General features: G+C 38.8%; 1 protein-coding gene across 1 annotated transcript; it reads left to right on the forward strand.

The window, feature by feature from the left end:
• Positions 1-16,794: 16,794 nt before the first annotated feature.
• On the forward strand, positions 16,795-231,485 carry LOC149145994 (vacuolar protein-sorting-associated protein 37 homolog 2-like). The gene is made up of 7 exons (XM_089448956.1): positions 16,795-17,053; positions 70,594-70,851; positions 126,560-126,647; positions 192,346-192,385; positions 192,696-192,742; positions 230,597-230,714; positions 230,837-231,485. The coding sequence occupies exons 1-7, from the start codon at positions 17,037-17,039 to the stop codon at positions 231,001-231,003; spliced, it is 735 nt and encodes a 244-aa protein (XP_089305082.1). The 5' UTR covers positions 16,795-17,036; the 3' UTR covers positions 231,004-231,485.
• Positions 231,486-288,358: the final 56,873 nt, after the last annotated feature.

Consider the following 288,358-nt stretch of genomic DNA (forward strand, 5'->3'; position numbering starts at 1 on the left):
AAATTCTAAGAATATTAGTAATTTAATACTATTTATTTGCCATACTTTGATCATCGGGTCCCGTTGCAATATAGCTAGTCTCTGCATCTCCCTTAGTCCTTCATTGTCCTTGTAAAACGCGTCGATATTATCCGAAGATATCTTGATGGATTCTAAACTCCTTAATAATTTCCCTGAAGTGTTATTTCTTCTGCATCTCTATATTTATGGTTATATCTATAGTTTTCTGTGTTCATGTTTAAGTGCGGATCAATGTAACATGCTCAAATGGGTCTTGACTTTATGACAAACCTATAAGCACTCAATTGGTGTTTGACCTAAAAATAAATTTCCCTTGAGCATGAAATCCATGCCTCGAGAACACAAATAATAAATTTATTTTTCTCTTTTCATTAAATGCATAAAATCACGATTACATATGCCATTATGAAGACCGAACCTAGTTACATATTTCAACACTTCCTCTTAACTAGGGAAGTATTCATAATCCATACAAGGTACTTAGACATTCTCAATCTGAAGAATTCTCATAAGAAGAGTTGAATTGGTAACCCATCTGTATAACATCGTATCATCCAACATTGTCACATAGCAAGGCCTTCACTAACAAATCTATCTATCCATGAGATCAGAGCACAATGCTAGCGAGACCAATGATTTATAGACACCCTCATCATTGTCTCTCTTGGAACACACCCCACCCGAATTCTCTCAGAGTATGTTCCACTAGGATTACTCTTATCTCAGATTCCTAGTCCTCAAAGAATATCGATCCTCTGTGAATAATATTACCTTACATGCCCTACCAAACCCTCAAAGAGTGTTGGATGCCAAATGCTTACCCAATCATCCATTCTATCTTCCCAGGTGAAGATAAAAATGATGTGTCTATCTCTCCCTCTCAATTAGGGAGGATATGCCCATTCCAATGAAGGAATGTACCCAAGCTACCTCTTAATCAGGGACTTGACCAAGCTCCCTCTTGACCAGGGACTTGCTTCCAACATCTCTTTAGGTGGAGATCATGGGACAACCAGTTGCTTGAAAATATCCTCCTCTCGATGTCATTAACTTCTTTTTATTTATTCAGGAGTCTTCATCTTTTTGGGACTTCTTCGTAGGGCATCGACCATCCATCACTTTCATTCATGAATCATGTCAATTGTATCATCCTTTCTTTCATTGAAAAGTGATCCATTAGTCCATATCTGGCCTTTCCTTCATGCCTTGCTACCTTCTTCACATCATGTTTCCTTCAGGGTCTTTCATCCTACCACATGAGTGTCAAATGTAGATGACATCTACAACTCTTCCTTTGGTAGCTCTGCATTGGCCTATCTAGATATTATTCAAAAATAGAAAATAAACATTAAATTAAAAATACATTTGTGATGGTCTTTCATCATGACATTTCCTTGTTTTCATCAACATCCTGCATATATATTGAAACATATCCAAAGAGATATACAACGTCAAGGGTCTCTTTCTTTTTCAGATGTTATTAGGATCTTCATATCTTTCCCATGGAGATTTCATAGTCAAATCTTTTATTCCTTGGATGTTGATTGCCTTCTCCGTAGTTGCATTTTTCATGATCTCTTCCTCTCTTTATTCACACATTTCCTCCCAGGAACTTCCAATCATAATTCCTTTCAACTTTATCAACCACCTCATATTTCATATGAGGAAATATTATGTTGATTTCATCTAGTCAATATGTGAACCATGCCTTCATGCATCCTTTCGTAGGAGGAGATAATTTCTTTTGATCACACTCTTGAGGTAGAGCACTCATTCATGATATTTGCAACCATATGACATGACTTTATTTTATCAATTACAAGCATACACACCTCGTCTATTTCTTTTGGTCATCTAGACTTCCTTAGGCAACTTCCTTGATTGAAAGAACTTCAATCCCTTGACCTGCTTCACTTCTTTTGACATCATACCATCATCCCATGAATCTCATACAAGTTGGAATTCCTAGCGAGACACTTGCTTCTTCCAGTAGATGAACCTTCCAATGGAGGATCTTGATCATCCTCATCCTGCAAATGTTCCTTTTGAATGATGTATGATGAGCTCTATACTAGATGGCTTTATTTTTCCCATAAGTATTACTTATGATTCTAATGAGTTTACCAAGAGCTACATCCTTCTATAAGTGTCAACCATAGACTTCTATTTCATCTATTTTTCATGCTTCTTTATGATGATGTCATGAGCTCTTGATTTCAATTGTATGCTTCTATGATGCCATCTCCTATCGTGATGCATCCTATCATGCTTCTAATGATTCCTACCATGATAGTTATACTTTACAACAACAAAAATTGAAACAAAAACTTGAAAAGAACTAGGTGAGGAAGACTATCTCAATCATAATAGAGATCTTTTACTTCCTCCTTCTTGGATTTCTTCTTTTCAACTTCTTCCACTTCTTCAGTGATATGGGATTCTTCCCTTCCTCTTTTGTTGTTGTCCTTCTTGAGCTTTGGACGATCTCTCTTATAGTGCCCATATTCATGACAACCATAACATTGAACCTTCAACATGTTTTTTTATTATAGGAATAAGCTTCCCTTTTCTTCTTGCTAGATCAACATATGATTGAGTTTATTCATTCGATCCTACATCAAATTTTGCCTTCAACATGTTTCTTTAATTTTGCATAGTGACCATAGATCATTGAATGGAGTAGCTTCCTTCTTCCCATAGATACTTGATGTGAAGTTGCCCCATTTTTCCAGTAGTGCATTGAGCACTATGGTAGTCATCTCTTTGTCAGACATTATTTCTCCCAACTCTTGGAGTTGGTTTCTTATTTTTGACACTCTCATCAAGTATGAGGCCATTCCTTATTCTTTTGATATCTTCATCTTGCAGAGCTTGAGTTTCTTCTTTTGGTGGTTCAACAATTAAATCGTTAACATGACCAACAACTTCATTTTCTATGAGGATCAAATCTATCCTCTTCTTCCATGCAAGAAAGTTTGACGACCCAACTAATTTGTTGCTCTCCTTGCAATATGAAGTCATTTTGAAATATTCAAATATAGATATAAGAAATACTTAGTTGTCAAGTGAGGATACTCTTAGATGATGAAATCTTCAACTTGATGCCTTCTTGGTTTTGATGATGATGTAGATAATAGGAGATGTCTTCTTGGTGAATATGTATTTCTTCAAAAGTGATCCTTGGCTCAAAGGGAGATCACATTGATTCCTTAATGATGATGACAATGCTTTTTCCTGCTTTTATTCCTTGAAGGCAATGTTGGTTAAGCTTATTTCACAACCTCAAATTTTGGCCCTTCTTCAGAATTTTGGCTTGATGCAGTAGTTCTGCAATAACCCTAGTTCACACGTGTGGCTAGAATATAGACAAATTTGCTTCCTTTCTACTCTCTTGACTTGACTTCTTTTTCTTTTTATTTTGACTTGTAAATGAGACCTTTCTTGGCACAAAACTTGATCCTTGATGGTGGCTACAATTCAATATTAGTTGTTGCAGAAGGATGTCTTAACACTTCGCACGTGTGCCTAGAAAAACAGACCAAAAAGTGCTTCACTCTTCCTTCCTTGTGATAATGATTGCAGAATGTGTGAGTTTCCCAAGAATGATTCAAGTGTGGAACCCTTCTTTGGATGAGCTAGGGTTTTGAGGTCTTCTTTTGATGCTCTTAATTATTCCCTTTCAATATGATGAGAGGGTTAGTCCTTCTTGATGATTGAAGCTCTTGATGTTTCCAAGATTATCTCTTTATACTTCGGCCCTAGAGTATCCTTTTTTGTGTTGCCTTACCCCGATGAAGTCACCTTAGCTCGAATTCTATGTTGAAAAATATAGGGGGGCAACAAGTGTAGGTGATTTCTCTTACTTTGATAACTGCTTATGATGTATTTATACTTTAGTTGATTAACTTCTTCTTTTCTTATTATAATTAGTGTTCTTTATCATCAAACAGCTACCAAATCATAAAGAACAATGAGACAATAGGACACAAGATATATGCGATCATCCAGGGAAAAAACCTCTCCAACTGAGAGGAAAACCCACCAAAATCCTTCTCTTCTTATAGAACTTCAATTTACGAATTCCAAGATCTATGACCCTTGACCAAGACCCTCCAAGACCAAATCATCCTTACTTCTTGATGAGTCTTTCTTTCTAGCAACAAACTTTGACCTTCCAACAAATTCGACCCCAACAACAATTTTTGCAACTTCGATCTAGCAACTTCAACATCTTCGACCTAGCAGCTTCACAACTTCAACCTTGATGCAACTTCATCAACTTTGAACTAGAATCTTCACAATTTCGATGTAAAGGCAACTTCATAGCTTCGACCCTGCAACTTCACTAATCCAGGTGGATATTGGTGGCCACCCACCAATTCCACATGGACCCCCACCATTGTTTCTTTCAGCTTTACAGTTTCCTTAATTGGAGCACATTTTACTATTTTTAGCAGTTTTTCGGGTCTTGAACTTCTAGAGCCGTTTTGAGGCCCTAAATGACCTTTTTTGGGAAAATTGGGAGCAACATGGGTCCTTGATTCAATGTTTCTCATCCCAAAGTTGTATTCCTCGGATAGATCTTTCTAATGAGGTATTGTGCGCGTCAAACGGAGATCGTATGCCAAAGTTACGACCCTAAGAAGTTGATGTACCAATTTACCCAAACGGGGCCCATAGTTTGGTGCTTCATCTCCTAGGGTTAGGTTTTTGGATGTTTAGGGTTTTCCATTGTTTCTCAACAATAAATAGGCCTTCGAGCCTCATTGTAAGACAGTTCAGAGGCATGTAGCCGCCACATCTCTCCTTAGAGATAAGGTACCATCGCCTGAGCTAGTTTATTTCCATTTTTGTTCGTAAACATATTTCAGTGTTTTACATTAATGAAATGAAGTATTTTTTCTGTTGCATCTCTGTATTTATGGTTATCTCTGTAATTTGTTGCATTCCTGTTTAAATCCAGATCAGTGGTATCAGAGCGGTCTGATCTTTCTCTGTTTTTCTTTGCATGTCCCCAACTAGGTCGGGATATAAGGAGTTAGGGCTTGAACTGGTCAAACCTTTGCAAGATCAGCCTCGCAAATCCCAACGACCTCCCATGGTAGATGAAAAGAAAGACGATGGGGTAGGAGATCCTATCAAAATCTTGCTCGAAGAGGCCCTCGAGCAACAAAGGAACACGATGATGGATAACTTTGCCCAGATCCTTCAGCGGCTGCCCAGGGGCGACACATCTACTTCCAACAGCTACTCTGGAAGCGCCACACCCTTTTTTAAGGTACAAGTTAACTTTGACATTCCCATAGTTGAGGGTTATATAGATGCAGAAGTTGTAGATAAATGGTTAAATTTGCTAGAAGGGTATTTTTATGTTCATGATTTTTCTGGCTGGGAAAAGATTACTTTTGCTCTTCTCAAAGCTGCCCCCCACGTCAAGGACTGGTGGGAAACCTACTGCGAGCAGAAGGATGAAAGTACAACCTCACTATTTTCAGCCGCACCCACTTGGAATTCATTCCGTAATGCCATAAAGGAGTAGTATTACCCTGTCAGAAGCTATGAGGACAAATACATAAAGTGGACTATGTTGCAGCAGGGAATGGACCAAGACATGCCAAAGTTTACCAATATTTTTCATACCCTTCGCGCAAAGTTGGGTATCAAGGATTTTGAGCTGCATTTGGTACTCAAATATTGTTGCTGCCTACACAGGTACATCCAAGACGAGATGGAGTTCCTAGACATCTCCTCACTCGGCAAGACGTACCGATACGCTATCAAGATCGAGCAGAAATTTAAACAAAAGAAGCGAGACATTGGATCTGCAAACCCGAAGCAAGAGAAAGGTGCCCCCAAACTGCTGAACAAAGGACAAAGCCAAGGCGGGGTGGCCCAAGACAACCCAACAAAACTGCAAGCAAAGAACAACACCATGAAGCCGAAGAAGGACACGGGAAAGTGGTGTGAGTTCCATAAGAGCTCCACTCACAACACAAGTGAGTGTCGGGCGAAGCAGTCACTTGTGACCGAGCTAAAGTCTTCGGAATCAGATGCATGTTCCGACTCTGAGTCAGAACCTGATAAGGGGAATGACAAAGGGAAGCATATTATCGTTGCAGAGCCCAACGCCACCGTTGCCACCACGAAGATACAGAAGGAGGAACCCGAAGATCCAGAGGAGGAGGAGCGCCTCTTCCACTCCCAGATGTGGGTAAAGGGCTCCCTGCTACAATTCATTGTTGACAGCGCAAGCCAAAAGAACCTCATTTCGGAAGGGGTCGTGAAGCGATTGGGCTTATCGACCACAACACATCCACAAATGTACACCATCGGGTGGCTTCACCAAGGACGGGATCTTCGAGTAAGCCAGTAGTGTCGCTTTCCATACAACATCAAGCCCTTCACGGATGAGGTATTGTGTGATGTTGCTCCCCTTGATGTTTGTGATGTATTATTAGGCCATTCATACTTGTGGAAGCGACATGCTGTGTATGAGTCAAGGCCTCGTGCTGTTATTGTTACTTTGGGAAATAAGTTGTACATGATACTAGAGGTAGCACGCCTATCGCCATCTCTTTGGTTACTGCAAAACAATGCAGTAAGCTCATTTCCAAAACCAGGAAATTTGTTTTCTTGATGATACACCCTCAAGGAAAGAAGAAGACAGTGGCCACGACCTCCAGACAGGGCCTCTCCGCATGACAACTACAGATGGACAAGGTCGTGGAGGAGTACGAGGACATCTTCACCTCCCCCGTAGGGGTTCCTTTGCATTGTCAGGTCAAGCACTCCATCAATCTGACCCCACGTGTGCCGCTGCCTAATGGACCAATCTATCAGCGCTCCATTCTAGAGAACGATGAAATTAAGAGGCAGATTCAAGAGCTACTGCGGAAAGGTCACATCTGAGCGAGTTCATCGCCCTGTGGGAGCCCGATCGTGTGGGTACAGAAGAAGGATGGGACTTGGAGACTCTGTATTGACTATCGGGCGTTGAACAAGATCACTGTCTGGAATAGGTACCCGATCCCATAGATTGATGACCTTCTGGACCAACTAAAGGGGGCAAAATATTTCAGCAAAATCGATTTGAATTCAGGATATCACTAGGTACCAATCGAACCCTTCGATGCGTGGAAGATTGCCTTCAAAGCCAAGGAGGGCCTTTTCGAATGGTTGGTTATTCCTTTCGGGTTGACGAATGCTCCTGCAACTTTCATGAGGCTAATGGATGACATCTTGTGGCCATTTACAAACTCATTTGTAGTGATATACTTGGATGACATCCTGATCTTTAGCCAGAGTTAGGAAGAGCACCTCCACCACATCCGGCAGGTTCTCCAAACACTGTGGCAACACAAGTTATGTGCCAATTTGGAAAAATGGACTTTTGGCATGACCCAAGTTTATTATTTGGGTCCAACCAAGATCCAAGTCATTCAAGATTGTCCATCTCCAACCACTATGATAGAGCTCTACAACTTTCTAGGTCTTTCCAACTTCTACTGCAGGTTCGTGTTGGGATTTTCTCATATCACTTGGCCCTTGAGTCAAGTCACCAAGGGAGGAGCGAAAGAAAAATTATTTTGGTCGGAATCTCAACAGAAGGCATTCATAGAGTTGAAACATTGCCTCTGCTTGACACCAGTGCTCGCGTTACCAGACTTGCAACAACCATTTGAGGTCGAGACAAATTCCTCTGACTATGCTATTGGGGCAGTCCTTACCCAACATGAGCATCTAATGGCATATCACAGTGAGACACTTTCGGACACAGTCCAGAAGTATCCCACTTATGACAAAGAGATGTATTCCATTGTGAAGGCTTGTCGACAATGGAGGCATTATATTTTGGAGAAGGAAACGATCATCCACACAGACCACCGTCCCCTGCGGTTCATATAGACCCAAGGGAAGTTGCAGAATGATCGCCATCAGAAGCGGTCCACATACATGCAACAGTTCCATTTGAATATCAAGTATAAAAAGGGCAGCACCAATAATGTTGCAGATTGCCTCACTCGACCACCGATCATGGCGTTAACCACTGTGCTCAACTCTTGTGGGCAAGAGACTTCTGATTGGCCATTTCTCTACAAAAGCGACCTAGAATTCGACCACACATACTAGACACTCTTGGAGGGTCAGCATGTTCCATATTTTCACCTCCATGATGCCCTGTTATGCCACATGGGTCAGCTTTGTGTTCCTTCAAGCGAGCATGCCAAGATGATTTGGGAAGCACAATATAGTCAGGTTGTTGGGCATTTCGGGGTCGAGAAAACGGTGGCAGTACTGCAGAAGTATTTCTATTAGCAGAATCTTCGACAGGATGTCAGGAAGTACATCAGATCTTGCACTGCCTGCGTCATTGCCAAACCGACCATCAAGAAGCAAGGCCTCTATACTCCGATGCCTACTCCTAGTCGACCTTGGGAATCCATCTCCCTAGATTACATGTCAGGCCTTCCTTCTACTAAGCATGGAAATGACTGTGTTTTTGTGGTCGTCGAAAAGTTCTCGAAGATGGCCATTATGGCGGCTTGCAAGAAGAATATCACAACAGAAGCCACTGCTAAACTCTTCTTTGAAGGAGTGTGGGTACACTTTGGGATACCACAGTCTATCATCTCAGATCAGGACAACAGGTTCCTTAGTACATTTTGGTCCAATCTTTGGTCGATGCTGGACACCAAACTCACTAAGTCCACAACCTTCCATCCCCAAACTGATGGCCAGACAGAGGTTGTCAACAAGATAATTGTACACATTCTGCGCATGTGCAACTCAAAGAATCCATGCACATGGGATGAGAGCCTCCCCTATGTTCAACACAACTATAACCGGGCTCTCCACAGCTCGACTGGCCACAACCCTTTTCAAGTGGGCTTGGGATTCCAGCCACTATGTCCCATTGATGTGGCCATGCCATTTGCAACTACTCAGGCATAATTAGCTCATGTCCAGTCCGTAACAGATAAGGAAAATAGTTTCATTGAGCACATCCAACATATCCGCCAGCAGGTCCACGACATTCTGGAGAAATCAAATGGTAAGTACAAGCAGCGACATGATCAACATCGGGTGCCACACAAATTTCAGGTGGGCGACAAAGTCTGGTTGCATTTGCAAAAGGAATGCCTTACTGGAGCCTATCAGAAACTCAGACCACTCCAATATGGTCCTTACACCATTACCAAGGCTGTGGGAGACAATGCATTTTAGCTCAGAATTCCCCCATTCCTTGGCCTGCACCCAGTGTTCAATGTGGACCGTCTGCGACCATACTTTCCACCATTACTAGACACATTCGACATTGTAGAACAACTCACACCAACAGAGTTAAATCCAGATTGCATGGAACAAGCTGTAACTGATCGGATCATGGACACGTAGTTCAAGCACACTCGCCAGTAAAAGATCCAACTGTATCGAGTTGTCAAAGCAAGCCAACTCTTTCACTATGGTAAGTGGCTCACCAAGGACCAAGTTCAACAGAAGTTTCCTCATCTCATGGAGGAACTCAACGCAATGGGTACCATTGCTTCCTAAGGGGGGAGGAATAATCCAGGTGGATATTTGTGGCCACCCGCCAATTCCACTTGGACCCCCACCATTGTTTCTTTCAGTTTTCCAGTTTCCTTAATTGTAGCACATTTTACTATTTTTAGCGTTTTTGGGTCCTGAACTTCCGGAGCCGTTTTGAGGCCCTAAACAATGTTTCTTGGGAAAATTTGGAGCAACATGGGACCATGGACCACTGTTTCTCATCCCAAAGTTGTAGTCCTCAAATAGATATTTCTAATGAGGTATTGTGCACGTCAAACGAAGATTGTATGCCAAAGTTATGACCCCGGGAAGTTGATGTACCAATTTACACAAACAGGGCCCATAGTTTGGTGCTTCATCTCCTATGGTTAGGTTTTTGGATGTTTAGGGTTTTCCATTGTTTTCAACAATAAATAGGCCTTCGAGCCTCATTGTAAGACAATTTAAAGGCATGTAGCTGCCACATCTCTCCTCAGAGATAAGCTACCATCGTTCGAGCTAGTTTATTTCCATTTCTGTTTGTAAGCGTATTTCAGTATTTTACATTAATGAAATGAAGTAATATTTATGCTGCATCTCTGTATTTATGGTTATCTCTATAATTTGTTGCGTTCCTGTTTAAATCTGGATCATTCGCAACTTCGATGCAACTTCAAAATTTCGTTTTAGCCCAGAAACTATAGAAACCCTAACGAGAGAGAGAGAGGGGCCCAAAAACTTGATCTTGATCTTCTTCTTCTTCTTTGTCATTTTCCAGCTTCTATCTTGAGGAGATCGAACTTGCTTGAGTGAGTGTGTAAATGAGGTCAAATTCCTTCTTATTTATAGGCTTGTGAGGGGTACAAATTGCTATCTTAAGGCCTACTTGTCCCTTCATGTAGGCTGACTTGATCTTTGTGCCATGACGAGGTCTTGGAGGGTCTTTTGATTCTGTTTTTGACTCAATAAATTTTCTTTACAATGTGTAACTTGCCCAAATGGGTCTTTACTTTATGACAAACCTAGAAGCACTCAATGGGTGCATGACCTAAAAATAAATTTCCCTTGAGCATGAAACCCATGCCTCAAGAACAAAAATAATCAATTTTTGTTATATTTTCGTTAAATACATAAAATCATGATTAAATATGCCATTATGAAGACTGAACCTAGTTACATATTTCAACACCTCCAAAGTGGTCGCTTGATGAAGATGCATCACCTATTGGAATCTGTTGAAGTATTTGGGAAAAATTATCCATCATCTCCTTTATTTATCGCTCGAGGGCTCCTTTGAGCAAAAATTTAATAGGATTTCCTGCTACCTCATCTTTCTTTTCTTCTTCAATGGAAGGCCATTAGGGTCGGTGAGGATGGTCTTACAAGGGACCAAGTAGTTCTAGTCCTAACTCCTTATACAATAGCCTTGTTGGGGACATGTACAAAAAAAAGATAAAGAGTAGACTGCTCTGATACCATTGATCCGAGTATGAAGGGGACAAAATGACATACAAATTTATAACCAAAACATAGAGATATAGTGAAACTTTACTTCTATTAATAAATGGAAAATGTTGAAACTATATAAATGCATAATGAAAACAAACTAGCTCGAATGATGGTAGCTTGTGTCTTAGAAGAGATGTGATGGCTACACACCTTCACCGAACTATGTTATAATGAGGCTCAAATGCATTTTTATAAAAAAGAACCAATGAGAGACCCTAAACATCCAAAAAACTAACCTTAGGAGATGAAGTGCTAAAGGCTTTTGGGTCTTGATGGGGTAAGTAGGAACATCAACTTCCCAATGTCATAACTTTGGCATATGATCTCCATTTGGCTTGCACGATAGTGTGTTGGAAAGGTTTATTAGAGAAGTACATTTGTCTACTGCTAATGGAAACTATAACCAACGTTGAATTGTTTCCCCAAAAAAATATCATTTAGGGCCTCAAAATGGATTTGGAAGTAAAACTACCAAAATAATAAATTGTTTCCACTTAGATCACTAAGAGGATAAAACTACTTCAAGGATGTAATGCTTTAGAACCTCATTCAAAGATTTTAGTGGGTTCTTGAGCTTCTTTGGAAATGTGAACTTCTCGCATGTAACTAAAGAAACAATTTTGTTGTAAACAAAACATGCAACCAAGTAGTGAACTTTGAAAAGGGAGTGATATAGATAAAAATAATAGATGAACCAATGGATGCCATGATGTCCATTCCCATTACTATCAAGGAGAAATTTGAGAAATATGTGGGCAGTAAAAGAAGGTTGCCTTAGGCCACACAAAATCCATCTTGGTTCCCTCATATCTCGAGGGGGCAATTATCATTCTTACTGCGTGCATCTAACGACATGAACTCCAATCACATCATGAGATTTGGAGGAGGCAACATGGAGAGCTTGGTATTATCCAATATCAACAAAATTATAGTGCATGATGCTCATTATTCCTCTTAGATTCAATGGAGATTTGATGCTAAAGGCTACATCTATTTGTAAGGTTTTGATAGGTTGGCCAAAAATTGACTAAGTCATAGAATTTTAAATATAAACATTCAAATAGTAGTTATCACTCACTCTTTACTTTGTATGACAATGAATAAGCTAGGAAAAGGAGGAAAATTTAAAATGCCAAAATATTATGCTCATATCCATGTGGATGAGTGGTATCAAGATAATTCTGATACGCAATCCTAATTCTTATATGAGAGAGAGAGACCTTAGGGACCAACTCGGTGAAGTTAATGAGATAATGAGATAGAAGTTGGATTTAGAACAAGCCCAGATAGAGCTTAAGGCCATACAAATGTTGGTGTATGACTAGGGGAGAAACTTGGTTGCACATGTGTAAGCCACTTAAACAACCTTTTAGGGGCCAATTATATTCCAATAGATGATTTCTGACAATAATGAGGCATACCATGAGTGGAATCCCACCTTTAAGACATAGCTAGAGCTCTCAAAAGGGTAGATAAACTCTCTCCCCTGAGTGAATCTAATCGTTTAATGTAGATTTTTACTATGTAGATTCAACAACTTATGTGATATGCTAAAACATAAGACAAGAATCTACTATACTCTTCAGCGGAAACCAAAATTGATCGATGAAAACAATAAGCAGAAAAGGAAGAATATTAATCGCACATAACACAATATTTCTCTGGGGAAAGCAACTGCTAAAAACCCTGACTATCTATATTGCATTAACCAGAAGATCTGAGAAGAAAATACAATGCTTGTTCAACCCAAACAATTCCTTCACTAGTACAATCTAACTCTTTGCCTCACAAGGCAGCTTAAGCCAACACTTAGCCAATTATGTTGCCTGCCAAGCCCTTACTTCCTTGCGCAATTATTGAGAGAATTAACCCATATTTAATTGGGAAATTCCCTCACCACAACTGCACAATCCATCATAGGCCCTCAACTGATAACATGCACCATTTGTACAGCTTAGAAAATTATACAACTGAGAGTACACTGTCCCTGAACTCTAATCTCAACTGGGTCTTCCTCTGAACTAACATGCATGAGTTATTTATGAGTGAATCTTTAGTTAACTGGTGTAGCAGTGAAGCTGTATTGAAGCCGTTCCCCACTACTAGACCTCCTACTAGTTCCTCTAACTGTTTGAACTAGTTTAACTGACTATAACTCAGTTAGACTAAGTTAATTAATTACGACTGAAAATAACTCAACCTGGGCCCCTAAAATTTAGGGATCACTCTACATGACTCTATATAGATAGACTTCCAACTCGAATTTACTGAGCTAACTAAGTCAAATTAACTTAGTTAACTATTACAAGTTGTTATGAGAGTAGAATTACAGATTAATTCTTAATTTTTATTTATTTATTTATTTTGTCCACCGGAAAAATCGTAATATTTCATTAATAAGATGAAAAATTACATATAGTATATGCTTATCAGCATATGCGATTATATCAGTATGTCCATAATATCTACAAACCCATTCATGTGAATGGCCGTATAAAAAACCAGAAAATCATCATGCAGGATGATGCTAAAATAGTGTTCATAAAAACATAATTACACCTCGCAGGGTGTTGAGCATAAATAAAACTAGATATCTACATAATCATATATGGGCGATATTCCGCAAATAAATTTAGGTACCATCCACCTGATGGTAGGTCTGATCTATATAAGGCCTGTGATAGTACTGGTACTGAGTAGTACCCCTCTGTTCATGGATTATCCACTGTCCTCTTGGCAGGTGCGTGGCCTCCTTGGAAAGGCCGTCGGCACAGTAGTTGTGTTCCCTGTAAATATGACGAACAAGGATTGTATTAAATAGAGATTTTAAATGCATCACTTCATCCAAAATATTTAAAAGTGTGTGTGCGTGACATCTAGTTTTCTTGTTGATCCAATTGATAATGATATTTGAGTCACCAAAGATCTGAATATCTCTGCAGTCATGATTTAAAGCAAAGTGAATTAGATGACGAAGAGTGATTAGTTCTGCGAAATTGTTCGTTCCTTATATTAATTCTTAATTTACTTCAAGGACAGATTAAATTAGGATTCTCTTGATGTTATTTTTAACATTTCTTGTTGCTATTTTCAACATTTAACAGACTTAGATCCCTCCCTCCTTTCTCGATCCTCAAGTAGAGCACATTTTTCACCAATGACTACTATGAATTTATAAAACCAACACAACTTTTTAATAAATAAATACCTTTAAAAATAAAATGATTAATTTAAATTAAAAATAACATTTTTTAAAAAATCAAATTTATTGGTTTTAAAAATATATTCTTTCCTTTTTTGTTTGTATCTATATTATTTTCATTAGTATGTGTTTTTTAAAGTATATATCAAACTTAAAACATTTTATTTTTACAATTAGAAGAGATGGAGAGCTGTATGGAACCCTTTCATTAATGGTTGGGGAAACCTTATTGGTCGTCGACCTTTGTTTCATGCTACAAAATCTTGTGATCACTGTGAATCCCTATTTTGCTCTCGATCTGGTTGAAGAGTGGCATTTGCATTCGAAGTATGAGGAGTTACTGTCATTGTAGCCTTGCAAGTGAGGCTCATGTTGACCCTTCCATGTGCGAATGTTGTATTGGTTGCAAAGGAGTTTGGATCCATCACGCTGAAGTGCGGTGTCGAATGTAATTTGTGCACAAATATGAGTTTTTTGTTGCTTGAAGCTGTTTGCATGTTACCGACCATCGCAAGGGTTTATGAGTTGTTTTGTTAGTTGTGTGCTTCATGTAGGCACAATGAGAACCCCAAATAAATTTGTGAAGAAAGTAGAATCAAACCCTTCTTTGGATCTGGGGTTTCTCTCCTCATCGAAAAGGAATGCAGTACTCTTGAAGGAAAACAAGTTATTGGGAAATTTCACTAGTTTTTACCCAAGTTATGAAGCTGTTAAAGACTGGGCTTTAGATAATTGGGAAATCATGAACCCAAGAACTTTCTTTATTGTGGAAATGGATATTATTTATTTTTCTTTGCAAACCAGGAAAATAGAGACCAGATCTATTAATCAAGTCCCTATTTCATGGACACCAGAGGTTTGTTTCTCACTTACTAGTCTTTGAATTTAATCCATTGATGGAAATCTCATCTGGTCCTGTGTGGATCATATTACCTTTCCCCCCTCTTCTTTGCTGGGGTGAGGGCATTTTTAAGGCCATCTGAGATAAATTGGGCAAATGTATTACCAGTGATATGGAACATGGGAATAATATCTCGTGCCTCCAAATTTGTGTTGAAATGGATTTTTTGAAAGGCTTCCCCGAGGCGTTTAGCTCAATCTAGATGGGTGGTGTCATCTCCAGGCTCTGGATTATGAACAAGTTCTTTTCAAATGTAATATGTGCCACAAGTATGGACACTTTGTGAAAAGTTGTCCAAAAGCTTCAGCTTCTCGAAGCTGTCCAATTCCATTTCCTCTTCCAGAGTAAGGAGAAAACACACAAGGATTCAATCTCATTAAGAGGAAACATAAGAAGCATTGAAGTAAAAAACAAGAGACTTGTAAGGCTAAATCTAAGTATCAACCCCTTTCCAAAAATAACTTTGAAATCCTAAATGCTTCTAAAGAAGAAAGTAAGAATCTTGAGGCCCAAGTGAATGAGCCAAATATCCATGTTCCAAAGGTCCCTCCTTATTCAAATGACGAATAAGATCCGTATTAGGCCTTTCCATAGAGGTCTCTGCATTAAAAGGTGAAGAAGCTATTAATGTGGTCGTGAATAAGTCCTCCTCTTCTTCCCCTTCCTATTCAGATGTGCTTAAAAGCAATGTTCATTCCCATCGGTAACAAGAAGCAAGAAAGACCATAGTAAAAAAACTCTGACCCTGACTTCCGCAAGCCAAATGGTGGGCCATCATCTAGCAATTTATAGAAATGTATTGTTTTTGCATTTTTCTGTTTAGACAATTTGTTAAACTTTATTTCTACTCTTTTGTAATAATAAGAATAAAAACTAAAAGACTTAGTATTTGAACTTTTCCCTCCCTGCTCTTATTGGGAAGAGGTTGGTCTCTTAGTTTTTTGAAAGTGCCTCACAAGAAAAAGAATATATTGTAACTCGAAAAAAAAGACATCAAAGCACATATTTTAATACAAATCATACTCATTTTTGTTATATATAACTAACTAACCCAAAACATCTACCCAAAATCATTTTCCCTTCAAAAATATCACTATATTTACTTTAATTATTTGTATAATTTATTAATCATTTTCTCTTAGAAATGTATTTACTTTGGTTATTGGTACATTTTTGTTATATATAACACTCAAAACATGTAAGCAAATCATTTTCTTTTGGAAAATATCACTATGTTTACTTTGATTATTGGTATAACTTCCTAATCATTTTCTCTTGGAAAATATCACTATATATACTTTGGTTATTGGTATAGCTTACCAATTAGTTTGACTTCAATATAATAACAACAATTATTTTTTGCCTAATTAAAAAGTGCTGAACAATAATGGATGTTCGCATGTGCCAGGGATGGTAAGCCTACGCATTCACTGGTCGTAAAAAGACAAGAATCAAATAAATGACCACATACTTGCTGTAACTATAAGCCACTTTGGCCACCATGGAGGTTTCATGGTTTATGGTTTATGAAAACCACAACCTCTAGATAGACTCCAACGAATCAATATATATATATGTATAATTCCCTACACATTACAAATATATATATATATATATATATACCGCGGAAGAAAACATCATACCCCACAACCTTGAAAAGGATAGGTGGTAAACAACTCACACAAATTAGGCGATGCCATTTCAAGTGGCCATGCTGAAGGATGAAGATTGAGCGTTGAGGTTAACGCAGTCGTAGTCAAATTTGGAGCAATCAGAATCTTCAAATATTCTTCTGTATTGCAGAAGAATTCTGAGGGTTTCGAGATCTTCAACGATCCACGTACTTACAGCGGCCTGCATCCCGCGCTGAACGCAATGTTTAAACCCTTCTGGTACAATTCAACATCCTCAATTTCATACTTTATACTGTACAGAGTATCACTTTATTAGTTTCGATATAAGATTGGTTATTTCTCCTTCTCATTACACTGTTGCCATTCATTAATTCAATACTCTTCAGGTTACGATTCAATATTCTCAGTTTCATCCTCTATTCTGTAGAAAATACCATTTGAATTGGTTTCGATATATTCGATTTTCTTTTTGCATAACTGCAATATTGGATTCCATCCCTTCTTCGTACTATGTTACCCTTCTTTAACTCAATAGCCTCCAGTCCACTGCCAATTCAATTGACCTAAAATGCTCAGGCTTCTACGTCGAAATCGGCTGCAGAGGTTCTAAGTAGGGTTGATTGCAGTTTAGTTGAAATGCCTCGGGTTTTGTAGTGTTTCATGAAGTCGTTATGTTAGTTTATATTATCTTAATTGATTCTAGTTTCTTATCTCAACTTGACCAGACTCTTGTTTTTTTTTTGTCTTAATTCTATAACTTGCCTGAATAAACATGCCTCGAGGTTGGGAGAGGCACACCATATCACTCACTTCTTTTGGCCTAGATGCCAGGTCTCAGAGGTATTTATTTTGCCCAATTTGCTTTTGACCTGCCTTGGCTTTGACCCCTTTTTAACATGTCATTCGGGTGGGGCGGACAACAGCTAGAATGGAGCCTTAATCTGTCAGTTTCAGTAGTGAACCATGGCCCAATTCGTGTTGTTAAGTAGGTTTTGTCGTTTTAGAATGTACGAGAATGACATTTCTCTTTTGCTAACTGAACCTCGATCAGGCCATGTTTGTGTGAATTTAGGTTTAGTTTCCTGTATTTAGAAGATAAATTTATGACAGTATTTGTTTTTGTTTTGTTTTGTTTTTTAATCTAGAGGAATCAGCAACTGGGCTGGGCTCATACTTGCGTGACTTGGTGCCCATTTTTAATGCTATCACTATAACCTCAAGGTAAACCTATACACGCTCCCACACACAGCCCACCAGGTTAATCGGGGATATGAACCTCGAGGCTCGAACCACATACTTCACAAAGACTTCATATCATGGCTGTCACCAATTGAGCTGCGCCTTGGGGGCTGACAGTATTTGTTCCTTGTCATATGCTTGCTTGTGTATTCTTGGATGTATCTGAGAAGATTCTTGGGTTCGCATCAAAATATTCTTACATGAAAAAGTTCAAATCGTAATAATCTAGGGAGATTTTTGTCCTAGGGTTTTATCTCAGCTGGCTAGGTTTTCTCAATAATTATTCTTCTGCCCGTTCAATAATGACATAAATAATTCTTTCAATAGTACAGTATGATGTGAACCACAACAATATTACTGCTCAATTAACCAAATGCAATAGTTCAATCCAACATTATTTGTAATTCAGCCAATCAACAATGAGTTCCAGGTTCAACAGAAAGTAACCAATGAAGAGTTATGCATCTATATACCAATGACCTGATCTGCCTGTGCACAGCTAGTATTCTTTGATGAATTCTGACCAGACAACTAAATAGAATACCCTCAATCCAAATTCAACAGATTGTAGCCAATGAGAACTTATGTCCTATCTAACAATGACCTGGGCTGTGTGTACAACTCGCAGACAAGAATAGCTAGTAATCCCTTGCGAATTCTGGACAGAAGAATTGGTAAATATCCTCAGGCTGAGTTTGCTACAGGAATATCAACCAAGGGTCACTTCTCAGATTGCTAACCGATTCTGTCCAGGATCTGCTAACTCCGCCTTCTAGTTGCCTCAGGAAACTTCTTCTAATGTCTCAGAGCCTGCGATTATCCCCAAGAGATTCGGTTGCCAGATCTCAAGTCAAACCACCCGAAACAGCCTCTGCTACTTCAGAAAATGGCACTGTTCTGTCCCAGGAGGATTCACACAAGAATCAGTGAATTTCGACTTGTCTTCTTCAGATAAATCTCGGTTTCATCAGGAGCCCAATTCGTTGGCTTCAGGAGGTCTTGGCTGTTGAAGAAAGAGTAACTAGGTTTGGTCTTCATAATGACATGATCTTTGTAAATGATGTAATAAAAGAGAATAAATTATTTTTGTATGCCTTGCTACATGGGTTTCATGAGAAAGAAGTGTCATTAGGTCAAAGACTTCTTCTTGATGTCTTTAGGATTTATTAATATGTCAAAGAGTCATGTCATGTATAAAGAAGCTCTTCATGAGCCTATGTGTAATGTACTCTAGTCTACAAAATGTGTAGAAGCCCTCCAAAGACCAAGCACAATCCTCCAGCTACAAGCACAAAGAAGTCTGCAAGCAAAACGAGAAGGAAATCATCATGTCGGCCTCAATAATTAAATTAATTAGATAAATGGCAGTCATGTTGGCTCAATAAATAGACTTGTTGTTTCACACCTTCAGGTCGGCTTGCATATATGAACATAACCACTATAAATACCCATCTAGGGTCTGCGCAAATCACAAGTACAGAACTCGCATTTTTCTCTCTGAAATTTCGTATGGATATAGGAGCAGATCCGCATTACAGGAAGGCAATTGTTTAAGGGTTTGACTGCACCTCGGATGGGTATAAGGTGCAGGCAGACTAGATCTCGGATAGGTAGAAGGAGCAGAAAGGACAGATCTTGGAGGGGTATAGTAGAGGAGCAGAACTCGGATTGTTCTCTGAGATTTCGGATGGGTTAAAGGAGGACACAGTCTTGGTATGAGTTCTGTGCTAGAAACAATCTCGGCATACCTGTAAATGGAGGGTTACAGTCTCGGCATAAATAGGATGATAAGGATCTAGGTGTAGGAAGAAGATACTCTGTCTCAGCATCATGAAGACCTCAGTGCAAGAAGAGAAACGCAGTCACAGATCTCGGCATAGCAGTGACAACAAGGACTTCGATGATCCCACACTCTGTCCTAGCATTCATCTTGGACACAGTCATGATCTTGGTATATTTGTGATGAGGAGATCTCACAGTGACACACTTTGTCTCGACATTCTTCCAGATATGACACATCCAATTATGATCTCGGTATAATCATGATCTTGGTGGAGACAGAGTTACAAAGTAAAGATCTCAGTAAAGGTGTGGCAATGGTACAACAACAATGACCTCGTTGTTATGTAGATCTCAATGAAGACAAGAAACCTCATTGACATGATGAAGCAGCAGCAATGAAGATCTAAGCGATGCAATAATGATGAGCTCAGTATAGCAGCAGTAATGATAATGATCTCAGCAGTAACAGAGAAAAAGATTGGTGTTTTGGTCTTGGACTGGCCTAGGAGGTCAAGGGTCATGATCTTGGTATTTGTCAATTGGAATCTCTATAAGAAGAATTTTGTGCGGATTTTCCTCTTCAGAAGGGAGAGGTTTTGTCCCTAGCAGAAAGCCAAATATCTTGTGTTCTTGTCTCTTTGTTGTTGGTAGCAGTTTGATGAAGTAAAAACACATACACTAATAATGACAAGAAGATCAAGCTAAGAAAAAATTGTAAAAACACTTCACAAATTGTTATCATGAAAAGAAGAATCTCACTAATTCTGAATGCCCTAGATTCTTCAACATTGACTACCTCAGTGGATTTCATTTTCTAGCCTCAGGTTCGTTATACTAGCCTCAGAGGAATTGCGGCCTGCTTCAGAAGGATTTTATTAGCTACAAAGAACTTCAATCTTGGGTTTGCCACAGATTCTTTCCACAAAAATACCTTGCTGCTCCTTCAGATAGATAAATGCTTGTTGCCAGAACAAAATAAAAGTGACTAGGTAAGGTGGGATCACGTCCACCAAAACTAGTCCGAGGAGAAAATGGGGTCTTAAACCCTCAGAGCCTCAGGCTCAAACAAACAGAGACAAATAATCCAATCTAATGATGATCAAAATGAATCTAACCCCTCTTGTATTTATAGATTTCCTTGAGGGGATTTTAGTTGAGTGAGGTTCACACCAAACCCCAACTTTGGGCTTTTCCCCTTTATTGAGGACTATAGCTGTTATAGCTCTGATACCACTTGTTATAGCTCGGATATGAAAATATAAGATAATGCAAATGAACCCAGAAATAATATGAAATGATTCTTTATTGATCAAACCCTTAAGGTAGGGTAACACCATACATTCACTCCTCAAGGAAGGAGAACATTCCACAAGCCATATGCCTGTTCATACAATAATCCTTCACACTCTCCATGTGGAGTCTCTAGCCTCTATATAGGCCTCATACATACAATACCATGGGTCATTACCATGGTTCCCTCATACCATCAAACTAATACCATGGGCCCATTACATTATTACTAACTACTTGTGGTCCCTTACATGATATGGGTTAACCACCTTATTTATTACTATGGCCCATCCCATTATTACATTATTACCTTGGGTACCTCCCTTGGTACCCCATATTATCCCCCCTAGATATATAACATTCCACCCCCCTTAGCATGTTTCGTCCCCGAAACATGGGAAGAACACAAATAATAAGATCTACTCAAAAGAGTAGTCCATTGATACCATGCACGGGCATCTAGCCATCCAAGAGAGAGGTGAACCCTCGGTCTTGCTAGTGCCTTGCTCGCTTGAGATGGAAGTTGACCGTGATAGCTCTTCTGTGTTGATGTGTAGTAGGTGGATCTTCGCTCCTCTCTATCTGTCTTGCGGGGGTTGTTGTCCGTGTGGCTAATTGGTTGCCATCTTGATGGTTGTCTTGCGGGGTGATGATATGTTGAAGTTTTAACCCACGACGTCTTTTTCTTTAATTCACCTTGCTGTGGTGCCTGTTGTGGTGTCTTCTTTTCCAATATGACTTCAACCACTGAGCCCTCATCTGTTGTACCTGTAACCTTTTCTGCTTCCGCCTCTGTTTGTGTTTGATTGTCGATCATCAAAGGCTCTGTTAGCGCTTGAAATTTCACCTCAGGCTGAGAAAGGTAAACTCCAAGGCAACATCAAACCACTTAGCCTCGTAGCTAGCCCTATGGGGCAAGAGAGGGCTCTCTCCGGTCTATCTCAGTAAAGATCTTCAATGGGCGAGATGACCAATAGGGAAACACTGATTTTAGGCTAGTAAACTGATCAAGAGGTTTAATTTGGGATTTTTAATGTTTTGGTGGAAAATTGGGGAATGACATTTCAGGTGCGGGGATTGGACACAGTTTTTGCAGGGGGTTCTTTGGGGCGAGGTAGGAGACAATATTGATGCCTTTGATAGAGGTGGATGGATGAGAATGACCGGTGAGGAGTTAAGGAGAGCAAGCAATAACCTTGAATTCCCCTTAAACAATTGAAAACATTGATATTAAGCAAACTTAAAAGCAGAGCATGACAGTCATGAATTCTACTTTAACACTTCATTTGCCTAATTTGCACAAAGAAAAGCAAGGAAATGATTCACATAACACACTTACAAGTACAAAGAGAAACACACCATCAATACATGTGACCACAAGAATCCCAAAAAGGACTGCAAAACCCTGGTCTTCCTTTGCCAAAAATTGCAGAGATACAGTGAGTAATACAATAAGAGCTTCTCCCTCAAGAGTCCAATCCTCCAACCTCTGAAAATGACTAAGAAAATACATAATATAGGCAAGCTAACACCTTTCCTTGCCTCTAGGGGTCGAGCTCATCCTTCTAGGAGCTGTTTCAACCAATTCTAAACTGAGCACTAAAATCTAGGTAGTCAAAACAACTTGCCTCTATAAGCTAGGAAACCAATTCATTCATTAAATGTTTGCTATTTCATGAATGAATCTTCTAGAAGAGATAAATAAGTGTCAAAATATCATAAAATTACATCATTTACAACAAGGAGGATGAAAATCAACTCCAAAAAGTCAAATCCAGTCAAAACTGCGTTTTGCTGAGCTGTAGGTTGAATTCCTGTGCAAACTGCCTGATGGGTCGCGCGCCTTTGGAGGCACTTCCAGGTGTCCAAATGAGGCAAAAGTGGGCTTGTTGGAAAGGTCTGGATGTCTACTTTCCAACCCAAGTGGAATTTCTGAATTTGGTGGTCATTTGCCCCTCCAAAATTGCAATCTCCCAAGACTGCTTCCTGTGTGTCAAAAAGGTGGCAGAAAGTCATTTTTTGCTTGTTTTTTGACTTTCTGGAGGCCCAAAACTTGGTGAAATTTCTTGGCAATGGCTGAGCAAGTGTAACTTTCCATGACAAATCCAGAAATGCTGAGTTTTCCCAAAATGGAGTTGCCCAACGAAAGGGTCGCGCGCGGCGCGCGACCCATTGGTGGAGAAAACCTGTGTTTGGCACAAAAAATTCACAATTGACAAAATTTTCTCCAAATTTCTTGAAATTTGGGCTGGGAGTCCCCAATAAAGTAACATGCTCAGTGAAAGAGGCTTTGGCCAAATTTGGAGTGGATCGAGCCTTTTCCGTCGTTTTAGTGCCTTGGCCAACCTCCTTGGATCTGGCGATTGCAATTTTGACATTTCTCTAAAACCATGACACCTGTGCAAAAAGTGAAGGAGGTTTTTCTTCTTTGGCATGTTATGGACAAAAACCTCTCAGTTTTCCAAAATTCATCTTTTATTGCTCTGGAACATCATTTGAGTGCGACTTGTCCCGATGTGTGAAACAAGGAATTTTGTCGAAATGGAGCGAAATGAAGGGGATAGGGGGCTTCTAAATTCTTGGGGAAATTTTTGGGAGTGGGGAGGGATGTTAGGAAGCAGGGGAAAGTGGAATTTCAGAGATTGAGTGAGGGGAAGGGGTCCAAAAGGGCAAAACACAGGCAAAACCTAGAAAATTGCCAGGTTGTATCTAGAAATTAGGGTTTGTGCAAAAATGAGGGATTTGGGGGATCTCAGTGATGGGAAGCATTTGATAAGGTACATGAAGGATAGGGGAAGGTGTATGAACATCTGGATACAAGTTTTGCCGATGATTTGACCGTCCAAGAGAAATTGCCTTCAAAACCCTAGGAGAGAGAAATGACCTTGCCTAGGCGCAACTGAAGCATGAACAAGGTGTAAAATGACTCATTAGACACTGACATGATAATGACAACCCTATGAATGATGATAGACTCAGCTGAATGATGACATGGACCGACATTTGGGCAACTTTGAAAAAAGTGAGAGAAAACCCTAGACCTAATGCCTAGTGACCAAATTTTGCTTGAAGACTCACTGAAATGACAAAATTTGACCTCGACACTTCAAAATCACTTTGTAAGAGCACGTTTGATCACTGGAGGAAGGCTGGAAAGACTGACACTAACAGGCTCATCATCTGATATGTCAGTCCCTGGAGCATCTTCTGCTTCAGCCTCCATGTACTCTACCTGTTTATTGATGGAAATATCCTGTAATGTAATTTTTTTCTTTTTATATCAGAGCTTCATGAATTTCTTTTGCACATTAATATTGATAGTACCCGCAGATTCCATCCAAGAATATCCCAAAACAACATCCATATTATCCATCTCTGAAGTATAAAAATCACCATGCAACACATACTTATCCATAGAAATCTTCAAATCCTTATACACTAGAACATCCTCATTATCCACTTGTGTGTTTTCAATGTGTTTTGCTGGAATTCGCAATTTTTTGCCAAATTAACATTGATGAAATTATGCTTGCAACTAGGATTTATAGAAACAATGATCTTCTCTTTCTGAATCAATCCATGAACCTGCAATAAGGAGATACCAGAAGAAAATAACCCTTTAGGTTCCTTGGTTTCCTTCTTTTCTATAAAATCTTTGCTAGGCTGTGTGTTTGTCTGTGTGAGCTTATCCACAAGATTAGCTTTACAGACAAAGTGGTCCATAAGATCTTTTGTGAATGTGTCCCAAGTCAAGGGCCTTCGATAGCAACGTTGATGCCATTGCCACCATTGCCGTCTTTCATTATCCAAGTACATTATTCCCACACTCAACTGAGTCTCATCATCCATGATATAATTCAATCTAAAATATTTCTCCATTTGTGCTAGCCATTTGGCTGGATGAGAGCCATCAAATTTATGCAAGTCCCTGAAATTCTAACCTAGGGCCGCCATCACAAAAAAAATTGGCAAAAATTTGAAATGGTTACAATTCCGTCAATATTGCTCAAAATTCGTATTATGACCTGTTTTCGGAAATGGAACAACTATTTTGCATCTGCCCATGTGATAGAAATCCTGATCTAGACACTGGAATTTTAGATCTGCGCTGCGACTCTCCCGCCGTCACCATAATTTTTGCAAAAAAGAGCCGATTTTAAATCAACGATATCTTCCTCATCCGAACTCCGATTCGACTGATTTTTTTTTTGAAATTGGGTATTTTTTCACAAAGAATCCAGATCTGCAATTAGATTTTGCAAATCTTGTACCATAACGTACATATCTGATCTGTAAACTCACCGCCCCCGAAATCCTGCAAAAAAAAAATAAAAAAAATTCTCCACTTTTTTGCCCAAGAAAATGCTCTGATTCCACTTGTTATAGCTCTGATACCACTTGTTATAGATCTAACCCAGAAATAATATGGATCTGATATGAAAATATAAGACAATGCAAATAAACTCAGAAATAATATGAAATGATTCTTTATTGATCAAACCCTTAAGATAGGGCAACACCATACATTCACTCCTTAAGGAAGGAGAACACTCCACAAGCCATATGCCTGTTCATACAATAATCCTTGACATTATTCCTTGACATGGAGTCTCTAGCCTCTATATAGGCCTCATACATACAATACCATGGGTCATTACCATGGTTCCCTCATACCATCAACTAATACCATGGGCCCATTACATTATTACTAACTACTTGTGGTCCCTTACATGATATGGGTTAACCACCTTATTTATTACTATGGTCCATCCCATTATTACATTATTACTTTGGGTACCTCCCTTGGTACCCCATATTATCCTCCCTAGATATATAACAATAGCTTACGGGGATCAATAGTCTACTTTGCCCCCTGTGCCAATTAATCCCTAGGGGACATTACAAAATTGATGTGAAAATTGTGTATAGTAGTAATTCGGCAAAGGTCCAAAAATAAAATCAGAAGAAATAATGGAAAAAATTCTCCCTGCAATTAAAAAAACAGCAAGCCCACCTAGCAATAAATTATCGAAGAAAAATCAAGGAAAAATAAAAAATGGCAAAAATAACTTCCAGCAATAAAAATAAATTAGCAAACTCACGTAGCAGTAAATATCATTTTTTTGAATTACCAATTTATCTACATATTGCTGACTAATTCTGGTATTTCGTTTTAGATGATACATGGTGGCTGTTGGCCGTACTGCACGCTTCATTTTGAAGAAAATAAGAAGGAAATAAGTGATATTTGCAAAATGTGCATTTGTATTACATTTTCCTGGACTTTCCTATTTATTGTTAAAATTATTTTGTATATTTCGAGAGTGCTCATTATAAGATTTGCTCTGACTCCGCAAGGCATTTCTTATGAGTTGTCCCTTTTGATAATTTTTACAGTCAATTCCTTGCAATTATAACAGTGTTATCATGCTAATGTTGTTTCTGTGGTCTGTGATGCCATTTTAGGAAAATTGTCTCTAGAAAATTTCCGAGTAAGAAATCATAGCACTATATGTTTAAATTATTGAAATTTCTTCCCAATCTTTTTCCCCAGACAGATTACAGCCTATTTGTTATTTTTTTTCGGTTTTTAGTGTTTCTTTTTTTGATAAAATGCATCCTGAATCCTTTATTTGTTAATATAAACTTTTAGCGTACATTTGGCATTTTACACAAAATAAGCAGGCTACAAATGCAGCCACCAGAAGCCCTACTAGCTAAGGCCAAACTCGAGCTGGTTACAAACAAAAGAGATCCTATAGACCAAAAGCCCCCCCTGGGCATACGATAGCAGTAACAGAAGTCCATAAAATGACATAGTAAAAAGCATTAACAAATGGCTCATGGCCCAGAAGAAACATAAGTCAAATATCATCGAAAGGTATTCAGGGGAAGTCTAGTATCAGGGCCGGAGGGGGGGGTGCGGGGGAAAGGGGATGGGATATCATTATGATATTTTGGGGTTGGCCCCCAACCATTGGCAGCAGTTATAGGAGCAGCTATAGGTTCCCAACCTTCATTGCTGGGTTCTAGCAGTCTTTCATTATTGGTTAGTGCAAGAGTGGGAAACTTGTTATTGTGCTAAGTGGGTGGAGGGGGGTTGGTTGTGTTGGTGCTCCTTTAACTCCCTAATGGCATGACCAAACTCAATGATGTGGCCTACTGTAAGATACCCTGCCCGGAATATCTTGGAAAACTCATGAAAATTCTGAGGCATATAGTTTGGTTCACTGTGGTGTTTTGGCAAACTGTTTGCATGTGAAGTGCTGTAGGTGACTTTCTTTAAAAATTATTCCAAATGAACATGTACATGATCACATATACCCAAATAAAACTTCAAAATAACTTGGACAGTACCAAACTCACATGATAAATAAACTTCAACTCAGCTGATATTTATTTGCATTAAAAAGTAGGGGCATACATACCACTGTTAGAATATGAATGGGACGGAAAATACCACTGAGCAGAGAAGAACATATGGCTGTAGGTGTCTATCTCACTTCAGATTTATAACAATAATACGATGTGATTTCCAGCAGCTAGAAGAACTTAAGTGTGTCACTTCCAGAGTCCAGACATGCAGATACACTCAGAAATGACTATCACAGGTACAACAGTCTTCTATCACAACAAATGATGAAAAATTGTGGCCTCCTTCAGCAAGCATACGATGAAACTAGCGCCACAGGGAACTGATTTTTGTTTAGCGGTGTAAGCTTCAGCGCATCAGTCTACCTTAATAAATAACTCCAGCAATATATTCCCCAATTATATCAGCCCAGAATATCAGCAAATCAATCCCTTTTTGTCACTGGAATATCAGTCCCCTTTCTCACTAATTTACCAGTCACACAGAAGCTGTGAGTGCAGACCCCTTACTGCAGTAACTCGACTCCTTTTCTTGGCTCCCTACCTCCAGAAATGGCTGTGTATAAATACGAGACCACTCAGCCAATAAATGGTGAAACTCGTGGTCACTTCACCAAGCAAACTCAGCGTATTGGGATGGGTTACTCGGCTAGAAGCTAGGAGTTGTTGAGAAATCTACGGCAGAGATATTAGATGATATCTCTTATAATGATAACTGTTTGTGAGGACTTTTTACTTTTCTTAATTAGGTTCTTCATGAATTTGATTTTTATTATGTGTTCTTCTTCATCAAACAGCTACCAAACTATAAAGAACAATGAGACAAAGGACACAAGATGTAGGATATCAACCAGGGCCAAAACCTCTCCAAGCTTTAGAGGAAAACCCACTGAATTCTTCTTCTTATAGAATCTTCAATTGATGAATTCCAAGACCAAGACCCTTGACCTAATGACCTCTCCAAGACCAAGTCAATTGCTCCTTGAAGATGCTACACTTTCTCCTTCTTCACTAGCCCTTGCTTCAGCAACTTAAGTCTGAAATTCTCCACCTCCTCTGCAATTTTTGGCTACCTGTAGGTGACTGCAATTTTCCATGTGTGACCGAATTAGGGCTACTTCAACCTTCCTTCTCCTTTGCTTGGCTAGGGCTGGCTTCTTTGTGACTTCGGCCTTAAGTGTAGCTTTCTGTCTTGAGTTGGATCAGCCCTCTTGAGATGACTGTAATGTGGACTTGCAGTAGGTAGGAAAACCCTAGTTTCCTTGCATGTGTGAGCAGAATTACCCCAAAACAGACCTGCAATTTCTTTGTTCTTCCTTTGACCTTGATCTTCTCCTCTTCGCTTGGTTGTGAGGCTTCTTCACATTGTACTCGAACTTCTTGTGTGAGAGATGATCTACCTTGAATGAGGCTGAGTGCCCTATATATAGGCTTCCTCCCCATGCTTGTAGGCTGACTTGAATTGATCCTAGGCCGACATGTCATCTTGGCGTAGGCTTATTGCTTTATTTGAAGGCTGACTTGCTAGTAGTGCTTGGACTTGGTCTTGGAGGGGCTTTTGACTCTTACAATGACTTAAATAAATATGTAACATGCCCAAGAAGGGTTATTCATACATGACAATGACTCCCAAGAAGGGTTATTCATACATGACAATGACTCTTTTGACTTTATAGACTCAATGACAAATCCTAGAAGCTCTCAATGGGAGCTTGACCTAAAATAAATTTCTCTTGAGCATGAAACCCATGCCTCAAGAACAATAATAATAAATTTATTTTTCTCTTTTTATTGAATATATAAAATCAACATTACATATGCCATTATGAAGACTGAACCTAGTTACATATTTCAACAAGAGTGAACTTGTCCCTCTTTGAACCCATGAATATTGACCCACACTTTGACCCTCAGGTACAACCAGCAGCTATAGGAAACAACTTAGACCTCTATGCAAGGGAAACTCGTGCCACAAGGATGAAATTCAGCCACCATTTATGAGATAACTTAGCCAGGAATTCACAAGAAACTCGGCCTCTTGTAGCTTGGAGTATGGCCACTTTAATAGTAGGAACTCAGACCCCTTTTCTCCTCAACAACTTGGCTCAGATTTGGCTTGGTAGCTCCTTTGAAATAAGATTTACAAAATACACAAAATCAGAAGATAAAATCAACTAATAAAACCTTTACCTGCATTAACTTCCACAATTTTTCTTCTCCCATTAAGCACAATCGCGAAATCTGAGTGATTTTGCTCTCCAATTAGCTAGGGTGTATGGTCTCAACATTGAAACTAGCAATCTGCACGTAGGGTTTCCAAAACCTTAGACTCTCCTCCAAGAGCTCTTCAAAATTTCTTCCTCCTCATTTCCCTTTTTTATAACTCACTTGACTCTTTTTGCCACCCTTTTTACCGTTTCCCTCCAATTAAATAACAAAAACACTTTTCCTTTCTTTTTTAATAAAGTGACTTTTATTAACTATTTAAATACACTTTTAACGCCAAAAATGCTTAATTCGCCTGCATGGTCACACTGGTCACCCAACCCCCCTTTTCATCATCCTACCCTGTAGATGTCTTCGCCCTGTTTTCAACGAGCTATTACACTAAGGTGTTTCTCCAAGTAATCAGCCTGAAACAACACCTTAAGCATAATTAACTAAAATATGCCCGTTAATAACTCCGTTTTACAGAAATTGTCGAAATGCAACGAAACCAAGAGCGAACCGTGCATAACTAACCCTGAGGATACAATATGGTAAGTGATCCCAGTCAGACCCATAAAATTTCTCTAAAACTCTCTGGGCCCACCAATGGAGTAATCCCGCTCCTATGACCGGCTTACACCAGCTTTGGAAATCCCTCCTAACCACATCACAAGGTAATCCAAAATTTGGGGTCATTACACCTACCCTCATATCTTTGTGATTGTTAAGATTAATCTAAGTGTGCTTGAAAATCATCGCGAGGCTTCTTTCTTATGGTATAGGGGGTGCCTCTTTAGATTCCTATAAGTCAAGGCCCTGCCTTAGATGGGACACCAATTTCCACCTTTTGCACCTGAATACCAATTTCCACATATAAATTACCAAACTAGTGAGCTGTGATACCAAGTGAAGCTTGTACGAATCTAGGCATTATGAAATAAAATATGATTTATTTTTTTCCAAATGAAAGAGACTATTTCCACTCTTATCAACTACCATGGAGCTTGAAAGTCATGAGCACAGGGAAGTTTATCCTCGAACAAAATGCTTTTCAATGACTGACATGGGAAGGGACAACTATATCTAAGAGAGAAAAAGAGCCAAATAGATGTGCAAATTTGTGCAACTTGGACTCTTCAAATGCTCTGCTGCCCCATAAGTTGATTTCTAATTATTTGTTTTCTAACTTGACTGCTTGATCATTTAAAATTGCCATTGTCACACATTTATACAAGAGAAGAATTGAATGACTAACAGACATGGCCCCTCAAGGTCACTGTTGTGCACATTAATTGAAGATGATCATTGTCCTGTTCCTTTAGGTTGGTCAAGGTGCAAGTGGACTTGTTTAAACTTGATCACCAATCTGGGTTAGGTATGTCAACCCTCTAGGCTATGTATCATATGTTGCTAATGTGGACTGTTGAGTCGTTATTGAGGTGTTGTGTTGACATATATGCTGACTTGTAGGTTTAGTTCTTGTCATGTGGATTAAGCATTGAGGCTATAATATTGGCAAGTTTAGGAGTAGGTAGCAATCACAAAAGTAGGGAGTGTAACGAGAGACATATATTGGTCATGCCAAGGTAGTGTGATGAGGCTTGGTGAAATTTTGGTGCATTGTCATTTAGGCACATTAAAGGTCGAGAAATGCCTGACACAAACTAAAAGCACCCTAATGGGGATTCCATATCATTTCAATATATACATTTTTCTTGTGGGGCCTTCATGTGCCCATAACTAGACCTTACAAAAATATGCAATTACACACACCATAACTTTCTTTCAACAATGAACTTTTCACATTGCAACATTCTTTGCCAGACATTCGTCAGTTTAAAACTCATTCTTTGTAGGATTTAGAACTTTTTTGCTTCACAACTTTGCCTTGCAATTTTCTTTGCTTCTCTACTTCTTCACAAGTTGAAGAATTTTTTTGTAGGTCTTTGCAATCTTATGAACTTTGATTTGCAAATTGCACATAGATCAGATCTCCTCTATTTTAAGTTGAAGGTCCTCATCAACTTTTCTTGAGGGAATTTCTTTCTTAGACTCGTTGTTCAATGTACCATGTAGTTGAATAGGGTTGTTCTTGGCTTCGTTACTCCCTATTCCATGAGTTTTTTTTGTATATGTTCCTTGTTTTTTGATCTGGATTGGATCATTATATTATTTGTCATCTAGCTTGATGCTTTCAGAGTGGAAGAATTGGAGGAATAAGCTCTTAGGACCATTTTTACCAGCGAGTCCTTGTTTCACGAATTGGGGTTTGAAACCTTGAACCTTCCATAAATAGTTTGAGGCATGAAACAACATTTTTTGGGGGAAACACTTTGCCACTTAAGCATTGTACTACATAGCGCTGTTCTACATGCATATACCTTTCCAATGGTGCAAGAATCACTACAATTGGAGTTGATATGTGAAAATTATGCCACCTGGAAGTTGACCTTCTTGTTTTAACCACCGTGATTCGAGAAGATGCCACATTATCCCCCATTATTCATGGAAAAGGGATAGCCACGTGATCATGATGAAGAAGACTCTAGAAGAGTCAATATTGTAACTCTAGTTCAGAGTTGAAGGAGTCAAACTTAACTGCTAGTAGGCTATCGAGCTGTGTTATAACCAAGCCACCAGGAGGAAAAGGATTCCATTCTATTCAAGTGCATTTTGTTCCATAAATGAGTTGAGTTGCTGAGAGTGGATAGAGAGAGAGAAAACAAAGAGGGTTTGTGCATTGTAGTTTCCCACGGGCCACATGTCTCATTCCTTTGGATTTTCATCCATTTTTATTTAGAGAAAGAGAGAGCAGAGCAACCTCACCTTCTAATGTGGTTTTCTCCTGTAATGGTTTCCCAAATTATATCTTGCATTCATTGTGGTTTGTGAGTTTTATTTCATTGTTCTCTATTTTCCTTATTTTATCTATTGCATGCTTAAGCATAACATAGTAATTAATGAATAAAAAAATATAAGGAGAAATTAACCTTCATAGGGTAGGTTTTGCATTTTCAAATATATTTTTATAGATTTGTTGTGACGAACTGTCCCGTGGAATATCCAAGGCAGTTTACGGATTATATTGGTATCAGAGCAAGTTGCTTTGGGTATACTGTGGGGAGTTGCAGGTGTTCCAAATTGGTTAAGCTAAAAGTCATAAAACCCCAACCACGGTTGATGAGGCTATTAATAACCCTCAAGATCTTGCAGAGGAGAGGTTTTCACGGTGGAAGCACAAGTCACATATATAAATGGTAATGTGAGCCTTTTCATGGCGGCCTTGACCAATGACCTTGTGCTATTCGAAGAAGACAATGGTTCTAATGCAGAGATCAAATTAGAGGGTAGATCGAGGTACTGGGAAGAACCAGAGAGGGAGTCTAAGAAAGAACTCAAAAAGGAACAACCCATTTCGAGTGCCATGAATCATTCATAGTCTCTTTTCAATATGGAAATGAAGGTTGATATCAAACCATATTAAGGTGAGATTGACGCTTTGAAGTTAAATAATTGGTTGTAGGAGATAAAGGTTTATTTTAGTGTTCACCACATAGAGGAAGATGGGAAAATTTCATTTTCACGTTTGAAATTAGAGGGCTATGCTTTGACCTGGTGGGAAATCCACACTTAAACCCTAGGATTTGAGGGAGATTCTCTAGGGACTAGGTGGGAGGATTTCAAAACTCTCATAAAGCCATAGTTCTACCCTATCGAGTATGTAGAGGATTGGTGGATCTAGTGGCATTACTTTAGGCAGAGGTAGGGGCAGAATGTACAGGAGTACACCACAAAATTTAGAAAGATGGAAATAATGTTGGGTATCTCTCTAAAGAACCTAAACATACTCCTCAAGTATTTGGAGGGTCTACACAGCCATCTGTGGAAGCAAGTGATGTTGTTCAAACCCAAAATGGTGGATGAGGCTTATGTATAGGCACAATACCTGGAGAACATAGACCAGAAAAAGGGGCATTCAAGTGGGTCAAAGCAGAAGGAGCGCCAAGAAGCTTCTAAGTAGGGGAAGAAGTGGAAATGGGGAAAAGACAAAAAGACAACAACCATAACACACAAGTACAAAGTTCTTAGCAACCATTGCAACCACTGTAACATTGATGGTCATACAAAGGAGAAGTGCTGGAAGTTGCATATATAGCTCAACCCAAAGAATCGAAAGAAGACGCTAAGAAGAAAAATCTCATGGCAACATATTTGAGTAATCAAGTGGAAAACAACTTGGATGTGGATGAGAAGATTGTATATACATTAGTGTAGAAAGGGTTGAATCCAAGTAGCCTTTAGCAACAAGAAGTGAAGGAAATGACTAGACTCTTCCATATAGAGATAAAATTCAGGACGACAAAAATTGATGCTCTATTCAACTTGGGATCACAGGTGAATCTCATAGCAACAAATCTGGTCACGAAATTAGGACCGTAGACTCATGACCATCCTAGTCCATATCCATTGGGATGGGTTAACAAGGAGGCAAAGATAAAGGTAAACATGCAGTGTTGAAGCAAATTTGCTATTAGTGTTGATTTTATTGATGAAGTAGAGTTGGATGTAGTTCCACTTGATGTATGTGGAGTTGTATTTGGGAGCCCTTATATGTACATGTGGGATGTGATCTTCATGTGGAGAGCTAACCAATATCGCCTCATTTAGGACAAAAAGTCCTTTAACATCAACGCGCACAAGGACAAGTCAAAGATCTCATTGGTGACTACCAACTAGGCCAAAAAGTTGATCAGTTCTAGAAAGAAGTATGTTTTGTTATTTTTAAGAGAAAAGTATGTAGAAGAGTCCACGAGAGCAAAGACCTCCCTAGAGGGGTTCACTAAGGAACAAAAACAACAACTAGAAGAGGTGCTACGTGCGTACAAAGGTGTGTTTCAAGAGCCTGAAGTGGTATTGCCCAAGAGAGAAGTGGAGCATGAGATCCAACTGTTGCTGGACTCTCCATTGCCAAACATTGGGCTATACAAACAATTTGTTATAGTGATTGACAAGGTGAAGAAGTAGTTGCATCAACTACTGGAATAGGGTGTCATTTGACCAAGTACTTCGCCATGTGGGTCATCAATCATTATTAAGACAAAGAAGGATGGGACTTGGCATATGTGCATTGATTATAGGGCATTAAACAAAATTACACTTAAGAACAAGTACCCCCTACCCAGGATAGGTGATCTCTTGGATCAATTATAACAAGCCAAATACTTCACCAAGCTGGACTTAAAGTCAGGATATCACCATGTTCGGGTCAGAGAAGAAGATTCTTGGAAGACCACCTTTAAAACTAGTCAAGTTTTATATGAGTGGTTAGTCATGCTATTTGACCTATGCAATGCTCTAGCTACGTTTATGAGGTTAATGAGTGATATACTACACCTTTTCTTAGTTTCATTTGTTATTGTTTATTTGGATGATATATTGGAATATAGTGCTATCTGGGAGGAGCACATCTAACATTTGATGTAGGTGCTAGAGATGTTAAAGAAGCACCAATTGTTGGCAAATCTTAAGAAGTGTGAGTTTGCACAACAATTTTTGGTGTATCTAGGATATGTGATAGGTGGGGAAGAGTTGAAGATAGATCCTGCCAAGATGGAGGCCATCATGAAGTGGTTGAGGTCAAGAGTTTCGTTGGGGCAACACAGTACTTGAGGAAATTCATAGCCTTGTTTTCAGCAGTAGCATCACCACTTCACACCATAACAATGAGTGGCAAGAGTTTCCAATGAGGAAAGAGTTAACAGAGGGCCTTTGAGGAGTTAAAGAAGAAGATTAGTCAAGTACCAGTTTTGGTGGTACCAAACTTGCAACATCCGCTCAAAATGGAGACAAATGCGAGTGGGTATGCTAAGGGAATAGTCTTGATGTAGGGAGGAGGGCCTGTATGCTACCATTATGAAATATTTCATGTGGTGGTTCTTAACTATCCTACCTATGACAAGGAGCTTTATGTCCTAGTGCAAACTGTGAAGAAGTGGAAACACTATATGATGGGAAAGGACACAATAATCCACATAGATCACCAACTACTACAGTACTTACAACCCTAGAGTAAGCTACAACAAACTAAGCATTACAAGTGAATGCGGTTTTTACAATATTTTCATTTAGTGATCAAGTATAAGAAGGGTAGCACAAACAAGTTGGTTGACATGCTTTCAAGGGTACCACATCAAAGATCACAACTTTGGGAACTCTGATGCACATGGAGCCTTTCACCCATGATGCATACAAAGAAGCATATGCAAAGGATGAGGACTTCAAGGAGTTGTTTCAACAGTTGCAAAGCGAGAGTCATGTGCACGATGGTGAAAGTATAGTTGACTACCATCTTTAGAATGGGTTACTCTACATGTTAGATAAGTTATGTGTTCCTAAAGGTGAAAGAGGTTCACATCTCCAAGGTTGCAGGGAACTTTGTTCTAAGGAAGACAATTGCTAACTTGTAGAGGTATGTGTATTGACCCAGGATGTAGGAAGGGGTAGCTAGATTCATAAGAGGATGCATGTTTTGTTGTACCAACAAGCCTAGAAATATGAAACACGGTCTATATCATTCCTTGCATGTACCCACTTGTTCTTGGAAAAGCATTTTCATGGACTTTATGGGAGGCTTACCAACAACTATGAAGGGACATGACTACCCATTCTCGGTAGTTGATAGGGTCAATAAGATTGTTGTTTTAATGTCTTGTAAAAAGACCATCAATGGGCAAGATTCAACAAACTTGTTCTTTGGACAAGTCTGGGTGCACTTTGGGATACCAAGGAGCATCATTTCATACAGGGACACAAGATTTCTTAGTGTATTTTGGACTACATTGTGGAGGAAGTTGGACATGAAGTTGAAGAGGTCCGCAACATTCTATCCACATACATATAGGCAAACACAAGTAATCAATGAGACTTTGGTACAATTTTTGAGGGGCTACAATCAAAAGCATCTGAAGGCTTGGATAGACTGTTCCCTTTTAAAACTTGTTTTAGATATTTGCCACCTTCACCTTTGGATAGTGCAGATGTGCATCAAGGAGTGAGGGAGAATCTTGGAAGGGATGCCTTAAGGGTGGAAAAATTTATTGAAAAGATCAGAGGAATCCATCTATAGGCAGAGGAGACACTACAAAAGTCACACGAAAAATACAAGCCCAAACATGATCAACATAAAACGAAGAAGTCATTCAAGGTGGGAGATGAAGTATTGTTGTAGTTGAACAAGGAAACTACAGAGTCTTGGTAAGAAAATTAAGGCTTTGCGATATGGTCTCTTTGAGATATTGGAGAAGGTTGGAGATAACACCTCTAACTCAATATATTTCCATACATGCGCATTTACTTGCTGGTGAATGTAGAAAATTTGAAACTCTTTGTGCCTTCCATGCTAGATGATAAAGAGGAACAAGTCCTACCTTCTGTAGGAAATTTGGCACTAGATGCTTAGTCAGAGTTGACAGAGGATACAATTTTGCAAAAGAGGGGTCCAAAACAACAAGACAGGGTTGAAAGGACAACTTCCAAGCAAGGCTAAATGTTCCTTGAGAGAAAGGTAGATGAAACATTTCCTCACCTCATTCAATAAAATCTTTTTGGGTCCAAAAGCCTCCCAAAATGGGGAGTTATGATTCAGATTGGATCATTATATTATTTGTCATCCATGTTGATGCTTTAAGAGTGGAAATGTTAGAGGAATAAGCTCTCAGGACCATTTTTACCGCTGGGTCCTAGTTTGGCAAATTGAGGTTTGAAACCTTCTAGAAGTAGTTTGAGGCATCAAATGATGTATTTTGGGGTAAAACTTCGCTACTTAAGCATTGCACTTCCTAGCGCTATTCTACACCGTCTCAATTGCAGTCTGTATGTAAATGTTATGCCACTTGGAAATTGACATTTCCTGTTTTGACCACCATGATTCGAGAGGATGCCACGTCAACCCCCATTATTCATGGAAAATGGGTTATCCACGTGATCATGATGAAGAAGACTCTAGAAGAGTTAATATTGTAACTCTAGTTTAGAGTTGAAGGAGTCAAATTTAACCGCTAGTAAGCTATCGGGTTGTCTTATAACCTGGCCATTAGGAGGAAAAGGGTTTCCATTCTATTCGAGTGCATTTTGTTCCATAGACGAGTAGAGTAGTTGAGAGTGGAGAGAGAGAGCAAATAGAGAGGGTTTGTGCACTGTAGCAGCCCACTGGCCACAAGTTTCACTCCTTTGTACTTGCATCTATTTCCATTCAGAGAAAGAGAGATCGGAGCAGCATGACCTTCCAACTAGGTTTTCTCCCATAAGGGTTTCCCATATTATATCTTGTGATCATTGTAGCTTGTGAGTTTTATTTTGTTGTTCTCTATTTTCCATATTTTTCTATTGCATGCAATGTTATCAGGGCCGGACCGAATTGGTTTGAACGAGCCGATCCAATCGTTTTGAGGCAAAAAACGGTTCGGATCGATGAGGTGAACCATTTTTGGTTGATTTAGTGTGATAAAGCCACATAGAATGCAACAAGTGGGGCCTGTTTTGCTTTTTTCCTTCTAATTTTTGTCTTAGCAGGGCATTAGCGCACAATAGGTGTCAAATATTCAAGCATATGGCCCAACTATTGTTATGCAATTCATGGTAATGTTAAATTTTTAAAGTAAAAGTGACATTCTCCTTTATCTTTTATTTCCATCCTTTTACATAAATTTTTAACATTACCATGAAATGACTCAGGATGTTTGAGAGTGGTTTCGACCTCATTGGATTTCATATGGAGGAATTAGAAATTTACATCTCACTCAAAATCTAGCAGACTCAACAGTTTTTCAAGATTTCAGGATTGGGGGGGTTGCAATCTTTCCATTGGATTTTATCATGTATTAGGGTATCAAACTAGCATTTAATTAACAACACCAATCCCTCTATGTACCTTGATGCTAGTGGCATTAATTGTTGAACTCCTCTATCATGATCCTACTAAAAATGTACCCATCACTCAAACAAAATCTTGAATTGACATGCTAAGCAATTTTTTATCTTATTTTAATGCTTAGAGGGTGATATTGATGACGAAGATCCCAATATAGGCAAAGATTTTGATGATATGTAGGTATTTGTTGTAGCATGATATTTTTTGGATGCTAGAGGCCATCTAGGTCTTGTTTTTTGATGTATTTTCGGTTCAAAGATGGATTGCACTCGGTGTTATTTTGGTTATGTGCACCCTTACATGCTCTATAAATGAAAACTTTTGCTTATTTGTGTATAAATGGTTTGGATTCAGATGGATGCACATGAATATATGTGGTTTTCTTTAAAATTTGAATATTTTGTGTTTTTGTTGACCTTTTTTTACCAATTCTGGTCGATTTCAAGGTCTGTTGGGTTTACCAGTTTGATGATCGGTCCGGTTCTGATAATGTTGATTGCATGCATAAGCATAACACAATAAATAACGAATTTAGAAATCTAAGGAGAAATGAACCCTTATAGTGTAGGTTTCATATTTTCAAATATATTTTAGTAGATATGTTGTGACGAATTGTCCAGTGGAATATCCACGATAGTTTACGGATCATGTTCCTTCTTTTCAAGTAGAGAGGTTTAATGTCTGATAGTGTTGATGAGTTCTTCTCATAATGAAGAATCATTTTAGGGTTAGGCCTTTTGGCTTGAGGACAACATGTTGAGATTTATAAGAGTCGTCGGAGGAATTGATTGAACCAAATATCAGTTAAATTCTTAAATAACATCCTCACAAGTGCGCTAGAGATAGAAGGTTGAGTGTGTTTTAGAGGGAGTGCAAAAATTCCAAGCACAAGTGCACCTTAGCGAAAGATGATATCACAAGAGGGAATGTCAAAATTAAGTGCCGTTAGGCTTATAGCACTTTGTATTTTAGATAAAGAAGATCACAAGGTGAGATGATACAAATGAGATATTGAGTTGTGTATTTATAATTTTATACACAACTCAAGTGATGCACCCCTTCAAGAATAAAGAATAATGAATATGGCCTTAGCCATAATTTCAAGTACGATGGTACATATGAATGGGTTGTGGTCATGTGTAGAATTTACACCAATAATTCAAACACCTCCTCTTGAGTTAAACAAGGCGCTATAGGGAGAATTCATTATAATATAAGATTACAAAATTGACTTCCCTCCTTAATATTGACTAGAGAGATAGATCAACTGCCATGAACTCTACATCTCTTCTTCATGGAGCCATCTAGATCATCAATGGTTGAGATTGAGCTTTAGAGAGATTTAGTTGGGAGATGTTGTATTTTGGTAGGGACATCAAAAAATTTAAGCAATGGCTTATGGTGGAGAAGATTCTTCTTAATAGTGCTCAAAGGACTTGCAAGATACTTAGTTGAATTAGATTTATCTTGAAAACAATCAACAATATGAGTAAGAAAGGCCCAAGTTGGAGGAGATTCCTCTTGATAGCATGTGGATTGACCAACAAGAGACTTTGCTACATCAATGAGAGTGGAGATAGCCCATTTAGGTATGGGCCTTGACCTCCTATCCAAAGGAATAGTAATTGGTGTCGGTAAATAATGCAGGGTGTTAGCATCATTGCTAAGTAATGGAGTTGAATTGTTAGGAGCATTTGCAACATGAGCGCTGGATGAGCCATTAGTAAGAGCATCATGAAAAAAATGTAAACATTTGCAATAGGACGATTAGACGAGCCATCTATAGGCTACCAAATATTGTAGGAATACATGACAAAATAATTGTAGAAGTAGAGGGAGGGCATGTTACTAGTCCAATTAGTAAGGTTGCAAAGGTTCGTGCCACCTGCTAGGATGGGCACACATAGGATAAGGGCTTGTTACCCACCATTTTGTGGGTGATATCCTAGGAGAATTTTTTTCTCCAATATGGTCCTCAACAGGCAGCCAACAACCCCTTGCAGCCACCAACTAGCGCGTCGTGCCATTTCTTCGCCACCTGAGCCAACCATGTGGTCCCTCACCCATTTGCCATGATCGTATGTTTGAAGGTGGGCCTCACGAACCTTAAGGTATGCCTTGTTATTTGGTAATTGAGTGTTGTAGTTTGCTTATCATGGATACTTATGGGCATGGATTAATGGGGTGATTCAGCGGAAAGAGTAGGCTAGGTCTTTGCTCTTGTCCCCTAGACCTCTTTTGGATGTTAACCTTGAACTCTAGTCCTGTGGGATCTCTTTTACTGACCTTTGGGCTTTAGGGATGGTACTACATGGGAAACCCTGATTTTGGTTGTGTGGTCCCACTCCCTCATCCACATTTATCACTCCCCTTCCACTCGTTATAAGCCCATTCGTCATTTCTCCCACCTAGGTCCACATTCCTCCATTGAGTCCACATAGGGTTGGCTTTCCCCCTACCTTTGCGCACACCTTGGGTCAGGCCTGGAATGATGCCCCAAAGGTTGATGCAACTGAAAAGAAAGGTAAAAGCATAATTGGCCACATTCAACAGGAAGATGTACCACAAAATGCAAAAGATGGTCGGGACAAACACATTTAGCACGTGGGCAAAAGCCAATACATGAGCTCTACCCCATCATCATGGCCATCACCCTGGTTCCTATAGGCCCTAGATGAGCCTCCTTTATCATTCAGGAACCCATGATTGTCCCAACCCCTGGTAGGCAATGAACCACCCTACCTTAAAGGGGGGTATCCACTGCTATATCTTACACCATGTTCTTATCCCTTGAGCCTCAAGCAGTTAATTAAAGAAAAATCATAAAAGGCAAAAGGCATATAAAGAGGAGTGGAAAATGAAGGTCGGGGCACCTCATGTACCATGATTGCTCCCTCCTATACATTATATACCCAAGTGTGGGCTTTCCTTTTGCTAGCTACCCTTGTACCCTAGCATGTGGCCCAGGGCTTCCCCTTTCACTCCCTACTCCATTTATCTCTTTATCACATGCCACCACCCTTTGAAGGATGTACCTTGGAGATACTACCCCCTTTAAAGGTAGAAACCACCTAATCGGATACTTGGTTAACCCATTTGGAGCTTGGAGACATTAGTACACGCCAAAGCCCACTATGGAAGGGCATGGCATTATGAAGTGCCCACTTATTTTCCATGGTTTGTAAGCTCTTTAACTCGATTTCTTTAAATGACTTGTTGTACTGGAAGGCTAGGGGACGCATTGGATCTTATGCAAGATTGTAGATGGTCTCCATTTTGGGTTTGGTCTCCCTATACGGGGTCCTAACCCTCCAGAGGGATACATTGGCACATGTAGGGTGTGTATAGAGAGCCATGGGCCTCCACAGCAGTAGACAACACTCCATGGATCCCCAGAGATGTTCAAAGATTGCTCGAGATTCACCTATTGGATGAGGAAGATGTACTTGGTTCACCATGCCCAATCGACCCCACAGTTGTACCATGCACTTGGTAGATGACCCAGGATTTGTATGCTGATGTGGAATCACTTACACCATCATCTGAGCCCTTACAGATGGTATACAAGCATCTTTGATCTACTTGGAGACCCATGAGGTTACTTGTGTGCCCTCACACCCATTGGGAGCACCACATGTTTATTATTTGGAGAACAGGGGGCTAAGCCCTTGTCCACTACTTTCGGGAGTCCTATTCATCATTGTGGCACTTATGGACTTCATCAGGTTTCTTAGAAGGCCCAATGACATGTATTATTGATCATTTGGCCTCTCAAGAGGCTTATTCTTTTGTTTATGAGCTAGTTTGGTGGGCTTGTCACTAAAAGCTTGTTGTTTTGCACATTATTTTATTTTAGGGGCTAATGTAGGCCCAAGTAGCTAAATCGAACTCATTAAAAGTGTACAAATAGAAGTGATGAGGATTCATTGTAACATCATCACTTGGATTTGGAACTTGTATCTCTTTAGAGGTTTTTGCTATCCTTCTAAGAGGACGAAATTTTGGAGTATGGAATGAATTTTGATGTTTGGATAATTTTCATATGTCTTGGAGCTTCTTGATGGCAAGTTTTTTTGGATGGTTGGATAGATTCCTATAAATGTAAGTACTTTTTAATGCTATTCTTTCTTGCAAATTTTGTCACATACATTGTTGTTGGGATTTCGCTATACTAGGGCTTATTTGTTGCATCTCTTATGCGAAGTTGTGGAAATTTGTTTTTGGATAGTGAACGCTTCATGTATGGGCCATGTATAATGAATAAATATTCCTAGGGATGTTTCACTACTGAAATTCATCTTGATAAGCCATCTATCTTGCAAAACGAAGTATAAAGTCTTTGAAGATGCTTTTGCTACTGCCCTAGTGCCAAGCGAAGTTGTCTTTGAGGCCTCCTTGACCTAGAAAAATCAAAGGTCCATAGTCATAATTCTACCTAACTCAATTTCTCTCCAAAGGATTAGGCACTGGTCCACCCAAAAGTGATCATCTTAAACCTTTCTCATCCACCCCCCTCTCCTTCTCTAGGCCTAGCCCATTAGGTCTCCTAGAGCATCATTTATCTTGCAACCCCCCATCAAAAAGTTTGATCTCTTGGCCCCTACTGTGCTGGTGTGTCTCCTAGGTGCCCTCCAATTTTGAAGAAATTCCGACGGTGGGATTTTGAGATATCTCAAGCCCTAGCCTCGACATTGAATCTTGCCCTTGGTTTCCCTAGGCTAGAAGCCTTATTGGGACCCTCACATTGTCTTGCATTAAAAATTCTTTCTTTTGTCCCTTTCCCCCTCCAGAATAGGTCAAACATATCATTGGTTGCTAAACCTTACCCCCTTGACCTACCCCCTAGGTCCACTTGGTCTCGTGTGGTCCCATACACTATTAAGGGTAATTCTTCAAGGATCACTAGGAATCCAAGCTTTCACAAGAATTCCAAGGTCTAGGAACCTCCATTATAAGATACATACCTTAAACCTAAAGCTTGAAATTCCCTTTAAGCCCTTCCTTGAGAGCATTAAACCTTGCCTCCAAAGCAAGCGAGCCACCTATTTGAGCCTCTCTTGTGAATAGGCTTCTAGGATCATCCCTCACCCTATCATTGGTCTACCCATTTAGTGATCCTCATCATAACGGGTCTCCTCCCGTCAGTGAAAGTCTGTAAAGAGCAAGCAGTCTTAGCTGAGGTGACAGTGGGCTATTGCCCCATTTGTTGCAGTGTAGTAGTAGCCTTTCAAGGATCCCCTTTTAGGACCCCTGCTAGTTTGAGCGGTAACATTTTGGCACCATTGCTGGGGACACGAAACATGTGTTTTGTTCTCCATATGACATATTGACATATCATTATTGGCGACTTCGTTGGAAGAATGAAGTCCTAGTTCTTCATTAAGCTTTAAAGTTAATGCTTGTAGGGTGAAGCAAGCATCTATCAAGGCACTTTAATTCACCCTGGCGACTCCATTTCAATTCTAATACGCAAGATCATAGAAAATGGACTATAGTAAACGAGAGATTAATCTTGGTTCTACATTTGCAAAACTCACTGACCAAGACATTCAAGCGATGCAAAAGAATGGGAATAAATATGTAGAATCTTATCAAAATGTATTGGAAGGTATGGATATGGAACTCATGCTCGGGTTTTATAGATCACAAGTGAAAATCGACATAATGAGGGATTTCTATGAGGGGGATCCTAGTCACCTCTTTGACCTTGCTCACCTAACCTATGCTTTGAATATTCTGACTGACCTAATCAATGATAAATGTTATAGTCAACCACAAAGTCCCACAATGGGTAATCAATTGGATGACATTGAAAGCTCAAGTGTGAGTGAGGATGATGAGCAAATGTCAGTTATAGAATTGAAAGACAATGGATCGTCTAAGGTTCCAAATCATGCAAGAAAGAATGGATGAATATAGTAGGTCATGCAGGGGGTTAGTAAGGGAAATTCTAATGAAGTATTTTTTCGTTTGCACGAAGAAGATGTGAAGCTTCATAAGATGAAATGTGAATATAAAGAAAACCCCACTAATGCTCTCCTCCTAGAAGCATATTACCAAAATCATGTAACAAATACCTTAGCAGTTGTTCTTCAAGAGAAGAGGGAAGAAGAGACGTCTCGCTTGTCAACCAACCAAGATGAAGATACCCTTGAGGATCTGTCTGATGAGCAAGAAGATGAGTCCTTGTTGGGTCCACATGATGAACAGGATGATTTTGAGAACACGTGTATTGGGGATGATGAGGCTATGGAAAGTAAAGTTGAGGTTGACCTTACCTTTCTTAAGGATATCACTCCTGATGACTCTCCTTTTGAGAACCTTGAGGAAGGTGATCCCATGAGCTCCTTGAAAGATGACATTGGAGATTATTTCCGCATTGAAAAGGAGAAATGGGAAATTGTTGGGCCTCAATTTGATTGTGCTCCCATTTATGATACCGACAAAGAGGATGAGGCTGAGAGTAGTTTTCCCTTTCTCCCAGGCATTACTTGCGATGACATATCCATCGATACCCCTGGGAAGGAGAATTATTATTTTCCCTTACATGAAGAAAGACAGTTGGAAATAATCGATTCTCCTTTTAAGGAGAACCCGACCTTTGATGCTTATAATGAGGAAAGCAATAAGGTTCCTACCTACCTTCCTTATGATTCCGGGAGTATATTCAAATCACTTGAGCCTCTAGAGTTGGATTTTTAGGATCCCGTTGAAACTTCACCTTCCCCTTTGCCCTTTTCTATTGTTCATCATCTTGAGTCTTCATTGAGTGATTTCCTCACCCCTTGTCATATGATCTCACTTTCCCCCTTTTGAATATAGTGTCAAGGAAGAGCTCCTCATTGATTATACTTTATCTCCTTGGACACACCCTCAGGGTTTTGATCACTCCATGACCTCCCCTCTCTAATGTGTCCATCACATTGAACAACCTATTTGTTGCACTATTTCGTTCCGTCACCCTTCGCTCCCCTCTCATCACAACCTTGTGACATCTTTAAAGCACAATATTATGAGTAGTGATTGTGATAAGAGGTTCTTAAGGATAATCATTCATTCCACCATTGTGTACTTAGAAGGAAGGCTCCACATTTCTCGATTGACTTGTGTTCCTTCTCTTAGGGATTCCTCTTACCTCATGTGGAAACCATATTTTCCCACCTCCCACTCGCAGCATCCTCCATGTGTTTGGGTTTGCATTCGCTTTGGTATTTGCTGCATGAGTGATCATGTAGGCTGACATATTTATATTGATTTGATGATATGTTGGTTGCACTGGCTTTATGTTTTCACTTAGTATTAGTTTCGTCTTATGCATGTTTGGGTAGGATGCATTGTATGCTCATTTTGCATTAAAACTAGTGTCATATGATATTTATTATGATAGATTAGCTGCATCTAGACTTAAAAATTGCATTTAAAAGATTACTTCTATGAGTCGATTTTATGTGTCTAATCCAAGCATGTGCGATCTTGAGATGCTGCGAAAGCATGCTGCCCCGTGTTTTTCATCTATTATATGTGCAGGTAACAGGTCTATGGTAACCAAGAGATTGCTGGAGTTCTCCCGTTCGAGTAGCTTTGTCCACTTTTCCGTGAGATCACATCCCAATTGGAGCAAGATGTTACCTACCATTTTGTGGGTGATATCCCTAGGAGAATTTTTTTCTCCAAGATGGTCCTCCGCTGACAGCCAACAACCTCTTGCAACCACCAACTAGCTCGCTGTGCCATTTCTCTGCCACCTGAGCCAGCCATGTGGTCCCTAACCTATCTATCATGATTGTATGTTTGAAGGTGGGCCTCCCAAACCTAAAGGCATGCCTTGCCATTTGGTAATTGAGTGTTGTAGTTTGCTTATCATGGATACTTATGGGCATGGATTAATGGGGGGATTTGGTGGAAAGAGTGGGCTAGGTCTGTGCTCTTTTCCCCTAGACCTCTTTTGGATGTTAACCTTGAACCCTAGTCCCGTGGGATCTCTTTTACTGACCTTTGGGCTCTAGGGATGGTACTACATGGGAAACCCTGATTTTGGTTGCGTGGCCCCACTCCCTCAACCACATATATCACTCCCCTTCTACTCGTTATAACCCCATTCGTCATTTCTCCCTCCTAGGTCCACATTCCTCCAATGGGTGCACATAGGGTTAGCCTTCCCCATCCCCTTGCCCACACCTTGGAATGATGCCCCAAGGGTCGATGCTGCTGAAAAGAAAGGTAAAAGCATAATTGGCCACATTCAATAGGAAGATGTACCACAAAATGCAAAAGATGGCCGGGACAAACACATTTAGCACGTGGGCAAAAGTCAATACATGAGCTCTACCCCATCGTCATGGCCATCACCCTGGTTCCTATAGGCTCTAGATGAGCCTCCTTTATCATTCAGGAACCAATGATTGTCCCAACCCCTAGTAGGAAATGAACCACCCTACCTTAAAGGGGGTATCCACTTCTAAATCTTACACATCATGCTCTTATCCCTTGAGCCCCAAGCAGTTAATTAAAAAAAAATCATAAAAGGAAAAAAGGCATATAAAGAGGGGTGGAAAAATGAAGGCCGGGGCACCTCATGTACCATGATTGCTCCCTCCTATACATTATACCCAAGTTTGGGCTTCCCTTTTACTAGCTACCCTTGTACCCCAGCATGTGGCCTAGGGATTCCCCTTACACTCCCTACTCCATTCATCTCTTTATTACATGCCACCACCCTTTGAAGGATGTACCTTGGACATACTATCCCCTTTAAAGGTAGAAACCACCTAATAGGGTACTTCGCTAACCCCATTTGGAGCTTGGAGACATTAGCACATACCAAAGCCCACTATGGAAGGGCATGCTATTATGAAGTTCCCACCTGTTGTCCATGGTTTGTAAGTTGTTTAACTCAATTTCCTTAAATGACTTGTACTGGAAGGCTAGGGGATGCTTTGGATTGCTGATGGTCTCCATTTTGGGTTTGGTCTCCCTATACGAGCTCCTAACACTCCAGAGGGCTACATTGGGACATGTAGGGTGTGTGTAGAGAGCCATGGGCCTCCACAGCAGTAGACAACACTCCATGGATTCCCAAAGATGTTCAAAGATTGCTTGAGATTCACCTGTTGGATGAGGAAGATGCATCTGGTTCAACATGCCCAACCGGCCCCACAGTTGTACCATGCACTCGGCAGATGACTCAGGACTTGTATGCTGATGTGGCATCACTTACAACATCATCTGAACCCTTACAAATGGTCTACAAACATCTTCGATCTACTTGGAGACCCATGACGCTACTTGTGTGCCCTCACGCCCATTAGGCGCATCACAGGTTTATTATCTGCAGAACAAGAGGCCAACCCCTTGTCCACTACTTTCGGGAGTCCTATTCATCATTATGGCACTTATGGACTTCATCAGGCTTCTTAGAAGGCCCAATGACATGTATTATTTATCATTCGACGTCTTGAGAGGCTTATTCTTTTGTTTATGAGCTAGTTTGGTGGGCTTGTCACCAAAAGTTTGTTGTTTTGCACTTTTATTTTAGGGGCTAATGTAAGCCCAAGTAGCTAAATCGAACTTAAAAGTGTACAAATAGAAGTGGTGAGGATTCATTTTAACATCATCACTTGGATTTGGAACTTGTGTCTCTTTAGAGATTTTCGCTATCCTTCTTGGAGGATGAATTTTTGGAGCATGGAATGAATTTTGATGTTTGGTTAATTTTCATATGTCTTGGAGCTTCTTGATGACAAGTTTTTTTTGGATGGTTGGATATATTCTTATACATGTAAGTATATTTTAATGCTATTTTTTTTTGCAAATTTTGTCACATACATTGTTGCTGGGATTCCGCTATACTAGGGCTTATTTGTTGCATCTCTTATGCGAAGTTGTGGAAATTTTGTTTCTGGATAGTGAATGCTTCATGTATGGGCCATGTATAATGAATGAATGTTCCTAGGGATGTTTCACTACTGAAATTCATCTTGATAAGCCATCTATCTTGCAAAACGAAGTATAAAGTCTTTGAAGCTGCTTTTGCTGCTGCCCTAGTGCCAAGCGAAGTTGTCTTTGAGGTCTCCTTGACCTAGAAAATTCAAAGGTCCTTAGTCATAATTCTACTTGACTCCATTTCTCCCCAAAGGATTAGGCACTGGTCCACCCAAAAAATTAAAACCAGTGAGACACTACACCAAAATGTGTTAAATATGGCATATAACTTTATAAGTAGTCAAAGTTGATGTAGAAAAAGTGTACTAACCAGATATAAAGTTTTTTTTTGAGTCACTGATTAGAGGGGTTAATAGTTGAAATCTGTGCTTTGTCATGTAATTGTAGAGTGCAAAATCTGCAGTAAATTTCAGGGACAACAACCAGTTTCCCTTTAACAGATCACCCAATGAGTACCAAAACATTCCTACATCACAAATCTACGGGTGGAGCAGTTGGAAGGTGTTAAATAGAATTTGAGAGATCACTTCCAGGCTTTAGACAACAGAAACTATGAATTTCTAGCAAACTGGAAATTGTATTTCTGTGATTTTGGGATCAAGTCCCATTGGGTACTATGCCCAAAACATATCCAGCAATAGATAGTAAATAGAAACAGTTGAAAAACTTATGTTTGTGACTCTAAAATTACCAACAATGGAAGTTATTGCTCGTGTCTAAATGCAAGATCCCCAATAGAGTACTTGGTATGAACAGGGAATCTTGAAAAATATTGCAGATTTCTTTTGTAACTGCCACTAAAACACTCAAATCTGCAAGAAAATACTTGATACAAAGGGTAAAAGATATACAAAAATATCCCGGATTTACTGTATCAAAACTTTGGCTAAAATATATTCAATTTTGATAGTCCAAGGCAAATAGACTTGCTTTTTGAGATAAACTTGAGAAATTATCAAGTAAAATATCTTAAACTAAAATATAAAATGATTTTTTTTTGAGTTTTTAGAATAAGATGGTTACTGCAAATTCTACCTTGTACCCCAATAACTTACCTCAAGAGCAGGGTTGTGAAACACACTCTTCTCTAAGTCAGTCTTACATTTGATTAGAGAAGTAGGATTGGTATGCAAGAAAAATCTCACCCATTTGTGACTTATGGTACTCTTCACTTTTCAGGCCCAACTAGGAGCGGCCCCTAGCGTGGCGTTCTCTGGCCTTTGGTTTGGGTACGTGGTGAAATACAACTCCCTTCCCAGTTGAAGCTTGCTGCTGGAATGTTTCAACCCTCATTGGAACGATCCACCTACACCAAGGAAAGCAAAGTGGGATTTCTCCCTAGTCTGCCTCCTCCACATGGTTATGTAGCCCCTCAATGGCTTGATCCTCTAGCTTTTATGTGATTTTACTAAATGGAAATTATCTTAGATTAAAATGGTTCCCACAATAAGCTAAGAAGAAAAGAGATAGTAAGAGCCAACCCACACAACGCAAAAAAATTACACAAGTTACAAATGAGTTCTTTTATTAATGGCACTGATCTCACAAAACAACAACTTTTGCTAGAGGGAAGGCTAGCCTTTTATAAAAAGTTTCTAACAACTATTTGGACTCTAGAAAATAATTTTTTAACTAGCCATTTACATGTTGGAGAGTTAGTAACTTTCATAAAATATTACATTACATCAATTCGTTTGCCCACTAAAGGGGTTGAATTAGTCCATAATGCTCAAATAGGTTCAACGTTCCCTTCGCTTATGGTATGGAAGGGTGAGTAATAATGAATAGTACCACCTAGAGGCTCAACGTACCATTCCAATGTCTCCTTTGAAACTGTTGAATGGAATTAGAGGAAGGGTTCAACCAATTTTAGAGGTGCACTATAGTGGGACCCACAGGTAGACCAAGGTGCAATTTCACACTTTAGCTCATTAGTTGACTTAGGAAAAAATAAATTCCTATAGTCAAGAATTTGAAGTGATCTCAACCATCCATCAAGTTCTGATCTCAACCCTTCGTGGAAGTGGTGGGACCGGGTTGACTTCATAGGGGGAAGGGGTGCAGACTTGGCTCATTATGCACTAGACAACTTGTGTGTTTAGTTTATCAGAGTAAGGGTGTTTAGTTCAACGCGTAGGGTTTTCAGTTCAACATAGCTAGGACAAGAAAGAGAGGCCAAACAACCTTAGAACCTTCCAGGTAGTGTTTATCTTCAGTCAGGCCAATTTCATCAGTGTAGAGGGGCCGAGAGGGAGTAGAGCGCAGATCAATTTGTGTTGAGGGATATGCAAAGTGAATTGAAGTCTTTCCTCCTCTCTGTAATCATTTTCTAAATATTGTAAATTGCTGAAGCATAATAAGAACACACAAGTTTGCAGGTTTTCCCCGGAGTTGGGGTTTCCTGGTTAAATTTCTAGTGTATTATGGTGTGTTTGTCTTAGTTTTTTTGCTGTGCATGCAAGTTAGGAAACTCAAGATAACATTGGATTTAAGTTGAAGTTGAAGTTTTAGCTGCTTTGCTTTAGATATTCTTTTAGGTTATGAGTTTCAAGAAAAAAAAACTAACATGGTATCAAAGTTTTGCCTCTGATTGAAGAGCAACATCATTGTTTCGATCTTAGGAGTAGGTTAAAGGTGCAGAGAAGAGCGTATTTCAGCTCAGGGGTTATGCTAGGGTTTTTGGTAGCGTTACCTAAGGTTGGTGAGTAGTTTGAACAACAATATGGCATATTCGGGGCTAATATTTGAGGACCGCCTTGATGGGGCCTAAAATTTTTGTTCTTGGAGAGAGAGGATTGGGGTAGTGTTGGAGGAGTAAGGAGTTTGGGAGTTTGTGGACAGTGCACTAACCCAACCAACAAATTGTCAACAACTGGCTTAGCACAACAAGAAAGATGCAAAGACTAGAAGAATCATCTTTGAAGAAGTCAAGGACCACATCATACCTCACCTGTCCGGGAAGAAGACAACTTAGGCTATGTGGGCAACCATCATAGGGTTGTACCAGGGTTTGAGTGAGGCTAGGAAGCTAGTACTCAGAGATAAACTCAGAAACATCAGGATGGTGAAGTCTGAGTCTGTGGTCTCATATCTTACCAGATTCACCCAAGTGAGGGACGAGCTAGCTAGAGTTGGGGAGACAGTCTCAGACAAAGACCTTGTCAGTTTTGCACTGTTGGGTTTTTCCAAGTCATGGGAAAACTTCACTGATGTAGTGAGTGGCAAAGAGAAGCTTCTAGATTGGGAGCGACTGTGTCCAAGAGGAGATTCAGAAGCAGACTAGATCCAGGTCTCATGTCAAGACAGAGGAAAAGGATAAATTTGTTCTAGCTAGAAAAGGGGGGCAAGGCCAAGGGCAACAAAGGCGCAAGAGGGGCCAAGTACAACTTCAGGGGCAAGAAGAAGAAGAAAGATCTTAGTAAGATAAAATGCTTCTCTTGCCATCAGTTTGGGCACTACTCTACCAAGTGTCCAAATAGGAAGAAAGGGTCCAAGAAGGACCAAGTGGTAGCATCAACAAAGGTGGAGGAGTTCACTTCTCACTTTGAGAGGGAGTTCTCTCTCATAGCTTGCATGGCAAGCTCAGTGGCTAGCAGTGTGTGGTATGTTGACAATGGAGCATCCTATCACATGATTGGGAACAAGGAGTATTTTAGCCAGTTGATTGAAAAGGATGTGCAATTTCACATAGAGCTGGGAGATGATGGCAGGTACCTGGACAAGGGCATGGGTACTGTCAAGTTTTTGAGGGAGTTCGGGAACCCCCTCTTCCTCAGAGATGTCCTATACGTCCCAGGTTTGAAGAAAAATCTTGTTTAAGTCTCAATCCTAGAAAACAAGGGTTATGAGGTTATCTTTAGCAGAGGGAAGGCCTTTATCAAGCCTTTCAACTCTGAAGCAACCAAGCAAATTGGAGTTAGGGTGAAGAACCTCTACAAGCTTCAGTTTAAGATAGCCATAGCCTTGAGCAACATAGGAGTTATTGAGCAGAGTCGTGACCTTGTGGAGCTCTGGCATAGGGGTATGGGTAACTTACACCATGGAGCCCTGACATAGGCATATGGGTCACTTACACCATGGAGCTCTGGCATAGGCGTATGGGTCACTTACACCATGGAGCACTGAAGATTCTTAGGGAGATAGCCACAAGACTGCAATAGTGCAATGTTGACCAGCGTGACATGTGCAAAGGTTGAACACTTGGCAAGTATGCCAAGGCATCCTTCCCTAGCAGAGACAACAGGGTCGTGAGCATCTTGGAGCTGGTTCATTTGGATGTTTGTGGACCATTTTCCTCTCCATCCCTTATGGGATACATATATTATGTCACCTTCATTGATGACCACTTGAGAAAGACTTGGATCTTCTTCATGAAGAAGAAAGATGAAGTCTTCTCGAAGTTCGTGGAGTTTAAAGCCTTGGTGGAGAACTAGATAGGTAAAAAGATCAAGGCGCTGAGGTCAGACAACGGTGGGGAGTACATCTCCAATTCCTTCAAGGACTTTGTGTGCCAAGGAGGGCATTAGGAGATAACTCACCACACCCTATAACCCTCAGCAGAATGGGGTGGCCTTAGTGCAAGAACTGGAGCATTGTTGGAGCCGGCACCGCTAAGACCATGTTGCATGACCAAGGACTGCCTATGTTCCTTTGGGTAGAGGCATGCAACACTACAATCTTTTTGCAGAATAGGAGCCCACATAGGGTGCTAGGTAGAGTCAGACTAGAGCAATGTTAAATTTATCGTTATCGACAATTTATTGCCGAGGGTCCAAAACTTTAATTTTTGGCAATATCGTGGAAATGTCAGAAATTATCAGGAAACTTAAAAAATACAAAAATAATAATTTTTTCTCAATGTTTTAACTTCTAAAACAACATCAACATCAAACAAATACGTTGCTACACAAATATGAAAATAAAATTGATATATAAGATGTAGAAAATATCAAGTGATACATCAGACATCGATATTGAAATATGATATTTGTCCAGGGTCATATGATCTAATAGAATGATACAAGATCATATCAAAACAAAAATAAATATATCTCATGAGATGAATCATGGCAATGAAAACAATAGATTTCCCTTTGTTTGCTTGATGGAAAATGGTCACAAGATCCTCAACTAGACCAAAAGATTGGTTGACCAAAAAATACAGAAAATATTCAAATTTTGAAAACAACATATAATTCATGTGCATCCATATGAATCCAAATTATTATACATAAATGTATGTGGCAAGGGAGCATATAACCAAAATATCATTGAGTGCAAGCCATCTATGAATAAAGAAAAGAACAATAGAGAGGCTCTAAATGGTCTCTAAAATCCAAAGAAAATCATGCCACAACAATAGCTACATAACATCAAAATCATTGCCTATATTGAGATCCTCATCAAGATCACCTTCTGAGCATTAAAACAAGATAGAAAAAGCTTAGCATCCTAATTAATGATTTTGCTTCAGTGGAGTGTACATTTTTACTAGGCTCATGAATAATTGAGTGAAGTGTGCATTTTTACTACAGTCATGAAGGAGGAGCTACACAGTCAATGCCATCAACATCGAGGTACATAGAGGGCTTGGTGATCTTGATTAAATGTTAGTTCTATACCCTCATACATCATAGAATGTAGTAGAAACATTGTAATCTCGCCAATCTTGATATCCTAAAAACTATTAAGTCTACTGGATTTTATGTGGGTTTTAAGATTCTACTTTCTCCATATGAAACCTAATGAGGTTGGAAACACTCTCAAACATCCTGAGTCAATTAATGGTAATGTTAAAAAATTAAGTAAAAGGATGACAACGAAAGATAAAGCAAAATGTCACTTTTACTTTAAGAATTTAATATTACCATTAACTACCAGGTTACGTATCGCATCAGATGAATCATGGGAAATGAAAACAATATATTTCTCATTGTTTGCTTGATGGAAATAGTTAGAATATCCTCACAACTCAATCCCTCGACTCTCTTTTAAAAAATTAGGGTCAAGAAAAAAAATTGTTAATAACTTCAAATTAACAGAGTAGAGTGATAATTTCGAAATTATCACGATAATTAGATAAATTGAAATTATCGCGATAATTAGTGCCGATATTATATTATTGAGGTTGGTTTTGCCAATATTATTGCAATAATTCCAATAATATCGTGATAAGTTCAACACTGCACCGGACGAGGCTTTCACATGTAAGAAGCCTGACATGTTGCACTTTTGGATTTTTCGCAGTCTTGTTTACTGCCACGTGCCTTCTGATAATTGGAAGATGCTAGAGCCCACAATAGAGAAGCGAATTTTCGTAGGCTACAACGAGACGTCTAAGGTGTACAAAGTGTATGTTCCAACACTCAGAAAGATAGTGATCAGTCGTGATGTGAAGGTCGAGGAGGAAAGGGCTCTCAAGAAGTCCTTGGAGCGTGAGCAAGGTGCCTCACAGGAGAAACAAGCTCCCAAGCAGGAGGCTCAGCCAACTCTTTAGACATCAGCGAAACCAATCATTGGGCAGGCTGAGCAGCACACATATGAGGAGAAAGCGCAGGAACAGGAGGAGAGAGTAGAGTGAGTGGGGCCTGTTGACCACACTTTGTCAACAGTCCAAGGAAGCAGAATTCAAAGATGTGAAGAAATTTTTTCAAAGTTCAAAGTCATCATCCAACACTATTGTATCATTGTAAACTCAATTTCTGCATTTTGTATTGTAAATGATGCTAGTATGGCCGTTTATTTATCTAACAACACGTAGGTAAGCCTCTGATTTTAGCAAAGAATTTCATCCTAGGAAGTTTTCTAACCTCACCGAATTATGTGTTTTTCTAATCACAGATAATTGACAAAGTTTTTCTTCCAGCGTAAACCCCAAAGCTAGGGTGGAGTTTCTTGACAAGGTCTTAGGTGAGTCTTAGTGTTATATCGAGTCTTTGTAAAAGTGTGTTTGGGAATAATTTAAGCACATTTGGCTAAATTATTTTATTTAAAACATACTTGATCTATACTAGATCATATTGTGTCGTAGAAGTGGGTAAATTGTTGAGGGTATGAGTCTAAATGTGTTTTCCCCTTTCAAAGGTTGATATTGTAATAATTTGATGTAAAAAATATTTTAGTGCATAGTCCTTCATATTTAGACACCGTTGCTAGAATATTTGAGGGTGAAAAAATTGTTAATCCCTTCTAGTGTTAATTAATTAATTTTTCTAGCTAATTTAAATAAAATTCGTAAGCCAGAAAATTAATTATTTTGAGTTAAAAAAACAATTATAGAGAAATTAATTTATCTCCAAGTGGAAAATAATCTAAAATTCGTGGGTCAAAGAAAAGTCAATTTTTGGAGGTTTTCCACCATGGGAAAAATGGATATTTTAAGAAAATTTGAGCCCTTGGAACTTGGTGGTTAAGTCAAAGTCAAATTTTTGTGGAAATTAATCCAAAATGTTAATTTTTGGATTAATTAAAAGTGAGTTTTAAGAAAAAATGATTTTTTTTCTCAAAATTAAAAATTCGATGGTGGAGATTAAAAGATGATCAAACTATTTTCAGTGGTCGAGATTATTTTGACAAGGATCAAGCCAGCTAGCCGTTATTTCCACTTGGAGGGGCTTTTCTATATAAAGAAGCTATTGAGCTTCTATTTTCTATCTTTGGATGACGTAATTCTTGAACTCTGGTATTGAGCTGTTGCTCGGCTGGGAACAATTTGTATCATAATAGAAAGACTTTGGAGTTCAATTCACGGTGTTTTTCTTCCGCTGACCTATGGTATGTGTTAACTTTGTGTGATCCTATATTGTGTTGAATACTGATAAATAATTTTTATTTCATTTGTCGGTGATAAGAACATTCTATTGGTACATGCTATCTTAGGTGATCTGATTCACCTTATGATCTAACAATTACATTTCAGAATATTATAGAGATTTACAAGTACGTTGGCCCTTGGGCTCCAAGTTCACAGACTGTGGGGAAGAGCTGACTATGTTTGGGCTCGAAGATTTCTTTATGGTATTTGATCTTGTAGGAGGGTTTTGGCCAATATTTATATTTCAAAATTGTTTCATCTATTGTTATTTATCCAAAATTATCTCCAAAAAATTTTAAATTTGTATATTTGTAACTAATTTGTAAATTATTTCTAATCCATTTGTTTTGCAGCAGTTGGGGTTTTATATTTTGTATATATATTTGGGGTTTACCATTCTTTGATTCATTTGTGCAGGTGGACTTCAAAGTTGGTCAAGAGAATTTTGCCAGGGTTTTGAGGCAAATCTAGTCCTAGGAAGGCAAGATCTAGCTTCCAATCATCCTTTAGGCTCAACGTCCAACATTATTGCAGGGTTTTCAAAATTTTTAAGGCCTAGCCGTTTTTCTGTTTAGGTCTAGGAGCTTCCTAGGGCCTTCGAGCCTCCCTTTTCCCTATGCCGCAAGCCCTTATGGGCTGGTCGTGGCCCTTTACCGTAGCCGTTAGCCCTTCTAGGGCTTATTTTCCTCCTCGAACCCCCTCTAGCCTTGTGATCCAGCCTAAAAAGGGCCTCGACCCCCCTCCAGCCTCCTTGCCATGGCCTCTAAGAGGCCTTTTTCCCTCCTGGCGGCTGGCCCTCCATTTGGCCTTAGACGCAACCCCTAAGGTGATTTTCCTTTTGCTATAGGCTCTCTGGGCCTCTTCCTAGCCTTGCATCAGCCTCTAAGGGCTTGATGTCAGCCCTTGTGGGCTCATTTCTGTTCATTCATCCCTTTTGCAGCTTCATTTATCCCATATTTTCCCTTCTATGGCCTCTAGCCTTGTCTTGTGCCTCTTCTAGCCCTAGTCTTGGGGTTTTTCTACCTTTGAAGCTATGTTGCGGGGGAGCGCTCCCCCCCCGATCCCGCTCCCAATCCGCGCTTTGCGCGGGAGCGCGCTCCCTAAAAAATTTTTCGCTCTCTGCCTTTTCGGGAGCGTTTTGCCTTTTTTGCAATTTTTTTTTTTGGTAGTAATGTTTGAAATGCATTTTTTTTTGAAAGAAACAAATAATTTTGAGAGGGCAGCTTAATGATCAAGTCTAGGCCCTAGTATTGATATGCTATTCATGGTAATGTTAAATTCTTAAAGTAAAAGTGACATTTTCCTTAATCTTCATTTTCATCCTTTTACTTAAATTTTTAACATTACCATAAAATGACTCAGGATGTTTGAGAGTGGTTTCGGCCTCATTGGATTTCATATGGAGAAAGTAGAATTTTAGATTTCATTCAAAATCCAGCAGACTTATCAGTTTTTCAGGATTTCAGGATTGGGGGATTGCAATGTTTCCATTGAATTTTGTCATGTTATTAGGGTATGGAACTCGTATTTAATCAAGAGCACCAATCCCTCTGTGTACCTTGATGTTAGTGACATTGGTTGTCGAACTCCTCTATCATGACCCTCCTAAAAATGTACGCATCACTCAAACAAAATCTTGACTTGACATGCTATGCTTTTTCTATCTTATGTTAATGCTTAGAGGGTGATATTAATGACAAAGATCCCTATACAGATACAGATGTAATGACAAAGATACCTCTGGATATTAATGCTTAGAGGGTGATATTAATGACAAAGATCCTGATTTTCCAACAAGACTAAAAAATTAGACATTTCTCGTGGTGGCAAGAGGCCCAAGCATAAGAAATAGATAATAGATTTACTTCTCTTTTCTAGTTTCTAGTAGCTTTTATAACTATTGACTCTTTCATATTTATTATGATATTTTTTTAAACAATATATGACAATTTAAGTTTGAAGTTGGCAATTATAACTCATTAGTAATGAATTATGAATATGATGCTTCATGAAAGTTGAAAGTTGTTTCATTTCATGTCATTTTATGACATTTCATTTCATGTTAGATATTATTTGTTGTAATGGTTACACTTAGCTTACAAGTACAACTTTGGTGATCAATGATGATAAATGTTATATATTGAATTTTGAAAGCTTGAAACTTTAAGATTGATGAATCATGAGACTCAATATGTTGTATCTTACTATCTTACTAACTTGTGGACGTGGTTGATGAAGATTATAACTTCTAGATGATTGTTTTTATATGGTTCAATCTATGTTTTTTTTGTTTTTTATATCTAATTCATTATTCTACATGTTTTTGTTGACATATATGTATCAAAATATAAAAAATATATATATTATATAAAAAACGCTCCGGGATTCGCTCCCAAATCGGGAGCTTCTGAAAATGTCGCTCCCACTCCCGTTTTCACTCCCGCTCCTGCTCCCAAGTAACACTACTTTGAAGCCTTGCCCTAGCCTTGTATTTACTATTTAGTCATCTCTGAATTTGATATTGTTTGAGTGGGCTAACATTGTGTTTTTTGCAACAATATTAGAGCTAACTTGGTCGTTGCAGGTATCCAAACTCATTGGAAGTCAAACTAGCCTTCAACTAGGCCTTTAGGCCTCTTGGTTTGTCTCTCTTACTCTCATTATCCTCTCTGTTTTGCTACAGCCATTTTATGCAGTCATATAACTCTAATAAATCCATTAATATTGACCAAAGATCATCTAATAATCACTCAACTTGATTAGCTAATTGTTGGAGCATATTTGGCATTGATAATTTGACATCTTGTTGGCTTATGAGGGACTGAATCATTAATTTTCTGAGTTATTACAAGTCTGATATATGTTATTTTGAGGTCTGATTTGAACATTAAACGTTTGATCTATAGCTTCTAAGCAATCTCATAAACAACTGGGTATCATTGGAAATTTAATGCATTGATTTTCTAGCTTATATTTGACATCTTGCATTGTTTTTTGACTGCTGATATAAAATTGCAGACCTGTGAAAACAAGATTGCAGTAGTGATAACTCACATTTAAGTCTCTAAAATTGGCTAAGGAACTTTTCTAATTCGTAATCATTTATGGTTGAAGTGATTTGGACTTAAAATTAGGTCATTGGCATCTATTTGCACTCTTGCATTCACACACATAAGTGCTCTAATTGAATTGATAAGTGTTTAAGAAGTTTGGCTAATTGTTCTATTGTGATCTTGCTTCTCATTGCTATTTATTGGATGATTGGATACATTGTTCATTGTTAAATTGGATATCTCTTGTGGATGCTATTGTATCTAATGAGCATATTGGTGATTCATTATAATCTTGAAGATTGCTAATTGTCTTAAGAAGCATTGGTATTGTCTTATGTCACTTGAGCAATTATCTATTGGTAATACTGACAACACTTTCTGGCACCGTTTAGTTTGAGCACTTCTTGTGGTTGAGATTGTAATTCATTTATTGCTTAAGTACCTTATTGTTCATAATTGAAAATCATTATAATGAAGCACTTAATTTTTTATAATAATCTCACCTTAAGAGCTCTCATATTTTGCACTTGCATCTTAGGATTAGCCTCTTGCATTAATTAATTTACTTCCAAGCATAAGCTTGGTCGATAGAGATATAGACCCACCTTTCTCATCTAGCTTGAGGAGTTTAGCACCTCTTTAGTGGTTAACACGGTGACCTTGCAGTCGTCAGAGCCACAGTCTTTGCAGCGCGGAAGGTATCGGGTGGTTAGAACTTAAGGGGAGGTATCGTTAATCAAGTCTTAGCTTGCTTCCCCATGGCTTCTCTCTCACAACCTACTTTAGAGACTAGTTTCAAAACAATTAAGAGGAAGGATACATTTAGAATAAGCATGTAACTTAAAATAAACCAAGATTCTGCATCTCACCTAGATTTTAGAATTTGCATCTCATTTAGGATAGTGAAGTATCCTTAAACAACAACTGTTCATCCAGTGACTTGGTAAGTAATTTGTTTTAAGCAAGTAATTGACTCCATTTAAGGCACTAGTCTTCCACTATAATCTAATCAAATCATTTAACTTGCTAAATCAACGAAGTCTCTAGGCCATTCAGTTGTGTCTCTTGGATTTGTTGGTTGCCAATGAATCTTCCATCTTCACATTTCATAGGGACTAACCCCCATAGCTTGCTGTAGGGAGACATTAGAACGGAGAGGGCGGGGATCAGAGTGATATCCCCCGCCCTAAGCGTTGTTGCATATCCCCTGTACATTTTGGGCGACAACATTTTCTGGCGCCGTTTCCGGGGATAAGTTTATTTTTTTCTCAACATTTTGACAACATTTTCTTCACCTTTTCATCCTCTCATCCTCCGTCTTTTCAGTAATCTTCTCATCACCTTGTTCACCTTTCTATTTGCACCTTTAGCACCTAGACGTTTGGGTTAGTTTCTTGTTTGGGTGGCGACTCCACTTATTCATCCATTCACAAGAGCTTATACTAGAAGAAATCCTGGTAGCTTGGTTAACTCCGCTCTTGATCCTAAAAAGGCTCTAAGAGCTCAATTAAAAAATTACATTCTAGTAAGCATTTAATCTTTCTCGGACAGGAAGCCCTCCCTGATATCCACTTGCTTTTCCCTGATCCCGTTAGTCAGGACATCATGGATTTTTACAGGCCTTGCAACTTTGCTAATATCCAGGGGTAGCCCCATAATCTGTCAAATATTGTTTTGGACAAGATCCCTATGTTTCAGGGGAACAATGCAATCATTGTTGATGCTCACATCAGGAAGTTCACATCTTTCCTACTAAGACATGCTCACGCCGCTGCCTACAATCATGAAGATGTTAGAATGAAGCTCTTTGTCCTCTCATTAGAAGATGAGCGGTACTTAAACAAGCCTAATAACTCTTTTGATTCTCTGCAAGCTCTCATCAATGCATTTAAAAGGAAATATGGGGACAAGAAAGAAGGAAGATATCTGTTTAAAGCCATCAACAACATAAAGAAGAATGAAACAATTGAAGAATTTAATCAAAGATTCAATGGTATTATCAAAGAAATGACTCAGGATTATAAGCCTCTAGACAAATCTCTATTAGAGCAATATCTTGAAGCTTTTTGTGTTGATACATCTTATGAAATTAGACGTGCAAAACCAACTGATTTAGCCATTGCTCAAGCTATTGCCGAAGAATTAGAAAAAGATAAGAAAGTGTTTGGTAAGTCATAAATTCCTGGTTTTGAAAGAGGTCCAGTCAGAGCTAAGGGAAAGGAAATAAAGGAGGTAGAGCATGACCCAATTAAGGAATTAACTCAAATGATTAAAGAAATGAGAGTTGAGCATTCTAGAGAAATGAGTGCCATGCAGTCTAGGCTGATTCAAATGGAACGAAATCAAGCTCAAAATGTTCAGCCTAGAAATAATAATAATAATAGAGGTAACAATAATCCATGGCCAAGAAGGAATCCTCCCAATGATCAAAGACCTCCCACTTCGCTTGAATCTGTTAATGTTGTCGATCAAGCTATTCCATTTTGCAAACCTTGTGAAGGATTTCATGAAGAAAGTTCATGTGCCATCACTAGAAGACTCCTAGATGAAGGAACCAATGAACAAATAAATAATGTCAATTAGAATTCTTCAAAAGAAGGGTGTTGCACAGACATGATCCCTTCATCTTTCACCATCAACAACTTCAGTGATGAGAAAGATCCTATCACACAGATGTATGGTGAAACTCCATCTCAGGAACAGATTATGGAAATTTTTAGAAACAAAGGTTACACTTATCAAAAGAAAGGTAAGGATCAAAATCATAATAAACAGGTCGCTTGTAAAAGGTATCAATCAAGATTGAAAATTGATTGGGCCACATGGATAAATGGTGTTATGATTTCTGCTCCAGTGCTAGAACTTCTAAAGATTCCTTCTCAAAGAGCAACGTTTTTCAAAGCTCTAGGCATGGCTCAACAGGATAAGACTGATACGCACCCGAAAGATGAAGAGATTAAGTTAAAGGATCTAAATTGTTACATGACTAATGAAGATAATCAACCTTTCTTCCTTACTTTAGAAGTTAATGACCACCTGCTTCACAACTGTATGTTGGATTCTGGGGCCTCAACCAATGTCATGACTAAGAAGGTTATGGATCAGTTAAATTTGAGAATTTCAAGGCCCCATCACAACATTTGTTTTATGGATTCTAAGAAGATTGAAGTCTTTGGTGTGGTTAAAGACTTGCAGGTTGCCTTGACTAATTATCCGTACAAAATTATCACCATGGATATAGCAATCATTGATGTATCAGATGTATGGGGAATGCTTCTCTCAAGGAAGTTTTCCATTCTCTTAGGTGGATGCATTCAGTTGGACTTATCATATGCTACTATTCCCGCAACAACAGGTGGTATGGTTAGGTTATACAGGGAAGTAGAAAGAAGTTACTATGTTGAAAATCCAAATAGGTGAGACAATGATGAGGAAATTGAACCACAAAGTCACCCTTTAGAGCATAATGCAGTGGTCACTGAGTTCATCCAACCTATATATTCATTTTTCTTCATCTCATCTTCCAAGAAAGAAAAGGAGACGACTTGAATTTGACAAAGATATGCAACGTAATGATGAACATTCACATCATACAAAAAAGGGTCAGGATTCAACAAGGGACATCTGAGAAACAGTTGATTGAGTTACTTGTATGCAAACAAGTGTTCCAGATTGTGCCATAGGGATGACATCTGATGTCATAGGGCATCCTCTGTTCTGTATTCCTAACCCTACACTATTAGTTAGGATTTTATTTATGTCATTAGTTAGTTTTCTTTCATGCATTTACATTTTATGTCTTTACGTTTTGATATGTTAGAGTAGATTTTTTCTATTCCAGCAAATGTTCTATATATACATGATGATTTTGATTTTGAATGGATATCTATTTGATGGACTTTTGTTTTCTTGGATACAGGATTCTGGATTCTCACATTCCTTCAACGAAGCAACGTGTCCCCATGTAGAGCCAGATGTTGACCACACTTTGTCAACAGTGTGAGGAAGCAAAATGCAAAGTCATGAAGATTTTTTTTCAAAGTGCAAAGTCATTAGCAAATTGTAAACCCAATTTCTGCATATTATATTGTAAATGATGCTAGTATGACCGCTTATTTATGTAACAACACCTAGGTAAGCCTTAGATTTTGGCAAAGAATTTCATTATAGGAAGTTTTTTAATCCCTTCTAGTGTCAATTAATTATTTTTTTGGCTAAATTAAATATAAAACCTAAGCCAAAAAATTAATTAATTTTGAGTCAAAAAAATAATTATAGAGAAATGAATCTATCTCCAAGTGGAAAATAATCTAAAATTGGCGAGTCAAAGAGAAGTCAATTTTTGGAGGTCCCCCACCAAGGGAAAAATGGATATTTAAGAAAATTTGAGCCCTTGGACCTTGGTGGTTAAGTCAAAGTCAAATTTTTGAGGAAATTAATCCAAAATATTAATTTTTGGATTAATTAAAAGTGGGTTTTAAGAAAAAATCGAATTTTTCTTCAAAATAAAAAATTTGACGGTGGAGATTAAAAGATGATTAAGCTATTTTCAACGGTCGAGATTATTTTGACGAGGATCAATCCAACTAGCCGTTATTTTCCACTTGGAGGGGTTTTCTTATATATAAAAGCTATTGAGCTTCTATTTTCCATCTTTGGATGATGTAATTCTTGAACGTTGGTATTGAACTGCTGCTTTGCTGGGAACATTTTGTATCATAATAGAAAGACTTTGGGGTTCAGTTCATGGTGTTTTTCTTCTATTGATATGTGGTAGCTAGGTGTGATCCTATATCGTGCTGAATATTGCTAAATAATTGTTATTTCATTTCTTGGTGATAAGAACATTCTATTGGTACATGCTACCTTAGGTGATCTAATTCACCATAATGATCTAACAATTTCATTTGAGAATATTATAGAGATTTACAGGTACGTTGACCCTTGGGCTCCAAGTTCACATACTGTGGGGAAGAGTTGACTATGTTTGGGCTCTTAGATTTTTTTTTATGGTATTTGATCTTGTAGGAGGGTTTTGGCTAATATCTAATTTTCGAAATTTATTCATTCATCTTTATTTATCCAAAATTATCTCTCCAATTTTTTTTTTTTTTTGTTAAATTTGTATATTCGTAAATAATTTGTAAATTATTTTTAATCCATTTGTTTTGCATCACTTGGGGTTTTATATTTTATATATATAATTTGGGTTTGGCATTGTTTGATTCATTTGTGCAGGTGGACTTCAAAATTGGTCAAGAGAATTGTACTGGGGTTTTGAGGCAGATCTAGGCCTAGGAAGGCAAGATCTAGCTTCCAATCATCCTCAAGGCTCAGTGTCCAGCATTTTTTCAGTGCTTTGTGGCAAATATGTGTTTTTCTTTTTAGGCCTAGCCGTGAGGCGTAGGAGCCATCTAGGGCCCTCGACCCTCCCTTTTCCCTAGGCCGCAAGGGCTGGCAGTGACCCTTTACCCTAGCTATCAACCCTTCTAGGGCTTCTTTTCCCCCTCAACCCCCCTCTACCCTACCGTCTAGGTTGAAAAGGGCCTTGACCCTCCTTCCTCCTTGCCGTGGCCTCTATGAGGCCTTTCTTCCTCTTGGCCCTCCATTTGGCCTTAGCTGCATCCCCTAAGGGCCTTTTCCCTTAGCCATAGGCCCTCTAGGGCCTCTTGCTAGCCTTGTGTCAGCCTCTAAGGGCTTGACGTCAGCCCTTGTGGGCTCATCTCTGCTCATTCATCCCTTTTTCGGCTTCATTTGTCCTGTCTTTGCCTTTATCTGGCCTCTAGCCTTGTCTTGTGCCTCTTCTAGCCCTAGTCTTGGGTTTTTTTTAGCTTTGAAGCTTTGCCTAGACTTGTATTCAGTCATCTCTGAATTTGATATTGGTTGAGTGGGATAACATTGTGTTTTATGCAACAATATTAGAGCTAACTTGGTGGTTGCAGGTATCCAAGCTCATTGGAAGTCAAACTAGCCTTCAATTAGGTCTTGAGGCCTCTCGGTTTGCCTCTCTTCCTCTCATTATTCTCTCTGTTTTGCTACAACCATTTTATGCGGTCATATAACTCTAATAAATCCATTAATATTGACCAAAGATCATCTAATAATCACTCAACTTGATTAGTTAATTGTTGGAGCATATTTGGCGTTGATAATTTGACATCTTGTTGACTTATGAGGGACCGAATCATTAATTTTCTGAGTTATTACAAGTCTGATATATGTTATTTTGAGGTCTGATCTGAACATTAAAAGTCTGATCTATAACTTCTAAGCTGTCACATAGTCAACTGGGTATCATTGGAAATTTAATGCATTGATTTTCTAGCCTATATTTGACATCTTGCATTGTTTTTTGACAGTAAAATTGCAGACCTCTGAAAACAAGATTGCAGCAGTGATAAATCACATTTAAGTCTCCAAAATTGGCTAAGGAACTTTTATAATTCATAATCATTTATGGTTGAAGCGATCTGGACTTAAAATTTGGTCATTGACATCTATTTGCACTCTTGCATTCACACACATAAGTGCTTTAATTGAATTGATAAGTGTTTAATAAAGTTGACTAATTGTTCTATTGTGATCTTGCTTCTCATTGCTATTTATTGGATGATTGGATACGTTGTTCATTGTTAAATTGGATATCTCTTGTGGATGCTATTGTATCTAATGCACATATTGGTGATTTATTGATTATAATTTTGAAGATTGCTAATTGTCTTAAGAAGCATTGATCTTTTCTTATTTGTCTCTTGAGCAATTATTCTATTGGTAATACGACAACACATTCTGACACCGTTTAGTTTGAGCGCTTCCTCTTGTGGTTGAGATTGTCATTCATTTACTGTTTAAGTACCTTATTGTTCACAATTGAAAATCATTATAATCAAGTACTTAAATTTTCTTTAATAATCTCACCTTAAGAGCCCTCACATTTTGCACTTGTATCTTAGGATTAGCCTCTTGCATTAATTAATTTACTTCCAAGCATAAGCTTGGTCGATAGAGATATAGGTGCACCTTTCTCATCTAGCTTGAGGAATCTAACACCTCTTTTGTGGTTAACCCGGTGACCTTGCAGTAGTCAGAGCCACAGTCTCTGCAGTGACGGAGGCATCGGTTGGTTAGAACCTAAAGGTTGGTATCATTAATCAAGCCTTAGCTTGCTTCCCCTTGGCTTCTCTCTCATAACCTACTCTAGAGATTAGCTTCAAAATAGCTATAAGAGGAAGGATACATTTACAATAGGCATCTCGCCTATATTGTAGGATTTGCATCTCATTTAGGATAGTGAAGCATCCTTAAGCAACAACTATTCATCCGGTGACTTGGTAAATAATTTGTTTTAAGCAAGTAATTGACTCCATTTAAGGCACTGGTATTCGGCGATAATCTAATCAAATAATTTAACTTGCTAAATCAACAAAGTTGCTTGGCCATTCAGTTGTGTCTTCCAGATTTGTTGGTTGCCAATGAATCTTCCATCTTCACATTTCATAAGGACTACTCCCCATAGCTTGCTGTAGGGAGACAACTAGAACGAAGAGGGCGGGGTTCAGAGTAACAACCCCTGCCATGAGCGTTGTCACATATCGCCTGTATAGTTTGGATGACAATGGGGTCCACTCAGCGAGCGACTCCGAGTATTGGGAGAGGATGAGCCAAGTGTGCAGATCAGTTGATGAAGGAGACTCAAGAAAGAGTTGGAGCCCCCAAGTCCACGTTCAGATAGAGTAAACAACCACAAAGATATATAGGGTACATGGATGATGACTGAGTTGATGGATTTAGAGCCTTCTTGTTACAAGGAGGCAACCTCTCTGCAACTATGGAGTGATGCCATGGTGCAGTATTCCTCGATCATGATGAACGACGTTTGGGAGATAGTGCCAAGACCGATTGGCAAATCAATGGTTGGTTCTTGTTTTGTGTATAAGATCAAGCACAAATTGATGGGAGTGTGGAGAAGTGCAAGGCTAGATTTGTGGCCAAAGGGTTCTCTTAGGTCAAAGGGATAGACTGGGATGGCGTATTTGCACCCGTGGCGCAATACTCTTCCATTAGGACCATATCAACGATTGTAGTGTAGATGGGGTGGAAGTTCCACCAAATGGACGTGAAGATTGCTTGCCTTGACAAAGTTGTTGAGGAAGAGATTTATGTTGAGCAGCCTGAGGGGTTGGAGACTTTCAACAGAGACACGCATGTTTGTAGGCTGAAGAGAACTCTTTATGGGCTCAAATAGGCACTGAGGGCATGGTATGCCTGGATAGACAATTGCCTTCTAGGATTGGGCTTCAATAAGAGTGAGGCGGATCCTAGCTTGTACTACATTGTGGTTGGAAGTATTCCACTCATTCTAGTATTGTACATGGATGACTTGATACTAATAGGAGCATATAGTCTAATCCAAGATTGCAAGAAGGATCTTGCAAGGGAGTTTGAGATGAAGGACTTAAGGCTGATGCACTATTACCTTGGGCTGGAGGTATGGCGAGGTGATGGGTATATTTTCTTCTGAAAGGGAAAGTACATGCAAGAAATTCTCAAGAGGTTCCACAAGCAGGATTGCAGGCCCATGACCACGCCTCTAGTCACAAACTAGAGGAAGGTGGACGCTACTAGAGCAGAATGAGTTGATGCCACACTTTATAGGCAACTTATTGGGTCGTAGATGTATTTGGTGAACACATGACCCAACATTTGTTTTGCAGTTAACCAATTGAGCCAATTCATGGTTGAGCCGACTAGAGTGTGCTGGGTTGCTGCCAAGCATGTGTTGAGGTATCTCAGGGGCACAACAGATTATGGATTGTTATATAGGCAGGTGGTTGGTGTGAGGCTTAAGTGCTTTACAGATGTAGATTGGGCAGGGGGTTCAACAAACAAGAATAGCACTCCAGGTTGTACCTTTAGTGTTGGGTCAACAGCTGTTTCCTGGTTCAGCAGGAAGCAAAGATCTGTGGCACTGAGCTTAGTGGAGTTTGAGTATATCCGCTAGCCTGGGAGCTTGCTGAGCCATTTGGTTGAGGAAACTACTTGTTGGGTTGTTCAGTCAGAAGTTGGAGCCCACAGTCATACACAGTGACAATCAAAGTTGCATTAAGCTCTCTGAAAATCTGGTGTTTCATGACCACTCCAAGCACATCGAGATCCTGTACGACCATATCAAAGATTGTATTTAGAGGGGTAAAGTCAAACTCCAGTATGTGCCTTCAAAGGAGCAGACAACAGATATTCTAACCAAGAAGAGAAAGATTTGTCTACTTCAGAGATAAACTGGATGTAGTACAAAAGGCGCAGTTTCACACTTTATCTCATTATTTGACAGGAAAATTTATTTTTCCTATGGTAAAAAATTGAAGTGATCTTGATTCTCAACCATCCATCGAGATCTAATCTCAGCCCTTCGTGGAAGTGGTGGGACCAGGTCGACTTCATTGGGGAAAAAGGGCCTAGACTTGGCTCATTATACACTAGACAACTTGTGTGTTCAATTCAACAGAGTAAGGGTGTTCAATTTAGTGCCTAGGGTTTTTAGTTCAGAGCAACTAGGGAAAGAAAGAGAGGCCAAACAACCTCAGAATCCTCCAGCCAATGTTCATCTTCAGCCAGGCCAATTTTAGCAGCACAGAGGGGCCGTACTTAGGCCATGCAGACCTGTACGATTTCCGTACAGTGCACAGGCAGTGAGGCCGAGAGGGAGCAGAGCGCAGATCAGTTTGTGTTGAGGGATCTGCAGAGTGAAGGGAAGTCTTCCCTCCTCTTTGTAATCATTTTCTGAATATTGTAAACTGCTGAAGCATGATAAGAACACACAAGTTTGCAGGTTTTCCTCACCGAATCCTCGGAGCTGGGGTTTCCTGGGTAAATTTCTGGTGTATTGTTTATATGGTGTGTTTGTCTTCAGTTTTTCCGCTGTGCATGCAAGTTAGGAAACTTAACATACATTGGATTTAAGTTAAAGTTTCAGTTTCAGTTGCTTTGCTTTAGATATTCAGTGTTTAGGTTCTGGGTTTCAAGAAAAAAACTAACAGAAACTCAGAGTGTCAAGAATAAATCTCCATTGAACAAATTCTGTCTGCTGCCACGAAACTACATAATGCTGATGCTGACTGATTGGATTGCTTTGATCCATTTGATCATAAACTTTGTCAAAGTCTATCTTTTGGAAAGGAGACTGTAGTCTAGTCTCCTGCGCCACTCCAATTTTCTAAGCTCCATTGAACAAATTCTGTCTGCTGCCACGAAACTACATACTATGCGACTGATTGGATTCATAGGGCCACTGTCTTGGCCATAATTTTCTAAGCAACACTGAGTAAGGTGATTGGATGCCAGCTCCAATGGTCTTTCTAACCACATTCTTGGGAATAAATTTGATCAATCCTTGATTGAGAAATTATGAAAGCTGACATGAAGAGAATACTTCCAAGGCCAACAAGTAGACATTTAATGTGATATCCTCTTCAAATCAATGTAACTTAACAAGATTGAAACACAGATGAAAAAGAATGGCAAGTAGATAAAAAACACGTCAGCAGAACTCTGGAGTAATGCAGCAGAAGTTATCCAGATTATGTATGTGTGCACGAGGAAACACTAGAATAGATCTTAATGACAGTTATATGTATTCAATGTTTACATACAACAGAATGTGATGTGCAGTCAAGTAAGACTGCCATAGAAAGGCTACATACTACAAAGGATGGGCCACAAGAAAATTTGTAATTATTATATGAGTTTCACAGCAGTATTCTTGCTTGGACTTACCAATTCTCTGACCAATTCTTGTGCTCTTCAATGTAATGGTTCCAGTTAGTGAAGAGTTGACTTTGGTAACTTGTAAATATAAGAAAGTGACTATGGTGTCCTAGAATGTTCAACTTATATTACATTCAAGTTTATTGCCATTTCTGTGATTGCTTGATTTTCTTAGAATTGTGATTTGTGACTTGTTCTGATTCATATTACCTGAACTCATGTTTGTCTTATTGCACTCTTTTGCATGCTATTAAAGGCATGATAACATTATGTTTTTGCAGTCCTTATTATTGGTTAGTTTACGAATAAATTTAGAGTGAGGAATGACAGTTCTTAAAAACTGCATTTATTATCATTTCACTTTCTTTCTTCTTTTTGATCATCTTTGTACCACTGGGATTTTCAGGGGAGCACAACAATACCCTGCCGAACCATCTTTTCCAAATGCTTCAGCTCAGTCATGGTATCCACCTGCAGTGTTGCCGCCACTCACTGGCCCTGGTTGTCCTCCAATACCTAACAATTTAAGTCAGGTTGGGTTGAATCCCTACCAAAGGGCAGGTGCTGTCACAAATACAATTGTTGACTCTCGTCCCCAATCTCCATCTTACTCGCAGCTTTCTCCTGCTGCTGAAAATATATATTCTCTTTTGAGAGATAAAAGGTAAGTTCAATAATGGAGGCATGGATCCTGTGAATCTTGTGCTCAGATTATTTTTTCATTGTTGTTATACGCAATATTGTTTATGTGCAATAGTTGCCTTGTGGTTTATTTACATCATTTCTTTGCTTGTTTCCATAGACTTTAAGAAACTTCAAAATACAATGTGATAACCTGCAAGATTATGCAATTTAGTGATTCAAAGGCCAAATTTTGTAGTTATCAAACAACTGGATTAGTTCATTATCAGCTATATGCTGTCACAGTTTTGATAGATGATAGGATTCAACAGGACATGAAATTAAGATAGATGATAGGATTCAACAGGACATGAAATTAAGGGTGGTTTATAGGAGGATGCAGTCAAGTGCATTCTTATTTAGAACACAAAAGTAGGCCCACATCATGTGAACCTCTTTCTTGCCAAGCATATGCATTAGTAAGCGGATTAAATGCAAAACTGTGTCCACTAAAACACTAAAAACTGAGCGTTGATAAGGCTTGTGGATGCCATACTCTAGAGATTACTAAATAGTAAAAACTGAGTGTTGATAAGGCTTGTGGATGCCATACTCTAGAGATTACAACAATGATTACAAAAAATAGCGACTATTGGTACCAATACATATCACACATTCTAAAACTGTGTTGCGATAGTAGCACTAGATGCATGTCACAGTATGAATAAAACGGAATCCTGAGGGCACAAAGTCTGACCGCCCATTGACAACAGGATCTTGATGATCCTGTTCATCTTTAGCTTTCATTTCAGTTGTTGGGGCATCCCAAGTCTTTCCTTCATTTTAACAATTGGATGCCTAGTCTTTAAGCGGCTTTCTGTTCGATCTCCCTTAGGTTCACATTATCACCAGTACAAGTTAAAGGAATGTCTTGTCGGCGACAGAGTGGTACTTCTGGCAGCCTCTACCATGCACAACATGATCTAGGTCAACCCTCAGAGTGGGTGGATGTTGTATTATGGACATCTCCCTGACCTTTACCATGTGGACCATGTCAAGAATGGCTCTTTCTTTGGTGATGTCCCTTAGAGGTCCCCTCTGAAGGTGAGATTGGTTTGAGTGTGCAAGCCGTATTTTCTGTTTGCTACATAAACTTTTGTTGACATGTGCCCCTGACAATGTATGAAAGTTTCTTTGGAAAGTAGAGTCTAAAATTTTCAATCCTTCTTGAGCCCCTAAGCAAAAATCCTTAATGAAAATCCATTGAACAAAGTCCTTTTCATAAGAAATTTTCCCTAACCATCACAAAGGGCAGGTTAGTTAATTGTGTGGTGTTAACACCAGATTTGCCTTCATGAATTTGAGTGTTATTTTCCAAGTTCCAACATATGTTCATGGATATTATATGGGGAGAGCTTATCATTACAGAGTTCGCCATTTGGTATCAACAATTTGTGAGCATTATATGGGGTGTGTTACCCACCACCTGTGGGTAATGTATATAGGATTTTTTTTTCTCCTGGATGGTCCTTAGCCAACAGCCCCTTTTAGCCACCAGATAGCTCGATGTGCCATTATCTCCGCCACCTAAGCCAGCCATGTGGTCCCTTGCCCACTTGTCATGATCCTATGTTTGAAGGTGGGCCTCCCCACCTCGAAGGTCTGTATTGGTGGGGGTATTTGGTGAAAGAGTGGGATAGGTCTGTATTCTTGTCTCCATTGCCCGATTTTGTGATGAGCCTTGTATCCTAGTCTCATAGGATCTCCTTTACTTGCCATTAGCTTTAGGATTGGCACTACATGGGAAATCCCAATTTTGGTTGCATGGTCCCGCTTCCCAAAACCATATACATCACTCCCTCTGGCTCATTTTATCCCCATTCATCTCTTTTCGTATCCAGGTCCACATGTGTCCAATGGGTCTACATAGGGTTAGCCTCCCCCTCCCCTTGTCCACACCTTGGGTCGGGCCTAGAATGATGCCCGAAGGTTGATGTAGCTAAAAAGAAAAGAAAAAGCATAGTTTGGCCACTCTCAATAGAAAATGTACCACAAAATGCAAAAGATGGTTGGGACATACAAATTTAGCACGTGGGCAAAAACCAAACATGAGCTCTACCCCTTATCCATGGCCATCACCCTGGTTCCTATGGGCCATAGATGAGCCCTCTCCATCATTAAGGAACCCATGATTGTCCCAACCCTGGTGGGCAATGAACTGCCCCACCTTAAAGGGGTATCCACTGCTATATATTACACAACATGCTCTCATCCCCTGGAGCCTCGAGCAGTTATGAAGAAAAATCAATCAAAGGCAAAAGGCATATGAAGAAGGGTGGAAAAACAAAGGCCGAGGTAACTCATGTACCACGATTTTCTCCCTCCTACACTCATATACCTAGGTGTGGGCTTCCCTTATTATAGCTACCCTTACCATAACATGTGGTTAGGATGATTCCTCTGATCCCCATTCCGTTCCATTGCTTTATCATTTGCCACCTACCACTTGAGGGATGTACCATGGCATGTCAACCCTTTTAAAGGATGAAACCACCTAATAGGGTCCTTGGTGAACCCCCTTATTGAGCTTGGAGACACTTGTATATGCCAGGGCTTGCTATGGAAGGGCATGCCACCATGAGGTGCCCCATTGATTTCATTGTTGTATTGGAGGGTAAGGGGACACATTAGATCTTGTGCAGGATTGTAGGTCGGTCTCCATTTGGGGCTTGGTCTGCCTATACGGGGTCCTAGCCCTCTAGAGGGCCACATTGGTGCTTGTAGGGTGAGCGTTGAGAGCCATGGGCCTCCATCATAGCAAAGAGTATTTCATGGATCCCCAATACCACTCATTGATTGCCCGTGTTCCACTTTTTGGACGAGGATGATGCACTTGGTTCAGCATGCCCATTTGGCTCCACACATGCACCACACACTTGGCAGATGATCCAGGGTCTAGATAAGGGCTTATGCCATCTTCCCAGCCCTTAGAGATGGTTTATAGGTAATTTTGATTCACTTGGAAGCCCACGAGAAGGTCCTTGTGCCCCTCACACCTACTTAGGGACACCACAAGGATTTGCTTGGAAAATAAGGGGCCAACCCCTTGTCCACTATGTTTGAGGTCCATTCTCACATCATGGCACACTCAGGACTTCATTAGGCCTCCTCAAAGGCCTAACGACTCATTTTATTGATCATTTGACCCTCTTGAGAGGTTTATCATTATGTTATTGAGTTATCTTGGTGGGCTTGTCACCAAGGGATGTTATTATTGCACATTATTTTATTATTTGGGGCTTAATTATGCGAAATTAGGCAAATCAAACTCCTTAGTGATTGTATAAATAGAAGTGAGATGATTCATTTTGATCATCATCACTTGGATTGGATTAATATCTCTTATGAGATTTTCACACTTTTTGCTGGGATGAATTTTTGGAGCTTTTCTTTATGCATTATGATGTTTGGATTTCGCTATTGTCTTTGGAGCTTCTCTAATGCGAAGTTGATAAATGGATATACTCTCTCTCATGTAAGTCGAAATTTTGATGCTATTCTTGTCATCTCACTGGTTAACTGCATGTATGTTGTTATTTTTATTCTTGTATGGGTTAAATGTAATGCGAAATTCTTCTGGGACCTTGAATAAGTAATTAAATGCATGCGTTGACCTTTGAGGGATTGGGTGAATGTTCCTAGAGGCACCTCTTAGGTTAAAGACCTCGAAACTTTGTCTCCTTCGCAAATTTGAAGTATAAATCTCTATTGATCTAGTTGCTGCCCTTGGAGAGGCTAGCAAAGATCAATTAGGGCTCCTTAGCTCACGAAATTTCATGATCTATGTGTATCTTGACTCCATTAAGCCCAAACAATAAGGCATTGATCCTCGTATCCCTTTGGTGGTCAAATTTACCTCTCTTTTCTTCATTTTTCCAAATTCTAGGCTTAACCCTAGAGGGTCACCTAAGGCATCAAGCCAATTTTTTTATAGCCATCCAAACACCTTGAAAAGTTGTCCAATATTGCATTGGGGTCTTCTCAAGGGGTCCTCCAAATGTGAGCACAATTCGACTGTGGAATTCCGAGATATTGCAAGCCCTAGCTTGAGGATCATTTCTCTCCATAGGTTGATTTGGGTTAGTGTCCTCATTTGGATCATTGCATTTCAATCTTCAAAGAAAATTTGTCCTTTGATCCTCTTCTCTTCCATAATTAGGTCAAGCCCCTCCTTGGTTGATCAACTCCATACCCTTGACCTAATTCTAGGTCCACTTGGTCCTTTGTGGTCCCGCAACTTTATAACTCTAATTTCACAAAGATCACATAAAGGTCGATTCTCCACAAGGATTCTCTGGTCTAAGAATCAGCTTAACAAAATATATTCCCAAACCCTAGCCTCGAGAATCCCCTTGGTCCTTCCTAGGGGCCCACCACCTTGCCTTTGAAGCAAGCAAGCCATCTAATTGAGTCTCTCTTGTGAATAGGCCCTATGAATCACCTCTTACCCTTTCATAGATTCATTCTTCTTTGTGATTCCTCTTATACTGTGTCTCCTCCCATCGGTGAAAGTCTGTAAAGAGTAGGGAGCCTTAGCTCAAGTGACAGTGGGCTATCGCTCCATTGTTTCCCTTGACCCAGTAGTGGCTCTCTCTAGGATCCCCCCCAGGACCCCTGCTAGTTTGAGTGGTAACAGGGTGGATTCAACATTATAGTTCATTTGACATTGATGGTGCATAAGTACTTTGCCCACATAGGTGCTTTGTTGCACAACTTTATTCTAGCAGGTCCTTGTTCTAGGGCAGCAATCTATATGTTTCAGGGAATATTCAAACATTAGTATTCCAGGGGGACAACACGTTGTGCTATCTTTAGCAAGTTTTTAGTTCAGGGTTCTAGAGAACTATTTTTAGCAGGTTTCCAGTTTAGACTCCGAGATCTATTTTAGCAGTGTTTCCCCATGCATCAGATGGACATTCAGATTTTGGAATCTGCGTGGGAGAATGAGAATAGTCAAATGAACACTTTTAGATTCTTGATTCCGCTTTTTTGTTATTTTATATTTTTACAAACTTGATCTTTTTTAGCAGTGGATGACATTTTTTGAGACCTAGTTTGGAGTTCTCCAAATGTGTACTTTAAGATTTTTCAGATTCACACCATTTTGGAAAATTTCTACTTTTAGAAATATTATCCTACTTGAAATCTGAAAGTGGAGCTGGATCCCCATTGGAGATATAAGTATGTGGTTGCATTTTGGCTTGCTGTTTCATGCTTTTTATTGCAGATGACAGTTCTGATATTTAATATTACAGTGAGAATTTTTTACAATTTGGCAGCATTCTTTAGTCTACTTAGCTTCCAGGTTACATAGGGATTCCCCAGGAGGTTGGCAAACACTAACCCTAAGTGTAGAAATACTATATGAGGTGATAGTGTGCATTTTCTTGTTACGTTGGAACCCTTCCAGTTTCAAGCATTTTTGCGTTTGTTGCTGGTGAGTGAAGTAGGCTTCTTTGTACTTGTAGTATCAGGCTACTATGACACTGGTGAGCGCTTTTATTGTAGATTTTGTACTCACTTGGTGACTCCATCAGATTCAATGTCCAATTTGTTCAATGATAATTATTGCTGTGTGTAGACCATGCATATTGAGGGATCACATTACTTGAATTGTTGAAGCTGTCAATAGAGGAAATGATGTAGGAACGTTTACTAGTCAAACCCATTTTTGACCTTCTTATGTCAATCCATTTACTAAAGGAAGTTGGTTTGCTTAATTTTATTAAATTGTAATATTTTGTTAGTTGTAAATCTAGAAGGAATCTATATTGTTAGAGAGGATATGATGAGTTTTATTTAATTGCTATGTAAAGGGATAGACTTAGCCAAATTAAGAATTTGTTAGGTAATCTAGCAAAACAGATGGAATTTGTTAAGTTGGGTACAAGAGCTCCATGTATGATTTTTTTAATGTAATTGAGAGAAGTTAGAAAAATTAGGGAGGAGAAGTGTGAGTGAGAAAATCAGAGTGAAGAGGTCTGAGAAAGACTGAGAGGATGATTGTGCATCCAATGTTGTAATTTTTATAATTATTTCTCTTTCAATTTATATACCAGTTCGTATATTTCCATGTGTGATTGTGCAAATTCGTATTGTATTCAGTGTGGGCCATATTGGCTTTCGTAACTCTATTGTAGGAAGAAGCGATGGTTGCAGGTAACTGGTTCCCAGGTTCAATTTCAGGGTTCATAGCTTCAAATATAGGTCATAGTGCAATTCAGTGTTTTCAAATTGGATCGGGCCAAAAAGTCTTATAATGTCAGACTCTACCAAAATCGGGATCATTTCCCAAGATTCATCAATTGATAGAAACAACAAAAAGGTCATCATAGATTGTCGTCCTTCCAAACACTCTACGGAGTGGATATCTGGATCAAAATTATAGTTGTGAAGAAAGACGTATCCGAATCGAAAAAAAATCTGTACTGGCAGGGGTATCTGGTCGTAGCAAAGTTTGAACGATGAGTCATCAACCAAATTCCAGATCACAATTGATAATCCAGACTCGAAATATCCGGTTTGAACCCAATCACAAATTATAAAAGGAGCCGGATCACGGATTTTGGATTTGCTCATTAATCCAGATTAAAGGAAATCTGGGTCATAGCCAAACACAAGACTTAGCAACCATCTGGATTGCCAGATCTCTGGATTTCAGATTGTGCGAGAATTTGGAGTTTTGAGGTTTCGGCCTTAGCGAAACTGGGGGTTGAGATTCGAACAGAGTGCAATTAGCGCTAACCTTTGAGGTCGAAGCTACTTCCACGCAGAATTTTGACTGCAGTGTGAGATATTCAGATCTCTCAGGAGGATTTTGAAGAACATCTATCGACAGTTAAGGGAAAAATCAGTTAAATGAGACTGAAGGCATCGATTTTGGTATCAGAGTGCAGTCAAAGTATTTGCTTTTAAATATGCAGAAAGAGTCAAGACGCAAAGGAGCAACTATAGGAGTAGGTCAGGGAAGGCCTGTAGCAAATGCAACCTTGCAAGCAGAGATGAGGTGCATTCAAACGAGGTTAGAAGCGATGGAGACTGCCCATAAAAGAGGAGCTGACATGGAAGATGTTAGTGAGGCAGAAGACGAATCTCATAATGAAGAAAAAGGTGAAGAATCAAAAGAGGAAAAAATGCCGGAGATGATAGCTAAGATGAGTGGCAAACCAGAGATGGAGGTGCCTGTATATTAAGGTTGTTTAAATGTTGATGAATTGATGGATTGGATCAATGCCATGGACAAATATTTTGATTATGAAGATGTTGATGAAGAGAAAAGAGTGAAGTATGCAGTGACAAGATTGAAAGGTCATGCAACCCTATGGTGGGATGAAGTTTATACAGATAGAAAGAGGAAAGGCAAGTTCAAGATCAAGAGTTGGAACAGAATGGTGGCTAAATTCAAAGGTAAGTTCATGCCTAAAGATTACCAGTTAAATCTTTTCAAGCAATTGCAGAATCTTAGACAAAAATCTATGTCAGTAAGGGAATACACTGAGGAATTTTACAAATTAAACATTAAAGCTGGTCATATTGAAGAGGATGTTGAAAAGGTTGCTAGGTACATTAATGGTTGAGGTATGAAATTCAAGATGAGATTAGCATCTTATCTCGAGGACAATTGAAGATGCATATCAAGTTGCTTTGAAAGTAGAAGAGAAGATAGCCAGAAAACAGAGTTAGAAGAGTAGAGGAAGAAGTCCTGCAAGAGGAAAAGGATAACAAAGTGGTAGAGGAAGATTTCAGTCCTCAAGAGAGGAAGGTGGAAGTTTAAGTAGTTAGTCACCAAGAGGAGGTGAATCTAGAGGAAAAAGATCTTTCTCAAGAAGTAGAGGCAGAGGTTGAGATTATTAGCCCAGATGTTACAGATGTGGAGAATTGGGAAATATGTTACAGATGTGGAAAATTGGGAAATATGTCGTGGGAATCTCTAGAAAATAATCCAGCAAGTCAAAGAATTGCACATGTGATAGAGGCAAGAGAAAAAAGTGTAAATTCAGTAGCAACTGGAGAAACCCTTGAAGTAAGAGAGTCATTATTGATGAAAAGAGTTTTAATAAAATTAGAGAAGGAAGCCAAGGAGCCATCCCAGCGTATTCCGAACTGTATGCAAGTCAAAAGGTAATTTCTGAAAAGTTGTAATTGATAGTGTTCGCACAAATAGTTTGTTTTCCACATAGATGGTAGAAAAATTAGATTTGAAGAGAACAACACACCCTACTCCTTATAAAGTGTCATGGTTGCAAAAAGGACATCAAATTTTGGTGAATGAACAGTGCAAGGTGGAGTTTCATATTGGCAGCTATAAGGATGAGGTATTATGTGACATAATGCCCATGGATGTATGCCATATTTTGTTGGTGAGACCATGGCAACATGACAGAAAAGCTGTTCATGATGGTAGGAGGAATAGCTATACACTTGAGAAGAATAGTCAAAAACATGTCTTGTTATCTTTGCAAGTTGAACGAGAAAATGAAGAAGCTTCTTTTGTATTACCGAGTTTACTTAACTTAGCATGTTGTCAGAGACTGGAAGAGATAGACCGATTGAAGCTGATCATTGATAGGAAGGGGTTCTACTGTGCTGTTAATGAGTGGAAAGAAGCTACTGCAAGAAGTCAAAAAGGAAGAGGTACATTTTGCTTTGGTTGGAAAGCCCAAGGTAATTCTTACTAGCACAAGCTTAGATGATTTGCCTGAAGAAGTCAAAGTTATGTTGGATGAATTTGCTGATATCATTGTTGATGATTTGCCAAGTAATTTACCTCCTATTAGAAGCATTAGTCATCATATATACTTAATTCCTAGGTCAAGTCTTCCAAATAAAGCAACATACAGAATGACTCCACAAGAGAATGAAGAAGTGAAGAGACAATTGCAAGAGCTGTTGGATAAGGGTCTCATCAAGGAGAGTTTGAGTCCATGTGTTTTTCCTACAATACTTAGCCCAAAGAAGGATGGTGGATGGAGAATGTGTACTGATTCTAGAGCCATCAATAAAATTAAAATCAGGTACAAATTTCCACTTCCACGCATTGATGATTTAATATACTATTTGAGTGATGCCAAATATTTCTTTATTATTGATCTAAAGAGTGGATACCATCAGATTAGGATTAGGGAAGGAGATGAATGGAAGACAACCTTCAAAACAAATCATGGATTGTATGAATGGTTAGTGATGCCTTTTGGTCTCACTAATGCCCCTAGCACTTTCATGAGACTAATGAATGAGGTTTTAAAGGAATTTACTGGTAAGTTGGTCATTGTCTATTAAGATGATATCTTAGTATACAATCAAACAAAGGAGGAGCATCCGAGTCATCTCAGATTAGTCTTAAATACCTTGCAACGAGAGAAATTATTGATTAATTAGAAGAAATACAGTTGTATGAAGAAGGAATTGGTATGGTTGGGTTTTGTGATTTCTGAAGATGATTTGAAAATGGATCAGGAAAAAATTAAGGCTATCATTAACTGGCCTGTTCCAAAGAGTGTCTTTGAGGTGAGAAGTTTTCATGGTCTAGCAAGATTTTACAGAAAGTTTATGAAGAACTTTAGTATGATTTGTGCTCCTAATGTAGAGACTGTTAAAGAAAGCAAGCAACCATTTAAATGGACTGTTGTAGCTGATCGAAATTTCAAATTGCTGAAACAAAAGATAACAAAACAATTTGTCTTGGCCTTACCAGATTTCAATAAATTTTTTGAAGTTGAGACAGATGCAAGTGGAGCTGTCTGAAGCCAAGAGGGAAGATCGATTGCCTATTTTAGTAAAAAACTGAATGAAGAAAAACAAAAATATTCCTCTTATGATAAAGAATTTTATGCTATAGTTCAAGCCTTAAAGAAATGGAGACATTATCTTATGCCCAAGGAGTTTGTTTTGTACACTGACAATCATGCTTTGCAGTTTATCAACGGTCAACTGAATTGAATCAAAGACATGCTAAGTGGGTAGAATTTTTGTAAAATTTCACATTTGTGATTAAGCACACAAGTGGTTCATCAAACAAGGTAGCTGATGCATTGAGTAGAATTAATTTAATTCTACATGAATTTCAAGTTGATGTTTTGGGGTTTACTGTTTGATAAGCTAAAAGAGATGTACAAAGGTGATGGAGATTTTAAGGCTGCATATCTAGCATGTAAAAATCCAATTAGCATGAACATAACTTAGTGGTTGAGTTATATGATTCAAGAAGGATTGCTGTTCAAGGATAACAAGCTTTGCATACCAAAATGCTCAATAAGAGACAATTTGATAAAAGAAAAGCATTAGGGAGGACTGTTAGGACATTTTGGACTGGTTAAAACATTTGCTTTGTTGAATGCATTTTATTTTTGGCCAGGTATGCAAGCTGATGTAAAGAAGTTTGTTGAAAGGTGCAAAGTATGCCAATATGCTAAAGGAACAAGTCAGAATGTAGGTTTATATCAGCCCTTGTGGATTCCAAGCAGACTGTGGGACTCTGAAAGTATGGATTTTGTATTGGGGTTTTCTCGAACTCAAAGATGTAACAATTCTATTTACGTTGTTGTGGACAAATTTTCAAAGATGACACATTTCGTAGATTACACAAAGATTATTGATGCAACCAATGTTGCTAATTTATTCTTTAGAGAGATTGTAAGGTTGCATGGTTTTCCTAAAAGTATTGTTTCAGATAGAGATTTGTAGGCCATTTTTGGAGAACATTGTGGAAGAAACTAGGCACTAATTGGAATTTCAGTGCAACATACCACCCATAGACAGATGGACACATAGAGGGGTAAACAAGAGCTTAGGAAATATGTTGAGATGTTTGGTAGGTGAGCATCCCAAGTAGTTCGACCAAGTGCTTGCTTAGGATGAGTTTGCACATAATGATTCACTTAATAGAAGCACATGAATGAGTCCATTTCAGAGTTTATATGGAATGCATCTGAGAAAAGTAAAGATATTGAGATTTTTAAATAAATGTGTTTGTTTTAGCAAGGCTTACCTTCACCTTGGTTACCTTCCACATGTTGGATAGCGATCATAACGCTCGCTAAATCAAATTTTCCTTTGGACTAGAAATTGGAATAGGAGTCAAGAAACTATCTCAGCTACTCTAGCCAAGAATGTCAACACAAGCTCCCCACTTACACTATGAAGATCTCCTTATTCGAGAATTTTCAAACCACTAAACCAATTGTAACACTAATAGGATCTCACCCTTGCTGAAGATAACCCGTTTATGCTGCCATTGGGTTTGAATCAGTGTTGTTAAAATCGCGATAAAATCGCGATTTTATCGGAAAATCGCGATTTTTTCCTCTGCCCGATCAAATCGCGATTTTTATTCGTAAAAATCGCCACTTTTTTTTATACCGATTTTTATCGAAAAAATCGTGGGGGCTTGGGACAGCATAGTTTTATAACTTTTTTTGGGTTTTTTCATGCAATTTTTTTGAAAGAAACAAATAATTTTTGAGTGGGGCAACTTAATGATCAAGTCTATGCCCTAGTATGGATATGCTATTCATGGTAATGTTAAATTCTTAAAGTAAAAGTGACATTCTCCTTAATCTTCATTTTCATCCTTTTACTTAAATTTTTAACATTACCATGAAATGACTCAGGATGTTTGAGAGTGGTTCCAGCCTCATTGGATTTCATATGGAGAAAGTAGAATTTTAGATTTCATTTAAAATCCAGCAGACTTATCAGTTTTTCAGGATTTTAGGATTGGGAGATTGTAATGTTTCGAGGTGACACCATCCGCCCAGCCTACCCCTGCCACCAGTAGAGGACGTGGTCTACCTCCTATAGCTCCTACTTCTAGTTCTTCAGCTTCTAGAGCACGTCAGACTCCACTGCTATTTCCACCAGCACAGGCACCAGCTTCTACATCTAGAGGGAAAGAGAAAGCTGTGCCATTTTCTCGCAAGAGGGGCAGAGGAAATCAATAGGATTAGACTTTCATTTTATTGTATATGACATTATGACATGATGAGATACATTATCATATTTTTTGTTGATATTTTGAGGCTGAGTTGGACTTGGGACTCGGGACTTACTATTCAGGACATGATTCAATGTTGTGTGATTTTAGCGCTAGAAATGATATTAAACATCTTATATATTAGTTTTTTTATCATATTTATGTGTCAATGTATTTATTTTATGTTGTAGATGGTTTAGATATTAAAAAAATTGAAAAAAAATGAATATTTTTGTGCCAAACGCTTTTTTCCCGCTTTTTTCCGCTTTTTTCCCGCTTTTGTCGATTTTTTCCGCTTTTTTCCCGGCGCCGATTAAATCCCGATCGCGCTTTGTGCAACATTGGTTTGAATACCTTTAGCAAGAGCGAAGGGTGAGGTGAAGGCTTGGGTCTAGATCTCCCCTTACATGTCACTTGTAGCCCCTTGGTGGATTGGCCTAGCAGCTTTGTGGTAACCAAGAGCACCTGTGTCTATTCTGTGAAATATAAATATTATAACACGACATTGAGAAAAAAGAGTACAAAAAATTCAACCCACACAGTATTTGCACATGAAAAGTTTCTGTTATTGCATCAATTGATCTCACAGTTCAAAAACTACTAATGGAAGGACGGTCTAGCCTTCTATAATCTTTCTTGTAATGGGTAGATAACAATTAGTTTGACACTCTCCCAAACTAATGTTATTTGACTTGTCGTCGACATGTTGAAGACTAAGTCATTTTTTACAATAATGATTTTTTGCATAAAGAATTCTCCTCCAAGAGGGAGTCGATTTGCTTGATGAGAGAAAATGGCTAGTTTGTGTCCACAAAAGGTCAAAAGTTCAACTTGACTTTTGACCATCTTCAACATCCTCTTGATCACCAACGGTTAGTTTCCACCCACACATGTGGCTTGGATGGATGATTTGCTAGATCTCTAATGCCCTTGATGATATGATAAAACACATGGGTTTTGTTCAAAAGAAAATGTACATAATTTTAACATAACTTTGTCTTTGCATGTGAAGTATGGACCTTGATTTGCACCACCCTTTGCCATGATGTGCCAGTTTGCATGTGTTTGACTAGTTCAAAAAACTGTTTTATGGAGAAAACACCATGCTGCTAGCTTTGTCCAATGTTTTGGGTGAGGGAGGTAGGCCACGTCATGAGTGTTCCAACCAATGTTGCATGAAACGCCCTCCTTGAATCTAAACTGGGATGTGCGGTTTAGAAATCCGGAACCGCAAATCAGGCTGAAAATCACAGTTCTTGGAATTTCAGAACCATGCCGCCCTGATCTGTGGTTCTGGATTTCCAAACCGCGGATCCGATGTCAGATCCGCGATGGATCCCAAGCGGATCCGATGCCTGACAGGTGGTTCCGTTGGACTAACCCAAAAAAGTATTTTCTTTTTTTTTTTTTTTGGTCTAAATTGAGTTGGGGGTGGGTTTAGGTTGAGTTAGGGAAATGATAGATGGGGATAAGGCTCATTTTCCCCTCTCATTTCCTCACTCTTGTAGTTTTGGAGAGCTTGGAGAAGAGGAGAAGAGAGCTTGGAGAAGAGAAGAGAAAGAGAGGAGAAGAGAGCTTGGAGAAGAGAGGCTTGAGGAGAGCTTGGAGAAGTGAAGGAGGAGCTAGGAGCAGTGAAGGAGGAGGAGTTTTGAGGGGTAAAGAAGGGCTTCCATCTACAAGAGCTAAAGAGGTAAGTGCAAACCCCAAAGTCCCTCGTTTTTTTGTCATTGCTGTTTGTATTTTTTGTCCTCTCTCTCCTACTCTTTCCCATTCTTTCTTCTTGCTCATTTCATTGCAGGTTGTCCATCTATATTCATATTCCAAAATGGTGTTCTTTTGGCTTCTATGTATCATTCCACTTTTGATTTTCATGATGGCAAGGGGGAGTAGGAATAGAAGGGAAGAAGAACAAGAGGATAGTGGTCCCCATATGAGTGACCCAATGTCTGATGAGGAGGAAGAGTTTGAAGAGGAAGGGGATGAAGAGAACACTGAAATGCTATAGGGGGAAGTTGCATTGACACCCTTTTGGAATTATGTGACTAAACTTGAAGGGGGAAAAGGTGGTGGAAGCTACAAGTTTTTTTGCCCTCATGGTTGTCATGGAGGAAAACCATATAGTGGTTCATATACCCATGTGAGGAGGCATTTTTGTGGGGTGTTGGACAGTGATGAAAAAAAGGGTGTCATGGGGATAACAATTTGCCCAAAGGTTTCAACTGAACAAAGAAGAAAATACATCCAAATAGAGGAGGCTGCACAACAAAAGAAAAGAAACAAAAAACCCATTCTGAATTAAGTGCAACCTCTAGATTTGGTAGCTCATCTCCTCATGGTACTTCTGCAACCTCTGGAAGTAGAAGAACAATAGGGGATTTTCTGAACGTTGCTGGGAGGGATGATGTGGATGGAAAGATTGTTTGGTTTCTTTGCGCAAAGGTTTCAATTGAACAAACAAGAAAATACATCCAAATAGAGGAGGATGCACAACAAAAAAACAAGAAACAAAAAACTCATTCTGAATCAAGTGCAACCTCTAGATTTGGTAGCTCATCTCCTCATGGTACTTCTGCAACCTCTGGAAGTAGAAGAACAATAGGGGATTTCCTGAATGTTGCTGGGAGGGATGATGTGGATGGAAAGATAGTTTGGTTTCTTTGTGCTTGCGGTATAGCATTCAATGTGCTTCACTCTCCTATTGGCATGATATGGTTAAGGCCATCAATGAAGGCCCAAAAGGGTACAAGAGCCCCAACTATGAGAAAGCTAGAACAATGTTATTAGAAAGAGAAAACACAAAGGTTCAAATAGCTTTGACACGTTTTACGAATGAGTGGGTGGATGGTGGGGTATCCATTGTATCAAATGGGTGGACAAATGTTAGAAACCAACATTTGATAAATGTTCTTGGTCTTTTTGCTAGTGATGCAATGTTTATTACATGTCATGACTCCTCCATCAGTGCAACTTCCCAAAACATTCTAGATATCCTATTGCAATCAATCAAAGATGTTGGTCCTAATAATGTGGTTCACGTGATCACTAATAATGCAACAAATTGTAAGGCAACAGGAAAAATGATTGAGCATCCTCATCCACACATCTTTTGGTCCAGGTGTTTGGTGCACACATTGAACCTTTTGATGCATGATATTGTGAAGCATAAAGAATGTGGATGGATTAATAAGCTTTACAAGAGAGGGAAGCAACTCATTAAATTTATCACAGGGCATACAAGGGTAAACTACTTTTATGGCACTTACTCCAAGTTGCAGTTGCTTAAACTTGCAAAAACAAGATTTGCAAGTTATTACCTCACCTTTAGGCGGCTAGTGAAGGTGAGACAAGCTTTAACTAATATGGTGATTTGTGAATCATGGGAGGAAATTAACACTGATAGAGATTGTGCTAATGTAGCGAAGGACACTATTCTTGACAGTTACTTTTGGTCACAGATTAAATATGTTTTGCAATTCATCAAACCAATTTATTACATGATTGAGTTTGCAAATTTAGATCAACCGATAATTGGGGAGGTGTATGAGCAAATGGATAACATGTTGGGGCAGATCAAAGACATTATTGAGCCTATAGATATCACCTTGTACAATTTTATTCATGCAGAGGTGGAAAAACAATGGGATATGCTAAATGTTCCATTGCATGCCTTAGCATAAGTTCTAACACCCAAATACTATCATCCATCATGGATTTCAACACCAACACCTTGGGGGGGAGGCAGGAGAAAACTACATCTAGATCCAATGTTTCTATATGGTTATATGAAAACATTGGATAAATTAGTCCCTGATGAGGAGGATGTTGCCATGATACAAAAACATTTGGCCAACTATACGCTTAGCATTGGTCCATTTGGGAGCATGCATGCAATTAGAGATCGAGAGAATATTTCTTCTCTTGAGTGGTGGAACATGCAAGGAGGTGCTACTCCACTTCTACAAACTTTGGCATTACGGGTGCTATCACAGGTGCTAAACACTTCTTCTGCAGAGAGGTGTTGGAGCTCTTATTCTTTCATCCATAATGTTAAAACTTAAAAGGAATAGGGTAAGTTTAGATTGGGTAGAGAACTTGTTTTATGTTCACTACAACTTTCGATTGTTGTCCCATTACTGTGATGATGAAAAGAGTAATAAAGACCTTAAGGTTTGGGACAAAAATCCAGAGGAGCCCAATTTGGAGGATGGAGTGTTGCGATTAGAGCAATTGGAGGATGCTCTTATCCAGGATGATGATGATCGAGTTGAGATGCCACCCCATCCGGTCCCTTGGTTCCCAGGTTCCATGCTTCAACACCAACAACAGGGGCTTCATCTTCATCAGTTTCACTGCCAGTACCACAACTTCTAGAGCCACAATCTTCTTCATTGCCACCACGTGGAGGCTCACGTCCTGTTCGTGGTGGAAGGAGGAGAGATTAGTAGATATATTCATAGTTTACTACTTTTGTCATAGATTAGACTTGTAGTCTTGTTGTGAATTTGAACTTTTTTGTCTTACTCTTCCTAGTTCAGTGCATACTTGAGTCTTGGTAGTGGCCAAGTGCCCTATTTTGTAAACATTATTATTTGAATTTTGGATATGACTCATGTTGACAGTTGCTCACTTGCTAGATAAGTTACTTGAATGTTTGATGATTTTAATTTCTAAATGTTTTATGTTTTATGATATGCTTAAAAAATTGATGCACGCTGGTAATTACTAGAATCTAGATGGTTGATGCTTGAATAATTAATCATTGATGTACAATGGAATCATGGATGCCATATCTATCTTGATTTATGTAAAAATATGCATGTTTTCATGTCTTCTACAACTAATTTGGTATTTGGGATTTTGTTTTGAATATATATACATAGTAGATGCTTCACTTCCTAGTTTTTTGGGAAATGACGCTTCCAAAAAATGTCCACGCTTCGTGCAATGTTGGTTCCAATGATCAATCACTCGCCTAGTTTGGACCTAGGTTGTTACCTCTAGCCGCACATGAGTTGGAAATGAAGTTGATTTTCCTAGCATGGACAATAGCCTGGTTGATTTGATGGATTTTGGTCTCTGGGTTTGGCTCAGAGCATGATTTACTTCATTGTTGACATACATTTTGTCCATGCATGTTAAGGAATGACCTTCTCTTGGACATTTTTATACACCCCCACCCCAAAAGAAATCTTGTCTAGGAGAGAGAGTATGGCCACCTGAGAGGACTGGTTTTGCTTGAAATAACCTATTTTCACCAAAAATTCAACGTGGCATGTCAAGTAGGCATCATCATGATCAGTTTGAGCCACTGTTGAATGTTGGTCTCGTGAGCCTTGTGCATTGGGATATGTCCAGTGTCCCCAAAAAATATGGAATGTTGTGAACTATGAGATTGAGATATTGAGAAACTGAAATATACGATACAGTGGCCCTAAAGATGCATATAGACGTTTTGACACATAACCACGTGGAAAAGACATAGGTGCGCAAGACATGGGTTGGACTAGACCTACAACTGTGATCACCTCCACAAATTCAATGGTTCCTTTAAACCATGTCTCCAAGTTGATCCATTGTCTCTAATCCTATCTGGGACGAAAGGACCTAAGAGTGGAGTCTATATGAGGATTGGGCATGGTCGACCATAATAGTCCTAAGATACTATAATACATAACCCCACATGGCCTACAAGGCTTTTGACCTACATTTGTTTGGACTTAGAATGGTGTTGTCAAAAATGAAAATCATTGTATGCACCCCTTTTGAAATTAGGTGTAACCACTGACTCCAATTGCGTGACACGTGCTCCACTCCGGAGGATGTGAGAAGCCTAGAGTGTCCACCTCTAACCTGAAACAATCTCACAAGATTTTGCATTAAATGTTGCGGAGGGAATAGGACACAAGGTCTTATCCCTTCCTTAAAGAGAGAAATCAAAATGGAAACGAATATCTAGTCTAAGGAATGGAAATGAAAATCAACAAAATTAAATCACACAAACAAAATTTGGAGCTATGCTAAAAAGAAAATTGCCACAAATGAAAAGAAAACATCTAAACTAATTTAATGCTTACAATAGAGAGCTTATTCATCCTATCCTACTCAAATCTAGAAGTGAAATATGTCAAGTGAAACCAAATATTCAATGAAACTGACTCACACTTTACCTTTGAGCTTGGTTATTAAAAAAAATAGTGAAATGTCAAACCTTTAGTGGATGTTTGTTGAAACTTTGTTCATAGTTTGTACCAAATCTATGGTGGAATCTTTATCATGTGGAAGAAAATCGAAGAGTTACTAAGGTTCACTTGTATTGCTGCAAACTTCTTCGATCCACAGAGTGATCAGACTGATACAATGATCCTTCTCATTGTGCGCATGAGACCAATTATTATCGCTGTTTGTCAAATTGGTAAGAAAGGAAGGTTTTGATGGCTGCTCCAGTTAGAACATAGATAAAGGCTATTGTCCTCCTTGGCTGCCCCTAACCACATTGACAGAAATATGCTGAGAAAATTTATGAAAATTGAAAACATATTGGAACTTACAACTTATAGTTCACTATTTTGCAAGGGAGGCTGAGAACTCATTCGTTATATTTCCTGCGAACCTAGCACCCGACAAACCATTGACCTTGCATATTACAGATCCACTAAATGAATGCACAGCTAGGTTCTTAACTTAAATCAGCGGAAGCAAAAACAAAACCAATCATAAATTGACACAACAAATTTTTCCCAATCAAATCAATTCATCATTAATTGATTCAGAACCTACTTGGGCTCCTGTCATGGGATAATGACCCAACTAAGGAAATACATGTATAACATTAGATTTGATCCAGCTTATCGAGCCCTTGTTGGTTGATCTCTTTGCTACCCACTTCATTGGACCCAACACACTAGAGTATCACACCCATTACTGAGATGCCTCTCTCTATTTTTTGTTGTTGTATGGCGTGTCTTCTCCTTTTGCTTAGCCTTTCGTTTATAACTTTCCGTTGAGCTAAATACTTAAACCTAATCTCCAAAATGATTGATGGCCGAGATTAGATTTTGCCTCACTTGAGATCAAGGGCTAAGATTAAAACACAATGACCAAAGTAAATACTTTACTTTTTCTAAAGGCTTTTTTTAGCTTAATTATTCAACATAACAATTATGTGCTTTTCTTAAGTTAAAACTTAGGCTCAGTTACAGATGCAACTTGCTCACACTAAAGCAAGTGTCTAAGGAGAATTTGGGCGACTTCTGCATGCCTAAACACACTTAGGCCAGTCCAGGAGTACTTGCCCTAGCTACAAAACATCAACACTCCCTCTTAGTGAGGGAGACACTTCTGCCTTGTGGAACTGACTTAGATCTTGGAACTGCATCCACTGCCATGGCTGTTCCCTTTGAATTGGAAGCATGGTTGCGGGGGAGCAGCTCCCCCCCGCCTTGAATCCGCTCCCGAAGCGCGCTCCCGCAAAAAAAAATTCTCTCCCTAGCTTTCTTCGCAATTTTTTTTCACAAAGACGTTCCAAATGCAATTTTTTTTGAAAGAAACAAGAACTTTTGAATGGGGGAGCCTAACTTTCAAGCCTATGGTCCTACCATTGATATGAAATTCATGGTAATGTAAATTCTTAAAGTAAAAGTGACATTCTACTTTATCTTTCATTTTCATCCTTTTACTTAAATTTTTAACATTATCATGAAATAACTCAGGGTGTTTGAGAGTGCTTTCGACCTCATTGGATTTCATATGGAGAAATTAGGATTTTAGATCTTACTCAAAATCCAACAGACTTATCAGTTTTTCAAGATTTCAGGATTGGGGATATTTAATCAAGAGCACCAAGCCCTCTATGTACTTGCTGTTAGTGACATTGATTGTCGAACTCCTCTATCATGACCCCACTAAAAATGTACCCATCACTCAAATAAAATCTTGACTTGACATGCTACGTTTTTTCTATCTTATGTTAATGCTTAGAGGGTGATATTAATGACAAAGATCCCAAGATAGGCAATTATTTTGATGATATGTAGGTATTTGTTATAGCATGATTTTTTTGGATGCTAGAGGCCATCTAGAGCTTATTTGTTGATGTATTTTTGGTTCAAAGATAGATTGCACTCGATGCTATTTTGATTATGTGTACCCTTACATGCGATATAAATTAGAACTTGTAATTTGTGGACCTGTGGTTGATGAAGATTATAGCTACTAGATGAATAATGTTATATGGTTTAATGCATGTTTTTATGTTTTTTTATCACTATTTCATCGTTCTACATGCTTTTGTTGACATATATGCATCAAAGTATAGAAAAATATATATTATATAAAATTCGCTCCCAACCCGAGAGCGTTTGAAAATGTCGCTTCCCGCTCCCACTTCTCGCTTCCGCTCTCGCTCCCAAGCAACCATGATTGGAAGCCTTGCTTGCCTCTTGGCTTGGAAACATTGTTAAAGCTTTGCTTCCCTTGACCTGGTTCCTAGAAGCTTCCAGCTCCTGAACATCCTGTAAGGTCATCTCATACCAAGAGACCTTCTTGACAGATTTGGAGGAATCTATTGATTGCTCCTCGCCTCCTTAACCTGAAAGATGACTCCCTTTGAATTGCCCAACCTTTGGAGCTTCTCGCTCCTTGTTCTTCGTCATTGCTCTGCTTCTTCTTGTGGTCCCTATGCTAAGTCCTTCTAGCACTCACAAGAAACATGTTGGTTTATAGATATGCAAGGATCTTCCTCGTGGATCTGACTTAGTCTTTTGTGACATCCATTAAAATAAGCTATTTCCAAACCCCAAACTGGTACGGTTTCCCTCTCTCCCTTTGAGGGCTTACCTCTGCCAGTCCTACTAGTAACTCTGGTACTTGCCCTTGTATCCTATTGCTGCCTATAACTTCCAAATTGTACTTGTTGAGGCAAATCCCCTGCCCAATGAATTTGCACCATGTTTAGCAACTTTGTTGCTAGCTATTGCGTTTTTCCACTGCTTGATCATGCCTAGCGCAACACTCTGTTTGTGGCGTGAGCCGCATCGTGGCTACTGCACCCACAAACTTGGGCAACTGTTTGAGCTACTTGCGCCTGCTAACTTACTGTCAACGACTCGACCCTTCACACCTTGCTTCTTGTGTCAACTTGCGGCGCTACTGGCTTCGATTTCTTGCCAGTTGAACCCTAGCACTGTTTTCCCGAATTGTTCGCCATAGTTTAAATGACTGATCTGCCTGCCACAATTGGCTACTACACCACCAACATCTTTGCTAGCTATTACGAGTTGGTTGGCAGCCTTTATGGCGGCTACTTCCTTTGCCTTCTCCTTGACTGCCTAATGGCCTACACATCCCCTTTTTTTGGTGCATGATCCAGTCCTCTAGCCGCTGTTGGCATTCTGCTGTAGCACCCTACTCCTGTTGCCTGTGCACTCTCAATTGTCTCTGCTTCCCAGTAGGGGATCCCTCCTCCATCTCGTCATTCTATCTCCTTTGGCAATCGGTTCATGCTGCTACGACGTTCACCTGTCCTCTCGCAGCTAAGCCTGTCAGCCTTGGCTAGTCCCCTGTGACTTGCTGGCTTGCATCCAAGCAAACTCCAACTAGAATCCCTTGCATGTGGTGTACACAACGTCAACTGCCTGCTTCTTGCATTCTCGGTCGGTAGCTCCCTTTCTCTTAGCCTATTCGCTTGCGTCTTTTGCTATGTCATCTCAACACTGATGTCGTGGCTCATATTTTTTTTGCTTATGGTTCTATGGACTGTCTTAAGATGTCCTGACCTTGACGCTGGAAATTGGCGGCGGTTTGCTATCTCTGCAGAATTGGTGGGGCAATAACGGTTGCTTTCGTAGATGCTGACACCTTGTTGGTTGTCTCCCCACGGCTAGCTGGGCTCTCAACACTCATGCTATGGAATGTAGCGCTTGTTGTACCCACTCCCACAACAACCCTCCTTTGACAACACGAATAGCTATGATTGGCTGACACACTTGGTAGCCACTCATGCCCCACAAATGCCCTCTTTTTTATTTTATGTATATCTATATATATATATATATATATATATATATCAACCACTTAAAAAGGATTTGTATTCGACTTGTGTAATTTTTTTGGTTGTGTTTGTACAGTGGTAGGGATTTGTACATTTGACATACTTTCGACCCTTAATTTTTTTTTTGTTGCCCCGTACAATCATGGTTGAACCTGGCCCAAACGATCTTGTATGAACTTGGCACCTTGAGATTTGGTTCTTAGAGTTTATTGCTTTGATACCATGTTAGATTTCCTGAGAACCCAACATCCGACAGACCTTGACCTATTAGATTATAGATCTCTTCAATGAATGCACAACTGGGTTCTTAACTTAAATTAGTGGAAGCAAAAGCATAACCAATCTCATAAAATGACACAATAGATTCTGTCCAATCAAATTAGGTCATCATTAAATTGGTTCAGAATCTACTTGGGTTCTTGCCCTGGGATAATGGCCCAATTGAGGAAATACATTTAGAGTGTTGGATATGTTCTAGCAGATCAAGCTCTTCTTGGTTGATTTGGATCTCCTTGCTGTTCCCCTCCTTAGACCAACATACTAGAGCACAATGTTATCGAAACCGAACTAGTGATCGAACCAAAAAACTCTTTGAATTGGGAATCGATCAAAATCGGACCGAAACTAGTATAAAATCTGGACAAAAAAATCGGTAGACCAAAAACACATAAAATATTCATATTTTAAAGAAAAACATATATATTCATGTCCATCTATATGAATCTAAACCATATAAACACAAATAAGCAAAAGTTCTCATTTATATAGCATGTAAGCGCGCACATAACCAAAATCGCATCAAGTGCAAGCCATCTCTAAACTGAAAATACAACAACGAATAGTCTCTAGCATCCAAAACAAATCATGCTACAACAAATACCTACATATCTTCAAAACCATTACCTATATTGGGATCTTTGTCATCAATATCACCCTCTAAGCATTAAAATCAGATAAAAAGAAACGTAGCATGTCATGTCAAGATTTTGTTTGAGTGATGGGTACAATTTTAGTAGGGTCATGATAGAGGAGTTCGACAGCCAATTGCACCAACATCAAGGTACATAAAGGGCTTGGTGCTTTTGATTAAATACTAGTTCCATACCCTTGTACATGAAAAAATCCAATGGAAACATTGCAGTCCCCCCAAACTTGAAATATTGAAAAATTGTTATGTATTCTAGATTTTGAGTGAGATCTGAAATTCTACTTTCTCCATATGAAATCCAAAATGTGTCAGAACAACTCTCAAACATCCCGAGTCATTTCATGGTAATGTTAAAAATTTAAGCAAAAGGATGAAAACAAAATATAAAGGAGAATGTCACTTTTACTTGATTCTTGTTTTAAAAAAAAATGCATTTGGTACGCCTTTCATCAAATTATACGGAACTGTCCGGTTTGGTACAAAACTGATTGGTTTAGTGAAAAAAGTCCGGTTCGATACCAAATCAGCCATTTCTAGTTCTAGTCCTCGAATTGGATTGTTTTGACCCTCAAACCAATCAGATCGATCAGTTCCACCAGTTCAGATAACAGTGCTAGAGCATCAAACACCTCACTAAGATGCCTCTTTCATTCTTGTGCTACTGTATGGTGTGTCTTCTCCTTTTCCTTAGCCTTGCTTTTATAACTTTTTGTTGAGCTACATCCCTAACCCTAATCTCCAAAGTGATTGACGACTGAGATTAGATCTCACCTCTCTTGAGATCCAGGGCTGAGATTAAAACATAATGACTAAAGGAAATACTTTACTTTTTCTAATGTTTCTGTAGTTCAAATAGCCAACATAATGATTATGTGCTTTTCTTAAGTTAAAAATTAGGTTAAGTTACAAGTGCAACTTGCTCACATTAGAGCGTCTAAGGAGCTCTTGGGTGACTTTCACATGCCTAGACACTTAAGCCTGTGCAGAAGCACTTGCTCTAGCCACAAAACAATGACATCATGAAGTATGTCTTTGATTGGAAATGTTGTGGCTTGCCCACTAATGCAAGGTTCATATTCTTTATGTTAAATGGATCTTTTTACACCTGATAACCACATATCAAGGACATGTAGAAAATCCACGAAATTCTGCAACTACTTATATGAACAATCTGAAATCTAATTTCTTTTCATAAAGACAAAATATCTCTACTAATTGTAGCGGAATAGAACATAATTAAATCACATTCACACAATAGCAAAACATAACTTTTCTAGGGAACCTAACTAGGAAAACCCTTTGCTTGATTGAGAATTTTATTGATAGAAAATGAGCAACATATCTCTTACAATACAACTTTGTTTCACTAGAAATCAATCTGGTTTTCTTTGCTTGTCCTAAGCTTTTTCAAGACACTTGATTTGCTTCCCTCAATCTATGCGCATAGTCTGCTTGTATTTAACTAGGAAATACCTCCTAATTGCTGGCACAATTCCTAAGGGAAAATAACCTTTACCACTGCACACTGTCACTCTCCTCGCTGTTTGCCCACTATAGAGATCTCTCTACTCAGGGTCACGACCCCTTCACCATACTTGGGACTAGGCCGCATTCAACAAAGATCTGGATAATCAGTAGGGTTGACATGCATCATAGGAAGAAGCCCTAACTAGGGCATATTAAACTGCTGTCCAAATCCTTTTGGACAGACCTATCCACCTTAGCATTCATCAACATAAAACAATACAAGCATACCTTGCATCCTCCTTTGTTCTGTTCAACGCAACCCTTGAGATTCTCGACACCTGTATCGGCTTACTACTACATTGCATCTTGGACCCTTATATCTTGCGACTATCACAATTCGACCTTCCAACACAGTTTTAGGATCACTAAAAGGTCTCGGCCTTAGGTATCCTCCCGCGCCGATGGTCAAGAAAATTCAGCCCTAAATTCCATTATGATACCAGACCTTGTGTCCTCTATCCACATAATTTAAGTCTCTAGTCCTCACTAAACTCCAAGAGATCCTCATGCCAAAACATAGAATATCCAAACCCAAACCAACATACCAAACAACTGCAGAAATTTGGCCAGCTCTCCTCCTTTGATCTGCACTAAAACTTGAGAAAAAACCAGAACATAACATGCTCTCCTCTCCTCTCTAGCTCGATCTTCTAAGGTCTGCGGATCAATTAATCAATCTTGGTGCTGGTCTTTATTTTGTTCCTTGCTCTGATACCATGTAGAAAATCAACAAAATTCTGCAACTGCTTATATGAAAAATCGGAAATCTAATTTCTTTTCATATAGATACAAAATTTCTCTACTAAATGCAGTGGAATAGAACAAAATTAAATCACAGTCACACAATAGCAAAACACAATTTTTCTAGGGAACCCAATTGGGAAAACTCTCTGCTTGATTGAGAATTTTATTGATAGAAAGTGAGCAACAAATCTCTTACAATACAACTTTGTTTCATTGGAAACCAATATGGTTTTGTTTGCTTGTCCTAAGCTTGAAACAATTGCAAGACCCCTTATATGCTTCCCTCAATCTATGCGCATAGGCCGCTCCTAATTAACTAGGAAATACTCAATTTTTTTAGTGAACCTAACTAGGAAAACCCTTTGCTTGATTGACAATTTTATTGATAGAAAATGAGCAACATATCTCTTACAATACAACTTTGTTTCACTAGAAACCAATCTTGTTTTCTCTGCTTGTCCTAATCTCTTGCAAGACCCCTGATATGCTTCCCTCAATCTATGCGCATAGGCCGCTCCTATTTAGCTAGTAAATAGTAAAATACCTCCTAATTGCTAGCACAATTCCCAAGTGAATAATAGCCTCTACCAATCTATGCACAAGCTCCTCTTACACACTCTTCCTCTCACAAGCTCACACACACACAAACCTGTGCTCTCTATTGCTTTGTCTCACCAACTCGTGCTCACAAAACAATGAATACAATTGTGCCTTTCGATCTCCTTATAAGCACTTCGAATTAGCTAATTCTGGAAAGTTCTATTTTTGGAACTCAAACTAGTGATTGATGAGTTAACTAACTCATGCAACTTGTCCTGCCTCAAATTAGAAGTTGAGACTCACTCGTTTGTCTTTTCCCAAAAATAACTTGCACTAGAAGACAACAAACTGAGCCTTTTATTTCCACGCATAAGTCAAATTGCTTCATGAATTGTCCTAACTCATAAGAACTTGCCCTAATTTTTTGGAATTCATCTTAAATTTTAGGAACTCGTCCTAACGTTTGGGAACTTGTGCATGCTAAGGAAAATTGCTTATTGGTCTCTTTGACCAACGCATAAGTCAAAGAAGGACCTTTCTCGCTACTATTTTCAACACTCCCACTTAGCGAGGAAGGTGCTTTTGGAAGAACCTTGGCCACCTAGATCCGTCTCCAACACTACCATGTTCTCCGCTATTGCAACTGCTCCCTATGAACTAGAAGACTTCCTTGCTTTCATTTGCGAAACCTGATCTAAAGACTTGTTATTTCCCACCATGTATTGCGTGTCCATCACTTTAGTCATTAGTGCCATGTATCTTGCTTACCTTTGCGGTTGCTTCCTCTGGCTGGAAGAGACACTGGAAGATTCAATTGTCTTTTGATCTACTTTAACCAAATCCTCTGCCCACTTGGCTCGAACTCTCCCTATATTAGGAGTCTCTTATTGAGTGGTTGCCTCCACTCGCCCCGGGCAATGCTTCTCATCATCCTGCTGGTCAGCCCAACTGCCAACTAGATTAGACTGAAACTGAGATACTGGCTGAGGCTCCATCTTGAGAGCTCTATCCTACTCTCTCTCAACCACCACATCTCTACTCTGAGAACTCCCTGTCTTGCTGCTCAAGGGTGCACCTATCTCTACCTGCAACTTGTAGAGATTCTTCACCTTCACACCTATCTGGTTCTTACATCCAAGAGGTAAGTGCTGGAGTTACGCCTTACCTTTGCTGAAGATGGTATGATATCCTTTGTCCTCAATGGTAGCTATCGAAACAAGATTATGCCTCAACCCTGGAACATAAAGAACATCTTTGAGATGAAGAGGATTACCTGACTCCCTCTGAACACTGACAATACCAACTCCTCTCGCTGCATACTGACCATTATCTCCTAGCTCGATCTGAAATTGCATGTCCTCCTTTAGGTGGCTGAAACTTTTCTTGTTCGCAGTCATGTGGAAGGATGCTCCTTGAACACATTTGGCAGGTACTTTGCTCCCTCTTCTGCTGATCACTACATCTTCTGCTGATCACTACAACTTCTACTACTTTAGAATGCTTGCATATCCAACCGTCAAATCTGCCACTATCAATCTCTCTTGACTGCTCCAAGATTACCCAAACTGGCCACTATTTGCCCTCCTGCTCCTTTACGATTGTCAGTTCATAGGGACTTCCAAGTTGCCCACTAACAATGTCCTCTACTGTTCCAAAGGATTGCGTTCTTAGGGTGTTTGTCAAATTGCTTTCTTATCACTGGTTTGCTCTCCTGCAACCCACTGAACTAGGGCTCACAAATTTTCCTGCTAATAGCCGATTAACTCCTCCAATGAGCACTGTACATGAGGTTTTTTAACTTTGCCCACTTACAAACATCCTGCTTCACTAAGATGTTGTACTTAGGGCTTACATAATCAACCCTTTAAACACCCTTTCAACTGCTCTAAAAGACTGCTTCTTAGGGCACAACATAATTTTCCCAATTGCTCACTGTACTAGGGCTTGTTACACCAACCCTCTTGACTAATCTTTTGGTTGCTTAAGAGCCAATCTTTAGTGCATCCAACCAATCTTCCATCAATCTTTTAACCCACTGTAAAGTGACTAAACTTTGGGCTGGCATGCATTGCTGTTCATCACCTATGAACAACCCTCCTCTTCGTGCTCGAAGTCAACCGTGCACACTGGCACTCTCCTTGCAGTTCTGCCCATTGTAGAGATTTCTCTACTTAGGGTTACGACCTGTTAAAATTGGCAACTAGGGAAAAATTCCACCTAGGGATAATTCATTTGGTGGAGATGATGATTGCATTAAATTCCTCTTTTTGAGAGGATCAAAATTGATATAAAGATCATCCAATTTGGACAAGCGGGAGTGTGATTTTGAATTTATGCCCTCACATGTGCAAATTGTTTAGGTCAGCCACATCAACATGTAGGCTCATGAAGCCTAATGGACATGTCTCTTCACCCGCAACAAATTGTATAAATACAAGTGACCTCACACCTCATTTGGCACCATCATCACTCACACATTCTTCTCTCTCCTTCTCTCATTGGTTCGTACAACTATTGGGTAGCTTCTCTCTCTCACACGTGTGGCAAGAAGGACGAGTTTTCTGGGCTGAATTACAGGACAAAAATTTCAAACAACAGACCAAGTTTGACCTGCGTTGACCAGTGGGTTGTTGACCAGCTTAGACTATGAATTTTGGATGATCTTTTCGCTCTTTTTAGGCCGCATTTCTGGGCACATAAATCGAGGGAATATGTGTAGTTTGACCAACATTGACTTCAGGGTTGACTACAATTTGACCGCAAAAAATTACAATAGTTTTCCTCTTTCCTTTGACTTAGTTTGATCGAGCTATTTTGGGCTGACTTTGACCTCCTTATTAGCCCGAGTTCGATTGGGGAATATCGAGCTGATTTGAGAATGATTTATTGTTGATTTGACCAATGTTGACTTTCTGGTTAGGGCTGAAGTTTGACTACAGAAATTGACAGGATTGTTTTGACTCTGAATTTGGCAAGTCAATTTGATTTTTGTACTCTCTCTGTCTACTGAACTTTTGATATAATAATAAGAACTGATCAAAGGGTTTTCCCCACATTGGGGTTTTGCCCTGACATCTGCCAAATTTGGTGTCCTCTTGTCTTGGCTTGTCTTTTGACATCCGATTAATGGTTAATGTGATTGCTACTAGAAATCTAAATTGAAATTGCTACTGGGTTGCTTAAGGAACATTGAAGTAATTGTGCTAAGCATAGAATATACCATTGTTAACTAAAATTAACATGGTATCAGTGCCCCAGGCAAAGACAAAGCCCAAGCAAGAGAGAGAAAAGCAATCACTAAGAAAAGAGTTGTTGGACAAGAATATTGGTCTAGCTTCAATGACGACTACATCATACTTCAAATCTGAGGATAAGCTCAATGACAAATCTGACTATCATGCATAGAAGATGACTTTGGATTTGAATAGGAAGAGAATGATGCTATGGACTATGTAAAGGGAAGAGTGGTGGAGCCTCCAAATACACTTGCTGCTGCAAAGACAAAATAAAAGAATGGTTAAAGTTAAACTACCGACCTTCTTCAATTAGGCCATTCTGGTCTATCTGGTATGTTGCCTGTAACATCACTGGGGGGATGACTTCTCTTGAAGAAGAAGGACGAAGTGTTCAAATGGTTTTGTTCTTTCAAAGCCTTGGTTGAAAATCAAACCAGGAAGAAGATCAAAATATTGAGGACCAATAATGGAACCGAATATCAATGACTTTTGCAAAGAGGCTGGCATTAAGAGGGAGACAACTGTTGCATACACTCCTGAGCAAAATGGTGTTGCTGAAAGGAAGAATTGAACAATCATAGAAGCCACCCGTGCCATGCTTCATGACCAAGGCCTACTGAAGTTCTTATGGGGAGAAGCTGCCAACACTGCCGTATATGTTCAAAATAGAAGCCTGCATCAAGCATTGGATTTCAAGACACCCGAAGAAGTTTTCACTGGTAAGAAACCTGATGTTTCTCATTTTAGAATATTTGGATGTCCCATATATTTTCATGTGCCTAAAGAGAAAAGAAACAAGTTAGAAGCATCTGGGAAGAAAGGAACATTTGTGGGCTACAGTGAAACTTCGAAGGCATATAGAATCTATGTGCCTGGTCAAAGAGAAGTGGAAATAAGCCATGATGTCACTTTCGATGAAGATTCTGCCCTTGGGAAAGCCAAAGATCTCCCTATTCCAAGGAAGGACAATGATGATGTTGCAGGAAAACAGGATGAATCTTCGATAGATGAACTGCTCGATGTTGAAGGACCACTGGATCCCATTGATCCACCTCCTAGTGATCCCTCTACCTCAAGGAAAAGGCCTTTGTGGCTCAAAGACACTTTCGAAGATTCTGAAAGACATATTGCTCCAAGAGGGACATTTCTTGAAAGTAAGACGCTGAACAGGTATCAAGGGTACTTAGCTGCTATGAGTATTAAAGTTCAATTTGAGCCATGTATGTTCGAAGAGGCCATGAAACATCATGTATGGAAGGATGCGATGAATGAGGAATACAAATCAATCATGAAGAATGATGTCTGGGATGTGGTTCCTAGACCCAAGGACAACTCTGTGGTCACTTCTAAATGGGTTTACAAAATCAAACATGGCGCTGATAGGAGTGCTGAAAAATACAAGGCTAGGTTCGTTGCTCGAGGCTTCTCTCAAAAGGAAGAAGTGGACTGTGATGAAATATTTGCACCGGTTGCCCGATATACCACTATTCGATCTATTATTGCTCTCACTGCCTCTCAAGGATGGAGCCTACACCAAATGGATATTAAGACTGCTTTCTTGCATGGTTCGCTTAAGGAGGAATTCTACGTAGAACAATCTGAGGGATTCAAAGTTCAAGATCGAAGGACACACGTATGCAGGTTGAAGAAAGCCCTCTATGGGTTGAAGCAAACCCCCATGGCTTGGTATGAGAGGATTGATAACTATCCTATGAAGTTGGGATTTACAAGGAGCGAAGCTAACCCTAACCTATATTTCAAGGTTCAAAAGGACAGGCCTCTCATTGTGGTCCTTTATGTGGATGATCTCTTTTTGATAGGTGCAAACCCTCTCATTTATCAATGTAAGAGGGAGTTGGCTTTCAAGTTCGAGTTGAAGGACCTAGGTTTGATGCACTACTTCTTAGGCTCGGAGGTCTGGCAAAAGCTAGGTGAGATTTTCCTTTGTCAAGGAAAATACATTGTGAAGCTGCTTGAGGGATGTGGGATGGTGGATTGCAAGTTTGTGTCTACTCCATTGGAACTCAACTTCAAGAAGCTATGTGGAAGTCCTGCTGGGCTTGAATTGGCAAATCCTTCCAAATATAGACAACTTGTGGGGGCTTTGATGTTCTTGGTAAATTCTTGTCCAGAAATATTCTTTGCTGTGAATACATTAAGTCAATTTATGGTCGAGCCTCATCACATACATTGGATTGTTGCTAAGAATCTCTTGAGATATCTCCATGGCACAATCAACTATGGCCTGAGATACGCTGCTGGGAATTTGAGGCTTCATGGATATACTCATGCTAACTGGGCTGGCAATGTGGTGGATCGTAAAAGAACGTCTGGATGTTGCTTCTCACTAGCGTCTGCTTCAATTTCTTGGATGATCAGGAAGCAGAAATCGGTTGCTCTAAGCACCGCCGAGGTCGAATACATTGTTGCTAGCATGGCTTGCTGTGAAGTTATTTGGTTGAGGAAGCTCTTCAGTGAGCTATTTGAGCCCGTGCTGGATACCATCGTGATCTTCTGCGACAACCAAAGTGGTTTTCCTTTCAGAGAATCTCGTGTGCCATGACCGCTCCAAGTACATTGATATCAGGTACCACTTATCTGCGATATGGTACAACGTGGAGCAATAAGGCTCCAATACATTAGGACTGATGAGTAGGTCACAGACATCCTCACAAGCCCTTAGGGAAGGTCAAATTCTTAGCCTTCTGAGAGAGACTTGGAGTCATGGAAAGACCCTCCTATGAGGGTCCCGCTTGAGTTGGACACTGAGCTCTGGGAGATTTTGGGGGCTTGGGGTACTTTTTGGAGCTATGAGTGACCATAGGGTGAGTGGTTCACCTTCCCTTATTGGTGCGCTATGTACAGGGTGAGTGTTTCACCTTCCCCTATTGGTGCGCTATGTACAGAGTGAGTGGTTCACCTTCCCCTGTGATACCCCATGATGGTTGACATGTGAGTAGTGTGAAAATCCGGCAAACCTAGATCCTATTGCAACAACTGGAAATAATTCTCCTAATTGTTAAATTAATTTTTAACAATTTATTTACTGTTTGCTGCAACAAATACTGAATCAATCACACTGCAACCTACACCAATAAAACTGCGAAAGAAATAAATACTGGAAGAAATACTAGCACACATACATAAAATGATAGTTATTTTTAGACCAATGTCCCCGGAAAAACCCAACTTTGGAAAACTGGTGCAACAGTTGAGGGTTTTATTATTATGCAGCAGTGAAATAATTCGAGCAGAACTGGATGCAAAAACTTGCAAGAAAATCTAGTGAGGAATTTCCTCACTCCATAGGCAAATCCAGGCTCTGACCTCAGTTCAAATTGAACTATCCAAACTGGATCTGTGCAGTCACTGCGTAACCCTATTTCAATTTCTCTTGCACTCAGCTCGGAACAACTTCTCCTCAAGCCCTCTGATCCACTGTTGTCTGGGAAAATGACTCCCCTGGCCTCTGGAACCTTTGCCCAACTTTTGGCATTGAAATTCTGCTTCTCCCCAACAAAATCGACTTTGCCTCTAGAGGCTACTGTGTTGCTTTGCGTCAGCCTCTCTGTGGCTTCTCTATCTCTTTGCAAATGCACTCATTGGAACTGGAATTCTTCCTCCGAATTCACTATCCGTGCCCCTCTCTCACTACTTTGATTTCTTTGGCTCTCTCTCCGGCAATTGAATGTTGCTGCTACTCAGGAAATCGATTTGCTCATGAAATCGAACTCTTCAAGTGATTTCTCCGAGCACCATCGACTTCTTCTTATAATCCTCTGTTGAGACTTCAACGACCAAGATTAGATTTTAATCGATGGCTAGGATTAACTTGAAGCCGATCCGTGTGAGTTTCTAGAACATTCACACGATAACTTAATTAATTATGACTAATTAGTCATATTCCCTAAGTTTAGACTTAGGAAATATTTAAAAACTGACTAATAATCTAATTAAATCATTTCTAGGCGGAATTTCCAGAAACGATTTTTGGGTTTTGGAGATCTCATGAATTCTAGCCTCTCCAAATTTCAAGGCTAGAACACATCCGATGCTACAAAAACTAACATGTAGGGTGAGTGGTTCACCTCCCCCTACGTATGATGACACATGTGTAGGGTGAGTGGTTCACCTTCCCATATGATTGACATATGCATAGGATGAGTGGTTCTTCTTCTCCTATGGCATATGAGCAAGATGAGTGGTTCACCTTCTCCTGCTGATGCCCCAACATACATCCTACCCATGTAGTCTGGGTCTCATGGGAAGTACCTCTCATCTGGCCAATGAGTTGGGAAAAGTGGATAGGGACCATAACACTATCGATGGATGCATCGTGTATTGCCATACTCCCTATGTCTAGGATGCATGGTGTTCAACAACTTGATCTGGGATCAATTGTGGTTCTACCTGTGGACTGACTTTTGTCAGTGGAGAGTGGTAAGGTCTTGTGACTCACTCTCGATCTCTTCTTCTTCATTATTACATCATGGTTAAGCATAGCAGAGATGAGATCACATAGATGGTTTATGACGACAAGATATCATGATGATCGATGATGATAGATGGATTGGCAGGTGGAATTCTCCCTAGTTGAGAGAGAGTGTTAAAATTGGCAACTAGGGCCAAATTCCACCTTGGGACAACTCATTTGATGGAGATGATGATTGCATTAAATTCCTCATTTTGAGAGGATCAAAATTGATATAAAGATCATCCAATTTGGACAAGCAGAAGTGTGATTTTGAATTTATGCCCTCACATGTGCAAACTGTTCAGGATGGCCACATCAACATGTAGGCTCAAGAAGCCCAATGGACATGTCTCTTCACCCGCAACGAATTGTATAAATAAAGTGACCTCACACCTCATTTGGCACCATCATCACTCACACATTCTTCTCTGTCCTTCTCCCATTGCTTCGTACAACTATTGGGCAGCTTCTCTCTCTCACATGTGTGGCAAGAAGGACGAGTTTTCTGGGCTGAATTACAGGACCAAAATTTCAGAGAGCAAACCAAGTTTGACCCGCGTTGACCAAGGGGTTGTTGTCTAGCTTTCACTGTGATTTTTGGAGGATCTTTTCTCTCTTTAGGCCGCATTTCTAAGCACAAAAATCGAAGGAATATGGGTAGTTTGTCCAGTGTTGACTTTAGGGTTAACTGTAGTTTGACCATAGAAAATTACAACAGTTTTTCCCTCTCCTTTGACCAAGTTTGACCGAGCTATTTTGGTCTGACTTTGACCTCCTTATCAGGCCTAGTTTGACCGGGGAAGACTGCGCTGTTTTGAGAATGATTTATTGCTGATTTGACAAACGTTGACTTTTTGGTTAGGGTTGAAGTTTGACTACAGTTGATAGGATTGTTTTGACTTTGAATTGGGCAAGTCAATTTGACTTTTGTACTCTCTCTCTTTGCTGAACTTTTGATATAATAATAAAAAGAATTGATCAAAGGGTTTTCCCCACATTGGGGTTTTTCCCTGGCATCCCCCAAATCTAGTGTCCTCTTATCTTGGCTTGTCTCCCGCATTTTGTTTTATGTTCTATCTACTTTTACAGTCAATGTAATTGCTACTGGGATGCTTAAGGAACATTGAGGTAATTGTGCTAAGCATAGAACATACCATTATTAACTAAAATTAACACGACCCCTTCACCATGCTCAGGACTAGCCCGCATTCAACAAAGGTCTTGATAATCATTAGGGTTGACATGCAACATAGGAAGAAGCTTTATCTAGGGCATATTAAACTGCTGTCCAAATCCTTTTGGACAAACCTATCCACCTTAACGTTCATCAACATAAAATAATACAAGCATACCTTGCATCCTCCTCTGTTTTGTTCAGCACAACCCTTGAGATTCTCGACCCTTGTACCAACTTACTGCTCCATTACATCTTGGATCCTTATCTCTTGCGACTACAACAGCTCGACCTTCCAACATAGTTCTAGGATCACTAAAAGGTCTCGGCTTTAGGTATCTTCCTGCGCTGATGGTCAAGAAAATTCAGCCCTAAATTCTGTTATGATACTAGACCTTGTGGCCTCATCTGTCCACATAATTTAGGGCTCTAGTCCTCCCTAACTCCAGGGGATACTCACGCCAAAACATAGAATATCCAACCCCAAACCAACATACCAAACAATTGCAAAAATTCAGTTAGCGCTCCTTCGATCTGCACTAAAACTTGAGAAAAAACCAGAACATAACATGCTCTCCTCTCCTATCCAGCTCGATCTTCCGAGGTCTGCGGTTCCTAGGATTGTTTTCCTTTGATGAATGCACTTTTGGATCGATTAATCAATCTTTGTGCTGGTCTTTATTTTGTTCCTTGCTCTGATACCATGTATAAAATCCACGAAATTCTGCAACTGCTTATTCGAAAAATCTGAAATCTAATCCTCATTCATAAAGATATAAAATTTCTCTACTAATTGCAGCAGAATAGAACAAAATTAAATCACAGTCACACAATAGCGAAATACAATTTTTCTAGGGAACCCAACTGAGAAAACCCTCTGCTTGATTGAGAATTTGATTGATAGAAAGTGAGCAACAGATCTCTTACAATACAAATTTGTTTCATTGGAAACCAATCTAGTTTTATTTTCTTGACCTAAGCTTGAAACACCTGCAAGAGCCCTGATATGCTTCCCTTAATCTATGCGCATAGGCTGCTCCTATTTAACTAGGAAATACTTCCTATTTGTTAGCACAATTCCCAAGGGAAAAATAACCTCTACCAATATGTGCACAAGATCTTCCTGCACACTCTTGCTCTCACAAGCTCACACACACACAAGCCTGTCCTCTCTATTGCTTTGTCTCACCAACTCGTGCTCACAAAACAATGAATACAATTATGTCTTTCAATCTCCTTATAAGCCCTTCGAATTAGCTATACTGGCACGATCTATTTTTGGAACTCAAACTAGTGATTGATGAGTTAACAAACTCATGCAACTCGTCCTTCCTCAAATTAGAAGTCGAGACTCACTCGTGTGTCTTTTCCCAAAAATAACTTGCACTAGAAGACAACAAACTAAGCCTTCTATTTCCATGCATAAGTCAAACCGCTTCATGAACTGCCCTAACTTATAGGAACTTGCGCTAATTTTTAGAAATTCATCCTAAATTTTAGGAACTCATCCTAACTTTTTGGAACTTGTCCAAGCTAAGGAAATCTGCTTCTTGGTCTCTTTGACTAAGGCACAAGTCAAAGAAGGACCTTTCTCGCCACTATTTTCAACAAGACATCCACAGTTGAAAAAATCTGTTGAATCTTGGACATGGAAATCCTGTTTTTGTAGTAGTACATATGCTTTCTCCCTGAGTTGATATGGCTGCTCATAATCCATAGAATAACTTAGTTGCTCATGTGGCCAAATTTTTGCAATCTGATCTCCCTTAGCATCTGTGTCATATATAGGGTCACTGGTGAAGAAAGAATAGTTTACATCCCATTTATGTTGAATTCCACGATCTTGGGTCTAGGATAGAATCTTAGAATCTCTGACGCTACCAAACCAAGAATCTCAACTGGAACTACTTTGCATAGTGGAAAATATAAAGCAGTAAATCACATATGCACAAGTATACACAATTTTTAACAAATTATTGTACAATAATGTACAACCCAATCTTCGTTTTATTAAACCAATCTGAATAGTACAACAGTCTAGGAATACAACATACAATGACAATCATGCTGCAGACTCTATGTCGTATCTTGTCCTGCCGGTCCTTTGCTCCTGTTCTGCTCTCTAGCTGCACCGTAGTCCTTCAAAGGACAACACATAGAGTCTCCAGAAGGGTTGCCACCTATCACTACTGCAAGTCACTTCTGCTACAATGAACACAGGCTGATCCAATCTGCTCTCTAGGCTGGCTAATACCTAAGGTCCAATTTGCCAATCTAGTAGCCTCTTTTGTCCATCAAAGAGCTACACATTAGGCTAAAAACTTCACCCAATCAAGCAATCACGCAACAATCAATGTCTTTGTTATATGTTTCTCTAGGGCTACTTTGGGCTATCAAAGTGTTGCCCTCCAACAAACCAATGATGACCAATACACCCACTGCAAGATTAGCTCCTAGGAGGGACTTTCAACCATCATGAAAAGTCCTCCAAATGGCTCCCACAGGATTCTAGAGAAACTGATCCAATAACACAGATCCAACACCTACAAGATGCACCAAAACACATACCTTCAGCTCTCTGTTTAAGGTCTGCTCCTTTTCTGTCAACCTCGGCCTGGCTAGGGCAAAACCACAGTCACTTTCCAAGCCATAATTTCTACCTAGATTTGCTCCTCAGAGCTGCGACTGTCCTTGCTTGAGGGGTCGTGGTAGTTTGCTGCAAGTTTGGGCTGTTCAAGCCCTCAAACAACCCTCGACCCTCCTTTAATTCATTGCGGCAACCTCAGATTTCCTCCACAGGTATGCGGCTACCTGTTCTAAGGACAATCTACCCTTAAATGAACCCTTAAACAATCCTGTTCTTGATTTCTGCCCCTTGACCCACCTATTTTGCAATTCGGTCACCCACAGAAGCCCTAACAACCTTCTTTCTCACACTTGTTTCCTTCCTTATGCCTGTAGCCAAGACAAAATCCACTTTCTCCTTCAACGAGCTGCTTCTTGTGATGTGTTGCTCACTTTGGATGTAAGAAATGACACTAACATCACCTTGTATTTATATCATTCACAAGGACTTCCTCAAACGTCCAACTAGTGCTTGACAAGCTATCACATGGCTTATTAACATCAAGTTGACCTAGACTCTTCTTATGCAAACCCATTTCTTATCTTCAAAAATTCATAACTCCATTTCTACAACTTGGAATCAAATGATTTTCGCTGCGTCAGATTCGTCTTGATGAGAGCTATCATCCTCATCCATCACACGTCGAAATGTGTCCATGGTTTTGGCCCAAATCACGATCGGTGCAAAAGCCCATCCTTGGGTTCTAAGCCTACAAGTGACTCTTGTGGTGCTCCACCCTCCAAACCTTGTACCCTATGGCTTGGAGTACCTCCCAAGCTACTAAAAAATCAACAATCCCTCTTAGCGGGGGAGGTTCTTCCAAGACTAGGAAGTAACTCATCATCATCATCATCACTACTCGCAACACTCGCCCAACTCTTAGCGCTCACCACTGTAGCAATCCCTGAAGCATGATCTACACCTCTCTCGGAAGTGTCGCTGTCATTGGAAGCACCCTGCTTCTTCTTCTTCTCCTATGTCACTTTCCAATCCCTCCATGATTCCTTCTTTCCAGATGTGGAAGGACCCTTGCGACCCATTGACCACACGCTCTTCTTGGGCTGGAAAGTCTCCCTCTGAACCTGCAAGCTCCTGCGAGAACTCGACTCCCTCTGAGCCTCTGGAACCTGGACCTTCTTCTCAAGAACCTGTAAATCCTCCTCTGAACCCTGCACCTGCAACTGCTTCTCTGGAACCTGCACCTTCTCCTTCTTCTTCTTCCCATGATCCATAGGCTTGCCTGTCAGCTTGTATAGACCATGCTCTCTAACTCCAAGCACAATCCCATTGGAGCTAGAGCCTCTAGGCCTGAGTCTTGCCTTCCCATCCTGGAACAAGACCTCAAACCCCTTCTTCTCGATCATCGAGACAGAAATCACACTATATCTGAGTCCTGGTACAAATAGTACATCCTGGACCCGCATCACTTGTCCTGTCTCCATCCTGAATGGCACAACTCCCAATCCTTAGATCTCCTTCTGACTCTTGTCGCCCAACACCATGTGCAACTTCGAGTCCCATTCAACTAGAGTCTCAAAAACCTCTTGTGACCCTGTCATATGTTTCGACGCACCACTGTCCACGTACCATCCATCCTCATCGATAGTACCCTGCGAGAAATGAGAGATCATAGCAAAGTCCTCCTCCTCCAATCTCTTGGTGAGAGCATCTATCTCTTCCCTTTCTTCTTCTCGTCATCTCCCTTCTTCTTCATCGGACATCTCGAATGACCCATCTCGCCAAAGTTGAAACACTTGACTTTACTCATTACTTACCCTTCATTCGTGCTGCAAGTGCCATGTCATCATCTGAAGCCCTCTTCTTCGGATGAAGATCCTCATCTTGCAACTCTTCCTGAATGAAGTCGTCCCACAGCCTATTCCAGTCTGGCAACTTCTCTTTGGCAACGATCCCCTTGATGAAGGGCTTCCATTCCTCGGTGAACCCTTTGAAAGCAATCCTCACCATATCATTCTCTCAAATAGTCACACCGACAACAACAAGCTCATCTTTGATGTGAGACAATCTAGTCAAATACGAAGTCACTCCTTCACCCTGTATCATGTTGGTGGACTTCAACTTATCCTCCAATACCAATACCCGATTCTCGTTCTTATTTTGGAACAAATTCCGAAGAGCCATCCAGATCTCATGTGCAGTGTTATTCCCAGACAAATGAGGTATTAGGGGATCCTTCACACCATCAACGATGATCAATCTCACCCTCATATCTAAATCCTCGTACACTTCTAGCTCCTTTGGGTCAGTTGGCTTCTTGATGGCTTTCTTGACGAACTCCCAAATCCTGTTGACCTGCAAGACCAACTTGATCCTTTCCTTCCATGGACTATAGTTGGACAACCTCTCCAACCTGTCCTCATACTGGGGACCAGCCTACAACTTCGACATTAACACCTACATTGTGACCAACTCCCTCTTAAGTTGTACTTTGCTGTGCACAAATTTGATTCACTGACTTCCAAAGTAGCTCAGACACGCTCTGATACCATGTTGAATTTCCACGATCTTGGGTCTAGGATAGAATCTTAGAATCTCTGACGCTACCAAACCAAGAATCTCAACAAGAACTACTTTGCACAACGGAAAATATAAAGCAGTAAATCACATATGCACAAGTATACACAATTTTTAACAAAATATTGTACAATAATGTACAACCCAATCTTCGTTATATTAAACCAATCTGAATAATACAACAGTCTATGGAATACAAGATACAATGACAATCATGCTGCAGCCTCTATGTCGTATCGTGTCCTGCAGGAGCTTCGATTCTGTTCTTCCCTATAGCTGCCCCTTAGTCCATCAAAGGACAACACAAAGTCTCCAGGAGGGCTGCCACATATCACTACTACAAGTTACTTCTGCTACAATGAAGACGCATTGATCCAATCTGCTCTCTAGGCTGGTCAATACCTAAGCTTGAATCTGCGAATCTAGTAGGCTCTTTTGTCTGTCAAAGAGCTACACATCAGGCTACAAACTTCACCCAATCACACAACAATAAGTGTCCTTTTTGTATGCTGCTCTAGGGCTACTTTGGGCTATCAACATGTTGCCCTCAAACAAACCAATGATGCCCAATACACCCACTGCAAGATCTGCTCCTAGGAGGGACTTTCAATCATCATGAAAGGTCCTCCAAATGGCTCCCACAAGGTTCTAGACAAACTGATCCAGGTTCGGGTGTGACGAAGGACCCTTCCAATACCTTTTACTTTCGTGATGTGTTAAAGTGAATTTTTAAAAAGAAACATAAATGAATACATGTGCATACTATAAAGAAGAGGAACATGACAATCATCAACAACATAAAAACATAAGCCGTTGATAACGGGGTTCATCTAGGAGGGACTACGTCTTCGGGCCTCGGCCGCTGCATTATGTGCTGTCAATAGTGATGATGTACATAGAGGTGATGTCGCTATCATACAAGGAAAATGCCCTCACGCAGGAGTGGCTCCAAGGGATGTTCCACTACAGGAACTCTCAGTCAAAAGACTCCTATCAGTATGACACAAACTCATGCATGATCAACATCCCGCCAACATGGCATAAAAGGGATCTCAATGCAAACATACATGACGTCAACATGAGTATCCCATCAACATACGACAAAGGGATCTCAAAACACAACATGACGAATCATGACAACAAGTACATCACACAGATGATTCTGCATCACATCAAGCAGGAATCATGAAAACGAGTAAGAAACAAGATCCCACATCAAGCATTAAACAAGGATCTATGCAGCACAATGCATAGCAAAAGAAGTACATGAATACACTGCATATACCTCACATCCAGGACCAATCTGAAGAAGAGGATGTCAAACTGCTGAAGTTGTTCGTGCCATCAATCTCACGACATCGAATCACATGAAAATGGCTACTCGCACATGAACGCTGACACCTGCATTCCACTTAGAAAAATGGCTGAAAAATAGAATGAGCAAATGAAAAATCTGCACACACACACCATCATATTTGTGGCGTCAAATAGTGCAAAATCGACTGTCGAATTTATAAATTCTGAGAAATTGAGAATTTGGGGCTCAAGGAATCTTTTAGATTCCCCCTAGATTCCTCAAAGATTTTGCTCCATGGGTGGACTGGAAATCTGCAACTCACAAGGCGAATCTGAGCTCGCCATTGCGATCCTTGTGGAAAACCATGAAAAACTACTGTAAAGTTGACTATATTCTGACATGGAGAAAAATTACCTCCTCGGGAAAATTTCAAGGATCATGGTTCTGCTCCCTGTTTCTATAGCAGTGATGGTTCCACCTGCATACTGAAAAATGGCTGAAAAATGTAGAACTCTGATGGAGAAACGGACAACGCCATTGCGTTCGTGGTGTCGAGAAGTGCTGAAACCATATAAAATTTGTCAAAATCTGACAAAGTGAAAATTCGGCCCTCCTACAAAATGCTGCCTCGAACTGCATGCACTGCCTCCTCTGCCTCGAAATCCATGCCCGCTCCTGGTTCCTCCATCTACCCCCGAACTACGTGCAAATGAGGTTTAAATATTAATTTGTGGGCAGATTACTCAATGAGGCCGTTGGGGGAGTTGGTTAAGGATCTATTTAATAGGGAGGAGGTCAGCCGGTCAAACCCCGCCTCCTCCTTTTTTTACACATCAAATCCTTTTTTTAGAATCAGATGGGTTGGGTCGGGCCCGCCTTGGGCGGCCCGCCCATCGTACCTCCCTTCGTCGCATTAGTTGGGTGTGGTGAGGTGGAGGGTTGGGTCCGCACCCCAAGGGCCGACCCACCCTTAATAAATTTTAGTGTGGTGGTGGTTCCGTGGGAGGGGCCGGGGTTCGTGGCCCTTCCCTCCACCATTATATGTTATGTACGGTTATGTGTAGAGGGGGTGGCGGGGTTGGTGGCCCCCACCCCCTTTTTTTAATATTTTTGTTCGTTTAAAAAAAACAATATGCATTTTTTAAAAATTTCGTTTTTAAGCCGTAGGAGTCTTTTTAACGAGGCCATGATTTCGCCTGGAATCTAGCCGGAGTTGGCCGGATTCTGTCCGCCGGAGAAATGCAAATTGTGTCCTCGTTAAACCTGCCCAGTCAGCAAAAGTCAACCCAACTTTGACTGCCTCTATCTTCCTCATCTGGACTCGGATTGACGAACTGTTCGCACCGCTGCAATCAGGACGACGAGATCTACGCTCGGGTCCTGGTTCGAGCATAATCCAAACACTTTGATTTTTGAGCTTTCATAAGCCCTCTTTGTCCTGTGTGTGTCTCTGGAGCCACCTGGATCACAAACTGATCCAAAATTGATCCAATAACACGGATCCAACACCTACAAGATGCACCAAAACACATACCTTCAACTCACTGTTTAAGGTTTGCTCCTATGCTATCAACCTCGACCTGGTAAGGGCAAAGCACAATCACTTTCCAGCCCTTAATTTCTGCCCAGATTTTCTCCTCAGAGATGCGACTGTCCTTCCTTGAGGGGTCGTGGTAGTTTGTTGCAAGTCTGGTTTGTTCTAGCCCTCAAACAACCCTCGACCCTCCTTTATTTCACTGTGACAACCTCAAATTTCCTCCACAGGTATGTGGCTACTTGTTCTAAGGACAATCCGCCCTTAAATGAACCCTTAAACAATCCTGTTCTTGACTTCTGCCCCTCAACCCTCCAATTGTGCAATTCAGTCACCAATAGAAGACCTGACAACCTTCTTTCCCACGTTGGTTTCCTTCCTTATGCCTGCGGCCAAGGCAGATTCCTCTTTCTCCTTCAATGAGCTGCTTCTTGTGATGTGTTGCTCACTTTGGATGTAAGAACTGACACTAATATCACTTGGTATTTATATCATTCACAAGGGCTTCCTCAAACGTCCAACTAGGGCTTGACAAGCTATCACAAGGCTTACTAACATCAAGTCGACCTAGACTCTTCTTTTCGAACCCATTTCTTATCTTCAAAAATTCATAACTCCATTTCTACAACTCGAAATCAGATGATTTTAGTTGCGTCGGATTCGTCTCGACGAGAGCTATCATCCTCATCCATCACATGTTGAAATGTGTCCATGGTTTTGGCCCAAATCACGATGGGTGCAAAACCCCAACCGTGGGTTCCAAGCCCACAAGTGACTCTTGTGGTGCTCCACCCTCCAAACCTTGAACCCTAGGGCTTGAGTTGTTGAAGAAAATGTAACTAGGTTCAGTATTTATACATGTAATTTTGATCTTTGTACTTGTCAAAGAAATAAATATTATTTTTGTAAATTATAAGAATGAGTTTCTTGCTTATTCCATAGGTCGACGAAAGTCAAAGAGTCAAAGACATGTGTAAGGAGCTCTTCTTGTGCCTTCATGTAATGTATATGGGCCAACCAAATGTATAAGAACAACCCTCCAAGGCCAGCACAATCCTCTTAAAGACAAGCAAGCAAAACGATGAAAAAGCACAGTCAAGTCGGCCAACAAAAGAAGTAAAAGGGAGTCATGTCGACTCACAAGATGAGACACATCGGTTCATAGGTCCATGTCGACTTGAATACATGGTCAAACACTTATAAATTGGCAGCTAATGTCATTGAAAAAATACAGAACACAATCTTTCAATTCTCTGAGGAAGCTCGAATGAGACTAGGGTCTGCAACCTCGCATGATTTGAAGAAGTATACTCTCGGATGACTACAGTCAAAATACTATATCGTTACCGCGTAGGAAATCTCAGTCACCTCCTGAGTATATGTTTCGGAGCATTGCTAATACTCCTCGAAGGAAAGAAATGATACAAGTCTCAACGCTATGACAATGCATTCACAAGTGACTACACTCTCGGCATGAAGGATCTATGTAAAAATTCAGTCTCAGCTTATATATATAATAGACTCAGTCACTATCTTGATGACTATTGTTTCTAAGTCTCGGTGCATTCGAAATGAAGAGGATCTCTGTGATCTCTGTATAATAATGTATCGGCAACGAAGCTCATAGCTATGATGAGTTTCTCAGTGGAAGTACAATATTCTCAGTAATGTTGCAGCGGTAATGAGTGTCTTCATGATGTAGTGATGATGATGGTCTCAGAGATATGAAGAAGAGGATTGGCGCCTTGGTCTTGGAGTGGCTCAGTTAGTCAAGGGTCATGGTCTTGGTGTTTGTCAATTGGAATCTCTATAAGAAGAATTTTGTGCGGGTTTTCCTCTCCAAGAGGGAGAGGTTTTGGCCCTGGCAGAATGCCAACATCTTGTGTTCTTGTCTCTTTGTTATGATAACTATTTTATGATCTAAGGAAGACACATTAATGTTAAAGAATATGCTAACAAGTTAAACATTAATAGTTATCATGTAAAGAAGAATCTCATTAACCTTGTGCCCCAGATTCTTCACCATGGAATCAGAGCTATGGTTGCAGTTTAAGGAAGGGGATAAAAGAGACACAAACAATATAAAACAACAAGACAAGTCAAGATCAATCTCAGTTAAAGTGAAGTCCCAATACTCGTGCTTAGAATTCGGATCGCTGTGAATATTCAGATGATACAGATAGGTACAGGATCTCAGTGATGAAGTTCAATGGTATATTCGAACTCCTCTATCAATTTCGATGGGCACAATATGATATCTCAACTTAGAATCGTAATACTCTTGGTGAAGGAAGAGAATATACAGTCTCAACATCACAGTCACAGTGATTGCAGTCCCTATGATACATTCTCAGCATGATATTTGAATCTTGGCATACAGTCCTGATCTCGTCTCGCATAAATGGAGAGGATCACGCTGAAGCACTCATGGGCTTGGCATACGTAAAGGATCATATACTCTCAGCATAATTATGATGATAAGGATCTCAATGATCCTTTAATACTCTCTATCTTGACATTCGAGTAATTGAGTAAACTCAGTCACAATGAAGGCAGAATCTCAGTACAAAATCCATGGGTATATACGTATATCAATATGAAGAAGATCTGAGTGAAGCTATAGCAATGGAGCAACGGTCATTCGGTGACAAGTTCGGGCTCACAAACACTGTGCTTCTCTACACAACTCGTATAGTAGACATCATTGTCTCGTTACATTGTCATATTGATATACTTGTCACTATCTCAGATCTGAACATGATCTCAATAACATGGTGCTCAAATCAGAATATGAATCTCTCAGTATCACAATCATAGTTTGAATGATGCTCATACATTGTTGGAAACATTGAGTGTGATAAAGTCCACTTGTTGGATAGCAATATCTCTAGCGTAAAAGGAGTCGAAAGTACCTTGAAGATGATTAGGAGTCAAGATGATCTCAAGATCATAAAGCAGGTTCGGTGATGCCACAATCACAAAAGTCATAATGCTAGAAGGTCTCAAAAGAAGTTTTGGTAAAAGGATACTAGTGGTTCATGATGGGCAGCTCAAGCAAGTATCAAGGTGAAGATCTCCTCTTCACATGCCAAGTAAGTATCTCTCATGTTTAATCAATTTTTGATTTAATGACTTCAGTTTGCAAGGGAATGGAAATGCTAGAGGATAGTCATAATCCTCATGACAAGGTCCTTGCATGAAATAAGGGCGATAGTTATGGTCCTCATAGATGAATGATGTCATTGAATAAGGTCTCCTTTGAGTTCATGAAGGTAGACATTAGGGAAGCTAGTAGAGGAATCATGAACATTATAAGAAAATTCATGTCACTGGATAGGATGGAAGGCGCTGACTAAGAGGGAGTAGAAATCTTTAAGTTAGTCTCTCTCTGTAAGTCTCTTTTTGGGCCCCTAGATCCTACATAGAATGTGACTACAATATATTATACGATGTGGTGTAACATCATGAAAGAAAAAAGATCTCGTGACATCATCACGAGGGTGACTAAATTCTCAAGGATAAGTAAGATACCTCAATCAACATCTTAGGGTTTCTATGAAAGAAGGCAAGTTGTAAGCAACAACTTTGCAGAACTCAAACATTTGAAGAATGCTCATCATGCAACAAAAGGGAAACATCTGCTAGATAGGGATATTAAAGATCCTCAAGATTCTCTGATGGAATCTTCACTAGAAGATTCACTGATCTAGGGATGAAGCAAGTGTTTCAATAGAAACTCCAACCTGTGGAGTTCATGAATAATGATATGATGACGTAAGAGCAGTTCAAGGGGTTGAAGATCTTTCAATCAAGGAAGCTGCTGAAAGAAGCCTGGACAACCTAAAGGTAAAATGAGGTATGTATACTTGTATTTAAGTTTTATAATGTCATGTCGTATGGTTGCAGATCAATACTTCTATCTTGAGAAGCATGATCGAAGGAAAAGGATCTCCTCCTCTGAAAGGATGCAGAAAGACATAAGTCACACTAGATGAAATCAACATAATATGTCCTCATATGAAATATGAGGTGGTTGACTACAATTACATAACTCTGAGTAGAAAACTCTAAAAGACACCTGGGAATGGAATGTGTAAGGAAGGAAGAGATTGTGAGATATGCAACCTTGATGAAGGCAATCAACATCTAAAAAGATCAAGAAGACTTGACTAGAAAAATCTCCTGGAAAGATATGAAGACTCTGATGGAAAAGATGTAGACCCTTGAAAATGGATATCTTTGGGAAATTTGTCAACATGAATGCAGGACGTTGATACCTACAAAAAGATGTCATGATGAAGAGCAGGATGCTGATACCTGTAGAAAGATGTCATGATGAAGAGCCACATAGTAAGGTACGATTTGATTTAATGATATATTTGATTTCTTGAATAATATCTGGATAAGTTCATGTAGGGCTACTTACAAGTACAACTAGCATTCATGTGATGAATGGAAGAAGCATGATGAGAAAGAAGTAGTCATATGACGAAGGTTCCAGATATGAAGAAGGCCACTTTCCATGAAGAAAGGAATGACATGACAAACTAAGGAGGAAAGTGATCGATGGCTGTTGCCCTACAAGAAAGAAGCTCAACTAACTTTCATGACATCAAGGAGAAAAGTTGATCAAGCAACTAAAGGACCCACGAAGAAGAAGTTGCTGATGTATAGAAGAGTCCCTAGCTAAGAGGGAGCTCTGACAGGTCCCTGATCAAGAGGGAGCTTGGATTAGATCACCCCTGATTAAAAAGGAGTGACAATTGTGTTTTTCTATTTCATGTGTCATGCACTAGACCAGGACTAACAACTGTAAGTCTAGGTGAAGGCCATGAATGGAAATGTAGACACAACATTCTTGTCTCCATTTTAGAAGAAAGAATGGAGGGTTGGGTAATCATCTGGCATCCGGTACTCTTTGAGGATGTGTAGGGCATTCGAGACAAGAGTAGGCAAGAGGACCGATATTCTTTGAATGGCTAGGAACCCAAGACAAGAATAGTCCTAGAAGGTCATACTCAATGAACACCCGGGTGGGTATGTACCTTGAGAGACAATGACTAAGGTGTCTATAAGTCATTGGTCTCACCAACATTGTGCTTTGATCTTATGAGAGATAGAGCTGTTAGTCAAGGCCTTGCTATGAACAATGTTGGTTACTATGATGCTATACAGATGGGTTACCAATCCGATTCTTCTTATTAGAAATTCTTCAGATTGAGAACGACCAAGTACCATTGTAAATACCTCCCTAGTTAAGAGGGAGTGTTGAAGAAAACGTAACTAGGTTCGGTATTTATACATGTAATTTTGATCTTTGTACTTGTCAAGAAAAATAAATATTATTTGTGTAAATTATAAGAATGAGTTTATTGCCCATTCCATAGGTCTAGGAAAGTCAAAGAGTCAAAGATGTGTAAGGAGCTCTTCTTGAGCCTTTATGTAATGTATATGGGTCAACCAAATGTATAAGAACAACCCTCCAAGACCAGCACAATCCTCTTAAATACGAGCAAGAAAAATGATGAAAAAACATAGTCAAGTCGGCTAGCAAAAGAAGTAAAAGGGAGTCATGTCGGCTCACAAGATGAGACACATCGATTCATAGGTCCATGTCGGCTTGAATACATGGTCAAACACCTATTAATTGCCAGCTGAAGTTACTGCAAAAATACAGAACACAATCTCGCAATTCTCTAAGGAATCTCGGATGAGAACAGGGTCTACAACCTCGCATGATTTGAAGAAGTATACTCTCGGATGACTACAGTCAGAATACTATATCGTTACCTTGCAGGAAATCTCAGTCACCTCCTGAGTATATGTTAAGGTGCATTGCTAATACTCCTCGAAGGAAAGAAATGATACAAGTCTTAGTGCTATGACAATGCAGTCACAAGTGACTACACTCTCGGCATGAAGGATCTATTTAAAAACATAGTCTCAGCTTATATATATAATAGACTCATTCACTATCTTGATGATTACTGTCTCTAAGTCTCGGTGCATTAGAAATGAAGAGGATCTTTGTGATCTTTATATAATAATGCATCAACAACGAAGCTCATAGCTATGATGAGTCTCTTAGTGGAAGTGCAATATTCTCGGTAATGTTGTAGCAGTAATGAGTGTCTTCATGATGTAGTGATGATGATGGTCTCAGAGATATGAAGAAGAGGATTGGCGCCGTGGTCTTGGAGTGGCTTAGTTAATCAAGGGTCATGGTCTTGGTGTTCGTCAATTGGAATCTCTATAAGAAGAATTTTGTGAGGGTTTTCCTTTCTAAGAGGGAGAGGTTTTGGCCTTGGCAGAATGCCAACACCTTGTGTTCTTGTTTCTTTGTTATGATAGCTATTTAATGATCTAAAGAGGACACATTAATGTTAAAGAATATGCAAACAAGTTAAACATTAATAGTTATCATGTAAAGAAGAATCTCATTAACCTCGTGCCCCAGATTCTTCAACAAGAGTACCTCCCAAGCTACTCAAAAATCAACAATTTACATCTATCAACCTTGAAGAATGCATCAGTAGACTCAAGATCTTCGTGGACCCCATTCTCTTAAAGAGTATGCTTGTTTACTAAATCTTCTCTTCCAAATCATTGGGGTATTTCTCATGAAGATCAATTGCTTGGAAAGGAGTGTAGCCTGCTAAACTTGTGCTTTCATCTAGAGGGGGGATTGTGGGTTGTTGCATAATCTTGACATCAAGCCTCTCCTCATATTCTTGTTCTTCAATTATTTCTTGATTCATGATGTAAGAACAAGGAGATTTTTCTTCATTGTTCTCTACCTCTGACTCGTCATCTTCTTTATCTGTATGAGTAAAAGTATCTTCTTTCAATTCCACCACATTGACCTCAATGAGATGGGACTTTTCACTATCATTCTCTTGTTGAGGTGACACATTTAATTTTGTTGTAAGGTTTTCTGTTATTGATTTCTTTACGACCTTGAAGGTAAATGAGCCATTACTCGCCTTGAGATATTTTTCTTCCTTCAAAGATATTTGAGATATGTTCTTTCCTTCAATGTGAGGGAGATCACTTTGATTCCTCTGATGATGATGAAGTACTCTTCTTGCTTCCTTTGGATGTGGAATGTGAGAGACTTCTTAAGATTCTTCAAATGTATAGATTCCTTCTTGATGCTCTTCTTGTATTTGGCCCTTATGTATCCTTCAATTGAGTGATCTTCAAGCTGCCTCTTCTTGTCACCTTAGCTTTGATTCCATGTTGAGAAATCTAGGGCAGCTAGATTAGATGTGATTTCTCTTAACTTGATAACTGCTTGTGATGTTCTTTAACTTCAACTTGTAGAATTTATAATTAACTTCTTCTTCTCTTGATTATTATAGTGTTCATATCATCAAACGACTACCAAAAACATGAAGACCAATAGAACAGGTGGACACAAGATATAGTTTGTTAGCCAGGGCCAGAACTTCTCCTAGAGAAGAAAACCACAAGTAATTCTTCTCTTCTTATAGAATCTTCAAATGATGAATTCCAAGACCTTTTAGACCCAAGACAGAGACCCCTCCAAGGCCAAGTCAACTTACTCCTTGATGAGCTTTTTCCTCATAAAGTCAACCCAAGTCGAGCTGCTTCAAAACCGCTGCAACTTCACTTTTGACCTTAAGTTCAGACTTGCAACTTCTTTTCTGCAATTTTCGGCCTTATCGCAAAAACTATAATTCTCCCCTGTGGATTAAACGATTGTAAAATAGGTCTTCTTCTTCCTTTGCTTAGGGTGCTTCTTTCTCCTTGGAAATTCAGCTTCCAAACTTGATCTTTTGATACCAAACTTTGGCTCCTTTAGATGACTGCAATTTGCTCCTTGCTGCAACAAAGTTTGCCCTTATTTCTTCGCACGTGTGAGATAACGTGGCCCAAAATCATACCTCAAAACTCCAATCTCTCTTTCTTGAACTTCGCTTTCCCTTTAGACTTCTTTCTCCTTATGATCGAACTTATTTCTCTTGCTTGATTGAATGTGTTATATGTCTTCTTCAAATGGGGTTTATAGCACTTATATATACCCTTTCTGTGAGGCTCGAATAACCCTTAATAAGGCCAACTTCATCTCTTGTAGGTTGACTTGGTCTTAGAGGGATTATTTATACAATATTGACTCAAATAAATTCTTTTGACTTGATACAAAATGCCCAATAGGGTCTATTACATATAACAATGACTCTATTGACTCATAGACTTTATGACAAAGCCCTAGAAGCACACAATGGGTGCTTGACCTATAAATAAAATGACCTTGAGAATGAAACCCATGCTATAAAATAATAATAAAAAGTTTTTTTTTCTTTACATCAAATACATAAAATCAAAGTACATAAGACATGTTGAAGACGGAACCTAATTACATATTTCAATAGGTCTCACACCTTGAGACATGGGAGGGCTAGTACCGTGTTATGAATATAATTCATAATTCATAATAAATGTAAATATAAATATAATAATAATAAACGATAATTAATTAACTAATGATTAGTTAGTTAGTAATGAAGAGGCATGTCTTAGAGACATGGCCATTCGTGAAAGCGCACATGCCTAGGGTATATAAGCGGTCCCTCATTCTCATTTGTAATCATCATATATCAATTCTTTATACAATTTACAATTACTATCCTACGATGGATGTCTTTGTCTATGAAGTATTTTTAATATTTCCATTGCATATACGACTTTTGGTCATTACATTGGTATCAAAGCAGTTCAATCCTCTGGCCACTCCACTGCTGCACAGAACCACGCTCTCCGATCCAGGTCCTTGGCCATAAAAAATCGTCAACATTGTTGTCATTGAAGTGTTTCGCTACCAGAGTTTGGAGCTTTCCCATTCTCTCGTCAGGCCTTTGGCCATTAAAAAAAAAGAACACGTACATTAAAATTAAAAAAAACAATAATTATATATTAAAAAGGATTATATTTAAAAAAAATAAAAAAAGGGGTAAATTAAAAAAAAGGGCTATATATATATATATATATATATAGATAGATATATAAGAAGAAAAGGAAATAAAGGTCAAAATGCACAACGTCTGCTTTCCACCTAAATCATTAACCATCGACCCAAACAATCGTCGCAACTTTTGCTGTATCTGGCCTCAATGCCGTCGCAAATCCTAAATCACTGTTGCCGGTCTAAGACTGGCTAGTCGCATTCACGACAACATCTATTTAGCGTTTTCCTTCAAATTATTCTAGGCTTCTGCCTATTTGAAGAGAAGAAAGAACAGGGTCCTATTTAGATATTGAACAAAACTGTTCTGTATTTCGGCCAGGGGTTCGCGTAGTTTAAAGTTATGTGCACGGAGTAATCCTGTGTCTCAGCTGGACTTGTTTCCAATCCTAACAATTTAATCATATCCATCTTCTTTTGAAATCTAAATATGCTACCTTGCTTTTCATTTTGGGTCTTGTAAGCAATGTAAGTTAAAAATCTGGAGAGTGGAGTATTGTTTGAGAGTTAGTTTTCTTCGTTTTCCTTGTTTTGCAATCGGTTCCCTTCTTGTCGCTGTTCCCTACAACAGAGTAAAAAAAGGCTCACCGTACCTGTAGCATTGTCCGACCTCCGATGCCAACCCTCAACCGAATATCGTGCCTCGTATTTTGTCCTACCAAACTTAGGTCAATGTTGCCCCGTCCGACCTCGTTCAACCCTCGCCCTTGTCTTCTGTTGGGCTATTGGCTTCTCCAATCGATATTCCTTGCATGTTTTTCACTTGGCCCATACGTTGTTTCAAAAAGGCGTATTATTCCAAATCCACAAACCTTCCAAGATTTTTTTCATAGGCATTAATTGTATCATTAATTATTATTAATTACATAATTAATTAGTACACAAGGGGTATAACCATATTGTATGGTTATAAATACAAAACAAAACTATATAACTCTATAATTAGTTATTTAAAAAATAAATAATATTATTTCAAAAAAAGAGAGGGGAATATATATATATATATATATATATATATATATATATATATATATATCTATGTAATTAATTTAATTAATTAAAATCCATTAATTAATTAAATTATTGAAGGATTAAATAAAACAAGAAGAAGAGAGATTGAGAGGAAGTTACAAAAAAAAATGGATTCTAATTTGGAAATGAAGGAAGGACGATTTTCCTATAAAGGTTTTTTAGTTACGGATCACAAAGTAATTACATTAAAAGGAAGTATCCAAGGAAGATAAATTAATATCGCTATCAACACAAGCAACGATAAAAATTATGTCAACGTTAACTTGGCAAATCAACTATTAATTCTAGAGCCAAGCATTGGTGTAAGAAAAAATATTTTTGACCAAAAAGAGTATAACATTAGTGATTTACAAGTGAGAGTAGGTCATTATGAGTACATATCTCAATTTCATGTTGTAAAGATGGATATTGACATCATACTTAGTCAACCTTGGTTTAAGAATTTGGCTACATTCATGTTAAACATAGAGAAACAAGTTTTGAAATTTCCTTATAAGGGGAAGATGGTCACATTTCGAGACATAATAAGTAAATCAAAATCAATAACATCTTCAGTAGAAGACTTCAAGGATGTCTCAGACTTGATGTTTCAAGATAACAAAAATAAGAAGCAAAAAGAGCTTGAAGAAGCCGTCTGGAATAAAGATAAAGAAATTTCACGCCTCAGAGATCACATTGAAAAACTACTCGAACAAGCCAAGAAAGCCAAAGCCACAAAGAAGGAACTCAAGAAGCATTTATTAGAACAAGAAGAAGAAAATTTACGTTTTAAGAGCCTTAATCAGACATTATTAGAACAAATCAAATGTTTAAAAGATGATGAGGCTACTAGGAATAATGTCAAATGTTTAAAAGATGATGAGGCTACTAGGAATAAAGTCAACAACTTAGAAAAGGATGAACTTGTACGTTTAAGGAATCATAACCAAACACTACTTACGCAAATAAAAAAACTTAAAAATGACAAGAAACTGCTGAATGACAAGCTAGAACAACTTCAAGGTGAAGTATTGAAGTCGTCAGTCGTTTTAGTCCAAGTTGAAGATAAGGGAATAAATACTGATCCGGTCAATATCACAAGGAAGAAGAGGAATCTAGAGAAGTTAAAACATACGCAGAAGCTGCAATCCAAACAATGGACATTCCAAATGATGATTCAATTGCCAACTTAACAACAACAATGCTTGAAGAAAATTAGGAATCAACCACTAATATGATAAAGGAAAGCCAACCAAAGGAGCTATGTATCGACATCCAAATCACAAGAGTAGAGTTTCCAATCAAGCTGCGTACTAGTATTGCTCAGAAAATAAACAACAAAATTATGTTCCCAAGGATATTGAAGTTTGCAAAATGTAGTCCTATGATAACTATTCATCACAAAATTTGATCCCACAGAAGATCAATCTAGGATGGTTTGATCCCTTCTCAGTGCGACACTTTTGTTTGTCACTTAGAGGATCATATCAACTAGTATCAACGAAGATGACAATGCCGAGACGAGAAGACATTCGAAACAGAAAAAGAGATCAAGTCTTTCATCAGTAAGCTTTGAGGACAAATCTTTTTGAAGGGGAAGGCTATGTTATGAATATAATTCATAATTCATAATAAATGTAAATATAAATATAATAATAATAAACGATAATTAATTAACTAATGATTAGTTAGTTAGTAATGAAGAGGCATGTCTTAGAGACATGGCCATTCATGAAAGGGCACCTGCCTAGGGTATATAAGCGGGCCCTCATTCTCATTTGTAATCATCTTACATCAATTCTTTATACAATATACAATTTACAGTTACTATCCTACGATGGATGTCTTTGTCTACGAAGTATTTTTAATATTTCTGCTGCGTATAAGACTTTTGGTCATTACATGCCACCTTGAAAGCCCCCAACGTTGTAGTAGAGACATATATTTTGATCACCTGGAGACCCATGAGACCACATTTGTGCCCCAAAATGATAATTGGGGTCCATAGGGGAGCATTGGCAGAGACCTAAGGGCCAACCCTTGGGAGTTGATTTTAGAGGGATTCTACTCACATCTTGGTACCAAGAAGCCTCAACACTAGCCTTGGAAGGCTCACACATGCATGGCGTCATCTCTCTCTCATCTATGGCTCACACGTGTGGGATAGATTTATGTTTTATCATTGGCTACTAGGTTGGCTTGTAGCCTAGCTTGTTATTAGAACATTATTTTATGTTTTTTAGGGGTTTTATGCTAAAATTAGAACTTGAATTCCTCATATAAATAGAGGAATCATTCATTCTCGTAAATTATCATCAGATCACTTGGATTTTCTACCTTTTTGAGCAATTCAACTTCTTTTCTTGTGGAGGATTTGGAATTTATGACTGCATTTTGACATTTGGTGCTAAATCGTTTGTCTTTGGTGCTATTATTTGGATCAATAGATGGAATCTTTTGCATGTTATCCTGTAAGTATACCTATTGTTGAATATGTTTTCGTTCTACGTGTCTAATGTATGGAATAATGTTGAATATATGTTTTACTATTGTGTCCTAATCTGATGAAAATTTATTGAAGGCTATCTAGATGATCTATTGCATGCATTACTAACCTTAACAATAATTCACGAATCTTTGAATTAAAGCTATATTCCAGTGCTGTATAGCTGCAGTAAAATAATGTTTTTGTTGGCTGATCATTATAGAAATGATAGTGCTTTACTTGAACTTTAAAATTCTTTTGAGAATGCTAAAATCTATTTAGTTTCAGCTTTCTCCTTGCTTCATAGCATGATTAAGGAATGATTACATAGCTTCATGACATGATGGGACAATAGTTACATTTTTTTGACTTTTCTGGGTTCAAAAGTTCTATGCACTAGTATATGATAATGAGAAGAATATTTTTATTGAGAAGTAGAGTTGCTTATATTCTAGGAAGTTTTGCTGGCAGTTTGGTTGGATTATTCATTAGAATTTAGGATCTGTAGATAATATCTTAAAACATATTTGTGAGCAGTCTGTCTTTGAAGTTCTAATATTTTTCTTTATATTTAGTGTGGATGAACTACAGGCAATTTTGACAGACAAAGAAGCCTACAATAAGGTCCTGCATTCAACAGGCGAAGTGAAGCATCTTGTCTCTGTAAATATTCTCACCTATATTTCCTTGATATATGTGTAAATATTTTAATCAAAATATGCCTGCAATTATGCATGCATCTATGATCTGCACTGATAGGTGAATGATGTCATTGAAAATTGAATACATTTTCAATTGAGCATGTTTTCTGCAAAGCAAAATGGTAAAATTCAAGATAGATACTAGCTTGAGAAAGTAGAAAAAGTCTTACTTCTGGATGACAGGAACAAAAACAACAAATCAGGCAATATCCAATCAGCAGGGAAAATCTTCTTGGCGTGCTCTGTTCTATAAAATTTTCATAATCTTTGCTAGTTTCTTGAATACTTATCACTTTTTCATCTGTTTTCTGTAGGCTTTTGTGCAGCAATCTTTTCTTGTCTTTCTGTATTTGCCATAGTCTTTATTTGTGTGTGGCTTACCCTCCTTTTCATAAATCTTTTTTTGTTTTGTTTGTTTTTAAAACTTAATCCAAACAAATCAATCTCAGTTGGCTAAGAGATAATACTCATGGACATGCCAATGCTACTGATCGATCTTTGTATTTCTCTTCAAATTTGTGAGGGTACGGACTTTCTCTATGATAGATTTAGGTATATTATAACCATAATAGCTTTTCTTAAATGTTCCTATTGTCAGGAGCAAGGTTCCATGGAATCCACTACAGGTAAAACCTCTCAACTCTAGGCCTTGAGCTAACACATCAGACCAAAGGGGCTCATCCCTTAGTTTCATTAGATATTTGTTAATCATGGCATCACTGGAGCGTTGCTAAAAATATCTTCAAAGGAGTAGATAAGCAGAATGAACAGAGCTCCAAGTGCACATCACCATGAATGTCTCTCCATTGGGCAGCTTTATCCTGTATGAATGACATAATATATTGAGTGCGAATGCAGAAGAATAAAAGAAGCTAAGTTTCACTGAAACGCATACAGATACAGGGTTTGAAACAGATACGACAAATTTTCAAAAAGTCTGGATATGATACGGCAGGAAATGGCACACACACACAGATATATATATATATATATATATATAAGAATTTCATATTACCATTCATCTTTTAGAACCTAGATTATATCTAAAAGTACATAATCAATTACCATCTATCATCATCATCAATTCAGCATAAACATTATCATCATCATTAACGATTATTATAACATCTATGATTCAACATATCATCAAGTTTCTGTTTCAAATTTCAATCATCAACATGACAAGTTACAACATCATCACCAAAATTAATAATGCATACTACGTAGTACAAAGTACAAAATGAACTATGACTGGCAGTCTACTATCATTATTCATAATTCATATGGTTGTTCAAAACTTAAAAGTTTAAAAGTTAAAACACCATCATAAATTACTTTTACATATCATCAAATATGTCATCATTCATGTCACTAAGTCATCATTCTGTCATAAAACTGCTTTAAATGTTGAGTACTACTCAAAAATCGGTTTATTGTTTTAGTGGAGATATTACTTGAATACATATCATATGTTGTTGGGGTGTGTCATTTTATTTGGAGGGGATTGATGTCTTTCATTTTGAGTGGATAATGATGAGAGCCATAGGGGATTGAGTGTTGCAGAGGGACTATGATGCCCAGTTGAAAAGAATGATTGGAAAAGAGGAACCTTGTTCTTCTTTGTAGAGATGCTTAATATTGTTATACTTGCTGCTGCTGTTGAAACTTGAAATGTGGGTTCGTTAAAGGGTTGATGATGCTGAGGTGAGAATGTCAGCAATTTCACAATCAACATCCTCAAGTTTCTTTGGCTTGAAAATCTGCTGATGTTAAAATACCAATAACAATAGTAATATCCAATCCAATGTCCCCTTAATCACAAGACGCATATAAATTTAACTCTATATATAGAACAAATAACAACATAAGAACATTTTCCATCTGCATTCGAACTTTAAGTCACAAAGAAAAGGTAACCACCATTTCTTTAATTTACTGTTGTTAAGTAGGGACTTCATTGTTAGTGGTAGGTAAAAATGATGGCGTTGTATTTAGGAGTTAGATGTTTCAAAGCTCAAGCTGTAACGTCAAACGGTAGTCCAGATACAACTTGAGCTATCCAGATTTCCAGAAACAGTCCAAAAACTACCAAAAAAACCCAAAACGCGGGAGAAAACGGGCTTGCAGTTTCCGGCATTTCAAAAACCATCAATACGTTTTCTGTACGTATCCGTACCGTTTCGTACCATAATCCATTTCAGATTCGGCAAATGACGTTTCCAGCGCTTTACCTAGGCATTTTTGGCAACTTAGAAAAGAAGATACAACTTTTAGTATAGCCACTGCTCCAGAGAGACCAACAAGTACTAGTTCTCATTCGTAAACAGATGTAAGTCAAAAAGCATATTGGGCATTAAGAAATAAATCCAATAACTTAGATGCATAACATAAAGGTAAATCATCCTTTGGACATTGATAATATCTATGTTGTGGGGGAGTGCTCCCCCCCCAATCCCGCTCCCAATCCGCGCTCCGCACGTGAGCGACTCGGGAGCGCGCTCCTGAAATCGTTCCCGAAAAGGTAGCGATTTTGGGAGCGCGGTCCCTAAATTTTTTTTCGCTTCCTGCCTTTTCGGGAGCGTTTTGCCTTTTTTGCAATTTTTTTTTGTAGTAATGTTCGAAATGCATTTTTTTTGAAAGAAACAAATAATTTTTGAGTGGGGCAGCTTAATGATCAAGTCTAGGCCCTAGTATTGATATGCTATTCATGGTAAAAGTGACATTTTCCTTAATCTTCATTTTCATCCTTTTACTTAAATTTTTAACATTACCATGAAATGACTCAGGATGTTTGAGAGTGGTTTCGGCCTCATTGGATTTCATATGGAGAAAGTAGAATTTTAGATTTCATTCAAAATCCAGTAGACTTATCAGTTTTTCAGGATTTCAGGATTGGGGGATTGCAATGTTTCCATTGAATTTTGTCATGTATTAGGGTATGGAACTCGTATTTAATCAAGAGCACCAATCCCTCTATGTACCTTGATGTTAGTGACATTGGTTGTCGAACTCCTCTATCATGACCCTCCTAAAAATGTACGCATCACTCAAACAAAATCTTGACTTGACATGCTATGCTTTTTCTATCTTATGTTAATGCTTATAGGGTGATATTAATGACAAAGATCTCTATACAGATACAAAGGTAATGACAAAGATACCTCTGGATATTAATGCTTAGAGGGTGATATTAATGACAAAGATCCTGATTTTCCAACAAGACTAAAAAATTAGACATTTCTCGTGGTGGCAAGAGGCCCAAGCATAAGAAATAGATAATAGATTTACTTCTCTTTTCTAGTTTCTAGTAGCTTTTATAACTATTGACTCTTTCATATTTATTATGATATTTTTTTAAACAATATATGACAATTTAAGTTTGAAGTTGGCAATTATAACTCATTAGTAATGAATTATGAATATGATGCTTCGTGAAAGTTGAAAGTTGTTTCATTTCATTTCATTTTATAACATTTCATTTCATGTTAGATATTATTTGTTGTAATGGTTACACTTAGCTTACAAGTACAACTTTGGTGATCAATGATGATAAATGTTATATATTGAATTTTGAAAGCTTGAGACTTTAAGATTGATGAATCATGAGACTCAATATGTTGTATCTTACTATGTTACTAACTTGTGGACGTGGTTGATGAACTTCTAGATGATTGTTTTTATATGGTTCAATCTATGTTTTTTTTGTTTTTTATATCTAATTCATTATTCTACATGTTTTTGTTGACATATATGTATCAAAATATAAAAAATATATATATTATATAAAAAACGCTCTGGGATTCGCTCCCAAATCAGGAGCTTTTGAAAATGTCGCTCCCTCTCCTGTTTTCGCTCCCGCTCCCCGCTTTCGCTCCTGCTCCCAAGTAACATTGGATAACATCATGAAGGTCTACAAAACTTTATTTTGAAGGAGTTGCCAAATGAACAGGAGGAGGATTATGTGCCTTAGGTCAATCAAAATTCCTCTCCTCCAAGCCATCAAAGATGTTCGCATCTATAACAAGTTCATCAAGGAAGAATGTCTCAAAATGTCTGGAAGGATTGAAGGGATGCCCCTACCATCAATGTCATCGGGCAACTAGCTGATGTATTGCTTGGGAGAGTAATCATCCCCAAGTATCTGGATTCTGGAAGCCCAGTAGTAGGTGTGCACGTAAATTACATTGCAATTCCAAACACTCTCATTGACCTAGGAGCTGCAATTAATGTCATGATCAAGGCAATGATTTTTAAACTTAATTTCCAAGAGCCCTTGAGAAAGACCACTACTCTGCTATAGCTTGCTAACAGATCCACATTAACACCAAAGGGCATCATAGAACATGTAATGCCCTCTATAGACTCCTGGGAGTATCCCGCAGACTTCCTTGGCCTCCAACCCAAAACCAAGTTCAATGGCTGTACACTCATCTTAGGGAGACCATGGTTAGCTACCGTTGATGCGTATATCAGTTGTAGGGTTGGAAACATGACAATCACCAATGTGTAGTGCCGAAAACAACTTGTATTATACCCCCTAGCTCAACCTCTTGTTGAGAATGACTTTCCTACATGGATAGAAGAAGAAGAAGAAGAAGAAGAAGATGATGATGATTCCTGCATCCCATCATTCTACCCTGTGTGTACAATAGAAACCACCGTTGGCAGCGAGCAGGCTAATGAAGATGATTTAATTGATAGTTTTCCTCAAAACCAATATCCTGCTGCTATGAATATTGGTGGGCTAAAAGAAGGGTCATCCCTAGGGAAACCTAGCTATTCCCAAGAGAGTCTATATGCAAATTTAATTATTGCTTGTTATGTTCAAAACAACACAAAGACAATAGAAATTAGCCCCTCTAAAATGTTGAAAATCAACTTCTCACTTTCAGTTGATCAGGAGAATCAACTGTGCATTGGCTTAAAACAACATATTGATGCATTTGCATAGGATTACAAGGGAATGAAAGGAGTAGATTCTTCTGTGTGCACTCACCACATATACATAAAGAAAGATCACAAACATTTGTGTGGGATTACAAGGGGATGAAAGGAGTACATTCTTTTGTGTGCACTCACCATATATACCTATAGGAAGATCACAAACATTTGTGTGGGATTACAAAGGGATGAAAGGAGTACATTCTTCTGTGTGCACTCACCATATATACCGATAGGAAGATCACAAAACTCACCACATATACCTATAGGAAGATCACAAACTTATTACACAGAAGAATGTACTCCTTTCATCCCGTTGTAATCACATGCAAATGCATCAATATGTTGCCTTAAGACAGTGAGCAGTTGATCCTCCTGATAAACATTCTTCTCTGTGCATTCACCACATATACATAAAGGAAGTGTTGGAAACACTGAGAGGGGGGTGAATCCGTATTTTCTTTCAATTGTTATTATTACCAATTAGATTCGTCACAATTTAATCAGAGAAACGTATAAGAATAATTTTATTGAGTATAAAAGAATAAGTACAATGTATGATAATTATTCCCAACCACCAACTTGGTTTTTGATGAGGCTCCGACCTCTAGGGCTTCAACCCTATCTTATCCAAGGCACCGACCTCTAAGGCTTCGACCCTATCTCATCCAAGGCACCAACCTTGAGTTTAGGAGCACCAAATCCAAGGACACCAATCCTTTAGTTTTAATAAAGAATGTAGATGGAACTTACATGAGATGCTTCATTGATTAAGACAATCCTTCTTTACTGCTCAATGCTCCACTATTCTGTTAAAATTTGGGTACCAGAGGACAAGTGGTTCCCTAAGGCTTTGATCTTTTGCCTAGGGAAAAGTGTCCATATTTATTTTTTACTTTTCTCCTAAAGTGACTTTATAAGTGGTGAAGTCAATTTAATTTGAAAGTGACTTTATAAGTGGTAAAGTTACATTCTAATTTAAAGGTTAGTTTATTGAAGTCAATGAAGAATTAGAAAGTGAAAAAGTGACTATGGAAATAAAAGGCTAAGTGGGTCTTTATTTAACTGGGTGAGTTAAAAAATAGAAAGTGAGAATTAAATGCACATTTATTCTCATCCCTAGATCTAAATGAATCTCAATCATTAGATCTTAGGGTAACCCAAAAGGTCATTTAGAGAATAAAAGGAGAAGAGAAAAGGAAAATAATCAAAGATCAATTCATTTTTTCATGAGCATTTGAGACAGAGAAGAGAGAGAAAGGAGAAAATTTCTGAGCAGTGAGGAAGTGAAGGAGAGGAACAAGAAGACATTTAAGCAAATCTAGCCCGCAGTATTTATTGGCATGCATCCCAAGGCAAAACTGTACAATAGGAGTAAGGCACATATATCGAGGAAGAGGGACCACAGAAATAGAGGAAGAGGGATAGCAGCAAGGGCACAAATTTCGAGGCAGCCGTATTGCTGAAATCCGTACGGTATGTACAACGAGTTCTGAGCACGTTTTTTTCGAGGCAGGCTGTACAACATTTAATGCTATTTTATTGCTAGAAAAAATTCTGTTTTGGCTGTTTGCTGATTGGCATGATTTTCGAGGTGGAGTTCAAGCACGGAAATCGAGATAATTTGTAATTTGTGGTTGCTGGAATTTTTACTGTGTATTTCAGTTTCTCTGTAAAAGCATTTTCAGAAATAAAGAAGAGCTCCCAAACTAGTTTTACCCAAAAGTTGTATGGGGTTTTTCCAGGGTCACATTGACCAAAAATCATTGTGTTATTTTCTGTGTGTGGCTGTCATAATTTCGCTGTGTTTTATTTCTGCAATTTCAATAGTTGTGAAATCTCTAAATTTGTGTTTTCAGAAAATAGTCATTTCCAGATTTTAGAATTTTTTATCATGCTTGGATTTAAAACTAAATGCATGAAGTGATAAGGAAAACTGATAACTGGAGTGGGGGCTGAAATTTCTTCATGGTATCAGAGATTGGAGAAATACAGTTAGGGACAACAAAGTGAAAATTACAACAAACTGATTTTTACACAGAAAACAGAAACCTTTACCACAAATTTGAAAATTTTAGTTTGGTAGGACAGTGAAACATGTCTTTGGGTTTGAGAGTGGAAGATAGGTTGGATGGGTAGAACAACTACAGTGCATGGAAGGAGAGGATCCAGAGCATTTTTGAGGAAGCAGAAGTCTAGAGCATTATGGTAAATAACACACAGAACCCAGTAGTAGTACCTGCTGACCCTGTACAGTTGGCAAAGTATAACAAAAATAATGTTAAGGCAAAAAGATTGATTCTGGAAGGAATCAAAGACCATGTCATTCCTCATGTGAGAGGAAAGACTTATGCATATGAGATGTGGACAACCTTGACCAGTCTTTACTAGAGCTGAAATGAAAACAAAAAAATGGTCATAAAGGAGAAACTGAAGGCCACTAAAATGGCTAAGACTGACAGTGCCACAACATACCTCACAAAGATCACTTCAGTGAGAGATGAGTTGGCAGCCGTAGGTGAGATCACTGCACCCACTGAGTTGGTGATGATTGCTTTGAATGGTCTTCCCAAGGCTTGGGGGAATTTTGTGGATGGCATTGTTGCACGGGAAAACCTTCTCGATTGGGAGAGGTTGTGGGATGATTGCATTCAGAATGAGATCCGAAAGAACCATCTTGGGGCAGCCAAACAGGTGGAGGAGGATGATAATGTGGCATTGTTAGCAAGAGGCAAGAAGGGCAAAGCAAAGAAGCAAGATTTCAACAGTGGAGGCAAAGGCAAAGGTAAAGACAAGCAACAGAACAAGGAGAAGGACTATTCCAAAGTCAAATGTTGGAATTGTCAAAAGTTAGGACACCATGCTGTTGTGTGTCCAGAGAAGAAGAACAAGAAAGGGAAAGACAAACCCATGGCAACTTTTGTAGAGATAGAGAACTTCTCAGAGAGCTTTGATTGGGAGTTTGGGTTCATAGTCTGTGAGGCCACTAGTGAAAGATCACCTGTCATACAGGTTCAGAGGGAGTGTGCATTCTCTGCTACTAGCAGAGCATCTTCTAGCATTTGGTATGTTGGCAATGGCACTTCTCGCCACATGACAGGAGTCAGAGAGTACTTCTCAGAGCTTTCAGAGGGTGATATTGATATGGAGGTAATACTTGGTGATAACATCATTGTTAGAGCAGTCGGTGTGGGGACATTGACATTTGATAGGGGACCCAAACCTCCCTTGAAAGTGTCAGATGTTCTATGTGCTTGGAATGAAGAACCTGATATCCGTCTCAACACTTGAGGACAGAGGGTATGATGTGTTGTTCAAGAGAGGACAGGGGCTTATATATCCTAGGGAACTCCAGCTTCTTCAGCGAGAGAGATTGGTGTGCGCCATGCCAAGGTGTACAAGTTCTCATTCCAGCCCCTGATGGCATTGAGTAGCAGCACCCGAGACAGGACTGACAACAGATCTAGCAGTTCAGAGTTGTGTGAGATTTGGCACCGCAGGATGGGGCACATGTATCATGGGGCCTTGAGTACATTGCGGGAGATCACCACTGGTGTGCCAGATTTCAGTTCTGATCACCTTGATGTATGCAAAGGATGTGCTATGGGGAAGTTTGCCAGATCCCCTTTTCCCAGCAGTGACAACAGAGCGACTGAGATCCTTGACTTGATTCATACCGATGTGAGTGGTCGGATGTCTCATGTATCATTGAGTGGCTATGAGTACTATGTTTTATTCATTGATGACCACTCCAGGAAGACCTGGATTTATTTCTTGAAGACCAAGAGTGAGGTCTTCAAGCGGTTTCAAGAGTTCAAAGCTCTTGTGGAGACCCAAACAGGTAGGAAGATCAAGGTCTTCAGGTTGGACAATGGAGGGGAGTATATCCTTGGTGAGTTTGTTGATTTTTGTGCTGAGGTAGGCATTAGGAGGGAGTTCACAGTTCCTTACTACCCCTAGCAGAATGGGGTTGCAGAGAGGAAGAACAAATCTATTGTAGGGGCTGCCAAAGCCATGCTTCATGATCAGGGGTTACCTTTATTTTTGTGGGCAGACGCCTACAACACTGCTTTGTACTTGCAAAACAAGAGTCCACATCGTGCCTTGGGGAATGTGACTCCGGAGGAGGCTTTTTTTGGGAAGAAGCCTGATGTTGGGCACTTTCGTAACTTTGGGTGCCTTACATATTCCTATGTGCCCAAGGAGAACAAGACCAAGCTAGTGCCCACTGCAGATGAGGGCCTCTTTGTGGGTTATAGCGAGACCTCAAAAGCTTATCGGATTTATATTCCTGCACAGAGGAAAGTGGTTGTCAGGCGGGATGTGAAGTTCGAGGAGGAGAGAGCTTTCAGGAGGTCACGAGAGTTAGAGTATCCAGAGTCACCAGACCCTCAGGAGCAGCTGAGTCAATCACAGGGATCTAGTGGTCAGGGATTAGGAGGTACATCGATTACAGTGTCAGGGCCATCAGTGAGCAGTGGCTCTCAGAGTCAGGTGGGTGGTTCTTTGGGCAGCATGCAGGGCAGTCCGCAGAGCAGTTCACAGGGTAGTCCACTAATGGACAATTCGCATGATACTTCAACATCTACAAGCATAAATTCAGGTATGAGGTCAGTTGGCAGGCCTTCAGGAGTTCAGGGTTCTGATGATGATAAGAATTCTTTCACTCCGGTGGGAGAAGTATGCTCAGGGAAGTGGAAGCCCAAGTGGTTTCAAGATACCTTGCGCGAGGCCACATCAGTTGCTAGGGCAAAGAGACAGGTTAGAGAGAGTAAACCACCTGAGCGGTTCTGTAGTTACATGGCATTGGTAACAAGCATTGTTGACTCCAAGCCTTCTAGTTATGAGGAGGCAGCTTGCCAGCAGGTCTGGAGAGAGGCCATGATGGAGGAGTATTTTTCTATTATGAAGAACGATGTTTGGGAGGTAGTGCTGAGGCCTAACGGTAAATCAGTTGTTACTACTAGATGGCTCTACAAGATTAAGCATGCTACAGATGGCGGCATCGAGAATTTCAAAGCTTGATTTGTGGGGAGAGGGTTCTCACAGGTAGAGGGAGTTGACTATGAGGAGACCTTCGCTCCCGTAGCACGGTATACATCTATTTGCTCCATTATATCGATTGCAACAGAGATGGGTTGGAAGATCCACCAGATGGATGTGAAGACTGCATTTCTCAATGGCTTCATTCAGGAGGAGATTTATATTGAGCAGCCGTAGGGCTTTGAGGTGCATGGGAAGGAGTCCCATGTATGCAGATTAAAAAAGGCACTCTATAGCTTGAAGCAAGCTCCCAGAGCTTGGTACTCGAGGATTGATACATACTTGCAGCAGTTGGGCTTCACAAAGAGTGAGGTTAATCCGAACCTATACTTCATTGTGGTGGATGAGGAGCCTCTCATTCTGGTGTTGTATGTTGATGACTTGATCATCACTGGTGTAGAGAGACTCATTGAGGGCTGCAAGAGAGATCTTGCTTCAGAGTTTGAGATGAAGGATATTGGCTTGATGCATTATTTTCTGGGATTGGAGGTGTGGCAAGAGGAGGGGAATTTATTCTTGGGACAAGGGAAGTACATTGTGGATATTCTTAGCAGATTTCACATGGAGGATTGCAAACCCATGTCTACACCTATGATCACTAGCTAGAAGAAGCTTCACGCTTCTGATTCCAAGTTGGTGGATCTTACTCTATACAAACAGCTGATTGGTTATTTGATGTATTTGGTCAACACTCGACCAGATATATGTTGTGTAGTTAACACTATGAGTCAGTTCATGTGTGAGCCCAGGAGAGTGCAATGGGTGGCTGCAAAACACATTCTTCGTTACTTGCAAGGGACTGTGGATTTTGGTTTGGATTATAGACAGGGTGATGGAGTGAGACTGGTAGGGTACACAGATTCAGATTGAGTAGTTTGTGCTTTAGATAGGAAGAATATTTCCGGGTGCTGTTTTGGGTTGGGTTCGGCAATTGTGTCGTGGATCAGCTGGAAACAACTGTCAGTTGCATTTAGATCAGTTGAGGCAGAGTATATGGCTGCTAGTTTGGCTAGTTGTGAAGCCATATGGCTTCGCAAGATGTTGTTTGGTCTATTTGGTCAGGCATTGAGACCTTCAGTAATTTACTGTGATAATCAGAGTTGCATAAAACTCATGGAGAATCCAGTTTTTCATGACAGGTCAAAGCATATTGAGATCAAGTATCACTTCATTAGAGACTATGTCCAAAAGGGCGCTGTCAAGCTTGAGTACATTTCCACAAATGAGCAGGTAGCAGACATTTTCACCAAAGCCTTACCACGGGGCAAGCATGTCTACTTCAGAGACAAGATGGGAGTGGTGAGGAACACTTTCCTCGGTAAGAGGGAGTGTTAAAATTTGGGTACCAGAGGACAAGTGGTTCCCTAAGGCTTTGATCTTTGGCCTAGGGAAAAGTGCCCAATTTTTTATCCTAAAGTGACTTTATAAGTGGTAAAGTCAATTTAATTTAAAAGTGACTTTATAAGTGGTAAAGTTACATTCTAATATAAAAGTGATTTTATAAGTGGTAAAGTTACATTCTAATTTAAAGGTGACTTTATTAAAGTCAATGAAGAATTAGAAAGTGAAAAAGTGACTATGGAAATAAAAGGCTGAGTGGGTCTTTATTTAAGTGAGTGAGTTAAAAAATAGAAAGTGAGAATTAAATGTACATTTATTCTCATCCCTAGATCTAAATGAATATCAACCATTAGATCTTAGGGTAACCCAAAAGGTCATTTAGAGAATAAAAGGAGAAGAGAAGAGGAAAAGATTAATTCATTCTTTCATGAGCATTTGAGAAAAAGAGAAGAGGGAGCAAGGAGAAAATTTCTGAGCAGTGAGGAAGTGAAGGAGAGCAACAAGAAGACATTTCAGCAAATCTGGGCAACAACATTTATTGGCACGCATCCCAAGGCAAAACTGTACAGTAGGAGAAAGGCACAAATATCGAGGAAGAGGGATAGCAGAAAGGACACGAATTTCGAGGCAGCTGTACTGCTGAAATCCGTATGGTCCGTACAACAAGTTCTGGGCACGTTTTTTCGAGGCAGGCTGTACAACATTTAATGTTGTTTTATTGCTGGAAAAATTTCTGTTTTGGATGTTTGCTGATTGGCACGATTTTCGAGGTGGGGTTCAAGTAAGGAAATCGAGATAAGTTGTAATTTGTGGTTGTTGGAATTTTCACTGTGTATTTCAGTTTCTCTGTAAAAACATTTTCAAAAATAAAGAAAACTGGTTTACCCCACAAGTTGTAGGGGGTTTTTCTAGGGTCACATTGACAAAAAATCACTGTGTTATTTTTTGTGTGCGACTGTCATAATTTTGCTGTGTTTTATTTTCTGCAATTTCAGCAGTTGTGAAATCCCTAAATTTGTGTTTTCAGAAAATATTATCATTTCCAGATTTTAGAATTTTTTATCATGCTTGGTTTTGAAACTAAATGCATGGAGTGATAAGGAAACTTGATAACCGGAGTGGGGGTTGAAATTTCTTCATATTCTCCTCTGTGCTATCTTCAGTTCAGCGCTGCTTGACTTCACTGTACATTAGGATTTTTGCTGTTGCTGTTAAGGGGAGATCTTCATACATAAGGATAATCCGTAATTTACCATAATTCAGCCTTCAAAACACCATAAGATAGTCCGCAATTCAGTCTTCAAGGACACCATAAGACAGTCCGCAATTCAGTCTTCAAAGACACCATAAGATAGTCCGTAATCCAAGCTTCAAAACATCATAAGACAGTTTGCAATCCAATCTTCAAAGACACCATAAGACAGTCCGCAATCCAAGCTTCAAAACACCATAACATAGTCTGCAATCCAAGCTTCTATGTAAGTCCGTGGAGGCAGAGAGATAAGCATCGTGCTTCCATGCAGTCTGTGGAGGCTAAGGGATGAACACCGAGTTTTTGTGTAGTCCTCAACAATGTTTCCTGTCACCATAACAAAAGACTATCTTCTTCATGCTTATCCGAGAAGGTGCTGTTTCTTTTATGCCCTTGTCTTCTAATTGTTCACGAGATGTGAACAGATCTTTGTGCTACTTCTTGTACTTCTACTACATTCAGAATTATTTGACTCTCTTTTTCACCAAATTCGTGTCCTTGAAATAGAGGTCTAACCTCTAATTTATACACGTTCTGCGTCCTCACAATGAATAGTCACGTCTTCTAGGTCAAGCCGACATGACTTGTCTTAATACAGGTCGACTCAATAGGCAGAGAATTAATTTAATCTTTAAAAATCAATTTCTCTCTCGTTATTTGGAGTTTTGGGACACATAATAGCTCATTAGAAGGGTAAAATTATGCTCTTTCAGATGGTCCATATGTCATGATGAAATTCCTTTTCTAAGATAGAAAAAAATATTATTTCATGTGGCTGATCATTTAATAGTGCAGAAATGGAGGTAAGGCAAAGTGTCTTCGAGTGTTGGGCTTCTTCATCATTTGGTTTCTGGATTGATTGCGACCATGTTCCTGCCTTCTTCAATATATTGACATCAATGACAACTAGATTAACAATCTTCCCCTTTGTCATTGGATGACAATATCTTTCTTCTATCCCCCTTTGACATCAATGGCAAAGGAGTGCACAAGGACTCCCCTGTCATGCGACATCTTAAGAATCAACTTAGTGTGATGCTAGAGAAATAACCCCCATCTTTTGGTGAAGATGTTCAAATGCTTCTCGAGGAAGAGGTTTTGTGAAAATATCAGCAATCTTCTCCTTGGTATTGATATATTCCAACTTTATGTTTTGTTCAGCTACTTGTTCACGAAGGAAATGATACTTGATTGGTATATGTTTGGTCTTTGGGTGCATCACTGGATTTTTGCTGACACTGATAGCACTTGTGTTATCACAATAGATGGTGATTGGTTGATTGGTATCTATGTTGACATCCTTCAGAGCTTCCTTCATCCATAATATTTGAGTACAACAATCTGCAACAACTATATACTCGACTTCAATTGTAGATAGTGATATGGACGTTTGCTTTTTGCTGGGCCAAGATACTATACAATCTCCTAGGAATAATGCATTTCCACTAGTACTTTTTCGATAATCGATACTTCCGGCCCAATCAGCATCAGTGTATGTCGTCACAGTAAGAGTTGAGCTCTTAGGGTACCGAAGACCAAAATCAGGAGTTCCTTTTAAGTATATGAGAATTCTTTTTATAGCCAACAAATGGGATTGTTTAGGAGCTGATTGAAATCTTCTCACCATTCCTACTGCTTGCGTAACGTCAGGTCTCGTAGCAGTTAAGTGTTGAGATTGCAACAAGATGATGGAGCTTAGTGAAAAGAGTTGCCTTCACTAAGTGGGCCCGCAGGCTATTTTTGGCGCAAGTCTATTTTTAGACTATGTCTATTTTTAGACATATGGATCATGTCTATGTTTATGGATGATTGATCAAGTTGGGAAAATAGATGGACTTCTATTTTTGATGAAAGTGTGAGTGATCACAGTGTGAGTGATCAAGTCTATTTTTAGACTGGTTGTCAAAAATAGAAAAGTCAAATATTATTATCTCACAATAATATTTGGACTATAAACTTAATCTTATTCTCTTGGAGCACTTCAGTTTGAGCTACGGAAGTGGCACATGCAGCTGTCAGAAGGAAATTCGTTTTTCTTATGAGTCAGTTGAGTTGTTGCATGCATGACTTCAGTTAGAACTCAAGTGAGTTGAGTTTAGTGGACTGGAGGTACAGTTGATGGAGTTGTGTTCAGTTTAACTTAGTTAAACTGGTTGTAGTTAGTCTAACTGCAGATAGACTAATGATGAGTTGTTAAACTAATTATTAACTCATAATACAACTAAAGAATACATCAGTTAACTCAGTTGCATGTCAGTGCATGTTCAGTTCAACAGGGACAGGTGGTAGAGAATCAGATTGCTATCAGTTGTGCACCAGATCTTGCACAATCAAAGGATTGAGTATGCCAATGAGTTTGCTCACGTATTTGGCCCGCATTTTAGCCTTTGCTCACGTCCAACAAAGAGTGAGTGACTATTTTGCAGGTGAAAATCGAGTTTGGGAAGTAATTCTCATCAGTTCTTGAGCAGGTATTGAGCAGTGGAGGCAGGCAAGCAGTGGAAGAGATTTGGAGATCAGATCTGAGCTGTATTGTGTGTAACAGAGGTGGAGATACTTGTGAGAAGTATTATGCTGTGTAATGTTACATGACTCAATCATTAATATACAGATAGTGTGGGGTTTTTAGCGAGATGCTTTCCCCGTGATACAAACTGTGTTAATGTGTGAATGCTCTTGATGTTTTATTGTTATTGATGCTGCTATATTCTTGATCAACGTAGAGGAGCTTATGTATTGTGTATGTTTTCCGCATTAGTACATGATCAGGATAATCTCTGTGAATATGTGTTAAATTATTCAAAATTTTCTACATTAAGTATAGGAGGGCTCTACCGGAGGAGAGTCATCATCTTTGCTTAATTTGCAATCTGTGGTCATAGGTGTTCTCATGGGTGCACAGTGTTCCATTCCATATCTTTTAAGCATGTCTCTATGATATTTTGCTTGAGATATGAACATGCCTGTTGTGGTTTGAGTTACTTGTAGTCCAAGGAAGTAAGATAACTCTCCTATCATCGACATTTCAAACTCTTTTGACATATTTTGAGCAAACTCATGGCTCATCTCATCATTATTGCTAGCAAAAATCAGATCATCAACATAGCCAAGAATGACTAGTAACTTGTCCTCATCCATCTTCATGTAGAGATTACTTCCTACCACCCCCTTCTTGAAGCCTTGTTGTTGTAGATAGTGATCCAATCTTGCGTACCAAGCTCTAGGAGCTTGTTTCAACCCATTAAATGCCTTTTTGAACTTACAAACAAAGCCTTTTCCTTCTCCTAGATTAAACCCTTCTGGTTGCTCCATATAGACTTCTTCCTTGAGTTCCCCATTCAGAAATGCTGATTTTACGTCCATTTGATAGAATTTGAATCCTTTTGAGCAAGAAAATGCTAAGAACATCCTTATAGCTTCCATACGAGCTACTGGTGCAAAGGTTTCTTCAAAGTCGATTCCTTCAATTTGTGAATAACCTTTACAAACAAGCCTTGCCTTATTTTTGATGATTTGTCCATTTTCATTCATTTTGTTTTTGAACACCCATTTGGTTCCAATTATATTTTTATCCTTTGGACGAGGTACCAACTCCCATGTCTCATTCTTCTCGATTTGAGACATTTCTTCTTCCATGGCTTCCACCGAATGAGGATCCTTACTTGAGTAAAAGTTTCTGGTTCTATCATAGATAAGAGAGCAACATCATTTTCCTTGGTGATCCAGGTGGATGTTAGTGGCCATCCACCTATCCCACTTGGACCCCCACAACTGTCTCTTTCAGTTTTTCAGTTTCTGTAATTGTAGCACAATTTACTATTTTTAGTAGTTTTTCGGGTCCTGAACTTCCGGAGCCGTTTTGAGGCCCTAAACGACGTTTTTTGGGAAATTTGGGAGCAACATGGGTCCATCTAACGAGCTATTGTACGCGTCAAACGAAGATTAGGTGCCAAAGTTACGACCCTAGGAAGTTGATGTACCAACTTACCCAAAACAGAGCCCACAGTTTGGCGTTTCATCTTCTAGGGTTAGGTTTTTGGATGTTTAGGGTTTTTCATTGTTTCTCAACAATAAATAGGCCTTCGAGGCTCATTGTAACACAGTTCAGAGGCATGTAGCCGCCACATCTCTTCTCAGAGATAAGCTACCATCGCCCTAGTTGGTTTATTTCCATTGCTGTTTGTAAGCATATTTCAGTATTTTACATTAATGAAATGAAGTATTATTTTCGTTGCATCTCTGTGTTTATGGTTATCTCTATAATTTGTTGTGTTCCTGTTTAAATCCAGGTCAGGGGTATCAGAGCAGTCTGCTTTTTCTCGGTTTTTCTTTGCATGTCCCCAACGAAGTCGGGATATAAGGAGCTAGGGCTCGATCTGGTTGAACATTTGCAAGATCAGCCTCGAAAATCCCGACGGCCTTCCATGGCGGATGAAAAGAAAGACGAGGGGGCAGGAGATCCTATCAAAATCTTGCTCGAAGAAGCCCTCGAGCGACAAAGGAACATGATGATGGACAGCTTTGCGCAGATCCTTCAGCGACTACCCAGAGGCGACACATCAACTTCCAACAACTACACTGGAAACGCCACACCCTCTGAGGTACAAGTTAATTTTGAAATCCCCATCTTCGAGGGTCAGATAGGCATAGATGCAGTAGATAAATGGTTAAATCTGCTAGAAGGGTATTTTCTGTTCATGAATTTTTGAGTTGGGAAAAGATTGTTTTCGCTCTTCTCAAAGCAGCCCCCCACGTCAAAGACTGGTGGGAAACCTACTGCGAGCAGAAGGATGAAAGTACAGGGTCACTATTTTCAGCCGCACCCACTTGGAATTCATTCCGGGATGCCATCAAGGAGCAGTACTACCCTGTCAAGAGCTATGAGGACAAATACATAAAATGGACCATGCTGCGACAGGGAAGGGACCAAGATGTGCCAGAGTTCACAAACATTTTTCATACCCTCCACACATAGTTGGGTATCAAACATTTTGAGCTGCATTTGGTACTCAAATACTATGACTGCCTACACAGGTACATCCAAGAAGAGATGGAGCTCCTGAACATCTCCTCGCTCGGCACAACGTACCGATGCGCTGTCAAAATCGAGTAGAAGTTTAAAAAGAAGAAGCGAGACTTTGGATCTGCGAATTCGAAGACCAAAGGACAAAGCCAAGACGGGGTGACCCAAGACAACCTGTCGAAGCCGCAAGAAAAGAACAACACCACGAAGTCAAAGAAGGACACAGGAAAGTGGTGTGAGTTCCACAAGAGCCCCACTCACAACACAAGTGAGTGTCGGACCAAGCAATCGCTGGTGGCCGAGTTGAAGGCTTCAGAATTAGATGCATGTTCCGACCCTGAGTCAGAACTCGACAAGGGGAATGGCAAAGGGAAGCAGATCATTGATGTGGAGCCCAACGTCACTGTTGCCACCGCCAAGATCTAGAAGAATGAGCCCGAAGATCTAGAGGAGGGGGAGCGTTTTTTCCACTCACAGATGTGGGTGAAGGGTTCGCCGCTGCAATTCATTGTCGACAGTGGCAGCCAAAAGAACCTCATTTTAGCAGAGGTCGTGAAGCAGTTGGGCCTACTGACTACACCACACCCGCAACCATACAGTATCGAGTGGCTTCACGAAGGACGAGATCTCCGAGTTCGCCAGCAATGTCGCCTGCCCTAAGGCATCAAACCCTTCACAGACGAGGTATTGTGTGATGTTGTACCTCTGGATGTTTTTGATGTATTATTAGTCCAGCCATACTTGTGGAGGCGACATGCTGTATATGAGTCAAGGCCTCGCGCTGTTATTATTTCTTTGGGTAATTCATTATACAGGATACCGGAGGTATCGCCACCTCTTTGATCGTTGCTAAGAAAGGCAGCAAGCTCATCTCACAGACTAGGAAATTTATTTTCTATCTGGTTCGCTCCCAAAGTAAGGGGAAGATTGTCACCACATTCGTGACCCCCGGGAGGGTTCCTCCACGCAGCAGCAGCAACAAAGGGATACGGTCATGACAGAACACAGGAACAACTTCTCCTCACCCACAGGGGTACCACACAAGCTTCAGGTGGGCAACAAAGTCTGGTTGCATCTGTAGAAAGAACGCCTTACAAGAGCCCATCAGAAGCTCCGACCACGCCGACATGGTCCTTACACCATTACCAAGGCTGTGGGAAATAATGCTTTGGAGCACAACATTCCTCCATTCCTTCGCCTGCACCAAGTGTTCAATGTGTATCATCCTCGACCATGCTTCCCACCATTACTGGACATATTCGAGATTGTAGAACAACTCATCAGGGACCAAGTTCAACAGATGGAGGAACTCAATGCAATGGGGACCATTGCTTCCTAAGGGGGGAGGAATGATCCAAGTGGATGTTGGTGGCCACCCACCTATCCTACTTGGACCCCCACAATTGTCTCTTTCAGCTTTTCAGTTTCTGTAATTATAGCACAATTTACTATTTTTAGCAGTTTTCCAAGTCCTGAACTTCTGGAGCCGTTTTGAGGCCCTAAATGACGTTTTTTGGGAAATCTGAGAGAAACATGGGTCCATGGAACGATGTTGCTCTTCCCATAGTTGTAGTGCTTGGATAGATCTTTCTAACGAGCTATTGTACGCGTCAAACGAAGATCAGGTGCCAAAGTTACAACCCCGGGAATTTGATGTACCAACTTACCCAAAACGGGGCCCACAGTTTGGCGTTTCATCTTCTAGGGTCAGGTTTTTGGATGTTTAGGGTTTTCCATTGTTTCTCAACAATAAATAGGCCTTCGAGCCTCATTGTAACATAGTTCAGAGGCATGTAGCCGCCACATCTCTTCTCAGAGATAAGCTACCATCACCCTAGCTGGTTTATTTCTATTGCTGTTTGTAAGCATATTTCAGTGTTTTACATTAATGAAATGAAGTATTATTTCCGCTGCATCTCTGTGTTTATGGTTATCTCTATAATTTTTTGCATTCCTGTTTAAATCCGGATCACTTGGTGTACTTGTCATCCTTCTTCGGGTTTGTATCCCCTCATCTACATTGCCAATAATCTGCTCTTCCGAGTGATGTTTTAGGAGGAATTTCACCTTTGAAGGGGTTGGAGATGGTTCATTTTCCTCTTTTTCAGGTTCTTCTTCGTTTTCTTCAATGAGAGGGTTAACTTCATGATCTTCAATTTCCTTTTCTAGAAGGTCTTCATCAATCTTCACATCAATGCTTTCCACTATTTTCCTTTGTTGATTATTGTAACACTTGTAGGCTTTGCTCCTAGTAGAATATCCAAGGAATATTACTTCGTCAACCCGAGAATCAAATTTTCCTGGTGAGTCATCATTGATTTTTATGAAGCATTTGCTTCCAAAAATCTTGAAGTATTTTACTGAAGCAGGTCTTCCTTTCCATAATTCATAAGGAGTCTTCTCATTATTTGGTCTTAGTTGAGTTCGATTCAAGGTATAAACTGTTGTTCTGATTGCTTCTCTCCAAAATTTTCGCTGCAAGTTAGCTTCTAGTAACATTGTTCTTGCCATTTCTTGAACAATTCGGTTTCTTCTTTCAACTACCCCATTTTGCTTGGGTGTTCTAGCAGTAGAGAATTCTCTTTCGATTCCATGTACTATACAAAATTCATCAAATTCTTTGGATGTGAATTCTCCCCCTCTATCCGTTCTAAGACATTTAATCTTAGAATCCTTTTTATTTTCTACAAGAGCTTTAAGATTCTTAAAACATTCAAATGCTTCGGATTTATATTTTATGAAATATACCCACATCATTCTAGTATAGTCATTAACAAATAAAGCAAAGTACCTTTCTCCTTGGAGCGTCGGAGTTCTAGTTGGTCCACATAAATCAACATGAATGATCTCCAAAGGTTTTGATGTAGAGAACTCCTTGGTCTTGTGGCTGGTTCTAGTTTGCTTTCCATGTTGACATGGACCGCATACACCTTAATTTGGCTTGAATAACTTTGGGAGTTATCGAAGCTTGTATGTCCCAGTCGCTTGTGCCACAACCAACTTTCATATGTTTGACTTAGGTAAGATTTATTATCTTGAATTTTGTTTAGAATGTAGACGTTATCTGATGTTCTAACTCCTTTCGCCACAAGTTCTCCCGAGGAAGAGTTCCTTATTTCACAATCTTTAGTGCTAAAGACAACATTATGTCCTTGATCACAGATTTGGCTAACACTTAAGAGACTGTGTTTGAGCTCGTCTACCAACAAAGCATTTTGAGCCTTTCGTTTTCCATTAATGAGGGTAACAGTTCCTTTTCCATCAATTTTGGCAGATCCACTTCCAAAGGATACATTTCCTTCTTTTATGTCCAATGAGACAAACTTTCTTTTGTCACCTGTCATATGTCTGGAGCACCCACTATCCACAAACCAATGATTTTCATCACGGTGAGCACATAGAGCTAGGCCACATTTATCCGTATTGGGATTCTCATCTTTTGCTTCTCTTCTTTCGAGGGGGCAATTTTGTTCATTATGTCCATTATCATTACATAATGAGCAAATTGGATCAAATTTGGCGAAAGGATCAAAAGAGTTGTAGGTCTTGACTTGTCCTTTCCATTTGAGACCATATGGTTTGTTTGTTTGATCTTTTAATTTTGGTGTTTCATTCTTACGAGCCATGCAATGTTTAGCTTGATGACCAAATTTTTTACAATAATAACAATGCCCAAAAAAGATAGTTTGGTACCTGTTGTAATAGCCATGATTTGAATCAACATTCTTTCTTCATTCTTTGGATTTGAGATGGGCCTTTGATGAAATGATTTTTCTTCTTTTGGGTTCCTGGAAAGTATGCCGGCATAGCTTTTCACATTATCCTTAGTACTTGATGATTCTCCTTTAAAACCTATCCCAGATTTGTCATATTGAGGTTTTTGAGTAGTTAGGATAATGTCAAGTGTTTGAGAGCTTTCCCAACTCTTTTTGACTTGCTCCAATTCCTTCCTCAGAGATACTATTTCAGCTTCACGATTTTCACAAATTTCTTCCTTTTCTTTTAGCTTATTTTTCAAGAGGTCTTCCCTTCTTTTTGCTTCCTCCTTTTCTACTTTGAGAGAAATGATTTTATTTCATAATTTCTCATTTTCTTCAATGGCACTCATTAACAATTCATCTACATTTCCTTCTAGTCTTGAATGATCGTCATTTCTGAATGCCATGAATAATACTTCTTGGCTTCCAGTATAGTCATTTTCTTCATCTGATTCATCATTACCTCCTTTGCGATGAGGGAAATGATTAGTTGATTTCTTTTTGATGACTACAAATTCATCTTCATCAGAGTCATCTTGCTTAGAGAAGAAATTCTTCTTATTAAACCCTTTCTTTTTGTATACCATCCCTTTAGAATCCTCCTCATCATCACTATCATGCTAATGAGGATATTTTGCAGCATAATGACCTATTCTTCCACATTTGAAACAAATAAGAGGGTACTTACCTTTTATCCTTGATCCTTTCTTTAGTCTTCGTACAATTTGCGCGAATTCAAATTCAACATCGGAGTCATCGCTGCTGGTATTCCATCCTTTCCCCTTTTTTGGTTTTGAGGCCTCAAATGCTACATCTTTGGAACTTGGGATTCCTTTTCTCATCTCATAGGCAATGAGGATTCCATGAAGTTCATCCATCTTGAGATTATCTAGATCCTTCATTTCTTCTATAGCACGCACTTAGATCTTAAGACCTTTTGAACAACAGTGCTTTCTTCAATATTTTCTCCCAATCCTTTAAGAGAGTTAACCACTTCAGCTACTCGGAGAAAGTATGATGCAATATCTTCTTCATCATGCATTTTCAGACTCTCGAATTGCCTTCTATGAGTTTGAAGCTTTGCCTTCTTAACCTTGGCGTCCCCATCATATAAGCTAACCAACTTATCCCATACTTCATTGTCCGAGTCACAATTCATGACTTTTGTAAATTTAGAATTAGTGATTCCACTAGTGATGGAATTTAAGGCTTTTGCATTTGCAATGTAAGCTTTCCTTTCGTCTTGATCAGTTGGAAGAGTGGAAGGAGCAATGTACCCATTCAAAACCGAATGCCAAACTTCAGGTCCAAGGGACATTAAGTAGTAAGACATTTTTTTTTTCCAAAAACCAAAATTTGTGCCATCGAACAAAGGAAGCCTTCCTGACACTTCTTGATTTTTCATTGTGACTAAGAATCCTTCTTCTAGCTGTTAGGCTGATTATGAAGAAGCTGGCTCTGATACCCATTGTTGGAAATACTGAGAGGGGGGTGAATTAGTATTTTCTTTCATTTGTTATTATTACCAGTTAGATTCTTTACAATTTAATCAGAGAAACGTATAAGAATAATTTTATTGAGTATAAAAGAATAAGTACAATGTATGATAATTATTCCCAAGCAGTCATACTTCTCATGTTTTTAGTCGTTCGTCTACGGGTCTGGGCTGCCTCAGCGCGAACCTTGCCTTGCCCGGCTAGCATTGCGCATTTTTGGAAGTGAAGGCCTTGCCTTCCCTCTAGAAATTGTGCATGTCTGGCCCAGCACTGACCTCCAGGCTTGCATTCCGCAACTCTGGGAGGCAGTGCCTTGCTGGCCCTAGAAACTGCGCAAAGCAGTTTACTGGTTTGCATGTCACTGCGGACTGAAATTGCGCATTGCGTAGTTTCAGTCCTCAGCAGGCCAGGCTAGACTGTGCATTGTGCAGTTCCAACAGTTAGTTAGCGTCCCTACAGCCTGGACTGTGCCTTGCGTAGTTTTGGTAGTCAGTCTCCCAACCTCCCGGTGAAAATTGCGCAATCTTCACAGACAGTCACACAAGTATGTTGCATGTCAGTCCTCCAGTTTGTTTTGGTTTTCGACTGACAGATTGCTTGTCATGAGTGTTGCTATGTCTCCAGGTATCATAGGTGTTCGTCTTCCTCTCAGCAACACAGGTACAATGGCTTCCAGGAGAGCAGAGTCGAAGACACTGTTCAAAGCACAACTAGGGATGCAGTCGATCAAGTGTCTATGAACTTGCCTATCTATGAAGACATCAAGTTGTTCATGGACAAGGATATCAAGATGAAATGGCAACAATGTCACAACGAGCAACACCATCAACAACAATAGAAGGTAGCACACCTGCATGTGACAAATGCAAGAGGAAGGTTGTTGACAACGCAGAGGCGGAACAAAGTTGCAAGCTCAAGCAGATCCACCTGTGATGAAAGCAGCTTTGGAGATTGAGGCTATGAGGCGACGGCGCGACAAGAGGATCACGCGGAACCAGAGAGAGAAACAAAGGAGTTGCAGGTGCTGAAGCGTCAACTCAAAGAAGAACAGAAGCTGCACTGACAAGAGGAGGAGTTGCAGCGGGAACAGGCACAACAGGAGGCGCAACATGCACAGACTAATGAAACTGTGCCCATACAGGTTATGGACCCATCCAACAGCTAGCATGGAGTAGACAGGGTGAGCAGTGTTGTCGATCACATGCAAGGGTGTTCAAGAGCATGGATGTCATTGTGCGCACGCATGCGATCCCACCCATTTGGCACACTCACCAAAGCGAAGACAAGAAGCAAGTTCGACTGAAGCTGAACATGTATTTCGACAAGTTGATGTGCATGGTCACCAACACACACTTGGAGATCAACACAGACACTATGCATCAGTATGTTGCTGGTCCAGCTGCACTCAAGATGGTGATGCGCATATTATCAGACAAGTTGGACAGAGGAGCCATATCAGTGTACCCGGATGCAACGGAGGCAAGAGTTCACTTTCAGCAAGATGTCACCATTGAGCGCACGGACACCATCACGGACGACCAAGCTTGGAATCAGTTCACCACTGTCGATCATCGCAAGGATGTCAAAGAGTTGGTCTCACCACAATTGTTCGATTGTTAGTGCTGCCTTGCATGGCTTGCTCAAGCCTATTTTGTCTCACATGGGTACATGTGCAGATTGTATGTAACATCTTGTCAAGTGGAAGTTCAAGTGTCGATAGTTGAATGTAACAATCATAGAGTAGTTGAAGAGTCATGAGGGTAAGTGAACAGTCACAAAGGGGAATGTCAAGGGTCACCCCACCTTTTGATATATATAGTACCTCATAACTGATTGTAGAGGCTTTTGGTAAGCCAAGCTTCCGATAGGAGTATCTTAGAGAAAGCTTGGAGAGTATTGTAACGAGCCTTGGCTTCTCCACAGTGAAGAGCTAGTACATCTCTTTGGAGGAGCAGGCAGCAATGACTGTAACGTTACGCTATCGGGACTAGTGGTTGGTCATGGTTGTACTTTATGATTGGAACTTTCACTTCTTAATATAACAGAGCCAACACGTTTCATACATATGTTGTTATTGCATTTCAGCTATCTTGGTTACTCTAATGATATATGTATCTGTTTTCTACGCATGCATGTATGGACTCTTTCTGTATAAGTATGTATGAATCTTAATAAAATGTGCTGTTGGTTTAACCATCATTTTGGATTGTTAGCTTACTTGCTTTCCAGTTTGTGATGCATCTTCGCTCGTGTGTTCCCTTCCAAGCCGCATGCTTCCACATGTTTCAAAGGGGCGCACTCACCTCACTTTCCGTGTGTTAAAACCGTTCATACACCTTCCTTGGCTTGCTGCGCAAGTCACACCCTTGCTACCAATAGGGACATTTTGCTTGCCTTTGCACGCAACCGCGGTCAAGGCAATACCGTACGACCCACTGTTGGGACTCTTACACCAAATGGTCTGAGGTCTAGTTGAGACTTCTTACTGGGGAGATCCCCTGACATGTTGGCGGGTCCAGCACCGTCAACACAACAAGAGCTAGGGGATATGATGCAAGCTGTTTTCACTGTTTTAGGACCACCCATTGGTGATTGTCATGTTTCCAACCCTACAACTGATATATGCATCAACAGTAGCTAACCTTGGTCTCCCTAAGATGAGTGGATAACCATTACACTAGGTTTTGGGCTGGAGGACAAGGAAGTATGTGGGATACCCTTAGGAGTCTATAGAGATCATTACATCTTCTATGATGCCCTTTGGTGCTAATATGGATGTATTAGCAAACTGCGACGCAATATTGGTCTTTCTCAAGGACTCTTGGAGATTAAGTTTAAACATTGCTGCCTTGGTCATGACATTAATTGTAGCTCCTAGGTCATTGAAAGTGTTTGGAATTGCAATGTTATTCATGTTCACGTCTACTACTAGGCTTCTAGGACCTAGATACTTGGGGATGATTACTCTCCCAAGTATTAGATCGGTTAGTTGCCTGATGACATTGATGGTAGGGGCATCCCTTCTCTTCCTTCCAAACATTCTTAGACATTCTTCCTTGATGAACTTGTTATAGATGGGAACACCTTTGATGGCTTGGAGGAGAGGAATTTTGAGTGACCTAAGGTACAAAATCCTTTTTCTACTCATTTGGCAACTCCGTTGGAAAAACAAAGACCTAGTTCTTCTTTAAGCTTTAAACATTTCCATGCTTGTAGGGTGAAGCAAGCATTTTTCAGGGCATTTTGAGTTTACCCTAGCAAGTGCATATTGAAAATTATAAAAATTATGCAAGACTCAAATAAATGACACTTTAGGATCTACATGACATATTTCGTGCTTTAGATGTCAAGGATAGTTTTGAATATCCAAATTGTTGGGATACAAGTGCTATGATAAATGCCTTGAAATTTGATGGCAATCCATATTCAACAATTGATCACATAACGAAATTCAACAAATATGCTTTAGTGGTCAATATGGTTCATCAAGATACCCTTGTGATATTATTCATTACTCTCTGGGGCCTCGTCAATGTGATTGGGTTAAATATTCCTGTGAACCTTGGAGCATTCCCTCTATTAAGGTTCTTATTGAAAAGTTTCTTCTGTATTGCCGGCCAAGGTTTTGAAGTGATGAAGATGTCCGCCAATGTTTGACCATAGCTATCCAAAGGGAGTACCTTCTCCATCCCTTTGAAGATGTAAAAGTTGAAAAAGATGGTTGCCATCCAAAAGAGAACATCACCCCCGATTGACAAGTAGATCATATTAAAGAAAATCTAGATCATTCTATTGATGAAAGGAATCTTAGGTTTGTGATGAAGAAGGGCACCATGAACAAAAGGGAGAGTCCCTTCTGGATCACCAAGATAAACACATTGAAAGTGACCTTGGAGATGACCCAAGAAGTGAGCATGGTGAGGATCCTGCTGAAAATGATGTTTTGGCAAGAGAAATTGAGGCGTGCTCCACCCTTCTTATGGATGTTAAGTTTGATGATGCATTCTTCTAAGAGGGTGATCCCATGTGTTGTCGCACATAATGTCTAGGCACCGCAACAATGACTCAGATTGGGAGCTGTCACCTTGATCCCCAATCTCTCCGTTTAAGTTATCCCCCAACAACAGACTAAGGCGGGTGGGTCCTACGAAAATGGAATGAAGGGGGATTAGTTGGGAGCCAACCAGTCCAGGAGACACAGTCGAGCGCCCAAATACTCGTTTAAATCTATAAAGACTTAAATGATTCGATTCAGACAATTGATACCAGTGCGTTGTGGAGTCAACTATCTTGCTGAGAAATTTAGGACCCAGTACAGGATGGACAACTGCTACTAAGAAAAATGTTATTATGATGAAAAGAGATGCAATATGCGATTAGCAAAGGGACGAGTGAGTAGTCTTGAGGTAAGATCGTTTAAGGCTCAAGTACTTACTATTGATTAACTTTATGACAAGAGTACTTAATGAAATAAAGAGACAACCTTATACAAGACAAAGTGCCAAATTTTAAAGTGCCAACAAGATATACAAGATAGCCAAGATGCAATTGCTCACTTATAAGATATATGCTTTCAAGAGTGAACTGCCAATATGTCCAAAGGAAAGAATACCATCCACAATAGATACCCAATTAATGACAATAATGGCGATAAGAAAAATTATTTACTTAGGACAATAGAGGCAATGATCTCTTAAAGGCAATGTAAGATACCAATGTCAATTGTGAGATGGCCAATTGTGACAGTTTGGATTTCCAACAAAGATGGCAATATGCTCATATCCAATTCAACAAGCTATTATGCAATTGACGTCAAATTAATTACTTAATGTAATATAAGAAACAAAGATTTAGAGTTATAACAATGTTCTTGTAAAACCCAAAAGATAAATGATGAAAGCAATATACTTCACTCAATATATTTCTTACCCAATGTAGACAAATTATATAGAATACTTGAAATCACTTAACCATTCAGATCTTGAGAATTTAGGACAACAGCAAATTAATTATATGTCAATGAATTTCTTTTGATGTAAAGTGTTAGGGTCCCATATTTCATATGAGGTGTATCTTCACTTGATGATTTTTAGATTTGAGAGATGTAAATAATGATTCATTTATGAAATTATTTCCATAAAAAATAAAAATAAAAATAGCTAGAAATGCCTAAAGAAAAGAAAAATATTGTAGGGGATATAATTTTTTTTTGTACAAAAAGAAGAAAAAATGATAAATAAAAAGGCATAAAAGAAGGAAAAAGAAAGAAAAAGAAAATAGATATATTAAATTTGTCGCCCTAGGTGAGCAAGTCTAAGTGTCATCAAAACAATAAAAAAGAGCAACATTTAAGTAGTCTTTGAAATTTTTTTCTGAATAATAAGTGTGCAACTTGTTTTAAATACCACTTTGAAATAAGACCAATAGAAATAAATTACGCTGGTTACATTGTTTAATTGTAATTAGGCCTGAATAACAACATTAGATTAAATTAGTAGTTGATCACACTCATTAATTGTGATTTACTGGCTTAGATTATAGATAGAAAGATCAGTTAATTGGATCTATGTTAGTCATAAACTGATTTATTTTTTCTCCGAGGAGTGGGAGACATTTGTCCAGAGCATATTGGGCAGGGAAGATCTTCCAGATTGGGAAGAATTGTGGGCGGCTCTTCGCCAAGAGGAGATCAGGCGGTTGAGCAAGACGGGAAGTATCAACAAAGGAGTCCGGATCAATTTGCGGGAAAGCAAGAGAAGAGGAAGAAAAATGACCTCTCCAAGGTCAAATGCTTCAACTGTGGGAAACTTGGTCATTCTGTGAACCAGTGTCTGAGGAAGAAGAACAAGGGAGAGGCGTCTGACTCTAAGGCAGTGCCAACAAAGGCGGAGAAGGAGGTTGAGGAGGATGACGATTGTGCCATGAGTGCTCATGTACCTCTAGAGAAGAGGTGGGGAGACATTGAGCTGTAGTTAGGAAGACTACAGACAATGAGGGGCAGGATCCTTGAGGTACCCAACCTCTTGGATTATACCTTGCTACAGGAGCTCCGAAGTAAGAGTAGCAGGATTGGCAGATGTCGGTAGAGATAGATGTGAATGAAGCGGCAGAGAGTGCTACAGTGCATAAGTCCCTGGGCAGCGCGAGGCTAGCAGGTTGCAACAATGCGAGAGGCACGGAGAGTGTTGCAATAGTGTAGGATGGCACAGAGAGGTTTGCAGCGGTGCGAGATGCAAGGAGTTGTTGCAGCAGCGCAGAGGCCAGTAGAGGGAGCAGTTGATAGCGACAGAGGGAGTTTCAACATCGAGAGTGTTTCTAGCCTGACAGGGATGTCAGTAGTTGGGTGGATCAGTTGCTTACTTCTCAGTAACTGAGTTGCAGTGCAGTAGCACAATGCAGCATGACGAGAGTGGGTTGCAGTGCAGATGTAGTGTTGGGAGAAAGAACTAGCAACATCACGGATGCAAAGGGAGCTGTCGTACGGATGCAACAGTGGTAGTGGCAGGGCCATGGGCAACAATATAGGATGCAACAGTGCAGAGGATGTTGGGCGGGGAGGCCTAGCATTAGCACAGATACCGATGCCATATAATCAAAGTAATGTTGAGTGAGGAGTATTACTAAAGCATAGTCATCACTAAGAGGGAGTGTTGATTTGGGGTAGCATCGGATGTGCTCTAGCCATGAAAATTGGTGGAGAGGCTAAAGCACATGAGATCTCCAAGACCCAGAAATGGTTTGGGCAGATTGTGCCCCGTTTGGGAGATATTAAAATAATTAATATTTTTAATGGAGTTGCTAAGTCTAAACTTAGGAAAAATATAATATTAATTGGTATTAATATAAAACTGGGTTATAAGGTTCCAAAAGTCATGGATCAAGCCAAATCTAATCTTAGCCATTGATTAGAGATTTAATCTCGACCGTTGAAGGACCAATAGGAACAGTATAAGAGGAGCCTTGAGGGTCAGATGGAGAATACACCGGAGTGATCAGTGAGTCGATTTGCTAGAGCAGGGTTGCTAAGCAAAGTCGAATTAGTGATCAGCAACGAGGGGCAGTGAGTACTGGACAGAGAGGCAGAGATAGTGCCGAGAGACCAGCGCAGAGGCAAAGAGTGAGACGCAACATCCAGAGCAGGCCACATAGAGCCCAGCAGAGATAGCGCGGACACTAGAGGGCCTGCGTCATCCATGCAGAGGGCAGCAAGAGTGATGCCGAGGGTCCCAGAGGCTGCACAATGCCTCAGAGGGCTGACGCAGAGGGTTTTGAGGTTGACACAGAGCAGCGAGAGGCTGACGCAGAGGGTTTTGAGGCTGACATAGAGCAGCAAGAGGCTGACGCAGTGCTTCAGAGTTGCTGGAGAGGGTTTCGTGGGACAGGTTTTCTAAATACCTGTTTCCAAATAGAGAGGTATTATTGCTGATTGTTTTTCTCTATCGGGTGAGATAGTTTGGCACCCAGTTGTACTCAAGGAAATATTGCATAATAATAAACCCTCGGAATAGCTGCATCGATTTTCCTGCATTAGGTTTTTCCGAGGACGATTGTCCAAAAAACAACGATGTCACTTGTGTGTTTGTTTTCTTTTAGCTGTTGATCTGTAGATGTTGAGACTGTATTGTGTTTATTTCATTATTTGTATTTTTTAAATAACTTGTTCAGAATTAACAAGTAGAAGAAATAAACCAGAAGAATACAGATTAAATTTCTAACAGATAAACTTAGAAACTTCAACAGGCCCTGTGTGGTCCCACTTCTCAATAAAGACTATTTGTCAAGGACGATTTGGGAATCTAAGCTTCCCAAGGATTATAGGGATTGAGAAACTTATTCATAAGCCTATCCTTTCTCCCTCAACCCTCCAATCCTCACCCCTTATCCTTGGTGGACCAAGTCCCTTGCTTAAAGAGCAAGTAAGCTCCATTCTTCACTCCATCCTTGGGAAAGGGTTTTTACAATCACTTCTCACCTATCCATTGACTTATACTTTCCAAGTGAATCCCTACACTACTGGGGCTCCTCCCATCGGTGATGTCTGTAAAGAGCAGGGAGACTTAGCTGTGGTGACAATCGGCTAAGCCTCCACAGTTGCCCTTGACCTAGCATTTGCCCTCTTAGGAACCCCTTTAGGTCCCCTGCTGGTTTAAGTGGTAATAGGGTGTATGGCAAACCCTTGGTAGAATTGGATGAGAATTTGGGTTCAAACCAGTGTTACTTGGGAGCGGGAGCGGGAGCGGGAGCGGGGAGCGGGAGCGGAAGCGGGAGCGGGAGCGACCATTTTCAGAAGCTCCCGGTTTGGGAGCGAATCCCGGAGCGATTTTTTAAAAATATATATATTTTTTATATTTTTTAATTTTTGATACATATATGTCAACAAAAACATGTAGAATGATGAAATAGACATAAAAAACATAAAAAAACATAAATTGATCATTGAACCATATCACATCAATCATCTAGAAATTATAATCGTCATCAACCTTAGTAAAATAATAAATTAAAATAACATTCAATTCAATAACATTTATCATCATTGATCACCAAAGTAACAAGTTGTACTTGTAAGCCAAGTTTAACCATTACAAGAAGTAATATCGAAGATATTTCTAAGTCCTAACTTCTAACTGTTAACATGATATGAAATGTTAAAAATTTATAAAATGAAACATGAATAATGAGATGAAATGAAACAACTTTAGTCTTTCACAAAGCATCATATTCATAATTCACAATCATTACCAATGAGTTATAATTGCCAAGGCCCAACTTCAAACTTCAAATTTTCATTGTCACAGTGATATAATGTTTACAAAAAATATCATAATGTCATAATGATATGAAAGAGTCAAGAGTCAAGAGTCAAGGACTCAAAACTCAACACTGAATAGTTATGAAAACTAAAGTGACAAGTCTAATAGAAACTAAAAAAGACAAGTAAACTGTAAATCTACAAGTGGCCCTTGCCACGAGAGTCTCCAGGAGTATAAGTAGGTCTTGGCGGTCTTCTAGGAGTCTCCCTCCCAGACCGACGACCAGAACTCGAGCCTCCACGCGAGGGTGTCGATGGAGGTGGCGACAGCAATGGAACAAGACTCGGGCCCCGAGAACTGCTACTGGATGGTGGAGGTGGCATGGCTGCTGCAGCTGCTTCAGCTTCATCCCGTACAAGCTCATCTTCTAGTTCTTCCATATGTACAATGCCATCCTCTAAATTGTCGTCCTCAGGGTGACTGTCCCAAATTTTATATGTGGGATCTTCATTGGCCCGATCACAGTAATGGCTCAACAACCTCAAATTGTAGTGCACATAAACCAAGCTTTCTGCTCGGTTTTCGTTGAGCCTGTTTCTTTTCACATTATGTATATAACTGTAGGTGCTCCAACACCTCTCTGCAGAAGAAGAATTTACAACCTGTGCAAGAACTTTCAATGCCAATTTTCGCAAAAGTCCGTCGCCGCCATATGTTTCCCACCATGTGAGAGAATCAAATTTATCTTTGTCGTCCATTGCATGGAAGTTACCATACAAACCACTGCCAGTGAAGTATCTGCCTATTTCAAGGCGCACAGCTGCACATTCCTCCCTGTCAGGCACCAACTTTTCTAATGCATCCAGATATCCTTTAGTTACCTCTCGATCTAAATGGGGTTTGGTCCTAACACCACCCCCTGCTGCAGGTTTGCCCAACCAAGAATCTGAGTAGTATTTTGGCGTAAGGATATACGCCAAGCAATGTAGTGGAAGGTTAAGCTTTTTCCACCGTTCACACACACAATCGTGAATCAGATTGTACAAGTCGGGATCTCTGTTATTAACAATGTCTTTTATTTCCCCCAACATGGTATCCATTTGCTCATACACCTCGCCAATCACCGGTTTGTCTGTATCTGCAAACCGAATCATGTTATAAATTGGCTTGGTGAAATCCAATACCTGTCTCACAGCTGTCCAAAACTGCCCATCAAGAGCGGCCTCCTCCACCGTATCAAAACCTGCAATGTCAGCTACATTTGTAGCCCTTTCCTTTAACACCTGCCAATTTGGACTTGATACCATGCTAGCTAAACCCTCTCTTACCTTCAAAAGGCGCCTGAAGGTGAGGTAATAGCTACCAAATCTAGTCCTCGCAATCTTCAACAACTCCAATCTCGAGTGACTGCGGAAAAGGCCATGGGTATTGCTATGATTTGTAATAAATTTTATCATTTTTTTTCCTCTCTTGTACAAATCCCCAATCCATTGGTATTGTTCATTTTTGTTTTTGACAATATCATGCAACAGAAGGTTCAATGTGTGAACCAAACATCCAGACCAAAATATGTTCGGGTATCTATCCTCAATAATTGCTCCCGCTGCCTTACAATTAGGAGCATTATCAGTGATGACTTGGATGACATTGTATGGGCCAATACGCTCAATTGTTTCAAGCAATGCTTCTGCAATGTTGATAGCGGTCTTGAACTTGTCTGAGTAATCATGTGCAGCTAGAAAAATGGGACCACTTCGGGACACAGCAAGAACACTTATCAATGGCTTGCCTTTTACATTTGTCCATCCATCAGATACAATGGACACCCCATTGTCAGTCCAAGAACTTGTCATTTTATTCAAAGAATGTGATATTTTTGCTTTTTCATGATCAAGGCCAACTGTTCTTGCCTTGTCATACCCAGGGCTCTTGTATCCTTTAGGGGCATCATTTATGGCAGAAACCATTTCGTGCCAATAAGGTGAGCGTAGAACATTGAATGGTATCCCATTTGCATAGAGGAACCTGTAAATTTTTGAATCCACATCATTCCTACACCCCTCATCAAGGAAATCTGATATGCTTCTACGGCGTAAAGATGATGACCCTGAGCCTCCATGTCCATATCCACTGCCTTGGGAGGATGCTGAAGGAGTTCTTTGTGAGCTTGGTTCAAAGAAACCCCTTGATCTTTTTGCTTTGTATTGGGCGTCCTCCTCTTCCTTTATGTATTTGGCTCTATCAACTGTTGACACCCTGTTGCAAGTTCTGATTCCTATTTGTTTCTCTCCATCCCATGCCCTTTTCCCGCAAAGGTGTCTTCTCAAACGGGTGTATGAGCCTGTGAAATCAGTGTTGCAATGGGGGCAATGAAATTTAGTGGTTCCACCCCCTCTCCCTGTTTCAGGCCTCTGAACATATTTCCACAATGGAGTTTGGTCTTGTTTAGTTTTTTCACCCTCATGTTCACCCTCCACATCCTCCTCACTGGGGTTTTCACCTATTTGACTTCCTCCGGCTTCTTCATCCACCTCTTCAGGGTCAGGCCCCCTCCGTTTCCTACTCTCCACCACCATAATAACCAGAAAGGGGACCAGGAAGAGGAAAATGCCAATAAAAATGCTCAGGTCCATCGTGTTTGATGTTTGTAGGGTTTGAGTCTTGAATCTGCAAATTAATTTAGTTTATTGGGATTAATTCATTTAATTTATTAATTTAATTTAAATTAATGATCTTTAAACTCAAACAGGTAAATGAAACTAACCAAATTAACTACCTAACCAGCTAAACTAACTAAATGATTAAGTTACATACCTCTGCAAGCTTGCTCCTCGCTCCTTGGCACTTGCTCCTCGCTCCTCAGCTCTGGCTCCTTGCTCCTCAGCTCTTGCTCCAGCTCTCAATCTCTTGCTCAAGCTCTCAATCACTTGCTCAACAAAGTTGTAATGACAAGTTTTTGGCCCATTGGGCTTATAAAACAAAAAAAATTAGCTAAATTTTTTTAATTTTTCGGGTCCGGCGGAATTTTTTTCCGCCGAACCGCTCCCAGAGCGTTTTTTAATGCCCGGGAGCGATTAGGGAGCGATCGGGGAGCGATCGCTCCCGGGCATTAAAAAACGCTCCGGGAGCTCGGGAGCGATCGCTCCCTGAAACGCTCCCTATCAGAGCAGGGAGCGTAAATTTTTTTAAGGGAGCGCGCTCCCGAAAATCGCTCCCGTCCGGGAGCGATTTTGGGAGCGCGCTCCCGACCCGCTCCCGAGCCGCTCCCGCCCGGAGCGCGCTTCGGGAGAGGGTTCGAAGGGGGGGGGGGCGCTCCCCCGCAACACTGGTTCAAACCCTAGGGATGATGTTTCATAGGGAAATATCAAGAAACTTAGGGTTTGGATCTAAAAATCCTAGGAATTCTCCCTCTCTAAAAGGCCATGGAATCTCTAGATTATCAAAATTATAATCATGCTCTTGTACTTGTATATTTTGCTTGGTGGTACTTGTCGATGATTAATGCAAGTACATAATGAAGGAATAAAAATGAGAAGGATGAAAAGAACATGATGAATGGAGGGAATTGTAAAGACCCTCAGGAAACTGATGCTATCAAAGTTCATTGAAGGAAAAATGGTAACTTGGTAATCAAGTTGGATCCTTGGGCACTTTGATGCATAAAGGTAGACTCATATGGAAATGGACCATGAGGATGTTGATGCTTTGTTGAAGAAGATCATCATGGTGAAGTAAGTCTGATGTTAATATCTACTATTGGTTATCTAGTTGACATATTGTTTTGCTACCTAAAACGATGTTGCAGGGGTACATGATGACTGTTGAGACAAGTTCAACTATATGGATATTGAGGGAAAGCTCAACATCTAATACCTGGCGTCCATGAAGATCAAGATGTGCTCATCTTGGGATTGGAAGGTAGCAGTGTGAGAAGATAACCTGAAGGTCTAAAAGGAAGATCACTTTCGTGAGGAAGCTATGGTCAACTTGAAGTTTGGGAAGGTTCAATAGAATGCCTTCATTGATAAAGTCAAGACGAAAGTGATGTGTAAGATGGATGACCTGGAACCTGTTGTGAGAAGATGGATCCGTGATACATGAAAGGAAGCATGCTCTGTACAATGAGATGCAGAGGAAAGAGGGAGCCATGCAAGCTATAAAGAATTGATAGTTGGTGCTTTTATGAAAGACAAGGAAGAGGACTTGTGGTTGTGAAGTCGAGAATCTCCTCTAGGTTTGAGAGGGAGTAAAAGGAGTCTCCTTGAATAGGAGTAGGATCTATTCTTTGATTAAAAGGAGAATAGGAATGTCCTCCTTGATTGAGAGGGAGTATGGTTGGACACTAGTTCTCCCTGTGTCATGTACTAGACCAAGACTAACAACCGTAAGTCTAGTGCATGCATCACGGATAGGGAGAATGATGACTTGTTTGGTTCTCCTTGTGTCAGGTACTATGATGGATTAGGACTGATGTCCTAAGTCAAGTACATGGACATGGATAAGGAGAATGTTGGATTGGATAAGCATCTTGGACAAACATTCTTAGAGTCATGTAATGTGATGGATTAGGATGAAGATCCTAAGTCACATGGACTTGGATAAGAATGATCCGGTGATAGGGTTACTCCAAGTATCCTAGGTGGGGTATGTACCATGATGAGGCGGTATGGTATCTTATGGAATGCCTCCGAACCTTGTGCTTTGATCTTATGAGAGATGGAGTGTACCTGTCAAGGCCTTGGGTAATGTGACAATGCTGGCTATGATGAGTGATGCTTATCAATCTAGATCCCTTCTTATGAGAATATTTCAACTTGAGATAGACCTGTTGAGTCATTATGAATACCTCCCTAGTTAAGAGGGAGTGTTGGAAAAGTAACTAGGTTTGGTCTTCATAAATTGTCTTTGTACTCATATATGATGTAAAGAAGAAAGAAAAAATAATTATTTATTTATTTAAGAAGCATGGGTTTCATGCTTGATAGGTCAAGGCATCCATTGCATGCCTTTAGGATTTGTTATGAGTCAAAAGGATGTCAATATCTTGTTTACAAGAAGTCAATTAAGACCTCTAGCTACAAAGATGCACTACAAAAAGCTTTGTAAGTCAACCTTAAGATGCATTACAAGTCGATCTATAAAAGCACAAGAAAGTCGGCCTACAAACCTCTTTTCATGTCGGCTTAAACTGATCAAGTCGGCCTCATAAACATATAGAAACAAGTATATATTGGAGCCTAGTTAGATTCATTTGTACATATCACATTTGTAGTTTGATTACTTGAAAGGGGCATACAAGGACTAAGAAAGAAGCATAAGAAAAGGAAAAACTTACCAACGTCTGCTCAGATCAGAGGTTCGAAATTACATTGGCACTTCAAGTGTCCAAAAAGTTGCAGTCATATCACAGGAGTCCAAAGAGTTGCAGTCATATCACAGGAGTTCGAAGAGTTGCAGTCATATCATAGGGGTCCGAAAAGTTGTAGTGAAAGGCACAATTATATCACAGGGGTTCGAAAGTTGCATAGAAAGGTACAATGATATATCACAAAGGTTTGAAAGTTGTAGTAAGGAAGTGGCATTCTTTTGTTGACTTGTGAGGACTTGTAGCTAGAAGGTGGTTTGACTTGGTCATTGGAAATCTCATGTTGATCTGATTCTATAAGAAGTGGATTGTTCGAGTTTTCCCCAAGTTGTGGGGTTTTGCCCTGGTGTAGAGCCTATATCTTGTGTTCCTTGTGTTTCGTGATCTTCACAATTTTAATAATTACTTGATGAAGGAGTAAAAACAATATAATAAAATGCCAACTAATATCACAAGTAACTATCAAGTTAGGAAAATCAACATTAATCTATAAACTCAGTGACTTTACAATAGGACTAACAATCGCGAGTCTAGTGAAGGCACTGGTAGGGATAATGGAGGTTTCGATAAGCATATGGGACCGATACTCCTTGAGGATTGGGAATCAAGATAGGAGTAGTCTCGAGGACCGATACTGTTTGAGGATAGGGCAGGGCATCGAAGATAAGAGTAGTCCCGAGGAGGACCGATATTCTTTGAGGATTGGGAATCCAAGATAAGAATAGTCCTGTAAGGACATACCTGGTGAACATCCAGATGGGGTATGTGCCTTGAGAGGTGGTGGTGGTGGTGTCCAAATGTATGCCTCCCAACATTGTGCTCTAATCTAGTGGAGAGTTAGAGCTTGTTAGTCAAGGCCTTGCTATTTTGTAATTGACAATGCTGGTTATGATGATGATGCTTAATGATGCTTATCAATCTGAACTCTTCTTATGAGAATATTTCAATTGAGAGTATCCTCGTATCCTGTTGTGTCATTATGAATACCTCCCTAGTTAAGAGGGAGTGTTGGAAATGTAACTAGGTTTGGTCTTCATAATTATCATTGTACTTGTATCATTATGTATTTCATGAAAAAGAAAAAAGAAGAAAAATAAAAAAATTATTATTATTATTATTTTCTAGTCAAAGCATGTTCTTCATGCTTCTAGGGTTTATTGAAGTCAAAATAAAATTTGTCATGAGTCAAAGTCCCATTTGGACTCTTTTGTAAAAGAAAGAAAATTCTACGAGACCAAGTCTCCCCTCCATGGACAAGTCGGCCCTGGAAGGGATCCATTCGATCTCCAGGATGTGTATATATACAATTGAACTTGACCTTATTTACTCACTCACTCACAACTTCGTTTTTTGTGCCAAGAAGAGAGAGAAAACCAATGAAAAATCAAGGAAGAAGAGCAAAATTCAAAGGAGCTATGTGGAAAAAGTCCTGATAAAATTACAATAACATCGGGAACTTGCGATTTTTTCAACTCGCCGATTTTATGACTGTATTTTTCATGATTTTTTCAGAAATGAAAAATTCGGGATTTAATTGTAAAGCTCGGGATACAATCAAGAGTTTATCCAAAAACTTGTGAGTGAGGTGCCAGGTTGCGTATAAGTTAGGAAGAGGCCGATTTTTCCACTCATTTTGCACTCTAACCTTTGTGATTCATTCCTTTGGAGAGGAGGTGTTTGACACCACGCAAGAGGATGAGATTTACCCAATTGTGGGTGAGACAACTTCAGAAAACCCTTGGGCGTGGAAGCCATCTCATTGGGCCATATTGAGTCTTGACACCACTGCTACATGGAGGGTAGAGACTGAGTCCCTGATTTGGTTAGAGGTGGATCGAGAGGCACTAGAGCCGGAGGTGGTAGCAACTACAAGGGAGGGAGAGGAGGAGGAGGAGGAGGAGGAGGAGGAGGAGGAGGTGACACCATCTAGGATGGGTAACAACAGAGGACAGAGGCAACCTCCTATTTGTGCTTCTAGAGGACAACAAAGTCCATTTGTAGCCCCAAGGGCAGTGCCTTCTTCCTCTAGAGGAAAAGGAAAATCCATTCCCTATTCCTGTATAAGGGGCAGAGGAACTTAGTGACTAATTAGTTTATGACATGTAGATGACTCATGATGATGAATCATTATATACATTTATTATATTTTTTGTTGATAATTTGACTCTTGAGATTGAGTCAGGATTCAGGACTTGATTCACTATTGATATGTGATGTAGCACTATAATTCTTATACATCTCATATATTAGCTTTCTTTTCATATTTATGTGGCAATGCATATATTTGATGTTGTGGATGCTTTAGATTCTAAAAAATTGAAAATAAATATTTTTGTACTTTTTAAATTTTGTTGAGTTTTCGTTGATTTTTTCAAAAACCTCCAGATTTTAATGACTTTTTTTCAGTTTCCGGACCCTTATCGATTTATTCTCGAGGTCGAGTTTTTCCACTTTGCAAAGAAGAGAGAGCGAAGGTCAAGGGAGAGAATTCTGCCACACGTGTGGGACTTATGCCCTAGTTTCTGTCACATTGGAAATACTGAGAGGGGGGTTGAATCAATATTTCTTAGCAACTAGGACTTTTAATTTTTTTTCAAAGCATTAGTTAATCTTTAGTTATTATAATTATTCAGTAAAAACAATAAACAACAATGCAAAAGATAGAGACAGTAGGCACAAGATTTTTAGGTGGAAAACCCCCTCCAAGTCAAAAACCACTAAACGCTTTTCTAATAAGTTCTTTAATCTCCAACCCCAACTGAAAAGAAAACCACAAATTCCTAGAACTTTAGAAAAACATTCTTCTCCAACTCCCATTGGAAGGACACCCCAATGCCTTGGTTTTATCAGCGGTCAGCTGAAAGGATGCCCCAACACCATAGCGAACCACAACTCACCCTAGCACCACCCTACCACCCTGAAGTGTTTACATGCCCCAACCTGAAGGTGACTTCATTCACCAGCCTAGCATCACCCTACCACCCTATAGAGACAAAATAAAATAAAAGTGTGGACTCCCGTACCAGGGACAATGATCCACGTTACAATGATATTTTTAATGAATTTTCTTTGACTGACCAACAACTCTAGGACCTAAACCCTTGTCCCGACAAAACAAGAACCCTTGTCCAATAGCAACACAAGCCCTTATCCCAAAACAAATTTGCCTTCTTCAACTCTAAGCAATGACACAAACTCCTTATAAATGTGGGCTCCCTTACAAGGGATAAAGACCCATTTACAATGTTGTATAATGTTTGACAAATGGCAAATGTCACTGGTTAACCTTAAGTTCATGCCACTGATCCACTGCTCAAGGCTGTTGTGCTGCTTGAATTATGTTTGAACCTGCAATTGAAAGTATGCCCAAGCGAAACACCAATTTCCAAACACAAAAAATAACCCTGAACCCAAATATTAAGTGAATCTTAAACAACAAGTGAAGTGTACCAAGAGGCTGCATAAATGATCAATTATCAAAACAAAATCTACTTACCTGATTTGTGCTCACTTCCACCTGCAATAATGTTAAATTATGGTATGTTCTATGCTTAGAGCAGTTTACTTATTTTTCTTCTTATTACCCACAAATTAGCAATCACATATACATTAAGTAAAGTGCAGATAGAACATTAAATGATCAACAAAAAACAAGCCAAGACAAGAGACACAAGATGTGGTGGCTAGCCAGGGACAAACCCTAATGCGGGGAAACCCTTTGATCAAATCTTCTTTTATCTTCAATAGTTCAGTAGAGAGAAATAGTACAAAATCTGAATTCTGTAATTTTATATCAGTAGCAGCAAACCCTAGATCAGCGAAGTCAAACTTGGTCAAACTAGCTGAAATTGACCTCTAAAATACTTGGTCAATTTCCGGTCAACTTGTCCTCGAACAGCCTGAAGAAACAACCCTTGAACAACCCCAAAAGTTTAGTCAATTTGCAGATTTTTGAAGTCAACTTGCAGCCCTAAACTAGGGTAGTCAACACCGGTCAAACCAGAGGTCAGATCACCTCGATTTTTGTGCCAAAAATTGCGGCCTGCCTAGGAGAGACAACCACACCCAATCCGCACTCTTTGAAGGTCAACGCTTGGTCAACGAGATGACCTGCTTCCCTAACATCTTTCTTTCTGCATCTTCCTTGCCCTAGGACGTCTTCCTTTCAGCCACACGTGTGTGAGAGAGAGAGAGGCTCCTTTTATGCGTAGGGGAGAGAGAGAGAAGATGAGTGAATTGAATTGTCCAAATGAGGAGAATGCTCGTTGTATTTATATGCAAACGTTGAGGTTGAATAGACATGACTGTTGGGCTTCTGAGCCTACATAAGTTTGTTTGTCGACCTTGACAATTTGTCCATAATCAAAATAAATTCATATCTCCATAAATACTTATCGGAGTCGGATGATCTTTAGATCAATTCTATACCTCTCGATGAGAGGAATCTAGGAAAAATATCAGAAGCCATAAATAAGGTGATCCACATGGAGTTTGGACCTAGTTGCCAATTTTAACACTCCCTCTCAATTAGGGAGAACTTCATCTACAATCCGTCAGACCGTCGCTGCTATCCATCCATCAAATGCACTGTCCTGTACAGCTTGACCCCACTCTGCTTTGCTCTGATTTGCTCTACTTTGCTCTGCTCTGCTCGAACTATGAAGAAGAAGAAATGATCGAGGATGTATCATACCATCCTCCATTGACCTGAAGTCAGTCTCAGAGTGTGAACCACTCTTACTGATCCCAGATCAGTATCATTGATCCCAGATCAATGGAGGTCATCCTAGCATAGGGAGTACGGTAGATACAATGATGCATCCATCGATAGTACTACTATGGTCCCTATCCTCATTTCCCTGCTCATTGATCAGATGAGAGGTACTTCCCATGAGTCCCAGACTGCATGGGTCGGATGCCTCGACAAGAGAACTAATCATCTTGTCCGCAGGAGAACGAATCATCCTGTCCAGTGGATGCCACAGAGAACTAATCATCCTGGCCTACAGGAGAACTAATCATCCTGCTCCACAGTCGCCACGGAGAACGAATCATCTTGGCCCATAGGAGAACTAATCATCCTGTTCCACAGTCGCCACGGGGTGTCACAGGGGAAGGTTGAACCTTTACCTTGTACATAGTGCACCACCAGGGGATGGTGAGTTGCCTTGTGGTCACATGTTGCTCCAAGAAGTACCCCGCACCCCCTTGGAGCTCCCAGAGTTCAATACATCATACTCGACCCTCATAAGAGGGTCTCTAAACAACACCAAGTTGTTCTCGGAAAGTCAGGAATTTGACCTTTCCTAGGGGCTTTGTCAAAATGTCGGCGACCTGTTCATCTGTACCGATATGTTGGAGCCTTATTGCTCCTTGTTGCACCATATCTTGAATATAGTGGTACCTGATATCGATATGCTTGGAGCGATCATGAAATACGGGATTCTCTGATAAACGGATCCTGCTTTGGTTGTCACACAGAATCACGGTGGTATCTAATGTAAATCCAAACAGCTCACTGAAGAGCTTTCGCAACCAAACTGCCTCACAGGAGGCCATGCTAGCAGCAATGTACTCTGCCTCGGCGGTGCTCAAAGCCACCGACTTCTGCTTCCTGCTCATCCAGGATATCGAGGTAGATCCCAAAGAGAAACAACACCCAGAAGTGCTCTTTTGGTCCACCACACTGCTTGCCCAATCAACATCAGTATACCCAAGTAGTCTTACATCTTCGACAGTGTATCTCAACCCATGAGTGATTGTGCCACGAAGATATCTCAACAGATTCTTGGCACCAATCCAATGTGAGTGGCGAGGCTCAACCATATGTTGACTCAATGTGTTGACTGCAAAGCATATATCCGGACGGGAGTTCACCAAGAACATTAATGCTCCGATGAGTAGATGATACTCGGTAGCATTTCGTAAAACAGGTCCAGCAGCACTACTGCTTAACTTCTTGAAGTCAAGCTCCATTGGGGTAGTTACGGCTTGCAGTCCACCATGCCAAATCTCTCCAAAATCTTCACCACATATTTTCCTTGAGATAGGAAAACCTCCCCTGGTTTCTGCCAGACTTCCAGTCCTAGGAAATAGTACATAAGTCCTAGATTTTTCATCTTGAACTCAGAAACCAGCTCCCTCTTACATTCGTGAATGAGAGGGTCTACATTTGTTAGAAAGAAGTCGTCAACATATAGCACTAGTATAAGAGGCTTGTCATCTATAACCTTAAAGTAGAGGTTAGGGTCGGCTTCACTCCTAGTGAATCCCAACTTCATCAAGTAGCTATCGATCCTCTCATACCATGCACGGGGTGCTTGCTTTAGCCCATAGAGGGCCTTCTTCAACCTGCACACATGAGATTCTCGATCATAAATCTCAAATCCTTCGGGTTGCTCCACATAGACCTCCTCTTTGATAGAACCATGTAAGAATGTCGTCTTGACATCCATCTGATGTAGGTTCCATCCCTGCGAAGCAGCGAGGGCTATGATCGAGTGGATGGTGGTATATCAGGCAACAGGTGCAAATATCTTGTCATAGTCTATACCTTCCTTCTGGGAGAAGCCATGAGCGACAAAACGAGCCTTATACTTTTCCGCACTTCCATCAACTGGATGCTTTATATTGTAAAGCCATTTTGATGTGACAACTACTTTGTCCTGGGGTCTGGGGACCACATCCCAAACATCGTTTTTCACAATGGACTCATATTCCTCAGTCATAGAATCCTTCCATACTTGATGCTTGGCGGCATCTGTGAATGATAAAGGCTCATTTTGGATGATCGTGCTCATGATGGTCAAGTATCCCTGATACCTGCTCGGCTTCTTACTTTCACAGAAGGTTCCTCGGGGTGCAATGTGTCCTTTAGCATCATCAAGTGCCCCCCTAAGCCATGAAGGCCTCTTCCTAGAAGAGGAAGGCTCTTGCGGAGGAGGATCAATAGGATCCATAGGTTCTTCCACATTGGGCATCGTCTCATCTTCTTTTTTCTTCGGTTCCTTGGTGTCAGCTTCTTTAGATCCCCTTAAAGTAGGAAGATTGTCTACCTTGCTAAGAGCCATATCTTCGTCAAAGGTGACATCATGACTAATCTCGACTTCCCTTTGACTAGCTACATAGATTCGATAGCCCTTAGTATTTGCGCTATAGCCCACGAAGATTCCTTTCTTTCCAGATGCACCCAATTTATTCCTTTTTTCTTTAGGCACATGAAAATATACAGGGCTTCCAAAAATTCTAAAATGAGATATGTCAGGTTTCTTACTGGTGAACATTTCTTCGGAAGTCTTGGAACCCAATGCTTGATGAGGGCATCGACTTCAGCCCATAGAAACTTCGGAAGTCTTTGATCATGGAGCATAGCATAGACAACTTCCACAATACAATTCTTCCTTTCCGCCACACCATTCTGTTCAGGAGTGTATGGTGTAGTAGTCTCCCTCTTAATGCCAACCTCTTTGCAAAAGTCATGAAACTCATTGGATTCATATTCAGTCCCATTATTTATCCTTAAGATCTTGATCTTCTTTTCGGTTTGATTCTCGATCAAGGTTTTGAAGTGCTGAAACCAGGAGAACACTTCATCCTTCTTTTTCAAGAAATATATCCAAGTCTTGCAAGAATAATCATCTATAAAAGTGAGGTAATATAAATATCCTCCCAAGGAGTTCACAGGTATCATACCGGATATGTCTGAGTGAACCAACTGCAATCTATCAGAGGTCCCCTTTTGAGCTTCCCTTCTGCACATCCTGGACATACACCTTCTTGCTTTAATCTGAACTCGGGCATCCCGGTCACCATTTTTTTTACATCGGGTAGAGCTTTACAATGAAGGTGAGCAAACCTCCGATGCCATAGTTCGAACTAAAGAGATGTGTCACAAGACATGACACCCAGCGGACTTCCACCGACTTGATATAATGAATCAACTTGAAACCCAAGAGTAAAAGCATCTTTAAAGTTCTTTTTCCATACACGAACCTTGCCATCGCTGAAGGCCACCTTGTAGCCTTTGTCTTCCATTGCTGAAATGGAAACAAGGTTCTTTTTGAGATCAGGTACATATAATACATCTTGTAAGTGGATGGTATTACCCTGATTAAATTGAAGAGTGACATTTCCTACGCCTTTCATGGGATATTTTGAATTATCTCCAAGAGCAATTTCCAGGTTGGTTTCCTTCTCTATCAGATTATAGAGAGCTTCTTTGTAACCAGTGAAGTGCCTTGAGGCACCACTATCAATAAGCCAATTTCCCAGCGAGTCCGGGGGAGCAGTAGTAGATAGAGCTGTTGGTAGATAATATTTATCTTGCTTATTATTAACAGTGTTAGATTCATACCTGGAATTTCTTGCCTTCTTGAATGGTTGTCCTCTTCCTTGATTTCTGGCACTTCTTTTACCTCTGCCATTTGACCTACCATTCCTTTGGTTGCCTTTAGAGGGATTTTGATCATCGTCCTGGTGTGAGTCCCTTTTATCAGGGCACTCCCTTGCATAGTGAACCGTTTTATTGCAATTGTAACATTGTCCTTTTCTTCCACCCTTTGGTCTAGCCTTTCCTTTGAATTTAGCCTCGGAATTGTATCTTCTTTTAGTATGAGAAGAAAAGGTAGAGGGATGACCTTTAAGTATGGGCATTTCTTGCTCTTCCATCCTCATCTTCTTGAATGCATCTGGCCATTAATTCCTCAAATCTAGGAATTACATTATTATTGAGAAGAGTAGTCCTGAATATATACCATTCAGATGGCAGTCCTCCAAGAGTTGTGAGTGTCATTTCCGTGTCAGGAATTACTTCCCCAATAGATAGGAGATTGTTCTTGATCTCGGTGATCCTTAAGAAATATGCTTGCATACTCTCATCTTTGCCCTTCTTAATTTCCTTAAGATTATTTCTATGAAACAAGACTTGATTTGCATCATTAACTTTAAATAAACTCACCAGTGTATCGTAGATTTCCTTGGAGGTGTTCAGCTCGGAAACATAGGCCACCAAGCGCTTGTCGATAGAGTCTCAGATGATCTTCCTTGCTTTGACTTCTCCCTTGGTCCATTTGTTCCTAGCAGCAGCAGATGCATTTGATGGAAGCTCAACAATCCCGCCTCTCACATGGTCCAACATTTCCTGCTCTTCTAATGTTAGATCGAGAGACATCTTCAATTCGTGATAGTCAGACTTCTCACGGAGTTTGTCTTCAGCAGGGAAGTGTGTTGAGTACCCTATGATTTTTTTTTAAGATAGCCTTGCCAACCTTCTCTTTGGTGATTGCTCTTGCTCTTGCTTGGGCTTTGTCTTCACCTCAGCTCTGATTACATGTTAAATTATGGTATGTTCTATGCTTAGAGCAGTTTACTTATTTTTCTTCTTATTAGCCACAGATTAGCAATCACATATACATTAAGTAAAGTGCAGATAGAACATTAAATGATCAACAGAAAACAAGCCAAGACAAGAGACACAAGATGTGGCGGCTAGCCAGGGACAAACCCCAATGCGGGGAAACCCTTTGATCAAATCTTCTTTTATCTTCAATAGTTCAATAGAGAGAAATAGTACAAAATCTGAATTCTGTAATTTTATATCAGCAGCAACAAACCCTAGATCAACAAAGTCAAACTTGGTCAAACTAGCTGAAATTGACCTCTAAAATACTTGGTCAATTTCCGGTCAACTTGTCCTCGAACAGCCTGAAGAAACAGCCCTTGAACAACCCCAAAAGTTCAGTCAATTTGCAGATTTCTGAAGTCAACTTGCAGCCCTAAACTAGGGCAGTCAACACCGTCAAACTAGAGGTTAGATCACCTCGATTTTCGTGCCAAAAATTGCGGCCTGCCTAGGAGAGGCAACCACACCCAATCCGCACTCTTGGGAGGTCAATGCTTGGTCAATGCTGGTTAAAGAGATGACCTGCTTCCCTAGAGTCCTTCTTTCTGCGTCTTCCTTGCCCTAGGACGTCTTCCTTTCAGCCACACGTGTGAGAGGCTCCTTTTATCCGTAGGAGAGAGAGAGAGAAGATGATTGAATTGAATTGTCCAATTGAGGAGAATGCTCGTTGTATTTATATGCAAACGTTGAGGTTGAATAGACATGACTGTTGGGCTTCTGAGCCTACATAAGTTTGCTGGCCGACCTTGACAATTTGTCCATAATCAAAATAAATTCATATCTCCATAAATACTTATTGGAATCGGATGATCTTTAGATCAATCCTACACCTCTCGATGAGAGGAATCTAGGAAAAATATCAGAAGCCATAAATAAGGTGATCCACATGGAGTTTGGCCCTAGTTGCCATTTTTAACAAATAAGAAGATATGCCATATTTGAAGCAAACAAAAATAAAGAGTACTACAATACTTACCTGAATAGATGGATGCAACCGGCCCAACCCTTCCACTGAAAGAATTCCTCACTGGTCCAAGTTTGAAGGTCTGAACAAAACCTTTACTTCCTAGCACTGACCTAATGTTTAGCCCCTTTTGACACTATCTAAAACAGGTCCTAAAGCGAGTTACTCTGAAACCTTTATTGACCTAAAGACTAACCCTAACACAGTCCTAGAATACACCATTATATAAACATAAATTCTTAGAACCTAAGTCACCTGACACAAGGATTCAGGATTCGTAGGATTCGGGATTCGTAGTGTCGGATTCGGACACGTTGACCCCCCGGAACAGGCCACGTAGGATCCATTATATATTATTTTATATATATATATATATATATATATATATAAAATTAGATATTTCTTACAAAATTTTTAATTAATGATACAAATTTATTGATTTCAAACATAGATCTTCATCTATAGCATGCATAGTACATACAAAATTCAAATACATGTCAGTGGTCACATAAATCATGATTCATAATTCATAAATGAAAGACAACTTACAACTACAACCTAGTGAATCTCCTTGCCAAACATTCTATCCTTCAATTAGTCTCCACTAGCTGGTAGTGCAAAGTGGCCCTTAATCTATTAACAATGCCCTGCCCCAATAATCTTCAAAATACAGAAGGTGAGCCTCACTGAATTCCAGTTTGATTGGAAACATTAATCAACGATTCAACACACAATGCACAAAATAGAATTGTTTGGATAAAGGGCAGCCTGAACTGAAGATATACTTCCATTAATCTTTACTGTGTAGCAATGCAAACTAGCTCTTAATGTGAATTAACAATGCCCTGACAAAAATTCAAAAGACAAAAAGCAAGCCCAACAGAATTCCAATGTGACTGGAAACATTAACGAACACAAAGTGCACAATATCTAGAAATGTTTGGATGAGAAACAAACCCAAACCAGGTGATTAATTGCTAGTATCCATCTCATTTTGTTTATGCATAAAAAGATTGATGCACATAATATACCGGAGCTTTTACTCTAGACAAGATGATGGCATCCAAACAGTGTTTAGCTGATAGGTCTAGTTTATTTATGTATCAGTTCATGTGTATGGTAACTCATTACAAACAGTATCCCGCATTATTAATCAGAGGCTTAGAACGAGCTTTACTAGGAAACCAGACAAGAAAAATACTTGCAAACAGCTCAAACAATGCAAATAAAAATGACAAACAGCGTGAAAGAATAGAAGAAATGCGTGCTTTTTAACCGGCGGGAGGCACTTTTCTGGGATACAAATCCTAAAATCGGGATTCGCTGAGCATGTACAGGATTCGTATGAATCCTAGTCGGACTCGTCGAATCCGGTTTTGGGATATGATTTTCCAGCGAATCATATCGGATACGCGGGATTCGGATTCGCCGGGGTATATCAACGAATCTGGTTACTTAGCTTAGAACAGACCTGACTCAAACTTAAGACAAAAATGTTCTCAAAATACCTTATCCAGAGATCCAAAAGACCTAAACAATCTTAAGTAATCAAAAAAGGTTTAAGACCTTAAACATGTGTGAGTCTTTAACAATTTCAGGCGTCTTGGTTCTTGAAAAGAGACCTAGAGAGTGTGGTTATGAACTCGCTCTTACTTGAAAATATACACAGACTTAACCTCCACAGATTTGAATCCTAAATGGTGATTCTGAAATCTTTCACTCTCTGAAACAAGTACCTCAAATCACAGATCGATCCGTAGCTTCTGTAACTTCACTTCTTATGCAACTTGCAGCCTCTCAAATCACAGGTCCGAGACTTCTGCGATTTCGTTCCTTATGCAACTTGCAGTCTCTTAAAGTCATAGGCCCGAGACTTCTAGAATTTCGTTCCTTATGCAACCTTGCACCCTCTGCAATACTTAATCAACAGGTCCGAAATTTATGTACTAATGCACAAACATAATAACAGGTCCGAAGTAGTAATCACAGGTAGGTATGATTCTTGCTGTTTGCAAATAGACTCTGCTTTCCTTCTTGTAAGGTGACTTTAAAAGAAACGAACTTCCAACCAAAACATAACCAGCCCTAGCCCAAAAAAGATTTCTGCGTTATCTGCCTTAGGGGTGACCGAAGATTTCAGAGGTCCTTTCTCAAAAACTAATCATTTGTTACTTGAATTGTGATGGATATGGAGATATTTTATAGGGATTTCTTGGAATGAGGGGGTCTTCAAAAAGGATACAGCAGCTCCTCTTCTGTAGGAAGATTTTAAGGAATATATTTTAATTTGCTACCTTAAGCCCTAAGTAAAAAGGTTGTTAGCCTATTTAATGGGTGAATTATTATTTTAATAATTTACCAAAATAATATAATTTTATTAATATTGATTAAATAATAATAACTAACCCTTAAGATGCCTATTTAATATTGTGTTAAGGATCTTTCTTAGAAATATTTTCAATTCCACTAAAAAATTGAAATCAATGATTGGCTTAGTGCATATGGTCCTACCAAGGTTGTGAAGTCAATGATTGAGTTACTACCTTTGGTTCTTGAAGATATTCAACTTATACACAACAAAATTGCAGATAATCACTGTCATATATTGACAACGTGAATAAATGATAAGGTGTCATGTCACTACCCCTTGGAGATTTAGCCCACAAAACTGGGCGTTCAACTTAAAATACAAATAACTTTCAAACTCTAAAGAACTGTGTGGGGCACCACATGTCATTGGAAAGATCTTTTCGAGGAGAATCTAACTAGATTGATTAGGAGACAAGAAACCACGAATTTCCATGCCAAATTTGCTAACAAAAATTGGGGTAGCTCTTGGTGCTGCTTGGGTTGACATCAATGACAACCACCTATCAACATGAAATTTCAGACAGTTGTAGGGGCCGAAAATCAGAGTTTGACCAGATTTGAAGAGCATTGACCATCGTTGACTTGGTTGAATTTCACTTGGTTGAGGAAGGTTTGAAGGAGGGCTGACTTTGGTCTCGTGGGAGCAATGTTGCATTAATCGTTATCAGGATTAAATCGGCGCGGGGAAAAAATCGGAATTATTGGGAAAAAATCGGGAAAAAATTGTTTGGTACGAAAATATTCATTTTTTTTTTCAAATTTTTTAATATCTAAACCATCTACAACATAAAATAAATACATTGACACATAAATATGATAAAAAAACTAATATATAAGATGTTTAATATCATTTCTAGCGCTAAAATCACACATAACATTGAATCATGTCCTGAATAGTAAGTCCTAACTCCTGAGTCCCAACTCAGCCTCAAAATATCAACAAAAAATATGATAATGTATCTCATCATGTCATAATGTCATATACAATTAAATGAAAGTCTAATCCTATTGATTTCCTCTGCCCTTCTTGCGAGAAAATGCCACAAGTTTCCCTTTCCCTCTAGATGTAGATGCTGGTGCTCGTGCTAGTGGAGATGGCAGTGGAGTCTGATGTGCTCTAGAAGCTGAAGAACTAGAAGTAGGAGCTATAGGAGGTAGACCACGTCCTCTACTGGTGGCAGTGGTAGCCTGGGCAGGCGTTGTCACCTCCTCCTCCTCCTCCGCCTGCTCCTCCTCCTGCTCCTCCTCATCCTCCCCCTCCACTACATCCTGCACTAACCAATCATCAACAAAATCCATGAGAGGCCTCTCGGCCTCAACCCTCCATGCAGTAGTGGTGTCAATCCCATCCAATGAGATGGCATCCACATCAGGTGTCCTCTCAAGTTGCCTCACCCACAATCGAAGATTGTAGTAGACGTAGACCATGTCATTAAGTCGCTGGGACTCCAACATGTACAAAGATCATGAAATAATAATTAATAATTATAAAAAAAATATTGTTTAATGAATTCAAAAATTTATTTGGAAATTTGCAATATTTCAAATGTTCAAGTGTTAACCTATTGCGCTTCTTGTTGTGTATTTTTTCAAATACACTCCAGTTGCGCTCACATCCTGAGGAGCTGCATGTTTGGCTGAGGATGCGAATGGCAAGCTTTTGCAGAAGGCGTACCCGCCACCATACATTTTCCACCATGCATCTACAACAAAATTACAAATAAAATTTTAAATAAACATAAGAGAAAAATGGAATTTGAAGAGACAATGAAATTTGAAACAAAGTTACAAACTAAAAAATACCTGGCATTTTAATCGTCCTATCAGTGATAGCCATCTCAAAGCAAAATGTGCCACCTGCAATCCTATATGTCTCAATTTGTTTAGAGATCTCTATACGTTGTTCTGGAGATTGCACCATCTTTTGGACACAGGATAAGAATCCATCCATGATCTTAGCATCAAAATCAAACCCACATGCATAAGAAAATGCAGGGTTCAGGAAAAGCCCAACAGCATGAATGGGACGATGGAGTGTGTTATTTCATCACTCTTCAATCACTCCTCATAGAAGGAGTTGTTTCTGAAACCCATCATCTCCCTTATCATCATAGTAGGCCCGAATGGCTTCTTTGGCCCTGTCCATGGCTTCATACAAATAGCCCATTGCGGGCTTCTCACCATCAACCAACCGAAGAACCTTTACCAAAGGTTCAGTAACGACACACACCTCCTGCACTCCCGCCCAGAAGTCTTCCTGGTATGAAACTAGTCTGCATACGACCTCTCCTTCTGGTTTGCGGCTCATTGGCAAAGCACGCCACTCCTCTGAAAGAAACATTCTCTTCACATCCCACATAGAAATCAAGAGGGATTGAAGAGATATGAAACTGGTGGCAAACCGTGTAATGGCGGGGCGCACCAACTCTTTGTTGTTGGTGAATCTTCTCATCAAGTTAAGCACAGATGTATGATTATATATAAATTTTGTAATGCTTTTTGATGAGTCAACAATATCTTTGACAAAGGGAATTTTCCCTATGTCCTCTAACATCAAATCAATACAATGGGCAGCACAAGGTGTCCAAAATAAAGTAGGATGCCTGTCCATAAGCATCCTACCAGCAGCAACATAATTTGCAGCATTGTCCGTTATGACTTGGACAACATGTTGTTCACCCACCTCCAAAATAAACACATCCAGCAAATCACATAAAGTTCTTGCATCTTTGATTTGTGCAGATGCATCAACAGATTTGATAAACATAGTCCCCTTGGGACAACTAACCAAGAAGTTTATAAGGGTTCTCCCCTTTTGGTCAGTCCAACCATCTGACATAACAGTGCATCCTGTTTGTGCCCATGATGCCCTAAAATCCTCCAATCTTTAGGTGCAGTCACACTTTTCATTTTGAAGAATCCGGCCTCTGAAATCATGATAAGAAGGGATTTTGTACCCCGGGCCAACACTGGAAATAGCATCAACAGTAGGTTGGAAAATGGATTATTCCTTACAATGCTGAAAGGAATATCACTCCAAATGAGAAATTTTGCCAGCAACTTGTCAGCTTGTTCGTTCTCAGTTCTTTTTAGCATTGAACCGATAGATGGCTATGAACCAGGTGTGGTTCGAGGAACAAAAAATGATGATGCAGCTACCGGATTGGCTGATGCTGCAGTAGAACCAGTGCCACTTGGCCCACTTCTTTTAGCTGACCTTTTTAGTTTCCTTTTGAGTTCTTCTTTGGCCTCTCTATTCTGCTCTAAAGTTTCCAATGCTCTCATGGCTCTTTGGATAAGTTCAGGAGTTGTATTTGTACAAGGCTCCACATCATGTCCAGGGATTTTTGCAAGGTGAAACTTCAACCTGTACACCCCCTCGGACATAGGGTGGCCACACAACTTGCAACTCAAGTTTACTCTATCATTCGGAGCATCAGGTACACCATATTCCCAGAAAGGATCCAATTTCCTTGGCATGTTTGTTTTTGAACTTTGAAGTTGCAAACTTGAAGTCTTGAATGGTGTTTTGGTGCAGTTGTGAACCTATGGGAAAATAAGGATTAGGATTACAATTTAGCATTTACAAAATTACAAGTTACAAATTTACAAATTACAATTTAGTATTTTAATTTTTAATTTTTACATTGATGATTGTACAATGAAAATCCAAGTTACCCGTAACCCAACCTAAAACAACCATTCCAAAGTTCAAAGTTTCAAACACAAATTACCCAACCATTCCAAACCCAAGTTACCCAACCAAATGGCAAAAACAATGAGAAAAGCATAAACAATGTTTAAAAAAAATGAAAACAAAAAAAAATTGGTTCCCATAGTCATACCAAGTTACCCAACCCAAAACAATGAAGAAATACAAAAAAATCTTTAAAAACAATGAAAACAAAAGAAAAATGGTGCCCATACCAAGTTTCCCAACCAAAAACAATGAGAAACATACAAAAACAATGTTTTTAAATAATGAAAACAAAAAAAATTTAATCCTCATACCGTTTCTATGGAGAAATCGGTGGTCTCCTTTTGATTTTCTCCTCTAAGCACTTAGATTTGGCTAAAAACCCTCTTCAGCTTGGTCTCCAAGAGCTCCTCCTCCCTCCGCGCGCGACTGTCCAAATGAGCACATGAAAAACCCAAAAAAACGTTATAAAACCATGCTGTCGCGACCCCCGACGATTTTTTCTTAAAAAATCGCGATTTTTTTGTTTTTATCGCGATTTTTTCAATAAAAATCGGCAAAAAAAATACCAGCGATTTTTTCGTTTATTTATCGGCAGAGGGAAAAAAATCACGATTTTTTCATTTTATCGTGATTTTCACAACACTGCGTGGGAGGGCTTGGTCTTGGTTTTGGTTTTTGGGTCTTGGATTTCTCACTTTGATCTGATTCTATAAGAAGAGAAGTTGGTTGGGTTTTCCCTTTTGTGGGGTTTTGCCCTAGCATGGAGCCTATATCTTGTGTTCATTGTCTTTTGTGATCTTCGTGCTTATGTTTTTGATAATTGTTTTATGAAGAGAACATAATAAAAGTAATAAGAAGCCAACAAACATTCACAAGCAATTATCAAATAAGAGAAATCATCATAATCTTCAAGCATATTGGTTGTCTCAAATGGAAGAAGTCTCATGTGTACAGGATTAAGAAAGCCTTGTGTGGACTCAAGCAGGCACCATGAGCTCGATACTCCAAGATTGACAAAATTTGCTAAACATGGAGTTCATTAAAAGTGAAGCAAATGTTAACATGCTCATAATTGTTTGGACTATCTACTTATTTTGGTGTTGTATGTAGATGATTTGTTTCTCATAGTTGCAGAGAAGATCATAGCAGGGTGCAAAGTAGATTTGGGAGCTGACTTTTGAGATGAAGGACATCAATTTAATGCATTATTTCTTGGGGTTAGAGATTTGGCAGAGACCAGGCAAGCTCTTCGTATGCAGTTGAGATCCTAAAGAGATTTTGGATGGAGTACTGCAAGCTTATTGCCATGACTATAATCACTGATTTGAATAAGGTAATGACTTGAGGTTCAAATTTGGTGGATCCCACATTGTATAGGAAACTGATTGGTTCTTTGACATATTTGATCAACAGTAGGCTAGATATATGATTTGCAGTGAACACCTTGAGTCATTTAATGGTGGAGCTGAGGCAAGAGCATTGGGTAGTTGCAGAGCAAATGCTCAGATATGTGAGGGACATAACAGAGTATGGTTAGAGGTATTTTTGAGATGGTGAAATGAAGTTGCAGGGGTGTACAGACTCACACTGGGTAGTTTGTGGAATAGATAAGAAGAGCACGCCAGGGTTCCTTTAGTTTGGGATCAACAATGATATCTTGGTTTAGCAGGAGGCAAAGGCACTTAGTTCAACAGGGGCAGTGTATACGACAACGAGTATAACGAGTTGTGAGGCCATTTGGATATACAAGTTACTTGCATGTTTGTTTGATAAGGAGTTGGATCCTATAGTAATCTTTTATGGTAATCAGAGTTGTATTAAACTCTTTGAGAATCTGGTGTTACATGACAGGTCTGAGCACATAGAGATCAGGCACCAACGAGTATAACGAGTTGTGAGGCCATTTGGATTTGCAAGTTACTTGCAGGGTAGTTGGATCCTATGGTAATCAGACTTGTATTAAACTCTTTGAGAATCTGGTGTTACATGACAGGTCTAAGCACATAGAGATCAAGCACCATTTCTTTCGAGATTAGGATTTAGAAGGGAGCAATAAAGCTCTAATATATCTCCACAGATCAACTAGTTTTAGATATTTTGATCAAGCCCTTAGCCAAAGGGATGTTTGAGGTCCTGTTGTCGCGCAGATTGGCACGACAACGCTCGGACCGGGGCTGTCACTCTGATCCCCGATCCCTCCGTTTAAGCCCGTCTCCCGCGGCTAAGGGGGGTAGACCCTGCGAGATAGTGAAGACCAACTGCCAAACAGTTGGGTGGGAGACACGATACACGATATGATAAGCACTAGATGGATTTAGAGATTTAATAGACCAGTGCCTTGTGGAGTTAATGTTTAAATGATTACTTTTTAAATGATAAAGAAACATGGACCATGAACAGCAACCATCTATCATCAGCTAAATCATGTAACCAGAACGATATCCAGCAACTGAAAACTTCGAAAAGATAAATGCTTTAAACCACCACGAATCATAAACCATTAACCAGATATCAATTTCGCATCTCGGCTTGAAAATTTAGATCTCAGCATGAAAAATATGACAATTTCCGAAAAACAACTGAATCTGGCAAAAAATAATTTTCCGCAAAATTTTTCAAATTTTTATTTTTTTTATTTTTTTTTTATTTTTTATTTTTAAATCTTTTTTCAATTTTTATTTTTCAATATTATGGAAATTAAAAATAAATCTAAAAAAAAAATAAAAAAAATTTAAAACTAATCTAAAGTCTAACTAATATCTAAATTAAAATATAACATTAAATCAAAAATTTAAAATCTAAATCTAAATTCTAGACAACTCTAACCTAAACCTTTTTATTTTCATTTTTTATATTTTTTTTTTTTTAAATCAAAAAAGGAAAAATCTAAAACTAAGTTCATTAAAAATAAAACTAAAAATATATTTTTTGATTTTTGATTTTTTATATTATAAAAATCCTAAAATGTAAAACTATACTCCAACTAAAAAAAATAAAAATAAAGAATATCTAAAAAAAAACTAACTTATGCCAATCGTATTTTTTTTTATTTTTATTTTTTATAGAAATTATTAAATCTAAACTAATAAAACTAAACTAAAATGAAACGCTAACCAAAACATTTTAATTCTTTTTCGATTTTTTATGAATTTGCATTTTAAAAGAAATGAAACTAAAAATGAAATACGATTACAAAATAATAAAAAATTAAAAAATGAAGCAAAATCCCTAACTAATAAAATAATAATATTTTAAGTTAATAAATCGACGGATGAGATCAAGAGATGTCTTGATCCTCATCAACGGTCGAGATCATTTCTACATGGATCACTCGAACTAGCCGTTAGGATCATTTCCTTTATATAGGGTCTTAGGGGGTCATTTCAAATCATCTGATCTGTGAGTCTGTACTGAAAGCTCTCTTGTAATCTGATTTTCTGATTAATAAAAAGACTTTGGGGTTCAAACTGGCTGGGGTTACTCTCTGGAATTGCTGTGAGATTTTTGCTTTTCTGCATATTTCAGTTTTAGCAGTTAAAATAGCTGGTTTTTCAGAGCATTGTGAGTACAGGTATCTTGCTCACGTGCTAGGGTTTGAGGGCTGCTAGGGTTTCTGAAATAATGGCAGGTATCTCCATTATTTCCTGAGATCTAGCAGCTTTCTCTCTCTCTTTGCTGATGGTTGCTTGAGATGTGCAGGAAAACATTTTTTGAAGGAAATTTGTGGGCGTTTGGGGAAGTTCTCGGCTGAACCAACCAACTCCCGCAAGCACTTTCTGTGCAGAGCCCAGCTGATTGTTCCCTGGGTTAATCATTCGAAGTTTCTTTTCTGTTTTACATTGAGAGTTTTTCTTTCTGTTCACAGTGAAGTTCAAGATTACATGATATTCTAAATAATTTCTGTATTTATGGCTAAATCTGGCTGTTGAGGGGCCAAGTTTGTACATTAATCAGTTTTTCTGTTTTAGGGTTCCAAAATTTTGTTCAGGTTCATTTTGGGTTTTGCATGGCTTAGGCACTTCTGATCCGAGGCTGTTAAAAATATGCTAAAACTGTGATGGGCATCATTTCATACATCAGCTGGATGAAGGAGAACACATCTAGTCAGCAAACTAAAGCTACGAAAACTGTCAATAAAATTTTCCGACATCTGATATCAGATATCTCAAGCCCAGTGACAGAATGAAGATTTCTTATTCCTGAAGACAAAATCACACCAGCGGCTTCAACATTCATCCACGTTTATACCCACATCAAGCCAGGGAAAATGCGTTTTCACTTCCCAGCGTTTTTTGATTCTCTTGGTCACGTTGCTGAGGGTTGATCTTGTCTCGGCGTTCCTTTTTTGATCATATGCATGTGGCAATCCGTAGCATGCGTCCAGAAACTTTCAAAAAAAAAAGGGATTCGTTTCTCTCCTTTCACATGATTCGGCTTCAGGGTATTCGCAGACAAATCGACCATATATGCACTGTCCAGCCATTAGCTCGGGGTCTCACTCTCATCGGGTCGATTTCTTTTTTAAAACGGGTTCCATTCACCGCCGCTACAGCATTGCCATCGACTAGGACATTCGCTGGTTCGATTTCTGAACACTGTTGACAAAGCATTCGGACCAGGTAATGCATTTTCGTTTCTGTTGCCACCGATTGCCATTCAGAACTGTCCAGGATCACAACTTGTTGCCGCAGTCAGTGATACGCTTCATTTTTGGTGGTCACGTAGCCTTAGGGTTTAGTTATAGTGTTGAGTTTAGTTCTTTTTTTTAATTTTCCTAGATTGTAATTCGTATTTCATTTTTAGTTTCATTTCTTTTAAAATGCAAATTCATAAAAAATCGAAAAAGAATTAAAATGTTTTGGTTAGCGTTTCATTTTAGTTTAGTTTTATTAGTTTAGATTTAATAATTTCTATATAAAATAAAAAAAAATAAAATACGATTGGCATAAGTTAGTTTTTTTTTAGATATTCTTTATTTTTATTTTTTTTAGTTGGAGTGTAGTTTTACATTTTAGGATTTTTATAATATAAAAAATCAAAAATCAAAAAATATATTTTTAGTTTTATTTTTAATGAACTTAGTTTTAGATTTTTCCTTTTTTGATTTTTTTTTAAAAAAATATAAAAAATGAAAATAAAAAGGTTTAGGTTAGAGTTGTCTAGAATTTAGATTTAGATTTTAAATTTTTGATTTAATGTTATATTTTAATTTAGATATTAGTTATACTTTAGATTAGTTTTAAATTTTTTTTTTTTTTTTTTTTAGATTTATTTTTAATTTCCATAATATTGAAAAATAAAAATTGAAAAAAGATTTAAAAAAAAAAATAAAAAAAATAAAAAAAAATAAAAATTTGAAAAATTTTGCGGAAAATTATTTTTTGCCAGATTCAGTTGTTTTTCGGAAATTGTCATATTTTTCATGCTGAGATCTAAATTTTCAAGCCGAGATGCGAAATTGATATCTGGTTAATGGTTTATGATTCGTGGTGGTTTAAAGCATTTATCTTTTCGAAGTTTTCAGTTGCTGGATATCGTTCTGGTTACATGATTTAGCTGATGATAGATGGTTGCTGTTCATGGTCCATGTTTCTTTATCATTTAAAAAGTAATCATTTAAACATTAACTCCACAAGGCACTGGTCTATTAAATCTCTAAATCCATCTAGTGCTTATCATATCGTGTATCGTGTCTCCCACCCAACTGTTTGGCAGTTGGTCTTCACTATCTCGCAGGGTCTACCCCCCTTAGCCGCGGGAGACGGGCTTAAACGGAGGGATCGGGGATCAGAGTGACAGCCCCCGGTCCGAGCGTTGTCGTGCCAATCTGCGCGACAACATTTTTGGCGCCGTTGCCGGGGACAGAGTTTTGCTGTCCTTGGTGTTTCAAACGACAATCATTCATCTTCTCATCTTTCTCATCTCTCAGTTGAGCTGGCAGATTCAATATTTTGGCATCTTTTCATCACATATCAGCAGCATCTCTTCGATTTTGTTTCCTGTTTGGGTGGCGACTCCATTTTCTTATTTTTCCCAGACAAGAAGCCTACCGCATATCTGTTTGTTGATTGCTTCTCGGATCTTAGAATCAGATTTGTTGTTCAAGTGGCGACTCCACTTCTTTTGATTTTCTTGAGCAAAGATCTAGTTCTATCATCCCTTGTTGTTCATCATGGATTATTCATGTAAGCCATGTCATTTTACTAATAATCTCCATGATCTCCCGAGAGAGGCCATTTCTAAATTATTAAAGTTCTCGGGTGATGATCCGGTCGCTGTTAAACGTCATTTAAACATATTTACTTGTGTAAAGATCTTGTATTGTAGATTTCCTCAATATAATCATGAAGACTTCAAGATGCATCTATTTGTCCATTCTTTAGAGGGTGATGCCTTGAATTGGTTTAATAACTTTCCTAATGATTTTTTCACTTCTTTACAAGACATTCTCAATGCTTTTAAAGATAGATATGATAGTCCAAACAGCTTGCCTTCTACTTCTAAAATTGTTGAACAGAAATAAAGTAATTCAGCTGTTGAAGAAAGAGTTCAAGATCAGAATATGTCAGATCAAGTTCAGGATAGTGAAAAATCAGGGATAAATGACAATGAAAAGGAGGAGCAAAAGCAAATAATACAAGATTTAAAGATGCTGGTGAAAAATCTGGAAAGCAACCAAACTAATCTTATCAATGATGTTAAAACTTTACGCACCCATCTGGAAAAACGTAATAAGGAGATTGAGGACACGCAAAATCAGCATGCTAAGGAAATTGAGGCCATGAAAACTAAACATGAAACGGAAATTGGAAACATGCAAGCGAATCATGAAGAAGAAATAAATTCCATGCAGCATTGCTTGATGTACATAGAGGAAGAAAATGTTAAAATAATAAAAGACATGGAAGAACATCATGCCAGACAAATTAGTGCTATAAAGGTTGAACACTCTAGACAGATGGATGCCATTAGAATACAGGTTCAAAAATTTCAGCAATTGGAAAATGAAAGAAAACAGATAACATCAATAGATCAGGAGCCTTCTCATTTGTTGCAACAAGATCCATCTTATTATGAGGAGGTTATTAGTTCAGTTGAAAGATGGTTGATTGAGGATGGACTTAAGAATGATAAAGATCAGATGCGGGCTAAAGAGAGACATATCACGCGTACTTCATCTAATAGTTTCGAGACAGAAAGTTCCAGCTCATCAGTAATTCATCCTGCCAGAAAGAAAAAGCGCAAGAGGAAGAAAATGAGAAGAAGATTTGACGCATCAGACGGCCGCGAGCAGCTTGATTTTCGGATAGGAAAGAGTCCTACCATATGCAAAATGGGACATGGCACATCCGACAAGCAGCCGACAGATTTGCCTGAAAGCAGGCAAATGCTCAGTATGCACTATATTGAAAACATCTGATGCCGTAGGGCATCCTTTGTATCGTATTTCTAACCCTACTCCTTTTTTTTTTTTTCCGCATTTTCGTTTCTGTTTTAGATAGTTAATAAATGAAGAGCTTTTATCTTTATTGTGCTTAACGTATATGCTGATTTTTGGATGGACGCTACTTATTTTTGTGTTGTATGGATGCAGATTCTGGATTCTCACATTCCTGCAAGCAGCAACGTGTCCCCAAGTAGAGCCAGATGTTGACCCCTACTGGTCAACTACCCATGCAGTGCACCCCGTTTTTCTTGACAGAAAGAAGCAGCACCTGATCAGCATGTCCGTGCCATCCTGCCATCATCAGCAACTTGATCATTTTTTTTGTAAACCCAGTCTGCATGTATGAATTGTAAATAATCTAAGCAGATCAGAGTCATGTATGTAATTTGCCTAGGTGGACCTAACTTTCTGATGATAATCTACGTCCCGGAAGGTTTTTTGTCTCACCGATCCACGGATCGGCAGAGTTTTCCTTCAAACCTGACCCCAAAGCCGGGATTGATTTTGTCATTAGAACTTTAGGAGAATCCTAGTGTGTTGATCTGCTAGATTATCGTTGTGTCGCAGAGCTGGGTGTTTTGTGAGGGTCTGTATTAAATGGGTTTGCCCCTTAAGATGTAATTTTGTAAAAGTCATGATGTAATGTGTCCTGAGGGTCGAGAAATGTTTTAAATCCCCTCATGAGTCCTAAGTCCTAGGTCCTAGGTGATGTTTCCGAAGGTTTAGTTCAGTGATCCATTTTAAAATGAATTAAAAAATTAAAAAATGAATAAAAATAATAAAATAATAAAAAATAATAAAAAATTAAAAAATGAAGCAAAAACCCTAACTAATAAAATAATAATATTTTAAGTTAATAAATCGACGGATGAGATCAAGAGATGTCTTGATCCTCATCAACGGTCGAGATCATTTCTACATGGATCACTCGAACTAGCCGTTAGGATCATTTCCTTTATATAGGGTCTTAGGGGGTCATTTCAAATCATCTGATCTGTGAGTCTGTACTGAAAGCTCTCTTGTAATCTGATTTTCTGATTAATAAAAAGACTTTGGGGTTCAAACTGGCTGGTGTTACTCTCTGGAATTGCTGTGAGATTTTTGCTTTTCTGCATATTTCAGTTTTAGCAGTTAAAATAGCTGGTTTTTCAGAGCATTGTGAGTACAGGTATCTTGCTCACGTGCTAGGGTTTGAGGGCTGCTAGGGTTTCTGAAATAATGGCAGGTATCTCCATTATTTCCTGAGATCTAGCAGCTTTCTCTCTCTCTTTGCTGATGGTTGCTTGAGATGTGCAGGAAAACATTTTTTGAAGGAAATTTGTGGGCGTTTGGGGAAGTTCTCGGCTGAACCAGCCAACTCCCGCAAGCACTTTCTGTGCAGAGCCCAGCTGATTGTTCCCTGGGTTAATCATTCGAAGTTTCTTTTCTGTTTTACATTGAGAGTTTTTCTTTCTGTTCACAGTGAAGTTCAAGATTACATGATATTCTAAATAATTTCTGTATTTATGGCTAAATCTGGCTGTTGAGGGGCCAAGTTTGTACATTAATCAGTTTTTCTGTTTTAGGGTTCCAAAATTTTGTTCAGGTTCATTTTGGGTTTTGCATGGCTTAGGCACTTCTGATCCGAGGCTGTTAAAAATATGCTAAAACTGTGATGGGCATCATTTCATACATCAGCTGGATGAAGGAGAACACATCTAGTCAGCAAACTAAAGCTACGAAAACTGTCAATAAAATTTTCCGACCTCTGATATCAGATATCTCAAGCCCAGTGACAGAATGAAGATTTCTTATTCCTGAAGACAAAATCACACCAGCGGCTTCAACATTCATCCACGTTTATACCCACATCAAGCCAGGGAAAATGCGTTTTCACTTCCCAGCGTTTTTTGATTCTCTTGGTCACGTTGCTGAGGGTTGATCTTGTCTCGGCGTTCCTTTTTTGATCATATGCATGTGGCAATCCGTAGCATGCGTCCAGAAACTTTCAAAAAAAAAGGGATTTGTTTCTCTCCTTTCACGTGATTCGGCTTCAGGGTATCCGCAGACAAATCGACCATATATGCACTGTCCAGCCATTAGCTCGGGGTCTCACTCTCATCGGGTCGATTTCTTTTTTAAAACGGGTTCCATTCACCGCCGCTACAGCATTGCCATCGACTAGGACATTCGCTGGTTCGATTTCTGAACACTGTTGACAAAGCATTCGGACCAGGTAATGCATTTTCGTTTCTGTTGCCACCGATTGCCATTCAGAACTGTCCAGGATCACAACTTGTTGCCGCAGTCAGTGATACGCTTCATTTTTGGTGGTCACGTAGCCTTAGGGTTTAGTTATAGTGTTGAGTTTAGTTCTTTTTTTTAATTTTCCTAGATTGTAATTCGTATTTCATTTTTAGTTTCATTTCTTTTAAAATGCAAATTCATAAAAAATCGAAAAAGAATTAAAATGTTTTGGTTAGCGTTTCATTTTAGTTTAGTTTTATTAGTTTAGATTTAATAATTTCTATAAAAAAAAATAAAAAAATAAAATACGATTGGCATAAGTTAGTTTTTTTTTTAGATATTCTTTATTTTTATTTTTTTTAGTTGGAGTATAGTTTTACATTTTAGGATTTTTATAATATAAAAAATCAAAAATCAAAAAATATATTTTTAGTTTTATTTTTAATGAACTTAGTTTTAGATTTTTCCTTTTTTGATTTTTTTTAAAAAAAATATAAAAAATGAAAATAAAAAGGTTTAGGTTAGAGTTGTCTAGAATTTAGATTTAGATTTTAAATTTTTGATTTAATGTTATATTTTAATTTAGATATTAGTTAGACTTTAGATTAGTTTTAAAATTTTAATTTTTTTTTTTTTAGATTTATTTTTAATTTCCATAATATTGAAAAATAAAAATTGAAAAAAGATTTAAAAAAAAAAAAAAAAAAAAAAAAAAAAAAAATTTGAAAAATTTTGCGGAAAATTATTTTTTGCCAGATTCAGTTGTTTTTCGGAAATCGTCATATTTTTCATGCTGAGATCTAAATTTTCAAGCCGAGATGCGAAATTGATATCTGGTTAATGGTTTATGATTCGTGGTGGTTTAAAGCATTTATCTTTTCGAAGTTTTCAGTTGCTGGATATCGTTCTGGTTACATGATTTAGCTGATGATAGATGGTTGCTGTTCATGGTCCATGTTTCTTTATCATTTAAAAAGTAATCATTTAAACATTAACTCCACAAGGCACTGGTCTATTAAATATCTAAATCCATCTAGTGCTTATCATATCGTGTATCGTGTCTCCCACCCAACTGTTTGGCAGTTGGTCTTCACTATCTCGCAGGGTCTACCCCCCTTAGCCGCGGGAGACGGGCTTAAACGGAGGGATCGGGGATCAGAGTGACAGCCCCCGGTCCGAGCGTTGTCGTGCCAATCTGCGCGACAACAGGTCCTTGGTGACAAACTTGGATTGGTGCAAAATTTCTTCCTCGCTAAGAGGGAAGAGTATTGATGATTGTAGCTCGAACAAGAACTTCCGCATAGGTTTTGTGTCAAATGTGTTGAAGTCATTTGAAGTCCTTTCTATTTTGTAATTTACTTTATTAAAGTAAATTATGAAAGTGAAAAGCCTTTTAATTTTAAGTTTTGAGAAGTCTAATAAAATGCAAGTTAATTACATTAGTGATTTATATGAATCTTAACAATTGATTTCAAATGAGATTGAGACTTAATCTTGGCTATTGATCTCAAAGTGAGATTGGGGTTAGGAAAATTTTGTCATCAATTCAAAATTATAACAGAAGAGCAAAGTGATAGGATAAGAAATAGTAACTGAGTTGCGCAGAGTGACACAGGTTTTTGCTTAGTGTGGAAGCCAGGAGGACAAATGGAAATGGAATAGCAATAGGGTAATCAACGTCAGCCAACTTGCGGAGGCCATGCGATCCGACAGTGAAGGGGGCTGTATGAATTGGGCGCAGCAACAGAAGTTCGACCCATCAATTTGGTTATACAATTTCTGGGAGTAGGCTGTACAATTTTGATAAGTTTAAGGCTGTACAAGTGAGCTGTGTAAGGCCATACAGCAGCCAGGTTTTTCTGTAGCCTCTCTTTCTCAATGTGCAAGTTTTCCCAGTGTGAGAAGCCCTTTTAAGTTTGGAATAATTTATAATAAAAAACTGATTTTAAGGGCAGGGAAAATTATCATTGTATTTGGAAATTTAATTTTGATTCCGTTGATTTATTTTCTGGCCATTGTGTGATTAATTCTATGATCAGAATTTTTCTGTTTAAAAATAAAAATCAGCAAGTAATTGTGCTTGAGATTATAAGAAAAGTCTTCACCTAGGATTTGGATACAAAATTTTAACATGCAATCCCTTATGTTGTCTCTCTCATGGTGCACCTAACTATTCTATCGATCCCTTTTGGTAATTTACATACGTTGATGTATTTTTTCCCGTCTTTCTCTTTATTTCTATGTATTCTCCTGTACCATCCAGATATAGCTGGAAATACCATATGATGCACTCCTATTTACCACTTTTTGAATCTCTTGCATTAATATGATGTCATTCTTACTGACCTAAAAAAATAGGTCTTTTGTCTTCGTGAAACCCAGAGTATCTTCGTATGGTTTGGTGAAGTCCCATTTACTGCATGGGTCAAGAGTTACAGATGTTTGCAGTTATGAGGGTCTCTACATGAATTCTATTGAATTATTCATCTTTCTTGAAAATCACATGGTCAAAGAATATTTTTGATTTTGAAGATAATTTACTTGTGCTATAAACATTTCTTTTATTGAATGAATGTTTCAGCTGCGGGATGACCTTCGCATGAAAACGATCCAACTAGCAAGTAAGATTTCTGTACTTTTGCGTTGTCTTACTTTTTGTTTTGTGGATGGAGAGGTAGATCTTACAAGGCAAGCCACAATATTGGATAGGAAAGTGAGTGTAACATGACAGTAGTTAAAGATGGAGGAAAATGAAATGAAGCATGGATGGCAAGTGACAAAGTAAACAGTGGGATGTTGCCTAAATAAATTTAGGGTGAATTAGGGCTTAGTGAATGATTCTTCAATTGTTTTTACTGATTAATTTGTGTTCCAATTGATCTGGATTATGTTCCATGTAACTTGTGAGGTTTTTCATGTTTCATATTTCAGGAAAAAATTTAGAAAAGGCCAGCCAAATTGCAGAGCTAAGAAATCAGGTGAGCCTTTGATAGAATTGTGAACTCATTGGAGACTTACAAGCCCATTTTTGTTGAAAATTATATATAAGAATGACTCATGTCTTTGTACTGTCGTCTTTGTGAGTTTTGGGAAGTCAATTCTCTGTTTTTAACAGAGGAGTGACATTTTTGAAGTGCCCTCATGCACATTCAGAATGTACCTATATGTTTCTTCTTGAAATGAAAAAGTATGGTTTTTTCCTTGGGGTGCAAGTTCCTAAGTTGATGTGGTGGTATACTACACCCCACTCTGGTACTACAACACCAACAATTTCGGTGTCATCTCTTGTGGGCCCTCTTTCTTTGGCTTTTGATTGTAATATATGCGATGTCCATAATAGTTTCAAGTTCTACTATATAGTGGCATATCTCCAATGTCCATGTTGGAATTTCGTTCCACATTAATATTCTCACTCCGTCCTTCCTCCTCCGATCACACTTCCAGCATAAATTATCTTGATATTTTGCTTTCTGTATTCTAAATATTTTAATTATGTAAGTTTGAGCCTGCCACAGTTGATGCCTCTCTGATATTATTGTTTTCCTTGCGTTGTTCTTATCCATCTCTTTGTATTATTCAGAATACAACTTCCTCATCTCCAGAATTTGTAATTTGGTAGCTGTACCCAGTCTTTCTCCATATTCTATCTTCATCTGACTTTGGTCGTTGTAACAAAATTATATGCAACAGAGTTATATTGTATAGTTGTATTGTAGTATCTCACTTGTCAACTGGCAAAAGCAGTTGGCTCTTGTACTCACGTACAAGCTTAGCACTTAGTATTTAATCTGTTGTCAAGAAACAAACAAGCTGATGGGAAAAAAATTGTTAGTATGGTTCATATTTACTGTGTATGGCAGTATTATCATTTGAAATGTGACTATACAGTCCATATATGAATATGGCCTTATCCAGCCGCATATGCTACAATATGGTTGATGTATATTGATCATATTTTGGCCATACTTCTGTTGTATTTCATTTATATTTGACTGTTTTTAGCTGTATTTTGGTTGTACATTGACCATATTCGGCCATTTTTTGGATATATGCTACTGCTTTTGTTTGTATTTGTTTTTTTTCCAAACACTGATTTTTCCAGATTGTATTGTCTCTGTATACTTAGCCATACATGTATATGGTAAATCATGTATGGTTTAGTTACTTCTTGGGTTATGCAAGGTACCCCAGTCTGAACATTGTCGCAAGATATCTATTAAACGTGCGACTGTGACAATTTAGTCTTATGGAAAATCTTCACCTTCTAGATCTAGGAATTTAAGCAACACTAGAGAGGGCAGGCAAAATTAGTAGTTAGAATGCACAACTCTTATCTCAAAGTACACGAGTCGATGTTGAGATTTAAATTTTCAGTGTTATTAATTTATTCATTCTTAATGGAACTATACTTTGCCCTCAGGACATTGTTAGATGATTGAAATCACTTTTCAAAAACATAATTAGAATGTCATCATTTTTAGTTTACTTGTAGTGATATCACTCTTTAAGCTTCATAAAGGTTGATTTTATTGTTTACAATGGAATATATATTAAATGCATTTAAGGTGATTTACGTGAGAGGAGAGGATGTTTTTAGCGGTTGAAACCTTACTACCCTGCACATATCGTTCTATAGAAGATATTTAAGTATATTCCACAGTTTGCAAGTATTATAATATGCAAAACAGTAATTTATCTCTGAGTATTTCAGTTTTCTTCCTTTTATTGAAACTTCTAACAACTCAAAAACCCTATTAGTTTATACTCAAGACAGACGGGAAACCTAAATCTGGATGCTTTCTTTTCCAGAGAGAATATTGTTTAATTCTGTTATTATTCCAATGTTTTCCTTCAGGAGATGATACCCTGTCTAAATTCCGGGTAGATTCTCTTAACTAAAGCCAAAGAAATGACGTGTAAAAAATGCTTGAAATTATTGTCTTGTCTTATTCTTAACATATATAGGCAATGTTGCTGACAGTGGCATTGGGATAAAATTGGCAAGGGTCCGAAAAAGCAAACAATTGTAAAAGTTGGGAAAATATCGGTAAAAATCAGCAAACATTGGCAAAATAAAAAATACAAAACTTAAAAAAAGTAAATTTAAAAAAAAACTAAACCAACATAAATTGCCCCTGCCCTCAGCGCCACAGTTTTTTCAATTGTTATGCAATTTTTCATGCTATTCACGATAAAATTGCGATTTATTTGGCATTTGAAAAAACTGCCAATTTTATGGCTGATTTTTTTGGTTGGGCTGAGAAATCAGAACATCGCAATGTTTTAAACACTGTTACAGGGTCCTTTCAATTATTCAAATACTTCAAATGTCCTTTAATCAGTTTATTTGCTGCCAAATAATAAGCAGATTATTTTTAGGTAAAGATGATGGAAGACATCTGTATAAAATAGACTTATATATTTAGTGTTCTTCAACTATTGCTTTTGTTGAAATTCTGATGTTATATGTTATTACAATCACTTAAATCAAGAACTTCTTGACGCTGCAAAATATAATTGTAGATAGAACATAAACCATATAAACCATATGCACAATGGAAGACAGTCAAGAACTCAATGAGACACAAAGAAGTTAGGTCAATGACCAGGGCAAAAGCCACAAAGGGAAACCCAACCAGATTCTTCTTCTATTAGAAATCAATTGTTCAGCAAAGATACAAAGTACAATGAGAGAATGGAGAACTTCACCTAAATCTGAAGAAGATCTCTGATAGCAGTGGCTGATGCAAACGCTGAATCACTTTGGCTCTCCAAGATCTGCTCTTGCTCTTCAAGGCCCTCTCTTTCTCTCTCTCTCAATCTTCCTCTAGATTCTCAAACTCTCTCTTTCTCAAGTTCAAATTCTCTTTTCACAAGCACAAGTAAGTGTGTCAAGTGAGGATGAGAGGCACAAATATATAGGAAGAGAAAGGAGGTCGAATTCATGAGGGAGTGACTACTGTGCCTTGAGGAGGAGTTACATGTGCCAAAATAGGAGTGTAACTTATGCCATAAAGGAGAGGAGTGTAACTTATGCATTTAGGAGAGAAGTGTAACTTATGCATTAAAGAGGTGTAAGAGGAATCTTTTTATGACGAGTCATTAAAGTGTGTAAGAGATGCGTAAGAGCATTAAAGAGAGAGAGGAATGAATCAATTAAGAGAGAGAGAGTAACATATGCATTAATTGAAGGGAGTTACGTATGACATGATTGAGAGACTTGAATTTCTTTTTAATAATAATATAATAATATCATAAAGAGGATGATGATAATAATAATAATAATAATATTGATTATTAAGTTAAACAATAAACAATTGAGACGATTAAGGACAAGTTAAGTGATTTTCCATCGTATATATATATATATATATATGATTACGAATTGATGGAAAGTGATTTACTATTTTTGGAAAGTCATGGTTGCAAAGATAGACATGATTTTATATTTTTAGAAAGTCACTTTAGAAAGGTTGAAAATGAAATTTTATTCAAGGAAATTCATCCCATAGCTATAAATTTTCAACACTCCCTCTTAGCTAGGGAGGAATGTCTTTTTGATACATGGATCTCTGCTATCTCTGCTTTGGAACAATGATGTTACAATCTAATGAAGAAGAATCATCATAGGGGAGATACATCCATCACCCTATATAAACTTGGGGGGATCCACTTGTCAACACATGACAAGGATCTCGCACATCCAAAGCTCATCACTGTTTGGAGAGATCCACTTGTCAACACATGACACAAATCTCGCTCATCACTGCTTGGGGGGATCCAGTTGTCAACAGATGACAAGGATCTCGCTCATTCAAGGCTCATCATTGCTTGGGGGGATCTACTTGTCAACACACATGACAAGGATCTCGCACATCCAAGGCTTATCATCCATGACCACCCTCTCTAGGAAGGGTGTTAAATTTGGCAACTAGGGCCAAACTCCACATTGGACAACTCATGTGATGCAATGGATATTTTTATTGGATTCCTCTTTCCGAGAGGTGTAGGATTGATCTAAAGATCATCACATTTCGACATGTACAAATGAAATTATAAATTTATTTCGTTTATGGACAAATTGTTAAGGTCGGCCAACAAACTAATGTAGGCTCAGAAGCCCAAAAGACATGTCTTTTCATCCTCAACATTGCATATAAATAGAAGGTGCATCTACATCATTTGATCGTCATTCATTCTCATACATATCTCTCTCTCCTCATTTGATTGGGTCGCACAACTTCAGGGCAACCTTCTTCTCCTCCACATATGCGAAGTTTGACTGCAATTTTCTGTTACCAGAGTTGACTAAATTGCAGGAAGTTTGACCAGCGTTGATCGAGCAACGTTGACTGTGATTTTTGTGGGAATATTTATGTTTGGACAGGTCGCATTCTTTGGAACAGAAACCGAGATTTTCTATGTTGTTTGACTAGCGTTGATCGCAGGTTTGACTCTGCGTTGACAGAGTTGGATTGATACTTTCGGGATTGTTTTGGGATGATTCAAACTATCCTTAGAGGCCGAGTTGATTGGGTTTGACGGAGATGATTTGTAGGAAGATTTCTGCTAAGTTGACCAACGTTGACTTTCTGGTTAGGGCATCCTGTTGATTGCAGTTTGACTGGACAGATTTGACTGTGTTTGGGCAAGTGAAATTTGTATATTGTACTCTCTCTCTCTGCTAAACTTTTGAAGAATAATAAGAAGACTTGATCAAAGGGTTTCCCCCATTGGGTTTTTTTCCATCACATCTTGCTAAATATTGTCTCCTCTTGTTTTGGCTTGTCTTCTACTTTTTATTTATGTTCTATCTGCATTTACTGTCATGTTAATGTGATTGCTAATCTGGAAATTGATATTGGGCTAATAAGAAAAATTGAAGTAAATTGCTCTTAAGCATAGAACATACCATTGTTATCTAAAATTAACATGGTATCAGAGCTGAGGTGAAGACAAAGCCCAAGCAAGAGTGAAAAGAGCAATCACTGAGATTTGTTGGACAAGGACAAGAGTCAATGGCCTCCGCATCTTACTTCAAGCCTGATGACAAGCTCAATGATAAGTCTGATTATCATGCATGGAAGATGTCTCTTGATTTGACTTTGGAAGAGCAGGATGTTATGGACTATGTGCAGGGAAAGATCATTGAACCTCCTTCAAATGCACCGACTGCCGCTAAGACAAAGTACAAGAAAGGTGAAGTCAAAGCAAAGAAGATCATCAAGGATTCTATTAACAAGCATTTGGTTGCATACATCTCCGATTTGAACACATCTAAGGAGATGTATGACAAGTTGGTTGGCATGTTCAATGTTAGCAATGCAAACCAAGAAACTGAAACTGATCGGACCATATCCAACAAGCATCGAGACTCTATTTATGTCTTTTACCCTAATAATTAGATCGTTAGACACATGTGTGCAGGTTTAACAAAGCCCTGTATGGGTTGAAGCAAGCTCCCCGAGGTTGGTATGAGAGGACCGACAACTATCTGATCAAGTTGGGATTTTACAAGAAGTGAAGCTGATTCGAACCTTTACTTTAAGGTTGAGAATGATAGACCTCTCATCTTGGTACTTTATGTGGATGATCTCTTTCTAATAGGTGCAGGCCCTCTCATTCATCAATGTAAGAGGGAGTTGGCTTCCGAGTTTGAAATGAAGGACCTAGGACTGGTGCACTATTTCCTAGGGTTGGAGGTTTGACAAAAGCTAGGTGAGATTTTCCTTTCGCAAGGAAAATACATTGTGAAGCTACTTGAAAAATTTGGGATGGTGGATTGCAAGTCTCTGACTACTCCGATGGAACTTGACTTCAAGAAATTATGCGGAAGTGCTGCTAGGCTTGATTTGGGAAATCCTTCTGAGTATCGTCAACTTGTAGGGGCCTTGATGTTCTTGGTGAACTCCCGTCCAGACATATGTTTTGCAGTGAATACATTGAGTCAGTTTATGGTCGGGCCTCATCACATACATTGGATTGCTGCCAAGAATCTCTTGAGATATCTCCGGGGCACAATCACCTATGGACTGAGTTACACTGCTGGGAATGTGAAGCTCCATGGTTATTCTGATGTTGACTGGGATGGCAATGTGGTGGATTATAAAAGCACATCTGGATGTTGCTTCTCTCTAGGTTTTGCTTCGATATCCTGGATGAGTAGGAAGCAGAAGTTGGTTGCTTTGAGCACTTTTGAGGTTGAATATATTGCTACTTGTATGGCCTCCTGTGAAGTTGTTTGGTTGAGGAAGCTCTTTAGTGAGCTGTTTGGACATGTGCTGAATACCATCGTGATCTTTTGTGACAACCAAAGTGGGATTCGTCTTTTTGAGAATGCCATGTTTCATGATTGCTCCAAGCATATTGATATCAGGTACCACTTTATCCAGGATATGGTACAACGGGGAGCAATAAGGCTCCATCACGTTGGGACTGATGATCATGTCGCAAATATTCTTACAAAGCCCCTGGGGAAGGTCAAATTCTTAACCTTCCGTGAACGGCTTGGAGTCGTGGAGAGACCCTCTTATGAGGGCCCTGTTTGATTTGAATATTGAGCTCTAGGAGCTCCGGGGGGCTTGGGGTACTTCTTGGAGCGATGAGGGACCATAGGGTGAGTGGTTCACCTTCTCTTGGTGGTGCGCGATGTACAGGGTGAGTGGTTCACCTTCCCTTAGTGGTGCGTGATGTACAGGGTGAGTGGTTCACCTTCCCCTTTGATACCCCATGATGGTTGAGGTATGCATAGGATGAGTGGTTCACCTTCTCCTATGGCATAGGAGTAGGATGCGTGGTTCACCTTCTCCTGCCGATACATCCTACCCATACAATCTGGGACTCATGGGAAGTACCTCTCATCTGGCCAATGAGTAGGGAAATGAGGATAGGGACCATAGTACTACCGTTGGACGCCTCGTGTACTACTGTACTCCCTATGCTAGGATGTTTGATATTGATCTGGGATTAATGGAGACCGACTTTGGGTCAGTGGAGAGTGGTATGATACACTCTCAATTATTGGAGACTAACTTCGGGTAAGTGGAGAATGGTATGACACATTCTTGATCATTTCTTCTTCATTATTTCTTCATGGTTCAGCAGAGTAGGGCAGAGCAGGGATGTCAGAGATGGTACATATTGACAGATGATTTGGCAGGTGGAGTTCTTCCTAGTTGAGAGGGAGTGTTAAATTTGGAAACTAGGGCCAAACTCCACCTTGGACAACTCATATGATGCAATTGATATTTTTATTGGATTCCTCTTTCCGAGAGGTGTAGGATTGATCTAAAGATCATCTCATTCTGACATGTACAAATGGAATTATGAATTTATTTCATTTATGGACAAATTGTCAAGGTTGGCCAGCAAACTAATGTAGGCTCAGAAGCCCAAAAGACATGTCTTTTCATCCTCAATGTTGCGTACAAATAGAAGTTGCATCTACCTGATTTGATGATCATTCATTCTCATAGATATCTCTCTCTTCATTTGATTGGGTCGTACAACTTCAGGGCAACCTTCTTCTCCTCCACATGTGCAAAGTTTGACTGCGATTTTCTGTTTCCAGCGTTGACCAAATTGCAGGAAGTTTGACCAGCGTTGACTGGGCAACATTGACCTTGTTTGACTGCGATTTTTGTGGGAATATTTCTGTTTGGGAAGGCTGCATTCTTTGGCACAGAAACCAAGATTTTCTGTGCTGTTTGACCAACAATGACTGTGGCAAGTTTGATTGCAGGTTTGACTCTGCGTTGACCGAGTTTGACTGATATTTTCGGGACTGTTTTGGGCTGATTCAGACTATCCTTGGAGGTCGAGTTGACTGGGTTTGACCGAGCTGATTTGGAGGAAGATTTCTGCTAAGTTGACCAGCGTTGACTTTCTGGTTAGGGCATCCTGTTGACTGCAGTTTGACTGGACAAATTTGACTATGTTTGGGCAAGTGAATTTTGTATATTGTACTTTCTCTCTCTGCTGAACTTTTGAAGAATAATAAGAAGACTTGATCAAAGGGTTTCCCCACATTGGTGTTTTTTCCCTGGCATCCGCCAAATATTGTGTCCTCTTGTCTTGGCTTGTCTTCTACTTTATATTTATGTTCTATCTGCATTTACTGGCATGTTAATATGATTGCTAATCTGGAAATTGATATTGGGCTAATAAGAAAAATTGAAGTAAATTGCTCTTAGGCATAGAACATACCATTGTTATCTAAAATTAATAAAGGGTCACATCTATCAGTTCATGCTACTCTCGGAAAACAAACAACTTTCCTTTCGGCAGAGGCTTGGTAAGAATGTCAGCGATTTGGTCATCAGTCGCTATATAATGAAGTCTTACTGCTCCTCTTTACACCATATCTCGGATATAGTAATATTTGATCTCAATGTGTTTGGACTTGTCATGGAACACATGATTTTCAGCAAGTCGAATCCCACTCTTATTGTCATAGTAAATTACTGTAGTATCCAATACTTGCTCAAACAACTCTCCAAAGAGCTTCCTTAACCATACTGCCTCACAACTAGCCATGCTAGCAACAATGTATTCTACTTTAGCCATGCTAAGGGCAACAAACTTTTGCTTTTTGCTCATCCAAGATATCATGGTAGATACTAAGTTGAAGCAACACCCTGATGTGCTCTTTCTATCAATAGAGTTACCAACCCAATCAACATCAAAGTATCCATGTAGCCTTGCATCTTCGACAATATATCTCAATCCAATATTGATGGTCCCATGCACGTACCTCAACACTTGCTTTACAGAAACCCAATGTGCATGAGCAAGCTTAATCATGTATTGACCTAAGAGTATTGACTGCAAAGCATATATCTAGTCTAGTGTTCACTAAGAACATCAGTGCCCCAATCAATTGACGGTACTCAAAAGGATTAGCCAAATCAGGTCCTGCAGCTTTACCACAAAGCTTATTGAAATTCATTTCCATTGGAGTATTCATGGACTTACACTCAAACATGCCAAAACTTTCTAGAAGTTTGACAACATATTTTCCTTGAGAGAGGAAAATCTCACCATATTTCTGCCATACCTCCAGGCCCAGAAAGCAGTGCATTAAACCAAGATCTTTCGTTTCAAATTCAAAAGCTAACTCCCTCTTACACTAGAGAATAAGAGGTTCACTACCGGTCATAAATAAATCATCAACATACAATACCAAAATCAAAGGCATACCTTGGACTGTCTTAAAGTAAATATTTGGATCTAATTGCTTCTGGTAAAACCAAGCTTCATCAAGAAGCTATCTATGCGAGCATACCAAGCTCTTGGAGATTGCTTGAGACCATAGAGGGCTTTCTTCAGTCTACACACATGAGTTTTTGGATCATGTTCTTCAAAGCCTTGTGGTTGCTCCACAAATACCTCTTCTTTAAGGAGGCCATGCATAAAAGCAGTCTTCACATCCATTTGGTGAAGAGACCATACTTTGCTAGCAGCTGGAGCTACAATAGATCAGAGGGTGGTGTAATGGGCAACAAGTGCAAAGATTTCGTCATAGTATATTCCCTCTTTCTGAGAGAAACTTCTAGCCACAAATCTAGCTTTATATTTTTCAATACTGCCATCAACACCATGTTTAATTTTATACAACCATTTAGAAGATACAATGGATTTACCCTGGGGCCTTGGAAGCACTTCCCATACATCATTATGAATGATGGATTCATATTCTTTAGCCATTGCATCTTTCCACACTTAGGCCTTTACAACTTCTTCAAAGTGCATGGTTCAACTTGAATAATGTTGCCCATGGCTACAACATATCCTTGGAACTGACAAGGTTTCTTACTTTCTCCGAAAGTTCCTCTGGGTGTAACATGTTTATCAACATCTTGAAGAGTGTCATGAATCCAGAAAGGTCTCCTTTTAGAAGGAGGATCACATGGAGGAAGATCCAAAGGATCCGTGGGCTCCATGGGTTCATCAACAAGATCAGTTTTAGCTTCAGGATCTTCTTGTACTTCAAATACATCATCTTGACTATCAACATTAGCAGGAGGAGGAGGAGTGTCTCTTGTTTTTCCAAGAGCTGCATCTTCATCAAATGTTTCTATATTTTTTTAACCAGGTACATATATTTTGTAAGCTTTAGAATTCTCACAATAACCAACAAACATACCTTTCTTACTGAAGCTTCCAACTTTTTCCTTTTCTCTTTTGGGACATGGAAGTAGACAGGACAACCAAAGATCCTCAGGTGCCCAACTTTGGGCTTCTCGCTAGTGAAGACTTCTTCAGGAGTCTTGTTGTTTAGGGCACAGTGAGGAGATCTATTTTGGACATAGACAACTTCTCCTCATAGAAACTTTGGCGATTTCTGATCATGCAACATAGCTTTGACCACTTCCATGATAGTTCTATTCTCTCTCGGCCACACCATTTTGTTCTGGGTTATATGGTACAATGGTCTCTTTTTTGATTCCAGCTTCTTTGTACAAGTCAATGAAATCACTGGAAGTGAACTCTCCTCCATTGTCAGATCTGAAAATTTTGATTTGCTTTCCAGTTTGTTTTTTTATTAGAGCTTTGTAATCTTTGAACATGTTAAAAGTTTGACTTTTATTTTTTAGAAAATAAATCCATGTTTTGCGAGAAAAATCATCCACAAAGATAATATAATACAAATAACCAACAAGAGAAGATATATGGTATAGTGGTCTCTTTTTTGATTCCAACTTCTTTGTAGAAGTCAATGAAATCATTGGAAGTGAACTCTCCTCCATTGTTAGATCTGAAAATTTTGATCTGCTTTCTAGTTTGTTTTTCTATTAGAGCTTTGTAATCTTTGAAACATGTTAAAAGTTTGACTTTTGTTTTTTAGAAAATAAATCCATGTTTTGCGAGAAAAATCATCCATAAAGATAATATAATACAAATAACCACCAAGAGAAGTTATAGGCATTCGTCCACATAAATCAAAATGTACAAGATGCAATACCTTACTGGTTCTATTTTTGCTTGAAGGGAATGGTCCCTTCACTTGATTTCTGCTTGCACATCCTTGACAAACGCCATCATGATCAGATTTGATTTCCGACATTCCAGAAACCATCTTTCTTACATGAGGTAATGCTTTGTAGTGCAAGTGAGTGAACCTTCGATGCCAAAGTTCACTTTGATGATTGATGTCATGGATTAGTGCATGAATAGGTCTTCCATTGATTTTGTATAGACCTTCACATCTAGATCCCAGAGTGAGGGCATCTCTTATGTTGGATCTCGATGGCCAAGTGAGAACTTTACCATTTATGAAAGCAACTTTCATTCCTTTATCTTCTAAAGCTAATATGGACACACGATTCTTGAAGAGTCAAAGTTTTACCTTGATCCAGATGGAAAGAAATGGAACCAGATCCCTTTATGGGATATGTAGAGTTATCTCCAAGAATGATCTTCAAATCTGTCTCCCTCTCAACCAGATTAGAGAGTACTTCTTTGTAACCAGTAAAGTGCGTTGAAGCACCACTATCAATTAGCCAACTATCACAAGAATTTGCAGGAGATGAACTAGAAAGAGCAAAACAAGAAAGTACTTTGATTGAGTCTCAACCGCATTATTACCATACCTTTGGTTCCTTGAGGAATGATAGTTTCCTATGTGAGCATAAGGAGCTTCTCTTCTTGTTCGGTAATCAAATTCGTTGGAGCAATTGTTGAAGTTGGATTTTGATGTTCTTTTGTTTTCTGAACAGTCACAAGCATAGTGGCCATGCTTGCGACAGTGGTAGCATTGGACTTTTGATAAGTCTCTAGTCCATTGAGAGGAGTTACTGGGAGCAAAATTTCTCGAATAGTGCTTTCCTCTTCTTCCTTTCTTCTTCTTGCCTTGTACAACAAAGACATTAGGTTCTCCCTCACGCTTGGGAATTCTCCCTCTGGAAATCATTCTGGCTTCTTCTTGGCTGCACTTTCTAAGGATTTCATCAAATGTAGGAAACTTGTCATTATTACTAATGGTAGTAATAAAAGTTTCCCAAGAAGAAGGAAGACCTCCAAGCATAATCAATACCATTTCTTTATCGGAAACAACTTCACCAAAAGTTGACAGTTGATCTTTGATTTTCGATATCCTCATGAAGTATGCTTGAATGGTTTCTCCTCTGTTCATCTTAACATCCTTGAGCTGATTCTTCAGAGCAAGAATTCGGCTCAAGATTTGGAGTTGGGGCTTTTGCTTAATTTAGCTCTTGTAAAAGACAATAAAAAATTAAAATTAAAAATGGCATATATGTTGTATATGTTTGTAGAAATAAACTTTGAAATGACTTTCCTCTATTGGATACACGTTAGAAGTGCAAAAAGACTACATTTTCAAGGGCATGGTTTAAAAAGTGGGATTGTAAAAGACTCTTAAGTTATTCCTTGAAATCTGTATCCACATCTTTTTCTTTGATCAATGGTGATTTCATTTCCTCAATGACTTGTAATTCTTGTCTTCTTTTTAGGGAAGAAGACAACCAACTACCATTTGTGGAGGGAAAGGGGACCAATATTAGAGGAGGGGGAGACCGACTCTTTTGTATGTTTTAAAAGAGCATGCGTTGAAAATTAAAAAGTGTAGCTCCTAATAGATGGAAAACGAAACACTAAACAATACAAACAATTTGATATAAAAAATTGAAATGGTCTTACTGGAAGACTGAAGTATTGAAGTAAAACTTCAAGATTACTATGGGAAATTGCTCAGTGTTGGGTTCAACAACATTGGAGCACACAAGAAGCTGATGTTGGAGTAGATGCTGAAGCTAATGCTGGAGCACACAAGAAGCTATCATTGGCATGTCAAATATTCAATAAATCAACCTTTATGAATAATGAAACCCGACATCGAATAAAGTTTCAACCCTTATTTTTTAGAAAATGATGTCGAATATTCAATAAACCCTCACTTCTCAGGGAGTGAGGTGCGGTGACATGCGTCTTGATTCTTATTAACTTTAGTCGTCTTGGGCCTCGACGTATGAGTTGCAGAGAAAATAGCTGAAGTGACAGCTAAAGAGACAACCACTAAACTTAGATCCTGTTGGAAAAAGTGTAACTAGGTTTGGTCTTCGTAATCATAATTGTACTTGTACCATTGTGTATTTTATGTAAAAAGGAAAAAGAAAAAGAGCAAAAAAAGAAAAAGAGGATTTTATTTTTTTATTTTTTATTGTTTCATTAGTTAAGCATGTTCTTCATGCTTCTAGTATTTGTTACGAGTCAAGTCCCATTTGGACTTTTGTAAAAGAAAGAAAAATAATTTTATTTTTAGAGTCAAATTCAAGACTAAGTCGGCCCTCTAGATGGACAAGTCGGCTTGCCCATAAGTTGTGTCCTTTCGTGTGGTTGAACTGCTATATGTTGGCATATGTGCTTCTCAGTTGGACATGCAATTCGGGTTTTCTGTGGAAGATAAAAATTTGGGTTTTCCGTGGAATATAAAAATTCGGGTTTGTGATACGAGTTCATGAGGTTCTATTTCTGAAAATGATGCAAGCTTCCTGTGGTTCATCTTCTGTGATTGATGCAAATTTCCATTGATGTTTCCTCATGGTTGATGGAAGTTTATGAGATATCTTTCCTGTGATTTATGTGAGTTTCAGAGGTATATATTGATGCAAGCTTCGAAGACATGTTTTACCATGATGATGCAAGTTTTACAGAGGTTGGAGGGCTGGCTTGGTCTTGATCTTGGGTCTTGGATTTCTCACTTTGATCTAATTATATAAGAAGAGAAGTTGGTTGGGTTTCCCCTTTGTGGGGTTTTGCCTGGCTTGGAGCCTATATTTTATGTTCATTGTCTTTTTGTGATCTTCTTGATTTATGTTTTGGTAATTCTTTGATGAAAAAACATAATAAAGACTAATAAGAGGCTAATAACATTCGCAAGCAATTATCATGGTTGCGAAATCAACATAATTTACAACGCCATTGATTTCTCAACATGGTATTAAAGCTAAGGTTAATGAATGACAGTTTGAAGGTCACATTTGAGTGATTTGCATCACTACATCTGTGATTCGTATGGCATGACAAATTTTGTGGCTCATATCTCTCCTTTGTGTGGCTCATATCCTTTGAAGGCACTATACAGTGGCTCAGTTTCTATTGGATCACATTATTTCTACGGCATAAATACTACATGGTGGCTTGCATTATTTATATGGCTCACATTCTATCATAGAGTGGCTTGGTTCTGTTCACTTACAATTTGGCACACATTATTCTCACAATAGCTCGCTTCTCTGTTGACTCGTATTATTATTACAATGGCTCTCGATCTTACAATGGCTCGATGATTATCATTGTTGTGCTCTATGATCCATCTTTCATAGTTGCATCACATGATTATACTTGGTGGCTCGCTCTGTGGTATAGTTCACAATAATGGCTTGCATTTGGTTTCACCATCACTCACATTTAGCAATGATTTGTATTCGATATACATCTCTCGCATTCTACAATACAACTCACATATAACTACAACTCACGCTTCTGTGGATCTCACATACACTTTATGACAAGAACTCGCATTCTGTAATGGCTCGTTTACTTATCTCTGTGGTTCGTTGGAACACATTCTGAAAAGACTCGTTGACAAATCCTTGTGCTCGCATGTAGTCCTGTGACTCACATTTACTCATGTGGCACGTATACTATGTTCCCATGGCTCAGATCAATATTTGGCTTGAGTTTATTCATGTGGCTCGTTCTTTATTCCTGTGGTACGCATACTACATTCTATGGCTCACATTATACAACAATGGCTCAGACTCTTTATCTCTGTGCTGGCAGACAATGACATATGGCACAATGACCTTGATGTAAGTCTGTGATCTATATGACGGTAATCCCAAGACAATTATGTTGGACCAAGGTTACTTGGGAGTGGGGAGAGACATTTTCAAAAGCTCCCTGTTCGGGAGCGAATTTTTATATAATATATATTTTTATATATTTTGATGCATATATGTCAACAAAAGCACGTAGAATGATGAATTAGGTATAAAAAGCATAAAAATATAGATTGAACCATATAACATCAATCATCTAGAAGTTATAATCTTCATCAACAACGTCCACAAGTTAGTAACATACAACATATCAAGTCTCATGATTCATCAATCTTAAAGTTTCAAGCTTTCAAAGTTCAATACATAACATTTATCATCATTGATCACCAAAATTATATAAAAATTCTAACATGAAATGAAAGGTTTTAAAATGAAACAAAATGAAACAACTTTCAACTTTCACGAAGCATCATATTCATAATTCATTACCAATGAGTTATAATTTCCAACTTCAAACTTAAATTTTCATATACTGTTTACAAAAAATATCATAATAAATATGAAAGAGTCTTCTAGAAGTCTCCTCTCGCATAGTCGCACGACCAGAACTAGAAGGCACACGCCCTCCACGTGAGAATGTAGATGGAGGCGGCGACAACAAAGGAACAGTTGTTGGAACTCGAGCACTAGTATTGGATGGTGGGGGTGGCATGGTTCTTGTTGCTTCATCATCATCTTTCAAAAGTTCTGCTTCCAATTCTTCTAGAGGTATAGTGCCATCCTCCAAATTATCGTCCTCTGGGTTGTTGTCCCAAGTTTTATATTATGTATCCTCATAAGCCCAATCACAATAATGACTCAACAACCCCAAGTTGTACTGCACATAAACAAAGCTTTCTGCCCGGTTTTCATCGAGTCCGTTTCTTTTCACATTATGGATGAAGCTGTAGGTGCTCCAACACCTCTTTGCAGAAGAAGTATTTGTAACTTGTGACAGAACTTATTTTGCCAATTTTGGCAAAAGTCCCATGTCGCCATATGCTTCCCACCATGTCAGAGCATCAAATCAGTCTTTATCTTCCATTGCATGCAAAGAACCAAACGAACCAGTGCAACTGAAGTATTTGCCTAATTCAAGACGCAGATTAGCACACTCCTCCTTGTCAGGGACCAACTTGTCTAATGCTTCCATATATCCTTTAGATACCTTTGGATCTGTATGGGGTTTGATCCTAACTCCACCCCCAGGTGCAGGTTGGCCCAACCAAGATGGAGAGTAGTATTTTGGCACAAGGATATATGCCAAGGCATGTAGTGAAACATTAAGTTTATTTCACCGTGCACACACACAATTGTGAATCATTGTATACAAGTTGGGATCATTTTCCTGAACAATATCTTTTATTTTCCCTAACATGCTATCCATCTGCTGATACACCTCCCCAATCACTGGTTTATCTATATCTGCAAAATGAATCATGCTATAAATGGGCTTGGTGAATTGCAAAACTTCCATCATACGTGCCCAAAACAGACCATCAAGAGCGGTCTCCTCCACCTATTCAAAACCTTGCTTGTCAACTGTAGTCGGAAGCCTGTCCTTTAATATATGCCATTGTTGACTTGAGACCATGCTAGCCAATAACTCTCTTACCTTGAAAAGGCACCTGATGGTGAGGCAATAGGTAGCAAATCTAGTCTTCGCAATCTTCAACAACTCCAATCTCGAGTGACTGCAGAAAATCCCATGGGTATTGCTATGATTTGTAATAAATTTTATAATTTTTTTGCCTCTCTTGTACAAATCACCAATCCATTTGTATTGATGGTTTTTGTTCTTAATAATATCATGCATCAAAAGGTTCATTGTGTGAACCAAACACCTAGACCAAAATATGTTCAGGTATCTATCCTCAATAATTTCTCCAATCACCTTACAATTAGAAGCATTATTAGTGATGACTTGGATGACATTATATGGCCTGATAATTTCAATTGTTTCAAGTAATGGTTTTGCAGTGTTGATGGCGGTCTTGAACTTTTCTGAGTAATCATATGCTGAAAGGAAGATTGCACCATTAATAGACACAACAAGAACACTTATCAATGGCTTGCCTTTTACATTTGTCCATCCATCAGATACAATGGACACCCCATGCTCATTCCAAGAATTTGTCATTTTACTCAAAGAATGTGCTATTTTTGCTTTTTCATGATCAAGTCCCATGGTTCTAGCCTTGTCATACCCAGGGCTCTTGTATCCTTTGGGGGCATCATTAATGGCATAAACCATTTCATGCCAATAAGGTGAGCGAAGAACATTGAATGGTATCCCACATGCATAGAGAAACCGGTAAATTTTTGAATCCACATCATTCCTACACCCTTTGTCAAGGAAATTTGATATGGTTCTATGCCTTAAAGAGATGTTTGTTCCTGTGCCTCCATATCCACTACCATGGGAGGATGTTGATGGAGTTCTTTGTGCATGTGATTGTGGGCTATGTTCAAAGACACCCTTTGATCTTTTAGATCTGTATTGGGCTTCCTCCTCTTCCCTTATGTATTTGGCTCTTTGTGTTGCTGACACACTTACACAAGCTCTGATTCCTATTTGTTTATCTCCATCCCATGGCCTTTTCCCACAGAGGTGCCTTCTGGCACGGGTGTATGAACTTGTGTAAGTGTTTTTGCAATGGAGGCATGTAAATTTAGTGGTTTCACCCCCCTTTCCCTTCTCCAGACATAGAAACATATTTCCACAATGGGGTTTGGTTTGGTATGGTTTTTGTGCCCTCATCTCCACTCTCCTCTTCCTCCTCACCAAGGTACTTCTCCTCTCCAGGGTTTTCATTAAATCCACTAAAACCCACTTCTTCATCCTCTTCATCATGATCAACCCTCCGCCGTCTACTCTCCAACACCCATAATAACAAAAAAAGGAACCAACAGCAAGAGAATGCCAAGCCATATAGCCATGATGTTTCAAGTTTTGAGCCTGCAATAAAATGGAGGAATGGGAATGGAAAGAGAGGAGAACATTTTCATTTAGCAATGAACATATAGAAATCACAAATGTTAGATTAGAGTGTAGATCCTACCTCTTTGGTCTTCAATCCCAAGCTCCAATCTCCCTTGCAAGCTCCTCAACCTCCCTCCTCAACTCAAGCTCCAAGCCTCTAATTCCAAAATCCCTCCTCTCTTGCTCTCTCACTTTGCAAATGGTGAATAATAGGAGGGGAGGAGGGCCTTTTATCTTTTTTCCCCTCCCCTCCCCTCTCCCCTTCCCTTCCCTTCCCTTCCGCTGTGCAACATTTTTGTCAGCGGGAGCGAAAATTTTATGGAGGGAGTGGTCAGGAGCAATCACTCTTGCTCCCGACCGCTCCATCCTTAAAATTTTCGCTCATAGAGTGGAAGGGAGTGACCGCTCCCTAAATCGCTCCCTTAAAAATAGGGAGCTCGATTTTTTTTAGGGAGTGGGGGGGGCACTCCCCTGCAACCCTGCGTTGGACCGTGACCTTGTAGTTAGACATAGCATGACTAAATTGCATACATGATATAAGGCAATTGGTTGGAAAGTCATGTATGATAGAGATTCTCATATATGGCTATGACATGTGTTTTATGATGACAATGAAGTTTGGAAGTAACCCTAGTATGACAGTGATAGTGACATTGTCATATAGCAAAAAGTTCTTAAAATGATTGTAATATAGATGTATGGCAATGAGGAATTGTAAAGTGTCCTCATGACTGAGAATTGTGACATCTCTATGACAATTGCGACAAGTATGTATAACAACCATGAGATTTCTTTTATATACGTATAAAAAGGAGGAATCTCACCTTGAAGCCGACCTGCCTAGAAGAAACCTAAACTCTGAGGAAGAAACCAATATTATCACTAGAATCGTAAGTACCTTGAACACATCTTTGAGACACAAAGGGACCTAGAATTTGTGAATTGTGGAAGAATTATATCTGAAGATTGATGAAGCTCATCTTTATGCTACGAATATGAGAAAAAGTCTTGAATAAAATCATACACATCAATTGATGGAATCAAGACAAAGCTAGCAACTCAACAAAGGTCCAATAGTTGAAAGTTTGAGTTGTATATGGTAAAGTCATACATTTGCTGAAGGTATGATCAGGTAAAAATTTGCAAGGTATGTATCTTGTTTTTCATTGTTCAAGATCTAGGCATGAATGTTTGTTAAAGGTTTCCTTGCTAAGATGTTTGTTCTTAAAAAGATTTGATTATATTGCTGGAGAGTTGTTGAAGGATGAGGGTCTGTAATGAATAAGAGTATTTTCTCTTGTGAATCTAAAACTTTGGTGAAGCTCCATAGAAGGCATATGGTCAACAATCTTTGAAAATTGTAACTAACATATGCATTCTTGTAGAACTTGCAATTGTGACAAATTGACAAGTTCCGGGGAGTTGGATATTGACCCTTGCAAAGTATGATTAAGGAAACCCTTAGCATCGTTGAAAGAGGTCCTAGCTCTTGGGAATGGAAGGTATGGAAAATGATCATGTAGCTCAAGTTTAAGAGGGAGTTGGTTTCTCTTGAAAGGATAAGTATTTCCCCTTTTTGATTACTATTGGTATTGATAGTCTCTTGGATATTAAGCCTGATTGCATAAGGTTGATGATGTCAAATTTATATATTGGTTGAACATAGACTCTAGGATTTTGTTGTCTAACCTCTTGCTGATTAAGCATCTTGAACCATAGTGTGTTGAGAGGAAGATGAATGTCTCTTGAAATGTTGTATAAACCATATCCAGTTGAACTAAACGGATCTAGGGTTTATACCCTAGGATTAATTGATTCTGCTAACAAAAACCCTAACCTATGAATGATGATGTGAATGAGGATGTCTTACTAGAGTGTAGGATGAAGTTGAAAAAGTGGACACATGCAATCCATGGATTAAGGGGCTGTTTATCTTCAAAAGATTAGTACTCTATATCTCCTAGTTTGTTATCTTTATGCCTTGTCCTTTCTATCTTCTAACAAAGGTTGCAGGTCAAGATATGTTCTTTCTAGGGCATGAATAGCAGAAGGAAGAAGTGGAAGAATGTGGCAAAGCATGAAGATGAAGATGAAGGGAGTAGTTTGAAGCTTGCATCAAAGAAGTCGATTAGAGGGAAAAATGTTCACTTACCTCAGATGGAAAGGAGGGAATTGTAAAGACCTTGATGGATACGATATTGAAGCTTGCTGATTGGTTCGTTCCAGGAACACATTGATTGCTAATTGAAAGCTAAAGAGCATGGTGCGGAAATCTGTTGTAATATGAAGATAGACTATGCAAAGGGATGTTGACCTTAGATAGAACAAGCAACAAGATTTTGAAGAATCCTGCATCTTGACTAAAAGCTATTGTGATTTGGCAACTCTGATAATGTTGGGATATGGTTTGGCTTTAGGAAATAGGATGGGAAGATAGCTTGTTTGATGATATTATACTAGTTGTTGTTTGATTCAATTTAAGAGCACATGAATTCAGTGGATGACACTGATGATGGCTTGGAAGAGCATGAAGTTCGAATATTGTTATGTAAGGATGGGAGGCATGTGCTATTAGCTATGTGGAAGTTTGGCTCCTTGATGATGTTAGATGAACCATTTGATGATAAAGTTGCACGATGATTGTCAAGAACCAGGAAGATCGAAGTTTGATATGATGTGAAGCTATTAGGAGCCCGCAAAGATCTAGAAGCCCTACTAGCTACTACTAAAATCTCCATGAAAGAACAAAGTAGATGATGAATGAGACAAATTGAAGCTTGCGTTTATGTCTCTTTGGTTGAGAGGGAGTAAGGATCTCCTCCCTGGCTGAGAGGGAGTGATAGAGGACACCGTATTCTGCATGTGTCATGCACTAGGCCAGGACTATTAGGTGTATATCTAGTGAAGGCACTCGTAGGGAGAATGGAGGATTGGATAAGCATTTGGTATTGGTGCTCCTTGAGGATTGGGAATCCAAGATAGGAGTAGTCCAGTGGATCGATACTCTTTGAGGATAGGGCAGGGTATCCAAGATAAGAGTAGTCGAATAGGAGTGATATTCTTTCAGGATTGGGAATCCAAGATAAGAATAGTCCTATGAGGACATACTTGGTGAACATCAGATGGGGTATGTGCCTTGAGAGGTTGTGGTGTTGGTGTCCAAATGTATGCCTCCTAGCTTTGTGCTATAATTTAGTGGAGAGTTAGAGTTTTTTAGTCAAGGCCTTGCTATATTGCAATTTGACAATGTTGGTTATGACGTTGATGCTTGAAGATGGCTTATCAATCCGACTCTTATGAGAATATTTCAATTTGAGAGTATCCTTGTACCTTGTTGTGTAATTATGAATACCTCCCTAGTTAAGAGGGGAGTGTTGAAAAAAGTGTAACTAGGTTTGGTCTTCATAATCATCATTGTACTTGTACCATTGTGTATTTTATGCAAAAAAAAAGCAAAAATAAGAAAAATAGGAAAAATGAATTTTTGTTAATGTTTCATTAGTTAAGCATGTTCTTCATGCTTCTAGGATTTCTTATGAGTCAAGTATCATTTGGAATTTTGTAAAAGAAAGATTTTTTTTTAGAGTCAAATTCAAGACCAAGTCGGCCATCCAGATGGACAAGTCAGCTTTCCCATAAATCGTGTCCCTTCGTGTGGTTGAACTACTATATATCGGCAAATGTGCTTCTCACTTGGACATACAATTCGGGTTTTCTGTGGAAGATAGAAATTCGGGCCTATGATACGAGTTCTTAAGATTATATTTATGAAAATGATGCGAGCTTCTTGTGGTTCATCTTCTGTGATTGATGCAAATTTCTAGTGATGTTTCCTCAGGGTTGATGGAAGTTTTTTGAGATATCTTTCCTGTGATTTATGCGAGTTTCAAAGGTATATATTGATGCAGGCTTCAAAGACATGTTTTACCATGATGATGCAAGTTTTACAGAGGTTGGAGGGTTGGCTTGGTCTTGATCTTGGGTCTTGAATTTTTCACTTTGATCTATTTCTATAAGAAGAGAAGTTGGTTGGGTTTTCCCCTTTGTGGGGTTTTTTCCTGGCTTGGAGCCTATATTTGTGTTCGTTGTCTTTTTGTGATCTTCTTGATTTATGCTTTGGTGTTTGTTTGATGAAAGAAACATAATAAAGACTAATAAGAAGCTAATAACATTCACGAGCAGTTATCATGATCAAGAAATCAACCTAATCTACAACACCATTGATTTCTCAACAAATCCAGGGGCTCATGTTTTTAGTTGGAGCAACTTATGCCATGCCACAGATCAATTCATAAAATTGGTGCAGAGATTAGAGCGGGTCGAAGAGGCAAATCTGAAACTATGCCTCTATTACCTTCTCGGCGTATGAGTTGCGGGCCGCGATAGTTCTGAGTAGTGAGAAGTTAGTTAAGGACCGACGTTTAATTTTTAACCTAACTAAACCATGATGCGAACAAGAGACAAATAAACAATGTGACAACCATAAAAATTGTACTCACTGAGTTGAGGGCTGAAAATTGCCTTAGTTGCTTGAATCGCGATTAATCAGTGAGTCACAATTCAAATTCGCGTTGACCACGAGTCAAACTCGGTCAACGCGAGTTTGACTTGCCTAGAGTTCAGTTGAATCGTTTGAGGGTTGAGCAGAGTTGGACTTGCGATTAATTGTGAGTGATCACAGATTCATGTTTCACTGAAGTGAACCCACCTTTTTAGTGTGACTTTATGAGATCATTAAAGTCATGTGACTTTTTAGTCACTTGTGAGGTCTAAAAGTACATTGTACTTTATAATATTAAAGTGACTTTATGAGGCAAAAAGGTACATGGTACAACAAGTTATTAAAGTGACTAGAGGGGGTCATTAATGAAGGGGGAGACATGAGAGGGGGTCAATGTGAGATTAGATCTCCACCCTTGATCAAGAGAAGCTGAGATCTAATCTCAGCCCTTGATCTTAGGGATAGGTCTTCTCATCCTTATGGAGACTAGAAAGGGGGAAAAAGGCAAGTGGAGGCTGATATTCTTCATTTGTAGCTTTTGGAGAAGAGGAGAGGAGAGGAGAAGCAAAGAGGAGAATGCTAAGATAGCTGTTTGCAGCAAGGAGAAGACCACACACAGGCCCAAATTCCAAGGCTGAGAAGTGGCACAAAAACCGAGAAGGTACAGGCAGCTACAGCAGTCATATCAGCAGTAATTTCGATGTAGATCCAGTGCATTTATTGCTTGCCTGACAGGCCCGAAAATTGAGAGGACAGAGGTCTGAGTGTGTCAATTTTGAGGAAGGAAAGTGCTGTCAGTGGCACAAAAATCAAGGGCAGACAGTCAGTCTGACAGCACTATTTTCGAGGGGTCAAAGTCTGACCTGTGGCATGAAAATTGAAGGGAGAAAATTAGTACAGTGGCATAAGTTTCTAGACAGCAGTAAAAAACCAAGGAGATGGCCCGAATTTCAAGGAGGGAGATAAGTACCCTGTTGTGTAATTAATGCTGTAAAAATTTCTCTGAGAAAAGCAAATAAAAATCCTCTTCCTACTGGTTTTCCCTTTGGAGTTTTTCCAGGGTCTGATTGACCAAAAATTAGTGTCTAAATTTTTGTGCATGCTTGTGAAATTTATCAGCTGAATGTGAAAGAGTAGTGGTAGCTTCTAGTGTTTTAATTGAATTTATATTCAAGTTTAATATCAGCAATGAACAATGGGGTTTGGGCATTAAACTTGATGTGCAAAACAAATTGAAACTGGGTGGGGCTACATGACACAAATTTTCTACATACCTATCACAATGTCCCTCGAATTGTTCCTTTCTATAGGCACTTCCATTGTTGATCTTCTTCAATGTTTGTCAGATTGTCGTTTCACTTTTATTGTTATTTCGTTTGTTTACTTTTCTTCAGTTTTGTGTGGCTCTTCTGCATGGTACTCTCTTGTTTCCTGAACAACATATAGCAATTGCTTGTCTGGCAACAACAATAATTCTTTTGGTTCTTCCTCGTTTGTGGCAGTAATTGGAATTTTTTTCTATCCTCAGAAATTGTGTATGTATTCTTTCTTCCATTACGAATTGCCTCTTTATAAGTTGGTTGTATTGCCAAGTTCTTAAGCTTCTTCTTATTATTATTTATATTTATTTTATACATATTTATATTCATAACATCAACAAAAAAATATCTCTTGCTCCATGTTTCAAATCTTCTCTTTTCCTTTTCAAGCTCTTTTCTGCAAATTTTCTCTACAAATGGCAACATGTTCTTTCAACTTGGTATAGGGAAACCTTTGGGAACTTCCAACTTCTTATACTTGAAATACCTCTCCATTTCACTTATCCAAATCAATTTAATCTTTGGATTTCAAACTCCTATTACAGCTAGAAATCTCCATTTTCAGCACCTTTCTTATTCTTGAGTAGACCAATCAATTGGTCTGCTAAATCTCCTTCTACTATTCTTCTTCTGATTGTTGTTCAGGGTCACTTACCTCTCTTTCCTTGCCTCGTTTCCTTTGTTCAAATTCTTTAATCTGTAACTCTTTATTGACGACAACTCTTCCTTATCTTTTGGCCATTCTTCCTTCTTCTCCAGTTTCCTTCCATCTGAGTTCACCACTGCTAGGGCCGACCTGCTGTAATTCCAGATGATGCGGTCAAGCACAAAAAAGTTTACTTTACTACAACAATCAGATTGCTAAGTAAGAGAAAAAACCGACATACAACACAAGTGGAAGTACCTTGAATGAAAATTTTTGAGATAAAATTTGCACATTTTTCATACAAGCTGTGAGAACAATTTTAAATTTGTTGTTTTGCAACTTCAACAGGAAGATCTTATTTTTTCCCTTTCCTATCTACGCTCATTTCTTTTCTCTTATCACTTCTTCTCGTCCCATCCAAATCTCCTTTATCTTCTTCCTCCATTCTATCCCGCACACCACCCCCACCCCGACAGAACCAGCAAAGCAAAAGTTTCAGTTCCCCCCAAAAACGGATGATATTTCCTGGGAAGATGGAATGTCAACAATGGGTACCCATGCATCTTCCAGCAATTGCTGCTCTCAAATGGCTTTGAATTCATTCTTGAAATTGATTTCACTGAAAAATATAGGCTCTGCCATTTATTTTTATATATCAAAGTCATGATTTCATTAGGAAATGGAAAATATGTCTTCTGCTGAATTTTGAGGTCTGAAAATGTCTGTTAGCTGCTTTCAAATATTTGTTGATCTTTTGGATGTAGCTTTCATGTATGAGCTCTGTCTTTCATGCTTTTTGAATTGTCGAAAAGCTCTTCATGAGATTTATAATTCTCCATTTACACAAATTTTTATTTCTTTCCAGACTTATATAGAGCTAACAGGTTTTTTGTTGCTAGTGTTTACCATATATTTTCTAGCTATTATACTTTGTTTCCATACATGTCTGCTACTATGTTTTCACACATTTCCTGAACACTATAGACACGTGCATTATCCAAATGTTTGTTTGCACGCAATTACTGGATGCATGCTATCCATACAATTATGTGCACAGAAATTAACTGTGATCATTGAGACATGCACTTCATCGTCCCATGAATTCATCTTGGTAATTAGAAGGCATAGGCATCAGGGTTGCTTCTGCATCATAATCTTGGCATTAACATGGATAGAGAAACTACTCATCTCAAAAATAACAGTCATGCACAAGCAGGTGAAAGTGCTTGGATACCAAGTTCCAACATAGGCAGTCAAAAATGTCAGCTGCTCTTACACAATCTTGAGGAGATTTTACTGTCTGGGCTGTTGTAGTTATACAAATATTTAGTATTAATTCAAAGCTGCTGACCACTGGAGAACTTGCTAGGTCTTTATCCGTGAGAATTACTGAAGCAGACCTATCTTGTGAAAGCTTGTGTTTTGTCCTTTCTAACATAGCTGGCTTACAAATGGGTGGTTTTTGTTATCCCCTAGCTCAACAAATATTTGTAATCCTTGTTGAATTTGAGTTGTAGGGTTGTGGGACCACAAAGAAACTAAGTGGACCCAGACTAGGTCAAGGGTATGGGGTTGATCAACCAAGGAGGGGCTTGACCTAGTTAGGGGAGAGAATAGGATCAAAGGGCTAATTTTCTTTTGAAATTTGAATGCAATGATCCAAATGAGGACACTAACCCAAATCAGCCTAGGGAGAGATATGGTTCTCGAGCTAGGGCTTGCGATATCTTGGGATTCCAATGTCAAATTATGCTCAAATTTGGAGGACCCCTTGAGAAGACCCCAATGGAGATGTGGACCAATTTTCAAGGTGTTTGGATGGCTACAAAAAAAATTTGCTTGATGCCCTAGGTGGCCCTCTAGGGTTAGGCCTAGAATTTGGAAAAGTGAAGGAAAGAGAGGAAAATTTGACCACCAAAGGGATACGAGGATTAGTGCCTTATTGCTTGGGCTTAATGGAGTCAAGATACGCAAAGATCAAATCTTGAGTATATGAGTGTAGGAGGGAGAAAATCGTGGTACACGAGTTACCCCAACCTTTGTTTTTCCACCTTTCTTCATATGCCTTTTGCCTTTGATTGAATTTTCTTCATAACTACTTGGGGTTCTAGGAGATGAGAGCATGTTATGTGGTATATAACAATAGATACCCCCTTAAGGTGGGGCAATTCATTGCCCACCAGGGGTTGGGACAATCATGGGTTCCTTAATGATGGAGGGGGTTCATCTAGGGCCCATAGGGTGATGGCCATGGGTAAGGGGTAGAACTCATGTTTGGCTTTTGCCCGTGTGTTAAATTTGTATGTCTTGACCATCTTTTGCATTTCGTGGTACATTTCCTGTTAAGAGGCCAAATTATTCTTTTTCTTTTCTTTTTTAGCTGCATCAACCTTCGGGCAATGTTCCAGGCTCGACCGAAGGTGTGGACAAGGGGAGGGGAAGGCTAACCCTATATCGACCTAGTGGACACATGTGGACCTAGATGGGAAACGAGATGAATGGGGGGGGCTAAAATGAGTGGAAGGGAGTGATGTATATGGTGTTGGGAAGCGGGACCACGCAACCAACATTGAGGTTTCCATGTAGTGCCAATCGTAAAGCTAGTGGCTAGTAAAGGAGGTCCCGCAGGACTAGGATACAAGGCTAACCATGAAATCGGGCAATGAGACAAGAGTACAGACCTAGTCCACTCTTTCCGCCAAGTCCCCCCACCAATCGATGCCCAAAAGTGCCCATGACAAGTAAGGAAAATTACTTAACTATACCAATGAAAAGCCATACCTTTGGGGTTGGGAGACCCACCTTCAAACATACAACCATAACAAGTGGGCGAGGGACCACATGGGTGGCTCAAGCAACATAGATAATGGCACATCAAGCTATCTGGTGGCTGTTGGGTGAGGACCATCTAGGAGAATTTTTTTCTCCTATATACACTACCCATAGGTGGTGGGTAACAAAGACCTTAGGCCTTACAAGAACTTGACCATCTGGTGATTGGAGCGAAAGTCTCTTCGTAGTCCTCCCGCTCTTTCTGGGAGAATCCTCTTGCCACAAACATTGCTTTGTACTTCTCGATGCTGCTATCTATTGCATGGATTATCGCCTTCGCAACCTTCTCAATGGATGTATTCTTCCTTTTCGCAAACCCCATTCAGGAGGCCATGGAAAAAGAAAAATCATAACCAAGCAATCACTTTCTGATATCCAAAGCCATACAAAATAAAACGACAAGAGGCTAACCAAAAAAATCAAAAGGAGAAAAAATATGATTGGAAGTATTTATCTCTTGATCAAGGAAGAAATTTGCCGAGAGTTGAAGGGAATTGTCAACTCCCTCTTGATTCGCCTCCTTGCAGAAAATCATTGAAGTCCTTGGAAGTATACCCTCCCCCATTATTTGACATCAAAAACCATGATCTTCTTCTCTATCGAGTTCTCCACCCAAGTCCTAAACTTTTGGAACCTCTTGAAGGCCTCATCCTTGGCCTTCATGGAAAAATTCATTATAGAATGTCAAAAGAAGTATTCTTTCCGAAGTCCATCTGTAATCCCATCAAATTTAGATTCCTTTGTCTTCTTTAGAAGTTGGTGTTCATCATCATCATCAACGTCAGCTGTTGATGCATGCTGCTTTTCCTTTCTTTTCTTCCGAGGACACTGGGAGGCATAGTGCCCAAAATCATGACAATTGAAGCACTTGATCTTTGACATATCCTTTCGATCCTGAATTGGAGCTGGTGTTCTACATGAATTCTGTTGAAAATGTAACTAGTTTCAATGTTCATAATTGTTGTTGTACTCGTTTCAAGAGAAGAAAAGAAAAAGTTATTATTATTAAAGCATGGGTTTCCTGCTCATTATTGATGGTCTTCTAGGTAAAAACATGTTCTTCATGCTTCTAGGGTTTGTTAGGTCTTAGGATTTATTGTCATGAGTGAAAGGAGTCAATATCATGTTTGACATATCCTTTCGATCCTGAATTGGAGCTGGTGTTCTACATGAATTCTGTTGAAAATTTTACTAGTTTCAGTCTTCATAATTGTTGTTGTACTCGTTTCAAGAGAAGAAAAGAAAAAGTTATCATTATTAAAGCATGGGTTTCCTGCTCATTATTGATGGTCTTCTAGGTAAAAACATGTTCTTCATGCTTCTAGGGTTTGTTAGGTCTTTGGATTTATTGTCATGAGTGAAAGGAGTCAATATCATGTTTATAAGACCCTTCATGGAAAAATGTAATTGTAAAATGTTAATTTTGGCAGCTAGGGAGAAATTCCCTAGCCCTTTCTTAATTTCAAAATATTATTAAATGAATTTATTAGTGATCTTCAAGTTGGCTCAAATTATTGGAGGGAAAATATATTATTTTTGAAATTCAAATATAAAATTGAAGGTCGGCTCCAAGTGCTCCTATGTCGGCTAGCCCCAAATGGTCATGTCTCTTCATTCGTGGCAAACAACTATAAATAGACCATTGAGTTGATCATCAAGTATTGAAAATTCGGCAAGCAAAATTATTCTGAGATTTTCAATCTTCGCTTGGATGGTACAGTGTCTTAGCACAGGGTCTTCGCTTGGCATTAATCTCGTCTTCACTTGGCATGCATGAAACATTGACTCAGATTTTTGTACCTGGCACAGTGACTCAGATATCTGATTTTCGCACTTGACACAGATGCCAAGCTTCTGTTCTAAAACTCGCATTAGCAAGGTATCTCTTATATAGTCTCTGTTATTAAGCTTGCATGGAAAATCTCTGTTCTAAGGCTCGCATGGCCAGGTATCTTTATCTCTCACATATCATAACATCTCTATCACGCATGGCGTGATATCTCTATGTCTGACATGGTATGACAACACTATGTCTCTTTCCCTATACTCAGAGGTTCATATATCTAGGCACAATGATCTTGGTTCATCACCTATGGCACATCTCTTGCATTACCCACCGTTTTCAAAACTGGCTGACTCAGAACCGACTCGGCTGAGTTGGTCCGAGCCAGAGCCTTAACTTGTGACTCGGCCATGGAAACGGTTCGGCCGGTCGGGTTAATACTGAGCTGGCCGAGTTGTCTAACAACTTGGTCGGCTCGTATTAACCCGACCGGCTTGGCCGAGCTTGTAATAACTCGGTCAGGTTGGAACAATGGCCTGTTAACCACGAAAGTCATCGATTTTTTTTTTTTTGGTTGGGGGACTCCAAACTGGATTGTAATTTGTCTATATTGTCTTTGGGGTCCATTCCCCTCTCCTAAACCCTATTTAACCCACCCAACCCCTCTCATTCTCTCATAGCCATCTCATGCATTTGAGTGAGAATTTCAGTGAGAGTTTGTGAGGAGTTGTTGAGTTTGTTTTTGGAGCAGCAGTGAGGAGTCTTGGGCAAGCATTGTAGCTGGAGTGAGGAGCTTCTTGGGCAGCCATTTGGAGCAACATTTTCCATTGAGGAGTTGGTTTCTTGGAGCAAGCTTGAGGAGGCAGTTTGTGCTTGGAGGTATTTTTTTCACTTGTAAAAATCTGTTTTTGCTTATTAAATTTTATGTGCAAATCTAGAAATCCTAAAGAGTGTTTTTTGTGAAAGAAATGAACATTGAATCAATGTTTTTTGTTTTGTTTTCATTTTCAGATTTTTTTTCTTTCATTTCCAAGTCAAAAAATGGCACCTAGAGTGAAAGACGCTGCTTGGGCATATGTTGAAATGGTTGATAGTCAAATGCATTGCAAATTTTTCCATAGGAAAATTAAGGAAGGTCCTGAGGGCATTAATAGGTTGAAACAACACTTGGTGGGGATTAGAGGCCAAATTACTCCATGTACCTCACCAGAAATTGGGGAGATTAGGAAGGATTTGTTAGCCAGCTTTGAGAAGTTTAAAGAAGATAAGGCTAGGCAAAAAGAGTTAGAGGCTGAAATTGGGAGGAAGAGGAATATACAAAAAATGCTAGCTACCAACCCCCATTTTGATTTTGAGGGTTCTTCCTCTATCCCTTGTACTGATGCATCCAACCCCTTCCGATATGTTCCTCCCTCTTTTGAGTCTATTCAAGAAAAGGGAAAGGGTAAAATGAAAAAGGGTGATATGAATATCAAAAGTTATTTCACTCTCTCCTCTCCATCAGATGCACATGGTCCTGAAGCTAGTAGAAGTCATATGCAACCCACTTTAGATGACCATTGGAAGAAAGAATTGAGGGAGATTGCTTGTGATTACATAGCTAGATGGTGGTATGATGGTGATATCCCCTTCAATGCTTCTCGTTCACCATATTATGAGCCTATGTTTGATGCCATACATGCTGCTGGAAAAGGCTTCAAAGGCCCTACTATGCATGAGCTAAGGGGGTATTGTTTGCAGAAAGAAATTTTCTCCATTAATGAGTATTTGAAAGATTTCAAGGACTCATGGGCAAGAAAAGGATGTACCATCATGTCAGATGGATGGACTGATCAAAGAAACCGTACCATCATAAACTTTCTTATCTTCTGCCCATAGGGGATCATGTTTCTAAAATCAGTTGATGCATCTGATAAGGTAAAAGATGGGCAATTGTTGTTTTAGCTATTGGATGAGGTTGTTGAGGAGGTGGGGGTGGCTAATGTTGTTCAAGTCATCACAGATAATGCCTCTACCTATGTTCTTGCTGGTAAACTATCAGAGGAAAAACACAAAACCATCATTTGGAGCCCATGTGCTGCACATTGCATAGACCTCATGCTTGAGGATATTGGTAAATTAGATTGGGTCAAAAACAATGTAGATCATGCCAAAAGCATAACAAAATTTATCTACAATCATTCATGGATTTTGAGCCTGATGAGGTGGGGGTGGCATCATCATGGTTCAGTATCATTATTGTATTATATCGCAGTTATGTTTGGCTCTCGGCATCTCAATCATCGTTACACAGTCAAGTTGGTATCACAGTTACTTAGTTAAGTTGGCATCTCTGTTATGTTTAAGTTCAACACTACAGTTGGCACTGCATCTAACATCTCAACATATGTAGCTCAACTTGATTACTTTTCAAGCATATCATTAAAGTACAGATCCAATGGTTTCAGTTATGTTGCAGCTCTTATGTCAGTAACAACGTTATGCATTAGTCTTGTTCACAAATGAAGTTGTAACAAGACGAATTCAGATCTTGGATAGCTTGATATATTATGGTTCATGATATTTTGTACCTTGTATCTCTCTGTTGAACTTTTGATGACAATCTAATTGAAGAAGAAAAAAATGGAAGGGTTTTCCCCCTTGTGGGGTTTTGCCCTGGTCTCCGACCAATCTTGGTGTCTCTATGAGTGCATGCTTTTCTTCCTTTTGTTCCTTTATATTTGTTGCAGAGTTGTTCTTTCTATATAATTGCAAATGTTGCTATTGATGTTATGCATATGAAAATGATGAATAAGGATGCAAATGCAATTATGAAAGCAAAGATCAATGAAGTCATAAGAAAATTAACATGGTATCAGAGCTAGGTTGAAGAAAAGTCAGTAAAGGAAGACACCAGTGAAAGAGTTCTTAAGTTGATGAAGTTGCAGGAGACCTAAACGAATGTTAGGGTTTGAAGGAAACCCTAGGAACCCTTCGTAATTAAGCCTATCAACATTGGAAACCTTGTTGGATATGTTCAGTGATTATGAATTCGGAGCAGCTTAGCTAGACCATTGTTTCTCTTTAAACAACTTCATCATATGGTTAATGAACTTCGGTACCACATGTTTGAGAGATGCTTGATTAAGAGGAAGCTGGTATCCTTCTTCAAAATAAAAATCTTCATGAGTTTTCCTTTTTTTTGGAAATAATTCATTACGGTTGTTTGTTTACTCCTGCATATGAATTTGGCTAACATTGTATATTGAAGAAAGCCCAACCTGAGGATCGAAGATGTTGCTCCAAGAAAGAGCTGATGTTCTTGTTATTTAAGAAAAATAAACTTGAAAGGATGTCCTTGAAAAGAGTATTAAAACTATGCAGGACCCTGCTCTATTATCAGTTACAGTTCAGATCCTTGTTGAGAGTATTGCTTGATCTCTTATGGCACTCATAGCTAGACCTTTGTTAAGAAGTGTTATGGCACCTATCCAAGATGAACTGTGTCACATATCCGAATGATATATATGTGGGATCTAAGGAGACATGTTATGGCACCATACAGAGGCTTTCTAAACCCGAGTTGCAATAAAGAGGTAAGTTATATGCCTGGCTAACGTAGGTCTACATTGGTTGACATATGATGAAGTCCAAGCACTATTCTATATATTACTTAATTTACAGTTGATTAAATTACTGTAGTATGTGCCATCCGAGGTTATTTTGATAGTTACAATAGTTACAAGGGTATATTGTTGGAGTCCTATAAAGCTATAGGAGACCAAAATCTATATTGCTGAGATTGTTCAAAGTATGTCTAATCGTTACAGTTAAGATATGATCATATGATGACTGAATAGCAAATATGTCTAGAATACGGGTATGTATAATAATAGTACACTGCGACCCCTGACTAGATAAAGTACAATTCTACAGTTGTAGCTAGTATGCAGTGCCTCATTGATTCGACAAATATAAATTGATAAGGATCAACATGTTAAAACATGTTTGAAGTCCGAGGATGTTTGGATTACTGCATATAATTTATAGCTGCAAACTCAATATTCTTCACTCTAGATCCTTATAGTCATTACAGTCCAGTTACAGTAGAGCCCGACTAGTTGACTGGATCACTGTGTTATAGTTAGTCTGTGGACTAAGATAGTGTATACAGACCATAGTTTTAAAATTCAGCTGATTCGAAACGGAAACAACCGAGTTGATCCGTTTCAATGCCTAGAATTGTGACTCGGTGGAGGAAACGGTTCGGGAGGCCGAGTCAGCCATGACTCGGCCAACTCGGCCGTTTCCGTATTGACTCGGCTGAGTCATAACCTGCGCCCCGTAACCCCATCAAAACAACGATTTGTCATTTTTTTAATGAAATTTTGAAGTGTTTGCTGATTGGTTTGGACTTCAAGGTGTTTTCTAAATTAGCTAAATGCTATTTGGGGTCCATTCCCCTCTCCTAGTATTGATATGCTATTCAAATTTCATGGTAATGTTGTCACTTTTACTTAAATTTTTAACATTACCATGAAATGACTCAGGATGTTTGAGAGTGGTTCCAGCCTCATTGGATTTCATATGGAGAAAGTAGAATTTTAGATTTCATTCAAAATCCAGCAGACTTATCAGTTTTTCAGGATTTCAGGATTGGAGGATTGCAATGCTTCCATTGAATTTTGTCATGTATTAAGGCATGGAACTCGTATTTAATCAAGAGCACCAATCCCTCTATGTACCTTGATGTTAGTGACATTGGTTGTCGAACTCCTATGGGATTCGCTCCCAAACCAGGAGCTTTTGAAAATGTCGCTCCCGCTTCAGTTTTCGCTCTCGCTCCCCACTTTCGCTCTCGCTCCCAAGTAACACTGAGCCAGATTATGTTGGCAACTCTAGCAGTAGCCAGTGGTACTGGTCACAGACTTTTGCTGTAGAGGCCATTTATAGCCTCCTTGGTTATGTGTTTTTGTTTTGATCTCTATATCATCATCGTGTATGTATTGGACAGTGCACTGGGTGCCATTTTGATTAATGGATGTATTCATGAGCCTACTTTGATCATATGTTGTCATCTATCTATATTCTAATGCTGTGTGTTTGGAAACATGAATGAAAACTTTTAAAATTATGTGTTTTTATAAAAAATAAATATTTAATGTATTTTTTACAATGACCGAGTCATTGAAATCGAGCCGGTTGAGTCGATATCGAGTCGGAGTCGGAGTTGGAGTTTTAAAACATTGATACAGACCTTGGAGAAAGACTTGAAGACTCCTTGATTTCCTATCCAGAAGGAAAGGATCATGATAGGATCTTTACATGCATTGTTGGTTATTCTAACTAAGGATGAAGCTCTTTGAAAGCTACCTTCGGGTTTTGAAGAGAATGAGTAAGAGACTCATGATTACATATTGAAGCCAGTGTTCTGGACTTGATTTGATAAATATCTGATGGAGTAAAGGTATGCCTATGACATTTGGTTTTATGAGCAGTTAATTTCTGACATGAATGTTTTATCTGATCAGTCTCTTAGGGGGTTGTCTGTTGAACCCTCCCAGCAAGTATAGCAAAGGACTTCCCTATTTATGGAAGTGCACTATTAGAAACATGGCATGCTTGATTACATTAATGAATTATCTACAAAATTTGAAGGATCTTATGATGAGCAGGTTGCTAGATGGATACTTTGTATTACAACATGCCCCTTAACTAGGGAGAGTCTAATCATATGAAATGTTGTGGAAACCGACACTGGAAAGACAAGCCTAGGCTTGTGGTTTCCCTGAGTAAAACGGAGTAAGGTCAGTTATGTATTTTCTTTAACATGATTTGGTATCCTAAATGTGTAGGAGATAGAGGATTGCCAAGTGCTGCTTCGCTTCCTAGATTTTTGGAAAATGACGCTTCTGATGCTTCACTTCCAAAAAACTTGCTCGCTTCGTGCAACATTGGGGAGATTAATATTCAATCCTATGGAGAATGTTTGCCCCTGGGCCATTTACCCCTAGCCAAATCAACATGGCCCCATGGGTGAATGTATCATTCCCCCACTTGTCAAATCAGCGTGACCCCATTAGAAAATGTCTGCCCAATGTTGCAAAAGCATCAATAGGGTGCATGCACCTTACACTTCCCACATACCTGGGATAGGGGATGCCTAGGGATTAGAAAATGTCTGCCCAATGTTGCAAAAGCATCAATAGGGTGCATACACGTCATGCTTCCCATGCATCTGGGATAGGGGATGCCTAGGGAAAGATTTCCCCATATCCCCTTTTTGGGGAGACATGAGGAGATGCAGGTGGAAATGTTTCCCCAGTGTGGGGGACGCATTTCCTCAAAAGGGGTGCTTGTGGGTGCCCCCCCAGAAAGGGCTAGTCATCCCCCCTTAATTTTGCTTCAAAACAATGATTTATGAGTGGGGAAGCTTCAATGTTGCAGGATCTTCACCACTCCCTTGAGGATCTGGATGCGGATTCACATCCCTGGTGGATCCACCATCGATCCTCAGGTGGAATAGTGGATTCAAAAATCAGATCTGCAATTCCACCTTTTTTTTGTGGTTCTTGGAAAAATGGAACTGTGGCGGCCCGATTCGTGATTCCAGAACGGATCGGTTTCGGATCGTGAGCAGATCTAGGAGAAAGGCAGACGGTTCCACGGACTTGGTTTTCTTAATTTTGTTTTTGGACTTGACTTTGGTTTTTGACTTGTTATGTGAGGAATTATGCTTCCTGAACACTCCCAAGGTGCCCCCTTTATTCTCCTTTATCTTTCATTTTCATCCTTTTACTTAAATTTTTAACATTAATTTGAAATGACTCAGGTTGTTTGAGAGTGGTTCCAACCTCATCAGACTTCATATGGAGAAAATAGAATTTTATATCCCTTTCAAAGTTCAACAGACTTAACAGTTTTTCATGATTTCAAGATCAATGGGATTATGGCATTTCATTAGATTTTATCGTGTATGAGAGTATGTGATTGACATTTTATCAAAAGCACCAAGCCCTATATGTACCCTAATGTTGGTGGTGTTGATTGTTGAACTCCTTTGTCATGGGTTTAGCAAAAATGTACCTGTCACTCAAGTCAAAATCATTGATCAAGCATGTTAAACTTTCTCTACCATATTATTGGGAAATGTTGACTAATATCCCTAGAGAATCAAAGTAGAGGCAAAGGCTAGACAAGAGGAGAAGAATATAGATTCTAGATGATTGATGCTCGAATAATTAATCATTGATCTAAAATGGATGCCATATCTATCTTGATCTATCTACAAATATGCATGTTTTCGTATCTTCTACAACAAATTTGGTATTTTGGATGTTTTTTTTGAATATAAATGCAAAAAGTATAAATATTTTTATGTATATATAATAGACGCTTCGCTTCCTAGATTTTTGGAAAATGATGTTTTTGATTCTTCACTTCCAAAAGCTGTCCTCACTTTGTGCAACATTGGGAAGCTTAATATTCAACCCTATGGAGAATGTTTGCTAATGGGCCATTCACTTCTAGCCAAATCAACATGGTCCCATGGGTGAATGTATCATTCCCCCACTAGTCAAATCAGCATGATCCCTTTGGAGAATCTCTGCCCGATGTTGCAAAAGCATCAATAGGGTGCATGTACCTCACACTTCCCACGCACCTAGGACAAGGGATGCCTCGGGAAACGTTTCCCCATGTCCCCCTTTTGGGGAGACACAAGGAGATGCAGGGGGAAATGTTTCCCAGTGTGGGGGATGCGTTTCCTTGAAATGGGTGCTTGTGGGCATCCCCCCTTAGAACGGGTTAGGTGTCGCCCCTTAATTTTGCTTCAAAACAATGATTTAATAGTCAACCCTAGGCTCTACTAATGCTATGTAATTAATGGTAAAATTGACATTGTCTTTATCTTTCATTTTCATCGTTTTACTTAAATTTTTAACATTACCATGAAATGAGGATGTTTGAGAGTGGTTTTGACCTCATTGGATTTCATATGGAGAAAGTAGAATTTTAGATTTCACTCAAAATCTAACAAAGTTAACAAATTTCTAAGATTTCATGATTAGGGGATTGCAATGTTTCCATTTGATTTTGTCATGTACGAGGGTATGGGATTAGTATTCAATCAAGAGCACCAAACTCTCTCTGTACCTTAGACTGACTCTTTGACTTGTAACTCTTCACTATTTTTGAGTTTTAGTTATATCAATTTACTATTCCAGTGTTCAGATTTCAATATCTACTATGTTCTATATTGCTTAGTACTATTTAGATTCTAGAATGATGAATGATGAATTTTAATTTTAAATCAATTTTAAATCTAAAATGATGAATTTAAATTTCAAATCAATATAGATTCTAGAATGATGAATAATGAATGAGGAATATGGATCAATGAATTTCATTATTGAATCTTGTGGCCTATTGATGAATGATGTATGTACCAGTAAGAATGATGAGTATGGATTATTATATTTCATTATTTAATTCAATAATGTATGGATCAATATATTTATACTTTTATTATTGAATATGAATTTGGAATAATATATATATACCCCATCCTGCACCCCTAAATTTCCCTAAAATTTGAAGTTACTCAGACATGCCTTCTCCCCCCATCCCGGAGAGTCTTGGGGGAGTCTTGGTGAAACATAGGTTGCTGAAGATATGTCAGTTCACATTTGTACCACATGTCCTCTCCCCCCATCCCGGAGTATTGGGGGAGTCTTGGTGAAACATAGGTTACTGAAGATATGTCAGTCCACATTTGTACTTACAACGCCTGGTATATAACATGAGCCATGATAACAAAATTGTCTTACGGATGGCCAAATTGTATTACCCCTCATGCTTAACTACATTATTTTTGAGGTTTTTCTATACACCAACGGACGGCCTTATCTATCAATTTTTTTAATGAGATTTATCTCGTTCTAAATGCAGTGTACAATTATAAGGACAACAGAGTTAGCCGTTGCTCAGGAAAAAATTGACGAACTTGAGAAGAAAGAAAAGGAGTTGGCCAGACTTGCACCAGCATCTCTCTTAGAAAAACTGAAAGGTAAGTTGATAGACAACATGTTTAGGTTTTAAGGTCTGCTAATTCTGTGAATCTTGTTTAGCTGTTTGATATGATCTTCTATATTCTGGCTTACAGTTTAACTTTATATAATACTGTATCAGATGCCGCTAATGGAACGGATGAAGAATCGGAAAATTTACAGCATCTCCTCCTGGCTGGAGAAATTGACTTAGCGGAATTTATTCAGAACTACAGAAGTCTGCGCACGCTATATCACTCGCGGATGTTACTCCGTTTAGCAGCTATGTCATCAGTATCTCCTGTCTAAGGTGCCATTAAGCTGCAGAGGGCATATCACTGGCATAGAGCTCAATTCCAGAGTCTTTCTATATTGGAAAGAGAAATTCTATGAAATTTCATTTCTCTCTACAAGTTGAAAGGATTATTGCCCTATTGGTCAAAAATTGAAAAGTTCATAATTGAGTGAATGCTTGCTTTGAAATAATTACTGGTTTGAATTTCCCGAGCAAGCATTGTAGCCGAGCTGTGGACGTGTAAATCTGCATAATGATTGTGCAAGGACCATACAATTACTTCCTGTATATTATGTATAATTGATATATATCTTTGCTGCTGTACAGACTTCAGTTCCATGCAGACATTGTGAAATTCGAATTCGTGGTCATCATTGGGATACCAAACCTCAGTTCAGGTGGATTTCTGCAGATTATTACTAGATAAAAGTTTAGTTTTATTAATTCTTTGATTAAGAGTGGGAAGCCCCCTCTTTTCAGATGACGTTTAAGATCATTATGGTAGCTTTATTTTCTGTCAATTTTGTGCTTTGAATTAATTAATATGCCAAATTCATCACTTACTTGCCTGAGCAGAAGGGTTGGTTATCCCTTTTCTAACGAAGGTAAGTAAATATATTACCCGAGTAGAGTGAAAGTTATGGTTATCCCACCCCTTCATTAGAAGGTTTGGAACAATGGTAACCCTGAGCTAGGTTGGTTGATATAACCCTTACCTGTACTAGATTGTTGGCATAACCCTTCCCTGAGCAGAGGTAAGTCAGGTGAGACCTTAAAAGCAGGACCGACCTTTCTAGCCAGCCTACTTGTTAGGTAGATAAGGTCACTTCCTTTTCTCTCCAGCGCAGTAAGTTAAGTTCACCTACAGAAAAATGTATATCTTCATTTCCAAGAAGAACTTGTAATGCCAAATTAGATGCAAAAATTCACTGAACTTTGATGGCAGGTAATGGCTTGGGCTTCGAAACGAGATCAGGGTAGAAACAAAGGAGAGGGAAAAGGAATTATTAGGTAAGTACAAATAATTCTTTTGGGAAAAAAGTGTTAATTTTTGTTGTCAACGGAGAAAAGAGGAAGTTGTCCATATAAATTATATTAAAGGCTCGAATTCGTTATTTTAATAATTCCATTTACCACTATTAAATGCTATCCTCCTTTGGGTCAAACACACTAAAATAGGAAGAAAATTAGAAACTAGTTTGGTATCATGAAGAAAAAGGAAAAGATAAATTATGAAACGAGTGCATATGTATTATAGTAGATTAATTTAACTAATTGAAAAATGCAATAAAACGCATATTCAACTAAAATTATGTAATTTAAATGAAATATGTAAAAATTTTACTAAAGAAATATGATTCAAGTAAAATTAATATTAAATTACATTAATAAATTAATGTTAAATTTTTTTATAAGTATTTAACTTGATTCTTAAAGTGTTAGTCTGAATCTATTAAGTAAGATTTGATAATTTATTTATTAATGTTAATTTTTTTTTCACAAGTATTTAACTTGATTTTTAAAGTGTTAGTCTGAATCTATTAATAAAGATTTGATAATTTATTTGTTATGGAGATTTTCACATATATTCATATTGTAAGATTAATTTTGGAAAAAAATTATGTTTGTAAATTTAGTTACTCTGATGTTTCGAGTGGACACTCCATCTATCATTAGGGGTGATGTGAGGAGAATAAATAGAATGGAGAGGAAACCATACGTAATGAAAAATTGAATTAATTATTAAAAACTATTAAACGGGAGGAAGGAATTGGTCTTGCCATTCTATTTATTCTCCTCACAACACTATTGCACGTCATCTCAAAGCTTTTATGTCTTTGATGATGGGTGAAGTGTCCAACCAAATGTAGGACAAACTAAGACCTGATAAACTAAGACCGATTCCTTCCTCACATTACTTTGATTTTGTTTTTTTTTTGTATTTATTTATTTCAAGAAATTTGACTCATTTTTAATTACTAATTCAATTTTTTCATAATGGATAGCTTTCCCTCTATTCTATTTATTCTCCTCACAACATTCGTTCACATCATCTCAAAGCTTTTATGTCGCTGATGATGTGTGGAGTGTCTACCCCAATTTTCAAACAAACTAAATTTGCATACAATTCTTTAAAAAAAATTCATCTTACAATTTATCTTTTCATATTTAAATCAATGAAGTGGCATTTACTCAAGGATGTGCAATTTCTTTATTTCCAAAAGAAATATTAAGCCATGTGATATTGATTTGTCAAGGAAGTCTACCTTGTTTATCTTGAATTAAAACAATAGAATAATTCATTAGTGTATATCCCATCATATTTAAAATTGTTCTCTTTTATCTATTATCTATTGATTGAGATTTATTCCATTGACTTACAATGTATTATGATTGGCTCTAATCTCCATTTGGCCAACGAGTCTCGTACTTACACCATTACATTGGCTTATAAGAAGATAATCAATGCCAATAATTTTGACTTGTTTAAGTTATTATTGTTAATAATATTTATATTATAATGTAGTGAACATTATGGTGTGAACTTAAATGTCACATCTCTATCATGTTTTCTTAGAAGAGCATATGATCTATTATGTTGTCTTGAGTGGAGTAATTTATGAGGTAAGATCCTAATCTTCGAAAGACCTATTTTTCAATATTGTATTAAGGCATCGATGTTTCTATTATGCTTAGTGGAGTCATCATTTATCATCCTAATCATCTAAACACAAAATTTTCAATATTGCATCAAGGCATCTAATGTCCCTATAGTGCTTAGCGGAGCCATCATATATGATCCTAATCTTCTGAACACCTAGTTTTTGATATGGTATTAAAACATCTAATATTTCTGTCAAATTACACACTGGGATAAATGAAGTAGTTATTTGCGGGAGGGGGGAAAGTGGGGGAGGTTATCGTACTGCCTTCCTTGCCTCCAAGTGAAGCTTAGTGCTAAATAATCATGAATTTTGTCAAGTTATATTATCTTTATTAATATTGATATGATATGAGCAATAGGGTATGATCAAAATGTTATGACTCTTTGCTATAACATTATATAAATAGGTCTTGTACCCATTGTATTTGTCACCATGAATATTTTGAATATTTGTTCATAAGAGTATATTCATGGACCATGCACTGTGTTGTATGAATTTTTTCATTATATAAGACCTTGATGTTGTAAACACCTAATTTCTAATAAAGGCACAAATGCTATAAACATAGAGGCAAGGTTGGGATTTCAAAATTTCCGTTGGTACAAATAAGGTTGAAAAATCAACTTTAATCATATTTGTAATTTTGTATTTTATGATGGGTTGTTTGAATTTTGGACTGTCTTCAATGGTCAAAATGCCTCGATGGGCATTTTGACTGTCAAATTTTATCCTTACATAGAGGCATTTTAGAGACCATAACTTTCTACTGGATCATTAGATTGGGGTGCTAGTTTTGCCATTGAATATTAGTTTCAAAGGCCTTTTCTAAAACTAACCTTCTCAAGAAAGTTACAATCCTTATTAGTCACCCTTCCAAAAGGGCCTTGAATCAATTTCCAATTTCAAAGCTCTGTTTTCAGTTGGAATGAACTTTTCATTGGTATGCTTCATTGAGGCACGATTTGGTTTGATGTATAATACAGATTGAGAGATAGTCATAAAGGAGTAATATAATATGCTTCAACAATAATCAAGGAAAACACAAAATTAAAAAATTAACACTTTGCTCTAGACAATACCCCAGGGAAGGGCAAATCACCACAATTTAGAATTAGAGAGAGAAACTCTAGTTTTTTGGGTGTCCTTTGCTTCCATTTTTTTTTGTCTTGGAATATTTTGTTATAAACCTTCATCACTAATCTTAGGACTACAAACAAAACAATGGATTCACTAGAAAAATACCATGAAAAAACATAGGAATCCAGATGACATAATGAGGGAAATGATGCTTAATTATTGGTGGGAAAGGACATGAGGAATATGAAAATAAAATAGTTGCATGCTTAGATTGGAATATACCAATGTATAGCATGGGGCAAAAATATCCTATGTGTGAAAGAGTTGGAGAAAACAAAAGAAATCATGAAAATAATCATAAATAAATGGATAGAAATGTTTTTCAACTTGGCTCAAGTAGCTTGGCACACATATTTTGGTAAAATGTTTTACTAAATTTCCAAGTCATAATTGAACTTGATGGCTCAACCTCAAGAAAAAGGCAAGTCATGAATTCACTTTGGCTATGCGAGAAGCAATTATAAAAATGGAAAAGTCCCAAGGAAAGAATGGATAGTCATATGATATGCATGTGCATGGAATATAAGCACTTTTGGTGTCGAAATAAAGATTTATTAAAGGACTAGTTTTTGGTCGTCTATAATGTACCTTCCCTTGTTCATATTATTGTTATAATTACTCTTTCTGTAGTATATCTTCTTCCTCCCTCTTCTCTTATTCTTTTACTTAGGGTTCACTATTTATGTTTAATGAGCTTGCTCATGGTTTTTTGGTTAAGGTTAGGAGACTTAAGTTTTTTCATTAATATTAGGTACATCTATCGAAAGGGGTAGCTTGGGACCACACAACCTTAGTTCTTGTCTTGAATGTAAGGTAGGGAGACTCATGGATTATTTTGTTATATTATGTTATACATTTGTCTATTGTGATTAGTAGTTTTGCCTCCTCAACTTAGCCTTTTAATAATATCCATTCACTATAATATATCTGATTGGAGTAAAATTGTCGTATTCAGGGTGGTTAATGTTGTTTTGGATAAGTTGGATCAAAACAAGTGGCATTACAACAAATAATTCTTGGACCTACACCTTCAAGGCATACTTTTGCTTTCATAGCTATAATATTTTATGGTAATATTCAAATGAAATGTTGTTTATTATGGAAAAAAGACATTTGATAGTGTTTTTGGTCAACAATACAATGAAATTGACAAAATTCTATGGGATAATCCATGTACAAGTTAAGGTTCATATCTAATGCTAAAGACTTGCTAAAAATAATAGGGTGCAATGAATTGTATAGATAATTTGATTGCCAGATCAAAATATAGTGCAACTTGCTTTGTTTGGAAGAGGACAATAGAGGTTATTATAAGTTTATATTTTAGGCTAATTGGCACAAAAATCAATGATATAATATTTACAAGGTTTCTCTATGAGGAATCACTAAAAATAATATGGTTTCTTATTTTTGACATAACATTTTTTTGGTAGGGCCAAATTAGATGAGACCGGTTTTATCACAGAGAACATGTTTCAAATTTTATAATTGTTTTATAGAATTTGGATTAGAAATCACAAAAATATTGCTAGAACAAGGTTGGCCTATATATTAGTTCATGATGGAAGGGTCTAGAGAAATATTGTCAACTTAAATTGGGTTACACCTTGATTGGTATGCACAATTTAAGTGATCTAGAAACAACTTCCAAGAAGAAATAAAGGTGAAAATTTATGTAAAATTTTAGCTAATTGTACTCTAGGTTGAGAGATTAGTACATCCTTTGTAGTTAAAGAGTATGAACCTCAAATGTATGGAAAGAATATGAACCTCAAATGTGGAATCATCGTATGTAACACCCAATCATAGCATTCATTCAATAAGGTAGGATCTTCTGGGTAAGCCCAGTCCTAGGGAATATGGGGAAAAGAGAAAGCGAGCAACCGGTAGCTATTATTTCTTTATCATTATTTCCAAGCAAAGATCGAGCAAGAGACCTTTGGCAAGCAGCTGCAAGTTGTATTTTTCAGTAGGCAGTGTGCCTCACAGTGTTGGCCCTATACCCTACCTTACCGTAGTGTATCATGCAGGGGGTATGGCCTCTCTGTCGGGTATGTATTGAAAGGGTCCTTTTCCTCTTTCAAATATAGTGGGAACTTGGAATGGATGGAGGAAGGATTTAGGAGAATGGGCACTACCTGATCTGCGTGACTGGCTCTAGCCCCTCTCCCTGAGGAGTATTTGTGTATGATCCTCAAATGGGTGAATCATAGTATGTAACGCTTCCTCATTGCTATTAATTATTTCCCCCCCGTAGAGGTCAGATTCATGAGGGGTATGTGGGACCTCTCTGTTCTCTCGGCGGGTATCCATTGATGTGGTCCCTCTCTCGTCTAGTGGCAACCACTGCGTGCACATGGCCGTTGTTCACTGCACATAGTCCTGTTCCGGGGTGTGGGGGACGAGATCCAGAAGGCAGCTAAAGTCCCCGCTCCCAGCAGAGAAATAGCAACTATAGTCTATAAGGCTAAAGTACCAGCAACAATGGCCGAGACCACATGAAAGGTGGTAGCCATTAATGAGATGTTGCAAGTAGCAAAGGTCCCCGCTCTCCGAGAGGTATCAGTCTAAGTTGGCTTCATAGTTGCAGCAATGAGATCATTCCTGGGAAGCACCTTAGTCACTGCGAAAGAAAACCAAATTTCATAGTTCAAGTAGACACGAGATTAATAATGAGCCAATCATTCGCTATTAAAGAAGTTGGGTTTGAATTTGAAATGGTTTTCGGCCTTTTATCAGAAGACCGAGGCTTAGGAAGAAATATTCGTATCGTTGTTGCAAATTGGTAAGATCCATTTCACATTGAATTCAATATCTCTCTTTTTTGCTAGCTAAAACTTCTTTTGATTCTTGTTTAGGTCATACTTTCCAAATTACACAATAAGAGGTAGATGACTAAGCAACAAATGGGGTCTTACATCCCTACACCTGCGGTAGTCTTCCAACCGCTTGTAGCGAGGTGCGGCACCACCAAACGCTTTCTTTTCACCAATACTAACATTCGTGGACTACGCCTACTTACTCATTAACATACTTAGTTTGTGTTTCACAACCAAGTAAAAACATTTATCCTTTATACTTAATGAAGCCCATACTCATTCATTATCCATATGCAATTAACCGAGAACATCAACAATTGCAAACAAGTATAAAGGGGAGGGGCAACTCCCCGTAATGTGAGTATGCTCAACAATTTTATTAAGAATATCAGATTACAATACAAGTGTGTCTTGGCTGAACCAAGTCTCACACTTAACCAAATATTACAACTGAGAGGTAACCCTGTCCTTTATAATACATGTGCACCCTTGCACAAAGAGAAGTGCTCACCCGAGCCACTTAATACCTCTTCACCAAGTCCTGCACAAATCTGCACGTTCATCACCCAACGTACGGCACACTTTGCCAACCATCAACCAAGAATTAGTCCTGTGCACTTTCCAAGCTATGCGCATGAGTTATGCGCATTCTCCAACCCAAAGTGCGCACTTCTTCTTTGCTATGCGTAGATGTGTTGAGTTCGAATGATTGTTCGATTGTCAAAATGCATCGCAGGTCCATCAATATATATGCGTCCAAGGTTGCTCGCCCATCCTTGGCCGACCTTCCAACTATTAACAAGCATGACAACATGGTGTGAAAACATTGGGCAACAACCTCAAGCCATAGATGGATTCGCTATAGGGAAGGCTAAATGAACAAATGCATGGGTTCATGTATTAGGTGCTTTCTATAATGCACTTAACTATCATAAAATATAGAAGAGTAGTATTTAGAGAACTATAAACACAAAAGAAGAAAGTACAAGAACAATGAGATTAAACTTACATAATAAAAGCTTTGTATTGATAATTCGAAAGAGAACACTTTTTAAAAGCCTCTTAGAGGGAGAAATCTCCTTTGGGCAGAGTTCCAATATAATAATAAACATTCACAAAACATTACGTAACCCTCTAGCTTTATTTATAGTTTCTTACAAGCAAAACCCTAACTACTTGTGGTCCCATCATTAATGAACACCAATAATTTAGTGGGCCTTATTTATGGAGGACAACCCTTTTACATTAACTACTAACTCTTAAGTACCATAAAGTAGGGAGGCTAGGGTAGGACTCAAACATGGCCCCCTTTTAAAAGAAACAATTTCCTCAAGTGTAGAGGTGTGGAAACAATTGTAAAATCATTGTTGGTTCCTAGGTGGCATTTTTAGGAGGCATGTCCTTCCATTATATCATGACATCTTAAATAGCATAGCATACTCTATAGTTGATGTTCTTTGATGGCTAGTATTGCTTTTAAATATAACCAAATGGGTCCGTCTTCATTAACATTTGGAAGGTTAGTTTGAACTCAACAATTTTTCTCCATGACATTCTTCAAACATGACCCACAAAAGATTGGATGGATCTTGGAGTGGGCACAAAGAGTCAATAAGCAACTTGTCCAATGCAATGGAGGATTGGATAAGGTTGCATAACTTTGAAACTAGTCTTTGGTCTATAAACAAGGTTTTATTATAGGGTTAAATTTGAAGAAATATGTGAGTCCACTATTTCATTCTATTTTGATTCAAAGTTATATTATCATCAAGCGTGCAAATAATGGCCTCGTTGGTGTTGTGTGATCCACTTCTTGAACCTTTGATGTTCTTGGTAAATGTGAATCTGGTAAGGTCAAAATTTTTTCCATAGACATCTTCATATGATGAGATTTTGGTAGTGCCATGATAAGTGATATTGTACCACCATTCTTTGAGGGGTAGCCACCATGCACATTGGTGTTATTAGTGAGAGCAAAAACATCACAACTAAGTTTCTAGGAACTTGTTGACCAGCTCATTTTGACCATCAGTTTTCGGAAGATAATCTATTCCCATTTTCAATGTGCCTTATAGTTTAAACAATGCATACCGACATTTTCTTGTGAATGTGAGAACATGATTCGGCACAATGGAAGTGGGCATGCTTTCTAACTTAAATATTTGATCCAATAAAACTTGAGCAATTGTGGGGGGTGTAAAAGGGTGTAGTTGTTGGAAAATGCAAAGTGGCAGCTATTAAATCTTATTTTCCTTTACCTTAATATTTTCTTGTGAACTTAGTTATTCTTCTTGTGATTTTTTAGTTAGATCTTTTCATCAAACAAATATCAAGAATGAAACAAGAACAATAGAGGACACAAAAAATAGGCTCTTAGCTAGGGCAAAACCCCTCCAAGGGGAAAACTTGGTAAAATATTGTCTTATAGAAATTGCTTCAAAATTAGACATAAATATCGAATCCCTAGACCAAGTCCTTCTCCAACTACCAAGTCAACCCTCTAACAAGTCTTTCCTTGATTTTGCACCAACCAATTTCAAATTGAGATTTCGACTAGCCAGCTTCAATACTGAAACTTGTCTTGCAACTTTGACCCTGAAATTTTAGTCTTGCAACTTCCACAGAAACCCTAATTTAGCTTCCTCCTAAGACCTTCCTAGTGCAAGAAAACTCCTCTTAAGGTCAACGAGGTCAAGGTAGGGTATTCTTCCTCCCAACTACAAGATTCTATACTTAGTTCTAGTGCAACTCAAACCTATAACTTCGACCTCTTTTTGCAACACCAAAAATCTAAATTTGCACGTGTGAGAGAGATTAAGCCCCAAAACAAGATTTTTTGTCCTCCTTGCTTCTCTTGGACCTTCGATCTTCTTTTCCAGCTTCCCAGCTATAAATCGAATTCTTTCTTGAGTGAGTGAGTGCTAAATGAGGTTGAAATACTTCTTTATATAGCCCTTCCAAGGGGCCGAATTCTCTCCTTTAGGCCAAATTGTAATTGCCAGGGATGACTTTTACTTTTGGAGTTTCTAGGACTTTCTAGACTCAAAATAATTCTTTTTACAAATTTCATTTTTCCTGGAATGGTTTTATAAACATGATGTTGACTCCTTTGACTCATGACAATAAATCCTAGGACCTAAAAAACCCTAGAAGCATGAAGAACATGCTTTTACCTAGAAGACCATCAATAAAGAGCATGAAACCCATGCTTTAATAATAAAATTTTTTATTTTCTTCTCTTGTTCGTTACATAGGATACATATTGAAATGAGTACAACAACAATTATGAAGACTGAAACTAGTTACATTTTCAACACTCCCTCTTAACTAGGGAGTTATTCATAATTGTACAACTACAACATTATTCTCAAATTGAAGAGTTCTCATAAGAAGAGTCAGATTGATAATCCATACTGGAAGCATCATCGTTATGACCAACATTATCTTTGAGGCCTAACTAGAAAAGCTCTTATTTCATTTAAGAGCATTATGTTGAGAGGTTTTACATGTGATACCACACTACCTATACAAGGCACATACCCCATTCAGATGTCCACAAGGTATGTCCTTTCGGGACTATACTTATCTTGGATCTCCATACTTGAGTCCTCAAAGAATATCAGTCTTCTTTGACCACTTTTCTCTTGAAATTCCTATCCCATTCTCAAAGAGTGTTGATACCTTTCCTTTCTTGGATTCTTTATCCTCAAGGAAACCACATATGCTTATCCAATCCTCCGTCATTCTTTCTCCATCACCTGAAGAAGAGAATGCACATGTGATGTCTAAAATCACTCCCTATCAACCAGATTGGACTTCCCTATTATCCTGTTGACTAGAAATAGATCCTTTCTCCTATTCAAGGAGACTCTTTTGCTACCTCTTAAAACTTTGGAAGTCAACACTACAAGCCTTACAACTTGTTTTCATGAGAGTAGCAACTACTTGATCTTCATAGCTACATTGCTCCCTCTTTCTTTTGCATCTCTTGCATCGATATTGCTTCCTTTCAAGGTATCACAGAGGCATCTTCTCTCTTCAATCTTGTGACAGGATCCATGTCATCTTTCTTTGTTCATCACTTTCATCTTCGACATGAAGGCATTGCATTGAGCATTTTCAAACTTCAAGCTGAACATAGCTTTGTTATAAAAGTGATCTCCTTTGACCTTCAAGTTATCTTCTTGTACAAGTACCATTCAATCCCAAGATGGGCACATCTTTACTTCATAGCTGCCAAATATTAGATATTGAGCTTCCCTCAATATTCTTCATCCATACAGTTAAACTTGCCTCAACCTCCATCATATATTCCTAAAACATCTTTTCCAGGTAGAAAAATAATATGTTAACCAGATAACCAACAATAATTAAAATTAGACTTACCTCATCATGATGACCTTCTCGTTCCATCAACATCCTCATGGTTCATCTCCATATGAATATTCCTTCATGCATCAGAGTGCCCAAGGATCGAACTTGATTACCAAGTTACAACTTTTCTTCCGGAGACTATATTGGATGTTAATCATTATTTTACATATTCTAGAGAAAGTCTTAATATTTTATACATCCTTAAGTAAGTCAATTCTTCCTTTTAAACATCATACAATCATACGAATTATGTTACAAGATTCTATTCACATGAATCTTATCCAAGAGTTACTTTCAATATGCAGTCCTATGCTTCTTATTCCATCATCTAGCTATATGTCTCATAATAAGCCAACAAATTGACCTATTGCATTCCTTCATCCCTTTACCAGTATTACTTCCACATTACATGGAATGTATACTAACTTTTTCACATTGCTTCTCCTAAGAACCTTCCATAATGATGGTTCTTCCAGGATCATAATGATCCATTAAAGAAAGGTGACTGCCTCTAACAAGATGTTATTTAATTACTAGATGAACAATATGCAAAATGGTCTATTGATCTATCTTTAAGGGCTAGGTGAATTCTACCAAGAAACATAACCAAATAGACTTATGCAATTATCACATGCTTCTCTCTATGATGTTATGCAAAAACAAAATTTTTCTAAACAATGCAGGTTATCTTTAAAGGAAAGGCCAATTTTACCAAGAACCAACCAAGATGCCTTTTATGATAGTAAATATCCTTCACTTATTCCTTCTTCAGATTCTTCTCAGGTTCTCCCATTGCCTCAACTATATGATCTTCACTCCTTTCCTTTCTCTTGTTGTTCCTTAGGCTTGGATAGTCCCTTTTATATTGTCCAAACTTATTGCACTTAAAGCATTGAATCTTGGACATGTATTTCTTCTTGGACTTTCTAAACTTTCCCTTCTTCAGCTTTTTGACTTGGGCAAGAAAGGTTTGAGAATGCTCATCTGATCCAATATCATCTTTTACCTTGATCCTTGATTCTTCCAGAATACATTGAGCCCACAACTCACCAAAATGAGTTGAATTTTTCTGAGTAGCTGCTTGTTGCAACGCTGATCCATTCTATAGTGGAAATGGATTTATTACACATATGGTCACATTCAAATAAGAAATTGTTTCCTCAAACCCTTACAGATGGTCTCTTAGCTGAGAGACTTACATGATAAAGGATGTCATATCCTCATCCTTTGATTTCTTCATTCTATACAACTTATTCTGCAAAGACATCTTTTGTCCTGATGTACTTAAGAAGTACAAATTTACTAGCTTGTCATACATAACCTTGGAAGTTTTCAAGTTTGCAACAAATGGAACAAGAGAATCTTTATTGGGTTCAACTATGATTCTCTGTTCCCTTACTTCCCCTTTCTTGCACTTCACTAGTTCTTGTGTCTTGTCTTTGCTAGGTTCAATAATTTCCTTAGTAACATATTCCATTACTTCTTGTTCTGTGAGTATCAGGTGAACCCTTTTCTTCCATGCTAGATAATTTGATGCTCCAATGAGCTTATTTCTCTCCTTGCAGAAATAAACTATATGACTCGTAGATTCAAACATGATGTAATACTTGATAATTGAGAAACTCCTCTTCCTTAATGATGTCTTCAATCTTCTTGATGCCTTCAAGATATTTGAAGAGACTTCCTTGAAAGATTTTCCCTAGGATTCCTCTGGCAACTTTCAAGAGAGATGAATAATAAGGTCCTTTGATTCTTTCTTTAAATAGGTCTACCAATGAGTCTTTCAACTGAATTCTTCAAGCGACAATACTTCTTGAAGTCTTATTCTTCAGGATTTCCTTGAGAGTTTCCTTTTTCCTTCCCCTTGAAAAGTAATTACTTCTAGTGTCCTTCCAACTGCGTGTTCACCTTAGCTCTGATACCATGTTGGAAAATGCAAAGGGCGCAACTACTAAATCTTATTTTCCTTTACCTTAATATTTGCTTATGAACTTAGTTATTCTTCTTATGTTTTTTTAGTTAGATCTTTCATCAAACAAATATCAAGAATGAAACAACAACAATAGAGGACACAAAATAGGTTCTCAACCAAGGCAAAACCTAGTAAAATCTTCTCTTCTTATAGAATCTACTTCAAAATGAGACACAAAGACCCAATCCCTATGCCAAGTCCTTCTCCAAGTACCAAGTCAGAATTTCAACAAGTCTTTCCCTGATTCCACGGCTTCAAATTGCAATTTTGACCTACCAACTTCAATACTGCAACACGTCTTGCAACTTCAGCCTTGAAGCTTCCACAAAAACCCTAATTTAGCTTCCTCCTGAGACCTTCCTAGAGCAAGACAACTCCTCCTAAGGTCAACGAGGTCAAGGTAGGGTATTCTTCCTTCTAGCTATAAGATTATGTACTTCATCTTACTGCAACTTGCACCTCTTTATGCAACACCATAAACCCTAAAACGTTGCATGTGTGTGAGAGATTGAGCCCAAAATGAGATTTTTCATCCTCCTTGATTCTCCTAGACCTTCACTCTTCTTTTTCCAGCTTCCCAGCTACAAATCTAATTCTTTCTTTCTAATTATTCTTTCTTGAGAGTGCTAAATGAGGTCAAAATTCTTTTTTATATAACCTTTCCAAGGGGTTGAATTCCCTCCTTTAGGCCGACTTGTAACAGCCAGGGTTGAGTTGTACTTTTGGACTTTTTAGGACTTTCTAGACTCAAAATAATTCTTTTTACAAATTACGTTTTGCCCGGAAGGGTCTTATAAACATGATGTTGACTCCTTTGGCCCATGACAATAAACCCTAAGACCTAACAAACCCTAGAAGAATGAAGAACATACTTTTTCCTAAAAGACCATCAATAAAGAGCATGAAACCATGCTTTAATAATAATATTTTTTTTCTTTTCTTCTCTTGTTTGTTACATAGGATACATATTGAAATGAGTACAACAATAATTATGAAGACCGAAACTAGTTACATTTTAAACATTATAAGGCACAAAATGAACATATTTGGGATGACGATTCATTGTCACCATGATGATCAATTTGTTGCTTTCTTTTGGGAGGCCTATAAAATCCATGGAAATGCCAGTTCATAAAGTGGTAGTATTGATAGTGACTATAATCCCCTAGTAGTTTTCAACATCTCACCCTTGTTCCTTTGAAATGCACCAAATTTGGCTAGAAAAGTATGGATTCCCTTTTTCATGCCTTCCTAAATGAAATAGTGCTTAGCGCGTTCATAGGTATTCTTAAAGCCATAGTGATTAGGTGTAGGGGATGAAGGTAACTCATATAACACCCTTTGTTTTAAACTAGAAATTTATATAATAAGAATGCACCTTTTATATTGTAAGGCATCCTAAAACCAAGTATAGCTCTTAAGGGGATTTGTCCCTTGAAGTCCATGGATGATTTGAACCACTATGATATTTTTTAACCGTTCTTCTTGGGATTTTGTGAGCTAATATGGTATAAATGTGATGTTAAATTTTCAATACAAATTTTGGTTTAATATTCTAAGCAATTTATTTTATACCTAGATTTTAAATTCACTCCAGTAAATTATTTTTATTGAAACTTTTGAATAAAACCTACACTAGCATTAACTTAAATGATTGCAACAAAAATTCAATAGAAATTCAATGATGAAACATAGTCTTCCTAATAAATTCTCCACTTTTATATTACTTAGGAAAATTAGGTCTCCTTTAGCAAGGAAAATAACCCTTAAAAGAATAAACAAAAAATACAACAATTGAACGCGGAAACTCGACCTGCTTAGAAATTTGGCTTACACTTGTGTTGGTTGTTTTCCATAGTTTTGTCATCCCTATAGCAACTCAACCTTTCCACAAGTCTTGTGTTAACCCTCTCTACCTCCAACTTGCTTGTTGGAACGTGGTCTCAACAATTTCGACCTCCTCATCCATGTGGCACACCCTTGACCTAATCATCAATAACTCTAAACTCTCCTCTTATGTGCTCAATTTGGAAAACTTGTGCTTACTTGAACCTGTAGCTGCACACTTTTCTCTTCACTTCAGTCTTGAGCCTCTCGCTCACTTGAGAAAATTACTCCCCCAATAATTAATGTGTCTTTGTCATCTCCCTTAGGCATTTTAATAATTTTCATTAAGCCAAATCCCTAAGCTAATCTCTTAAGTGATGAGTGGCTAGGATTAGATCCTAAGCCTCACTTGAGATCAATGGTAGAGATTAGATCTAATTCACTAAAATGAATGAAGTTATTTTTTCATTAGAACCCTTACCTTGATAACCAATATTAATTAGTTAATTAATTAATGTGTTTTCCTAAGTTAAACTTGATGTGAGAAATCATAAATGTCACTTGCTAAACATAAACAAGTACCTAAAGAGACATTTGGATATCTTTTGCATGCTTGCAACTTAGCCTATGCAAGAGCGCCTACTTGAGCTATCAACATCAACACTCCATTTTAGAAAGGAAGGTATTATGCACCACCCCCATCTTATCTTTGTAGAAGACAAACTTCCCGTTTAGCAGGGGTCTAGTGAGAATATCTGCAACCTGCTCATCTGTGGATATGTATTGAAGCTTTACAACTCCCCTCTAGACCTTGTCTTTGATGAAGTGGTATCTAATATATATATGTATGCTTAGATGTGTCATGATACATTGAATTCTTCGATATTTTTATGGAACTATGATTATCACAGTGAATCACAGTGGGATCTATTGATGCACAGACTAGCATGCCTAGTTTGTAGGTTAAAACTAGAGGGCACAACAACACTTGGGGACTAAGGCCCACTGTCAACACAATCTAAGTCCCCTTCTCTTCTCGGATTTTCATCGACGGGATGAGTCCCAATATCCCTCACTTGTGATAGATGTATCTATGATTGGTTTGAAGTGAGGCAAGGAGGCTCACTTAATGGAAAGGTTCAATGAAAGTGTGAGTTTTGGGAGAAGCTAGGAAGACTTTCCAAGCACAAGACCTAGGGTTAAGAAATTTTATGATATAAGAGTTCATCCAAGGTCAAGGTATATAAGAAAAAAGGTTGTGAATAATATACTTCAGCAAGTAGTAAAGTACAAAGCTTCAAATAATCCCCAAGTTGAAGGATGTCTCCTAGGGTTCCCACTTGATGTGATAGCTAGGGCATCAATTTAATTGAAATTCCAACATCGGAATTCACTCAAACTTCAGACATGCCTAGAAGAGACACAAAGGAATAATTTTATTTGGAAGAAATCCAAAAATTTCTTTTCCCTAAAATTTTGTACCAAGCCCTAGAAATCCTCTTTATTCTTAAAGGGACGAAGAAAAGAGGGAAAAAGAAGGTGAAAATAATGATGTTTCATTGCATTAATGTGATCACCAAGGATCCAGGACCAATGCCTAACAATTGGGAGGATTGGAGTAAAAACTGATATTGATTTGAGAGTTTTTCTCTTTAAGGAGACCTAATGCAACTTCGCTAGCCCTAATAGAGGTATCTTCATAGCAACACTAGGAATTTATGCTTCGCCTGACAAGAATAGATGGAGTGTCAAGGATGCAAAATATAAACAACATCTAGGAACATTCATTCATCATTATCCATAAGTAAAATAGGAAAAAAAATTCCAATAACTTTGGTGCTCTAAAAAAATTAGGGCACATTCAAAACCATAGGCAATATTCCATGCATTAGACATTTATTATATAAAAATATAGCATTAAATAAGACTTACAAGATAATGGAGAATATATCCATCCATCAGTTTGCCAAAAATAAGCTCCAAGAAATATAACTAATTCTTCCAAACATCCAATTGCAAAATAATCCAAATCTCTCCACAAAATTGGAGGCCGAAAATCCTCTAATGAGGGGCAAAAATCCCAAGTGGGATGATCCAAAATGAGAAAGATTCTCTCTTATTTATACATTCCTAATGAGTTCGAATTTCCTAATGAAGAAGCCCCTAATGTGTTTAAACAAGGTAACAAACCCTTGATGACAAACCAACCAAGCTAACTTTATCATTAATTATTATTTAATTCTTCTTTAGCCCATTTAATTAATGCAAAGTGCTCTCCAATGCAGCGTTGAGGCCTCACATGCTAAGAATGAGGGTGAGGGCCTCAAAAATGATGGCCAAGAGGGGGATGCCCTCCAAAAGCTACAAAACACCTCCAAACCCCAATTTGGGCTATGTGGGCTCCAAATGGGTCTCATGGGTCTCTAAATGGCTCAAAATCATGTTGATGCCCATCAATGGAATGCCCAAGTTTGATGGTGATCCAATCGCTGCAATAAAACATGTAGCAAGGTTCACTACATACGCATTAGAGGCCAAAGTGATTCACCAAGATGTCCTCATATCGCTATTCATGAGATCCCTCCAAGGTCATAAATTGTGGCTACATAATTACAAACCTAGGAGCATCTCATCTATTGAAGCATTCTTTGATGGCTTTCTTAAATATTTTTAAGCATGCCAACCATTAGATATTCAAGAGGAAGCATTCATTGAACATTATGAAGATCTTGGGAGAAATGAGCGTGCCACTTCTTTGGACTTTGATATCAATGATTGCTTACATATTGAAGAGGGGAAATGGGAGGTTCATGGGTATCGTTTTGACAAAGACCCTATCTATGATACCGATGATGATGATATCAATAGGACCTTGTCTTTCCTCACAATATTGGGGATGTGGTTGAGTTGCATGTGGACCCTTTCCTCAGTACTTATTGAACTATTGCTAATAATGAGGAATCCTCTCTTGACTCCCAAGTATGATCATCATGGGCAACCTGCTTTTTGTGTCTCTCCATGTCATCAATCTCCCTTTCCTTCCAATCATGACCTTATGGTGGCCACAAAGCACAATATAAATGATAGGGACCATGGTGAGGATGATATGCATGAGGTTTCTATTCATTGAAGATTTATGAACTTGATTATTAATATCTGTATCTTTTAGTTGAAGGAGAGGATCCTATGAAGTAGGTTGCATCCCTTCATTCCCTCTTCACCCATGATCCTCCATATGTGGTCATTTTATTTTCCCGCCTTCCACCCTTGTGACCTTCCATATGTTCATTCCTTCCCTTACCTTTGGATCTATTGCATGAGTAAGCATAGGAGAAAGTGTTCTCATATTGATTGGATGATATGGTTACATTTTGTCTGTGATTACAGTTAGTACTTTCATGAAGTAATACACATGTTAGAGTAGGATGCATTACATGTTGATTTTTGCACTAGAACTAATATCATATTATGTTATCACACTAGATTATATGCATTTAGAATAAATTCTTATTTAAATTTATTTGTTGTTGATTTTACGGACTAACAAAAGCATGGGTGATCAAAGGACGCCATAAATACATGTTGCCCCGTTTTCTCAATCTATAATGTGTAGGTACCAGGTCTGCTGTTCTAATAGATTGTTGTGTTCTCATGGCCTCCCCGTTCAAGTACATGGTTCATGCACTCTATTAAGAGCTCACATCTTGGTTGGAGCCAGAGGTTACCCACCACCAGTGGGTGACCCCTATAGGAAAATTTTTCTCCTATATTTGTCTTTAATTGACAACCATCAACCCCTTGCAGTCACCAGATAGCTCTATGTGCCACCATTCTCCGCCACTTGAGCTAGCAATTATGTGCCCTTTCCCATCTATTATTGTTAATTTTAGGTATGTTCTATGCTTAGAGAAATTTATTTCAATTTTCACATTTAGCCAGATTAGCAATCACATCAGCATTAAAGTAAACTGCAGATAGAACATAAACATAAATCGCAGAAGACAAGCCAAGACAAGATGACACAAAATGTGGTGCTAGCCAGGGACAAACCCCAATGTGGTGAAACCCTTGATCAATTCTTCTTTTATGTTCTTTAAAGTTTAGCAGAGAAAGAGAGAGAGAGAGTACATTTACAATGGAAGTCAACACTTTGACTTTAGATATTAGCAGAGATCAGTTGAAGACATATTGCTTCAATTGATTCTCTAAGGTGACTTTTTCACCTATCATAGTGCTGCTTCTCGTCCATTTGTTGCACCTTACCATGTAGCACCATCATGTTGCATCATGCATCATCATGCTGCTCATGATCACTACACTGCCCATTCATCATGTTGTCCATGCATCATGTTTTCCATGATCTCATACATCATGCTACCCATGCATCATGTTGCCCATGATCTCATCTATCATGATCATTATGCTTCATGCTGCCCATCATGCTGCTGTTATAACTTTCATGCTACCCATCATGCATCATGTTGCCCATGATCTCATCTATCATGATCATTATGCTTCATGCTGCCCATCATGCTACTATTATAACTTCTTGTTGCTTCATCATGCTGCAACACTATCCTTCTGTTGCTTCATTATACAACCATATGCGTATCAACCTTAGCTGCTTGCTATGGCTTGCAGCCTAGCAAAGCAGCTAGGCTATAGTTCTGGAATCCTCCACACAGTCTCAAACTACACAATCATGTTGTCATCTACAGTAATCCGAATTCATACATTTCTGACCTCTTTATAATTGAGATCGTGCCTCTAGGATTAGTGTGATATCTATAGTGAGGATATACATATACCTTGACTGCTGTGAGATGGATGCATCAGGATTGTTCTCACCAGATCTTGACTGTGTGAACAACATATCAAGGTATGCTTGCGGCTTCACTTCATGACTGCGGCCAACATGCCTGCGGTTCTTAACTGAGGTTATGACTGTGTGAACAACATATCAAGGTATGCCTGTGGCTTCACTTCATGACTGCGGCCAACATGCCTGCGGTTCTTAACTTCACTTCATTAATGACTGCGGCTTTGACAACCTTGACTGCGGCTCCACTGCAGCTTCATTCCCTTGATGGTGTGATCATTATAGTGGACAAAGTTCCGACATTCATCTTGTAACTGCTCTTCAATTGTATACGTATGAATGTATCCATGACTGCGAATAGGGTCTAGCGTATAAGGTCTTTGTTTTCATCCCCATAAGCCTGCGACTTACTGCGGCTAGGGCTCCATGAACAACGTATTATATTTCTTCATGAATAGCGTATTGATTGACTGTGGTTCCATATACTTTGACCGTGTCTACTTCTATCCCAACGACTTCATATACCTGCTCCTTAATTTGTAGATGAATACATCTCCATTCCCTGCAGATACATGACTAGGCCAGCGTAATCCATAGTGTATCTCCTTCTCCAAAAACCCAAGACGTGGAGAGGAGATCACTTGAAGAGAGTTTCCAAATGACTTCAAATCCTCTTCTATTTATACTGAAATGTAGATGATGAATAGACACGTCTATAGGGCTTCTGAGCCTACTCAAATAGCTGGTCGGCTTGATAATAATTCCATAATCAAAATAAATTCATATCTCCATAAATACTTATCGGAATCAGATGATCTTTAGATCAATCCTACACCTCTCGACGAGAGGGATCCAATAAAAATATCAGCTGCCACAAATAAGCTGACCCACATGGAGTTTGGCCCTAGTTGCCAATTTTAACACTCCCTCTCAACTAAGGAGAACTCCATCCGCTGATCCATATGTCCGACTATACTATCTCTGCCATCAGTGCCCTGCACTACTTTGCCCAGCTCTACTCAGCTTTGCTAGCTCTACTCAACTCTGATATCTCTGCTCTGCTCAACTTAGTTGTGCTGAACTATGAAGAAGAAGAATTGATCGAGAATGTCTCATACAATTCTTCACTGACCCAAAATCAGTCTCAGAGTGCGTGCCACTGGTCCCAGACCAGTCTCAACCGACCCAAAGTCAGTGTCATAGTGGATACCACTCCTACCATTGGTCCCAAACCAGTCCTCTATTGACCCGAAGTCAGTCTCGGATTATGTACCACTGGTCCCAGACCAGTCTCAACCGACCTGAAGTCAGCGTCATAGTAGGTACAACTCCTACAACTGGTCCTAGACCAGTATCATTGATCCCAGATCAATGAAGGTCATCCTAGCATAGGGAGTGCGGTATATACAACGATGCATCCATCGGTACTACTATGGTCCCTATCGTCATTTCCTTGCTCATTGATTAGATGAGAGGTACTTTCCATGAGTCCCAGACTGCATGGGTAGGATGCCTCGACAGGAGAACTTAATCAATCATGTCCTCACAGGAGAACTAATCATCTTGCTACACAATCGCCATGGAGAACACATCATGCAGGCCTCACTAGAGAGCTAATCATCCTGCTACATAATCATCGTGGAGAACACATCATCCAGACCTCACGGGAGAACTAATCATTCTGCTACATAGTCGTCATGGAGACCACATCATCTAGACCTCACAGGAGAACTAATCATCTTGCTACACAGAAGACCCAATCATCCTATCCCACAAGAGAGCAAATCATCTTGTCCCACAAGAGAGCGAATCATCTTGTTCACAGGAGAGTGAATCATCTTGTCCACAGGAGAGCGGATCATCCCATCCCACAAGAGAGCGAATCATCCTGCACCACCAGGGAAGGGTGAGTCACCCTATGGTCGTATGTTGCTCCAATAAGAACCACAAGCCCCCAGAGCTCCCAGAGCTCAATGTATGCAACATGAAGGACCCTTTTACAAGGGTCTCTCGATGACTCCAAGTCGTTCGGGAAAATCACAAATTTGATCTTTCCCTGGGACTCTGACAAAGTGTAGTGACCTGTACATCATCTCAGTGCGATGGAGCCGGTATGAGAGGTCTATCATTCACAACCTTCGGGTAATGGTTTGGATTGGTTTCACTCCTAGTGAATCTTAGCTTCATCAAACAGCGATCAGTCCTCTCATACTATGCCCGAGGTGTTTTGCTTCAAGCCATAGAGGGCTTTCTTCCACCTGTATACATGAGATTCCCTGTTCATGAATATCAAACTCAACAGGTTGTTCCAAACCTGTGGACCTGCTACATGAGGGGAATGGTCCCCTTGTAAGATTTTCCTTCAATACATCTCAAACATGTACCTTCATGCTCTTTTTGAATTCAGGCATCCCGGTCACCATATGACTCACAGACCTCCGGTGCTGAGTCAATGGTCATGGTCCCCAGTGGACTTGATACAACTTGATACAACCCTGAACTCAAAAACATCTTTGAAAAATCTATTTTCAAACACATACCTTTCCATTGATGAGTGCCACCTTGTAACCTTTGACTTCCATTGCTGAAATGGACACCAGGTTCTTCTTGCAATCAGGTACATAAAAGAGATTCTATAAATGAATCGAGTCACCTTCATTCAATTGAGGGGTAACATTCCCTACACCCTTAGATATGAACTTCCCAATGAAGTGATTTTAAGTAGGCCATCAGAAACTTCCAATGCACCATTCTGATAATATTCTCTGCTTCCACTTCACCCTCGGTGAATTTGAACCCATTGATCCTTTTGTCTTGTCCCTACTGTTGTAGGTGATTGCTCTTTCACTCTTGCTTGGGCATTGTCTTCACCTCAGCTCCGATACCATGTTAATTTTAGGAATGTTCTATGCTTAGAGCAATTTATTTCAATTTTCACATTTAGCTAGATTAGCAATCACATCAGCATTAAAGTAAACTGCAAATAGAACATAAACATAAATCACAAAAGACAAGCCAAGACAAGAGGACACAAGATGTGGCGCTAGCCAGGGAAAAACCCCAATGTGGGGAAACCCTTGATCAATTCTTCTTTTATGTTCTTCAAAGTTCAGCAGAGAAAGAGAGAGAGAGAGAGAGTGCATTTATAATGGAAGTCAACACTTTGACTTTAGATATCAGCAGAGATCAGTTGACGACATATTGCTTCAATTGATTCTCTAAGGTGACTTCTTCACCTATCATAGTGCTGCATCTCGTCCATTTGTTGCACCTTACTGTGTAGCACCATCATGTTGTATCATGCATCATCATGTTGCGCATGATCACTATGCTGCACATACATCATGCTGTCCATGCATCATGTTGTCCATGATCTCATACATCATGTTGCCCATGATCTCATATATCATGATCATTATGCTTCATGCTGCCCATCATGCTGCTGTTATAACTTTCATGCTGCCCATGCATCATGCTACCCACCATGCATCATGTTGCCCATGATCTCATATATCATGATCATTATGCTTCATGCTGCTGTTATAACTTCTCATTGCTTCATCATGCTGCAACACTATCCTCCTGTTGCTTCATTATACAGCCATATGCGTATTAGCTTTAGCTGCTTGCTATGGCTTGCAGCCTAGCAAAAAAGCTAGGCTATAGTTCTAGAATCCTCCATGCAATCTCAAACTACACAATCATGCTGTCATATACAGTAATCCGAATTCATACATTTCTAACCTCTTTATAACTGAGATCGTGCCTCCAGGATTGGTGTGATATCTATAGTGAGGATATACATATACCTTGACTGCTGTGAGATGCATCCATCGGGATTGTTTTCACTAGATCTTGACTGTGTGAACAACGTATCAAGGTATGCCTGCGGCTTCACTTCATGACTATAGCCAACATGCCTGCGGTTCTTAATTGAGGTTATGACTGTGTGAACATCGTATCAAGGTATGCCTACGGATTCACTTCATGACTACCGCCAACATGCCCGTGGTTCTTAAGTTCACTTCATTAATGACTGCGGATTTGACAACCTTGACTGTGGCTCCACTGCAGCTTCATTCCCTTGACGATGTGATCATTATAGTGGGCAGAGTTCCGACATTCATCTTGTAATTTCTCTTCAATTGTATATGTATGAATGTCTCCATGACTGCGCATAGGGTCCAACGTATAAGGTCTCTGTTTGCATCCTCATAAGCCTGCGGCTTACTGCGGCTAGGGCTCCATGAACAATGTATTATATTTCTTCATGAACAACGAATTGATTGACTATGGTTCCATATACTTTGACTACGTCTACTTCTATCCCAGCGGCTTCATATACCTGCTCCTTAATTTGTAGATGAATACATCTCCATTGCTTCTGGATACATGATTGCGTTCTCCATTAGGGCATCATCATACTAGGTCAACGTAATCCATAGTGTATCTCCTTCTCCAAAAACCCAAGACATGGAGAGGAGATCACTTGAAGAGAGTTTCCAAATGACTTCAAGTCCTCTTCTATTTATACTGAAATGTAGATGATGAATAGACACGTCTATAGGGCTTCTGAGCCTACTCAAATTGTTGGTCGGCTTGATAATATTCCATAATCAAAATAAATTCATATCTCCATAAATACTTATTGAAATTGGATGATATTTAGATCAATCCTACACCTCTCGACGAGAGGTATCCAATGAAAATATCAGCTGCCACAAATAAGCTGACCCACATGGAGTTTGGCCCTAGTTGCCAATTTTAACAATTATGATCATATGTTTGAAGGTGGGCCTTCCAACCTCGAAGGTATGGATTTTCATTATGTAATTGGGTGTTTATTTTTTTCTTTTCTTGGACACATTTGGACATGGATTATAAGGGTGGATTTGACGGAAATAATGGAATTAGATTGTACTCTTGTTCCCTTCTCCCAACTTGGTTGTTAATCTTGTATCCTTGTCCCATGGGATTTCCTCTATTGGCTACTAGATTTAGGAGTTGCACTACATGGGAAACCTTGGTTTTTGGGTGGTCATGCTTCCCAACACCATATATCTCACTCCCCTCCATTCATTATGACTCGTTTTCACACTTTTCCCATTCGGGTCCACAATTGTCCATTAGGTCCATAAGGTGATAGCCTCCCCCTCCCCTTGTCCACACTTTGTGTCAGGCCTAGAACGATGACCCAAAGGTTGATGCAGCTAAAAAGAAAGTTAAAAAGAATAAATTTCCACTTATAACATGAAATGTACCACAAAATTCAAAAGATGGTCAAGACATAATAATTTAGAATGTGGGCAAAAGCCAAGCATGAGATCTACACCCTATCATTATGGCCATCACCCTAGTTCCTAGGGCCTCTATGTGTGCCCTCTACATCATTAAGGAACCCATGATTGTCCCAAACCATGATGGGCGATGAATTTCCCAAATTTAAGGGGGTAATCACTACTTTATCATACACATCATGCTCTCATTCCCTGGAGCCCCAAGCAATTAAAGGAAGGAAAAATCAATAAAGGAAAAATGCATATGAAGAAGGGTGGAAAAACAAAGGTTGGGGTAACTAATGTACCATGATTTATCTCTCCTACATCTATACACCCAATGTGTGGGCTTCTCTCATTATAACTAACCTTGTACCATGGCATGTGGCATGTGGCTTAGAGCCTTACCTGTCGCCCCATTCTGTTCCACCATCATTTCACATGACACCTGCCATTTGATGAATGTACCGGGATCTGTTTCTATCTTAGAGGTTGAAACCACCTAATAGGGTCATTTATTAACCTCTCTTGTTGAGCTTGGTGACACCTATAAACTCTAAATCCCATTTGGAAGGCATGCCACTATGAAGTGTCCACTTTCCCCCCTGGTTAACAAGCTTATTTACTCAATTTCACTAATGGATTTTTGTCTTGGAAGGTGAGGAGACACATTGGACCTTATAGAGGATTGAAGGTGGGTATCCATTTAGACATGGTCTCCCTATATGGGATCTAAGCCCTCTAGAGGGTCATAATGGCACTTGTAGGGTGAGCGTTGAGAGCCATGGGCCTCCACCACAGCAGAGCATTGATTACCATGCCATGGGATTCTTCAGAACCACATATTTCTTGCTCATGCCCCAACTATAGAGTGGTGATGATGCACTTGGAGCATGTTTCCTAGCCGGCCACATACTCGCACTTGACACTTGGCAACTGATCCAGGGCCCAGATGGGGTGTTGTCTCATATGGAGAGACATGTGAGGGAATTCAGAATCATTCTCATCCTTATTGATGGAGCATCAACATGTTTGATCCATTTGGAGACCATCAGACCATTGATCGTGCCCCACAGTCACTTGGGAGCACCACAAATGTTTTTCTTGGAAACCAAGGGGCCACCCCCTTGGTCATCATTTTGAGAGCCCTCCTCTTCATAATTGCACATGGAGAACCAATCCTAGATACATCTATCACAAGTGAGGGATACTGGGACTCATCCCGTTGGTGAAAATCCAAGAAGAGAAGGGGACTTAGGCTGTGGTGACAGTGGGCCTTAGTCCCAAAGTGTTGTTGTGCCCTCTAGTTTTAGCATACAAACTAGGCATTCTAGTTTGTGCAACAACATTTTTGGTGCCATTGCCGAGGAAACGAGATGTGTGTCTTGTTCCTCATACAACAATATTGACATATCATTCTTGGTGACTCCATTAGAAGAACGAAGCCCTAGTTCTTAATTGAACTTTAAGGACAATGTTTGTAGGGTGAAGCAAGCATCTCTTTAGGAATCTCTAGTTTCACCCTGGGAAATCCTACATAATTGATACGTGTAAACCTAATAGGAGATCTTCTTTTGATGAATTTCCTTCTTTGGACATTGCTTCCATCCCTCAGAACCCTAATCATGTCACCTTCTATACCATACATGGAACACCCAAGTTTGATGGTGATCCACTCTCTACAATAAACCATGTAGCAAGGTTCACTGCATATGCATAAAAGTTCGAAGTGATTCACCAATATGTCCTCATATACTATTCATGAGATCCCTCCAAGGTTGTTGGACACCTAATCCGCTAAGGGTTATGGTGTGGAAGTTGCACAATCAAACGGAGTCCAAGAGACCTTGGAAGATGAATCCAAGAGTCACACAATGTATTATAAATGTACATCTTGTGAATAATAAAACATCTCACATTATCTTTCATATTTGCTGTCTATTCCATGGTTTTGTTTAACATGGTATCGGGCATACTCCTAACCTGCTCCAATTTGAGCCACTAGTTTTTTGTGGCCTTTTTCAGCCTTGCACCTTTGCCCATTGTTCTGAAATAACAAACTGGCGTTTTTCCATCATACCCAAAGCGCAGGTCCTACATTACTCTCCACACTCTTCCACACTGTCATTGTACATATTTGTTGCAGTCACCTCCTCCTACCTACATCAGAGCCTACTTTCCATAAGCCTTGTCTGAGGACGTTCTTTACATAACTTGAAGCTGTTGTGGATTCTTTGTGTTGAACAATTAATGACGTTGATGTGTGTTGATTGAATTTATATGTATGCGTTGGGTACCTGCGTTGGTTCACACATTAGTCAAAGGGATAACAAACCAATTGGGTGTGTTGAATTAACGTTGAGCGATCAATGAATCATGATGCAATGCCTTGAATATTTGGAATACAACGTTGAATGCTACATGTAATACAATTTCTTTATGCTTGAGTATCCATGTGATGAAGTTAGCAGTGAGTTATATTCATATGCACTTATACGCAACAATGATTTGAATAATGTGCGTTGAACGTCACGTGTCAAAAGGAATGACAACAATGTGCATGTATCACCATTTATTGGTACCTCTTTTAATCACCGTTTGAAGTGCAGTAGTCTTTAACGCGATTTTTTGAAGGCCTTTCCGGCGATTTTTTCCGTGAAAATCTGGCAGTAATTTATTGGAATCCAAGTTTGATAGCTAATTTCTGCACAATGAAACCTTTTTTTCAGGTGCTGAATCCGAATATGCAGTTAAAAAACCATTTTAACTGCAACAAATCATGATTTCATCTCAATTTCTTCCGCCGGATTCGTCACCGGAATCTCAAAAAGTCGCATTATAGACAACTCCGTTTGAAGTTCGTTCCTACGCCTTTAGACATTGTATTATGTGAGCTGTCTCCATGATCTCGGGCTGCACATAGCCTTTCTGGAGAGTAATAGAACTCAAATTTAGTAGTCCCCACTATATTCTGCACTCGAAAATCGTGAAGTTTGAGAGGTAGTTTTGCTTCTTAATCATCCCGGCATGGCGAAGAGCAACTTTGAGTGAGTCTTCATTGGAATTGGTTCCCACCGCAATCACATTTACCGATGAAAACAAGAGGGTTGTAGAACAAGGATCCTTTGGTATGATAGTCCATGCATGAAATCGCTTGGGATTGTACTCACAGTTCCAACATGAGTGAGCTAGTTTCTCAATATCTAGTCTACACCCTAGATAGTTCGTAGCTACAATATTTGTAACGCTTGCTGCTACAGACCCACAAGGGCTCAATTCTGGATGAAATGCTATTATCGACATCTTAGCAGGGGGAGAATTTTCGTCTGTATATTTTTGAGTGCCACTTCTTTTGGGCATATTTACTCACTAAAACAATGTTTGTATAGTTGATAAATGCTGTAACATAAATTTAGAGAAAACACAGAACAATGGTCTTCCTGCTGCTTATAGATTCGCCCATGGCGACTGCTTCTAACTAAATTAAATATGGTTGGTCATATGAGATGTATGTGCTTGCTTTGACATCGACCACAATGGAAATGGAAGTTCGTAGATCTTGTTTCAATGGCAACAGGTGCTACCTTTATCTAAAGAGTGAGTAGATATGCTAATGAGTATTTTCACTCTCAAAAAAAGAAAATTACCGAGATATCGTGGACAGATTACTGGGTATCGTTCTCTCAAGATACGTAGATGAAGACCATAGATAATTGCAATTTCAATTAATATATATCTATATATATGTTACATGAGTACTTTTGCATGATGGTGTAAAATATTTTCTGTGTAAAGGAGAATTACAAGTGCTCATCACTTTTGCAGTGTGGATAAGGGGTACTTATCTCAACAAAATTGAGTGATTCTTTATCATAGGTGTGGCACAACTGAAAAATGGTCAATCTTAGTCAATCCTTCGATGTAGATAATAGAGCATATAGTGCATTAACACCAAATTTTTGTTTCATATTCTATTCTTAATGTGCATTTTTTGTTAAAGCTATAACTCTTCAATTATTGAAATTGAGTTGTTTAGAAAATGGCCAGAATTGGTGAAGTATTAGAGTTTTTTAAAACTTTGATACAATCTAGTGCTGATGACACAGTAAGAATAAAAAAATCCTCTTGTTGATATTAGAACTTGTTTGCAAAATGCACAAGATAAAATTGAGTTTTTGCAGCTTGAGAGGAAGCTACAACAAGAAGAGCTACAACAACGTAAGCATCCTTCTGAACTTGTTTTTGTTCAGAACAATCCTCTATTTGAGGTTGACGCTGAATCCCATCATTAACCAACAAGTGATCAAGCTAGTAAGCCAGAGGTTGATCCCCATCATGTGCCAATTTTAGGAGAAATTTTACGTAAAGATGCAAAAGATCAGGTTGCACCTCCCAAGCCAATTATCAGACCTTGGGAAGAGATTATCAACAACAAAAATAGAACCAATCTTGGATATGACAAGGAGGTTTCTCTTCCCACTCCAGAATATTCCAAGCCAATCCAATTTGATAGTGCTCAGTTTCTTTATGACAGTTCACCTTCAAAACATATTGTGAAATGGAAACATTGTCATAGAGTTGGCCATGTGAAAGATCACTGCTTTGATCTTTTTCCGTGCAAGCATTGTGGTCAACACACTCATTCTTGAAACAAATGCTTCAAAAACAAGCCTCTTGCAAGAATAAAGATTCACCTTGGATGGATTGTGTTATGAATAATTAATTCATAAATAAATAAATAATTAATAATAAATAAATAAATAATTGACATTTTTATTAATGTTAGTTATGAAAAGGCTTATGGTAAAAAATCATGACCAATCAACCTCGTGACTAGTCACTGCATATTTAGGCATACCGTCTCAGGGTTACATCATCGAAGTATTGAATAAAACAAATATTATTACAAATGAAATTGTGTCTTCTGTGATTTAATTATAACGACCAAGTTGCTCCCTTACAGTGGTATCAAAGCCATTGTTTCCATTCGTTTTCCGCTGATGTTCACCACTCTATTCGTTGTCATCACATCCATAAGTTTTCACAATTCTGTGATGCTATTCACAATTCTGTGATGCTATTCATTGCCATCACATCCACTATTCCGCACCCCTGCATCCCTTTTCCTGTTCATTCGACACCCTTTCATTGTAGATACAACACCCTGTCTCCTCGACTGTCTTGTGCTTCCCACCCCACCATCAACTGTCCGGTTCGCGACTGCTTATCTATTGTCCCTACTCCCATTGATTCTGAATGCCATCCCGACCAACTCTAAATCCGCAACCCAATCACATTGACATTCCAATCGCTGCAAGCTCTTAGCTGACATATAACCAAAATCCATGCTGACATACCGTCTGGTCACTGTGTCTTCTTTCCTCATGACTAGTCATCGTTTTTCTTTTGCAAGATTGACACCCTCTCGACAACAAATTCTGCTCCACCATATTTTCTTGACCGTAGGTCAAACAATGCAACTCTCGGTCACGCAGTTTCAAAATAAATAATAACTATATATTATAAACTTGATTCTATTATATATATATCTATCTCTCTCTCTCTCTCTCTCTCTATATATATATATATATATATATATAAAAAAAAAAATAAAAAATAAAAAATTGGGTCTACTAAGAAAGAGAAGAACAAAATGGGGAGTAGTAATGATGATACCAATTCACGAAAATTTCAGGAGGAACTCGATAGAATTCCCCAACGCCTTGATAATGTCAAAAAGAAGCAGGAAGAACTTGGAAAAGGCCAAGATAGAATAATTATTACTCAAGACAAAATGGCAAACGATATAAAAAAAATAGAAAACGTTGAGAAAATGCTGAGCTAACTGATGGGAGTCAATCCATATGTTAATCCCTTAATCACACAAGAATCATCACAAAGTTCGAATACTTCAGAAGATGAAGTTTTTTCAAGTCATGAATTTTTGTCGATGCACGAAGTCCCACAAATACCGCATATACAGTTCCAAGGAAGTGAGTACTATACAAAGTTTCTCGAAAGAGACTACCAAAAAATTAAAAAGGAATTACCTAAGTATGATGGTAAGGACCATAGGGCGCCATTAATGGAGGCCATTTTTGTAGCAAACCCACCAATAGGTGAGCAAGAAAAGGTCATGACTGCATCCAATAACCTGGAAGTTGAAAGATACGATTGGTTCATATGGTGGTCCAACAGGTGTGAGACTCGTTCGTTCTTTTGGAAAAAAATTGTGGCTGCCCTGCTCAAAAGGTTCCATGATGAAGAAGAAGACGATGTTTACGAAAAATTTGTTCATCTCAAATAAAAAGGGTCTATAAGCGAATACACCCATGAGTGGCAAGTGTTAGCTGTAATATAAAGGGGCTTCTTCGACGAAGAGCTACTAAAAATGTATAGATGCAGGCTAAAAGAGTATATTTGAGCAGAATTAAAACTATATAAACCAAAAACAATTGAAGAAGCTAGACATGCAACAATAATTATTGAGCGAAAATATAAGTTCCATAAAACACCATATGCCAGTAATGAAAAATCAAGCAACTACTCAAAAGGAAAGTTAAGTAAGTCTTCTTCAGAAAACATTGGTAAGTACATTCCATCCCCATTGCATGAAGGATGAAAACAACAGTCAAATTTCTAAAAGAAAACAGATGGAAAATGTTGGACATGCGGAGATAAATATTCTCCAAGACATATATGCACTATGCAAAAACTTTACAATTGTGAAGGAGAACAAGAAGAGGAATCTTCATATAGTGACTTCAACGAAGAAACCAACAAAGGAAATGAGACTCCTAATCTAGATACAAAAGAAGAAAATATGCCAATAATTTTGCTGGTAGCTATCACAGGGATAACTCAACCACAAACATTAAAGCTTAAAGGACATATTAAGAAGAAAAATGTTATTGTGTCAGTAGATTCAGGAAGTTCACACAATTTATAGATGTCAATGTCGCAAAAAGGCTAAACATTTTTTTCTATCCCGTAACAGATTTCAAAGTTACGGTGGTAGATGAGAAAATAATAGATGGAGTAGGAAAGTGCCATTAAGTCAAAATGCAACTAAACAACTATGAAATGAAATCCAATTTTTATATAGTTCCCTTAGGAGGTGTAAATGTCGTCTTGGGAATACAATGGTTACTAAAGTTAGGGACATACTCTGCAAATCACGAAAAACTATTCATTAAGTTCAAAATGGATGGAAGAAAGTATAAGTTGTTTGGATTCCAAGCCCCTCCTACCCAAATCATTTTTCTCAACAAATGAAGAAGCTTATTCACAAAGGAGTGCCTATATTCGTTGCACAATTCCGATAGTTAGAATTGTTATCTATGGAAGGGATGCACCAACAATATGAAATTACATCCCTAATCCAAAAATATGACAAAGTATTTCAGGAATTGCTGATGAAATCACCTCATGAAAGAAAGATCGAAACATCATTGAAATTAAACTAGATTCGACACCTATAAATTTTAAGCCATATCATTATCCCCATCATCATAAAACTGAGATAGAAAGGCTAATACAAGATTTGCTAAAATGTGGAGTCTTTACAAAAAGCAGAAGTCCATATGCAATGCCAGTAGTGTTAATTAGGAAGAATGAAGGATCCTTCTAGTTGTGTATAAATTATCAAGGATTAAATAAGATTACTATTAAACACAAACTTCTTATTCCATTTATTGATGAGATGCTAGACGAACTCCATGGTGCAAATTTTTTTTCAAAATTAGATTTGAGGTTAGGTACTATCAAATTCGAGTCATATTAGAAGACGCCGAGAAGACTGCGTTCAGAACTCATGAAGGGCACTATGAGTTTAAGGTAATTAAATTTGGTCTATCAAATGCACCAACCACCTTCCAGGCAACCATGAATGAACTCTTCTGCCCATACTTGCAAAAATTCATATTGGTTTTCTTTGACAATATCCTCGTCTACAACAAAACATGGAAGGAGCACCTCAAGCATCTAGAAGGAGTACTTTTTGTATTGGAGAACAATCAATTTTATGTAAAATTATCAAAATGTACCTTTGGGAAGAAGGAAGTTGAATACCTAGGACACATCATATCCAAAGGAGTCAAAGTGGATCCCAGCAAAATTAAAGAAATCAAAGAGTGGCCCAAACCACATAATATATCCAAACTTAGTGGATTCCTTGGATTAACTGGATACTACAGAAGATTCATAAAGGATTACGCACATGAGACTGCTCCCTTAACGAATTTACTAAAGAAAAATTCCTTTCAATGGGACAATAAAGCAGACAAATGCTTCAAATCCTTAAAAGAGATAATTTCTTCTATGCCGGTTTTGGAAAACCCTAATTTCTCCAAACCTTTTGTGGTAGAATGTGATGCCTCAGGGTTTGGGATTGGTGCAGTATTAATGCAAGACGATGCCCCATAGCTTACAATAGTCAAAAACTTAATAAAAGGAAAATCTTGAAGTCTACCTACCACAAAGAGATGTTGGCCATTATTCATGCACTAAGAAAGTGGCGTCAATACTTATTAGGGAGCAGGTTTCAATCTGCACTAATCATAACAATCTTCAGTTCCTGTTACAACAAAAAACATTATATATAGAACAACAAAAGTGGATAGAGAAACTTGTAGTATTTGACATGAAATCTTGTACAAAAAGGGAAAGGCCAATGTGGCTACTGATGCTCTTTCACGTAAAAATGAAGACACCACAACATGCACCGCTTTGGTAGTGGTTCTTGATTGGTTGGACGAGATCCAAGTTTAATATGCCAAGGAACCAAACTATTTCTCTATGATTGAAAACATCAGTCAACACCTTAGTTTTGAATGGAAGAATGATATACTGTGGTAGAAGGGTAGAATTTACTTAAGTCCTTCATCAAAGTTTAAATTAAAATCCCTAAGGGAATCACACAATTCCCCTGCAACTGAGTAGGTTGGGTTCTTTAAGACATACTACAATGCACGACATTCATTCTACTTGAAAGGAATGTGTAAACACATTCAGAGATACACCGCCGAATGTGACATATGTCAAAGAAGAAAAAGCGAAAATGTCTCAACTCCTAGATGATTACATCCCTTACATGTTCCAAATTAGAAATGGGAAGAAATTTTAACGGATTTCATCGATGACTTACCCATGTCTGAGGGTAAGGATAAGATATTTGTTGTAGTATACAGACTCACTAAATATGCACACTTTATGACAGTCAAAAAAACCGACTCAACCAAGCAAATTGTAGAGGTCTTTTGCAAAAACATCTACAAGCTACATGGTCTACCTAAAGTCATCGTTAGTGATAGAGATGTAATATTTAGAGGGAATTTTTGGAAGGAATTATGTAACCAGGATGGAATAACCCTTAACATGAGTTCGTCCTAACACCCGCAAATAGATGGTCATATAGAAATAGTAAATAAATGTTAAGAAACATACCCACGATGCTTCATATTCGATAAACAAAGCAAATTGTCACAATGGTTGCATTTAGTAGAATGGGGGTAAAATACTACCTATCATAACTCAACCAAAATGTCCCCTTTCTAGGCCTTGTATGGTTATGAATCCCCAAGATGGAAGGATTTTGCACTAAATGACACTAAGGTTCAAGCAATGAAAAACCATTTGGAAGAAAGTCAAAAAATTATCCAGATATTAAAGGAAAACCCAGAAACTGCCAGAAATAAAATGAAGCAACATGTTGACTAGCACCGTTCAGAATGAGAATTTGAAGGAGACGAGGTCTTTGTAAGACTACAACCTTACAACCAGTTGTCCTTGAAACAACAAGGAAAGAATAAATTAGCTCCGAAATCCTATAGGCCTTTATAGAGAATCAAGATAATCAATGACGTTGCTTATGGATTGAAACTACTAGATAACTATCAAATCCACAATGTATTCCATATTTCATGTCTCAAAAAAGTGCTACGTCAAAACCAATAAGCTCAAATTGAGATACCTAAAGTCAATGAAGAAGGAAGGGTTGTCTTAGAACTTGATGGTATCCTTGCAACTAGAGAGAAGGTACTTCGTTCCAAAACTATTAGAGAATACTTGATCAAGTGGAAAAAAACTCCCAGAAGAAGACTCCTCATGGGAAAATGAGAAGTTCAGAAAACAATACCCCTCGTTACCCTTTCTTTGAGGAAAAATAAATTTTTAAGGGTGAGGCAATGTTATGAATAATTAATTCATAAATAAATAAATAATTAAATAATTAACATTTTTATTAATGCTAGTTATGAAAAGGTTTATGTTTACATAAAGATGAAACTTTGTCTCTCGCTACAACTCTGAATCTGGGTTTGGTTATCTATGGATGTAGGGTCAAGCAATAGGTTCAGGTTGTGGCTCAGGTTTTCTTGATTTATCTGTGAAGCTTGTAGATGACCATCAATTCTGTCAGATACAAGGTAAGAAGATGAGGAAAACTCAACTGCAAGACTTTTTAATACACTAGAAGAATATATGGCATATGACTGAAATATCTTCTTGGTTGTTGAAGCCCATTACCAAGAAACAATCCATCCAAGGTGAATCTTTGTTCTTGCAAGAGGCTTGTTTTTTAATCATTTGTTTGAAGAATGGGTGTGCTGACCACAATGATTGCACGAATGAAGATCAAAACAATCATATTTCACATGGCCAACTCTATGAAAATGTTGGCATTTCACAATCTGTTTTGAATGTGGAGGAGCATAATCTGGAACAGGTGAAGGTGAACTGTCATAAGGAAACCCAACATTATGAAACTAGATGGGCTTGGAATATTCTGTAGTGTGAAGAGAAACCTCCTTGTTATATCCAAGACCGGTTCTATTTCTGTTGTTGAAGATCATGTGCCAATTTTAGGAGCAATTTTACATAAAGATGTAGAAGATCAGGTTGCACTTCCCAAGCCCATTATCAGACCTTGGGAAGAGATTATCAACAACAAAAATAGAACCAATCTTGGATATGACAAAGAGTTTTCTCTTCACACTCCAAAATATTCCAAGCCCATCTAGTTTCATAGTGCTCCTCCACATTCAAAATATATTGTGAAATGCCAACATTGTCATAGAGTTGGCCATGTGAAATATCATTATTTTGATCTTCATTTGTGCAAGCATTGTGGTCAACACATTCATTATTCAAACAAATGCTTAAAAAACAATCCTCCTACAAGAACAAAGATTCACCTTGGTGTTGGAAATACTGGGGGGTTGGGGGTGAATCAATATTCCTTTTCAATTGTTACTTTTACCAGTTAAATCAGCGATATTTAGAACACAAAATGGACAATAGGAATGCATGATTTTATTAATATAATCTTTACAATAAATTAGGTATAATATATATAGGGCTCCAACCCTTGATGAAGACACAGATCTTCAATTCCCAGGCTCCAACCTGTTTCCAAGCACCAACTTGGTCTTTTGTGAGGCTCCAACCTTGAGGGCTCCGACCCTATCTTTGTCAAGGCACAAAACTTGGATTTAGAAGCACCAACTCTAAGGACACCAATCCTTCCAATTGTGAGGCACCAACCCCAAGGGCTCCGAACCTATAGTTTTTCTTTGTCAATAAATGTTTTGATTGTATTACACTATCAAAATATTCTTCACTGCATTCTGTCAATCTATAACTTCACTGCTACATCAATGACAACCTGTGTTCATATGAAGGAGTCTTCACAATTCTTCGTATTTCCCAAACAAAGTCTGTAGAGTTACCTCATGATGATTTCAAATAGCCATCCTTACCTACAATAGTCTTCACACAACTTCAATGTGTCTACAATGAACTGTACTAAGTTCTGTACACAAAAAATTCTCCATTTCAATCTTCTATCCTAACTGTTACGGTAACTACTTCAGGGGTACACTTCAGAAGTAATTCAGAGGTGTGAACGTCATGGCTTCACGTTGTTCATTCAATTAGAAACAATCCTATCTATGCAGTCCTTATAACAGATTGCGGGATGTGCTTTAACGGATTCATCATAGTTCCTATCTTTTAATGAATAACCTAGTCAACAGAAGCTCGACCTTCAACTTTCTTCTTCCTCTGTTGGACCTTTGATTTCTTTCTTCACTTGTTCAGCCTTCAGCTTCATTCTTTTCTCTGTCTCACTCAACCTTCGTCTTACATTCATTGTTTTATTTATTTTTTATTTTTATTTTTCGCTCGTCCTTCAACTTCCTTCGATTTCACGAGTTGTGAACTGTTTTTCTTCTCTGTTATTGATGCCGGAGATCCACACCTTGAGGTGAAGTGTTTTAACTCATTTTTATATGAGTTTCACCAATGACCAAAGGTCACGTCTATTAGAGGGAGGTTGACTTGTATATTATAAATATATATCGGAGAGTCTTTTGTTAAAATTCAACAAATTATAACATAGCCTTGTTATTTACGGAAATTGCATCAATAGAGGTCCCCACACGCCACACCATAGCTTTAATCGCAATCGCAATTTTTCCCGAACTCCCATAATTGCAACTCGTGAAAATTCCGCAATCGCAACCTTATGGCTTCATGATATAACATCTTGATACCCTTACTACCGATGGAGCAGATGCGATATAGTATCAAGCAGCTGTTAATAAATCCGTCGGGTCCACAGCTTCTGTTGCAATCGGCGGTTCGGGGTCTACCACTCTATCGCAATCGGCAGTCCATAATACTATCACAATCGACATTTTACCGTGACATCCCGTTAAGACTTGTGATATGAAAGTTATGATACGAGGATGCAATATTACATTGAGTCATATTATAGTGGTGCAGTCGGGTCCGCAGTAATATCATAATCGGTGTTTTAACATGACATCCTTTAAAACTTGCGGTACATAACTTATGACACCGCAGATGCGATAATACAATAAACCTGTTTCGATAGTCCTTTTGGGTCCATAAATTATATCACAATCAGAACTACAACATGACAACATATTTTAGAAGGACTTGTGATGTGGCAGATGTGGTGTTATATTAATTGTTATATAATCAGGTCAAGTTCGCACCTTATATCATACATTGAAGGTTTTGGACAGTGTTACATAACTTAATATAATGGAACTGTCGATAATGTTCCTCTGATATAAGTTCTTCGATGTTGTGTTATTACATGGTTTTATTCTTGGGTTCTTGCTCCTGTGACTTCTCTTCACTCTTCCACTCTTCCGATAGTTGTTGCTCCCATGGCTTATCTTCCTGGGACCTACGATAAATCTTCCGATAGCTCTTCTTTGACTGCTCCTATTCTTGACTTTCAATGGATTTCCTTCTTGGGTTTACTGCTTCTATTATGTCTGTACATATATATTCAATCCACTTGGCTCCTCCATCTCATCATATCATCATATATCAAACTTTAATCACTATGAGCATTATGATCAATGGGCATCAATGAGCAATCATGTATCAAAGAATTTTCCATCACAAACACTACCATATTGACATCAATGACAACCTATATTAACAATCTCCCCCTTTGTCATTGATGGAAATATTCTTTCCCTTTCAACATTCTCTCCCCCTTTGAAATCAATGGAAAACGGGGTGCTCAAGGACTCCTCCTGTCGAATTTCTCCCCTTGTCAAACTGCTTCTGTTCTTTATGAATAGTAGATCTTCATGGGTATGTTACTCCCCCTGTCGTGGTGATCTTCTTCATGTATCAAAAGCTAGCACATTATCCCTTCTTCATGTATCAAAAGCTACTTTATCATGGCTTCAATAATTCTTAAAGATGATCCATTTCAATGCTTCCAAATAGACTCCAAATAGCCATACACCAAATGTTCAAGTCCAAGTTTTATGCTTTTGCAATCCAAATTATGTTGTCTTCACAGTCAGAATTAAGAGGTATTTATAGTCCAAATTAGGAGAAGATGCCACTGAAATTGATATCTTTATTTATATCCGAGTTTCTTTGTATCTTTGTGCTTCTCCTTAAGTTACTGAGCTATATTCGACTGCACAACATTCTCCTTTCTATGGTCCTTTTGATGAGCCATCTTTTCCTTGTGTTCTTGTAAAAGTCTCTGCACGTTATCTCCACTAGAAGATTTTGGTATCCAATATGTAACTGTTTTTTAAATCCTTTTTACTGATTGGCAACTTTTTGCAATGCTTCAGTTTTCTTAGATGTTGCCAATTGCTCTTGCTTCAAGCTCCATTCCCAGATGTATCTGTTTGTTTGAAGGTTGCCTCTATTTGTGTCCATAATTTACTTGTTCTCATATAAAATCCCTGAGTCAAGACATTTAACTTCTGTAATAACAACAACATAGTTATTTTCCTTATTAGCATTAGATGGCCTTCTCTGTTGCTCCAATTTCTGCTTAGTGATCAAGTGGAAAACATCTTCAACAACAGTCCATTGGATAGTTAGGAGATCATGTTTTTCAATGGAGTGTTCCTGAGAAATGATCTTATCAAAGAATGATTATCAATATAGCTCATCAAGGATTTCATAAGGATCCATTCATGAATAACTTCTTCAAGAATGCCTAATCAACATAAGCTCCCCCTAACTGTATGATTTTGGCAGAAACCCATCATCAAACACTCGGAATATAAAGGATATCTTCATCAAGACAACAACATGTGTTGTTGGTTGGAAAGTTCAGGAGATTTTCGGATTTCATTTTCTTTCTTATCCATACTTGTGTAACTTTTTTCTCTGGCATGGTTCTAGCTTCTGTAGGTGCCCAAGTCAAGTTATAGTCACACGCCATATGTCCAATGTTATGACACTTGAGGTACTCTGTGTTGTTCATGAATAAGAAATCATGACTTCTTCTTGCAAAATTGCTTCTCAGAGATTGTCAGGGACCATAATATTTATCTTTGTGATATGCCCTACAATATTTTTCCACGTGTCCAAAGTTTTTACGAGCATAACAATAACCAAGGAATAATATTTGGTACCAGAGAGATGGAGATTTCCTTGTTATACTTCTAATGTCTTTTCGCTTTCAGATCCTTTGATAATAATTATTGCTTCTCGCATCCTTGACATCATCTGCATTTCTTCTGGGAACGAGACTTCCTTCATTGTTTCCTTGACTCTTATCTTTGCTGGAATTGGGAGCATCAATATTTTTTCTGGCTTCCTCACATCCTTCTTGTTTGAAGCATTATCATTCTTGCTTGAGGATTCTCCTTCATAGCCAAGACCTGATTTATCAAATGGGGATCTTTGATGGCTGAGAATGTCATACAAGGCTTGGGAGCTTTTCAATATCTTTTCCATCCCTTGTATCTTTTTCCTGAGGGAGATAATCTCTTCTTCCATTCTTTCGCAATCATTATTCTTCTTAGCAATTTGTTTCTCCGACTCTTCCTTGATACATATTGCTTCATTTGCTTCTATTTTAAGGGAGGTGATATCCGACTTCATTTTGAAAATTTCTTCATTTTCTTTTGCTAGGATGCTCTCCATTTCTTCCTTGATATTGGTTGCTTCGCATGATTAGGCCTTAAGAGAAGAGATTTCTGGTTTTAACTTGGTGATATCATCATCCTTTTCTTCTAGTTGGTACATCATGGTGTTTTTTTCCTTTTCTGCTTCATCAACTTGTCCTTTTATGAATGTCAAATCTTCCATCACCTTCTCAACTCCCTGTGCTTGTTTCCTTGCTTCTTCTAGTTGAGATCTAAGGGAGGAGACCTCTTCCTTGTATTGACCAATATCTACTTCAAGTTTGTTCAAGATTTTGTGCCTTTTTTCAAGGTGGCTTGACAAGGTATCTTCCCATTCCTTTGACTTATCCAATTGATTTGTCATGGATATGACTTCTTCATGATGCTTTCTTTTTCTTTGATGAAATTCCTTCTTAAGCTTGGAAAGCTCTTCATCCCTTTCTTGTACTTGAAGTTTGACAAGGTCAACTTCCTTCCTTGTTTGGTCTTGGTCACCAACTAGTGCTTTCTTCTTAAGTTCCTCATTTTCCTTTTCAAACTGATAATTTCTTCCATAGTAGCCATAATTTTAGTGAGGAGATCTTCTTCAAAATCTTTTTCATTTTCTTCATCTTCTAGTTCTTCTTTAGCCTTGATGTCATCATTCTCATTTTTAGTTTCCATGATGGGTTCTAGATTTACTTTTTGCTTTCCATCATCTTCTTAACTAGTGGTCATGGTCAATGATCCTTTTGAGTGAAGGTCATGAAGTTTGTCCCATATACCCTTTGCTGATGAACACTTTTCTAAATTGTCCTTTATAGAATCTGGTAGCCCATTCAGGATTGCCTTCCTTGATTTTGTATTGTACTCCTTGGATTCTTCATCCATCATATTATTAGTAATCACCAATTTCTAGACTTCAATGCCTTGAGTTTTTAAGAAATTCCTCATTCTTGCTTCCCATATATCAAAGTTTCCATTGAAAAATGGAGTCTTCACAAATTGATTGATTTCAACTTCGGTGGTTGAGGGAGACACATCTTTAGGAGGATTGGAAACTTTCTTCCTTGGCTTCACCATTTGTGTTCTAATTGATCACCTTCAAGCTATTAGGCTTTGAGTGAAGGGACTCCCTCTGATACCAATTGTTGGAAATACTGAGGGGGGGTGGGGAATCAATATTCCTTTTCAATTATTACTTTTACCAGTTAAATCAGCTATATTTATAACACAAAATGAACAATAGGAATAAATGATTTTATTAATATAATATTTACAATAAATTAGGTACAATATATATAAGGATCCAACCCTTAATGAAGACATCGATCTTCAATTCCCAGGCTATAACCTGTTGCCAAGCACCAACTTGGTATTTTGTGAGGCTCCAACCTTTAAGGCTCCGACCCTATCTTTGTCAAGGAATCAACCTTGGATGTAGCAATACCAACTCCAAGGACACTAATCCTTCCAATTTTGAGGCACCAACCCCAAGGGCTACGACCCTATGTTGTCAAGGCTCCAACCTTGGATTTAGGAGCACCAACTCCAAGGACACCAATCCTTCCAATTCTGAGGCACCAACCCCAAGGGCTCCGACCCTATAGTTTTTCTTTGTCAAGAAATGTTTTTATTGTATTACACAACTCTCAAAATCTTCTTCACTGTGTTCTTTCAATCTACAACTTCACTTCTACATTAATGACAACTTGTCTTCATATGAAGGAGTCTTTACAATTCTTCATATTGTCGAAACAGAGTCTGCAGAGTTACCTCATGATGATTTCAAATAGCCATCATGATCTACAATAGTCTTCACACAACTTCCATGTGTATACAATGAACTGTACTATGTTTTGTACACAAAAAATTCTCTGTTTCAACTCTTTGTTCTAACTATCGCGTAATTGGTTTAGGAGTACTTAGAGGTGTGAACATCATGGCTTCACGTTGTGCATTCAATTAGAAACAATCCTATCTATGCAGTCCTTGTAACAGATCATGGGCTGTGCTTTAACGTATTCATCATAAGTCCGATCTTTTAATGAATAACCTAGTCAACAGAAGCTCGACCTTCAACTTTCTTCTTCCTCTATTAGACCTCTGGTTTCTTTCTTCACTCGCTCGACCTTCGAATTCATTATTTTATCTGTCTCGCTCAACCTTCGGCCTACATTCACTATTTTTCTTTTCGCTCATCCTTCAGCTTCCTTCGAGTTCACGAGTTGTGAATTGTTTTTATTCTCTATTATCGATGCCCGAGATCCACACCTTGAAGTGAAATGTTTTAACTTGTTTTTATACGGGTTTCACTAATGACCAAAGGTCACGTCTATTGGAGGGAGGCCGAATTGTATATTAAAAATATATATAGGAGAGTCTTTTGTTAATATTCAACAAATTATAACATAGCCTTGTTATTTACAGAAATCGCATCAATAGAGGTCCCCACATGCCACGTCATAGCTTTAATCACAATCACAATTTTTTCGAACTCCTGAAATCGCAACTCGTGAAAATCCCACAATCGCAACCTTATGGCTTCATGATATAACATCCCGATACCCCTACTGCTGATGGAGCAGATGCGATATATTATCAAGCATTTGTTAATAAATCTGTTGGGTCCACAACTTCTATCACAATAATAACTCCAACATGACAACATATTTTAAAAGGACTTGCAATGTGGCAAGTCTGCACCTTATATCGTACATCATAGGTTTTGGGCGGTGTTACATAACTTAATATAATGGAACCATTGATAAATTTCCTCCGATATAAATTCTTCGATGTGGTGTTATTACATGGTTTAATTATTGGGTTCTTGCTCCTGTGACTTCTCTTCACTCTTCCGCTCTTCTGATAGCTATTGCTCCTGTGGCTTATCTTCTTGTGACCTCTGATAACTCTTCCGAAGAACTCTTCCAATAGCTCTTCCTTGACTACCCCTCTTCTTGACTTTCAATGGCTTTCCTTCTTGGGTCTACTACTTCTATTATGTCATTATCTATATATATATATATATATATATATATATATATATATATTCAATCCACTTGGATCCTCCATCTCATCATATCATCATATATCAAACTTTCATCACTATGAGCATAATGATCAATGGGTATCAATAAGAAATCGTGTATCAAAGAATTTTCCATCACAAACACTGCCATATTAACATCAACGAAAACCTATATTTGCACTTGGATGGATTGTTTCTTGGCAATGGGCTTCAACAACCAAGAAGATAGTTCGGTCATATGTCAGATATTCTTCCTAGAGTATTAAAAAGTCTTGCATTTGAGTTTTCCTCATCTTCTTACCTTGTATCTGACAGGGGGGTATTGAGATCATCTACAAGCTTCATAGATACATCAAGAAAGCCTGAGCCACAACCTAAACCTGTTGCCTAACCCTACAGCTAGAGACAACCAAACCCAGATTCAGAGTTGTAGCTAGAGGGTCATCCTCCATATTTGAATCAGAATTTGTCCATCCAATATATAATTTTTGTTTGTTGCATCTTCCATCCTACCTTCCAAGTAGAAAGAGAAAAAAAGTCCAATATGCCAAAGACACGCAACATGGTGATTAGATTCTTCATCATCCAAAGAGGGTAAAATTTCGGCAAGGGACATCTGATAATCAACCTGTTGATCCTACCAGTGAGCAAGCAGTTGTCTAATATTGTGCCACATTGATGACCTATGATGCCATGGGGAATTGTTTGTACAGTATCTCTAACCCTATTACTTTTTACTTCATGTCATTAGTTAATTTTATTTCATGCATTTACGTTTTAATGTTATTTTCTAGTATGTTAGGGTAGATTTGTTTTTTTTTTTTTTTTTTTGCTATTCTAGCAGGTTTTTTATATATGCATGATGATTTTGATTTTGAATGGATATCTATTTAATGGAATTCTGTTTTTTTGGATGCAGGATTCTAGGGTTCTCACGCTACTTCATGGAAGCAACGTGTCCCCATATGGAGCTAGATGTTGCACACATTTTTTGAAAGTTCCAAGGAAACAAATATGCCATTTTTTTTAAAAAGGATCAGATAATCAATCATCAGTTTATTCAGTCTTTGTAAACCTATTCTATAAATTTGTAATGTAAATGATGCTAGTAAGACCATGTATGTATGTAACCTAAGTAAGCCTATTATTTTGCAAGAATTTTATCCTATGAGGTTTTTCGTCTCACTAATTCATTTGTGTTTCTAAACATAAGTGGTTGGCATAATTTTTCCCTCTAGCCTCACTGCAAATCTAGGGTGGAATTCTTTGTCAAAATCTTAGGTGAGTCTTAGCATTCTAGTCGAGTCTTATGTAAAAGTGATTTGGGAATAATCTGGGTTAATTGGCTAAATTATTTTATTATAAATCACTTGGTCTACTAGATCATATTGTGTTGCAAAATTGGGTGTATAATGTGAGGGTCTATATCGAATGGGTGTTCCCCCTTAGAGGATTGAATTGTAATGATCTTATGTAAAAAATATTTTAGTGCACGGTTCCTCATGCTTAGACACCATGGATAAAATATTAGAGGGTGGAAAAAATATTTAATCCCCTCAAGTGTCAATTAATTATTTTTTTGGCAAAAATTAAATTAATATTAAGACAAAAAATTAATTAATTAGAGTCAAAATTGAAGTCTTAGAGAAATTAAATTCTCCAAGTGGAAAAATTCGTGGGTCTTAAAGGAATTAATTTTCGGAGGTCCTCCACTAAGGGAATATTGGAAATTTCAAGAAAAATTGGGCCCTTGGACCTTGGTGATTAAGTCAAAGTCAAATTATTGAGGAAATTAGTTCAAAATAATTATTTTTGAGCTAATAAAATATGGGTGTAATGAGAAATTCGAAAATTCCTCAAAATAAATATTTTCAACGACAGATATTAAAAGATCAACAAGGATTTATTGACAACCGAGATTATTTTGATAAGGATCAAGACAACTAGTCGTTATTTTCCACTTGGAGGATTTATCTATAACTTAGAAGTCATTTGTGTGAAAAATCCATCTGATGTTTGGCTATGTAATTGTATAAAAAAGCTGATGTAACGCCACTGTCCTATTGGGAACGTTTTTTGAATCATAATAAAGACTTTGGGGTGTAGTTCATGGTATTCATTGTCTACTGATTTGTGGTATGTGTTGGGTATGGGCATTCCTATATTATGTTTAAATTTTAGTTAAATTGTTATTTCATTGCAGATGATAGGAACACTCTATTGATAAGGCTTGGGCTTATCTTAGATGATCCGATTCATTGTTTTTCTAACGGTTTATATGTGAAGAATTAAATAGTGTTTGCAGGTTCCCCAGTCCTTGGGCTCCAAGTTCACAAACTGTGGACGTAGGTTGACCTTATTTGGAATTCAAATATTTTTATGGTTTATCTAACTTCGATAAGGCTATAGCTTGCATTTATTCTTCAAAGTACACTTAGCCATTTATAAAAAAATATTTAAAAATTTATTTCTCAAAATCTCTTTTAAAAGCATTGTATATTTGTATATTTGTAAATAAATTTGTATAATATATTTTGTAAATTATTTTTTTCTAACTAGGGTTTTTGGGGTTTTAAGATTTTTGTATATATTGGGGTTTTGTGTATTTGTAAATTCATTTGTGCAGATGAAATCAAGTGAAAAGAGTTGGATTAGAGCTAGATCTAGGCCCTTGATGGTAAGATCTAGTCTCCAAAATTTTTGCAGGGCCAACCATTGAAGATTTTGTAGCAAAATTGAAGATCTAAAGCAAATAATTTTTTCAGAGCAGTGGTTTCAAGTTTTAGGGCTCTCAGGCCCAAATCTTCCCTTTCCAAGCCCTGTATCATCCTCTCTATCTTCTGCATCAACCATTTTAGGGCCCGCATCACCTCTCTTGGCCTCCTGGAGGCTAGTGTTAGCCTATTCCTCCTCTGCGTCTGCTCCTTAAGGCCCAACATCATCCTTTTTGGCCCTTCTAGGGTTGGTCATGGCCCTTAGGCCACTCAACCTTCCTCTGGCTCCCCTTTCTTGGCCTCCTTATCCCTTCGTTATCCCTCCTTCCTTCATTCTCTGTCCCTCCTCTCCTCAACCATCTCTACTTTCCCTTTTGTTGGAAATAATACTGAGAGGGGGGGTGAATCAGTATTATCTAGCAATTTAATAAATCTTCCTTATTTGATCTTTGAATTATTTTTGCATGTCAGTACCATAAAATAATGAGCATGAACAAAGAAAACAGATAGTCACATCAAAGAACACAAGATGTAAGGTGGAAACCCAATGTGGGTGAAAACCACCTGCTGCAATATGTCTCTATCTTCTTTCAAATTAGAAACTTCTTTTACAATGATTTTGTACTGGTGCAGTCCTTTACCAGTACGCTGGCTGCAACCTGCAGAGAGCTGCAACTCTCTCTCTCTCTCGTTTTCCAGTCTACTCCTGGAAGGGAGCTACAACCCCCTACTTCTTTTCATAAAGCATCAGATGATCAACAAGTACATAACAGTTACAGTCCACTACAGATATCAGATCAGCAATAACAGAACTAACCCAGAACACTTTATCAACAGAGAAATTCAATCAACAGAACATCTTAAGACAGAGACGCAGTTTTTCCTTCTGTGGCCTGCGACCAGACGCAGTTAACCTTCTGCTACCCTGCGTCCACACGCAGATATCCTTCTGCTGCGCTGCGTGCCCACGCACTGTTCCTTTAACTGCTCAGCGTTCTGTTGCTTCAGGGACGCATCCAGAAACACTATCGCGCCGCGTCTTTTTGCTACAGGGACGCACCCAAAAACACTATCGCGCCGCGTCCTGTTGCTTCAGGGACGCACCTGAACCTTGGTCGCCCTGCGTCCCCACGCAGATCTCTAGTCACTCAGCGGCGTCCCAGACGCACCTGAACTTCGTCTGCCCTGCGTCCCCACGCAGATCTCCAGATTCTGCACTGCGTCCCGGCGCGATTTCCTTTCACTGTACCTGCGTCCCTTCGGGTATGAATGATTTCAAGACTTTAAGTGTAACCCAAACAGTCAGATCTACAGATCTGATCTTGCGCCAAAGAGATCTCAGTCCTTCAGTAGATTCGCCTTTTTAGATCTAGACCAGATCTCACCCAATATGATATTCAACCAAAGACATGCAAAATCCAAATGATCTCCTTTGCATTATATAGTCAAGCTCCTCCTCAAAACATGGAACAATACCACGAGCCGACACCATAATAACACAATACCGTCGGCTAGATACCAAGAGTAAAACACAAGAAACCCCCACGTGAGCTTTTCTCTGCCTTGAAATGTGTGCACTAGGTGGACGCACCTCCTGAAAGGCTGGCCTGCGTCTCTGGACGCGGTCCCTGCATGGTGTACCTGCAGGTACGCACCTTCTGAACTGATATCCTGCGTCTTTCTTAATTTTTCATAAATTGATAGCCTTGTCATGGGAGTTGCCATCAAGTACAACATCTGTAACATATAGCCATACCAGAAATCATAATGCCAACAATCTCCCCCTTTGGACTTGATGGCAACCTTACAAACTTCAGCTTCATTCTCCCCCTTTGACATCAAGGGCAAAGGGGTATGCTCCCCCTAAGATCATGCTCCCCCTGAACTAGATCTGTAACAAAGAACCATAATCCTCCATGAAAGAGATAGAGACATATTGCAGCTATTTCCAAGGTCTCCTTCTGACCATCCTCCATAATGCCAACAATGCATTAAATGCTCCCCCTGAACCTGTACCATCAATCAGAAAAGGTTCAACAATAAGATGATGCATCAACAACCCCCAGCTTTTTCCTAAGGTACTCAAAAGTATCCCTGGGCAATGGTTTGGTGAGAATATCAACAACTTGTTCCTTAGAAGGAACATACTCCAACTTGACCTTCTGTTCAAGCACTTGTTCCCGGAGAAAATGATACTTGATTGGTATGTGCTTGGTTTTTGAATGCATAACCGGATTCTTTGAGATGCTGATTGCACTTGTGTTATCACATAAGATGGGGATAGGTGGTGTACAAGTGATTTGAAAATCCTGCAAAGTCTGCATCATCCAAAGAAGTTGGGTGCAACAAGATGCAGCAGCAACATATTCTGCTTCAGCTGTAGACAAGGCAATCGAACTCTGTTTCTTGCTGAACCAAGATACCAGTCTGGAACCCATAAAGAACGCACCACCACTTGTGCTTTTCCTGTCATCCACGCTTCCGGCCCAATCTGCATCTGTATAAGCATGAAGAGTAAGATCTGTATCTCTAGGATACCATAAGCCATAATTTTGAGTCCCTTGAAGATATTTGAAAATTCTCTTCACTGCCTGAAGATGAGTCTCCTTCGGATTTGCCTGAAATCTTCCAACTATTCCAACTGCATGCATGATGTCCGGTCGGGTACCTGTCAAATAAAGTAAACTTCCAATCATAGATCTGTAGGTTGGTTGATGTACTGCTGCAGATTCATCATTTGCATTGAGACTACATCCTGTGACCATGGGTGTACATACTGGTTTTGCATCTTCCATGCCATATTTCTTCAAAATCTGTTTGAGATACTTGGTTTGAGATAAAAAGATTCCTCCTTCTTTTTGTTGGATTTGCAAACCAAGGAAATATGTCATTTCTCCTAGCAAGGACATTTCAAATTCTTTCTGCATGACCGAGGCAAAGCTTTGACTCATAGCTTCTTCATTGCTGCCAAAAATAATGTCATCTACATACACAACAAGTATTAGCAATTTGTCATTTTCAACTTTTATATACAGATTGCTATCTGCTGAACCTTTTGAAAAACCTTGTTGATGAAGATATTTGTCCAACTGGTAGTACCAAGCTCTTGGAGCTTGTTTGAGACCATAGAGAGCCTTTTTTAATCTGCATACAAGATTTGGATCATTTCCAAGAATGAACCCATATGGCTGTTCAATGTACACTTCTTCTTCCAAGTCTCCATTCAGAAAGGCTGATTTCACGTCCATTTGAAATACTTTGAAGTTTTGAAAACTTGAGAGAGCAAGGAACATTCGGATGGCCTCAAGTCTTGCAACAGGAGCAAATGTTTCTTCAAAGTCTATTCCTTCTTGCTGCGCATACCCTTTACAAACAAGTCTGGCTTTGTTTCTAATTACTTCTCCATTTTCATTTAATTTATTTTTGAAGACCCATTTTGTTCCGATAACATTCTTATCCTTTGGTCTAGGAACCAGCTCCCAAGTGTTGTTCTTTTCGATTTGCTCAAGTTCTTCATCCATTGCTTTCACCCAACATTCATCTTTGCATGCTTCTTTCACATTTTGTGGTTCAGTAGAGGAGAGTAATGCCAAATAGCTTGAGGCTTCTGCAACTGTTCTTCTTGTTTGTACACCTGCTTCTTTCTGCCCCACAATCTGAGATTCTGGATGATTCTTCTGAACATATCTGGATGGAGTCTTTTCTTCTATTCTTGTTTGCTCCTCTGGCTCTTCTTGAGGTTCTTCTTCTTCATCATTCTGTCTTTGAGGGTAGCCTTCATCTTCTTCGATGTCTTCATGATGGACTTGCCTAGGAATGTATCCCTTCTCATCAACCACTACATCAATGCTGTCAACAATTCTGCCAAGTCTTTTATTGTAGCACTTGTATGCTTTGCTATATGGAGAGTAACCAAGAAGAATGCCTTCATCTGCTCTAGGTTCAAGTTTGCCAAGCTGTTCATCAGTATTCTTGATATAGCATTTGCTCCCAAAGATTTTGAAGTGCTTTACCGAAGGAGTCCTGCCACTCCAAAGCTCATGAGGAGTTTGAGTGCTGTTCACCCGGACATTTGTTTTGTTGAGAATAACAACCGCAGCATGTGCAGCTTCACCCCAGAAAGTTGCGGGAGTTCCTGATTCATCAAGCATAGCACGAGCCATTTGTTGGATTGTTCTGTTCATTCTTTCAACAACTCCATTTTGCTGAGGAGTTCTAGCTGTAGAGAATTCTCTCCTTATCCCATGTTCATCACAGAAATCGAAAAATTCATTTGAAGTAAATTCCCCACCTATATCGGATCTGAGGCACTTAATTTTGTGACCTGATTCATTTTCAACCAAGGCTTTGAAGGATTTGAATTTTTCGAATGCTTCATCTTTGTGCTTCATAAGTCCTAACCAGACAAACCTGGAGAAATCGTCAATAAATAATATCAAGTATTCCTCTCCTCTAGGTGTTCTTTTCCTGAATGGACCACATGTATCTGTATGTACTAGCTCAAGAGGTATGCTAGCTGATCCTTCTTTCTCTGGAAAGTTAGTTCTGGTTTGTTTTCCAAACTGACATGATCTGCATATGGTGTTGTCAGGAATTTTGATATCTGGAAGATCGCGAACTGCCTGATATTTGCATGCTTTCCTTATTTGTGAGAAGCTTAGATGTCCCAACCTTCGATGCCATAACCAGTGCTCTTCATCCTTGCTCAGATAGCATTGTTGTTGTCCTTCTTCAAATATGTACAGATTATTTGGAGTTCTTTTGCCTTTGAGTACTGTTTTACCTGTATCAAGATCACGAACAAGACATCCATTAGATCTGAAAATAACCTCGGTTCTTTGATCACACATCTGGCTGACACTTAGAAGATTATGCTTCAATCCATCGACATACAAAACATTTCCAGCTTTGACCTTTTCTTTTAACTGAGCAATGCCTTTTCCTTTTATAGTTGCAGGAGTATCATTTCCAAAAGAGACTTTCTTTCCCTTTTCTAGAGCAGAATAAGATTCAAGTTTTTCTTTATCACCTGTCATATGCTTCGAACATCCACTGTCAATGTACCATAAATTTTCCTGTCCCTCTGCATAAAATGCTATTCCACATCTTTCTGTTTGAGGTTCCTTTATTCTCCATGTTTTGGTGCTTGAGGCTTGCTCCTTTTTCTGCTGAAACCTGCTCCTGCATTCAGATTCTTCATGACCAAAGTTATTGCAAATAGAACATTCAACTTCATTTTCAAGAACCGAAAAGTTGTTATAGGTCCTTTTTGTAATCCCTGTCATACTTCTTTGTTTTTGAGCTTCCCTAGTCATGATTGTTTTATATGCAACACATTGAGCTGCTTTGTGACCAAAGTTATGACAAGAAAAGCATTGTCCATTGAAGAAACTTCTGCGGTTATCGAATCTACCAGCCAACTGATTGTGATTTCTATTTTCATCTATTCTTGGACCAAATTGAGAAGATTTTACCTGTGGCTGGTTCACCCTTAAGATGGATTGCCCTTGATAGTTTCTGTTTGTAATACATCCCTGCTTTACCTGATGATCTTTATTGTTCTTTTGCTCATTTCTTCTTGCTGCATCAAGATAACTCTTTGAGGTGGATGCTTGAGAGGTTTCTCCATTGTAGCCCAGACCTGTCTTGTTTAGAGGAGACCGCTGCACATTGATAATCTTATCCAAAGTTTCAGATCCTTTGACAAACTTAAGATTAATAGCTTTTGTTTTCTCAATCTCTTTTCTAAGACCAACAATTTCTCCTTCTAGTTTTTCAAGATGTTTTTCCTTTTCATCAATTTGAAATTGTAGAGTATCAATGATCACATTCTTTTCTTCTATACATCTCTTGAGTCTAGTGATTTCATCATAAAGGTTATCCACATCTATAGCATCCATATAATCATCATCTTCAAATGCCATTAATAACTTATATTCATTACCTCGTTCATCTTCATCACTGTTTGATAGACCATCACTATCTTCATGGGTGTAGTAGCTTTTCTTATTTGCACTTTGTTTCTTGTTCCATCTAGCAGGTTCCTTTCCTTTATCCTTATAAGGACATTTTGCAGCATAATGACCTACTCTTCCACAAGCAAAGCATTTGAAAGGTAGCTTACCTCTGAACCTTCCAGAACCCCTTTGAAGATTTCTGACAAAATTTGATTCTTCTTCCTCTTCTTCTGGAACATGGCTTGCTTCATAGTAATCTTCTTTGCCTGATGCCTTGAAAGCAGCTTCCCTTCTGTCTGATGGACCTCCCTTTCTCATTTCATAAGCAGTTAGAATTCCATGTAGCTGAGACATAGTGAGAATTCAGAGATTTTCCTTTTCTTCTATTGCAGATACTTTAGATTCAAACTTGGGGGATAAAGATCTTAGAATCTTTTCAACTACTATAGCCTCTTTTATTTCTTCACCCAATTTTTTCATACAATTAACAATCTCATCTACCCGAAGAAAATAATTAGCCACACTTTCATCATTATACATCTTGAGAGTCTCATACTGAATCCTGAGAGTTTGAAGTTTAGCTCGCTTTACCTGTTCATCTCCTTCATAGCTCGTGACCATTTTGTCCCATATCTCTTTTGCTGATTTGAAGTGCATTACCTTCATGAATTCCGTTTGAGATATACTTCCTAATAGAGTACTGACTGCTTTTGCATTTGTTTCATACTTCTTTTTCTCAGCTTGATCTGTAGGAGTAGCTGAAGGAAAAGCATAGCCTGTTTCTACAATGTCCCAAACTTCTGTACCAAGAGATTGAAGATATGCAGTAACTCTTACCTTCCAATAATTGAAGTTTGTCCCATCAAAAACCGGTGGCCTGATTGATGCTTCTCTCTCGTAGTTGCTCATGATGAACGATCTACCTTCAAGCGATCAAGCTTCTCTGAAGGACCTGCTCTGATTCCAATTGTTGGAAATAATACTGAGAGGGGGGGTGAATCAGTATTATCTAGCAATTTAATAAATCTTCCTTATTTGATCTTTGAATTATTTTTGCATGTCAGTACCATAAAATAATGAGCATGAACAAAGAAAACAGATAGTCACATCAAAGAACACAAGATGTAAGGTGGAAACCCAATGTGGGTGAAAACCACCTGCTGCAATATGTCTCTATCTTCTTTCAAATTAGAAACTTCTTTTACAATGATTTTGTACTGGTGCAGTCCTTTACCAGTACGCAGGCTGCAACCTGCAGAGAGCTGTAACTCTCTCTCTCTCTCGTTTTCCAGTCTACTCCTGGAAGGGAGCTACAACCCCCTACTTCTTTTCATAAAGCATCAGATGATCAACAAGTACATAACAGTTACAGTCCACTACAGATATCAGATCAGCAATAACAGAACTAACCCAGAACACTTTATCAACAGAGAAATTCAATCAACAGAACATCTTAAGACAGAGACGCAGTTTTTCCTTCTGTGGCCTGCGACCAGATGCAGTTAACCTTCTGCTACCCTGCGTCCACACGCAGATATCCTTCTGCTGCGCTGCGTGCCCACGCACTGTTCCTTTAACTGCTCAGCGTTCTGTTGCTTCAGGGACACATCCAGAAACACTATCGCACCGCGTCTTTTTGCTACAGGGACGCACCCAAAAACACTATCGCGCCGCGTCCTATTGCTTCAGGGACGCACCTGAACCTTTGTCTCCCTGCGTCCCCACGCAAATCTCTAGTCACTCAGCGGCGTCCCAGACGCACCTGAACTTCGTCTGCCCTGCGTCCCCACGCATATCTCCAGATTCTGCACTGCGTCCCGGCGTAATTTCCTTTCACTGTACCTGCGTCCCTTCGGGTATGAATGATTTCAAGACTTTAAGTGTAACCCAAACAGTCAGATCTACAGATCTGATCTTGCGCCAAAGAGATCTCAATCCTTCAGTAGATTCGCCTTTTTAGATCTAGACCAGATCTCACCCAATAAGATATTCAACCAAAGACATGCAAAATCCAAATGATCTCCTTTGCTTTATATAGTCAAGCTCCTCCTCAAAACATGGAACAATACCACGAGCCGACACCATAATAACACAATACCGTCGGCTAGATACCAAGAGTAAAACACAAGAAACCCCCACGTGAGCTTTTCTCTGCCTTGAAATGTGTGCACTGGGTGGACGCACCTCCTGAAAGGCTGGCCTGCGTCTCTGGACGCGGTCCCTGCATGGTGTACCTGCAGGTACGCACCTTCTGAACTGATATCCTGCGTCTTTCTTAATTTTTCATAAATTGAGAGCCTTGTCATGGGAGTTGCCATCAAGTACAACATTTGTAACATATAGCCATACCAGAAATCATAATGCCAACACCTTTCCCCTCCTATCCCTTAGAAGCAACCCCCCAAGGGCTTGCAACATGCCTTTTAGGCCTCTAAACCCTAGGCCGTAGGCTTTATGCCCTTGCCCAAGCCCTCAAACTCCTCTTTTTCTTATCCGTAGCCCTTGTGGGGCCTAAGGCATCACTTTGTGGGCCTCTTTTCCCTCATGACAGGCCTATTTGACCTTTTCCCATGAGCTGCTAGGCCATATAGGCCCTTCCTAACCCAACACTATCCCTATTGGGCCTAGTGCTACCCCCTCCTAGCCCTAATTTTCTCTCTGCCTATCTTTGAAATTTTTGGACTGAAGATTGGTGGGTTTTACAAGGATAAATTTGCTCAAAACTTGTATTTTCAGGTGGCATAATCATTGGAGAAATTTTTGGCATTTTGGGCAAGTGATCTACAAGGAATTGGGCCTAGGGTTTTCTTTCTAAACCCTAACCTGGTCACTATTTTTCTTCAAATTTCATATTCATTTCATAACAGTGAATTAAATGCCCTAAAATCACATCTAAGTGGTCTAAATACACTAATAATTTCATAGTAAAAAATTGATAGTGTTTTGGTTACTTGGGCATTGAATTTTGAGCTTAGATCTACTTATTAGCTTGCTGGAATGTCTCTGCAAAAATGGATAGTTTTGATCTGATATAATCTAAAAATAACACTTTAAGTGGCATGAAATTGATTTATGTGATATCTTACATATTGTATTAACACCTAAGCATCTCGGGCATGAATCTTTTGGCATAAATATCCATTTTATAGTGACTGATATATCTGCGATAAAAGTATAATCAGATCTGATATTTTATGAATAATACTTCTTAAGAAGGTTAAAAGTTCATCATTTTACATTGGAAAAAATGTTTTATCAATTGGCAAGTCATTAGGAAACTTATTGGTCATATTCAGTTTTATATGCTTGATATTTTCTTGGTTTATTTTCTACTATCCTATCTATCACATAAGTGGTTTTTTCGTGATCAAATTGACTCATTGTGGTTTATGTTGTTGAAGTCTAATAATTGTTTGTCTTGTGTTAGATATAAAAATGGTTAATTTGGCGTGAAAACCACTCATATAAGCTACAATATTTGGGCATCTTATCTCTTAGTTGGCATCAAGTAATAAGGTCACGAATAATTATTGAAATATCTTGAGTAATTTTGATTGTCATTATTGTGTTTGGAACATTGCTAAAATTGTTAAACACATTAATCCGTCTTTGTTAAATTCATTGACATCGTATATTGTGATTGTGGGTTAAGTACTGAAATCTTGTTATCATTGGAGAAGTTTATCGTTGTGGTGTTTTATAATTTGGCACACTCTTGGTAATAAGATTGTCTTTCATTTATTTATAAACTCTTGAATATTAATCATAACTTAAGTACTTGTACAATTAGACAATCTTAATCCAAGACTCACCCATTTCATTGCATAAGCATTCTAGGCTTATCTTGCACTAATAATTTACCTCCAAGCATAATATTGGTTGATAGACTTCTAGGGCCACCCTTTCTCATCTAGCTTGAGGGATATAACACCTTTTTAGTGGTTAACACAGTGACATTGCAGTCGTCAGAGCCATAGTCTCTACATCACTGGAGGCACTGGGTGGTTGGAACACAGGGGGATGTATTGTTAATCAAGCATTTGCTTTCTTCCCGTTGGCTTCCATCACACAAACTACTCTAAATACTGATCTCAAAACAATTAAGAGGGAGGTTCCATTTAGAATATGCATCTAATTTAAAATTAACCAAGAGCCTTGCATCACACCTAGGTCTTAGGATTTGCATAGGATATAGGTTAGTTAGCCATAAAAGTAGCAGTTGTCCATCTGGTTACTTGGTCTTAATTTGTAATAAGCAATAGTTTTGACTCCATAAGGAACTAGTCTCATAGTTGAATCTAATCTAATCATTGAATCTTGCTAAATTTAAATTAATAGCTAGGCCACTCAATCGTGTCTCCTGGACAAGTTGGTTCCCAACTTGTCTTTCATCATCTTGTTTCCATAGGGAATACCCCCCATAGCCTACTATTGGGAGACATCTAGAACATAGTGGGTGGGGATCAGAGTGAAAACCCCCACCTTGAGCTGTTATCGCGGTGCCTGTACAATCTGAGCGACAACAGTTCAGGCCTGGAACGATGCCCCAGAGGTTGATGCAGCTAAAAAGAAAGTTAAAAGCATATTTTGGCCACTTGCAATAGGAAATGTACCAAAAAATGAAAAATATGGTTGGGACATAAGAATTTAGCATGTGGGAAAAATCCAAGCATGAGCTCTACACCCTATCATCATGGCCATCACCCTAGTTCTTAGGGACCCTATGTGTGCCCCCTACATCATTAAGGAACCCATGATTGTCCCAAACCTTGATGGGTGATGAACTACCTAGCCTTAAGGTGTAATCATTGATTTATCATACACAACCCGCTGTACCATGATTTCTCTCTCTACATCTATACACCCAATGTGTGGGATTTCCTCATTGTAACTACCCTTGTACCATGACATGTGGCTTGGAGCCTTCCTTGTTGGCCCACTCTATTCCACCATCATTTCACATGACACCTGCGATTTGATGACTGTACCATGGATCTGTTGTTCCCTTAGAGGTTGAAACCACCTAATAGGGTGCTTTATTAACCTCTCTTGTTGAGCTTGGTGACACCTATACACTCTAAAGCCTACTTGAAAGGGCATTCCACTATGAAGTGTCCAATTTTTCCACTGGTTAGCAAGCTTATTTACTCAATTGCACTAATGAATTGTTTTATTGGGAGGTTAGGATCCTCATTGGATCTTATACATGATCATAGGCAGGTCTCCATTTGGACTTGGTCTCCCTTTATAGGATCTAAGCCCTCTAGAGGGTCATAATGACACTTGTAGAGTGAGCTTTGAGAGTCATGGGTCTCTGCCACAATAGAGCATTGATTACCACACCATGGGATTATTCAACACCAAATATTGCTT

Source organism: Pinus tabuliformis, chromosome X, assembly GCF_031772625.1.
Source record: "Pinus tabuliformis cultivar Carrire ecotype Pingquan chromosome X, CPIR1, whole genome shotgun sequence".
Taxonomy (NCBI): Eukaryota; Viridiplantae; Streptophyta; class Pinopsida; order Pinales; family Pinaceae; genus Pinus; species Pinus tabuliformis.

Coding starts and splice junctions, on each gene's coding strand:
- LOC149145994 (XM_089448956.1), top strand. Junction 70,852..126,559: donor TCTCTTTTGAGAGATAAAAG/GTAAGTTCAATA, acceptor CTTTATATTTAG/TGTGGATGAACTACAGGCAA. Junction 192,743..230,596: donor TTGCAGAGCTAAGAAATCAG/GTGAGCCTTTGA, acceptor TTCTAAATGCAG/TGTACAATTATAAGGACAAC.